Genomic DNA, 279,082 nt, shown 5'->3' on the forward strand with positions numbered 1-279,082 from the left:
GGTTGTTCCTTCTTCTTATTTTTCTCTAATATCTTCAAGGATCTTTCGCTGCTATATTGCTTGTGTTGTTGCTTTTGCTACAGCAACATGCTCTGCTTCAGTTGAAGATTGAGCCACAATTTTTTGTTTCTTAGAGACCCATGAGCATGCACTTGTACCAAGAATAAAAACAAAACCAGAGGTAATCTTCACATCATCAAGACCCAGCCCAATCATTATCTATATACCCAAATAGCTTTGAGGTGTTTGTAGTCTTGTACGATATTCCATACTTAAGTGTGCCCTGCAAGTATCTCAAGACTCCTTTTGCTGCTTCAAAGTGATGAATTGGACTTTGCATATATCTTGAAAGCAAACTTCTAGCAAACATAATGTCAGGTCTAGTGGTGGTAAGATACAAGAGACTCCCAATCAAACTCCTATATGCAGAAGCATCAACCTTCTTGGTACCATCTTCTTTTCTGAACTTCTCATTTGCAACTAAAGGAGTGTGTACATACTTGCAACCAGCCATGTTGAACTTCTTTAAAATACTTTCTACATATTTCTTTTGGAAAATGAAAATTCCATCTTTCCTTTGGCATACTTCAATTCCCAAAAAATAATGTAGTAACCCCAAATCAAACATCTCAGAGGTTTGCATCATATCTTTCTTGAAGTCTTGAATAGCCTTCTCATCATTGCCCATAATAATTAAGTCGTCAACATAGACTAAAACAATGAGAATATAATTTTCTTCTTTCATAACATATAATGTGGGCTCACTCTTGCTCCTCTTAAACCCTTTCAAGATAAAATATTTATCAATTTCACTGTACCAGGCATGGAGAGCTTGTTTCAGCCCATATAGGGTCTTTTCCAATTTTTAAACTTTATTTTCTCAACATATACTTCCTCTTCCAATACTCCATTTAAGAAGGTTGATTTAACATCTAACTGATAGATCTTCCATTTCTTGTGAGCAGCTAAAGCAGTTAATATTCTTATTGTTTCATGCCTTGGAACTGGAGCAAAGGTTTCAAAGAAGTCTATACTTGGCTTCTGAATAAAGTCTTTCGCCACAAGCCTTGCCTTATGCTTTCGAATACTCCCATCTTAATTCAGCTTAGACTTGTATATCCACTTGACACCAATAACTTCCCTTCCCTTTGGTCTATCAACTAGTTTCCAGGTGTTGTTTTTCTCTGTCATGCTCATCTCATCCTCGATGGCCTTCACCCAAACCTCTTGCATCTTTGCTTCTTCAAAATTTTCTGGTTCTATGGTTGAGAAATTGCATGACTCATATAGCTCACTTACTCTTCTCATTCTCCTTGAAGGAGATTCAGGAGAGGAGAGATTTGATGAAGATAATGCATTACTTGAACTTGGGCTTGAAGGAGCTGATACTGTGAAGAAGTAACCGTATTATGCATCTCTGAAACTTTGTCCTGCACTTCAAAAATTACATATGGTGTCTCTTGGACCTTCTTTTCCTTCCAATCCCAAAAGGCTTTTTCATTAAAAATGACATCTCTACTAATAATTAATTTGTTAGTTTCAACATTATAGAGTTGATATCCTTTTGTATTGGAACTATATCCAAAAAAAATACATTTGTCACTTTTTTCCTCAATTTTTTTTTTTTTTTTTTAGAAGGAATATGAGTATAGCATATACAGCCAAAGACTTTGAAATAGCTTACCAAAGGTTTTCTTCCACTTCAAGCCTCAAATGGAGTCATATTTGGCACAGCTTTTGTAGGAGATCTATTCAGAATATAAATGCCTATATTAACAGCTTCTGCCCAAAATCTTTTGGGCAAGCCCTTCTCATTTAGCATTGAGGTTTCCATCTCCACAATGGTCCTATTCCTGTGTTCTGCAACTCTATTTTGTTGTGGGTTGCATCCTGTTGTTAATTGCTTCCAGATGCCTTCATTTTTACAATATTCTTTAAACTCTCCTGATGTATATTCACCTCCTCTGTCACTTCAAATAGTTTTGATGTCAAAGCTACTTTTCTTCTCCACAAGAGCCTTGAACTGCTTGAAGACCAAAAAAGTTTTTGATTTCTCCTTCAAAAAAATACACCCAGGTCATCTGAGAATAGTCATCCACAAAGATGAGAAAATACCTATGTTCACTTAAGGAAGGAGTTCGCATTCACCCACAAATGTCCGTGTGAATAAGCTCCAAGGGTGTTGTTGCTCTCCATGATGCTTGTCTTGGAAATGTTTTACGGTGTTGCTTTCCCATTATGCATCCTTCACATGGATCTATTCTTGTTTCAATCTCAGGAAGACCATGAACCATATATTTGCTTTTAAGCAGCTTTAGCCTATTAAAATTCAGATGGCAAAATCTTTTATGCCACAACCAACTGTCTTGCAGTTCTTCACTTTTCAAGGCAGAGAATGTTCCTTGGACCACGGCCTAAATTAGAGATGAAGGTGAGATTTGAACCTAGATTACTAGTACCCAAATGCTAACACTAAACTAGTGCACAGTGTCATTGATGTGGTTATATGGTGTTATTAAATGTCTCGAGTAAAGCAAAATTATAGTTAGTATTTATGCATATTAAATTTTGTCGAAGATAATGGTGGGGAACTGTCAAATATCTATCATTATCTTTTCTTTAGGTAAATGATTCATTTTAACATTTTATTATTTGCTTAGCTTTTCTTTATGCTTTGATATTCAAGGATCAATGCTAGTGCTATATCAATCCTTGGTTGAACTTACAATAAAAATAATCAAACATGAAACATCTAATCTTTATGCCAATAATTGTTTTTTTTAAATACAAATATGCCAATAATTATTCGAGATAAATTTAACTGGCAAGATAAATCGATAATACGTATATATTGCATGCTACAAAAAGACAGTAAGTTTGCATTCAAATGAAGAAACTAGGACCCAATTCAATTCTAGGATGACTGCAAAAGTTATTGGCTGATCAAACAAGATCAAATATTAACCTTCAATCAAATGGGACTGAAGCATCATTAAGAGAGGTTTAAGTGTTCTTGCTATTCTAGTTAGCGGTTATAAAACTATTCTGATAGATGTGCAAGAGTACCTGAAGGCTATGACTGAACCTCATATTGATTATTAGATGCACCATTTTACAACACCTTTTATCTTTTTCATTTTACTATTAAAATTGGATACTCTAAAATCCAAGACCCAAGCTCTTCGGTACATGTTGGTTATTATTTGAGGTGGTGCCCTCGACCCTAAATCATGTCTACGTTTAAGCAGGCCTTCCTAAGGAAAGGTTTTAGCCTGTGAACTAAAGGCTATAAATTTGAGGTTGGCTGTATCAATGTCATACTCATGTTGGCCTTCTTAAGTGTACAAATTCCAGAAAAAGTGCAGTCTTGGCTGGTTTGCTTTTAAATTTGACAATAAGCTTGACCATCGAAATTGATCATTTCATTAGTGGTTACTCTCCTTGAAACCCATGACAACCAATTTCACCGGACATGATATTTATGACTTTAGAACATTTAGAAGGCCTGAGTAACTGATCATATGTGCAGCTTTATATATACACAAATGAAACTTAAATTTTATGGTCATATTAATCACATATTTAGAGGCCACCATATAACCTTACTTACCGAAACTCTTTAACTTTTAGATGAAGCTTTTGCTTATAACCTCATCTATTGCACATTATGGTATGATTTTTGTTTTTGCTTTCCATTAACTGAACTTATATCTACAATGAAAGTCTTGAAAAAAGGATATGGTTGACATCGATCAAATCCTTGGTTTATTTCCATTACTAATATTGACGTTTTCAAGCTAAGCCATTTCCTTATCTCGGGTGGGTGGTTTCATCTTCTTTGGATTTACAAAAAACTAATGCTTTCTTCCTTTGAGCCACCCATACGAAAACCAAGCCTGAGCACAAGGATAATCTTCGACTAGGTATCAAGGCCTTCCTATTTTCAAAATAATTAAAATTGTTGCAAGCGAACTGGCCAAGTATGTTTGCTATACGTTAGGTGAATGCATCTCCTTGCTCCAGCATTCAAGTCGATCTATTGCGACCAGCGTGGTTGTTCGCAGTTCCTATTTTCTTCCAAACCAGGCCCCTCTTATAAAAAAAGCACTTACTGAATTACTTACAAAATCTCGTCCTTCTCTCAGCCCGGGAAATTTTGATGTGTTTGGGTCTTGGCTTGCTTGTCCCCCGCTCAGCAAACTCCATCATCAAAGCTGCAGTGCGCTAGCGTGCCCGAGCTTCCAAAAAAACTCCCTTTCTTGCTTTATTTGTGACATGTTTTGGTTGATGAAAACTTTTTAAGTGGGCATCAAATCTTTGGTGTGGTATTCGCAGCATGGTCCCACTGGTAGCTGAAATGTGAGAAGTGCTTAAGATTTGTGTTTTGATGTTTGCTCCATGAGGAAAGGGGACCCACAAAATCTGCTTACGTGGGGAAACAACCAGCAACTAAAAATCACCACTTAATCTAAAGGAAAACCTAAGTGAAGAGGTGTAGTGATTATAAAGCAGACGTCCCACTCACATGCCAATTTGTAGGGAGAAGAAAATCCCACTTGTTAATGCATGGTTCCTGTGGAGGGTCAGACTAGAGGACTAATTTATTATGAAGTTTCAGGCACTATATATTTCTCATGGATGAGAGTGATTAGCTTTTGTGCTTGAGAAAACACATGCTCTCCTGCATCAAAGTTTCTATCATGCACCAATATTGCCAAAAGTGAGCTAAGAAATTAATGACTACAAACTTCTAGTGATTCCAAAATACTTTTATCTTCCTTCCAATCGATGCAGAATTGGTAGTTGCCCAGAATCTACTCGGAATCCGGATGATGCAGAATCTACAATGTAAAATGTTGATATGTTCTGTTGGTCCCACTGTACTTGCTGATCAATTTGTCATATCATAAAAAGATTATCTTGTTGGAAAATCGACAGTTTAACTGCTCCTTCAAAATAGGTATGTGGCATATTTTCTCCCTACATGTGTATTTCAGATAATAAAGTAAATTGAACATGATCCGAATCTTTTATATCCCAATAAATACTTTAATGCTGTAGTGATCTAACATAGTATCTAAACCAAACTAGACAATTCTAGGTTACACAAAAGCTTACGTCATAGGGTCTCTGGTAATAGAATCATTGTCCTTTTTTTTGTTTTTGACTAGCTGACGAAGTACATCTGAACTATTCAACATTGTGAGACATGCAAAAATCTTTGATCAGTGCAGATGATGAAGAAGAAGATAAGCGGCAAGTAATAAACAACTATTATCCATAAACTTCTAACCTAGATAAATACTCAACGCTACAACCATTTATTGTAATACCAAAATCTAGCAACTTAAACGAAAGAGATAAGTTAAGGCCATCATCAACTTTTTTTTCCTTTTTTGATTAACCGGTAAGACATACTTAGACTAATCAATGGAAACCGAAACAACTAGAATTATTGACTCTAACCTCCATTGGAAATGGGAAGAACATACATGGCAAATTACCAAAATATATATTATCCATAAAACTTTTAATCCGCAAAGATGCTCAAATGTTGCTATGACTTTGTTACTGAAATCTAACACTTTAAACTCCAAGTACAAGATTATCTTAGATGGTTTAAAGGTAGATAAATCATCATCAACCTTTTCCTGAATAATTAGCAAGAAGTGCTAAGCAATGTCGGAGAATTATGGACCAAGGAGCTCTAACTTCAGGCTTTGTTGATCATGGAGGAGGAAAAGGATAAGTTGCAAGTAGGATAGGCTCCATGATATCATCTTTTAGATCTGACTTGCTACTATCTCCCATGCAAACAAGTCACTTTGTTGAACAAAGCTTTAAGCCTTTACCAAAAAGATAAAAAAGAAGAGAAGGAAAAACAAAGCTTTAAGCTAATACAAAACCCATTTATTCTAAATACTCATTTTCCTCCCTCCCCTCTCCATGCCTTTTCATTGTTCTTTTCTCAGCACTTGCATGTTTCCCACCCTGAACTGCCAGATTGGCCTTCAGACTCGCATGGTCTTGTGCCTTTTTTTCTTACACGCATTTTGTTCGTGCCTTTTTTTTATTACATGAATTTGTTTGTGCGCGGAGAGGTTAAAAAAACCTTTTTTTTGCTCCCTATACCACTGTCCCAAAAGCCGAAAACCGACAAAGCCCAAAACAGAAAGCCACCTCCTACATAAAGGCAGCTGAGGGAGGCCGTGGAGGTCATTCTGAGGGCGACGAGACCGAAGTAGGCGAGAGGCTGCGGCGGAAGTGAGGGAAGCCCGGATCTCTAGCCCTATTCATCTCAAAAGATGAGTTCTCTGGGCTCCTTTCTTCCGTTTTCTGTGCATTTGCTTTGATTTCTGGGTTTTTGGTGTTTTTTTCAGTATAAAGCTTTTTTTTTTTATTGATCTCTGGGAAGGATTTGGTACTTGGGAGGATTTTTTGGGTTCATAGGAGGAGAAGATTGAGGTGGGGAACATCAAAGGTGGGAGCTTGGGCATAAATGTGATTGTTGGGGTGATAGTTTGATCCCTCTTCTGCGTGGGCTTTTGGTGGTGGTTTTTGTGATCTTGCAAGGAGGCTTTTTTTTCGTTTCAAGTTTCGTTTTTTTTTTCTCTTTTTGGGATCTAGAGTTCTATTTTTAAGGTTGTTTTATGCTCTGTGGAAACGGATGTGTTAGGATTCAAGGCTTTTGAGATCGTGATTTTCCCTTGCCGGGCAAAGGTAGCGTGAAGGGCAGAAGTTTTCGGATTCCTCTCGCTGTTTGTCGTGTCTTTTTTGAACATTTTGGATTTCTTTGGGGAAATTGGGTTTGGATTGGGTGTTTTTACGCGTTTTTGGGCAGAAAGTTTTTATTTTATTTTATTTTTTTTTTGTTCTTGTGATTTTCAAGTAGAAGGTTGCTGCTGAATCCACAAATTGGAAATTTCGTGGAAATTTCGGGTTTGTGGTCGGGCCTCCATTTAGGCATTTTTGTGTTCTCCCGTCCCCTCTTAGTTAGAGAGTGATTTGCGGATATATTGGAGGATCCCTACTAGAGATTTCAGGGTCTATTTAACAACATCTGCAGCTTATCAAAGTGTGAAAAGCTTTAGTCAGCACAAGTGGGAAAATGGTGGAACAAAGCCTGAAGGAAGAAGAAGGATGTGAGGAGGAGTTGACAGTGAGAATGTTATTTGGAGAAGAAATTGAGGGTTTTGGCGAGGATGGATTTGAAGGCTCGAAGGAAGAACATGAGATATTTATGGAGGTTTTCTATGGAAGCAGTGCTCATGATGCAAGTAATAATAACAATAATGTATCAAGGAGGACAAATTTCCAGTTGCATGAGTGCGGCCATTCAAAACGACTGGGAAATTTGAGTTGTAATAGCTCAGCTGTGACTAGCTACTCCTCCCTGAAAGGTTCATCAAGTGAACAGTTTGAACATGCAAAGATGAATCCTGGAGGATTAAGTGGATCTGAATGCTTTCCTGAAAGCTCTTCTTCTTGGGCTGGAGCAGATACTCACAATCTGAATGTGAAGAGGATGGGGCTATCATCTGTTGAGCTATTAAATAATGTGAATAAGGAACTTAACAGTAATGTGGCTGATGCTGATTTTAGCTTGGTGGACTTGGACCCATCAAAAGTTGCTTCGAGTTTGTCCATTCAAGATCCTCTCCATGTTCATCAACAAGCACCATGCCGCATAGTTGAAACATGCGGTCGGGGCATGTTATCTAGCTACTATGTTTTTAGTGCACAGGAAGAAATGGATGTAATTGGTGATATTGATGATGCTATTACCTTTAATGATAAATGCAGAAGCCAAGACAAGAGAGATGGCAGGACAGTTATTAAAGCTAAATCTGTTACCTCTCCTGTTTCTCAAGAGAGTTTTGCTCCTGGGCTTTTGGTAGCAAGTGTACCTGCAGCTTCTGTGGAGATGCCTGGATCACTAATACACATGAATCATGGTGCCCAAGAATCTAGTTTTCTGAATTCAGACAGAATTGATGCTGCATCAAAGAGGTCTCCTATTAGGGATCTTCCTGATCTCCTACGTGCACATGCAAATCGCATGCTTATAGATGCAGGATGGAGGATTGAGCCTCGCAAAAGGAGTGACAGGACCAAAATGGCTTCCTATTTCATATCACCTGTAGGAGGAAGTTCTATCACTTCACTCTCTCAAGCTTGGAAGACATGTGGGGAGATATTATCTGCTGGTGCATCAGACTCAGAACAGGATGATTATGGAAGGGAATGGGAGAATGTTGATAGGTTTTGGGGTGATTTGACAGATGTATTGATGTTCATAGAAAAAAAGACTCAGCCTTCGGATGACTCTCTACCACTTCTTCGGAGGTGGCAGCTTCTTGATCCTTTCATGGCTGTGGTGCATATAAACAAAAAAATTGGTGTCCTAAGAGAGGGAAGGGCACTGAGAGCTGTTAATAGTGGGACATTTCTTGTGAATGAAAGACAGAATCCCTTGTTGTTGGGTACTGTTGTGGAAAAAGAACTGGAGCAGGCATCTGCAGCAAGGCCAACAAATGGTTCCGCTAAGAAGTCAGGCAAGAGGTCCAAAAAGATATCAGAAATTGAATCTACTGATATAAACCCCCAGGAAGACTCCAACATATTGAGAGAGAAGCTGACTTCAGGATGCATGAAGCAGATAGAAAACAATGAAAAAATGCACTCATCTGAAGTACCCAAAATTCTTCTGACAAAAAAGGCACAAAAGAAGCATGTCAAACCAGAAACTAAAGCAGCCAGGCAGTGTGGCAAGGACAAGAAGGGCAATATAACTATGCAAAAAGTATCCATGCCGAAGAAACCTGAAGCTTGTAAGAAAAGTGGACAAAAGCGCCCACGTGGATTTTTTATTAATGACGATGATCTGTTAGTTACTGGGTTTGTCAAAAACAAAGATTTTAGCTCCTGCGATAAAAAAATTGCTTCAAAAGTGGGGGCTTCTGAGTCAAATGCATTAAGAAAGCTTAAAAGTCAAAAGAGAGGTTGTAGGTTGCTCCTGCGAACTCCTGGAAAAGGTGGGAAGCACTCCATGGATGGGAGGCGGTTAATCCTGGGAGCAAGAACAGTGCTGTGCTGGTTGATTCAGACGGGTATTGTATCATTGAAAGATGTTCTGCAGTACAGGGACCTGAAGAACGAAGATGTGGTAAAGGATGGGTGGATTACTAGAGAAGGAATTCTTTGTAAATGCTGCTCCAAGATCCTCTCAGTGACCGACTTTAAGGTTCATGCTGGTTCCAAGCTGCGAAAACCATCTTCAAATCTTGTTCTAGAATCTGGTAAATCATATACACTCTGTCTGCTTGAGGCATGGACTGCTGAATGCAACGTGAGGAAAAATCATATGCAAATCATGGAAGTTGAGGAGGTGGATGAAAATGATGATACCTGTGGGTTTTGTGGTGATGGTGGTGACTTAATATGCTGTGATAACTGTCCATCTACCTATCATCGAGAATGCTTGCCTGCACAGGTATTTCCCTTGCTCATGTCCAGATCTTATTCAACTGATTATGAAGTATGGCCATTGTCCACTCTTTTGACATGCGATGTTATTTCACGATATTTTTCCAGCATCCATTGGTTATATGTCTTGACAATAACATCATGCTATCTATTAGTGGAAAATTTGGAAGTTGGAACTAGTAATAGCTTATAGATGTGGCAATTCATATATGGAATTATCGTGCTTGTTGTATTTTTCTAAATATAGTGATCTTCTTACTAATAAAGAAAAGCATTTATTTTATTTATTTATTTTCTAAACAACCCCCTCCCCCTGCTAATACCAGTACATCTGGAGTCATGTAATATCTTTTATTCTTTACTACTTTTCCCTACATGACAATGTATCTTACCACACCAATATCATCTAAACTTTGATTCTCCTTGCACTGATTCATCAATATCCTGTAGAATTCTTCTATAATTCCAATTATACTTGCAGTGCTAAGCATGAATTTCTTCTTTATTTCCTCAAGATAGCTAAGCCTGTAGGTATCATCAATTTCATTTCATTTTCTTCCTTTCTGTTGAATCTATTTGATATCTTGTAATCAAGCAATTTTGGGGCTCTTCATTATTTTACCTATCAGTGTGAATGTTTTGATCCTAAATTAGGGATGTGCAACATAAGGTTGTTAAGCAACGTAGGTTCTTGATATTAGGGTTAAGAAGTAAAACATGTAATAAGATCCTTGAAGGTCTCTATGCTCCAAGACAAAACTAGCCACCCTTAGGGATTTCTTTTGGTATTGTATTGGGTCTTCTTGGTATTAAGCTTCTCGAATCTATTTTGTCTTTTGTTTTGATTTCCTATATTCCATTATATTTCTTGCTGTTTTTTCTCCTTATATGTCTGGCTCCATTCATATTCAGCATCATTCTTTTCGGAAGTACAAATTGCCTTATTATAGTGAAAAAGTACTGGGTTTGAGGATGTTCAGATATTTTATTATGATCTTCAGGCCTTCGCAGTTCGTTGATGATTTCCCATTGTTCGTTATCAATGGTTACTATTATCTTATGTTAATTCAAGATCTTCAATGTTAACGATGCCTACTTTTTCTATATCAAATTCTAAGGCTTCTTTTTACCTATGATTCCTTGCAAATATGGAGATTCACTTTTGGTTAATATGGGAGAGTGGTGTTTCCCGGGTATCTATTTTGTTTATTTAACTATCAAGGCATCTGATATTGTTTTATCCTTCATGGGGATGGAATATTTCTGTCCAATTTAAAGGAGCAACAATATATAAACAAATCGATTAAGTGAACCTTCTATAGAGTAGGCTGTACAGCAATATTTATGTTAATCTTTTTTTGACCAATTTGGGTATCTGTGTCATATATGCGTCCAAGTTTATGCCTGTGTGCAAATGTTGCACCACAGATGTTGACTGTGAGCTTGGAATTTCTTGCAATGTCACATCCTTGCCTGTTGTATATGTTTGTATCGATGGCTTAGTTTATGTTGTTAAAAAACAAACCCCCATTCTATGGTTCCATTAATCTAATTTGTAGTTAATGCATGCTTTGGTTTTATTGCCCTCAGTAGTTTCTGAGTTAGGCAAACACTAAATATGGCAGTGTTTTTCTCTCATTAATTTTCTTCATTGATGAATACTTTGAGGAGTTCTTATCCATTCTGCTATTTAAGGTTTTTGGAGAAAATAATGTACATGGTAAGTTTTCAATTCTGATGCTAATCTCTATTTGCATGCAGGAAATTCCAGAAGGCAGTTGGTATTGCCACAATTGCCTTTGTAAGACCTGCGGGGATGTGGTTAAGGGAAACGAAGCTTCAAGTTCCCTTGTTGTGTTACAATGTTCACAATGTGAAAATAAATGTAAGCTGTTCAAACTTTTTGCTTAGCATGAAACACATGACTTCTGCTTTCTAGACAACATGGACATTGTAGGTCACGGTCAGTACTCTGGGTTTTCATTTTAAAAGGGTATCTTTATTTTGTGAGAATCTTTTTGGCCAAATCCTTTCAAAAGGCTTTTGGTTTTACTCCCTATATATGTATGTTTGTATGCATTCATGCATGCTTGTATGACTTGACTGGTAATATGTTTTCTTTTGAGAATTTGGATTTGTGTATATACACACATATATATACCCACACACACATATAAACACATATATATACATATACACACATATAAACACATACACACACACACATATATACATATATACATACATACATATACATACATATATACATACATACATAGATATACATATATACATATGTATATACATGTACATACATATGTAGATACATGTACATACATATGTAGATACATGTACATACATGTGTACATACATGTATATATATATATATGTATACATGTGTGTGTGTATATATATATATATATATATATATATATATATATTTGTGGGAATTGCATGGTAAACTTTTTAGTCTAGTAGTGATATTAGAATACGATTCTTTTTGAGGAAAGAGTATGATAACATTTTATCCCTTAGGGCTGACTCCCTCAAGGAGCATTCTGCAGTCTGCACTGGGTTTATTACGTTGCTTGGTTTGGGGATATTAATGCATATTCTGCTGCATTACCTGTTTACATAAATAAATTTTCACATGATACAATCATGTGTCACATGAAAGAGCCATGGACTATTTTGATATTATATGTTAGGCTAGTGTTGCATGGCATTTTTTGCAGCCTAAATACTTGCTCACGTTTCATGGATATCTTATAATTTCGAACCTTAAGTTCCATTTCTTGCACATTGATGTACTTGTATTATTATCACCAGATCATGATTGTTGCCGGAAGGAAAAAACCGTATGCAATGGTGAAATGGGATCAAGTAAATGGTTTTGTGGGAGAAATTGTCAAGAGGTATGTGTATGTTTAATGCTTCTATAAAGAGATGCTTAATGTATCAGCGTTTGTTATTGATAAAACATCTGGATTTGTAGGGAAAAACTGTTTTTTTTCTTTTTATAGAATTCATTTTTAAAAATGAACCAAATGTTTCACATATGGAGATGCTCATTTAACTTTTGAGCATGGCATGCCATATCATACCGAACAGGACGGTATGGGACATACTATACCAGTTCGATATTGGTACACGGTAGGAGGTGTACCGACGCTCGGTATGCCAAACCAGTCCTGTACTGTACCGATACAGTGATAGTGGGGCACCAGTACGGGGCCCGGTACTGAGACGGCGTACCTTGCTTCTAAGTAATCTTAATTTTGTTATATTCACTTACATAGTGAAGGAAAATAGAAGAAAAGGTTAGTTCTCATTATAGAAAATACTTAATTCTTCAGTATATAATTTATATTGTTTGCTTTTTCATCATCTGTTATTACTTGTATACTTGCATTATTTTTTTCTTTTTTATGTTTCGCAAGTGATATTTCTAATATAAAACAGAATATTTTGCAAACCAACATATGGTCAGTCAGTGCCTGCAAAGAGATCTTAATCAGTCATGACTATTTCATATGTTTTTAGTGATTAAATCTTCAATAGGATGTAAAAAACTACCATTTTAATTAGTCTACCTTGGTCAACGTAAAATATCAAGATGGACTATTTTTTCATAATCTTCATTTTGGTATCATATTTGTTGCAAATTCACTCTTTTTTTTGTTAATTACTATTTATATATGTTTATAATTTCCAAGATGAAGCTAATATATCATGTGCAAGAGTTAGACTTGATGCTAAGATAGTGCCCTGTGATTATGGTTACACTTTTTGTAAGAGTTAATCTTGAAGCAACAATTGGAAAGATCTTCATTTTGAAAGGACAATGCCTATTATTTCTGTCAATTACTTTTTGTTTGTATAATAATTTAACAAAAGTTTGCTTAAGATACTGCTTCTATGTATGTTCCCGCATTTAACATCATTGCTACTTGCTATTCTCAAAAAAATAGTTCTCTTTTCCCTTAAAACACATTTCTTGGGCTGGTTCTACCAGGTTTACTCAGGCCTCCGCTCTCGTGTTGGAATTCTGAACTGTCTTGGTGATGGGTTTTCATGGATTATCCTTAGATGTAATCATGAAATTAAATCCACACAGAAAATACCACTAATGGCTGAATGCAACACAAAGCTAGCCATTGCCTTGGGTATCATGGAGGAATGCTTTCTCCCGATGGTGGATCCACGGACAGGGATAGATATGCTACCACATATCGTGTACAATAGGGGGTAAAGTTTCTAGTCTTAAGGCTTGATTCTGTTTTACATCTTCTTATAGCCTGTCATCTTTTTATGTTGTTTATCATAGTTACTGGACCTTCATGTAGCCAAAATTGCATGCTCAGCATTTCCAGATCTCGACACTTGCAACATTTTTCTTAACATGCATTTCCAAATCTTTATTGCTACATTAGATTTGCTGGAATGGATCAAACATGCTAGCTTTCACCCTATTTTTTAATGCTTGGTTGTGCAACAAATAATTAAATGATCTTTCCTTTGGAAACAACATTCTGTTGAACCAGGGATTGCGATTACACTCTGAAACGGGAAGAATGGCCATCCCAATTCCAATGGGAATGACTGACATCTTTGGGATGAATTATTTAGAAGCATTTGCGGACAAAATGGGAATGAATGGTACATTTGGAATATATTCATTAGTGGCATTTGTGGTGTTAATTGAAAATGAATAATTTCATCAAAATTTGAATTTAAAGAAACATTATTACGCTTTGGTTTTTTTTCATATTCAAGGATATATTCAACAAGTTTTAATTCAGTTCTAGAATAAAACTCGCTAAATTAAACATTAATATGGAATAGTCCTTTCCTTTCTGTGCATTTCTTCATTTCACGCCCTAACCGTGGAACAGAAATGCTGATTCTGATTTCTTATTTTTCTGTTTCTTCTCCATTCTGATTCTTATTCCAGTTATTTTTTTGTTCCTTCAAACCAAACATAGGATAACTGTTCTATAATTTGATCCTTTCCTTTCTCATATTACATTTTTGGAAATTTCGTATGTAATGAGCAATAATTAAATTGGCAGCCTTTGTATAGAATAGCCACAGCCAGTCATAAGTGAACTTCATGTTACTTCCCAAGTCTGTTGTATTTTAGCAGATCCAATTCTCTGTTATGTACTAGCTTAGTGATCGGCTTCTGAATGTCAGTTGAAGCTATTCCTATTGTTGTGGTTGCTGTTAGATTATGGTATGCAGAAATCTAGTGCACTGGCTGTTATGAGTCTTGCAGTGTGGATTATCAATCCAGTTAACATATATTATTTTTGGAACATAGTGGAGAGCAAATGAATCAGCGGTATGAATATGTTTTTTTTTATTGTTTTAATTGTTACATGCAAGGGATGCCTCATTGGTGCATCAGTTTCGATTATGACATATGGCGAGTATCTTTTAGTTAACCGATTATGGTTACATCCTCTCATGCAACTGGTCACTAACTTTTCAGTTTCAATAGCAGCTGGTGGTAAAAAAAAAAAAAAAAAAAACTCCTCTATGCAGCCTTTCTTCATGGCTTTACTAGGTCTGGTTGTTATGGTAGTTCTTTGTCAATAACTACTTCATGATAAAGTGTATCTAGGAGAATCTCAACATCCCTATAAAGTGTATCATTTCATCATATTCACACTATACAAAGTGTTCGTATTTCTCAATCTTGAAGAAAATTCATAACTTCTTGACAAGGACAATCATGCCACTTTTGATCAACTTTCAACTTGTCATTTCTTGAACACATATCTATGTTGACCTTACCGTCAATTATCAATATAGACATCCAACAATATAACTCAAATACGGATAGCATGAATTCTGCAACACGTACAAGCATCATTTGATCATTTGATTTTTCCAATTTTCCCCACTCTAAACTAATAGAATATTTCATCTGACATTTCATGTTGTCAAGCCAATTTTTGCTGCCAGTCCGCGAAGCCTACTATGGAAGTCCCTGCTGCATTATGATCATGGCAAGTCAAATCCAGTACAACTAAGTCTGAAACATGACTTGCAAGACATAACCTAGCCCAAGTCAATCCATTTGACTTATTTAGTTGGTACAATTAGAAACTTTTTGAGAGTGAACCTTGGTGCAACAGGAAGGTTGCTCTACTGTAGCCCGGTGGAGGTTATGGATTCATAACAGAAACAACCTCTCCACAAGCGGGGGCAAGGCTGCATACATCTGACCGTCCTCAAACCCCACAACGGCAGGAGCCTCATGCACTAGGTTGCCCCTTTTATTAGAAATTTACACCAAATTTTTGTTTGCAGTTGAGTCTAAATCATGAACTATATGGCACATGCTTACCCAGATCATCCCTGCATATTAAATGAACCTCGATATGTTAACATCAGATCCAGCTGATAAGACTTAATCCAGCCTAGCGTGTGCATAACATGTGCAGTACCCAAGTATGAAATTCTGCAACATATGTAACCATCATTTAATTGACAGATTTTCTGATTTCCCCCATTTAAACTAGTAGAATTTTTCATCTAATGATTCATGTTGTCGAACCAATTGTTGACGAGCCAATTGTTGTCGAACCCATTTTTTACTGCCAGTATGCAAGCTTACTATGGAAGTTCCTGCTGCATTATGGTCATGGTAACAAGTCAAATCCAGTACCACTAGTTCTAAATCATGACCTACAAGATCGAACATAGCCCAGGTCAATCCACCATGACCTATGGCCCAAGTCAATCTATTTGACTTATTTAGTCAGTAGTATTAGAAATTCAGACCAAATTTTTGTTTGCAGTTGAGTCTAAATCATGCACTATATTGCACATGCTGATCCAAATCATCCCTGCATATTAAATAAACCTAGATATGCTAATATCAGATCCAGATGATAAGACGACTTAATCCATCCTAGTGTATTTATAAGGTGTGCAGTACCAAATATGAATATTTTCTTGTGCACCAACAATGAGGGAGAAAAGAGGAAAGGAGTTGGGTGACATACAATGTCTTACCTTATATTAACCTTCCTTGACTGCTAAATCTACCTAAATTTAGGCGTTTGACTTAAGTTTAGTTAGATCATGCCCCAGTAAGTCATAGTGTTAGCTAGAACATAGGCAACAATGACAAGTTTATCTTGAAGATCCTAAGATCACTGTGAAAGTTCTTTACAAGGGATGGTGATCACATCTAGAATGGCTAAAAATATAGAAATTCTGAAACTAGAACAGGTCCTTGGATCAAAGGGCGCATCCTGTCACTATGTATCAGTTTTTGACAATCCTACAGTCATTAAGAATATCTTAAGATTTTTAAAATGTTCTTTTTATGTCCTCGGCTAGCTATGGATGTTTTGGGTTCCTACAAGAGGTTGGAAGTTGCAAATATAGTTTTTTGGTAAATATTTATCAAGTTTTATTATGTTTCCTATATAAGATTTTTTTTTATTAAGGTTTAGTTATGGTAGGAGACTAGGAGTCCTTTAGGTAGGTCAGCTGTTTGTGTTAAGAGTCAATAGGGTCTAATTTTCCTCAAAATGTGTAAATACATATTTTACCAGTTAAGGGCAATGTAATCATCTTGGTGTCATGTTATATTTTGGATCCATGTTAGTCATTGGACTATGTTTAATTGGTGGATCAAGTCACACAAGCCCACAAGGCCCATTTTATATGCCCTTAAGAGACACATATTGGGGCATTATGGACATCAATAATATCATTGGACTATGTTAATTTGTAGGTCAACTCATGAAAGCCCACAGGCTCATTCTATATACCCTTAAGGGGAACTTATGAGGGCATTATGGACACCAATCATATACAATGCCTGTTCTAGCTATAAAATAGAGAAAGAGGTTCCCAGTATCACGTAGATTAAGCAAAATCATGAAATATTTCAATTCCACTGGTTTGTTCAGTTGCTATCTCCTCTCATATATTCTCTCTCTTTATTTTATCCTTGTGTCATATTTTGTTGAAAGGTCGGATATATTTCTCTGATTGTTTGATAACTAGTCATAGAAAAGCTATCATCTGATATATCCTTCAATCCTAGGGTCATAGCAAATTTATTGAGGTCTGTATAACCTATAAACTATTACAAGAAGAACAGTTGACAGTCTTCTGAAAATGTTATGAAATAAAATGTGCCCCTAGTGGGTTCCACAATTATTTTTTCTTCTTCAGTATTCTCTTATTCTCCATTCAACAAATATGTTATCCATTCTCTAAACTTTTGCTCTTCATGTGTTCTTTACATTTCCTAATGACCATACTAAGAATCAAAGTACAATTGGCTTAATTTAGACTTATTAGTGCTTAACAGACATGGGCATTATTTAATTTAAATTTATAGCTTGTCACATAATTGCCATAGTTGTACATTGTAACTATACAAAAAAAAGCACATGCAATATATTGTGAAAGGAGGATAATAGAATATAAAAACTAGTAGAAAATGGGGGGGGGCACTCATTATGTATGGTACTGCTTGTACCCATGCATAAATACTGCATGACACTACATAACAAGGTTTGGACATGCAAAGTGATTGGTTTTCCCTAGGGTTAAACTAACAGATATAAATGCTCATACTTCTCTTAAAAATAGTATAGATCATGGGGTGCCATACGACCCTGAACCGGGCGGTTCAGGGCGTATTGTACCATATCGGATCAGAAATAATACAAAAATAGTATTTGGGCCGATGCAAGCACCGTACTAACTCATGCTGAGGTGTACTAAGGTGTATCAAGGCATACCAAAGTGCATACTAACCACGGATCGCCGAACCGGTAACGGTAAACGTACCGGTCGGCCACCGGACCGCTTCGAATCGGTACCAAGCTGGTACCACTGGTTCGGCATTCAAAAGTCCCAAAAAATTTGGTCTAGCTGGTATGGACCGTTATGGGCCGGTATCATTTTTTAACGCCGAGCCAGATCGGTCAGAGGCCAAACCAGTTCGGTACGGGCTGACTAGCATTCCTGGAAACTGATTCATACTGATTTGTACCGCTTGGTTTCAAGCATGGTATGCTGAACCGGCCGGTACCGGCCGGTTCAGCCCTTATCGGACTGGTACCAGCTCTAACCGGTTCGGTTCGTTGTTAAAAATCAGTACCGGCCTGTACCGAACCGAACCGGCCAACCGTATTGGTTCAAATTTTTTTTAGAGCTTTTAGATGTGTGAACCAAGCCGAACCAGTGGTACCGGTTCGGTACCGGTCCAAACCGGTACCCGCGCCCACCGGTACATCGGTACGGTCGGTACGGCGGATCTTACTTTCAAGTGGTATTCATTTCAAGGTGCATACTAACTCATACAGGTGCGTGCTATACCATACCGACCCATACTGTACTGAACCGGCTAATGTACCAATAGATACCTAGTACCGAGATTGTGGGCCTTGGTATAGATTTAGTTGCTTTTAATGCGCATGAGTAACAATTGTTTACTTATATTATGTTTGCTCTGCTGCTGAATAAGTGATTAAATATATTGTCATCCGATGCATATTGACTGCACCCATGAAACTCCCCGGAAAATATGGGAAAAGAGTTATAGTGATTGTTAAACCATACATGTATGATGCTAATAATTATCATGTTTCTTTTTACTTGGATTATAGATAGTGTTGCATCGACAGACACAAGAATTAGATATGGACACATTTCACAAGTGTTTGACTTGTCAAGAGGGGAGAAAAGGAGATATGGGGGCATGTAGAAACATAATTTTAATTAATATATACATATGTATTTCATAAAAGAAAACACTAAAACATTAAAATACATATATATTGCATAAACATATTGGAAAATGTTAAAAGTTCTCCAATGTGCATATTTTTCATTCTAACCTCCCAATTAGCTTAAGGATTTTAGAAAAATGATATTTTGCAAAGATGTTCTAATACATACATTCTTAATAAACTTTAAGAGAAACGAAAACTCACTTCAACATTATTATAGTGGGTTGAACTCATCTTTGAAGTCTAGCTCTACCAATTTTTAGAAGCTGCAATAATTCCTTAAGTATCCAACTTCCAGATATGTATCCAATTTGGATATAAATGCAACACTGATTCTAGGAGTTGGACATTAGTCCACAGGGAGTACAAATAATGTAATACAGGCTTTCTTGAACTTTAGAAATTTGTCAATGATTCTTTCTTTGCTCTTCTTTCATGTGTCTTCTACCTTTCTTTCAGCAAACTTTAACATATTGTTTGTCCTTGAATTTTTTTTGGCTTCTAGCAATTTATCTGCCAATGCAGTACTTTATGTGGATTCTAAAATTCACTTCAGGTCCAGCTTCGCTCGCTTAAATTATCAAGGGTTTTACACTATCGTCTTGGAGAAGGGTGATGAAATCATATCTGTGGCATCCATCAGGTAAAGACTTAATGCATGGATTGAGATCAGGACTTTTTTATAAATATTGTCTCATGAATTTTAGCACTGCAACTAATTTGACAAGTATAGCTCCATTTCCAGCTTCATGAATCTGAAAGTCTTATATTGCATTTTTAGGTCATGTACACCTATATAGCAATTTGGTTACACTTGTTTATTAGTCGGAGATTTGGGGATGAAAGTACCTAACTTTCTAGGAGGGTGCATGTTGCTCAGTATGTGGAAGCATTTTCTATTGCTCAGTATCTTCTCTCCATTATGTGGAGAGACATGAAATGGAATGGTGGATTGAGAGGATAATACATTCTATACTATAAAAGGGGTACAGATGATGAGAGCTGAAAGTCTCAGTGTGTATAGTGCATCAATAAATGAAGGTTTGACAAAGAGTGTTATGAGAATTTCTAATTTGAAAATCATTCGGTAGTTGAAGAAAATGAGCACATAGGTCTCTAAGGTGTTAAGTTCTTGGTGGTAAGGAGGTTAAAGTGTTTTGGACGTTTGTACCCTTGATCTTTCTCTGTACATGTCTTGCTTCATATCCATCTCATGTATCTGAAAGCCTTGTTGCTTTATTAGTTCCAGAACTTTTAGTGATAACAAGAGTAAAGCTTCATTTTGACATAAATCCTAAAGTTGGTTCTAGAGCCAATTACTGGTTGCCTACCCCCAGTAAAAGGAAACTTCTACCTAGGGTGCTACAGGTGTTTCAGAATCTTTCAGAAAACTTGCACTTACTTCTGAAGTGCTGCTTCTAAGTTATTTGCGGTCACTTTCTTGACTTGTAAATGTATCCGCTCTTGCACCAACTTTTACTTTAGGTAACTAAGCTCAACCTATTTATTAGTCTCTTAACTGGTTCGATGATTTGATCAATAGCAGAAAGGAATTTATTAATTAACCTCAAATAAAAGAATTTTAACTTTGGTTAATATCAAGCTATAGAAAGTGTTAGGTGATGTGAGCTGGGTGTGGAAAAAGGGAGGATTAGTTTGGACATTTTAGCTCTGCCTGCAGGAAAATGAGAGGGCCAGGTCCAACCTGATCTGACATGGAGCATTAGTGATGGGGAAGAGATGGGAGGGAGAAGGGGTTAGAGAGGGCATCCCAGTTCAGGCTGGTGGCTGTTGGTTGTCAAGTAGGATAGGGAGAGGGAGGGAGGGAGGGAGGGGCTTCAACTGAGAGAAAGGAAAGACTTCTGGCTGGAGATAGGGAGAGAGAGGGTGGGGGTTTGTAGCTTTGGCTAGTAGAGGTGGTGGAAAAGAGAGGCACGTACCTCTGGGAGCCCAGGGTGGTTGCTGCTGGTGAAGGGGCGAGCATCAAGTAGGGAAGGGAAAAAATGATTACCCTCTTAATAATTGTTCTCATTCTAATTTTAAAAAACATAATAATGCTTTATATGTAACATATTTTAGTATATCTTATATGGGGCCTTATCAAACTAAAATTTGGTGAAACCGAGCCTGGCCTGACTTTCTGCCAGGCCTGAAAATTTAGCTCACCAGCCTGTAGGGCCAGAAAACTCTGTCCAGGCCTGCTCAAAATCTGGTTGGGCAGGCCTGGCTAATTATGCATAGGTCTATTGCCAATTTGATATGGAATTCATGTGATTCCTGATTCCTTTTTTGGTGCTTACAATTTTGTTCTGTTGTCTTTTTAGCTTGCCTTAGAAGATATGCTTCGTCCTTAGTTTATAGGTTTGTAAATGCAAATACATATGACTATCATGTCAAATGGATGAAAATATCTTGAAATTCTAGCACGGTTGTGTGCTATTGTTGTACCGTGCTTATGAAATGAACAGACATAATCTTTCTGTGCCCAGACCACATTCATCCACATTCGTTTTTCTTGCAAGTTGCTGGACATTCCTGCCGAAATAATTGTGTTTAAACTTTAAAACCACATGCAATTGCATCATTTATTAGCGGAATTAAATTTTCACCATAGCTATAGCTGCTTGTCCTGAATATAGCATGTTCACCTTTATTTCTCTGCAGGGTGCATGGAGTCACAGTGGCGGAGATGCCTCTGATTGCAACTTGCAGTGAGCATCGTCGCCAAGGAATGTGTAGAAGGCTGATGGATGCTGTAGAAAAGGTACTTATAAATTTTGGCAACAGTTGTCATTGGCTAAAATAACAGAAGAGAGCGTGCTTCTTGCATGTCCTTCCATTGTGCATCTGTGGGTTGGTCCACAAGCTAGACCTAAATAAAGCTTGCTCACCAATGCAGACTTGGGCATTGGACTTCCTCCTTTGCTACTCAGGGCCTGTAAAAGATGCATCTGGCAACTATTTAATAACCTTTCTATGTAGCTGCATCTTAGTATAACATTTGCACCAGCAGTTGTTCAGAACTTCATGATGTAGTTCTGATTCATGATTCTTGAATACTACTGGACCAGTGTAGGAAGCAGCATATTTTCTTCTTTTCTTAGTAGAATATCTTTGAATAAATTATATGCTGTGGCTTAGTTCTTGTAAAAAGTTCTATGGAAAAGCTCTGATTTGCTGATGTTTGCACAAACTTAAGTAGTAGTTGTTGGCAATTTGGACCTTTTTTCAGCGGGAAGTGGTTGATATGGTTGAAAGCAACCAACTATGAGGAGTTTTCTGCATGTTATGCACCATGTCTTTTCCCTTTTCCTTATATCTCTATTCAAACTCTATAAAAGTGTGCGGTGGTTTTAGCTATCCTGCCTGTCTCACTAGTGAAAGCTATTATCATAAATTGTCTTTGTTAGACTATGAGTGATTCTTTTTCCTGTTCTTTCAAATATAGACTTACCTATTTGCTTGACCTTTTGGGAGTAGATGCTGAAATCTTTCAGAGTGAAGACACTCGTATTATCAGCAATTCCGGATCTGGTCAACACATGGATGTCGGGTTTTGGATTCAAACCTATCAATGATTATGAGAAAAATTGGCTCGATCATATGAACTTAATGCTGCTTCCTGGAACGTCATTATTGATAAAGAGCCTGGATGAAACTCCAGTTGAAGCACCAGGTATTGATCTCTGTCCACATAGCACTTAATGATGCTGCAGTAATGTTTCTGATATTTTTACACTCGATTCCTATTTAACTTGCATGGAGTTATCTACGTGATAAATATTTCATAAAGTATGCTTGGTTTAACTGATAAAACATTTTCAGAAAATGCAGGAGGGGAAAGTGATTTGTATCGTAGTGAAGATCAGCCTCAGAATCTAGGGGGTTCCATTGAGATGAATGATACTGAGGCTGGAGAACAGGATACTGAAAATGCTAGAGTTGAACCAGATGCAGTATCTGTACTCACAAAAAGCATATGATGCAGCAAGCAGAACATCCTGTGAACCCTATTTGCTGCTAGACCTCGTGAACATGTAGTCTCAGCAATATTGAATCATTCAGCGCAAGGATCAGAAAAATCTAACATGTATGAGATGGATAAGTACTGTTCAAGAAAACATGCTGTCGTCTTCACCAGATGTCAGTTGCGCCCGTACCTACTGCTTTACATTCTTGTTCTGGCTCTTTTTCTTCTCCAGATACAGTTTATGAGATTCCTCCTAACTCTAGCTCTAGAGAACTGAGGGCTTCATCAAGGATGCAGAATGGAACATCACTGATGATCAATATATATTTTGAGGTTGGCGAATATATAGTGATGAAAGTGAACAGAAATGCTTTGATGTTTTGAGCTTCTTAACTGGACAGGTGGCAGAGCAACATATTTTGGTACTCAGTGGCTCAAGAACCTGCAGCACTTGATTAATTCAGGTTGAGATTAGTCCAGTGTCAAGAACGTGCAATTAGAAAAAGACTAAGGAAGCCAATATGACTTCCTGAAAAACAAGTTTTGCTTGAAAGGATGACTGAATATGACTGAATTTGACTCTACTGAAATGGGAAACCTTCAGAGAAACTATTTGTAAATATGTTTTGTTGAACTTGGAAAATGGAAAAATCAGTAGTCCTCTATTTGTTCTCCTGAAGAGTGCAGCGAGCATTGTGCTTTAACCAATTTACAAAATAGAACTTTCAGCTGCAGAGGCACCAGGAGACCATATAGTTGATATTGTTTGCCGTACTGATACTGAAGGTCCAACTGTTTCAACTGACTCAAGTCAATGGCTATCCAACTTAATCACCAGCCAGAGAGTTCTGCAATTGACCAGTCATATAAGAAGGGAAGAAAATAATGATTGTTAAAGGAGCATCTTCAAAATGATTTTTTTTTCTTTGATGAATTATTTTGAGAGATCTATTCTGAGGCAATTGATTGAGTTGTCCTTCAGGTGTATGTCAAGTGGATAGGCTAATTAATTTGTCTTCTGTGAGAGGACTCAGTAAAGACAGCAAAAATCAAGCCAAATTCATTTTTTGCTCTTTATTGTTCACATCTGCTTATTTTTCAGTTAGATGGTTTGGAGTAATTTCATTCTTAATTCTTCAAAGGCAACTAGGAAACAATGGATCACTGACTGAAATAGTTCTGTGGGTTGCAAGTCTAAATATTTTCAAACTGTGCTTATGATTTCTAAAGCGGTGGAGATGGTGAATATCAGTTTAAGGATGGGGCTTTGCAACTGAAGAAAAATAATATTTGTTTTTCATCCTAAGACAATCAGATGCAGTCCAGATTGTCCTGTAGGATTTCATCAAGTTAGGAAGCAACATTGACAAAAGGACTTAGAAATTCAAGACACTGTAAATTTAGCGTTGAAAGTAATCTGGGCTGGCTGGGAGTCTTCCTAGTTGGGGTAGACAAATTTTGTGGTCAGACATTCTTTGTTTTCCTTCAACTTTTGTATTAATTGGCTTATTGGACACTTGGATGGCTGTACCTATGTCAATGTTTTAGCCTTCTATTTGTGCAGTCTTAGTTCATGCAAGCCAAACTAATGAGGCTATCTGTATGTGGTTCTTTGTTAAAGTAACTTGCCATAAGTTCAAATGAACCAGCGCTTTTATTTTTAATCTTGTTTAATAGGGGATGCATATTTTTGCATATGCATCTATAAGGCGCTCGATAAAAGAAATACCCACTTGCTTTGGCAGGTCTTGGCACTCTGAATTGGTAATAGAAGTATGAACTACATGGACAAATTGAATGGATTTAGAAAACACATACTTTTTTTTTGTTAGCGTCTTGGCCATTAAAGATTGTACTCAATAAAAATATGTGGGATGTGATCAAAACAAGGTTGTTATTATCTTCCTGTATGTTCGGTGATATCATGACAGGAATTTGCTTTTGTTTGTTTGGTTATGATAAGGAACTTTTTTCTTCCATTGCCAAGGGCACATTCTAATTCAATTAGTTGCTGTCAAAGTTTCCTTGCCATCATCAACCACTTTCTGTTTAAGTAGGTATATTGATTTAGTTAGAATTGAGCTTAAGTTAACTCTAAGGAGGATGCCTATTTTCTGAAATAGCAGGTGATCTTGATGCAATCAGCTTGATCAGATAAATTAATTCCAGAGTGATGGAGCTATGGCTCTTAGCAGGATTCATTTTTTTCTTTTAATCTTTTCCTTCCAACTCCTTTCAGCTTTACGAGGAATAGGGCCCTGTGGATGATTCTTTTGGTTAGGAAGGTCATCTGTTTCAGTTTTACAAAGCTGGGAATCTTGGATGAACCTATAGTTACTATTATTATTATTTAGTGGTACCATGTGGTCTATGTGCTTTCTGTCTCTGTGTATATGGAGCTATAATATTGGATAGCATACTGGTTAAGTTGTCTGGATGGAAAAAATTGCCTGAATTTCCTCTCTTGCATGCATGCATTCGCCGAGATAATGTTCACAGTGTACAATTCAAGGCCTGATAATGTTCACAGTGCACTTCAAGGCCTGATTTTCCTCTCTTGCATGCATGCATTTGTTGTTCCCTCTTCACGCGCACTGGTGTTCTGCAAAGACAAAAACAAACAGGTAAAGCTCCAGTGGGGCTCTTGGCCCTACCCAGGTGCCCTGGACCCACTTACAAAGGCTTTGGCAAGTCGCCAATTACAATTAAGATCTGCTTTAGAAATTCCACAACCTGATAACTCGAAGCCTTGCTCAAATGTATACATCCTCCATTGATCTGGAAAATGGGATGCCTCCTCATTCCAATACTAAATTGCTCATGATCGATGAACCGTGCCGATATACAAGTGGCCAGCAGTTGCTGGCTATTTACAACAAAGGGAAGATAGTGATGAAATAGATGAGCATTGTTAAGGTGGATGGACATGTTCATGGGATTGCCTAGAGCAGCATTGAAGAATTTGAAGTGGTTGCACAAGATGGGGTCAACAAGAGCAGCATGGATAGTCTTTTTGCAGCTGAAACGGGCCGGAAATATTGAAGCTCTAACATGCGAATTGGAGAAGGCATCTGCTATGAAACCAGACTCGGCGGCCTTCAGACGACTCTCTTACCACTACTTCAGAGGTGGCAGCTTCTTGATCCTTTCACGGCTGTGGTGCATATCAACAAAAAAATTGGCGTTCTGAGAGAGGGAAGGGCACTGAGAGCTGTTAATAGTGGGACATTTCTTGTGAATGAAAGAAAGAATCCCTTCTTGGTGGGTAATATTGTGGAAAAAGAACTGGAGCAGGCATGCAGCGAGGCCAACAAATGGTTCTGCTAAGAAGGCAGGCAAGAGGTTCAAGAAGATATCAGAAATTGAAGCTGCTGACATAAACCCCCAGGAAGAGTCCAACATATTGACAGAGAAGTTGACTTCAGGATACATGAAGCAGATAGAGTATCTTGAAAAGATCCATAGTTTTGATGCTGCCAAGAATTGAAAAAATGGACTCGCCTGCAGTACCAGAGATCCAATCTTTCTGACAAAAAAAAGACACAAAAGAAGCATGTTAAAGCAGAAACTAAAGCAGCAAGGCAGTATGACAAGAAGGGCAATATAACTTTGCATTTGGAGGATGTACCAGGAGGTAATATGCTAAATTTAAACTAGTATCTATGAACATACATGCTATCTGCATGAAGCAATAATTTCCTACTTGAATATTTGCTTTATTTGCTCAACCCTGATAATTGTATCAAAAAGTGCACCGTAGCCCATGGTCACAAGTTCATCATTCCAAAATGATTCGATAATCTCGACAACTTTAGAATTTGAAAAAAAAAAATCAGCAAATTTGAAGGAGTTTGGAAAAGTTCAGAAAACCAAAAACAAGAAAATAAGAAAACAAATTTCTAATCATGTCTTGTTATATATATATATATATATATATATATATATATATATATATATATATAACATTTAGAGAAATTCCAAGGGGAAAAAACATGAGAATTAGACATTTTGAAATTTAATAGGATATAGCCCTCAACTCTGAGCTGTTATTTCCTTTTTATTATTGGATATCACATTGAAGGCCTCGGAGGCAAAGACCATAGTAGTTCATCATGATTTTTTTGCCGAATGACCATGAAGGTCCATTTCAAAGCTTTCTTACACAGGAAAAAGAAAAAGGCTATTTTTTTCTTTTTAAACAAAATGAATGAAGGACAATAAAACATATTCCTATGTAAGACTAGATGCAGGGACTTCATGCCACAACTAAAAATTTGTAAATCTCGCAGACTATTCCTCTTTCATTTGCAAATCAGCAAAACAATAAATTGATCGTCGAATAATTCCCATTTTCTTAAAAAATATTGCCAAATATTTTGACTATGCTATGTAGCACAGATTAAAGCCAACTTATATAAAACCTAAACATCTAAAGGAGTATTGTAATTCTTAAAAAATGGTCAAATTATTCATGTCCAATAAAACCATAATGGAAATCATGGCTAGTTATCCGACATACAACAAAGGCCGATTTATAAGAGCAAAACAAGAATAAATAATATAGAGATTAAATTCTTTACATATTATAGGATATTTTATGAAAGGCTCAAGAATTCAACATATGTATCCATACACATATAACTTCAAATATGTCGTCTGTGGAGAAAAGGGTAGGAAAAGAGAGATATAGAACGGGCAAATAGAATGCTTGTTATCTATATATATATAAATCATGGAAAATGCAAATAAAAGGCTGATCACTTTCATTTCTATCTTAGATTAATTGGCATATTAATCTTGTTGGCAATAACTACTTTGAAAAAAAAAATGCATATGGATATAACAAAAGTTGAATGTATTCTTCTACTTACAATATGAGATGGGTCTCATGGCTCTGCTTGCAGACTGAGGCTTTGAGTGTTAGAATGGCATCATAGACCGACCAGATGGGATTCTTAGGTATGGATGGTATGGGACCGATAATAACATCAAAGGAAGAGGATTCTCTCCGGTGGCCTTTGGGTATGTAGATGGTTGAGGAGAGATGGTAATAGGATCATTTCTTTTTAGGTTTATGAGCATTGGAAAGTTTCTTGGGGTAGGCTTGCAAATGCTTATTTGGTTTTATAGACCATTTCTTGATGCCTTGCTCATGCCAATTGGCGTGAATAAAGTTTGGGATAGTTATGAATTTAATTATAAAGATTCTCTTGGATGTTGTTTCTATAAATACTATTTAGGGCATTGGGATAAGTTTTCAAATGTTTTTTTGTATTTAAGGATTGTTTTTTTGCTCATGCTAATGATATAAATCGCTTAGGAAAGGACACATGATGACACATTATTTTATTGTCGCAGTATTATTGTTAGAAAGGATTGCTGATTTTTAACAGCTATATGGAAATAATTATCATATGTATTTTTATTTGATAAGAATGATGCAACCCATCAGATTCTCTTTGATGTTGTTATAAATGCTTTATTACTATAGAGTAGTATATTGTCTCTAATGGACTCGTTGATGCTTGGAAAGGGATAATCATGTGGTCATTTGGCTTAAAAATCTATGGATGGTACCTAGTATTTTTATTTTTTGGGATAAATGTTCAAATGTTTATTTGTTTCTAGAGAATATTTCTTGATACCTTGCTTAGGCCAATGGCATGAATAAAATATGCAAGATGATATATGTTGATGCATAATCTGATTCATTATTATTGTTGAAAAATTTTGTCGGCTTTGTACGGTTATATGGCAATAATTATAAATCTGATTCATTATTGTTTGTTGAAAAATTTTGTCGGCTTTGTACGGTTATATGGCAATAATTATAAATCTGATTCATTATTGTTTGTTGAAAAATTTTGTCGGCTTTGTACGGTTATATGGCAATAATTATAAATCTGATTCATTATTGTTTGTTGAAAAATTTTGTCGGCTTTGTACGGTTATATGGCAATAATTATAAATCTGATTCATTATTGTTTGTTGAAAAATTTTGTCGGCTTTGTACGGTTATATGGCAATAATTATAAATCTGATTCATTATTGTTTGTTGAAAAATTTTGTCGGCTTTATACGGTTATATGGAAATAATTATAAATATCATTCATTATTGTTTGTTGAAATTTTTTGTTAGTTCTATGTGGTTATATGGCAATAATTATAATATATAGATTTATTTGATATGTACGAATTTAATTCAATGAATTCTCTTGGTTGTTATTTTTAAATGCATTATTATCATAAAAAATAAAACATATATTTCTATTTGGTACAAAAAACATATCCTCTTTAATGGACGCCAAGGATATTAATTCTCGAAGAGGATAGTCATCAATTCATCTGCCATGTTCATTTTTGTAGACATTTTTTGGTGTCTTGCTCACACTAATATCATTAATAGAGTTTTGGATTGGATACACAATTGCATAAATAGATGCATTATAGTACTATTAGAAAATCTTGTCAGTTTCAAATAGTTTTATAACAATAACTGTTGTATGTAGTTTTATTCGATATGTATGAATTTAATTTAATAAATTTCTTCAACATTATTTCTAAATATTTTGTCAGCATAATTTTGGAAATTAGCATTTCATTGAGTCCCATAACTTTACACACTACCCAGAGTAGATCCACAATGAATTCAGAATTAAATACCTATAAGTCAAGTATGGATCAAAAATAGACCTATCAAAGAATTCAAGACTGGGTGATGGTTGGATAAAAGAACACCCAATATGAAACCAACCTAACTGAATCATTTTAAGGCATGGGATCACTTTTTTGAAAAACCTAATCAGACCTAGAACTATTTCAGATCTGACAAGTTACGTAGAACATAATGCATGGTTGTAGTCTTCTATCTTTCAAGTTCTTTGTAATTTTTATACTTTGAACCTATATTATTGGTGATTTGTATGGAGGGAATGAAGGAAATTGAACTTACTATGTACAATTACTTGCTCGACACCAAAACCGAACTCAACTCATACCTAATCTAAAGTTGATGAGTGCCAAGGGGGAGCATGGGGTCCTTGCTCATATAGGTGGGCAGAGTTGATCTTGCCCAAAGTCCATGTGACTACTTTGCAGAAGTTCCCCTAGTTGATTAATCACCTCCTTAGAAGCATGCCAAGTAGCAATTGATTCAATAATAGGGACTAAGTTTGCATTCAAAGGATTTTTTTCTTTGTCTTTTTTTTTGAGTTGAAAATGAAGGAAGTAAGGTACTATTTTATTAGATAGAAATGATATGTACATTCAAAGGAATTGAACTTGCCAATTAGACTTTCTTGAGATTGTCCTTAACTAGGAAGCTGCTCTTGCTGAAAATATAAATTCACCTTGATACAATTCGGATGTCGGGGTATTAATTGTTTAGATGTTTTTGCATTGAGGGTGGTTCGACGAGTCATGCTAAGAGTACCTCTAATTTCATTTCACACTGGGGCCAATGTGTGGCCTGCACACTAGTAATCTCGAGCAAGGCTAAAGGGAGATCACACAGCAACCTACAGATGGAGGCCATTCTTTGAAACAAGTCTTGGCTCCAATGATTCTATATGTGCTACAAATATAAATGAATGATATGTACCAAAATTGAATATGAATACAAAATTTTATATCCTTCTAGGTTTCATTTCTGTCTCTACTGGACCACTTTTGTTAAAGATTATTCACAAAGAAAAGCAAAGATGGGTGCATATTATTTCTTTCAAAATCAGCTCAGCTACAGATGCATTCTAATCAGAAAAGATTATTTGTCAAGTATACTAGAGACGGACTATGCTCCTCTCGATGGGAGAAGATATTCTACTTCTCTGAATTCCAAAATTAATAATGAAGCATCTAAATCAAATATCTATATTATTGATCATAATCTGTGCCCACTAAATAAACCTAAAAAGATATTTATATGCTAGCATTCTAAAATATATGATAAAGTACTTAAATTGAGAATTTATCCAATTGATTATGATCTATATATACCAAAATATATATAGATTAAAAAATAATAGATAATAAAATATGGTTTGATATGATTCCAGTTGTTTATTTTTTTCTATATGATTGATACGCATATCAGACATCATGAAAATATGTAATTTTTAGTTTCTAAATATTTTTAGTGGTATAGATTAATAGTTTGGATCTTTAATTTGGATATCGTTCATCGATGTCAGAATTGACAGTACATTCCTTCTCCTCTCGAGACGAGCATAGTCTATCTCAGCATAGTATATATTATCGACTCAAGCATATATTTGCACTCAACTAGTTCCTAACCGGGCATTAGCTGATGGGTGTATAAAATTTGCAATGCAGATTGAAAAGAGAGATACTCACATTGCCTTGGATGGTTCCAAATCTTCAGTAATGCAATCAAATCTCATCCATGATAGAATTGCCGAGTATTAGAACTTCTCACAGCCTACTTCACAACGATCCTCTGAACCCTACTGAGATAAGTTGAGCTGATGGAAGGCAAGCTTTGGGTTGTTTAAGCTAGTCTAAAAACATGCAAGTATGTTGCTCAAGCAGCTCATGAGCCTTTTTTTTTTTTTTTGAGAATAAATGAGCTACATAAAAATTATTAAGATTGGCTTATAACTTATATGTCACATTTATGCGGACCTGCCTGAAGTTTGATGTTGGCTTGACTAGATATTGAACCTTGAGCACCGCCGACGAAGGATGAGCTTGAAGCAGACCACATTATCGAGCCAAGCCCACCATTACGTTCCGGCCCATTTATATCTAGCTTCCTCTGTGGCCCCATCGCTAACCCACTCCGGCGGCCCATTTATACATTGCTCCGGTTGGACCGCTGTCGGCCTTTATTCCCCCTTCTACGAGGCGGGTAGCCTTTTGATTCTTCGCCCCCCGAAAAAAACAAAACACTAATAATTCCCTCCTCTCCAAAACCCTAATCCCCTCCTTCTCCGTTCTCCTCCTCCTCCATCCTAAACCCTGGTCCCCAATTCTCCTCTCCCTTATCCTTCTGCTTCGATTCTTCATGAACTCCATTAGCAGCAGCAGCGAAAGCTATGCACAAGCTCTGGCGCGGAAGCACAGCCCATGGCCCCGCCCTCTCCACTGTGGGCTGGCTTGAATCCAAGGCCTCTCGCGCGCTCCCCAAGGTGCCCCTTTTCCGCATTCTGATGCCCGCCCTCCACCTCCGCCTGCCCCCCTCCGACGCTCTTCTTTGGCGGAGCCACGGTCAACAGAGCCATACTCCAATTTGGCGCTGCGTTCTTCCCCGGCAAGCTCGGGTTTCGCACTCGTCCCCTTGGCTGCGCGGCGGCAGGGGGAGGAGCTTCAGGGCGGCGGAGGCGGTGAGGAATCGGGAGAAAAGCGGGAGCTTGGAGGGGTCTGGCGGACAAGGGAGGAAGGAGGAGGAGAGCGGCGGAGAGGAGGAGGATGGGGTTCCCGAAGAGGAGGGGAAATCCTCCAGGGCGTTGCAGCAAAAGTCGGCGGAAAACCACAGCAGTGTGGTGGAAAGGAGAGGTAGGAGCGGAGGTTCCAATGCCCCACCCCTGGGGAGTCTGGAGCTCTTGGAGATTCCTGGAGTTGGGCCTCGAAATCTTAGGAAGCTGGTGGATAAAGGTTTTCAACGCGTGGCCGAGCTCAAACAACTCTACAGGGATAAGGTATATTTTTTGCCTTCAAGATTTCTAATTCAGTACCTGCACTGGCTTGCTGCATTATAGATTTTTGTTGAACTTTGTTTCTATTGTGAGATAAAAATAAAATTTAAGCTTGAATTTTTGAACAGTTTATGTGCCTGTTGGTTCTGATGGTATTTTTAGCTTGTCACTGCAATATAAGTAGTTGCTCTGGTTGTCTTTTGCGTCTGTAGGCAGGCAGAAATAGTTCAAGTGGTAAAAATTAACAAGACAATCTAATGGAGATTTGGCTCCACAGAGTTACAATGTTTGGTGCCATTTTAATGGGTAATTTCCGCACTGAATTTTCATGGCATCTTTTGTGGTTTCCATGTTAGACTGTTGCCTCTTTTTTTGTTTTTGTGTTTTAACTTGCTCATATAACCTTTTATCCATTCATTTATGTTTTCTCATAGGTCTGTTTACAGAGAAGCGTTTCTTCACATACTTATGTGAGATGATGCTTAATTTTCGGAATTATTGGTTTTAGTGAATTGTTGTTTTCTGCATTTGATTTTCGGATGGTGCTTTTTCTCTCGGACATGCATCTAATGAATATTTTTTTTCGTTTTTCTTATGTTCTATACTGCAGTTCTTTGGGAAGTCTAGCCAGAAGATGGTTGAATATTTACAGAGCTCAGTAGGAATTATTCACAAGAACCATGCGGAGAGTATAACCTCCTTCATCAAAGAAAGTGTGGATGAAGAGTTGAAAGAGGAAACTGCAGAATCTGATGTCATGCCTACACAAAGGAAACGACTCACCTTTTGTGTTGAAGGGAATATTAGTGTTGGAAAGACAACGTTCCTACAAAGAATAGCTAATGAAACTATTGAGTTACGTGATCTTGTAGAAATAGTACCAGAACCTATCTCCAGATGGCAGGATGTTGGTCCTGATCACTTTAATATACTGGATGCTTTCTATGCAGAACCACAAAGGTATGCCTACACTTTCCAAAATTATGTGTTTGTGACGAGGGTAATGCAGGAAAGAGAGTCTGCTGGTGGAATAAAACCCCTCAGGCTGATGGAAAGAAGTGTTTTCAGTGATAGAATGGTAAGCATAATATTAATATGTGATCTGTAGACAATAATTATTTCTTTTCAATTGTACTATGTTTTCAGTCAAATTCACATACAATATATTGTCTAATACCTGTTTGCTAAAGTTTGAAACCTGTATGTTGATCCCAACATGCAGGTTTTTGTGCGTGCTGTTCATGAAGCCAATTGGATGAATGAGATGGAGATTAGCATCTATGACTCATGGTTTGACCCTGTTGTGTCAAGTCTTCCGGGACTTATCCCTGACGGGTTCATTTATCTAAGAGCTAGCCCTGATACCTGCTACAAGAGAATGATGCTCCGTAACAGGGCAGAAGAAGGTGGTGTCTCCTTGGAGTACTTGCGAGGCTTACATGAGAAGCATGAGAGCTGGCTTTTCCCTTCTCAGTGTGGAAATCATGGTGTCCTGTCAGTCAGTCAGTTACCATTCCATATGGATAGCTCCTTGCATTCTGATATAAGAGATCGCGTGTTATATTTGGAAGGTGATCATATGCATTCAAGTATCCAAAAGGTAAACCTTTTGTTAGGCATTTCTTAGGATCAAATTCACAATGAGTTTCTGATGGAGTTTTCTTTATCCTTGACTAGGTTCCCGCTTTAGTGCTGGATTGTGAACCAAACATTGACTTCAGTAAAGATATTGAAGCTAAAAGACTGTAAGTACTCTCTCTCTCTCTCTCTCTCGCCCCCTCTCTTCTCTCTCCATCTTCATAAGCAAATTGATACACTAGCTTAAATTTTGCTTGTAAATATTTTTCCTTAGTTTGAGGTAATTTTGTTTTGCTGTTGTAATTGTTCTTGTTTCGTATTCCAACTTGAATCCTTTTCTTATGTTTTGAGTTTTATATTGTATGTAGTTCTTTGTTGTATGCACATTTTTTGACTGATGAAAATCTCTAGTTATATGTAAAACATAGAAACATGATTTGTAGATATTAATAATTATGATCTGTCAATTAAAAAATGCCAAGTTTTGGGATAATTAGGGGCACATCAAGCTAGATGAAATTTTTCGAGGCATGCCCTATTATTCCAGACAACTCAAGTTTGGCTTTTGTTCATGCAGGCTTGAATTCTACTTGTCCATGTTAGACTTGCCTGTGGATATGTTCCAATTTGGTTGGAATACTTTTGATGTGTTATTGATTTTCATTTTTAAAATATCAATATTCTGGCTTATGAGCTGCAAAGTTGCATGTCTATCTAAGATAAAATAATACTTCAGATCTTATTCTACAGATCATAGCTCCTCATGGGAAAAAGCAACTTTGCATAGTAGTGGTTTGTCTTCCCCAAAAAAAATGTTTATCATTCCTCTTGGTCAATAATGATACAATTCCTCAACGGTATATGCCAAAAAAATCCTAGCCAAACATGTTACTGGGCCTAAATTCGATTTTCAAGCTGGACCTAGTCTTGAACCCATCCTATAGTAGGTGAAGCTCAAACCTGCACGCTAGCGCAACGTTCATCCAATTTAAGGTTGCAGCATTTTAATGAGCCTATTTTATTTTCAATTTTGGGGCATCACTTGTCTGATTATATCACATATACAATTGAGTGATATTCAGGATTTCCCGATATATAGCAGCATGAAATCTTTGTATATTTCTTGACTTAGAATTAAGGTTGCAGCATGGTAGTACTGACTCATTGTTTGAACAACTGTTTACTTGTTCATTCACTTTGAAGCGACAAGGCTGTTTTTTGTTGATGATGGCATGCATCAGTTGGATGCTTCATAAACACAAGTTCCATCTTAACTACATGGATTTTAGGACTGAATTATGCAGTTCTTCAAATAATATTAGATTTAAAAGTTTGCCTAAGTTTTTGAAATTACCAATTCTCTTTCCATGGATGGTTACTTAATTTATTAATATGCCAAAATTATTAGTTCAAAAATATGCAATATCTGTAAGCAGATGAGAGAACATCTTTTTGATTGATCTCATTGCTCGTTAACGCTAAAAAGTGATTTCAGATTTGAATCCTATTGACGGTATGCAAGCTCAAATTTTTTTAGTAAAAAAGAAAAGATAGAAAAAGATGGGCTATGGCAATTAAAAATCTACATGATAAATCGCACCCTACAGCATTTATAATGACATAAAAAAATGCCAAAATCGATTGTTACTTGTGCATCAAGTGGACATGATATGTGGTATTTTTGCTGGTTAGACTCCAGAAAAGGATACAAGATCTCCACAAGTGCTGTTTGGATTGGAAATTTAAGCGTTCGAAATGGGTACATTTCTTAGACGTGTGATGAGGAGACAAGGAATTGTTTCTTGGTGGATTAAGCAGGGCAATATGCGATGCCATATGACCATTTAATATAGGAAATACTTGTATGGAAATAATTAAATTCACAATGTTGCATCCAACTAAATGTTGGTTACACTCAGACCAAGTGCATCTGCAGTAGGTGTTGAGTGGGATATCTGGTAAAACAAAGATATTTGCTTGTTAGAAGTTTAAGGCATGCACTTGTTGGGCTAATGTAGTTGAGAGGAGATTGAATGGTATTTTCATACATAAGGATGACTGAAGGTCTTGAAACAAAGGGGAACGGATGTGTGTTGAAGGATCAGAAAAGTGAGAATAAGAGGTGGAGACTTGGGAGTACCTCTGTGGAGGAGTTTAAAGAAAGCTTGACTTGACATAATCTATTCTCTAGGGAGAAGGGTGAAGCATGTCATAATCACCCTACTAATGTGACAAAGCTGGTGGATTTTGTATGTCATGGTTTGATATTTTCTTCATTAAAGTATACATGCTGCAAGTTTTCTCTATATATCACTGCAACATGGTACGCTGGGCTCTTGATATCTGACTCATGAAAGCTTGGTACCTATCCTTTGTCTTCGATGCTTTTCTTTCAAAGATGGGATGCTCCCTTATATAGTTCAGTTACAGCAATAGCTTATATATTGGGGTAAGTCTTGACAGTTGTGTTTATTGTATATTTTCTTCTTATGCTGACAACTACCATGCAGTGTACTTGATACAATGGCCAACTTTTGACGAACATAATTCTTTTAATTATTCTCTCAAGGTATGCACGACAAGTCGCAGAATTCTTCGAATTTGTGAAGAAAAAGAAAGAAGCTTCGTCTACAGAATCTGCTACTGACGGTAAGAACCAAACCCAACAAGTAGTGCTTCCTCCCAAAGGTGGTCTGTGGGTCCCAGAAGGCAGTCGTTTCCCAGAATCTGCCCTAAAATCTCTTGACTTCAGAAGAGCCATGTCATTCCTCTCTGGTTAGCTGCCGCTCCAGCAACCAAGCAAAATACTCTTGCAGATGTGCAGAAATCCTTAATGAGATGAAGGATTTTAGTAATGTGGAATATGCTTCAGGTGCTAGACACGTCATATTGATCCATCTGGAGCTAATGGATGGAGCTAATTTTGGCTCCAGAAAGAAACTAGGTCCATGTTGTAAGGGTATAACTTGTAGAAAATCTGGTGTTTATGTCAATATAACATGTTAGGAGTTGTCTTGATGTAAATGATTTGATGTTGTATGGTTATGGAAGTTCAAATGGTGGACGTATGCTTCCAGAATCCTAATTTTGTTTGAGATGGATGACTTCATTTGACTAGTTTCATTTGGGTTAGCATCGGGCATTAATTACACTCCCTGATGGACATATTCCAGAGAAGGAATGGAAGAAGTGTGTTCAGGATATTCAAGGCCGTATGATTGGTTGTGGTGCCTTTCACCCTTTATCAAGGGTGGGAGTGGATATAAACGGAGACAATACTAATCAGATTGAATGGCGAAAGAAGATTTAAAGCATGCTCATTTTTTCTCTTTGGAATGAAATCGCCACAGGTTATCTAGCAATGCCTCTGGATCAAAATGAAATCGTCGCTGTGCTAATGTTATTCCTTTTTAAGTTTTGGGATGGAATGACCACTGATGACAAGGATCAAGTTTTAAGGCTTGTTTAGAAAGGTCGATCCTAGAACAGATGGTTCAACTACAGAACTTTTTCAGCTTGTGGGCCGGCAGCACCTGTACCATTGAAATGGTTTGTCGGTAGAGATGTTCCCACTGGTGCTCCTTCAAATGGTACTATAATTTCTACTTTTAGCTTGAATTTCTTTTTTTTTTTGTCTATCTACGTTCCATAAAATTCATACGCTCCATGGACAGAGAAAAAAATGGAGTGTTGGTCAAAGCAAGCCGCCCTATTCTATTACCAGACATAACTGGGAGAAGTTCGTCTGCTGGAAATGCTTTATTTCGTTTTGTTTTTTCATTTTCTTCTCATCGAATCCATGAGGAACTTGTCATATTTATAATCTTTTTGCAGTCTGCTATATTTACAAATCTTTCGTAATCTCTTCTCTTCACCACATGATGGGTTAGCAAAGTGTGAGCGGGGCGAAGGAAAGTTCAAAGATCACTTTTGGATGGATGATTGGACTATAAATACAAAAGATTTTGTTCACATACTCTACATATTTTTTAAGTCACGTACAAGCTGCTCTTTGCTCTCTTTTTTTGTCCCTCTTTTCCCCTGAGAAAACACACCAGCTGCTTGTTCGAACATCATTACTATGTTCAGCTACTTCGATCTTTCTTGCTAGTGTAGGTGCTGCGTCCATCCCAGATGATCCAACCTCACCTCCCCTACATTGTTCTGGAGCTGGATGCTGCTCAATTAAGAATGGTGAAACGTCTTAACTTCAACAGCTTCACCTAGGAGGCCTCTCTAGTGCAATCCAACCAAATTTCCCTTTCCTAAAGTCACTCAACACACGGACAGCAGCGTGACTAACATCTCCATTAAACAAGTGAAGGGCAAGTTTCTCGAGGAATCTGCAATCAATTATTAATGCCAAGCTGACGACTCAACATTTACAGGAAGCAGAAAGTGTGAATAAATAAATCATGCAGCAAAAGGGATGCATACATTTTACCACAGCGACCATCTGAATCAATTCTATAGCGCTTGCAGAGAGTATCTGAGCCTGTAGGAAACCAGCGAGTGCAATTGGCAACTTGACAGGATGAGATAAAACAGTAGCATTTTGCTTCTGGTTAAATGATAGAAATGCAAACATAAAGTTACGAAATGTAAACATAAAATTACAAAAAACTATACAACTGACTGATCTATTCTCAAGGAAGTATCTCAGAGGATCGTGTGGATCAATAGAATTGCTATAGTATACAAGGAGGTCTCCAAATATTTGACAATAACGTGTCAGAACTGTTTGAATTGAACAAAATAATACGTACACAACAAGAAAGTTACTATCATAATTTATAAATAGAAGCATAGATTTTAATACTTGCATGGATATTTGTTGGTATATGGACAACAATATAGAACATGGTAGGAACAATCCTACCTATATTGTAGTGCAACCCTCATTGTCTCTCTACCAAGAGGACATCTCTGCCTCGCACCTCCACCATACATGCATAGGTGCAACATGCTTGATTCTTTTTATTGACAAGGCTAGGGAGTTTTAAATGTAGAACACATAAGCATTAATGATCAGGTTAATCTAAAAAGCCTAATGGACACTTATTATTTTATCACCAAGAGAAGCTAAGCTCAAAACTTGTGAAACTTCATTTCAAGTTTATATACAATCAAAAGTAATGAGCTTTTGGTGAGATTAAGTTGCAATTTGTATTAAACTTGGTGCAAACTTGAAGACCCACAAGAATTGAACCATTGATAGCAAAGGAAACAAAAGCTGCAGTTAGCCGGTAGTTTCCATAGTGCAAATCAATCCACAACAGCATATGCTCTACTCCTCACATGTTTATAGGATTAATGCTTAAAAGAAGCTTAATGACAAAAAACAGAGAATTTCCCTAGTATTTTGCTTTTAGAAACAAAGATTAGAACTGAGAGTGCAGATTAAACATGGCAATCACTTTGCATCAGACTGTAGTAAATGGGGACTAATTATCACATGACTTCCTAATGGAAACTCCACTCAGGACCTTCATGTTGCCCTCAAGCGCATATGAGCATCGATGCCTAGCAAATTTTGCAGCAATAATAAAAACCATGACTATACATGAGTGAAACCAAAGCTTTGAAAGAGATTTATCTGATATTTGAGGGCATATTTACTTGATGTTTCATGTCATCCATTTCTGATGGTGCATACGAGTTTCCAGAATACAACTAGTTTGACCACCATCTCTGATGGCATGTGTCAAAACAGGTTATTTAGGGTCTGCCCAACTCGATTTTTGGTATATGTTGATCTTGAGGTACAGAAGGCTGTGGAAGAATTTCTTGATACAAAAATATAGAAAACTAATGTAATTCAAAAAACAAAGCACAGCACATAGAAGCAACATTTTGTGGAAATGTTGATGGAAGACTAAAAGTTCCATGAAGATATTTTTCGTCATCTTGGTTCTTTTATGCAAAAAATGGTAAGAGATACATGAGAACGTCCCAAATATGGTTAAAGTAGAGATGCACCTGTTGAAAATGAGATCAACAAAAAACTATGAAGGCTATACATAGCAACAACCCCCTAATTTCTTCCCTTCATTCTGCCCTCCTAAATTCTCAATTTTGATCCACCTCTTGGTTCAAAAGGTGTTGATCATAACATCACCTCCTAGTTGGTTCAAAAGATCATGACGAACAAATACAGACTAGTAATTTAATTGCCCTGCAATGCAATTTAGCACCCTAGATTTCCTAGTACTATCAAATTTAGTGTGACTCTGTGCACAGGCAAATAACCTCCCGAGCATCTGATACTAAATTCAGGCAATCAGATATAGTGGTTCATGAAAAGTGTGGGTTCTCAGCACAGATGGCCTGCTATATACTTTGCGCACATAGAGTTTAGAGTGAAATTCTAAACACAGGGTTGTGTCTCTCTATATGCATGCATGTGCAGAGAGGCACTCATGGGATTTTGGAGAGTACTTAAATTTTAGCTTGTTGAGTCTGAGAAACCAACCTACTGCTGGAAGCCTTGTCAACATTTGTACAAGAATGGCAGCCACATCAGCAGCATCGTATGATCTCTCCCCAATGTCATCACATATTGCAAGCTTGATTGCAGCTGCCTGGTCCCTAATTCGCATTGGTAATATGCCAGGGGAGTCCAACAACTCTAAATCTTTCCCAAAACGGACCCATCTGTTCAAAGATACGTGAGAGCAATAGTACTGAATCAAAAGCTTACAATTTATTTTCCATGCAGTTAAACATGAAAGATTTACAAAGGAACATAGAGGAAATTGGTTTATACATAGTGAAATGATAATAATGCCTACTTCTCTAAGAGAGAAAAGAACAAGGTTCTAAGAGGAACTTACTTCAGTTGTCTTGTGACACCTGGCCTGGGAGCTGCTGGACACATTCGCCGCCTCAATAAACGGTTAATTAGAGAAGATTTTCCTACATTTGGATATCCAACTATTCCAGCTCGGACCTGTAACAGAATAGAAAAATAAAATATGGATAATAGAATTGAAAAAGCAACTGCAATTCTAAACTTTATGATGAAACTGACACGGTTTCAATGAATACATTATTAATGAGACATTTTATGGAACTGGACCTGTAGCAGAATTAAGAAAACATTCACATAATTGCAGTCAAGAACATATTGTCCATTCCTGAATTGAAAGACAAAAAAAAAGGCAAAATCTCTGACAATTGCCATGAATATATCATTAATGCATTCACAAAGGGGCAAAAAACACCAAGAATTATTTTGGATAGTTGAGGTGTAATAGAATATTACAAATCTGAACTATTGCTTTTTGAATGCTGATATAAGGTGTTATTTAGAGCAAATTGAGTGGGTTGGATGAAAATATTATTTGGCATGCTGGAAAAGAAAAAGGGGCAGCATTGCTCATAGGGTTTTTTATGGTAAGAAGAATGATGTACCGGAAAACTGCAACATGTATAACAACTACTCCAAAAAATTCATCATCAGATCCTCTCCAGTATATAATAAAGACAAAATAAGGTTATAGGAACATTAAAATCTTGCAAAATGTCATTGATGACAGGCAACTGCTTTAATAGATAGCTTACTGGGTTATCTAGATGGCCCGCCCATGCACCCGCCTTAACATCTTGTATTATGTTTGAGTATAAAAGGTGAGAGCAATTTATAGATTTGCCAAGTTGATACTTACAATTGATTTACTAAATCTTATTTAAGATGTTATATTTCATTTGTTGGATGACAAGAATTTTTTAGGTTTCTCCACCTGTTTGTAGCTTGCAGGCGCTTTTAAAACAGTGTTGACTGATAATTGAAGTGTCGAATGACAAAAAAAAAAAACATTCCAGACTTTGACTCCTGATCTTCACTGGTTGTTGCCCAAAAAAACACAACAGACTAATATGATAATAGACAGATTGTTATCTAAATACAGATTTCGATATAGACTTGTGATGCTGACAAAGTTTTATAGCTGGTAGAAGCAACTATAGGCATCTCAACCTTACCAATCTTTGATCCCAAAGATCTTCTTCCTTGGTGAAATAAAGAGAGTGGTGAATAACATTCCCCTCGAAACTATCAATGAAATAGTTGAATGAGGAGGCTTCATCCTCAAAAGAAAGCCATATCCGCTCTCTCCACAGGGAACACATCACAATATGTGATATCATATTTCAAAAATAATTAACCATAACCCCTTTCCACACAACAAAGTAATCAACAATATTGTTTGAGAAGTTTCAAAAGACTTCTAAATTCTAATCAAGGTACGCTATCTCAATACCGAGCCCTATACCATTGCCACCCTATTACTTATCGATATGCCTGGTACAAGGGCCAGTTTGGCGTACCAAGTGTTGGTACACCTCCCATACTGCGTACCAGTATGGAACCGGTAAAGTATGATAATTTTTTTCATTTTATGAGATCACAATTATGATAATGATTACTTAATAATTTTTTCATTACATTGTCCAATAAAGAGAATCTCACTAAGTGAAGCCAAACCACACAAAAAATAATTAAAAAAAGAAACAAAGAAAGAAAAGAAATAGACAAAAGGAAAAGTGTCATGCAGGGGAAGTGAGGAACCATATCCTCCATCTCATCATCAAAGGCAAAAATTAAATATTTAACTAAAAATACACGAAAGAGCTCCAGAGCATAGTCATCCACTACTCCCAACTAAAGGAATATAAGCATTATAGGAAGTCTTCAAGCTAGACACTCGCACCCTTGCAATTCCATAATATTTCTCATTAGCCTTACCAACATCTCAACCATTTATCATTGTAAAGAACTCAACAATCAATGGTTAAAATTATATTCCCTTGTAATTCCATAATATTTCTTATTAGCCCTACCAAACATCTCTACCATTTATCATGGTAAAGAATTCAACAATCAGTGGTTAAAATTATATACTAAAAAGAAAGTGACTTTCTGTAAGATATTTCTACTTAGCTTATAAATTGCATATCCAATCCATACTTCAATCCACATTGTTGTCGTCATAACATTTCCTCGTCACCCTCCATCTTAGAACACCATGATGCACTTGACATGACAAGGGCTCTTCAAACACAACTGCCAACACTCCCATGACAACCCGCAAGACGTAATCGCTTTCATGAATTTCGAACTGTATATAATTATAGTTTACAAATCATAAAAAGTTGATCTATGTAATCACATATGTTACGAATTCAACTAGTATGATTGTTACATGTAAGGGGTTATAGCTTATTATAATTGTACATATTAGTAATAGACCTATTATATCGACCAAAACTTTCAACATTTTCTCCTATATAAACATGAATTTCAGAGTCTGGAATCGTCTTCACGAGTCCTTTCTGATAGTTTTGGTGTGCAATCCATGTGAGCACACAATGGTTGCTCTCAAAGTTAAGGACCCTTGCAATAGTCACAGCTAAAAACTCTGACATGTTCTTTTGCATGCCTGTGTTGGGATGTCTAGGTGACAGGAACATCTGGTCGTATTCTCTTGATAATTGACAAGACGAAATGGATTATCCAAGGAGTGGATTGCCGGTGTTCTCTTTGGGTTTCTTGGTTCAAATGGCAAGTTTTGGGACTTTTTTTTATGTTTTAAACTGTACCTCGTGGTATTCTTTTTATTTTTCTCTAGGTTTTGCTTTTCAACATCATTCATGGTATAAGAACACTAATTCAAATGCACAAGCATGCCCCACATGCACATGTAGCCATTCAAGAACACATGTTCTGCTTGAAGAAAATTGGAAGAATGAAGAAATATAGGAAAAGATGTCCAATGAAGATTCAGAAAATTCATTACAGGACGAGGTAGGAGTCCCTTAGCTCTACGTTTCGTATTCACGCCCGTGGCTAATAACTTTGCAAGCCTTCCAAGTTTCATAGTACCCTGCAATGGCACCAAATATATAACATATGACTGTGAAACCCCTAACAACCTACCATAAGTTGGTCAAGTATTTGGGTTTGGGAGATACCATTCCAAGCTGCCCATTAGCAAAAACAACTTTTATGCCCCGCCTTGTGAAGAAATTAGCCCATGAATTTCTGTCAGCAGTGGATATCATGTCTTCCCTATTTAGAACTAGAATTTTTTTCCGATTGCCAAGCCAGGAATCCATCTGCTCAGACAAAACACCTTTAGGAATTATTTCTTCAAGTTTGCTTTTCATGAAGCAAATATTAGAGCATCACCTGTGGATGGCTGGTAGCCATAGGAATCCTGGCATCACGAACTTCTATGACAACATCCATTAACTTTAGTTGTTCTTTCAACTCTTTTTCTGCTTTTGCAATATGACCAGGATACCACTGCAGGATGCCAAAGTTCAAAGTTAAGAAGATTGAATGCTTAGCAATTGCAGAATATTAAAACATTCAATTCCAAGCCATAATTAGCTATTGAATTTCATGCTGCAAAATATCCCATCACAGATCACTTCTGCAAATCCACACCTCATATGTACCTGCACAGGACGTAATGACCTTGTCCAGTGATACACATCAGCATCCAAACTTTCCCAATCACCTTCTTCATGGAAGCTCTCATTCACATATTTAGAAAGGTTGATTTTCTCTTTCTGGGGCCAATGTAGTGATGTTCCACCAGCAATCTGCAACATTTCTTTTTAAAATTCCTAGCATTTTATCCAATATGCATGTACTATGAATAAAACTAACAAGCTTTGTACCATTTAGCAATCTTTCCAAGATTACAAGAACTAAATCCCATGTAAATATTGTTTGTTGAGAATGAAATCTGAAAATAATGGCAATTAACAGCTGAATTTTGCTGTGCAAAGGTAAGTCGGCAATTCAAGGCCAGAATTAATGTATGAAAGATCTGAACTGAAAATTGAGAATAAACCCTATCACTTAATAAAATATTTTCAAATATACAGTCGCCATGAGAAACAAACCTCATAACTTCGATAAGAGGTTGGTTTTGAGGCATGTACTCAGCAATTGGTGATTATAAATGGAGAAATCCTCCAAATGAAAAGCATGAAAGGAACTATGACAAAATGCTTGAACCATTCTCAGCAAAGAGAATGAGGGTAAGGTACTAATGTGAGCACAAAGTGCCAGGGGGTTAAGGAATCACCCTCAGGATTTTCTGCAATCCAACATGAGAAAATCATTTTGCTTCAAATCAAAAGCAAATGCATCATTCTTTTGTATTTAAGGTTTCTCTTGTATATAAAGCCATATAACAACTCCTAAACCAGAAAGAATACTTATCAGACACTTCCCAACCAAAATCGTACGAAGTAGGATTCTTAGTTCAACCTGAAAACTAGTAAAAAATTTTATCAATTTGACTGAGATTCCTTTCTAATCTGATACTGAAAATTAAGGCCTACATTTTGGCGTCATAATGACCGATTTACTGAAAATTGAAACATAAAATTATTAGACCACAAGGTCAGTTCTAAAACAATTCCTTACATGCCTCAAACATGCATGTATAGCTCAAGTCATGCCTCCAAAAATATAGCAGACTTTGAGCTGGAAATCACCCATGTGCACTGATATCTTATAACTAGTTGGTTCCTGATTTGCATTAGGCAGAAAACAGCCTTTCTCTATCTTTAGCACACTTAAATATGCCCATGCACAGCGCATTTTTCAGTAATGCAAACTTATTACAGAAAGCAACATCAAATAAAATTAAAAGCTAATCTGACTTGGATCATATTCAGAAAACATTTAGTTCTGAATCATATATTCATGTTCTTTAATAACATAAAGAAACCAAACTGCTTTAACAATTTAAGCAAGCCTACAAGCAACTAAATGAACAAAATCACCGGCTGACACTTATTACCAGCAACATTTGCATTTGTCAGCATTGCTGAGCCATAAAGCAGCGGTCTTTGAAAACACTAGTCAATTGCGTACATGAGAGGCTTGGGACTTCAAGGTATAGAAATCTTCTGATCATTTAACCGGCAAGTTGATTGCTTTCTGTAATAACTCATATTCCTATTAATCAAATGCAATCCCACGACCTCCTGATTGTAGATAATAATTAACAATTCCTTGTTGAATGGATAAATAAAATGGTTTTGAATGACCATTCCTGTACCAATACTAAGCACCAGTCCTCCGTCAATTACGTTTATGCTTTCCGCTAGAGCAAGAACAAGGTCTAGCAAAAGCATTTGAATAGAAGCATAGAAGTAGCTCGCAAAAATAACCAAAAGAACAAGGAAGAAGAACTTATAAGACGAAGGGGTTTCAAGAATGGGAGAGATGTCGAAAGACGAAGCAAAAGAAACCCTAGAAATCTGGGTGGTCACTCACCGCGTTTGAGACAAAGAGTCTGGGAGCCACCGAACGGAGGGACAGGGTCCTGAAGCGCCGAGTTGGGGAGAGGGAGGGCCGAGGGTGGGGCAAAGGGGCTAAAGACGCCATGGGAGATCTTACAGAGAGAGGGGGAGACAAGGAGAGGTGAGGCGGGCTGGTTAATCCGCAAAAGGTGCGAGTTTTCGATGAATTTTGGATGTTGGATCCATTTCTATTTCACCGTCTCCTCGAACAACGTCCCTAAACAACGGCCCTTTTTCCCTGACAAGCGATGAGAGGAGGAAAAAAAAGGACTTTTAAGGCAACGGATATGAGCATTTTGGGATAAGAAAAAATTATACTTTGACATTAATTTATATAGAAATAAATAGATATAATTCTTAATTTTTATTGGGAAAAACTTGTATTGTTGCAGTTATTCTTTGTGTGTTTGAATACTACAAGATAAAAAATGTTGTTTGGATGTTACTTAGTATGTACCAAGTGGATGAAAAATGTGATTTTTATGAAAGTTTAACTTTCAAATCTCTATCATTATATAATATCATATTATATAATATAATAATGTATTAAAATATTATATTATATATTATATATAGAATATTTATTATGATTTTATATTATACATTATAATATAGTAGTACAGCACAATATTCTGATATATTGTATATTTAATATTATAGCATATATATTATCATATGTTTATGTTGTAATAATTATATTATCCTATAATAATATTACAATATACCATATAATATTATAATAGTTTATTATATAATACTATAGTATTATATTATTTTTATATTATTGTATTTAATATATTATTAAAAGTAAAGATGTATTCTTTTTAGATTGTTAGATAGAATATTCTTAGTTCCTTAGTTCACAAATATCTATAAAAATAATAAAATGAACAAGCTAGTATTAATTATTTTTGTGGTTTTATGGGCATGCTCTCTTTCTTTTCTAATCAAATTAGATCCATTAAAAAAAATAACTAAAAATTTTAAATAAATTAAAATTTTTTAACTTAGTTGGAACTTTCAGTTATCTTGGTAGAAATATAATATCTGTATTCTCATCTCAACAAATTATTTTTTGGAATCATGATGTCTTTCTACAGATCGCAAGTCTATTCATTAGCTCCTATTTATGATGCACATGAAATGTAGATAGTGGTTATGACCGATCCTGCCCCAACCTCTCTCCTCTTTCTCTCCTCCTCTCTCCTTCACTGCTTCACATCCTTCCCCAACTCTCTATATCTCTTTCCTCCCCCCCTAATTACTCCTTTTTCCATCCAACCCCCTACCCCATGGCCCTCTATATCCTCATCCTTCCTTCCCTACGTGCCCCTCCCTCTCTCTCCCCCAACACCCTTAGCCTCACTCGCTCTCCTATCTTCCAAGGCCCAATGCCAGCTTCGATCAACTTGAGACGATCTATTTTAAGGGTGTAATACTCATTTGCCAAGAAGAGTGCTGTTAAACAAAAAATTGGGAGCAGGCAGTTTCCATATGTTGGAACAACTCTCAATTATGGTTCTTCCAATTCTGCCATATAATACAACAAATTTTCAATGGATTTAAGATTGAAAGTATTAACAACATTAACCTAATCCAAGATATTCAAGTGTAGGCTATAGCTTCCAAATAAGATTTTCATACTAACCAAGCTTTTTTGTCGGAAAATAAATAATGGTTCCAGTCTTCATTAGGTGCAAAACATTGTGGACAAAAAGGTTGATTAATGCCCCTATTATAAAGAGTAGTAGAACAAGGCACTTCTATCAAGAGCAACTCTCCATGGAAATGACTGATTTAACCCTTCAATGCATAATATTAATCATATAATACTATCATATTATCATACTAATAACATATTTTTTATATATATATATACACGCACACACATTACATCATATCCAATTTCACAAAAAACGTCTTTTTTATTCACTTATCCTCAAATAACATCAAGACAATATTTGTTATCCCTGGCTAGCATCCAATTAGAAAACAAAAGAACTGCAACCATTTTCAAAGCAAGAATAAAATTTATCCCTGCTAAACCTGGCATTATCTATTCACCCCGGTTTATCCCTAGAAAACACATCCTGGTTCCCCACAAGGTCTAGAAAGAGTAGTAATTTGACTGCAAATGGGAAGTCATTCTCAAGAAACATAAATTTCTACGATTCCCCGTACAGAGGTGCAAATGGAGTAACACATCATGACTAAAAGTATAGTCACATCCTTTTGATCATTTACATGAATAATTACTTGCTTTGAAAGAGGCAAGAAAAAAGAAGTATAGTTTATAAAATGAAAGTGCAATTACTAGTTTTATAGCATCTAAGAAGAGTAAAGTCAGTGATTTGCATGAGTTCTAGCTAAATGATATATAGCAATATCTTCAAACAAAGTTTGTGATCACAAAGTTGAGCTGATATACCAATGGTCACTTAGTGAAGCTCTGAATGTTGTTACATATGGTCATAAGTTCTGTTGTGGGGAGGGGAGGGGGCCTTGAATTTAGTCCCACATCGGCTAGTAACGGAAAGGTTCCATACCTTAAATGGGGGGTGGAAATTCTTTCCTCTCGAGGCGCCTTTTGAAGGGCAAACTCGTGAGGGCACCAGTCTCCCCCCGTCAGCGCTGGACGCGCGGGCCGGAGCGCCCAAAGCGGACAATACCTCGGGAGGAACGTGGTCCTCTTTCTCTGCTAGCTTAATGTGGGCTATGTTGTTGCGCGAGGCTCCGGCCAAAGCGCCGTCCCCGCAACAGATGGCGCGCCAGGTAAGGGCGCCTCCTCCCTCCATTGACTACCCTTCAGGACTGTGGGGGCCCCCGGCGTTAAAAACCGGCAAGGAACCTTCCCGCTGGGGGGCTATGTTGTGGGGAGGGGAGGGGGCCTTGAATTTAGTCCCACATCGGCTAGTAACGGAAAGGTTCCATGCCTTCAATGGGGGGTGGAAATCCTTTCCTCTCGAGGCGCCTTTTGACGGGCAAACCCGTGAGGGCACCAGTCTCCCCCCGTCAACGTGGTCCTCTTTCTCTGCTAGCTTAATGTGGGCTATGTTGTTGCGCGAGGCTCTGGCCAAAGCGCCGTCCCCGCAACAAGTTCTTTTTTTTTTTCTGATAAATTGGAGGAGGAAGTCATGCTTCCCCCATTTATGAATCATAACAAGCGAACATCGTCCTGATCACGTATGAATCAGTGATGGCTACTCTTAAAGACGAGTTCCAAAGCAATCACCAACAATTTCAGTAATTTTTGGTAAAAACGGTCGATAACAACTATCTATCGTTGCTCATCCAACGTTCTGAAACAATTATTTTACCAATCAAGTAGCATAAATATTTGCAACAAGTTCAATAACTGATCATTAATGCCAAACTGAAAATCTCAAATTCATGTAAATGTTTCACTCAGGTTGGGAGCACAATGATAGCTAGATCTTAGTGCAGGTTTCACCTGTACAGGATACTTCTGCAACACGAGGTGATTTTGCAGACGCTAATAGGAGCTTAAAAACTATAGAAATTGTTATTCACTCGAACTATAGAAAATTTCTACGACTTGGACTGTAGAGAAAAAAGAGTGGGAAGTGACATCTTGTCAACCTCTCCCTCAAAAAGTTCAAAAAAAAAAAAAAATCTTGTCATCAGCTTCTCTGGCCACACACTAGATCTTACAGCATGAGTTTCCGGATTTATTGCATGTAAATTGTAGCATTGGCAATCTTGGGAATTTGCAGTGCACATGTTCTTTGCTTGGAAGCCCAGCTCTTCGTCAACACGGCGAGCATTTTTTGAGGCTGAGATCTGAACCGAAGACCCCAACAACACAAGAAAGGCTATGTGGAGACGCTTCCTTCACCTTGCCATTTTTTTCTACGGTTTGTCCTCCGTCGTCTTTGAAAGAGCCCCTGGGTCCTTGAATCAGTCTCCCATGCCTCGCTTTCACATGGCATCCTTTTCCTAAAGCAAATGTGGTGGAATAGAGGCCGCAAGCGAATGAAGTACAAGTCTTTGCCATTAAAAACGCAGGAAAGATTATTCCCATAGTCAAAAGTGAAGCACTATGGCTCTCTAATAATTATTTTTTTCTTTCCCTTCAAAATCAGCACGGTTTCCAATTTCTAGCCTAGATTAGTTCCAAGATTCGCTAAAACTGTTCGTCTGATTTGATCTTGGTCTATCACTTGGCCTGAGACACTGGGAGGAAAAGAGTGAAATTGTCCCCAAATAAATAAACTCTGTATTAGTTTGCTATCTACCCAAATAAAAAGTAGGAATTAATGCGGACATATATGTTTCAATACAGACACATGCAAGAAAGCTTGATCTAGTCCTCCATTTTCTTTCTTGTATTGATCAGTGGCAAGGGAAAAAACATGCAAGAATATTATTAATGTTGTTAGGATTATTATTAAATAAACTTATGGCCCCTTCTCTTGTTGGAGTGGGGTGGTGGTGCTTCCACAAATATTAATGTTGTTAGGAAGATCTCTTAGCCACGTTCAAATGGTCCTTCGCATGTAAGGCAAAACAGATAAAAAGATTAACATGTCAACACGCGATTGGAGCTTGCTGTTGAATCCTTCCCTTATACCATACGTTTGAAGATCCTGCGAATCTAAATCTAACAACCAGGAGCACGGAAGAAAAAAAAAAAGAAGCAACCGAAGTCTAGTCGCATGAACCATCCTTTTTAATTCACCCTTCTGCCCTCACCCGCCCCCACCAACATCCCAACTGTTCTCTCCACAAACACCTACAAAAGCCCAAAGTCACTCTCCCACCCCCAAGTCAATCTCCATTTGTAATTCACTTTAGAGAGGAAAGCTAGCCACGCCAAATGGCCAAACTCCTCCTCCTCCTCCTCCTCCTGACCACCACCACCACCACCACCTTGTTGGCCGAACAACCGTATAGCTTCATCCAAAGCCAAAAAACAGCCCCAAAACCCCGCCACGAGAAGCTCACCCACCTGCACTTCTTCTGGCATGACGTATTAAACGGTCCCAATCCGACCGCCGTGCCGGTGGCGCAGGCTGCAACAACGAGCACATCAAGCAGCTCCTTCGGCCTGGTGAACGTGATCGACGACCCGCTGACGGAAGGCCCAGAGATGGCATCCAAGCTCGTCGGCCGGGCGCAGGGACTCTACGCGTCGGCCGCGCAGGAGGGTTTAGGCCTGCTGATGGCCATGAACTTCGCTTTCATGGATGGCAAGTACAACGGCAGCACGATCACCATTCTCGGCCGCAACGAGGTGTTCACGGCGGTGAGGGAGATGCCGGTGATCGGCGGCAGCGGGCTCTTCCGCCTGGCCCGCGGCTACGTCCAGGCCAAGACCCACAATTTGGACATGAAGTCCGGGAATGCGGTGGTTGAGTACAATTGCTTTGTCTTCCATTATTGAGCTTATCTGATGTGCATCCACTTTTCCTCCTTTCTTCCAGTATTCTGGGTCCGCTTGTGTCGGGCGGTAGCCCCACACCTTTTTATTAGCACGCTATTGTCACTTAGGCGGCTAGCCTAAGATTATTCCCCTTTCGAATAAGAAAAGTACGTAGAACTGTGGTTGTGAATTGTCGGTTGGTTGATAAATCTTAAAATTAACCTGGTGCTGATCTAAATTATTAGGTGGTTGAGGCAGAAATCGCCTATTTAATCTAGAACGTTCTAGTGTTCTCATCCGCACGTGCCATCGCATCTTATTCCGGGTCTCTCATTTGTGCGAGCCTAAAATACGACACCAACCACCAACCTTGTTCGTCCTCCGCTCCACTTTCAGAACCAGTGATGATTAAATTATAGAAAGGTCGCCAGGATCCAGGAAAAGAGAGCTTACCTAATAGTCATCTTGGTACACCATCTGCAACTGCATCGAGCGTCGAGATTGTAACTTGTAAGCCAACCTCCTCACCCAAATCATTTGATTTTTCACGGGAACGTTGACTAAGAAGCTGGTCTGTTCGCTCTGAAAAAGTGATATATCTGAATTGATAATTATTTGGTTGGAGTTTGATGCCTGAAATTGTCGGGATCATTTCATCGTACCTCCAACTTGCCTGGGAGAGATATCAGACTAATAAGACATCCAGCCAGGGCCGGAAGAATATTGCTACCGTTGAAACACGCCGGAATATTAATGGCCCAGATGATCTCGTTCAGACCTGTCGTTGACCTTTCTATTTTGTTCCCACCGACAACCACGACGGCTGGAAGCCTGGCAGAGCATCAGAGTGGGGAAATCTCTTGTACAAAATAACAATGAAGCTATCGCTAACGTCCACAAGCACCTTGAGGGAATTCAAAATCACATAGCATTCACAGAACAGATGCAATTCAAAATCACATAGCATTCACAGACCAGATGGAATTCAAAATCACATAGCATTCATAGAACAGATGCAATTCAAAATCACATAACATTCACAGACCAAATGGAATTCAAAATCACATAGCATTTCACAGAACAGAAGCGAACTGAAAATGGTGCCGCAAAACTACTGGCGATAAGGCTTTCAAAACCAGCAATCAGTTTACTGTTTACTGGTGCGGAGTTGGAGTTGAAAACTGGGATCACTCAAATAAAGAATGCCGTTTAATTACATAAGCATGCTGCCAGAAGAGAGACCATACAGGCAATACTTCATCACCGGTCCAAATTGCGAATATCTCGTAGGATTCCCAATCCCAAAAAGCATCTTTCCATCTGAATTGGAGGACTGTGGAGTAATGTCTGGAGGAACAAATATATCTGCTTGCAAATATACAAAGCCAACAAATGCTCCTATAGATAAGGCGGATTATAAGACAGCAGAAAACAAGAATGAAGGGCCCAAGACAGAACCTGTCCATCAACGAGGCCCACAACCTTGAATCACGGCAACAAATCCTTCAGACTATGGTAAAACAACAAAACATGCACTGCAACATAAAAGATTGACTGCACCAGCAAAGCTCTACAACCAAGGTCCTATTCAAAATCTTCAGTGTCCGCTCATCATTGAAGATAAAAGACATGATCATCAAAAATGCAGGTAGGTGGAATAGTACAACCATGTAACTAACAAAAATCAGTTCACACTCAATTATTCAAAAGCAAACATGATGCAGTTTGGAGCATAATAAGAACTTTAAGAGGTTTCACATTAGAGGACACTGCAACATAACTCTGAACAACTCTTTTATGACCCGGATGACTTCAACATGGGCATTTCAACCTCAGTACCTGTGGGCTAGCTTCTCCTTCTCCAGATAATACTGAACATAACTGCATGTGCAGATAACTTTTTAGATAAGGATTTTAGTGCACCAATAAAAAAGCTGTCATTAATCAGCTCAAGACTTCATTACAGTGGAAAAAACACCTTTCTGGAACAGAATGAATAAATTCTTATTTCAAGAAAGGAAAAATGAAGACTGAAATTGAATACAGGCAACCTGACACTAATATCGAGCTAGTATATGTTAATAATAACATTTTAAAATAAACAAGAATTATCAAGTTCAGCTTTCTTTCTTCATATGATCTGCAAAAACCATATAAATAAGCTGCTGAAAGAAAGAAATATTGCAGCAAATATGGGAAGACAAAGCATGACATCTGCAGAACACCCATGTTTCCAGTCTTAGCTCTTGCATCAGGTTACAGTGCCCTTGGGGCGGTTGTGATTAAAAGCGACTTTACATGGAGCATTAATAGTTTCTATAACTATCTCACTTCCTCCAATATCCATATCGCATAGACACAGTCGTTTTTATCTGCTGGACACGATTTTTTGTGGAAGAAACTTGCCCTTGGTGTAGTCTACTCCAGCTTGATTCTCTCCTTACTGTTTCTCAGAAAGGGGTGGAACTCAAAGCCAGGGCATTATTCAGAATTTAACACAAAAAGGAGGAGGTTGAAATATATATATATCGATGGGACCACAGCCAAAACTTTCAACCCTCAACCTAATATCCATGAAGTTACAGTTACCTCCAAAAAACCACCCTAGTATAAAAAGATGGTGCTAGATATGATTTCAACAGGCACATGATGAAACTCTCCAGGCTAATGCATGCACTCCCAATAGAAGTCACATCACCCTACTCAAAAGGCAATTCTCCACATAAAGCACCCATTCAATGTTTACACAATCAAAAAGAAATCACGAATAAAATGCTCAGTTGAACATTTTTTTTGCAGGCAGTTACAACTGATCATCCACAGCCCTCTGATCACCATCTTCTCACATCCTACCAAAAACCAAGCAAAGAAGTTCTTTCACATGCAATCTTAAAACATATCAGTAATTCCATTTTACAACTTCTAAAGACCATCACCACTTAACATCAGCATCGCCGTCGTCGTCGTCGTCGTCGTCATCATCAACAACAACAACAAATCCTCCACAATACTGTCCATCAGTTTGATTGTTGTTCAAATCATATGATTCACAATCCAAATCTTGCAATCCAGATTAAAATGGCCCTAAAACAATCTGGATCTTCTCCTTGATTGGAATCAGCTAGGATGACAGGTCCAGAACCATAGCATGGATAATAGGGCCCTTTCAATCATAAGATCCAACTTGATCTGGCTATTTACATGTTAAATCATGCAGACTTTCATTTTTATAATTTATTTGACTATATGGATTTCAAAATTACGTATCATCCGTAAGTCTTAGCTCTTGAGTAGTAAAATCAAAAGGCATATTGTTCAAGATCATAGAGTTGAAAAAAATGCAAATTTTCATATTTTTGCAACCATATTTTAAATTTTTTGTCCTTTTTCCTAAAACACTTGAGCTAATAGGATAATTAAATTAATAGGTAATGTACAACTACCAAACACAATATTTATTTCATTAGAAAAGCTAAGAATGAATTTATGATGGTGGAAACTACACTTCTTATATGTATGGCTTTTCATTCCCCATTCATCTACTCTGTATTTGACTCATATTGTCACATCTCTTTTATATTTAGTCTTAAAATATAAAAAACAAACTCATCATATGCAATCCAACCCATGAGTCGATCCAATCTAACCCACTTTATGATTTATGACTCGTTATGACCTCACAGTTGTCAAGAGGCCAAGGCACCATTAGGACAATGGAACACCCATGTCACCCAAGGCACTAGACACCAAATACATCTCACCTTGAGAAAGTTCAAAAAAATGCATTAGAAATAAAAATTATTTGTATAAAAAAAACGTTATCAAAAGCAATACAAACATCATCAGATTAACTATTCAAGTCCCAACATCCTCTTCACGATCACTTTAAACATCAAATGTCATGTTCGACATCTTTCAAGATATGGTATCAAAGTACCACTTCTGATAATATGTTTTTAAACAAAAGTGAGCAAAAATAAACTACTCGACATCCTGAAGTAGCTTCAGGATTCAAACATGACAGCAAAATACCACTTCCAAAAACATGGTTGATGTTTCTAGACCACACATAACACAAAAAAGTAAATCAGTGAACATCTGCAAATAGCCCTTTATTAATAAGGACTCTAATAGACCAAAATAACCCAGAAAATAAAGCTAACAAAACTCTAAAAAATAAGCAAAGGAGGGATAGAAAGAATAATGATCGACATTGGAGAGGAGTAGCCTCAAAGCCTCTCATTTTGTCTTGAACATTGGCTTATATGTAGCCTCAGCAAACTTGCCATGCTTCTGACCATGAAGGCACTCTAGGGTTTCCTCACATCACTTAAGTGCTTAGGTGAGTGCCTGAAGCATTTTCCATCACCACCTTCTGAAACGTCTTACTAAACACGTTAGGTACAAAAATAGCAAGAAAGAAATAACTTGGGTCGTCTTGCTCCCAACCTTACTTGCTACCAAAGCATCTACTAAAGAATATATAAATGAAAAAAAATAATATAAATGAAAAGAAAACAATACAAATATGCACCATGTATCCAGCAAAATTTGTACTTTCAATACCTATCATCACCATTAATTTATTTTTTTTCCATATAAAACTTATAAAAAGAATCCACGTGTATGACAAACAAAGGTGCCCACAACCTACTAAAAATATTCATAGTATCATATAACAGCTGCAGTATGCAAGTGATCAAAGGACTACATAGTGCATATATGATATGCTAGTAACATATGCAGGTACATCTACAGTTACCATTTGTTAAATATTTAAAAATAAATATAATATATTAAGTACAATAAAAAATAATAATGAAAGTATTTTTTTATGGATGGATAATAGCAATACTAGTAACAACTAACAACTTAGTGCTTATCACTTAGTATCGAACATCAATAGCAATAACTATAACTTAATCAACATTTTAGCACGATCAATACCCGTACCAGGCTTACCATAAACTGATATCAAAGCTATCATCAGCAAGTATCCGCTTCACCTACATGGGCCCATATAAGAGTGGACTATATATGTAGCTCCAGAATGCTAGGTGAGCTCACATATGTCTAATACGATATTAAACAGCCAACATATGCTAAATTGTCTATCTTTTTGGTTCATATGCCATATAACTGCATAGTGTACCATATAAAGGCAATGCGGTGCAGTCAAGGGACCGGATAAGCATATGGGCCATTTTAAAACACTGAAATTTATATCCTATAAAACATGGTCTTTATGATGAGGCTACAAAAGATATTGTTAAACAATAAATCCACATTAGGAATCATAGATATTTTAAATCACATATCATATCTGCATCAAAAATGTATCAAATAACAATGCACATCGGATACTTCTCAAATACATGTTGGATACTCATGTTAAGTATCCAATTTTTCAAATATAGAAAAAGACTATGAATACTTGTCAGATTCGCTCAATATATTTCTCTTCCTCTTACAAGATAGCATATCTTCCTTAATGGAAATGGTGGCCAACTATTAATTTTGTCTAATGTGAACTGTAAGTTTTAGATGTCTATTCGTTGGTCTCTAACTCATTAAAAAATTTAAGTGATATTTGAATTCGAAACACAAATATCCCAACTCCAACCCCCGACAAGAAGATAAAAAAGCATGAATACATCTTGACACAAACTCTTGACCACTGAGTCACAAAGCACACACTACAACTAATACTCAAGGATTATTATTAGCATCTCGACAATCAAGGTGATTCAAAATTAGCCTTTCAACCTATCTGCATAAAATGCTTTTATATCAACGCACCTTATCCACTCAAGTATTCTACTAGAACAAGAATTTTAGAAAAATAAAAATAATGTCAAACATATCAATGATGCAAAAGGAAGCACCATATTTTAGATATCTCTTTTCATTTTCCATTTATATTCCTATTATCAATCATATTTTAACTATACCTTTCCAACTGCTGCCTCGACATAATGCCAAAAGCTTTTGCAATCAGATAGACAAAAGTTGAACAAAGAACTCATCAATCATGGTTTCTTGGCTTTGTGACGGTATCTAAAAATTTAGTTTTATCCAAAAAAACAGTTTATGATATAATTCGTGCAACCTTGCCATGTCTGAGATTTCTGCAGCTTCATTAGGTAGAAATGTTTTTTCCCCCAAAATCTCAACAAGAATGTCAACCTAAATATTCAGCAATGAAACAGGACCAACAACCATATCTCATATCTGAACGCGAGAGGATAATGTACACATTGTTCGACCCAGCTTCATTATCAGAAATGATCTTTCCATCCTTCAGGAGAGTTCCAAACATCGGCAACTTTCAAGAATAGAAAGCAAATTCTCTAATCCTTAATCAACCCAATTTTAAGCCCCGGCAACCATTTATTTCTCATTCTCTAAGTATTCCAGAGCACTAACACACAAATATAACATCACGCGCCTTTCAAAACATATCGAAAGCCCCCATGGCAGGAGATTCTGTTTTTTTTTTCGCGGATCAACGGATCAACATTGAGGTGATCTGGAAAGAAAATTCTTATACAGCTCAAAACCAAGAAACAACACGATCGAGAACAACGTCAAAACATCCCAAATATCGATCAATCCGTTCTTTAAAAACAAAAAATTCCCAAAACAGGCACAGATACACAGAAATCTAAAGCGCTCGAATCTATAAAATACGTAGATGAAAACAAAACAGAAAAGCAAATACGAAACCGATCGATTTTGTGGTTAAACAAAAAGAGATCTCTGTCGACGCCACCAAAAACTAGTCTCGAGAAATCAGTCATCGGATAAAGAAACAAATCAGCGATTAATGACAAAAAAAAAAGAAGAAGAGGGAGAAAGAGAGGGCATACGTGTAGGTGCCGACGACGGGAGAGAGTAAGAGGGTGGCGCTGAGCCAGTTCTCGGAAACCTTTTGGTGAATCTTTCCGGGGAGATCCTTCCACAGCCCCGACATCACCTTCTGCTGGAACGGCGACAGCGCGTACACCACCGCCTTCATCCGCACAGGCGTCTTCCCCATCCCTTTCTCTCTCTTTCTCTCCCTCTCTTTCCTCGATCCAAAGACCTCTCTTGCTTGCCGAGAGTCCGAGCCCTATCGCCGCCCCCCTATACTTCCGGGAGGACTTCTCTGGAACCAGCGTTTGGCACGTGCTGTGCACGTGACCATTAGATGATCGTCAATTGCTGACTTGTAAATCTCAAGTTTCATCAAAGAAAAAAAAAAAATCTTTTGGAAGTTCTTAGGGGATGGCTGTAATCAAATGGTTTCAATGGATTACTGTAATTTGATGATTTGTTATGCACATGATACTTGGATTCTATCTAAATTTTAAGGTAATAGCAAAATTAAATGCAACTAGATTGGGTCAGATTCTAGTGAGGTCAAATTCGGACAGCTATATGAAAACTCTCAACCTATATCTAACCCAATCAATACCGCCCAACTCATTGAAACCACATATCAATAGTTATGACTAGATGTGATTTATTTGATCTCTAGCCTAATCTATATTGCAGTGTCGATTGTTTATTTATCAAATCTAATTTGTCTGGTTTTGATTTAAATTTTTGCAATTACTGGCTGTCCATTAACAAAATAAATTAAATAGTATTGGAGGAAGTTTAATTACTGAAAAATAAGAAAATCTTGACCAAGACTCCAACTAATCTAAAATATTATAATTCAAAAAAGTAATCTTTTCACACGAGTTGAGCGATATCGAAACTTTATTAATCCATATTAGACAATTAAAATTTAAGTTAAGAAAAAATTTATCCGCACCTCGGACCACTAAAGAATCTTGAACTCGAACACAATCCTAGTTCTTGAATCTGACCAATTTTTGTTGCCCCAAATTTCTAGCATTTATTGTGTTGAGGCAAGAAAACATCGCAAGGCATTCTCAAAAAAAAAAAAAAAAGTTGTAATTTTGGCGGGAAAGAAAATTTCGTGCAAATCCACCGTTGGATCATTCATAGGTTGCTTTGAGATCCATACAGGCAGATGAATGATAGATTTGGATAGCTCTATGTGTCATCCAATGGGGGGATTTGCATGAAGGATGAGAAACCTTCTTTCACACTATAGATAAATTCATTATTTTTTTTTCCAATAAGGTGGACAGGACATACAATTTTGGTGCAAATATGTCTAACAAAATTAGAGAATAAAATATCTTAAAGTGCAGTCAGAATAACTGACATTGTACTCTATAAGGTGCTCCGCTACAAAACAGGTGATCCAGCACAAATATATACACTTCCTCAAAACTCCTTGGAACGTTAAAACCTCACCCGCAACAAGTTGAAGTACACGATGTCCAAAGCCCCATGTTCGGCCTTCCACCTAAGCTGGCTCTCGCTTCAAAAGGAATAGCTCCCAAGACCATGAGAAACCCCCAGGATGTAAGTAGTCAAGTCATATACTCGGCGAGGTTGGTGGAACTATGGAACACTACAACAATTATGAGTTTTGCCGATTTTGTTTTTCCGACACTAAGGGAAAGCAACGAAAAAGTTTGGCCCAGCGCCAATCTTTGCCGATGCTTTTACCTGGCATCAGTAAATCTCCAAAAACGACGACGCTCTAAAGCATCGTTAAAACATTAAGAAACGACAACGCTTAACAGCATCGTTAGAAAACATTAAACCCCCCAACCGCTCGCCCGGCCCCCTCTCCTCATTTTCTATCGGTCGATGCCCTAGCTTCCCCGCTGCCGGCTTCTCAGTTCTCACCTTCATCACGAGCCCTAGCTTCCCCGCTGCCATCGACCTCGCTCCGTCTGAGGTAAGCCTCCTCCTCCTCCTCCTCCTTTTTGTTTTGTTCTTGTTTTTAACGCTCGCTTGGCCCCCTCTCCTCATACTCTCTCAGTCGATACCCTAGCTGCGCGCCGACATCAGATCTCACCTCCATCCCTAGCCCCGTTTGGCGATCGAAGATCTCGCTTCTCTGCCGCCGTCGACCTCGTCGTCGTCTGAGGTAAGCCTCCTCCTCCTCCTCCTCCTTGTTTTCTTCTTATTTTTAACGCTCGCCTGGCCCCCTCTTTGTTTTTGGCAACGAAACCCTAGCTGCGCGCCGACATCTCACCTCCATTCCGAGCCCTAGCTACTCCGCCGCCGTCGACCTCGCCGTCAAGTGAGGTAAGTATTTTATGCTTACTTTTCTTGTTTACATGCAAATATTTGATTTGTCAATATAGTATTCATTAGGAACTTTGTAGCCATGATGTTCTGCATTGGTGCTGTGTTCAAGTTGTATTAATCCTTCGAAGGTTGGATTGTTTCTAAGAAAACGCGTACTTGTAGTGGGTGCCATCGTTACCGTCCATCAAGGTTGATCCTGTCTATTGATGATGTCTGATCGAACAACGGTAGATAAATAATCATCCCACCTAGTTATGTCTAAAACTGATCACGAAGATCCAAACTCTTTCCAGCAACCTTGAAGAGACCCTTTCTATCTCTTTCTACAGCAGCACTCTATTTACACAAAAACGTTAAGTCACTTATTATTCTTACTTTCAGTTCCATATCATTTTAGAAGGTTTCATTATTGAGCACGAAGTCATTCTCTTTTTTTTTTGTGTGTGTGTGTGTGTATGTGTCTACGTGTGCATGTACTTAGGAAGATTAGTTCTTAAAAAATGACATTGCAAGTCTTAATAAGAATTAAACAAAAGGACCTAAGTTTTGATGGCATTTAATTGTGGTCTCTCATCAAGTCATCCGGTCTAGATGTAGAAAATGACTCGATAATGGGAAGTAGTCGTGCATGCAACTTAGTACAAAATTTTAAAGAGACCATACTGGCAGTACTATTTGTATGTACTTAACGGTTATATTTATTTTGTGAACAACTAGCTTGTGAAGAGCGCCATGGGGTGTGAAATATGAAGATAGGATTAATTTGGATCCTTTCCAATTAAGTAAATTATTTCTGCAGCAGATGCATGCCCTTTGTAATTCTCTTACTCTACACTATACTTAGAAAGAGCTAAAACAAAGAGTATATATTACAACAAATTAAAGTGCAATCTTTACTATGAACTGCCAATTCAAATGGAGAGTATCCATTGACAACTAGCGGATAGCCTACAAATTGATATTATGATAGGGGAAGTAGCTTTAGCACCCATTAAGTAGCTTTAGTAGAACTCAGCAATGAGGTTGGAGGGAAAAAAAAAGAGAGCAAGCGAGGAAGAAGAAGATCTGGAGAAGGAAGAGAAACTGAGAAAGATGCAAAGCAATTACGGAACCTAGTCCCCACAGGATGTTGAAAGAAAAAAAAAACTCGAGGTCTTTTGTTCATCGTGCAGGAATTAGGTCTTGCCTTCACATCTCACATTCTCCTCTTCCCTTCCATCTCTCTAGCTTATGTTGTCACCCTAAAAGGGAAGACCATATTTGGTACCTTTGGTTCCTTCACATTAATATAGCTTTGTAGATATTCAGTACCTACACATGACTACACAATTCCAATCATGGTTCAAATTGGATAAAAATTAATTTTGAATTACATAGTGGTCTTTGTCTACTTTTGCTCCATTGTGAAGAGCACTAGCAAAATTGATCAAGATCGCGGAGTTCAAGAAAAGAACTTTCAGGGTCACCTACTGATTGATTTCGGGCTGATCCCCCTCAAATCCGTTGGATTTTACTAAAAAAATATAAATAGTAGCTAAAAAAACTCCAGTGGAAGAAAACAAGAAAAATAAAAAGGCCAGGTCCGCCGAGGTACAGATATAATAAATCTTACCCTCTCTACAATAAAATTATTTTCGTATTTCAAACTCATGATATCCCAAGTCAAATATAGCAGTCTTACTATTGCACCAAAAATCCCCCTCAAAATACAAAAAATAAGAAATATAAATAAAAATAGTGAAAAAATAAATAATTAAAAAATAGAGAAAGTAGAGAAGAAAAGAGAAAGAAAGCGATCTGTTAATACTATTATTATTTGGGTGTTTTATATTTTTTTTAAAAAAATAATCAAACCTATGTTTACTCCTTCCATCCCTAGTAGAACTTTCAGAAAAAATCTTCATAAAAAAAAGAAAAGAAAAACTACATATATAAACTTGTAAATATAGTTTATTGCATATTTATTCCCAAGGAATCACTATATATATCTATATACACCTCTCCAACCATCTTACTTTTTGTAATAATACTCTCCCATCAGATTTTTAGCTAACGATTTTTGCATTACTACCTTTAAAAAATTTAACACACAATTTGTATCACAAAGAATTATATTTTTGCATAAATTTTTCAAAGACATACATAAGTACCAAAAATTTAAAGAGTTTTTTGCATGAATACCCTCCTAAATATTGAATTTTGCATGAATACCCTTCCAAAATTTATATTTGCATGTATACCCTCGTAAAACACTTGTTTTGTCATTCTATCCTTTTTTTATTTTTATTTTTGCATATGTATCCATGTTATCTAACGACGTTAAGAAATTAACGGTTTCAAATTAAAATGACTAAAATATCCTTAATGGGTAGACAAGTAAATAGATCACAATCCCGCTAGCAGGAGAAGAAAACAGGGACAATAGTAATTTTAAAATTTTATTTTATTTTTAATTAATATAAATATGATTTTTCTTAATACCATTAGAACAACCGTTATATTACGGGAATTTGTACAATAACAGAGTTTTACGAAGGTATACATACAAATATCAATTTTGGAAGGGTATTTATGCAAAATCCGATATTTAGAAGGATGTACATGCAAAAAATCCAAATTTAAAAGCACCGACACTAACTTCTTTTATTTATTGATTGACTGCTCCCCCTATTAGACTAACATAGCTAACTCTAAAAACCAAAGACAAAGTAGGTTGTTTGGTCAATTAATTGTACACTAAAACCAAAGACAAAGTAGGTTGTTTGGTCAATTAATTGTACCCTAAAACTAGTATAATTAGAACTTCAAAATAGGAACTGGTTGAGCATTGTTGGATGTACAATTACAGACCAAATTGACTTGTAAAGTCTTTATGATTGCATTTTCTTTGACCAAAAAAGATTGGCCATTAAGATCCTTTGCTGCTCTATTTTGCATGAAAATTCTCACATGTGAGCCAAGACCATCATGCTTAAATTAGAGGCATGGAAACCCCATTTGACGGAGAACAAACCAGATTTAACCAAAAAAAAAAGAAAAATAAATAGTATATAATCCTAGCACATTACTAACTTAATATAGATATCTGATATCTCATAAAGTAATGGTTAGACAAGCGACATGCAATTTAAATTTTCTGAAAGAAATTCACTTTATTTTTTAGTTATTATTTTTGTGCAAAAAAATGATTAAGTCTCATATTAAAATATTATAAATTTAGATTTGTCCCAGTAGCCATACCTCTCTGCTTACTAATCAGAAGTTCTAAATTCCAACTTGGATGGTAGTTGGTACGTATCCCTGGTATTGCAACCTAGATATAATTTTGGCGGATCTCTTTTCTTATCTCTAAAAACGATGAGGTGGAAACTGGATTACTGGAACTGTTAGCTACTCTAACAAAAAATGGGCCATATCAATCTAACAGTCTTCACTATCAAAAGCACAACGATGTTCCATTAGAATATATATGCGCATGCAAGGACTAATCATCAATTTTTATGAATAATTAAAAACATAAATATATCAGAGAAGCCTCATGGTACTCTTAAACGGGCCCATATAATAATGGATAGTTATAACTTTAGTTCGGTGACTCAGTGATACGTATGCAAAAGCCACCTCAGTGATACTTCATGCTGCATCACAAATAGCCAGCAACAGCAGCAGCAGCTCCGTTACCGCTTAGAATCAGTCTGATTGCGGCGCCAAGCGCTGAGTCAGAACGACACTGGGAGGACAGTGAAAGTTTGAACAGCAACAACACGATGGTCTGTCAGAACTTCAGAGAATTTATTCGAAATGTCTCTCTAACATAAACGAAGGTCCACGTCACGTGGGTACTCAGTCACTTTTTTGTAGGCCATCATACGTTCCGAGGATCACACAGGGGCGGCCCAATACATCTGGAGGCCTAAGGCGAATCCAATAAATGAGGCCTTTTTTTAATAATAAATTTTTTTAATAAATATAAAATATTTAAAAAATGATATGAAAATGGATAGCTATCAAGTACACTATTTCAACAAAGATACATGAATCTAACAAAGATAGGCAAGAAACCTTTTTAATTTAATATTATTTTTGAATGGAAGTGTAAAAAAGTAATTATCCTAAAAGAAGGGCCATGAAACTGATTAAATAACTGAGATAATGCTTGGCAATATTGTTTATCATGTCAAGCAAGAGCGGAATAGGAAAAGGTCATCCCATGGCACTTCATGGCCAAGGTAAAGAAAAGAATTTGTCCAGAGAGGAGCTTCTCTATAAAAGAAAGTAGGGGCATTATGGGAAATTGACTCCATCTAATTAATAAAAGTCCCATCCCTCCATCTCCCCTTCAAGTGAGTACCCAAGCAGCAACCGCAACATCACAGCACAGCAGCCATTCAACCCCCTCCTTCCTTCTCTCTCTACCACCCAAGAGGGAAGAAGAAACCGAGAGGAGAAAATTAAAAGAATCTCCACCCTCCAAGAAGTCCATTTCCAATCCCCCTTTCTTCCTGATGGCCCAGCTGGATCAAGAGTAATGTGAGGGAAGGAAAACCAAGACCAAAACCAAACAAGAGAAGGGATGAAAGATAAGAGTGGCTTCAGGCGTGTATCAAGCCAACCAAATCCCTCCTCTCTCTCTCTCTCCATCCAAAACAAAACTACCGTCCCCAACTTCCTAAATTTCCCCTCTGCAGGCCAATCCACCTCCCTTCCATCTAGGGGGAAGACTCGTAGCCAGCCCCTATTCCCGTTTTATATGGGGCCTTTGCTTCCTTTTGGTCACGGTCAGACCCTCTCTCTCTCTCTCTCTCTTCACCTCCCGGGGGCCTTCCATTGGCCCGGGGCCTTAGACGACCGCCTCAGTCGCCTAAGGCTCGGGCCGGCCCTGGGATCACATATAGTCGTTTTGCATGCATATCAGGCTCTGTATATCTTGTAGGTGTGGTTTGGAAAACCATTTATGATTGTGGCCGAGATGTTGTAAGCTATGCGAAGATTTTGAAATTCAAAGAGCTGCCTGTTGCTTCTTAGGCTTGCCATGTGGCAGGTCTTGATTGATGGCTTGATCAGTCCTCCATATCGACTATAGCCGATTCTAAGGCATATCACACTTCATGATGTATTGCACTAGGACTGCAACAATATATATCTTCCAAGCTGCAACTTGTCTGGATGAAGTCGGAATCACTAGTAATCGTCGATCAGCCATATGGCTATAAATTCGTTCTCAGATCTTGTACCTACAGCCTGTCGCACTATGGGAGCAGGCCATATCCGAAGTCGTTACCTAAACCGCAAGAAGGAGGATGCCGAAGGTGGAGCTAGTGACTGACTGAAGTAAAATCGTAATATGATAGCCGTATTGTGGCAAATGAACTTGAGATAAATACCTTTGTAGTGTTGATGTGTTTGAAGTCGGCATTGACACGTTCTCCATATGTCATTGGACGTAAACCTTACCTTTGACTCTCACTTCATCTATTGTATATTTTTCTCTCTCCACGTTGTAATTTATTCCTTGTGATTTCCATGATTTTAACTGTTTCATTGCACGAGTCCAAACAAAAGTACATTGGACCCACCCCCACCAAACCTCACCGACCATGCATGCGGCCGGAAAATGCCACCTCACAGACCATGCTACTGCATGCAAACTGATTCACAAAATGCTTAAAGCTGTCATGTTCTATCCATGATCAAGCTCCACGGGGATAGCCTCCTGTACTAGAAGTATGCATACCTGTCATCTTACAAACAAGCTGGATGGATTATGACTTCTGTTTCAGCCATTCACTTGAAAAAGATTTCAGAGGAGAATCAGAATATCCCAATCATTCAAAATTCGATCCCTACGTGCAATATTCAAATTCGATTACTATTATAATTTCAATTACGAATCAAATACATCAAAAATTACGATCGTTCTGATTTCTATTTAATTCATTCCAATTTTGATTTTAATCATGAACCAAAGGCACACTAAATTGATCTCACTCTCCCTCGCTCTCAAGTGTTGCTGGCTTATGGATCGGCTTGGGAGTGGACATAAGGGGTGATAACTTTACCAACAAAATGAAGAAAATAAAGCCAACTTAATTATAATAGCCATCTAATGATTCCAATCCCACTTCATAATTCCCCATTGCCAATTGTAGAGGGCCAACTCAGTCCTCGTGTCCAACTTAATTTATTTTAATTATACGGAAGTTAAAAAAAAAAAGCAAATAACCATCATTATTCTCACAGACGTAAACAGATTTATCCATTACCTAGATTTATTGTATAGTATTCAGTATGGAACCTTTCCTTGGACCGGGCAGCGAGGTCAGGCGGCCCGGCGGTTCAAGCGCCCGTAGGCGTTGCAGTTCCGGAGGCTGGACCGGGGGACGCAAACCGTGGAGTCGGCGACGGAGCACCTCCCACTCTTGCACCACCCGACCAAGCCGAAGATCCTGAACCGGTCGGATATCGACCAGACCGCCGCCGCAGCTCCCCGCCGCAGGTCCGTGACCTTTCCGCTCCGCCGCCAGAGCTTCTCCATACCCATCTCGGCCGCTCCATCGGACGGCGGCGAGGGCTCCTTGGCGCACTCCGCGAGGGCCGCGACGAATGGGTCGGCAGCGGGCCGGGCGTCGGATCGCTTCTTCCGGAAGCTCTCGGAGGAGGAGGAGGAGGAGGAGGAGGAGGAGGAGGATCGGAGGGGGGGAGGGAGGGGGAGGATGGGATAGGTAGGACGGGACTTGGGGTTGCCGGGGATTTTGGGGATCCCCGGGCGCTGCTCCCAGGAGAAGGGCACGGCGGAGGAAGAGAGGCGGGAGGTGGAGCGTGGGCAGTCGGCGGTGGAGCGGAAGGATCGGCTCCGCCGGGGAAGCCGAAGGTCCCCGGCCGGAGATCCGTCGCCGGGATCCGGCGAGGCGGAGAGCGGAGATCCCAACTCCTTCATCTCTTTGAGCCCAGGGAGAGAGAGAACGAAAGAGAGTAGAGCTTGGGAGTAGAAGACGAGAAATGGATCACTTTGCGGACGAAACGGCTTTGGAAAGTGGCTTTTGTTCCAGTGCGCCTGAGGAAGTCTTTGCTTAACATGCTTGTCCTATTTTGGCCGTTTGATGTACGAGGACAAGGAGGATCTGTTGGTAGGCACGAATCATGAAGCGTGTGGCTCGGGTATATACATGGCGAAAAAGGACAGTTGGGTTGCCCGGCGTGGGGTGCGCGAGGAGGGAAGGAGAGTGACGTGGACGAGTTGGACGGAGTTTTAAGCCGCTGTTAAACTGGTTCGGACCATTTACTAATTTGTCCATCTTGGTCGTGTCAGGTCCATAAATCAAAGCTAATGAAACAAGTAGATAGGATCTTGTGACTTATGAGTTAGCAAGAGAAAAAGAAATTTATGGTTGATATAGTTTGAACAAGGAGTGAGGCATATTTAAATGGCTACACAAGCATGCAAGTTTGCAAATATTTCGATAAATCCCCCATCATTCTAATGAAAATTTGCTCACACTTGGAGAGAGTTTAGTGTGCATGGTAACGTCATCAGCCTTCACGCATGGCTTCTTTTTCATGCTACTCTGCTTTTGTTGAGTGAAGGTCACTACCATGGCATTACAATTTTGGGTGGGTGACATAGGGATAAGGGAGTGGAGTGCCAGAGATTTCCTTCTTTCCACCTAGTATGAAACATTTGGAAGCTCTCATTTAATGAGGTCAGAAACATAAGTAGCTCCATTGACGCATCCTCATCAATGGAGATTCGAGCGTGGATAAGTTGATATCATTTGCAAAGCATTAATGCCGAGGGGCATTGAAGATCACTCCACATGGTGGATATTGGTATTATAAAGAACATGAAACTGAAATCTGGAAAGGGGAATCATAAAGAACTTGCTCCATTTATCATGCAATCATTTATGGGCTCAAACAAATCCATTGGTGCATAGTAAAGACAAACTTTGTCATCAACATTTGAAAGTAATTTGATTCCTTAAAGATTTTTCCCTACTAAACTCTATTTAGTATTTATTTGATCTTCTTCTAGCAGCATCAAGATCTGATGTCACTACCATCCATTTAGACTATTAATTTGAAGAAATGCCCTTGCTTTTTTATCTGTATAGCCAGTCCACTGGCAATCCAACAATTCATACAGAAGGCGCGACGCTTAATTCATTTTGCTAATTAGTTAATGATATTGTTCCATTTCCTTGATTTTCTAGTGAGTCCATATCAAACATACATCAATAATATTTCACATGACATGACATTCTCTCCGATTTCTTGATGCATTTTTTGTTTATGATTACTAACAAATAACAAATGAAATTATAATAAACATTGTAAAAATGAATGTACAAGCATTAGTTGGTCTTTTAAAAGAAACAAACAGATGTGGATTGTGATGCCGTAAGCTTTCTGATTGAAAAACCAAAAAGGAACACAAAAGAAAAAAAAAAGTTTTTTTTTTAAAAAAAAGGGGGCAAGATTGCATACTTATTATTCGATCTTTGGTAAAGTTAGGATCAATCTTTTGGCCTTCAAGATGCTTTGAGTTTGATGCCTTTATAAGCTTTTAAATTTGTTCAGGTTTAATGCCCCATCACTCTCCGGATACCTTGCTGACACCAAAGTATGATCCCTATGAATGGTCAAGAAGTTGTCCTAGTCCATGACACAAAAGAAATTACTAAGAAGTTGTCCTGGTCCATGACACAAAAGAAATTTTATTATCATCATTTGAAAAGTATACATACATTAAGGACATGAACCAATCAATAGCTGATTTATTAACTTGGTCTGCAGGACACAATTCAAGAATAAACTAGCAGCCCCCATTCAACATCATGAACTTTTTGATGGAGCAGAAGAGTAACAACAGCAGCAGAGACAGACAGGACGCCTGACTAAATGGCATCCTTTACTGCCTATCACTCCGGAGAAGTCTCATGGACATGGGCTAATGTTATACCCCTTCTTTAGGCCACGTTTTGTATTTTGACTCGGTTGTACTCATGTCAGATTATCGTGAGCGACTGTTTTATTAAAAAAAAAAACTTTCTGATGGAGCAGAACAGTAACAACAACAGCAGAAAGAAAGCATTTAATCCAAAAGAACAGAGCACCAGCCTCCCAACACATCATCCATGATCACAATTAATCCAAAAGACAGATGCCATATCCAATCGCCTTTCTCTGATGAACCCTTAAGGACAACTGCTTATCTTGACATTCTTTTTGGTAGCAGCAATGTCAACTCCATTGCTTAGTCATGCACTATTTTGCTTGTGCTTGCCATTATCATCATTTGAGGCGTTCTTCACATATGGAGCATCTACAGGCAAGTTTTCTCTTTCCCCACTTAGAGTCAGATAATCTTCCTCTGTCCCAGTGGTAACATTCAGCATTGAATCTGAAATATTTCAAGGTTAAGATCAATTTTCTACACTATTTTCAGGTGAGATGAATTTCCAAACGCATCGACATGGCCTGAAAAAAAGCACCATATAGCTCACCAGCACCTGGTCCTTCTCAAATTTCTTTTGGAGACATGACCTAGGCGTCAAGCATTCTCATCTCCAAAAGAGATTGATATGGAAATCTTTGGAAGAACCGATAAAGAACATACTTACTCCAGATGTATATGCATATATTTATGCATTTATGTACTTAATGAACAAGAACAACCAAGTTGCTGTTCATACAATTTTTGATAAATGCAATGCTGGACTTGAAGTGCCAAAAGTAAATCATCCCACAAGGCCATATATATATATATATACATACATGGATGGATGGATATACATATATACATGTGTAAAACTGTCATCTGCTCATAAACTTCACTTTTCATTTGGTTTTCAAACCATATCTCATAGTCGAGTAATAATGCCAAGTTGACATAAATTTCAAGTATGCAAGCAGCAAAAAATTTTGCAATCTGATGCTATATTAAATAGAAGTTCTAGATCTAAACTATGTTACCTTCAAAAACTTTTCGTAATTTTTCCTTGATCTTCTATTTCCTGAACTTTACTCCATAAATTTTTCATCTACAGGTCTAATATGACAGCATCAATGATTCTTGACATAAACCTCATGTCAGCCTTCTCCACCATCCACCCCTTACTCTTTCTCATTAGATAAAATGCTTAGAGGCGAGAAATCAAAGTACTAATAATCCCTACGCTTCCCGAAGAGCGACTTATATTCACAGCCCTTGCTTCCTCTACTGCTGATTCAACCTTCGTATTCGCATGGTTATTGCCAGCCTCCTCCAACCTAAGGTTCTCAGCATAAATGCATACTCGAGAATGATTCATGATCTCCATATATAACCCACAAACAAATTACATATTGAAAATATTTTACCTTAGAAATTGCACACAACAAAAATGAAGTGCTCTAATTCTCTACATTTGTGATGACTCGTGCGGACATGTATTTAGTTTGACATCGGTTAATTGCCGGATAAATGTTAGGTACTTATAAAGGAACAAGGAGCCCAAATAATACCTTCTGGCTCGATTTTTTGGGTTAGATTCTGGATTGTTACAAATAGTATCAGAGCGGACCTGACCCATAGTTTATGTGAATTAGGAAATACTGCAGCACGAGATTATTAAGACTAACTGCGGGCCAATCGTGGTGCTTGTGATTAGATTTGAATAAATTTGGATTCTTACCTTGACGAGGATGTCAAGGCTTAAATGGAGGAAGTATGTGAGAACCCGTGCAGACGTATGTTTTGTCTAACATCAGTTATTAGCTGGACAGATCTTAGGTAGTTATACAAAATTAAGGAATCTAAATAATACCTTCTGACTAGTCTTTTTGGGTGAGATCTTGAATTATTACAAATAGTATCGGAGCAGATCTGACCCATGGCCTATATGGACTAAGAGACTGCAGCATGAAGTTATTGAAGTTAACCATGGGCCGATCGTAGTACTTGTAATTAGATTTGAATGAATTTGGACCTTAGCCACATAATTGTTGGGTCAAGCAAAGCACAGACGGTCGAAGTGTTTGTATCTTTTAGAATAACTTTTCACAAGATGGAGACCATATACAGTCTCAACATGAAACAAAGGTCCCCATTCCTAAAAAGCCTTTGCCATCAAAATGTAGGTACTTGTGACTATCTCAAAAGCTCCCCATATTAAGCGTTTTCTCAAGTAGAAAGAAATGAAGCAAGTTTGTCTCGAGCCTTGTATGTTGGCGATGAACAGGCAATCAATCTTCAGATTTGTAGAGGTCCCATTTGATGAAGCATGAGATATAAAGACTAAGCATAATAATCATAATATTGTTTAACGTATTTTCATAAATAAAAAAACATTCTTATATATATTTATTAAATGCTTTTCTTTTTTTACAAAAAGGAATGCATCTCAGTTGCGGATACCAGTGCCAAGTCAGCCAATCGCCAGAGGATCTAGCCAGCTCAGCGGGTTCCAGCCGATTCAACCAGCCTAATTTTATTTTGAATTGATTTATTTTAGTTAGATTTATTTTATGTTGATTGGGTTTATTTGCATATTGTCATTTTAGGATCTTTTTGGGATTGTTTTATTTGTAGAGGTCTATTTGTTATTTTGTGACCCTATATATAGATCCATGTTCATGTTTAGGATTTAATGATGATGAATGACTAAATTGCCTCCCTTCTATTTTCTTCCTCCTCCTCCCTTCATTCTTCTCTTCTTCTTCCTCCTCTTCCTCTCTTCTCCTTCTTTCTCTCCTCTTCTTTCCCGTAGCCGTTCTACATCATCTCAGTTTACAGCTTAATCTAGGATGACAATGCTTACTTGCCAATAAACACTTTGATTGCTAGATTAAGATTAAACAAATGAGATTAGCTCCATGTACATATGAAAGCTGCGCGAAGCTCAAAGTCCACTCCAAGTTACTTGAGCTTGGTTCTCTCAGTATCAGAACAAAGCTTAAGCATGGTGTGGCTGGTGAGGTCAGCACAGTAATGCACCTATACACATGGCCATTATCTTCCAGTGATCCGGAACCTAATACTTGTAGATTAATAAGTCTCTCCTCTTTCTTGAGGCATCAGTGCTTAAAGCTAGCAAGCCGTCTTAAATGAAATCATACAAGATACTGTCAAAAAAAGGTGGAGCACCAGTTGCAATATACAAAGACAAGTACAACATCGTATAATGTGCAATTAGAGGAAATTTACAGAGTTCTCATCTGAATGGAGTGTGTATAAAACTTGCAACCGTAATTTCATATAATTATCAAGAAAGGATTTAAAAAGAAAAACTTCAAGATGTTGACATAAAGGTAATTCTTCATGAACACTCAAATCCTAGAGGAAAAAGGAAAAATATAATTATAATTTGAAATCTTGAATCTTCCACCTAATTTTTCCATTTTAACTCCTGTCACTTAACAATTTAACATCTCATCTCAACCCAAGCATTTCTAATACAAAATATCAGGACTACTGAATATGGAAAATACTGAATTAAGTAAAACAAAAACAGGTTTTGATTTAACCAACATGCATATTCAATATGATCTTTTGTAAATAATAAATTTCAACACATATAGGAGATAAGACCCAACCACATATTGATTACAAAGAAAGTTTAACATAAAGAGACCTCGATCAAGATTGAATAACGGTCAACATTCAACAGTTATGAATTCATGATCTTAGAAGACCACAAGATTATCATCACTATCAAACATGGGACAATCAGAAGCAAAGCCCCAATAACAGCCATGTAATAACAAAAGCTGCAACTTCCCAACATATAATTCATTACCATAGATAATCCAGAAGACTGGTACCAGAAGGACCTTCTGCTGATCAGACCCTTAAGAAAGAGACTATATACCTCAAAACCATTATTTTAGCACCAGTTGCTTACCTTGTAATCTTAATTGCGGCACTCATGCCAATTATTTTTGAGATGTCTGCAGCTCCTACAGGCAAGTTATTTTATACTCAGATAGTTCTGATTCACAAATTTAATTTAGTATTCAGCCTCAAGGTTTCTACATTTATGACCAGCAAAGTTCCGTGTTATACTGCTGCTTGCAGGCGAGGCACAGATTCAAATGTATTGACGTCTGAAATAATTAGCACCTTAAAGCCCACCATCACCTGGTAAATCCTAGGCTGCATGAACTTTGCAAGGCTCTTCCCTTGGCCAGGGCTATGATGATCCTCTAACTTCTGCCCTTCAACTGTGCTAGGAAGTCATTCTACCATGATTTCTGAAGGATAAAAAGGAAGAAAACATCACTGGCTAACTCAAATTTTCTACTGATCCTCCAAAAACTTGACTGATCCAAATGAAAGATTAAACAAGCAGGAAATATCCAATCTGATTTCAGAAGATTTTTGAGTTGGATCATCAAGTTTTAACACCATGGATCTTAGAAAATTAATTTGCGCTAATTCACGACTTTAACTAATGTTTTTTCCACAAATCATTCGCTAATCTTCTTCATAATTTTTTTCTTCTTTATTCTATTCTTTGATACATTTTTGCACATTAAGGTGTAATGTAAGAAATCATACTGATCTTCACATCTTTCTCCACCAATCTTGTCCTTAATTCTTTATCTTCTACGCTTTAGCGATATATTGAATACGTGTTCAGGTGACTGAACATAGGATTACTGTGGGGCATGCTTCATTTGAAACTTACATTAAAGGACCAAATTATCTGATCCTATCTTACCAGACCAACTAGCTAGAAAAGTGCAACAGCAAATTAACCAACCCAGCTAAAGAACATAATTTGAAAGATATGTTACTATAAAAATCAAATCAAATCAAGGGGATATCTAAATAGCATGGCCTATCATTCAAATAAGCAGCTTATATTCACACCACACTTCCCTCCTCCCCCTCCTAATGCAACATCCATACCCCCTAGTCCTCCCTACACCCTTTCCCAACCTAGTGTTTTGAACATTGTTTGCTCGAAGATATGTTCCGACTACCAAACATCATATACCATCACTACAAAATGGTTCAAGATGTTTCCATGTGCCTCAAAAACAAATGATATAAACTGGAAATCTAAAGAACTCCAGACTTGCATATGCGCACAACCAAATATATTGTTGTGGTGCTCCATGTTACTTTCTAAGTGAGCTTCAAACAGATGTTAGGGCGTGTTTTGAAAATTTAAATATTTATTGTCATTGTTTACTTTTCCATGTGCCTCTGTTTCAGTCTGTTAGAAAAATGCCAATGCCAGTCATCGTTATCAAATATCTCATCTCAAAAATCACAGTATTGTAGTTTCAAGAATTCATATTAAAAAAGCAAAAATCAAGATAGCGAAAAAATGCCAACAAATGAATGCAGTGCTCAATTAAGTGAAACAAGATAGCCAGAGAGTAGCTGAAAAGCCAACCTCACAGAGATAGGAAATTTTTACACAATAATAGAGATGATACTGGTTCAAGTTTTGATTAAAATATCTATTCTCGCATTGAAGTTCAAGTCCTTTGCAGCCTAAGTCATTCTTATTGCTAGGTGTGGGAAATGAAAAACATCCCCACTAGGCATTCAGAAAGTAGGAGCACAGACCAAATCCAAGATGATTTAGCAACATCTTCCCAGCATATTACCCATAAGTCTATTCAGATGACTAATAACAAATATTAAGGCTTCTGGAACAAGAGCCATCAAAAGCAGTTGCATATTATTTGTTTGAGAACTAAATTAGATGCGTCCCAGTGATAGCAAGTTGATATTATTCTGCATCTCCTTGCCTTGCAATCTTGACAAATGTGCTTCATGGCATTTACAGGCAAGTTACTTTTCTTCCAGCTAAAATTCTTCTTTTTCATTATATATATATATATATATATTCTTGCAAAAAACAGTAATGTGACAATCATGGGTTTCCCATTCCCATCAATTCATTTCATGAGAAACTGAAAATAAATCAACTGGATCTCAAAAACAAAACAATTCAAAAGTACAAATATCTTGCTCCAATTTAGGGAAGACAAATGGAGCCCAACTTAACCAGAAGGATTCAACCTGTGTGATAATGTCAGAAATAGTGGCATCTGCACTCTGAAATATCCCCTTGTTTCTTGCCTTTCCGTTATTAGGAGGTTCTTACTAGCTCTGAGAATCTTTCTGATCTTCCTTTTCCTCCAACCATACCAACAAGATAAAAGACATCCTGACCTACCCTTTACAGTCAGAATCCATTGAAGGAATTTGATGTTTACAGCCTCATCCTTTACCACAGTTTCATCTAATCTTTCGCTTTTACCATTGTCTGTCTGGAGAAGGAAAACTTGAGCAGTAAATGCTTGCAACAACAATAATTGTGGAGAAATGTTCTTTCTGATCTCCATGAACATGAAGGTGGTCAAAAAATATTCTGTGATAATCTGATCTTATAATTTCATATAATGGTTTAACAAATTTAGTGAAATTTTGCAAATGGATTCCCATATAGATATGTGTACACACAAATTAATGCATGAATGCTTCTCCCCACCGCAACACCCACCAACCCACCACAAGCAAAAAAGAACTGGATTTCCAAATATTAAAGTTGCAGCTAAACAGACAAATGTTTATTAAGGTAAATAGATATATCAGCACGTTACGCAATCAGCGATGGCACAATTGATCCCCAAACTGCACAGGGTTTAAGCTGGTCCGGATCTTATAGCATAGTCCAAATCTGCTATAAGATCTTCTATGTCCTCAATTCCAACAGAGATACGGACAAGATCTTCAGTCAAGCCCCTGGCTTCACGAACTGCAGCAGGTATGCTCGCATGAGACATGAAGCATGGCAAGCTAATAAGTGACTTCACACTTCCTGTATCCAGATGGTAATATAAGTTGATATATGATACACAAAAAAAGAGCAAGAATTCAGATTAGCATGCTGTGAGTACCAACAGGGTCACTAAGTTGTGTAAAAACCTTCCTTTCTAAGCTCAAGTTTTCCATAAAGTACCACTTTGCATGGATTGAAATTGCTGATACCAATTGGAGTTGTCTAGTTTGAGTGTCCACAGCCTCCTCTAAGATCACCACTATGAATATTAAGCATGGATCCTCTTTAACTTAGTTCTACGCAAACTGGATAGCTCCCAAAAATTACCCAGTATTTCATTTACAAGATACAATAAGATTATCATAGGAGTAAAAGGCCAAAATCTTCTAGGATTCTGAAAGAAGAGCAGAGGTCGTTTTCTCATACTGCTATATATGAGGATGTCCCAAATTTAAATCTTTGTACAGGTCACATACTCCACAATGGAGACCATTTGTAAAATTTTTCACCCCCAATATCAATATCCATCATACTGATCAAGATAAGCCAGAATTCAGAGTCCAGGAGAAACGTAAAGATTCTTCCAGATATGGTTATAATGAACTTTTAAAGAACCTTTTTTTTTAAGCCTGGCATGCCATAGTCATCTTGAATCAAGATGTCTGCTAGTTGGATTTTACAAGAAACTATGCATTCCAGTACCTGCTGTGCACATAAAGAGGCTACACTAAAAATGAATAATTTATTATTTATTATGAATAAATATAAAAAGGCTACACTAAAAATGAATAATCATATTGGTCGTGTTCGCACAAGGAGCGATTATTTATTATGTTATGACAATCCCGACAGAAAACTATAATTTCAAGCAGACATGGATCTAGGTTTCCATGGGACTTCGGATGTTTATGAGTGTTTTGATATATTCTGAATGCTTGCAGATCAGTTAAGAGTTCAGTAACCGAGGATAATTATATCAGAACTGCAGAAAACTTAATAAACAGTATACAGAATCTTCTGGAAGCGAAAAGGAAAAAAAATAAAAAAATAAAAGAATAGTTTGTGTATGATTGATATAACAATGAAGAAGCGCATGTGAATACAGATAGATGATAATGATTTAAGTAAATAGCATCTATTTTTCAATTTTAACGAATTTTCAATTTTTTCATGGTAATAAGCTAAAATCATGAAATGTTAGCAGTTCTTGAAATATGTCATGGAATCATTTCTGAGTATGTGATTTTCACAACTTTATGAAGTATAGAAAGCTTCCAAGATGAACTTTATGTTGATCGGATAGTAAGTTAAAAGAGCTGAGAAGATAATTACCAAAACTAACAGTGATGCTAAAGTATTTTGTGGTCTCAGCGATGTGCTTTGAGAGAGCTAATGATCCTGTCAAAAAACTGAAAACGGAACCAGCACCTTTCGCCTGCAGGGACAGACAAAGGGCAGAGTTACTCTAGCTTTCTGATTTTTATCTTTTAAAATTACTTTTTCCAGAGTACCTGAGAATAATGCAAAGAGCGTCCAGGATGACCAGGAAGTCCTACATAATTCACTTGCTCCACCCTTGGGTGAGATGACAGGAATTCAGCAAGCTTCTGAGCATTGGCCTGTTACCAATATAACATTGTCAAAGAACCGTGATAACCAATGAAAGCCTTTGTGCAATCTATTTCTATTTTGAAACCATGATGCCTAACAGCATATGTGTAGAAAACTCAATGCTGTGATTATAGAAGTCTTAGCAATAAACAGGCCATGCTAGCAGAACATGAACATGTCATAGACCACGCTGTTTTATGTACAATCTTAGAACTAGGGACAAAAAAATAATCAAGTTTGCCTTTTCACAAACTCAACCGCTGCTTTCAGTTAGATAACTTTTTGATATTTTCTTAGAATTACATGTTTCTGGACACTTTTGGAGATTTTCCAAATTTATTTCCATCCTGGAAACCATAGGCAAAACCATCAAAAGGTTGCTAGATGGGTTGGAAGAGACAAATGCTTTTCTGGATAAACTCACTTGTCATCAAATAATTTCAGGTAAAACCAGTTGAAGTGGACATTCCCTGACATTGATGTAATACTGTCTTCTCATTTCATATCTACTTGGTTTTTCAAAATTATAACAAAATTATAACTTTATCACAAAGGATCATGTCCTGCACTCATCTTCACAAACACTAGCCCAATTTATAAGGGATAAGTATGTATAGCATTTGCAAGAGAGAAATAATAACTAGTTTCAAAATCTTTGATGTTTTTTCGATTACCCAGCTATGGTCTTGGCAACCTGGGGACCTCAGAGAGGCAAACTGGGCCTCACAGACCTAATCTTTGGCATTTGGTTGCACAAAGTGGCTTCCCTAGGACTCAAACCTGCATCATTGCACTTGTCAGCCATATCCATTAGTCAATTCACACAACCAATCTCTTCCATCGTGGCCAGTTCAAGACCTCAGATCGTTCAATTGTTTCATATTTTTTTATGTTAGAAACTTCATGTGTCACACTAAATAATAAACACATGAAACCTATTTAATAACTATAAGGACCAAGAAGCACAACATGGAAACATGGTACAAAGACATAACCAAAAAATGAGAAAATGTTGTACCTGTTGCTTCTCCACACGTAAAGACATGGTCTTGATACCTCGCAAGCAAAGCCAACAATCAAATGGTGCTAACCCGGAGCCTTCAGCATTTTGGAGGAATGCGATCTCTTTCGCCAAGCTGGTAAAGCCAATAAAAACAAAATGCTTGCTGTATAAATTTCAGTTACTACACAATTGTTGTCATTTCGTATGTTTCATATGACAAGACATGCATCTCAGTGAAGTTAACAAAGCTGTAGATAACAACATAAGAGCATGGAAAAAATTTGTCCTCAACGCCTCCTATTTTCAGGAATTAGTCACTTCAACGATCTTTGATGGTTATACAAGTATCCAAAGTACGAACGAGATGGATGTTTGTTGTCCCAACCATTCTTGTTAGTCCCGATACCAATAAGAAAAGGAAAATTTATAACAAAGTTTTCATATTGTTGATTCCTTGGTGTGGGAAGAAAGACTTATGGCAGTTTGACATATGAATTGAAAGAATAGTGAATAGCAACAGTCATAATTCTTGGGCCACGAAGCCTCAAGAAAGTAAAGTTGATAAAATGTAACCAACAACAAATTAACCCAGAACTTGAATGTTTAATGGCGCTGTGTATTTCAACCTTCAGAGTTGCCAACCATGTTTAACTGGGAACCTGACACGTATGAATTGTGGTAGTATCAAAAAAGTATGGATTATTAGCACAGCTTGTGAGCTTAAGGTCATTTAGCCTACACCAAAGACCATGACTAAGAATATGAATGCTGATATCCTTTTCTTTTCCTTAATTGCCTTTCTTATCCTCCTCTGATGAAGCAAAAGTCACACAGACTCTGAACTTGGTAAAATCAAATTGTCATCGTATAGAACTGTCACCATGCAAAGATGGAATATGTCATGTGGAATTTATAAACAAATCATTACTCTCTGCCACCCAAAAAGTTTGCAAATGTTAAGGGTCATGACACTGGCTATTAGTTGCTATTAATTGGTAGCCACAGAAAATTTAAATCATCAGTAGCCAAATAAATTGTCAAAGATGATAAGCAATATGTGTTGGCTACTGGTATATACAAAGGATAAAAGGTTATAATTGTAACTGTTATAACGAATATGCTATTACACATATTAGAGAAATGAGAGTGCAACCATAACCAGGTAATACTTGGTAATAAATGTAATCCTAGGAAATAAATAGAGGAATAAAAAAAATTTCAACCTTTCCCCTTTTACAGCAAGGATGCCTGCCATGAGATCGCTATGCCCAGATATAAATTTAGTAGCTGAGTGCATTACAATATCTGCAAGATGGACACAATAACATTATAATTGAGTATCTACTGCTGAAACAGGAGAAAGCAACGGCATCCTAAACACTTGGTATTTTTTACCACTTCATAGTCTGTCATATACCTGCCCCAAGTTCTATGGGCTGCGAAAGCACTGGAGACATGATACTGTTGTCCACCATAACAAGAGCACCATATGAATGAGCTATTTCTGAAATTTTCTGTAGATGCATGAGAAAATGGACAAAAGCATCCTTGAGACAGAAGGGGACATGACTATAACACATAAAAATATGAATAGCACAATATTTGTTGAGTAATGCAATCAGTATAGGAAACAAGAAAACTGCTGTTTTCAAAGTTCAAACAGTAAAAACAGAAATCTGGCAAACAAGTAGCATTAAGAAATTGTAAGGCTTACATACTCTGGAAGTTTCATAAGTAGAGGTAAGGGAGGCAGTTAAACAAGTCGTGCTATCTTGATAGACATGCTGACCATCACAGAAATTCAGCACTAATAAAAGTTATTATCTTAATGTATTTTCATGGGCTTAATAACAACAATCATCATTTGTAAGTGAGGATGTACAAAACAAAAGAGGAAGGATAAACAAAATATCCCTGATTTCGATTAGACATTAAAAATCAAATGCTACTATATAGTTGATGCATTCACCATAAACTTTCAGTGTTCTGGGGCTAATTAATTGAACATCATCCTTCGTAATAAAATCTTATTGGGAAAGCATCATTATCCTTTTATTTACACTACTATCACTATATATGCATTCTTTCATACAGCCTGATACAAGTGAAGAGTTTTCCAACACAACCACTGCTGTGATGGTCCGGAGTGTCGAACCGGCTATCTTTTACTAATGCAAGGCCTAGTTGAACTCTCATACAAAACAAAATGGTAACAATATGATATGAAGAAAATGGAGCAGCAGCAAGAAAAAATAAGGAAATGATCTTGGCAGCATCAGAGAAGAAAGAAAAGAGAAAACAATCGAGAACTTTTAGGGTAAATCTTGGTCCCTGTTATAAGATGACATCAGCACATGATGCTACTATTAGATTACTTGCATATGACTGGTTATAGATCAATAACAAAATTATCCAAAGGGATTGTATTGTGAATTTTTTTTAGTGCATGGGCATTTAAAAAAATTATGACATTTGCAGAAACAAGTAGGATGTAAAATCTCTAACTTCAAGGGCTCTGTTTGTGCAGAAGCAAATGCAATGCATGTGACACATTGCAACACTAGCATTTATTTCTGCTTCACTATTTATTTCATAAAAAGAGTAGCAGTTCAGTTATCCATTAAAGCACAAAAGCCACTTTGTTACCCGTATATCAGTAATTTGTTGGCGAGGATTTGTTGGACTCTCTAGCCAGACAAGCTTTGTCCTGGGGCCAACTGCCGATGCCACCTCACTCAGATCAGATGTATTGACTCGTCTGTCATTTCAAAGAATATCATCTTTGTAATTAAATTCAAAATAAATATGGCAAGAAAACATGTCCAGAAAAATGAAGGGCACCAGACTAACTTCACAATAACTCCTTTCTTTGGCACCACTTGTGAAAGCAATCGATCAGAGCCGCCATATATATCTTCTCCAGCAACAATTTCTTGACCTAAACAATCACAAGGTTGGCCAGTCAAGTACATGCGACGCTCAAATCTAAGGACTTCAGACAAACAGATGCGCACCAGCTTCAACAAGATGTGTTACAGCAACCAATGCAGCCATTCCACTAGTGAAGCAAAATGCACAATCAGCCTTCTCAAGCTTGGCCATAAGACTGATTTGTGGACATGACAACATTGTTATTAATATTAAAAGAGAGAATTACACAAGATTATACACACCTAGTGCCTGTATATTTGGCAAAACTAAATAATTATACTGGCCTTTGCAGCACATCTCGAGTAGGGTTTCCGCTTCTAGTATAGTCATAAGAACCATTTTCTGTAGCTGAAGGCTGAAAATAAATGAAAAACATTGAGAATTCAGAGCTCAGAATGCATGACAATCTGCTACCATACAGCTTTTTCTAAAAGATAATGCTACAGGCAAAAGATGAATTTAAACAATAGTCTGGCCTTTTATAGTTTGATCAGCACTTGAAGATTTGTTTACATAATTAATGTGACTGTCTTGCCATTCATGAATTTCAGTGTATTCTTCCACTAAAAGAGAGAAAACTCCTACATTCAGGAGCACAATAAATTTTGGGACACATCAAGGGAAAAAAGGAAAACGCATTGTCATTATACAGATTACAACGGCAGGCAGCTTATGTATGTATAAATGCATAACTATTTTAGCAGAACATGCATGCAAATTTCCACATCTCCCATTTTAATAGATTGCACAAGATTATAGGTACTAGGTCATGTGATTTCTCCTATAAGTGGAACTAGAGTGAAGGAATAGAAATTCTAAATGGGTTCTTTATGGTAAATGGATTATTAGACTATTGTAAACAAGGAAATGGATGGTGTTTTACGTAATGTGAACTAAGTGCACAAGAGGTATAAATTCTACAACTATATGCTTAAGCAATTTGTTCGGACCAGAATGAAACTTGGGAGGAATGATGATTTCACAAAAAATGGTTTAATGGTAAAATGAATTGTCGTTGCCTAAGGTGAGAGCAAGAAAATAGGTGATTATGCGAATGTCACAGCCTAACTTCACAAAAGAAGCTGAATGTGTTATAAATTAATTGCAGGGGCCATCAAATGCTCACAAGCAATTCTAGTTCGCAAAAAAAATGCAGGTCAAGCTTGAATTGGAAACTAAAACGTTAAAATGTAAACAGACAGTTAGATGTAGTTAGAGTTCATATGTTTGGCATGATCTGAATCCACAATGAAGGGAAGTTCCAACAAAGTTGAAGCCTGCATGATCTGAATCCACAATAAGGGGAAGTTCCAACAAAGTTGAAGCCTTCACTTTAAATAAGGCTACCACACTTGCTTTGAACTGCCTTCAGTGTTCAGGGTAAGGTGGAAAGTGACTCCACAAAAACATAATTAGTCAGTTTTATCAAGAAGATATGTTGTAATATTGTTCCCCGTCCCAGATGAGACAAGATTTAACATACGAATATGGGGCAACAAAGGGATACTCCATGTCATCATGTTACATGAGTAAAAATGAAAAAGAAACAACCTTTCCCCCTTCAAAAAATGAAAGGATAGTACATGAACAAGGAAAGCAAAAAAACAATCTAAAAATTTAAAAACATTCTCATATTTAACCATCGCATTGCTGTACCTGCTTAAAGGTGGATGTTTGGTACAGCGGCGTGCTCAAAGCTCCATACGGATCAAAAGAATTATCAAAATTAGTCAATATCGTCGATATACTCGGTTCCTTCCCCTTCAAATCTGCATGTTTCCGTCATATGAATCAAAATCCCGCAGATAAATAAAAAAGGGAAAAAGGCACAACCAAGAAGTCCAAACTAACCCAATCCCGGGGAGACATCATCCAAGCAGTCAGCAACCCCGTCCACCATAGCCGAAGTGCTCACGTCCATGCCCCTAACCCCACCGAAACTCATCTCGGACCTCTTTGGCATCGCCAGCGGTGCCAAGGCTCTCTTCGAGGAGAACCCTAAGCTTCCCCTTAAACCCCAGCAATTCTTGGATCCCTAGAACAAAAAAAACAGCTGCTGACATTAAATCATACGGATTCAAACCCGAGATTGACGAGAGACTGAGAGCGAGAGAACAAGATGACTACTTACGGCGGAGGAATCGAAGGTGGGATTGGAGGAGAGGGGATGAAGAAGAGAAGAGTTGGCAGCGGCGGCGGCGGCGGCGGCGGCCATGGAAAGGGGAGATTTGGCTAGAGCTTGCGGGGTCCTCCGCCTCTCCTCGCTCCTACTGGATCCAGCAGGCGGAGGAGGGAAGGCTGATAGTCTCGTTTCGTGCAAGGGTTTTTGGCTCAGTGGAGAAGATTTTACCGAGCAGCGATAAATTAAATTAATAGCATGTTAATGTGATGGTTTATTTTTATTTATGGCTGCCATATATTTATTTTTTAACAAATATAAATATTAATATGAACACAGATATTAAGTTGAATACTCAAATTTCTACCTATATTTAGATAGATTCGAATATAAAAATAAATCTAAAGAGCATCATCGGATCCACTTTCACTCATGGCTGTATATGACTTCATAAATTAGTTTTATATCTGCATTTAGAACAAAGGGGGTATCCTCCGCGTGAATTTACAATTAGATTGCGTAATAGCCTTTTTCGTGTTCAAAATTTATGCGGAAAAAAAAGATTAACCATCCTTTCGCACCAAAAATGCAACCCAAGCCCATGTATTTATTGGTAAAGTGCAATTCATAGATTGAACTCTTTTAAAATTAATTATATCGAAATTATCAGGTGGTTGTCGTGATCTCCCAAAATTATACACGCTTATATCAGATATTCTTTTTCTTTCATATGTATATGTTAGAACAAGCCAATATTTAGGACTACATTGAGCGGACTTAGTCTAGGTTATTGGATTAGAAAAATCCTGATCAAATAATGAACAAAATAATAATGACAATGTAGTAAAGGTCTTTGGAACTGTTTTAATTATTGTTAGTTTTCTTAGGGGGAAGGATTGTTGTTACTAGCTCAATAAACTAACCTACTAGTTCTTTTGCCTCTGGCATCCAAGATAATATTGTGTACATGTTGTCATGGACCTTGCAAAAAGCATCATCACCTATGAGATCAAAGGTCGTCAATCAAAGCACAGGCAACTATGATTGCATAACCCGATCTCTCAAGTTGAATCAGAGAAGATCCCAACTATTTCCATTGCTCTAGGGTGCCCACAGCATGTATAAAAAAAATTAAAAAAAGGATCTTCGACCTTGATAACTTTATATTGATGATTTCATGAAAAATTAGTTCCAACATTGTATACACCATGCAGCCGTAAATACAACCAATCTCTGCTTATTTTTGCAGACTTCATTCATCAAATGCTTGTCTCATTGTATCATTATAAAAACAAGTCGCTATGATTATCAGCATGCACGGTCATTTTAATGCATGCAGCACAATATCTCTTTTTTCATACATATTTGGTAATAATTTATAGAGTTACACCAATTTTCTATACCACGTGGCATAAAAGAGACTTTACACTTCTATTTCCCTCCTCCTTGTAGCAAATTAATTTGCGTTAATAAAAGGATTCAAACCAGTACCACATTGCAAGAGCTAAATACAAATTTGCCCAAACAATGCTACCTGCACGCACGTGTGAAAGGCATCTCGTGCGTCACGAGGAGAACGTTCTGGGTCCGACGCGACGCCCCTAGGTGCGGCAGCAGCTCTGGTTATAGCCGTAGTTCCACGTCTCATCAACCGGAAAAACGTAGGGAGGAAAGAAAACCCACCATAACACTTACCGAAGCAGCGATCCCCATCAAAGCTCCGAGCTCCCAGCCTCCGACCGGCGCTAGTGTCCGTGTCAATACTTCGACACCAAATTATAAACCTAGTTCCCGGCCTTCCGCCATTAGGGACGAGAGGAGGAGCAGCCGACGCCATGGAGGGCTCGGGGGAACTCCAGTGCGTGGGGAAGATGGAGATCGCGAAGCCCAAGCCCGTCGGCTTCCTCTGCGGCACCCTCCCCGTCCCCACCGACTCCACCTTCCCCCTCTTCCAGTCCTCCTCTGCCCTCGTCCCCTCTCCACACACGTAATCTCTCTCTCTCTCTCTCTCTCTCTCTCTCTCTCTCTCTCTCTCTCTCTCTCTCTCTTTCTAACTCTCAGTTTTGGGGTCTAATTGCTCTTTGTAATTGATTTGCAATTGATTTAGGATTGGAGCTCCGAGGTACCAGATGTTGCCAGCGGAGACGGATCTCAATACGCTGCCCCTGCTCTCAAACATTCCGGAGAAGGTGTTTCCATCCGGGGCCAAGAGCAGTGGAGGTGCCCGTTTCTCGCCTTGTTTTAGGTGTTTCTTTTAATTTGTATTTTGAGAGAATTTATAAATTTAAATTGGATCTGTTGTTTGGTTGCATGGTGGTGCAAGAAGAGTTTTGATTTTTAGAATCTCATTGGCGTTAAAGTGATAGCTATATGCTTAGTACTTGGGACCTAAATCAGTTAATGTCGGTGTGTTTTTTATTGTCATGTCGAATGATTCCCCCATCTCAATTAGATCTTTGAAGTTGAATTCCCAAAAAAATTGAAGAAGAAGGGAAAGAGATATGAGATGTTTGTGATATGGATGCGTTGTCAGAGTTAATAGGAATTTGTTAATACCGGTATTGGCAACAAGAGGATTGCTCATTTTTTTTTTGTCTTGATAAAAGTTTTCACCTCTTCGGTCTTCATAATTTGCGAGTGAAAACCTTGCTATATGTGAAGCCTGTCTTACAATTTGTTTGGACAATTGTAAGTAAGTCACATATTTTTAATACTTTGAACTGTTTTTCTTTGGTCCAAAAACTCAAATCTTCTTATAAGTATTGATGAGACTTTCAGCTGATATGCAAAATACGATGTCATGCTGTATCTAAGTTACCGTGTACTTTATTTGTAACAGTAGTGTTGATCCATGAGAACTGGTTTGAATGCTAGATCATGGAAGCAATCTACCATGTACTTTATTTGTAACAGTATTGTTGATCCATGAGAACTGGTTTGAATGCTAGATCATGGAAGCAATCTTTGAGGATAAGGGTGCAGATGGATTAAGAAGTGGATCTACAGTTCCACTCAAATTTGATCCCCAAGAGATAACTCAACATGAATGATCTTCTTTGCTATTCTGGATTTTTTATACAAAACAGTAGGGGTCAACTATGAGAATCTAGTACCAATGGAGGTTGTTGGTTGAAAAATAGCTAGATTCTTTTGAAAGGTTATGCAACTTACATGCCTTTGTGAGCTTTGTTTGGTTTCTGGAAAAAAAAGGGAAAAAGAGAGAAGAAAGCTCAACTACATTTGCTTTTTTGGTTTATTTGGAAAAAATATAGAACAATGGTTGTAGAGAAATTAGTTAGGATGTGCAAGACATCCATATCCACTTGTCTTCTTTATTTCTCGAAAAATTTCCAACTAAAAGTAACAGAAAATGGTGATTCTTTATTTTTTTCTCTCTATCTCAAATTTTCTTTATTGCCAAACACCGAAAAGAAGATTCCACTAGCAATCAAATAGAGCTTAAGGGAAGAATTTATAATACAACAATAAGACTTGTAATGTTAGGTGATAAAGTAAGTCAAGCAAGCAAAAGTAATAGAGAGAGTCGAGTGCGGCAAAGATGAGAACGATAAGGTGGGTATGTATGAAATTATGAAAATTACACAGTCATGTGAGCTTAACAAGGGCTACACCAATTGTGAGCAAGTGGGGGAACAGTTATGGGATTCTTTGGGCATAAGTAGCAAAGATTTATGGGATTCCTTGTAAAGAATATGTCTGGAATGAAAACCTAGACCACGTGGATAAAAGTTATGAGAAGGATTTGGAGGTGGTGGTGGTCATTCTGTATGGAGCTCTTCATTCGAACAGATAGTGGCATTGGTGAAAGATTATGTAAGCTAACGCTGGGTGGTTGGCATGGCTTGCTGCTTAATGCCATGGATATAAAAGGTATATTGATTATATAAAACTCCAGGCATGAATGCAACCCCTATCAGGAGGGGAGTTTTAGAATTGGGTTGCTGTCCTTATTGTATAATAATCTTGTCTATCAAATTGTTTTTTTTTTATTTCTGCTATTGCTAGTACATCTGAAACTTGTATTAGATATGGTAACTGCCCCTGTTGTAGCATTGAGCAGTTGTCTTTAGTGTTGCATAATTTTTTCTTACATATTGATATTATCTAGTGATGTTCTTAGTTACCTCATGGTGCCAGTGCAACCATCGAATAAGAAATATTCTTAAAATTGTATAAATCTCGTAGTTGTGAATCTCTGAAACTCTTTGTATATCCGCTCTCCTGAGCCAACAGCTTATTGATACTTGTATATTATTATCTATGTAGAGCTTCTAAAATCTCCCTTGACATGCTGTAACTTTTCTGATTTTTAATAGAAGAGACAAGTTCAGAATATCAAACATTTTTTTCCTTTTTTCAAGTGTATATATATATATAGCTGCATCAAATAGAAATGAGGCATTGTTGTTTGAGTCATCATTCTCAAGATGCACATCTTATTCCTGGCGTCCCATTTGTTGATAGCTGGATATTTAGATGTTTGAGCTGTCATACGCATGCTGTGCATGTTTCATATGCTCTTGTGTGTTTGTGAGAACCTAAACATAAAAGTACAAGCCCATGGTTACTATTCTTTTATACACACACACATGCACACTTCTATATCTGGTGTAGCCTTGTCACTTATGGTTAGATTTTCTGCTGTGTCCTCAGAATTTCATTGTGAAAGCAGTCCTATTACTCAAAATTTGTCTCAAAAATGTGAAGCACTTGCCGTATCTGGCCTGACTGAATATGGGGATGAAATAGATGTGGTTGCTCCGACTGACATTTTGAAGCAGATTTTTAAAATACCTTACTCCAAGGCCCAATTGTCCATTGCTGTTCATCGCATTGGGGATACCCTCATTCTTAATACAGGGTATGCTGTTAAATAATTGAAATTTTGCTTTAATGCTTTGCATGATTCTTAATGTCTTGAATTTTTGCCAAGGATAGCCCTGATGTTGAAGAAGGAGAAAAGATGTACAGAAGACAGAATAACCAATCCAAAGGTTCGGATCCTTCAATCTTCTTGAACTTCGCCATGCACTCAGTGAGAGCAGAGGCTTGTGATTGCCCTCCTAGTCACCAACCATCATCCGAGAAGCAGTCAAGTTCCACTATCTTACCAGGACATTTTGGACATATGGAGGGTACTTTTGTATCTGCTACAAACTCCCATGCTAAGTCTCAATTTTTTGATCAAAATGCCGGTGGCAGGCGGAAGTCTTCACAAGGGAATCATGACAAATTCTTTTGGGGCACCAAGCAGAACAAGCAAAAAGGTAGAAGGCCAGATCCTATCAAGAAGACCTCAGAAGTTGGTGAAAAGCCTAGATGCCCGATGCAAGAGTCAGATAAGTTCAGGAGAGAGGGAAATAATGGTTTTCTGAGGGTTTTGTTTTGGCAATTTCACAACTTCCGGATGCTTTTAGGCAGCGACTTGCTTTTATTCAGCAATGAGAAATATGTTGCAGTGAGCCTGCACCTCTGGGATGTCTCAAGACAGGTAAGGCACAACATACTGAATGTTTTAGCTTGATTTCACGGGGTTTTGTCATTCAGTAGTTTGTTTTGACAGGTCACTCCATTGACATGGCTTGAGGCCTGGCTTGACAATGTCATGGCCAGCGTGCCTGAGTTAGCTATCTGTTACCATGAAAATGGTGTTGTTCAAGGTTATGAACTTTTGAAAACGGATGATATATTCCTTCTTAAGGGCATATCTGAAGATGGTACAGCTGCATTTCATCCTCAAGTTGTCCAACAGAATGGGCTTTCAGTTTTGAGGTTTCTTCAGGATAACTGCAAACAGGATCCTGGTGCATACTGGGTATGGACACCTAAACTTTTTGGATATCCCTGATTTGAAGATCTAATCTACTATCTCTTTATTTCCTCCCTCCCAGCCCCATTCTTCCCACCTCTATAGTATAATTAAAAATTTGCCTCATTTGTTTGGTTATATTATGGTAATAGCCCCATGATTCTGTGTCCAAATTTACTTTTGCAGTTGTATAAAGGTGCAGGAGAGGATGTAATACAGCTGTTTGATCTGTCTGTCATACCTAAAAACCATTCAACTGATGATCAAGAAAAAAGCTGTAGTTCTTTTCCATCCTTAATGAATAAAGGGAGAAGGGATTCTTTATTTTCTCTGGGGGTTCTTCTCTACCGTATAGCTCACAGGTTGTCACTTTCAAAGGTACCAAAACCGGAACTTTTATGTTGTTCTTGATGCAACACTGATTAGCTGATCTCTAGCTTGGAACTTTATGTTTTGATGTTTTTGCTGCAGGCACCTGATAGTAGAGTGAAGTGTGCAAAGTTTTTCAAAAAATGTTTGGACTTCCTTAGTGAGCAGGATCATCTAGTACGTTGGTTTCCTAGCATTATTTTGCAACTTCTTTCTCAGTTTCTTCATTATTGAGTCTCTGCATTCAATTTATATACTTATAAAGTAGCTATTGCTAATAATGTAATTTGTCATTTGTTAGGTTGTTCGTGCGTATGCTCATGAACAGTTTGCCAGACTCATTCTGAAATGTTATGAGGAACTGGAGTTACCATCAGAATCTTTTCTTCTAGAATCTGAAGTTACAGTTACTGACCTGGAAGATGAATCCTCAGAATTCTCTCTGGAAATGTTTGGATCAGGGATCCAAGAAAAGGAAAAGGGTTCATCTCATGCTGCAGAAGATGCCACCTCAATCAAAGCTGGGACTAGTCTAGATAGTTTGGAGTCAGAGGAATCAGGGACATCAAAGTTGGAAACAGAAGCATGTCTAAGTCAAAACATTTCTCTATCTGCAACAAACGGAGCTGAAGATCTTACAAAAAACATGGCTAGTTCTAGAACAAATGATGAGTTAGATATGTGTCAGATTGCAACTTCCCCTCATTTAGTTTGCACAGTTTCTGATCCAATCTCCTCTAAGTTAGCTGCAATACACCATGTGTCGCAAGCTATCAAGTCACTCAGATGGAAGCGCCAGCTGCAGAATGCTCAGGAGGGTTTAATTGATCATGGAAACAAAATTCATGAAAGATTTTCCTCTGTCAACTTCTCTTTATGCACATGTGGTGATTCTGACTGTGTTGAAGTTTGCGATATCCGGGAATGGCTTCCAAAATCAAAGATGGATAATAAGATGTGGAAACTTGTTCTTTTGCTGGGAGAGTCATATTTGGCACTCGGCGAAGCTTATAAGGAGGATGGACAATTGCATCGAGCTCTCAAGGTCGTAGAATTAGCATGTTTAGTTTATGGGTCAATGCCTCAACATCTTGAAGATGCTTATTTTATCTCATCTATGGCCAGTATCTCATTATGTCAGGTGAACTTTAGAGATGATAAAGAGAAGACAAATTTGGTTATGGATGGTGCAAAAGATTTGGACTCAGAGTTCTTAGAAGATGGATATGCTGCTGATCAGTTCTCTCCTATTTACCTGTTCTGGTCGAATGCATGGACACTTGTTGCCGATGTATTTGTGGAGTATCATAGAACAAGGGGTAAAGAAATCCCAGTACAAGCAGAAAGAAAAACATCAGGAAATGGACTGCGAATGTCAGATGAAATTGTAAAGGAGGTAAAACGCCTTAAGAAAAAGTTGGGACGGTACAAGCAAAACTGTAGCAGTTGTTCTTTGATTAACTGTAGTTGTCAGAGTGATAGAGCAAACAGTGGTAATAGTGCAAGCAGTAGCAGTGGAGATTCTCCCTCGTCTTATGGCAGAAAACAGATCAGAAAATCGATGATAAGAAATTCCTCAACCTCACCCTTTGCTCGAATTCAAGATGATAATAATTCATACCAAATAGAAAGTGCAAATTTTTCTGAAGGTGAGCAGTTGCAGAATAATAATGATAGTGATATGCTTGTTAACCCAGAAAATACATGTATGCTCAAAGAAAGCTATAAATCTGCTGATGTTCCAGTTAGTGATCATGTCAGGGAAGTTCACACCACAGGTTCTGGAGCAGTTGGTTCTGAACCAAGTTCAAAAGATGCATCTGAGGTGAGAAATGGAGGTATTTTTAAGTTTCTTGAAGGTCCTAAATATGGAGATGTCGAGTACAATCTGACTGCTGCTATAGGTTGTTATGATGCAGCTAGGAATGCAATGGATGGATTTCCTATTGGTTTAGGAGAACTTCATTCTGTTTTGAAGAAAAAGGGATGGGTTTGCAATGAACTAGGCCGATATAGACTTGAGAACAGAAACTTGATCAGTGCAGAAAGTGCATTTTCAGATGCTTTAAAAGCATTTAAGGAAGTTTCAGACCATACCAATGTAATATTGATTAACTGTAACTTAGGTCATGGGAGAAGAGCATTGGCTGAAGAACTGGTTTCAAAGATCGATGAGTTTAAGAAGTATGATCTCCTTCAAAATGCATATAAGCAAGCTATGAAGTCTGCTAAGTCTGAATACTTTGATTCACTGAAGTACTATGGGGCTGCAAAAGCAGAATTGACTTCTCTTGGTAATGAGGCTGATAGCATGTTGTGTAACGAAGTATGTACACAATATGCTCACACATATCTAAGGCTTGGAATGCTTTTGGCAAGAGAAAGCATTTCAGCTGAGGGCTACAATGATGAGTTTCCTAATGATGGGAGAACCAAGGAACATAGGAAGTATGAGTTGTCTGCAAGTGATGCTTTTAGGGAGGCTTTGTCTACGTATGAATCCCTTGGCGAGTCACGCAAACAGGAGGCTGCTTTTGCTCATTTCCAACTTGCTTGCTACCACAGAGACTTGTGTTTGAAATTCTTGGATTTGGACCTCAAACATGTCAAGCATTCTAAATACGACAACAGATACCGTCAAAAGGCCAAATGGTATGCTTCTTTAACAGAAAAGAACTGGCAAAAGTCCATAGATTTCTATGGTCCAAAGACACATCCTGTTATGTATATGAATATCCTTCTGGAGCAATCAGCCCTTTCTTTCAGCCTTTCAAATTCATTTCACTCAAACATGGTATGTTTCTCTAGACTTTTTTATTTTTACCTTTATCGTCAGTGTAGCAAAGTATATAACTGTAATTTGCTTGGTTCATACAGCCTTGGTTCTAAAATACTTGTCTTGTACATGTTTGGTAATATATGTCCTCGGTTTCTATGGGCATGTCGCTTATCATCTTGCATTTTGTTGTCACAAATGTGCTTGCATTTTTTTCCTGTTGAAGTTGTCAGACAGATTTTGGCAGATTAAACTTGGTTCCTCCTTATCCGTATGCTTGTTTAGGATTTATAATTGACCATACTCAGGTGTATATAGTCTGCTATTTGTGTTCCTTTCAATGTGAAAACATTCGTGTGCTTGTGTGCATGCTAACCTGTATGAGTGCTGTAGCGTCACAATACATTTATACATCTGTACCTCCATTTTAGGTCTTAGAAAATAGGATACAGCTAAGGGAAATTAGTAAACTGAAGATGAAGATCGAAGGAGACTTAGTAGTGATGCTTTGGAACTTGCGCATTCTGTTCATTGCTACAAGTGCTTGGTTGCTACTTGCAAGTAGCTAACTCATCAGATCGTTCCTATGGTGATTACATGCAACTAATGCTAAAATTTAGCAGCATGGGCCCTTGATACTGCAAATCTGGGAATGCCTTCAGCTTCCTTCCATGAGACAAAATATGTGGAATAACAATGAGCCATAATATTTGAAGAGCAAGTGGTTGCTACTGGACTGTGTCCACCATTTCAAAAAGTGAATTGAAAATTTGGCTTGTACTGGCTTGGGTTGTTGTTTTGTCAAAACTTGTGCTGTGATTTTGAAGTGCTACACCAACCCACTTGATCCAACATTCTCTAATCAGTAATGTGCCTTAGCGCGGGTGCGGCTCCAAATATCTCGAGTCTGAGCCATGGTGCCTAATTGAATGAGCAGACCATAGGCACAAGGACAAGAGCAAAGGTTAATGTTGTTTCATGGACTAGTTACATTTATGTGATTGCAACATGAAGTTGGAACTTAAAATGAGCAAATTTGATGATGTCATGCTTGATAAAGTATATGTATTTATTTTGAAGGGAATCTAAAGATGTAGGAAAAATTTCACAGGAGATAGCAGAGACATGTTTGCTCCATAAAGCTGATGATCAGGGTCAAAAACCTGAATGACTGTGTATTCTGGTTTTGTTACGTGGAAAATTTGAGTTGCTTATGGACGAAATTGATGGCTCAAACATGACAGCTTTGCATGACTATTTAGATTTTATGGGGATTGAGTTCCAGGATATAGGAATTGAGTGTGCTTATTAACAAAAGGTGCCTTATTAGTGAAATATGCGTACCATGAGATGTACTGCTTAGCTAAGCTATCTAGGACCTTTTCAAACTTGAGGATGTGGAATGATGCTTTTTCGTTCAATGATCAGGTCTTATCTGGATGCTGGGAAATAGGCACTTGATGTGGTGGAACTGAGTCTGAAAAGAAAAGAAGGAAAATTTACATTTGATGTTAAATACTCCAAATCCACTAATTTTTAAGATGACCCTATAGATAGATTATCACAATGCTGTTTGTCAATGTGAATCCTATAAATTAAGTTCGGTTATCCAGATTTAGATTTATATGTTAGCATTCTATCTATTCATGTTGTAACATATATTTTTTTAAAATAGATTTTTGTAGTGTATGCAAATCCATGTTCCAGAGTCCATTTGCATGCAACTCTGAGTTTAATTTGTATTGCCTGGGTCTATACCAGTATGACTTGGTTTTTTGGCAAATTTACAGTAAGCAGATCCTATTCCATGACAACATGCCTTGGCAGTAAATTGTAATTAGTGTTTAACTAATTATCACAGCTTTTTTTATTTTTTTAAAAAAATGTCTTATAAAGTTAAAAGCCCACTTCTGCTGCAGATGTTGGAAGCTGCGCTACTCCACCTGCTCGAAGGTCGGCATGTTGTGGAAGCAAATGAAGATTTTTCACACGATAAGGATCTGGAGATCAAAGCTAAATTGTTGAATCAGTTACAGGAACTGCTGAAGAGTATGCTGACAACATCACTGTCAGGTAGCAAACCTGGAACTATTGGTCAGGCAGTACCGTGCAATAGAGTTACAGATTCTGGGAAGCTGAAGGAGATGTACCGAATGTCGTTGAAATCAAACAGTTTAAGTCAATTGCATGCCTTGCACAAGTTATGGTTCTCTTAGATAATATTGGGGAACTGGGTGGGCAATGATATTGAAGGTAGGGTTTCTTGCCTGTCTCATATATTGATGGAGTTGCTCTTGATTTCCTCATGATTCTGCCTTTTATGTTGTCCTGATGCTTACACTATTTGTCAATAACCCTTTGATTGTGGGAAAAAAAATTCATGAATGTTCATGTTTGCAACTTCTGCTGCAGATCTACGGTGGAAGCCACACAATGATGGGAATCATGCAAGCAAAAGTTTTTTCATAGTAAACAGGTTGTAATTGGTCACACAGGTGCAACATGGTATCTTAACAATATCTCTGTAGTTCAAGCAAATGTAGCTGAACTGTCCGAGCTACGAAGCAAAAGAAGACACCTGTAATTGGCCTTCTCTTTTTGGCTTTCTACATAACAGCAAACTTTTGTGATCTTTGAGATTTTGCTGATTTTCATCTAGATGAATTGTTGTTAGTTCTCATTATCATTGTAAATATTTCTTGTGGGAATCTTTACTTTATGCAACTTGTATCCTTCAGTAATGGGGCAAATGTTGTAAGATTAAACAAGTCTGAGGCTCATATAGCTTTTCTAAGATGTTCTAATATGGGCTTGCCAGAGTACTCGTCATTGCTACTGATTGATTAACTGAGGCACAAAAGTGAAAATGCTGAGAGAGCAGCAGTATTTTATTAATTTAAGAGTTTTATTTACCCTTTCTTTATAAGCAGCGTGTGTTTGGCATCATTTTTATTTTTTATGATTTTCAAAAATAAAAAATAAAAATTTCTATCTATTTTTTATGTTTGGTATGGTTAATATTTAAAAACAACAAATATGATGGTGATGGTAGTTGCAATGGAGCTTTTAGAGGTGGCGGTGGTACTGATGGTAGGTTTGGCTGTAGTATGGTAAAAGCGACGACAACAACATGGATGATGCTGGTAAGCATATATCCTTTTCTTTGTATCACCTTTTCATTTGTCCATGATCAACAATTACCAGTTATTCAATTCCAAAAACTCCAAAGGCTATAAAATGGTGACTGTACGATAGCTAGTACATCAAATCACAGAAAGAAAATTACAATCAAGATCATTCTTCTCCCTAGTTAATTCCATGGTTAGACCAACACACGCAGCCCAGGCACTACCAATCAGACGACAGACCAAAAAGGGAATTCGGCCCTAGTAATAATACATCGCAAGGACTTCGGCAAACGACTAACAGAAACAAAAGGCAGAACCATAAGACGTCGCAGTGACGCAGACAAAGATGGCTATAACAAAGGAAGAATCCAAGTAGCTTCTTCAATCACTAAGCATTTGTTCAACCTACAAAACTTTCAATACCACTTTGATCCAATGAAGGGTGAGGCAGATTTCAGTGACTGATAAGAAGGGCCCTCAAAAAATCCAAGGGAAACCAGGTCTCTGTGGCACAGGCACCGCAGCAATGAGTTCAGCATAGAGCAAGCCACCATCCTGGGCCTTCTAGGTGAAGTAGTCTTGCCGCACCACAGTGAAGAACTCACCAGATAACAAATCATCATCCTTGTGCTTTCCTCGTTCTCCATTGCCTTGGATGTGCCAGAATATTTTAGGCGAAAGTGGTGTATACAAATCTGCATATTTGCAGGCACCAGTCACAGGAGCTTGATTATGGTCAATAAAAAACCTTTTAAAGTATGGAAAATTACACATTTTTTTGCAAAAGAACTAACATATAAGCCATTTGAGCATGTATCAGGTATAGACCTCATGATCCATCCGCAAACTTGGTATGTTCCGGTATATAATTGCTCACAAGCATGACCAAACTGCACTTGCTTACATGTGTTTGTAGTAGACTACGCGTAAAATCCAACCAAATAAGAGACCAATTTGATTAGGTCAAATCTATAGATTGTGTTTGCCAATAAAGATCCAAATGGTTGAATGTCGGCTATGACTTGTAAACCATTTACAAACCAAAAGTAATTTATTTTGGAAACCCCTTGCCTATGCATCAATCCATCTCAAATGGGCAGTTCAAATAACAGAAACATGAAATTATGTTCTGGTTTGATATACATTGGTTAGAAACATCCAAAATAACTAAATTTGGCTTGCATGTGTTTTAAGATGCCTAGATGAAGATTGACAATTTGCATTCTCAACTTATATACTTTATTATGCATTTTAGGACATTAGCTGTATTTGTTATGTCCACGTTGGGACAATTTGATGCTTTGGCAACTAGTCTCCAAAAAAAAAAAAATTATAGGTTTATAGGCATTGGAGGCATAGTAGCTCACATTTCAATGTTCCATTTTGGAACACCCATCTTCAAATTTGAACTGATCAAATTTGGTCTTGAATCCAATCAACACACACAGATAAAGAATTCAAACATGCACGGTATCAACAAGATAAAGACAAAAGGATGTTGATCTAAGATATTGCAAAACCAGTTCTACTGTGATAAATCTCAAAATGTTCAAATATCAAACAAGATCAGAAAAGAGTGCATGGAAATTCCACATATTTGGATAGAAGCCAATTTTTTTAATTTCAACTTAATGTACTTCTAATTTCATATATTCTCATAATAATGGTAGGGAATCACAAATAAGTATTTGATTGTGCAACGTCTTTAGAAAGAAGACTCAATTTGGCTTAGCATGCTGAGACAACATATAGAAGATTAATCCATGTTAGTCCGTAAAAATTAAGAACATCATTCTGTGTCATCTCATGTTAATTGCTAAAAATAAAACTAGACCTTAATGGAATCATATGCACAATACAGTGAATGGAAATTGAAGTCCTTACATATGAGTTGGAGTGATAGACGTATTCCACATAAATATACTTTATAGTTTGGTTTGTATTGGAAATCCTTATTATATAAGAAATTGGGCTTTTCAAAATGGCTTTTTAAGAAAATGGCTTTTTAGATCTACCAAAAAAACACAAAGTGCTGATTTATTTTTACAAGTCATGGTTTCCACATAGTGAGCATGAAGGCTTCAGGTGGTGCTTTACAGGTAGCTGTGCATTCCCTACACCTGCAAATTAGTAGCTACTCAAACAAGAATCCCATGGTCCGGAAATAGGTAAGGAGCTAAAATCTCAGTAAACAACAGCGAATGACATAAGGTTCCAACTTCCAAGACATACTATCTTGCAGCCTACTATAGTGTGCCAACCAACAACAGCATGCATATACCTGTAGAGGAAGGTGGATCTGGTTCTCTTGTAGAATGTAATACAGTTGTTCCTGAAAGTACTGTAATAATCCCGCAAATTTCTGATGCTATATTGCTTGCACTCTGTCCAGACCAATCCTACATAGTTGCAAAGCAGATTAATGCTTGTTAACCAGAAAAATAAGCCATAGTGCATAAAATTTACAGTTTTTATACCTTGAACATAATGGCACTTGCAAATATAGTAAGAGTGGTGAACATGGCATAGTAGATGGGTGAAACAACTGCAGTGTTGAAAGTATCCAATGCCTGAAAGAATGACAATAAATATGGAGCAATTATAAATCTGCATTTTGAATCTTTTGATATCACAAGAGTCAAATAAAAACTAAAAAACGACAAAAGCATTGTCTTAATTAAGTCTCTTCAACATCATAATCTTGTTCATTATGCAATAAGATAATCATATCAGAGGAGAAAAAAAATAATGTCCAATAAGCAATGACATAAATTTTCAGCAAGACACAAAGGTGAACAAAAAGTAAGTATACAGGGTATCTTTACTATTTAAACAACAAATAAAGCTTTCCAACATTGAGGAAGCTTTGAAAAGGTAACCACGAACCATGATACTTGAACTACATAAAATGTTCTGAAGATAAAAAACCAGCAACTTGATAGGCCATTCCTCTGACATTAAATATGCAGTAGGAGAACTAGATGGCCAAACAACAGAAAAAGCTTTCCAAGATATAGAAAGCTTCTTACAAAATTATCATGATAATTGGACTTAATCAAATGCTCTGAAGATATGAAAGCAACTACCCGATAGACCATTCCATGGAGACCAAATATGTAGTAAGAAAGCAAAACAGGAACATTCCAACAAAAGTTTGCCGCATCAAGACTGTTCTTTTTTTAAGAGAACACATTAAGATAATCAATTTAAATAACTAAATGATAACTTCTACCTAATAAATATTGGACAATACAATAGCATAACAAACAATATTGTTTGATCCAAAGACCAAACAAAATGCCAAACTAAAACGGCAATAAAGTTGATCTAAACCAAGGTTTGTCGAACCGGTACCGAGACCCGTACCAGCCGACCGGTACGGTTCGGATCGAACCGAACCGGATGGAACCGTCCAATTCCGTCAAATTCTGGCAGGTTCTGGCCGATTCCAACCAAATCCAATCAGTTCTAGCCCCTACCGAACCAACCCGGTCAGAGACCGAATCGGCTCGGTTCAGGCTGAACCGGCCGGTACAGCTCAGTTCAGTATTCCTTGATCTAAACACAAGATATGTGCCTTAGAAATGAATGCGGACCCCTTGTATCAAAATCTAATTCTCTTTATTTTATATCCATGCCAAGCCTAGAAGCTATGAAGGATAGATCCCTGATTAATGAGGTTGGACAGTGGATGAGAATCAAGTTACAAACCAACAGTACACAAGTCTCAAACTTCAATAAATTTACCATGATCAACAAAGTCAGCCCACATAGATGGGATTAAGCTTGCAAGGTAAAGTTGACGTATGGGTCATATTATGTATAACTCTAGATATCTAGTTGTAGTTATACCCGGCCACGCTTTTGATTTAGGTTCATATTTTAGCATGTATATTCATCATATCTTCTCAACTTAATAAAGTTGCTGCCAATTTGGTTAGCCAACTCCTAACCCAGCCAATTCACTTATAGATGGCTTATTAAGATAACATGTATTGATTTTGAGGGCAAAACCACTCAAGTCATGCAATATTCATTTCTTGTGCATCCCACACATGGACCAGGCCGATAACTAATCCAGTCTAGAAAAAACAAATTCAACCATACCGACCTATGCTGCCTGATTGGATTGCTAGATATTGAACTGTATTTGCTAAAAGGAAAAAGTGAACTATAAGAATAAGTGGTGCAACATTTTATTGAATCTTTCACACAAAATATTGGGTTGGAAGAATCCACATTAATTGTAGTTTTTGATAATAAGCAACAGTATCCATTGAAAGGATTACATATGCAGCATACCTTCCTTGCCTATTATTATTATGAGGGCACCACACAAGGCCGGCCCGAGCCTTAGGCGACTGAGGCGGTCGCCTAAGGCCCCGGGCCAAAGGAAGGCCCCGGGAGGCTGACTAAAAGGAAGCAAAGGCCCCATATAAACGGGATCAGGAGCTGGCTAAGAATCTTCTCCCCTCCATCGGTGGAGAGTTTCCTGGCCTGCAGAGGGGCAATTTGGAAGTTGGGGACAGTAGTTTTGTTTTGGGTTGGGGGGGGGAGAGAGAGAGAGAGAGAGGAGGGATTTGGTTGGCTTGATAGACGCCTGAAGCCACTCTTACCTTTCATCCCTTCTCTTTTTTGGTTTTGGTCTTGGTTTTCCTTCCCTCACACTACTCCTGATCCAGCTGGGCCATCCGGAAGAAAGATAGGGGGATTGGAGATGGACGTCTTGGAGGGTGGAGATTCTTTTAGTTTTCTCCTCTCGGTTTCTTCTCCCCTCTTGGGTGGTAGAGAGAGAAAAGGAGGGAGGGGGTTGAATGGCTGCTGTGCCGTGATGTTGCAGTTGCTGCTTGGGTACTCACTTGAAGGGGAGATGGTGGGATGGGATTTTTATTAATTTGATGGAGTGAATTTCCCATAATGACCCTACTTTCTCTTATTGAGAGATTTCTTTATGGACAAATTCTTTCCTTACCTTGACCATGAAGTGCCATGGGATGACCTTTTCCTATCCGGCTCTTGCTTGACATGGTAAACAGTATTTCCAAGTATTATCTCAGTTATTTAATCAGTTTCATGGCCCTTCATTTAGAATAATTACTTTTATGTGCTTCCATTCAAGAATTATATTAAATTGAAAAGGCTTCTTGTCTATCTTTGTTAGATTCATGGTTGAAATAGTGTACTTGATAGCTATCTATTTTCATATATTTTTTTAAGTATTTTATATTTATTAAAAAAATATTATTAAAAAAATTATTATTAAAAACAAAAGGCCTCATTCATTGGATTCGCCTTGGGCCCCAGAATGTATTGAGCCGCCCCTGGCACCACATTACGGGAAGATGTAGAATGATCTCACCATGCATGACCTTCTGCATTTCATTTCCGAATCTAGAAGTCCTTATTACTTGTCACAGTGCAAACTCTAGTGAAAGAGCATGGTGATCATGTCTCTCATCCTTGAAAGGTCACACCCACATGCAATGTTGTTAACATCGGGATTGAGTCGTAACCATATAGGGAACTAGACCGGATCAGATCGTTGATCATCAGATTTTTCTGATTTCTTTTAGAACTTTTAAAATATAAAAAAATATGAAAATTGGAGTATGAGGCAACTATAAAGCAAATGAATGGAGAATAAAAAGCTGTAGCACAAAAACTCTACTTTTGACCAATATAGGCCCATCTATAGCATGTCTAATGAAACAAATGTTTTGTTTGGTTATTCAAGAAATTTATATATTTTTTTAATCAGTTTAGTTATCCCTTTAGGTAGAATGTTTTAGAAAACATGGACAGGTATTTAACATATGGTTGTAAAATTACACATACCTGCATCTTATTTTTAACTTATGAACTTCGATAACAGACTTAATAATTTTATTGCCAATACTTATTGGTGATAAGCAATTTAAAAACCACAGTCACATAAATTATAGAGAATAGACCTACCAATGATGTAATATATAGTTAGCATAATCAAGCTGGATCTATGCTAGAAAGGAATGTATAGTCCAACATGGACCTAAATCTTGTGATCCTACAACGATCCTAACCCAAGGATGGGATCCAAATTGTTTAGGGCCATTCTGATCCAGATCATAAGATCCGAATAATGAGTCATAAGATTTAACAACAAAGCCTATATAATATCCATTGATTGTCATATTGTCACCAACTTTAACCTGATAGCAAAAGGCAGGCTAAGCTTGGAGAAGTAATTGGTGACAGACATCAATTTATAACAAGTCCAAAATTTGATTCTTTAGCTAGTCTCAAAAATGATTCAAGAAAACTACCCAGTCAACTCTAGACTTTTCGAAAGTCTCATAGATATGACTTACTAGAGAATTAACTAAAATGTGGCACATGCATGCACATGTTTGAGAGGAGGGAAGTGCTCTATCTCCCATGTTTCTTTCCAATTTGAGATTTCGTATCCATTACATTTATGCAGAGAAGACAATCTCCAAGATCTCTCTAAGGCTATGTCTCTAAGATCCCTTTCCTTTTTGAGTTCATGTATGTGTCTGAAGAGAGGAGGGAGACACATCATCTCCCAATCTGTTTTCCTGATTGAGATGATGTCTGTAGCCACATCCATACACACAACAAAAGGCACAGATTTTCATGTTATAATATGGCAGATGGTGCCATCCATCAGTCAGTTAAAAACCCATACCGCCACTAAGTTAATATAGCTTATTCCACTCCATTGTCAAATTGCCAAAGCCACTTGTCAGGAAGATCCATAATAATTATGTCCATGTTTCTAACACCAACACCCTCTTTCTCTTTTACACACACATGATCCCTTTTATGAAGGCTTGCATAACTATATAAGGAATGTATACCGTTAAGTTTACAAACATGCATAACTTTACTGAATTTTAGTGAGCATCGAATGGCAACACATATACAAAAGTGCACTTGGAAAACCGTAAATTTTTTTTACCTCTAACCTTGTTATCTTTGTGCCACTAGAATCATCAATTGATATCCATTACACATCTTTGACTCATCTTAAAAATCATATATCCATATCACAGGACAAAAAAGTTATTTGAGCATGAAACTTCATGCATGTAAAATCTTATGTCAAACCGAGCATCAACAACACAATCTGATATTGACTATGACATGTTAAAAAACTCTAAAAACCTGGAGTTACATACTAAGATACATGAGAAATGTTTAACCTAAAAAGAAGATCAGTAAAATAACATAGCCATGCAAACAAAAATCTGTTTCATGGATAAACATCAACAAGCAACACAATGCACAAGTACACTGAATTTTCCATCACGAAGACTCAGATTGATGCAAGTCACAATAAATTTAATAACATTTGAGATGTAAAGTCTAAAATTCTTTTATGTTGATGTTTACAACCAAAGCTTATGTGCAAGCCCTCTAAACATGTTAGACCTGAGATACATTGCTCGCCTATTCACTAACAATTTAAGCTTTTGGGTTCAGAGGTTGGTTAACATGGTATCAATGTTAAGGTTGCTGGATGTCGAGAGTTCAAATCCCTTCCAAGTCAATATTTATTTAATTGACCAGGTCATCATCTCAATCCAATTATTCACCATATCCGTAGTCTAGGCTAATATTGTCGACCTATTCCTTAACAACTTAAGCTTCAGTATCACACAGTTAGTAAGCATAACAGAAAGATTCTCTAAATCATTTCTCGCTGCTTGCATTGCATCTTTGGCCTCCCCTCTTATTTTCAAACAATTGAACCTTTGTAACAAAAAGGATAAACATACTTGACATATAATTAAGACAAAGCTCTCTTCCATCGAGGGTTACTAAGCTGCAAATGCCTAAAGCATTCAAATGGTTAGCCTCACTTTAGAATCCATCAGTGCCAAACATAGCCTTCCACTAATGTAATCCTTCCTAGTTCCACTCTATCAAGTTATTAATGGTCCACATCAACATTCCAACCTTTGCTATTCCTAAATTTCTTAAATTTTCAGCATTCTACAGCCTGCTTTTTATAATGAAGTTGGTAACATAATTAATGTATGAAGTTCATTTTGTTCCAGTAATAGGCAAGATCCCTGGAAATAAAAGTGATCTATTTGGCATATATCTCATCCATCCCCTACAACCTTTTTTCCAAGAAGATTTAAACCACAAATATTCACACGACAAATTATGATCCATGGTTCATGCTATAGCAAAAGGTCAAAATAAATAATGGTCTTCGATGACTTGATCCATGCTAAGAAAGGTCGACATCTCCATTATGATCAATCAACTTGATGAACAACTCTAACAAAGATATTGAATATATTGTTACCAATGTAAAAAAGTTTATGTCCAAGTCCCACAGGCTTAATTCTGAGGGCACATAGAGATACTCTTAAGGATGTATTAACAGGATTGAGGATATATGCAGCATGACAATAAGAAGGTTGAGATACAATTGCAACAACAAGCTTTTGGATGTGGTAGTGGACAACTTCAAGTCCATCCTCCTTACAAATGTTGTAAAGCCAATAATGACTTGCAAATTTGGTTGAATATCAAACAGAGCTTATGGTGGAACCTTTGATTCTCTATTTACCAAAACTAATATACAATCCGCAGATAAAATTTATTAAGAACAAAGCCCAAAGCAGAACTGTAACTAAGAGGTGAACCTGAATAAGTATTTTAGTCAACTTCAATTGTAAATGAGAATGGTGGGAAGTTTTATAACAAACTGTAGATGCTTTTGCAGTGTTTATCAGATATGTCCTATTATTACTTATCCCTTTCTTTTTTCTTTTTTTTTAAAAAAAAAGCTACTACGACAACCTATAGCAGCATTGTGTGGGTGAGAATATCAAGTACGAAAGATGATACAAACACATAAGACAAACATATGCAAGCTTATGATGTTGAAGATGCATGATGGAATTGAAATAGTTGAATCATAATTAAGTATACTATACGAAATTTACGAGTTGAGGTGAAATTGACTCGAATGAGATGACCATTGACAGCAAAATTTATACGAGGTCTGAGAAAGAGTGGCTTAGGATCTTAAGGAAGGTCCTCTAAAGATGATAGGAAGAACCAAGATCACCTGAAAATTTGTTGGGGGAGATTTTGTATGTTCGCTTGTACTAAGAAATTAGCTTTGCGAAGATTGTGCAGAAAATACGAGCTTTTTAGTTATAGTATTTCGAATTGCAGCTTAAGCAAATGGCACAATTAACACACTTTCCATGGTTTCCAAGGTTCCGACAATGTTCAAGCAAATTACAAGGTACAATAGGGAATTGCAGTGCTACTATTTGATGTTTTGTATGCATAATCCATAGTCAGTCCACACCGAACAGCATTGTTAATGTCCAAAAAATCTTGACTCACCATCGTGAGTAATGTTAAAATCAACTCGTTGTTTGCAAATTAACTTAATGAAGAAAGAGTATGATATCCCAGTTATTTTCTGATAAGATAACAAAAGCATAAACACCGATTTGAGCTGGTTAGAAACTGCAATTACTGATTCAGGCCTCACCTTGTTCAAGTAAATTAACTGAATAATGATGCAGGTGATTGCAACCATAGTAAACACCCATGTCTGAAAATAACCAGCCTGGTTGATGCCTTCAATGGTAAGCTTAATGGCAATTCCTATGGCTTTTATACTCATCACCTAACCAACAAGAGACATGCATGAAGATCACACACTTCAGCAATCACACGAGCAGGACATGAGAAATATTCCAACATTACCCAAAGCCGACAACAATTACCGTCAAAGATCCAATCGTGGAACATATGCTCAAGTACACCATTATATTTGTCTGCCCATACCGCGGAGAGCAATGCAACATAAGAACCAGCGACACTGCCACTACCGAAACTGTATACAAAAGAAAGGCTGGAGGAAGAATAGAAATGATTCCAAACCATGCGTCAGAGACAACAGACAGCAAGGAGACAAGGAAAACCCTAATGACAAGGATCAAAAAAATTATACCTGGCTGAGTTGCCAGATCCCAAATCTGCTCCACGGAGCTTGGGGTCTTCTCCTCCGGGGCATGAAGCACGATCACCGTGGACCCCGCGATACAAAGCACACAGCCTAACACACCCATCCTCTGGAGTTTCTCCTTGAGAATGAAATGAGCCAAAACAGCACTGCCCAACCGATATTCCCAATCAAAGCTCGTCTCAAGAGAACAAATAAAAATCCAAAATTGAACCACAGGTCAAATAGGGCGTCCAGTATTCCCCTAAATTTTCTCATTCCCTACCTGACTATGATGCTCAAAGCCCCTAGCGGCGTCACCAGAAGCGCGGGGGCAAACATATAGGCCACAAAATTGGAAATTTCTCCAACAACCACTGCCAAGATTCAAACTTCTCTGAGTTTTATGATAGGATCGTCAAAAGAGTGTTTTCATTAGATGGAATCGAAGAGAATAGAACTCACTGGTGATCATTCCGACCCACCAGAGTGGCTCCAGGAGATACCCGTACCCACCTAAGCCTTAAGAATCGAACAAAAAAGAAACTCTTTTCCTCAGCACGGTGATTGAGATGATATCAAGGTTAGGGTAAGGATTCAGGGGAGGAAGAAACGTACCGGCACGGGCACCTTCGGCACCGGCGCGCCTGAGTCCCTTCTTCTTGAAGATGAAGCTGGCGCCGATGAAGGCGCTGGAGACGACGGCGAGGAGGAGGCCCTTGAGGTTGTCGGAGAAGAGGGAGGAGGAGGAGGAGGACCCGGCCGGCGGCAGGCCGCCGTTGGTCGGAGAGCGGTCCATCGGTGGGGCGGCGGACGGCAGTTCATCTAGAAGCCCAGCCAGGTGGATCTCATCGAGCGCGGAAGGCAGGCGGGAGCGCCCAACAGAATATTTATTAGTAATCGAAAATACAAAAAAAGAACCGAGAAAGGTATTGACTGGAGATCCTAAGAGAGACAGATCCCACAGTAAGAGGTTGGAAAATGGTAGTTGGTGTTCTTATTGCTATAGAGAACATGATAAATAACCTTAGGGAGAAAGCTAATAATATATATGGAAGACTTTTTTTGCTTATTTTATCATTATATGTTGCGTTAATTTATGGTTTAAGATCAGAAATATTCTTACTATAAATATTTAAATTTTTATTTTGTGACTTGTATTATTACATAAGCAAATAAAATTAAAAATATAGATCAATTTACAAGGCTTTGGTGCCTTAGATGTAAATAGATTCGTGCGGTAGTATTTTTTATCCATATAAATTATGGCTGAGTCCGTTTTGATATCATTTGTAACAATTCAGAATCTCAACCAAAATGATTAGCTGAAAAATATTATTTGAATTTCTCAATCAAGTACTCAAAATATATACAGTAAATAATTAATGTTGAGCTAAATATATGTCCGAGCGTTCCTCAAAGCAAAAATTTATTTTTCATCAAATTTAATGAATATAAACGAAGCATTTTTATTGTGGTGTCCAAGCAGTTTTTAATTTTATGCCGGCATTTTTGGATCTTGTTTTATTTTTAATTAATATAAATATAATTTTTTGAACACCGTTAGAATAATCGTTATATTATATTAGGGATATATGTAAAATAACAGATTTTTACGAAGTTAAACATGTAATTATTAATTTTGAAAGATTATTCATGCAAAATTTGATATTTAGAAGGATATTCAGATTTTTTACTTATTTTATCAAAAATAAAACTACTTTTTATAATAGTTTAATAGGAGTTCCGTTTTGGCAGCCTAACTGCCAGTCCATCACGTGGACGCGGACAGCGCGTCCCACGGCGTTGGGATTGCCGCGGGTGGCCCCGCCGGGGTTTGTAGCCTACCAAAGTTACCGTCTCACCGGTAACGGATCTTGGAGTCCCTCTCCGGGTTTAAAACGCTTGTTGGGAGCCGGAGACCGCGATCGAAGGGCGGTAATGTGGCTGATGTGGACTAGGAAGTGGGCAGCGTCATGGAGAGATAAGAGGCACCAGAAAGCACCCAAAAAAAATAATGGAGAAATCGGTGGGGATCTAAAAGCTCAAGCTGCTACTCTGGATGTCCCCCTGTTGCCTCCGATCCCCGAATGATGATGCGCGCTGTTTCCATAGACATATTTTTCGGAGAGCTTACTAGAATGGTTCCAACAGAGTTCGAATTTTTTTATAAAAAATAAAAAAATAAAAAAATAGAGTGAATAATTATAGTAATACTGGTATTTGAGGATGCTTCATCGATTGATTGATTGCCTTTTATGGAGGATCTCTAGGTTTGTTCAGAATCTTCTAGGATTGAACCTTAATAAACTTGGGATTGTGTTATAACAACTTGCCAACGTGGAATAACAACCAACATACATACCATAACTATCTGATATGTGATGGAATTGCTAGAACCATATGCTCACTTGGACGGAGAGGGATTGATTGATTGATTACCTTTTATAGAGGGTCTCTAGGTTTATATATAGCCAAGATTCCGAATCTTCTAGGATTGAATCCTAACAAATTCATGATTGTGTTGTAACAACTTACCAACATGGAGTAACAACCAAGAGACATGCAGTAACGGTCTCGCACGTGATGGAATTATCGGAACCTTATGCTCACTTGTGCGGAAGGGTTAAATTGCCTTTGCCATGAGAAGATTTTGCCCAACATAGGTTGTTTGCCAAGCTAACAGCTGGACCAAGATGATAGATTTTAATACTGGAGGTCAATTGCTTATTGTAAAACCCAGCAAACTGGGCTCGGTCCACTTGACTGGCCAGTCTCTTGGCCTAAAATGAAAAAAAAAAAATTTGACACATGCTATGCACGTGCGAGTTGGGAAGAGACTCTCGATTGGGATTTTCTTCCTCCCTAAAATCATCGAACAGAACCCGACTCTAGGTCGGTTTCCAGTCGCACCCAGGCCTATTTAGAGGTCTTTCTCGACTCCTCTCTCATCCTCACTGGAGAACCGACCTCGATCAGAGCTCATTGCCGGTGTTTTCCTTGATTTTTCTTTTCGAGCATCGATCACCTTTACACCATTGCCGCGATCAATCCTCGCCGGAAACCAAGTAAGGACCTGCCCCCCTTGAGCTACTCCTCTCCTCTTTCTTCCGAATCCTTGGGAACCCCAATGTCGATTGGGGCTTGCTAGATTTTGGATGAGAAGGGGCAAATCCATGTTTCCCCTATTTTGAGTAGCGACCCATTTTTCTTCCGGTTTCGGCTATTTCCGCTGCCGGTGCTCGTCACCGAGGTTTTCTCTTAATTGCCCGCGGTGGCTCATGGCCATGGTCAAAGTTTTCGGCTGTCGGATACCTCTATTTCATGGTTTAAGGGGTTGGAATCCCTATTTTTGATGGGTTTGGGCACTGCCGACCGCCAATCACTGTCGGCCGCCTGTTGGTCGGCCGTTGCTCTCCTGACCTAGGCACCACCACAACCACTCCTTTATCTTTCCTTTCCTATTCCTTGGCTAAAGAGAGAGGCCCAGTTCTTTCTCTTTCTCTGTCTTCCCCATCCTTTCTCTCTTATATTTCTCTCCACCAGACTTTCTTTCTCTACTCTCTATAAAGATGTTAGATCTAATATGGTACCTCTCTCTGTGATTTTGGATTGATCCTAGTGAAAGGCTCTGACCTATGGTCAGCGGGCAGCACGCCAGCCCCCAGCTTGTCCCTTTCAGATATTGTTAGAAATAATCACCCCTGATCTCTTTCGAAACCCCTATATCCTAGTGCGAACATGATCAGATGAATTTTGGTTTGACCAGACCAACCGAGTTTTCAGGTACTTTCGTTAGGTCAACCCAATGATGATGTTAGAATTAGGGTTTCTATTTTCGGAACAACCATGATGAATTATGATAAATACTAAAATTTTAGAAGAAATTTTAAAATTGATGGGACCGATACTTTTGATTTACTCGCAAGATAAATAATTTTGCTTAGATTCAACATGTTGGTGTAGTTTTTGGGGAGAATGTAATGAGGATGTTCTGTTTTGAATCTAGAAATCTTCAAGTAATAATTTAGAAGGGAGGTAAAGAAAGGATAGATTTGGAAGCCCTGAATTCAAGTTAATTGTCACTCCACTTAGATATAGTATTAGGTCCTGAAATGTTGTACTTTGGAAGTGGGATGAGAAGTTTGCATGCAAAGAGGAAGTATCCAACATGCTCTCTTCTTCTAGCAGGCATTGATACCTTGTATATGCAATTATGTTACATGAAACATGAGCTATTATGATGAAAATGTCTTCATGATTTTCATAGAGGGACTTATGTTGAATCAAATTAAATTTTCATACTTGTATATTTTAATGGAGTTATTTATTCTATCTGTATAACATTTATTACTTGGTTATGATTATGTTCAAAGTATTGATGGCATGTGCAAGTATTTGATAACTAGCCTTATGAGATTGATACCCAACATGGGATGTAAGTGTGACATAAAATTCGGGCTTAGCCATGGTGCATAAGATGATCAGAGGTTAATGCCCACTGCAACATGGTGAAGCTTAAAAGAAAAATTATTAAAAGACCTCCTCAATTCTGCCCTCGTTATATTTATATACCGTCATCTTTAAAAAAAATTATTGAACCATTCTCAATCATAAAGATATGGATATTTTAATTTTTTAATATCTTGTTGACGGAAGCATCACATAACATGGGCACAGCGGCGCAGGAAGGTGCCACCCCCTGCTTCGAGACATCCGGACTATGATCGGTGGTCGTGTGGTCTTTCAGGCCCCATACGTATTCAGAGAGACTAACGGAGCCGCAGACTGGATGGCCTCGTATATAGCTAGTCACTCTGGAGGTACCCTGTAAGTTAGAAGGAGAAAGTTGTCTTGGGCGCTCCTGGACTAGTTGTTTTCTGATTTTATTAGATGTTTTCGTCTTAGAACCGGATGAATCATCCACTTTAGCCCAAAAAAAAAAAAAAAAATCTAATTCAAAATTTTTACTATTAGTGCACCGAAGTATCCTATATTCCTATTTTGGTAATTTTACTTTCTTCAATTGTTGAGGCTTTGATTAAAATTTTACACAGGGAAAAAGCAAATTTCGTTATGACCGCCCCCGGCCAGCGCGCTTCTCCTGCTCTGTGTCTCGCCTATAAAAAGGCCTTCGCTAGAACCGGAGGGGTCTTGAGCGCGAGAGAGCCAGAGCGAGGCTGGAGAGTCCCCTTCCCTTCTCCTGAGTCCTGATCTCCTTTTCTTCTCTCATTTCTTCTTCTTCTTCTTCTTCTCTTCTATCACAGATGGCGGAGAGAGGAACTTGAAGGATCTCGGAAAGATGGCTTTGTTCTGGATGGCGATCATCGCAGGGATGGGGGTACCTTTCTGGGATCCATTGCAGGCCTTCAGCAAGAAGCGAAGAAGGGGAAAGCCACTGCTGAGAAGAAAGAAGCATTAGCGAGGAGAGCTTGAGGTGCGGTCTTCCGATCGGTTGATCTCTTACCGTCATCGTTTATTCTTCTTGCTTGATAGTTGTTTTGGTTCTTTCTTGTCATTGTTTCTTGATTTGGATCATTGTTTCTTGATTCGTATCATCGTTCCTACTCCGTTTTTCTTTTTTCTTTTCTTCGGATCATCGTTCCTACTCCGTTTGTTTGTTCTTTCTTGATTGTTTCTTGATTCGGATCATTCGGGTCGTCGTTCTTTCTTCATCGTTGAAGTACGTTGCTTCTTGATTTAATACAGACTCTAGATCTCGAGATCATCCTTTCTTGATTCCGAATCTAGATGTTGAGACTTGATTCCTGATTGATCGGTTAATTGATGCACTTCGTTTCTTTTCCTTTTGGGGGTTTTGGAGATTAGATCCTGAGATCAGATATTTTATTTATTATTATTTAACGGTAAGGAGGCAGAAGCCACCCGAAGTTTTATTAAGAACAAGATAAGAATGTATAGAATTTACAAGATTAGAAGGCAGCATGAAAAAGAGATGATGAGCAGGAACATTGTGCTTCATTTCTCGCTTCATCAAATCCTCTCCCTCTTGTATGTCAGGCTCTTCCTCAATACCATTCTACCAGACGTCATCAAGCCCAAGAAATCGAAAATAGGTTGGAGAAGGTCTGCTCTCATGGGAAAGGCCGTGGATTTTCTTGGCGGGTTCCCCTATTCAAATCAGTGAGATCTTTCCAATGCTCTCCTTTTTGACTGTTCCGTTTCAGGAAGTTTTTTTTTTGTCTTACTTGCTGTTTAACTTTACGAGATCAGATAATCTTCTTGAATTAAAATATTCTTTTTTTATTCTTCTTGAAATCGTCAAATCTTGGCCATCTGCTGATCGGATGGCTTTCTTCTCTATTTTTTTCCCATTTTGGTTCTCTATTGAGGCACTCGCAGAATAATTTGATTTTTTTTGGGAATTCTCCGACCATTTTTGGGAATAATTTGATTTTTTTTTTTGGGAATTCTCTTCTACTAATTGAATTTCAGTAACGCTGACATTAGAACAACATAATCCAAACCTCAACTCGCAGACTAGTTTTCGAACTTCATATCTTCCTGTTACCACTTACAACGAAACCAGAAGGCAATTAAAGCATGAGCAACCATGGTTCTCAGAATCTTATAATTAATTAACCTATGTCCTTGTTGCGGATCATACAATTTGTTAGATCATAATATCTAACTTAGTCATGTTAGCTGCACATTAAACCAAGTGGAAGGTAAATTATATATGATTTACTTGACTTCTTGACTCTTAGAACTATTTATTAATCTACAATAAACCTGGAGCATCCAAGTCGCAGCAATATTATGTTTTCTCAAGTTTCAATTAGTGAGGAAAGACCAATGGAGTTGATGGCGAATAAATCGATTTACTTATGTTTTGTTGTACTTTTCAAACTTTATTTGAGCAATATTTGGAGTGGAACTTAAATCATATTTTAAGTGGGATTGGTGTGCACGATCCTACTTCAGATATATGCTGGCTTGGGCAAGTTATGAAGTCATTACAATATGATATTTTACTGTCTTGGTTGTCGTTCTTTATGGGGTCGGATGGCATTTCACATGCCCAGATAACTAAGAACAATCTCCATATGTCAAAAAATAAATCAAACCATATTATATATTTTTATTATATATAATACCATTATCCAGTTGTAGTCCCAACCGAGAAAATAAATGGACAATTGTAAATAAAAAATATAAAAATTAAAATTAAGAAAACATTATATATAATAAAATTATTATAACTGATTTTTTCTATTTTTCATAAGAAATATGTATAAGTTTTACATTCAGTACTACTCTTTATATCACATTGATTTATATTCCAATGCTGCAAAATTTTATAAATAAGTACATTTGTATATAATTTACACAAATATATAAAATTTATATTTTTTATTTTAAATAGTAAACTTCTAAAAGCATCCAAATGCAGAAAATGTACTGTAATTTTTTTCTTTAATTTTGTATCAAATAGAAAACTGAACTGTTACTTTTTCTTTTTTCATTGAAAATATATACTCAAATAGTAAATAAATTTTATAGATAAGATAGATAGAGTTTACATTGCGTGATAATTTTTTTAAGCAGCGATCATTGTCGCGGTGGTTGGGAGTTATAATGAATAAACTTGAGTTTGCATCCAAATCTTAATTATTGACAAGGAAACATGTCACGATAGAAATTAATAAAAGTCAGTACTTAAATTATAGGAAAATATAATCTCATACCATTTTATCTATACAGACCCACTTCTTGTATAGACCAAAAACACCAAAACACAGGATTTTTGATTTCGAGGAATTTTAGAAGGATAATCATAATCAGCATGATGAATCTTTAATTGATTACTAAGTTCCAATTTGAGAGGAGGACATTTCAAGAGCATAATCAATCCCATAATATAAATATTTGCATTCTTAACAGTTGAACGTAATGCTATGGATCGAATCTGCCTTAAACTTGGTTTAATGATTCAAAACAAGTACAAAATAATTACAAAGTAAAAGAGTTGCATGAGACCAATTCTGCCACATACTCTTTACCTAGCATCAAAACTTGAATACGATAAATGTTGAAAAATGGCTACAACCAAGACAATACGTATATACCTCAATTGACTAAAATTACATTACAAAACCTTTTCAAACCTCAAGGAATGCCTTCAAGGGGGGGATCAGTGGAATTACAGACAAAAACAAGCCCACTGAAACAATACAAATTAATAATTCTATGAGCATATAACGGAAGGGATCCAACTGTCTTCGATCGGCCGCACCACTTGGACCCATATAAACACAACTTGCCTTTTGTCCTTAGTGTCGTACACGTCCAACAATGACTATTCCCATACCACTGTAGTGGTAAATCACACAGTTTGGGGCAAATCTCACTCTTAAAGCTCGACAATCCAGACGTCGTGGGTCCATTATTTCATCCATCTCAAATGCAAGACGGAAATATGATACCATCAAGAGAAGAGAGCTTGTCCCGATGAACCGTCATACTTGGTATCTTGACAATTTATGCAACTCTGGAGGTTCAAGTGTGGCCACGCACTGATCCCATCCTCCATTTGCAAGCATCTACAGCAAATGATTTTATTATTTTAATCATAATTTAATTTCCAAAAAGAGTAAGATATATGCTAAAATAAGTCACTACCTGTTTATACCCATTCAAAACCTGGCAGACTTCATTGTGTAGATCTTCACTCCTTATTTCCTGAGGGAGTGAAAATAAAAATCAGCCAAAAGATATCTCAAGTTTCGAGAATCAAATGTCTCTAGAAAAGAGGTACAAAGTTCTCACATGCCAACTAGCAATAGCTTTGCATACATAGGCTAGCGATCCTACAGCACCTGATGGATTCGCTCTCACCTAGGTAAGTCACAAAAAATCAGCATGTATAGTTATTAGAATAGCTGTACTAACATATGCAGAAAGAAGTTGTACCGTTGCACAAAGACCACGAAATGCATCCTCTTTTTCAAAATCATCTCGTATCCTGTGATCAAGGATCTCTATTAGTTGCTTCCAATAAAGCTAAAAGGAAGCCAATGGTGGCTTGTCAAACAGCTGTTCAAGTGTCAACCTTCATCACCATAAAGAAACAAGAGATATTGTGCATCCATGTGCAAGTCTCAACTCAACCTCCAAACCTTGCTTGGATACTCATAAAAATAGTTGACTAAATTTTGAATCTAAAAACTGCAACCAAAGTTTGCCATTCTCCTTTTTTCAATTGTCTAGGGCTTTTCTTTTTCATTCTAAATTTGCTAAATGTGTTAGGAATCATTTGGGCTGGGGTTACTCTTCAGAAAGAAACACAATTCTGGTGGACAATATTTCCCATCTTTTCTGGATGAATGAACTAAGGGACTTAAAATTAAAATAAACAAAACCTCCTTGTAGAGAGAACTTCCATACTATCATCGGTAGGGTATGTAACCAGGATTAGTGTTTTTACAAGGCCAGACGAACAGGGAAACCTAAATGGCATAAGAATTATATTGTGCCCATAATAGAAGGCATGGTGTTGTACTCTTATGTATGACCAAGTGCTAATAAAGTGGTGGACCATCTAGTTAAAGAAGGGTTCAAGAGTGTTGATTAATTTATTGTGTGTTAATTTATTGTAGTCTTCAATTATATCCACATCTCTGGTCTAACTCTTCATGTCTCTCCAGCTACAAATCCTAAACTTTCACAACATTACCAATTAAATCAAGTTACGAGTATGGTTTGCAGTTTTATTATGGATAATCCATGCTTATCTTTTATTATTTCACTACATTTTTCTCCCACTTCCAGGAAGTATTTTGGAAGATTGAAACTGAGCTTTGCAAGTCTTGTGAACATTTAAAAACATTTCGATATAAGGTTTTAAAAATAAAGAACCCAATTATCCAGGTGTAAAAAGAAAGAGCATCTTACATGCATAAAGCAGCACACCAGGACGGCATGAAATGTTCCATATGTGGCGCTACAAGCTCTGGACAAACCCAGCCAAGCCTTCCCAGAGTGATTGCACTGTTTTCTATGAGTGACTTGTTAAGACCCTGTCCTCACCAGAAAAGATAAATGGCAAATTAAACTAACATTTTTAACAAATCGCAATATAAAAAAATCAACTCACCTCTGCATTTTGAAGAATTGGGACCAAGCATGAAATGATTGTCAACACTATAGGAGAAATTTCTTGACGAACCTGAAAGTTAACAGCGAAAACAGATTTTAGAATTTGTACTGCTATTACTAGGTAAAAAATAGATGGTCAACAACATTCATTTTTAAAACATAGAAATACCATCAATTTGTAGTAAACAAATGGTGTCCAACTAAACAGATTAAGGTTTACCTTTTTTTATGTATTATGTAGATATCATTTATAAGAAAGGGTTAAACTAGACAGCCAGAACCTTTTTTTTAAAAAAAAACTCAATAGAAAAAACATTAAACATGAGGAAGCTGCATATAACATACACAACTAATTTCCACGTAGGTTCCTCATGTTATGGCTGTCCTAATGCTAGTTCACATAGCACATCAGTTTATAAAGAAGAGAGTGACTGACATAGTAGGTGTATGACCGCGAGCTGCAGCAGTTCAATGTAATCTAAGGACCTTGAGTTTCAAATACTTCCAATAACTCCCTCCCATGGATATAGGAATTTTCTATGATATGCCGTAGAGAATAATTTAATGATATGCTGTAGAAAATAATTTAGATGCTAGTCATAGTTGTGCACAGAAACAACTTTCAAAGAAAGCAGTCCAGAAAATATTTGGTCTTAAAATGTTTTGCAGGTTTCTTCAGATATATGATAGCAAAACCAATAACTGATAAAAGAATAAGGTATCTAGAAGCACATAATAACAATAATATGATACCGAAGGAAAAAAGAAAGAATTGAATTTTAGACAGTTGCAATGACAACATATTTTTTGGGAACAAGTTTGTACACTAGAACCTAATGATATTTCTTCCAGAAAAAGTGGGGAAAGTGAAAAATCAAGCATTTAGATTACATTGAGTTGGCTTGGTTACAGGGTTGAGAGGATAGGAGAGTAAAATTTAGAACTCCTTGAAAAAACCTCAAAGAATTCACGCATATGCAACAAAGGACAGGCAAAGTGAAATTTCAAACGGAAATTCTGATTATGTTAAATATTGTAATATAGCAGTTATCTTTAATCCCTTCTGCAATTAGCTCTTCTATAGGGGTATTTAGTCATTATATACCTTCATCTAGTGGTTGACCTAATCCAACAATAGATGAGAAGAGTTTTCAGTCAGATCAGCATGACAGAGTATTTCTTTTCTCTTTCCCCCAACTTTTCTTCTTTCCAACCTCCAAGTTCTCCCGTGTACCTTGTTGTTTGCTAATAAAAGATCATCCAGATTTCTACAGCTGAAGGAAATAATAGTAGACGAAAGAACAGGATGGCAGGCTGTTCTCTCTAGAGATCGGATCTAAGGTCAAATAAGCTTCAAGTCCCTACTCACTATTACAAGAGTTCTCATTTATCCTCTGATGATCCTCCGATGTTAATTTTGAAAAGGAGGAGTCAGATCTAAGGTCAAAGAGCTCAAAGAACAGGATGACGTTCTAGTTCTTATTTGTTAATTTTGAAAAGTTTGATAACCTATAAATACTGTAGCATTTTAGAGAACACTAAATATGAGTTGGGCAAGTTTGATGGCAACAATTAAATAAAATTCATATATGGCACTATCACATTTCATGGATAAATCTTATATGATGTGTGATGCAACAGTTATCAACTAGAGGAGCTTGTTTATTGCGCATTATCTTCAGAAAGGTAAACTTGAGCCATGGCCATCCATGTTCACATGATAAAAGGTAAACATCTCATTCTGACTTGTACCAAAAACAGTATTCAAGGAATTATTTACAATGAAACAGCGGTAGAATTAACAGTGCACACAACAATATTTTGAGCAATTGTTGTAATTACAGACCAACAGATTATCATTATACCTAAGATAGCATTTTATAAGACTGGCAATGTTCAGTCTCTATCATAAATTTCCAGGAGACAGAGATGCCAACTGCTTATGGGAGTATGCTGAACATATCAGATTTGCAATCATAGAAAGAGATTAGTTCTCAATTGGACATAATATTGTGAGGTGTACCAACCTTGACCGCTAGTTCCCCAATTGCCCAACAAGCATTGTTTGCCACTGATACAGCCTCCTTCACTGCGGAACCAAGCTGCAATGACAGAGCCATTTAAGGATCATATATACTTAAGTATGGATTTCTAATGTTCCAAGAGTATGTCCTACCAGTTGTTTGGCCGCAACACTAAGAAACTCCTGTAGACGAGGATGAAGGTGTACAGGGCAAACCTGATTGCAAAGCACAAATGTAAAACTCAGAAAGGAACCTTTCTGATGCATAGGCTTTAAAGCTATGAAAAACAATGACTTCAACTCACTCTTGCAAGGTCCCCAAGAAGTGCAAACGCACTTTGCCGAATGTCAGCTGCTTCTTCCATACAGCATTGCAAAAGTAGATCCCTCAGATTGCTTTGTGCAACCTATAAATAATAATAATAATAAATTCTTTGGAGTGTCTTTATACGCCTCATGTGAAAGTATAGCTATACCAGAATAATTTGATATACGATCCTAGTTTCTATTTGCTATCTGAACGATGATATATTATGGGCTTCATGCTCAACGGATGAAAACACGAGTTTCTGAGAAAGAGTTTAGCGATGGGTACCTAGCCCTCAAAGTTATTGATCTATATATTATAGGTCATGGACCATGGATGGATGTCACCATCTATGAATGCAAACATTGTTGGCTAATTTAAGATTTAAGAGGAAAGGACAGTAACCAACAATTGTATTATAGCATCCTTGATATCAGTTAAGCAACAAGAACAAATAGCATAAATGAATAATATGGCAGGCCATAAAATACACACAGTACAATCAAAGGTAATATCTTGGAGAAAAGTCTAAGATTTGAAGCTTCTTGACCGCTAATCAAAAATAAATTTGGATACTTGATGCACAGCTACAGTATATGTTCAATTGGTGGTAGGAGATACAGCAATTCATACAGAATCACAAGCATTAATAGGGACTATTAAAGCCTCAAATCTCATATAAAATTAAGGAATTAAATTACAAAGGCTGGTGTTCTATTTCCAGGTTAAAAGTTCAGATTCATTTATTTAAGCAAAAGAAAGCTTGGAAGGTTTGACTCTAGGAAGCTATATATAGCACAGATTGATCCATAACCCAACTGGTCATGACAAGGATATATGCAACCTTTACATCACAGGCTAGCAATTTAAAAAAGAAAGAAAGAAAGAAAAGACTGGCCCTTTAAGTTTAAGGGCCAGACAAAAGGAGTTTACTAACCTAATATTGTTGGTCATTACACTAATTGGCTGAATCATATTTGTCTAAATTTAGGCTTTCAAACCAGACTGGTTTAAACAAGGAAGATTGGAAGAGATTCTAAAGCATATGATACATCTTTTCAAATTCAGATGGCAAAAACAAGAACTGCCCAAAAAGGGTTGCTACTTTGACAACATTACAGACTCCATAACTGGACAATGGGGCTTCATGAATCAGAACATCAACTTATGGGTTTCAAGTGTAATATAAAGTAAAGCTATCAGAATAAAGCAAATGACAAGCGATGAGATCCTGAGAATACAATCATATTTTACCCATATGTACAAGTAATCACGAATATAGAGCATCATCATGAACTAATTCTGGTTGGTCCATCGAGGTTCTTGTCTGAAATAATGTGGATTTAGGCTGTGACAGCCTATAATTTCAGCATGAAACTTCCTGAAACGTCACAACCGAGACCAATGTATCGTTGCTCAACCAAGACCAATGTATGGGTGGGGCCCATTTGCCCCAAGCATGGTCTGTCGTACTGCCCCATACCGCTCGGCACAGAGCGTACCATACTGTACCGGCAAAAATAGGTACAAAACACATCTTTAAGTCAGTACAAGCTCCGTACCATCTGTACCGAGGCATACCGCCCCATTCCGAAGTGTACCGCCCCATACCGAGATGGAAATTGAGAAAAATGGTTGGAGAGCTATTTCTGTACATAAGTGCATCGTACCATACCAAACCGAACCGATAAGGTACCGATATAGTATCCGAGACTGAGATTGCGGACCTTGGCCCCAAGTGCCAATCAGCCCAATTCTATATTAGTCAAGGAATAACCAATAAAGTATTATTTGTATATCATAATGGGATTAACTACTCTGAGCACCTTCAAAGCATGCTTCTACACAAGATGAATGTAATCAATGTGGTTGAAAAATATGAAGAAAAAAATTACCAGGCTCTCTATCCCACTGCCGAGGCCTTCAGCAAGCCCTGACAATAAGTCCAAGGAGCAGACAATGAATTCTTTATCATATTGGACACCAGCCACAACATGATTAACCTGCATTTAAAGCATCAAATATCAGGGTGACTGAAATTAAAATCCCAATCATACCATGGTTGTCAAAAATAAAGACTCCTGTTGTCACATACAGTTAAATGTATTCTTTCAAAACCCTTGGTGAAAGATTTATTATCATTACAGTTCCACATGTCTTCTTTTTTGGCCCCTCCAGAAGAAAGTCACAAAGGAGGATCAGAACTTAAAGGCAAACTGGTACACTAAATCAACTTGGAGAACTGGGTCTCTGTTAAACAGGTATGCATTTGTATGAATTCGTCAGCAGACTGACTTGATCCATGCACAATCCAAGTATTTGAACGAAGTCTCAATACTCAAAACTATCCATGTTGATCAGATCATCTAACCATCCACTATTTTGGCAAAGTCTAGTGGACTATCTACAACATTATCTAAGCCAATTTATATCAAGTCTCATGACTTGTATTGTATTACAATAGAATTGCATTTGCAATCACCAGCATTAGTTCGGCCTATCAGAGAGTTGTACGCTAAATTTATTTACCATACCCATCACAAACTGCAGTCTTGTGATGTGACTAGAAGTGAGTTCGGTTTTGCTTAATTAAGTACTTTTGCAACTTTTAAAGCAAAAATGTATTTTGTAAAAAAAATAAATAAATGTCTGGTAACACTCTCTAAAAAGTGCTTCTACAGGATGGAAATTTCGGAAAAGCACTTTCAGAAGAATCTAGAAAACCTATTTCTGGCTTCTCTTCTCTCAATGCAGAAGCAACACCAAACAAGCCTTAATATTTCTGAAGTGTTGCAATAAGCCAATGAATCTACAAATGACAGCAATAGCGCAAATACATACATGCGGAAAAGGTCAGAGGTCAAATTTACATTCTCATAACTTACAATGACTATAAATGTATTATTACATAATACACAACTGTAGCACCCATTGCTCATACATATGAAAGACTCCTAGCAGGCTTCTCCTTAGCAACTAGAGAAGATATCCGAGTTTTATTCATTTAAGAAAGAAAAAGAAAGAATGAAGGCTTCTCCCTCATTATCTATCCAATAGATGTAGGAAGGATCCAGTTATAAACTGACCCAAGCCCTGCCAGACCACTGATGCACCTAATCTTAATCTAACCCAACCTAACATGAAACTCAATCTCTCTAACCTAAAGATGATCCAACTTCATATTCTTCTAGATGAACATAGCTTGTGTAATATCAAATGACGCCAGCAGCAGGCTCAAGTGGCCTATATTAATAGAGTTAGATTCTCACCTTTGAAATTTAAAATAACCACGGGCTCAATAACTTAGATGCCAGAAAAGCTAGAGCTTATGTTTTTACCAAAAAGTTAAAGATGGGAAAGAGAAACCATCCAAGATTTTGGAGGCAATAATCAATATGACATAATGCAACTAATTGAATATGTACTCAGCATCAAAGTAAACTTCAAAGGGACAGCTTAGACATAAAATATGATACATTTTACACAGAATAGCATGGACTTACTAACACCTATCTAATAATAACTCGGTTTGGGTTTGTCAAATTGCAGCATTAAAATAAAATTATAGAGCCAAATACCTTTGCCAGTTGTTGTATCTGGATAAGATTGATGCACCTCTGAAAAACTGGTTCAGCAAACTGAGAAAATCCTGGTCCCAAAGCCTGCATATTTGAGTATAATTCAAACAAGTGAATTCTTTTAGATCACCATCAAAGAAATCTGCATATGCTCACACACTAAAGAAAGAGGCAGGGAAGGGAGTTTGGTGGGAGGGAGATATTCGACTGCAATTAAACAAGCAGTTCATGAACAACTCAGACTCGATTCAATAAGAGATTCATTTGAAGTTGTTCAATTAGAAAATAAGGCCAGCTCAAGCCTCAGTTTTAGGCTTGACTCATAAACAAACCAAGCCCAAACACACCAGGACTGAAAAATAAGTAGAAACTCGAGCTTGGTTCGATGACAGGCGCATTCAAGCTGGTTGATTAGGAAAAGAATCAAGTTTGAACACTTAAAAGTTATGTTTGGCTTGAGATTGATTCACACATTTAACAAGTCAAGCCTGAGCCACCCAAAGCATGTCTGGGCTCGGCTCGTGTAGCCTAGAGCAGACAAAACGAAAAAAGATTCACAAAGTGTTCTCAAACATAAATATTGATTTTTCAAGCAAATTAAGAGCTATCATATTTTAATTGAAATATTATTGGAATAAAGAAATTTTGATGAATAGACAAATCAGAACCATAAGGATTGACAAGAGCAAGTATGAAAAAACTATCCACATTAAAGATTGTATCCCTCCACAAACCATGAGCAAAGGGCTTCTTTTCTATTTCAGATGTTTTATGATTATGAACGAACGAAATGCTGAGTCCATCAGAGTCCACCAGCAAAATCAGATACTTCATCAAATCAAATTTACAGGGAACCCTTCCACCTAAGCCCAAGAAATAACAACTCATGATAGGGGTGGAAATGAGAAGAACACAAACCAAGCTCACTCTAGCTCAGATTGTTTTCTAATCGAGCCAAGCTCAAACTAGATCTTTTAACTTGGAGCTGCGCCTGATTTGTTCATGAACAGCTTGCTTAAGAGACCTAGTGAGACTTCAGAATCATTCAAAGCTTTCATTTCTATAGTTTGGAGTAAAATCTTGATTACACTCTAAACTTATAGTTAGAATACATTCTATTCTACATACTTTATATTAACTTATGCTAATAATTATAAAAATAATTATTATATATAATAACAATTAAAAAAATACAATAGTTAAATTTATATATTAGTATTTCGGGAGCCGAGCTCGAGGCTAGACCTAAATCTAGCTCGGCTTCTTTCTTAACCAAGCAAACCGAGCTCAAGCCAAAAACTGACTCCATGCTAAACCCTTCTAGAGTATAAAATTAAGTCGATTTTTGAAAAGATTCCTTTCTCAATCGCTGTAATGATTTATTACCCATTTTCACCAATCCCACTACTTAAGCTCTGTAATGACTCATTTTATCACCCATTCATGGTAATCTAACTCCTGAAGCTTTTTGAAATAGAATACTTCCTGCTGGTATTTGTGCATTAACTACCTAGTTATCCATTTATGAACTTTATGCTGATGGAGGTGACGCAGAAAAAATCTTCTGCAGATAGAGACAAGATTATTTTCTTTTTGATGGAAGGGGAGGGAAATCCCACCCTATTTTGTTAAAGAGAAATTCAGATGGAGACAAGATTTGCATCAAGGGAAGTTACAGAACACATATGAGGACTTTAATAGTCAGTACTAATGCCCATAGAAATTTTCAGCTAACTACATTGCTTATCATTTGACATTACCACAACAGTAATTAGCTAGGCACCAATCTGGCTAGCTTTAATTTGAATGATCAATAGTATACAGCTAGACCATGATGACCTCTTTTTTAAAAAAGAAAAACGGTCCTTTTACCTCTTAAACATAAGCTAAATCAGATACACTTGGAATCAAAATATCTTGTGGTAGAGAAACTTTATGACCACAGTAACTATCACCCCTTCAAGAATTTTTTTTTAATGTAACTAGACAAAAACAGAATTTGTAACAGCAAGGCTAATGTAGTAACAGCTGGTGGTTTAGCCCTCAATTAAAGATTTCGTTCTGAATGTCTGAAACTATTTTTCCTAGATCAAAAAATAAAACTAAAATTTAGAAATATGTTTTCACAAGTCCTAGATTGAGTAAGGTTATTATTTTACCTATACATTAAACTCAAGAAGATCATGTTCAAACATAGTATACACCTGAGCAAGGTTCGCCGTACCGGTACCGAACCCGTTACCGGTGCCGCATTAGTATAGACGTACCGAGTATCGGTACGGTACGGTATGCGGTACTCCAGGCATACCGACCGACATTGGCGTACCGATACCAGTATCCATCGGTACGGATACGGTACGCTCGGTACCGACCGGTACAGCATACCATGCACCTGAGCATTTAATGTTATGATTGCAGAACAGAATAAGTTTTCCTCAAAAAAAAAAAAAAACAAAGAATTTACCCTTCCCTTATTTTCTTCTCAGATGAAAAGAGATAGAGCATCATTTTACTTAGATATTCTTTGTTACTACCAAGTAAATAATTTGTTTTACTCTTTTCTCATCTTATCATTATAATTTAGCTAAATTATCATTAAGAGAGGTAGAGTGGATGGAAATTAAATTTATTGGATAATTATTTTAGTCATGGTTTTTTGTGCTGGAATTGTAGCATGTGGAAGAAGTGCAGGCTCCGGAATTACTTTTGCACAGCTAATAATTCTAAAGTTCTATCTTTACATACTAACACTGAACACTTCCAAATATCTGAATGTCCAAGCTATAGACTTGCCGCTTGTCGCTATAGCAAACCAGGAAAAAAATCAAACTTGAATGAGAACTTAAGGAACATATGATCAACAAGTATTAATATGCTATTTTTTCATGTTTTCTGCACATTCTATCTATTATTTTTCCCCTACATCATACTGTCACGATATTATAAGTAAACTTATTTATTCATGTAAGCAATTAACCTGATGCCCTAAAGAGAATATACCTTCACATTTTCCTTCACTTATTTCCAAAAATTAGTGTCATTAGAGCCCATCCCTGTATTGTAGGCATTCACTCAAGAGCCCCAGGCAATCTGAAAAGCATCTCGATAATCTGACTATTGGATATGATCATGTCTTTCCAAATTTTTAACATACCTTTGCCCCAAGGTTTGCCGCCAAATCAGCACTATAATACACTGACCTTGCTCCTGGAGATTGCTAAAACCACATCAAAAAATCAATTAGGACGTCCTGTCACTCTTGCTAAGGGCCTTTCAAATTCTCTCATATCAATATCTGGAAACCATCTAGTCAAGTTTGGAAGTGTTCACTCAAATGAATGGATCAAACCTAGTTTTAAAATTTTCCTTTTTTTAATCGTGCACCTTATGGGTAGCCTTGTGAGTTCAGATCTGCTTCCTAATATTCAGTTTGCCCCTCCCCTCCCACACCAATTCTTCCCCTGTTTTCTTGTTTTAAGAAAGATTTAAGACTCATTTTAACTAGCTAAGTATAATCTACCAAACTGTGCAGAATATGATCCAACAAGAACCAAATCACCTAAAATAGGGGTGCTATTGGGTATGACATGCACACCTCCCAGCCTCGACGTGGTCCACAGGGGTTTGGATCTAAATTTTAACCCAAATCATACCTATTCAATAACCAGGTTGGGCCAGGTCCAAGTCCGGGCAGGAGACTTTTCAACAGAACCATTAGGTCTAGAGGTCAGGTCCAAGTGCTTTAAAACACTTACCCTACATGAATCAGGTTTGGATAGTTTACAAGTCAAGTCCAGGTTCGGGTCCTAAGCATGTAAGAGTATTTGGTAAGCTCAAACATTCATGCCCTGAAAACAACTCATTGATGACATGGTTTCAAAGTGCAATTAATAGATTTTATAAGAAATGTGAAGTTACAAGATGAAAACTTTGTAGACCTAAAATGTCTTACAGATCTATCTTGAAACACATACCCGGAGCCCTAGGTCTATTGATCCAGGTCAGGTCCTGGTCCGTGGATCTCATAGATAGACAAACTCCAAGATCTCATTGATACACAAAACCTAAATACTTCTGGGCTGACTTTAACACTGACCCTTGACATCCACTACCACATTTTTTATAATCCATTTTGCCACTCCCTTGAAATCTCTACTCCAGCCAATTACATCCTTAAACTATCTTCACAGTTCCCCAAAGTTGGTGTACAGTAGTATTTCCTTGCTTATGCCTGTTTTTCAAAAGTTGTTTCGCTGGCATAAGGCTTATTTCGAGTCTTATGGCCACTTTATTCTTGAACCGAATGCTGCTAGCTGTGCATGCTATGTGGATCTATCAGTGGGAGGTAATATAGTTGTTTTTGTTTGTATTTGATCCACTAGTAATTCACAAGTATTATGAGAAGTCAGTAATCCTTACTGATTACTAGACAACACTTATTTGATTTACCACTTTAGCAGGCTGAATGACTAAGACATCTCACACAATTGCGCTTGTAATTTCTAATTTTCATTTTTTAAATTCTTTTATTTCTTGACTATATATAATCAAACAATTTTGGTAATTCAAACTAAAAATATTGCAAATGAACTCCTAAAGAACATACTAGACTGGAACATTGAGCCCCATTTAATTCAATACACTCATAGCATTGCCAATTTTCTTTTCTTCATTTTTTTAATTTCCTTTTTCATACTACTTTTATTGATATATGTTTGTCAATTTTTTAGTAGTGTTTAATAACAATCTTTGAAAGTAGGCCCACTAAAATATTATTAAAACCAAGTTTTCAAACCTCGGTCTACATATGCCACATAAGATAATTGTCAATTTGTCGTATCCATTATATTTGAAAGTTTTGCATAGGATGTGAAGCATGCAAAAATGTATCCAGGGTTGGTTGTATCTCTGCAAACCAGCAAATTCAGGATGCGTCGAACAGAACCAATGGGGAACCATGATGATTCTCCATGTCGGCTCAGTAAACAGGCCGAGATTTTCTTCGGGGGTCGCTATTGTCCCCCTCCCGGATCGCTATTGTCCCCTCCTCCCCACAAAGCTAGCAATGAAGCCATGCAAGAGAAGTAGCCTCTTGCTCGATCATCTCCCCCCACACCCCCGCCTCCCTGCCCTGATTTGATCGTCACCGATAAGCGTCCCCCTCTCCCTCCTGCACGCTCTCTCTCTCTCTCTCTCTCTCTCTCTCTCTCTCTCTCTCTCTCTCTGCGTTAGGGTTAGGGTTTTCCTTGGCCCTCCCCCTTCCTCTCCCTCTCTCTCTCTCCTCTCCAACAATGACGAAGGCTTTCGAGCCCTCTCTGTCTCTTTTCCTCTTCCCCTCCATCCTCTCCAACTCTCTCTATTTCAGTGTGCCCTAGAATGGCACGGTACAAACCTCTACCATGCTGAACCGGTTGCTAGCCCATGCACCCTCTGATACCGGTTCAGCAAACTTTGACTGGGACCATAAGTTTTATAGACAAATAGGCGGGGAATATGTTCAAATCATCATATCAAACAAGATACATAAGAAAAGGGCATATGAACTCTATAAGAAATGATGATACCTGTGCTATAGAAGTAAAGCACTCGAGCAATGGAAATAGATCTTTGTCACTATTTGAAAGTTGCTGCCACTTTGAGATTAATGGAGGCATCAAAATATCGAGATACTTTGGCTGCCAATAGGAACCAGAATCTCAAGAATAAGCTCCTCATTTAAGTCCAAATTCTTGATAGTAAGAAAAAGAAAAAAAAGGTACAAATTACTACATTAAAAATTTTAAGACCTGATTTAATTCTCCTCCAACTGCATCAGCAAGAGTACCAATAGCATCATAGACAATCCGGAGGTTCCGTCTCTAGTCGTTGAGAAAGAACACAAACAATAGAAACAAGATGAAAAAAGTTGGCTGAGTGACTTGCAAATATGAAAGAATGACATAAATGCATTAATTTGCAACTTCCATGGTACTGCTTGACATAATGAACTAGCTGGCACAGACAAAATAATGAGCTCAATGCACGTAAATGCTATCAGTTCAAACCTGATATTTCCCATAAGCACATAAGAGGTGCTGCAAAATGATTTCCAGGCGTGGTGCCAATTCTTCTGCAGCCTCCTGCCAGCAGCAAGACACAATTGGTATACATATATTTGAATGCATGGACAGTTATCAATTCATAACTGCAGAAAACCTCTTCAAGAGTTGCAAAAGCTGAGCAAGCAGCCTCCTGCACTCGCTTATTAGTATCCAATATCCTTCTAAGTAGTCCCATGAGAACTTTATCAAATTGTTCATGACCATTTTGATGACCAATGCCCTGCATTATCAAGTAAATAAAATCAGGAGAGCAGCCTTGCTCTTTCCCTCACACCAATTCAGGACAAATACACTAGTAAAAAAGAAAACCAATCTAAAGCTTTACTACCAAAGTAATAATATTTTTGAAATGCAATAATACATGATAGTTTGAAATTTTCAAAAAAAAAATCACCAGATAGAAGACTATTTTACTTGTCATCAGAGATACAAATGACAACAACTAATCATCGACGCAAACATAAGCCTATATTAATTTTGAATCCATAAGGATTACAGATATAGTTGTCATATAATGAAACAGTGGCAGTAATTGTGATCCATGCAGAACGAGGTCCATGCAGGGTAAATACTCTTATTTGCAAAAGTACCTCAAGTACCAATTTATGGCAAGAGAAAAGGGCTAAACAGCTATTATGAAGTTTGAGGGAACCAGCTGGTTGAGTTGGTAAAGTCTTTTGGTGTTGATACAAGAAACTTTAGTTCAAGATTCGTTTTCACCTCAATTCATGGTCCTAATGAATTATTGATGGCCATTATCTATCTTTTCCTTAAAAAAAAGATTAAAGAACTTTAAATATCATTTGAAGCTAGAATAAGATCAGAGATTCATGTTTTGTTGGTAAATGACTCCTAGAGCCTATCTATTTTCTGTTCTGTCATATCTTTGATCAACAAACTTGCCCTTATCTCTTTATATTTTCTTCTTTTTCCCCTCTACTTTTCATTGGACCAATAGTCATGCATATATCCATATTTGAAATGGATATCCCCCTGATGATATACTAATTGCCAATCAATTTTCCAAGAAAGTTCTTACAATATGCATTGCCCACAATAGTCTTGGAGCCAATAAATAACCAAATACTTTCCCCATAAGGCTTTCCATCAGTGTCCTTAGATTGAAGAATAAACTAACAAACTGTCACTTAAACAGAAAAGACTAAATAAAACAATTTTTATCAAATGTAACTAATCATATAGTACATTTGTTCATATAGCAAGTACCTTCGTGAATCATTTGTTTCACCAATGTTGGCTTCTCATGTCTAACTATTACACGAACCCATTTTGATCATTATCAATAAAGTAGAACACTCCTTGGGGTTTTTTAACCTACTCTAGCTTGCAATCTTAGCCGTCCAACATGCTCTAAATATAGAGCTGAGTTGGCACTAGATAGCACTACGATAACATTCATTAACTAAGCAACCATTTAAGGTCATGTTTAGTTGACCGGAATTGAAATCATGGTTTTCCTACTCTCGGTATATATTCTCAGTATATCCAGTCATGAGAATCCTTAGGAATGAGAGATTTTGATTCTTGTGCTTGGATTAACCTAGGTAAAGTTGCAGAAATAAAGCAAACCAGGTAGTGTATAATATAATACATTAATACCAATACATTAATATTAATATTAATATCATTGTAATAATATTATTACTGTTATAATATAATATAGTATATATAATATAATTATATTATAATAATATACTACTGTTATAATATAATAATTATAGACATCATATTTATAAAATAGAATTTAATAATAAAATAATAAAATAGAAATGTATCAATATAACAATATGATAATATAATAAATTAATACTATATTAAATGTAAGATTAATAATGTGACTTCACTGGTATCGAAACATACTCAAATATTAATATTAATACTAATATTTATTATTATGATTATAACAAAACATAATATATAAAATTATATATAATTCTATGACTTATAATATATATTACTAATATAATATATAATATAATACATTTGTATTAAAACGACGTTAATTACAGTGTTATATGATATTAATATCTTATAATGGTATATAACATTATATTATATTAATAATATATTGTATTAATAATATATTATATTAATAATATATATTATTGTATATGAATGCATAAATTATATTCTGTATTATAATATGGACATGTATTATTATAATATTAAATTACACAACAGATAATACTTTACTGTAACATATTTTCCATGTATCTATCATATATATAAATATATATGCATACATATATATATCTTTGAAGTATAGTTTATACTAATTATAGAAAGTGTCTTCTTATTTTCAATCGGGCACATTTCAAAAACTAGGAAAAACTATGCCAAAGAACCCCTTGGTATGGTTTAGCCTTTTCATAGGAAACAGATACCCATTGGAATCATCATTCACGTGTCCAAATGAATTGCCAAACATGGGAATAGATCGTAACAAGAAACTGATACCCATTTCCCACCACCAGTTCCCACGAACCAAACATGGCCAAGGGTATTTCGGTGAATACCATTCAAGATAGATATCTATTCTGAGTTTCTTAGTTTCTTCTTATACTATTGGTGTCTCAAATTCATCATGACTGAGTTAAAATATATTAATTTCAACTTCATGGATTTCAGTTCCAGGTTTGATTAGGTACTTCCAGAATTCATGCATTAGGGAACTTTTGTCTTGAAAATCAGTGTCCTTTGTGCAATAAACTTTGTACTTAAATATGGTAGCGGAGCAATTCTTATAATGGTCTCAGGATTGGATGGTACAAAAACTTTAAATAGTAAGCATGTGAAAGCTGCAAAAAGGTGCATACTGTTAGGGACAAATTACTTAGTGCAAAATCTGAGGAAGACTATTAAGGATGTCATTGATAGGGCAAATGGACATGAAGCACCATGGAAATGTACCTCATTGAGAATGAGCATGGACAAACTAACAAAATCATTCTGCTACTAACTTCAATATTTCTAAATTAACCCCTCTTTCCCTATAAAATAAACAGTTCCTTTAATCAATATATTTTCTAAGCTAGAAGTGGTTGTCTATGAGCGAAATGATTGCATTTGATCCAATAATAGTGATCATTTTACAAGTACAGAATGCTATAAAATTAAAATGAGCACTAAAAGATGATATTTTCCTTGAATACAGGAAAATAGAATAAGCTGATCAGAAGCCTGTGATATTTAGCAAATAGGTAAAAGAGGATGACAATGGCATGCTTAAACAACTCTCCCAGAGCTCACAAGTAACAAAAAGGCGTTGTTTATCAGTCAATGTATTCTGTTGAATTTATATTCACCTGAACGATGTACTTGCTAAAACGAGAAAGTGTCCAACAGGTGATACTCCGTATAAGAGGAAATTTATCATCCAGAAGCGGTATAAGGAATGCAATAATCTGCAAACAGAATACAAGCAGCCCAGCAATTACAGAAAAGTACACCTCAAAGATTAAGAGTAATAGAGATAGCATGGAACTAATTAACACATATAAAGTAACCAGAGAACATGTTTGAACCGAAAGCAGAAGCAGAACAGGACATTAAATCGTTTTGACAAGCTTACTCAGCATATATGCCAATGGATGGTAGCATTTTAGAGTTCAACCTCCCATGTTAATTTTCACAAAAAGTGGGTTCCCGCACATGACCAAGTGAATGATCAGGGTTGGTGTTAGTGTTAGATTGGCAAATGTCCCTTCTTCACAACGAAGAAGATTGTTGAGCATGCCACTTCATCTCGTCTGTTGTCTCAGCAAATTCTATGAAGTTATACTAGACGTTTGGTAGATGCGGTCTTCACAATAATCATCGGCATATTGAGCTTATCCATGGTATTTGAAAAATACTTAACAGTTTAGAAATTGTCACCCACGCTCTCTTTTGCTCTTTTTAAATAGAAAGCAGAAAGGAATCTTCAACAGGGCATAGTAAGCAGCGAATAAGTCGAAAATGACCATTTTTTTTAATTTTGACCTAATTAAGCTGAATAGCATAAATACCTTTTTGCTTTTACCCTCCTCATTCATTTTTTTATTTTAACCTAATGAACCGAATAGCATTAAATGCCCTTTTGCTTTAACCTTCCTCATTCACGCTGGTCCACTACCTACCAATTTCCTCCACCTTCACCATTTGGTATGGATTCTTTCACAATGTCAGAAGTTCAGGTTTTTTTTTATACCCATGCATGGACCACTTTGCTTTATGTATGCATGAAATATGCAATAGTACCAAAGTATTAGGTAGAAACATTTCACACACTTATCGCATGCTATATCAAGTACACAAGAAAATGTTCAATTAGTAACAGAAAGGCAGGCTTTGTAGAGGTTATTGGTATGTACAGAGTACCAGTAAAAGGGTAAATAGATCAACTAGTTGTCAAAGGCATTGGCAACAGACTCATGCTGCAGGGTGGCTTTGACAGTGTTTTTCATTTTCTTCTTGCCCCTTGTTTTAATTTTATGCCACTCATTTAGTAGGAATTTCAGCTGTTGAAGATCAGTACATTCTCTTAGCTGGTTACTTTCTATTTAGATAATATGGACTTCTGGAGTCAGAGGAAGGCTTCCAGTCCCCTCACACAATTTTTCTTTATTACATTGAAAATGCTGATGGTTCCTCCCGCTTTATTAAAGAAAGTTAACAATAATTAAACAGACCTCATTTTAGTTAAATGAACTTATATAACAAAGTTTGCAGATTGAAGTAGCATTCAGATTTGATTTTCTGGCTATAGAGTTAAGATTCTAGGCCATGCAATAAACATCACAACACATAAAGACTAAGGCCCTAACGTGCTGTCTAACACTTCGGAAAGCGGTTCAAAATTTAGGGCATACAGCTAATAGGGACTTAAAAGAATAAATATCTTCTCCTGCTGTTATTTGTCATACAAGTTTTATTGCTGCTGATTGTTACTGCTGCAGAATATTTTAGTAAGATATAGCACAAAACAATTGTGCCATATAAACCACATAAAATTACAAATATACATACATGTATATATATACAAACAATAATTTACAATATTAATTTCCCAGGAAACAATAAAAAGTAAATCATGTTTCATATGGCATGACTGCTTGCTTATTAGAACTACATAAATTAAGCAATACTAAAATGTTTAACCTTTCACCTATAGGTATTGTCAGAGAAATACCTCAGGAAGGTGGGGGTAAAGTCCGCTAATGCATCCTTCTGCTATGGCACCAATTGCCAAAACAGCAGCCTCCCTCTCCTTCCAAGCAGAATCATTCATAGTTGATAGCTTTTGCTGCAAAAATTAAAACAATTTAAAAGCATGCTAATGAATTAGAAATGGCCTACTGTGGGAGCCTTCGCTGTCAAGTATGTAGCCAATATATCACCCAAATACAAGTTGTATAATGTAATTTACAGGTTACATAATCAGAGTTACGCTCAAATGCAAAGCATTTGACTCCAAATGTTTCCTAGTGGAAATATCATCAATTTTTAGGGTTTCTTTACTCATGCATCAAATGATAACAAAATTAACAATTTCAACAGCATGATATTGTGTTTTAGTTTGATCTACAGCTTAGAAAAATGCCAAAAAAAAGATATTACCTAGTTATGGCCCCAGGAATCCGAGGTCCCAAAAGAGGCAAACTGGGGACAAATATAATCTTTGAAAATTTTTTTGTGCACAAAATGGCTGCCCTGGGACTCAAACCCACACCATTGCAATTGTTGGCCCAAGCCTTTTACCATTGTACCAAACAATAACCCCTTAGAAAAAAATGAAGCTAGCTAAAATTTAATTTACACATATTTTAGAATATTCAAATCAAGATCAATGGTTTGGAATTGCATTAAGCTAGACAAGATGCATAAGCTAGACAGCTCCAAAATAAATAATTTTTGCTTTCTAGCCATATTATATATCATAGATCATGATCAACGGTGCCGATTTTCATTTCAAGAGGACCTTCATTGATTTGCACTAGGAAGCATTTGGAGCAAAATGCTCCCAAAAGCATTCCATCCTAACTCAGATAATCATACTAGTCTATAAAAGATCATAGAAAGATTACTGTCTAGCATGTGCTATGGATGCGAGAAGAGGATGGACATATATTTAATGCATGGATGCATCAGCGCAACTCAGAAGGCTAATAGACAGTTATGACTCAATCATCCACAAAAGTATTTCATGGACAGTTCTGATCCCATCAAATAAACCTGACCCCAACACATGCAATACATACAATAATTTGATTGATATTTGAAAGACCAAAATGGTATCAACTGATGAATTATTTGATATATGGCATTAATCTGACTATCAGACTTTGTAACTGACATAAGCAATGCATGTGATTAATAGTAGTGAAGAAATTATGTCATTAAAAGATATAATCCTATCAATTAATAATTTTTCTTCTAAAGTGAATTGACAAAATGCACAACCCTTTTGCTTAACAACTATTCATGGATGGAGGAAATATCTGATGAAAAGTTACAATACCATCAACCAGTATATCAATTCCGCTTTTCATCTAGTATTTATGAAATGTACATTTCAGAGAGAAAAGAGGGATTACATCTATGTAGAAAGGGAGTACAAATCAAGATGGAAATTCACTTCTCCCAGAAACAAATCAAGATGAAGATGTACTTTCCCAAGACAGGTTGTTCCTATATACAGTATTCCATGCCCTATACAAACAGCCTACTTGCCGGGATTCAAATTTAAAAAAAAATAAAAAGAAATAGCAGAACATGCTCTAGTTTTGCTGCAAATCCTTCAACGATATAATAATGAGATAATTGATGTAGTACAGACTCAGTGATTCATCAGATTAAAGGGCTGATATCCGATATAAACAACAATTCACCTGGTTATTGGACCTCAATGATCTTATACTTGTTTGGTCTCGAAAATAATATTTTAAGATCTACAAGTGATATTCATGGCCCTTGGCAAGATACTGATGTTAAAGGTTAAAACTCAAAAGTGCTAAAAATGTGCAGGTGTAACTTGATAATGAAATTATTCTAGAGTTAACTATGATTTCTTGTTGCTTTTTTCTTTTTCTGTAAGCATGTCATCTAATAGCATTGTAATTAAGGCAATGTTTTAAAACCCAGCATGTCCCAACCTGTTCCTTTGAGGAACCGAGACGTGGAGTAGGGGCAGGACCCCAATCTTACCCCATATGGGTGCTCTACCATCCCACTGCAGTCCCCTCCAGGAAATAGCTGGAGCATGGGCCAAAACGGACACGGCGTTGCCGTTCTGTTCCCAGCCCACTTTTTCTATGGTCTGAGGAGGGTGAATTCCTTTAGCAAGAAGCAGGTATAGAGAGACTAGGAAAAGAGAGAGAGAGAGAGAGAGAGAGAGAGAGAGAAGAAGAAGAAGACAATGAAGGGGTGGTGGTGTGCCTGATCCAGCAGCTGACACCCTCTGAAGCATCGGAGGGGGGGAGAGATATAGAGGGGGTGGCAGCAACAGCATTATAGATCCATTGAGGCGACAAGAAGGTTGGGTGGGAGGGAGGGAAGGGGGGGAGGGAGAGAGAGAGGGAGGAGGGAGGACATGGCAACAGAGGTCAAGGTGCAAAGAGAGGAAGGGACAAAAAAGGAGACACGGTCAAGAACAAAGTGGGGAAGGAGTTTCGCCGCCCTCAAAACCTCATCGAAACTAATTCAACTGACAGTTTTTCTGAATTGTAAGGAGCAAAGTTGCCATTTCAACCCTTAGTAAAGCAATGACCTGTTGAATGTGACCTTAAACATCGAGTTTACATTTGTTCCGGGATGCTCCACCATTCTAGTTATAGAGACAGGGCGGGACATGGCATATCCTGTTCCTTGGGAAACCCAAGAATCCAAGATGCTCCCATCCAACAGAATTTGAATCATTAGATTAAGGAACTGGAGTTAGATATATGGTTCAAATTTTTAGCCCCCTTAGATTTGGTATAATCAAGGATCTATTAGAACTACTAAGAGGGGTTCTAAACAAATAATCTTCTGAGACCTAAGATTTACAAATTATTAAATTTGCCATTTCCTTGAATTGAATTTTGCTACTCACCATCTTATATGGCCTCTTGCTCTTTCTTCCATCTGCTAATCTCTTCTCTTCACAAAGCATCCTCTCATTAATATCACTTTGTTGTTTTCACATTTGCTCGAACTTAAAGCATCACTAATTTTGTTCAAAACTTGCAAGCAGTTCACTGAGGAAATTGTTCAGCCACCTGATTCTGTGACAAGGTGCCACATATCAGCTGTCCAAGTCCCTTTGCGCATCACTAACATTCAGAGTAGTTATATAAGAGATATTTGCACTTTTTCTTTTCCAAATGATCCCATATTTCAGCACGGTTCTTGTTTATTTTGTTAAATGTTATACAAGAACCAAAGCAGACTGTTGCTGCATCTCTTTGAGGAACCACTACAATGAAATAAATTCAAATATGCAAACCAATATAGTCTGAATGGCTTATAAGTTCTGTATTTCAGATTCAAAGCTGCATGCAGAAATATTTAAACACCAGACTGGTTGAAGCAAAAAATCTTATATCACACTATTCCAGACAACCTCAGAAAGGTGAATATGACAGAATTTGGAGACAAGCTGGACAAGGTACACTTAGAACCTATTACAAGTTTACAACCATAACCAGCGAGCTTCAACTCAACAATTTGGGTTGGCTTTTTGAAGCTTTCTTCATGGACTCCGATTAAGAACCATCAGGTATTTGAAGCAAGCAAACACTAGACCAAATTGGGCAGACCCTAAGTCTTAGATTCACACTTCATCATCTCCAAAGTTGAAAGAAAGAAATATTTTTAATCATTTAAAAGTCCATACCTCTTTTGTAACAAGTCATGCATAATCATATTATTTTCATAGTCCGTGTTATAATTCATGCAATAATTTGGGTCTGAAGGATTGTTTCAAGGTTCATTTGTTATATTAATGTATGGGGTCAGTTAGTCATCAAGGAAAACTAACATTTTAATGGATTTTTTTTTTGCTTCTGATTGTGAAAAATAAGAAAATAGAATACTCTCTACAGATGTTTTTTGTATCATGATTCAAGAAACATGTTCAAAAGGGGTTTTTCATAAGAAGCACTTTTTTTGAAAAAAATGTAACTACCAAGGAGTAGGCATAGCTCACTCTCACTATATGAATTATGCAACTGCATACTTCCTGACAGGTTATGTTCAGAAGCGGTTTGAAGCTACTGATGACAAAAGGTAGGTCACAGAAAACAAACAGCATAAACATGGCTACATAAGCAGCAGGGGAAGTAAGATTTTGGCCAAAATCTAGCATGCAATTAAAAGAATTTCTTCTGATATCAGGACCAAAATCAGTTATATGCAGTAAGAAAATCCTAACTCTAGCACAAATGATAATCTAGACTAAAGTTGGACCTGTGAACTTTCACTACCACAGTCCAAACAGATTGACCAAGTAATAAAAAATATGTTCTTAAAGATACTTATTCCATTTCAATAGAACAGTAACCAATTACAAACCATTTTTTTTTATAACTTAGGCACAAACATAGATGAACTCTTACCATTATAACTATAAGTATACACGTTTTAAGAGCAAGATTTTACAGTTACCTGAATTAAAGGCATCAATGTAGGAAGAATCTCATCACCAAATACATTTGACAGAATATCCAGTCCAGCTGCACTGCATTTCCGTAAATTCCAAACATTGACAGTGTCATCATCCTGTAGACGGCAGCAATCAAGGAGGCATAAGCAGAAGAAGATCAGAGTTGATGGTTACAAAGTTGTGGTGTCAAAATCACCAGTTCAAAAAGGCTCAATATTAGTGGCTAGAGTAAGTGATGAGAATAATTGTGAACTAAAGCAGAAAATATAAATTAGGAAACAGGAAATTGTAAGAACATACGTCTTCTTCTCCATTATCAGATCCATGCAATCGTGATGAATGGAAACGAGGCTTCAGATCCTGTCAATCAAGATGCTTTTCTATATAATTCCCAAGCAATAAGACGATAAATATGTACACTCAAATGAAGAACAAAATGAAAACTGTGAAGGAAAATAAAAAACCTGATCCCTATCTGGAAAAGATTCATCTTCCTGTTAGGAAAGAAAACTATATCCATTAGAACAAGTTTACTTTTGAACAAGAATTTTAAAAAAAAAACAATAGTCATATATTAATAATAAAGATAACTCCAAAAAGGTAACCACAAGCAAGTGAAACTTGTAAAAAGAATAGCATACCTCTAAATCAACAAGTGACTCATCATCATCAGCGTACACCATATTTGACATCAAAACCTACAGGTGTTTGGAATAGAAGTACATACATTATAACAAGGTGCAAAACCATGTGGTTAAAAATTGATAGTGCTAATGGGGCATAAGAAATACTGGAATCAAGCGAGGTAGAAACTCTCTAAAGCCATCCGGGGGCAAATTAGCATCGCAATATGCTGACCTGAGATGTTAGCCCACATTCAAGATTAGCCACTTATGATATTGCAGATAGCAAGAAAACTACAATTGCTTACTGTCTATATATGTGTATATATATATAGATAGATAGATAGATAGATATGAGTTGGTCTATACTTTATGCTAGCTCCTTATAAAACGAGTTAGTAATTTTAAAATCGATGATAAACCATTCAAATTGAATATCCAAACTGAAGGCATGATCTACACTGCAACAAATGCCTAGAAATCAAAATTCACATATTTTGGTGGCATCTAACCGGCATCAAGCCAGTACAAAAATAAATGGTATCAATTCCACTAGTGTAGTAAATACGTAATAGGGCACAGAAATAGAAAATCTGCTTTATGAATAATGATCTACACATCTTAAAGCATCAGCAGGTGTTAATTCATTAGGTTTTGATGATTATATCATAGTAAGGCATAGAACCATGCCATAAAACTGTCCATTTTTTTTATCAAAAAAAAAAAAAAAAAACTGTCCATTTTAACACTTACTTGATGATTAGGTTAGAGACCGCTAAAACAAATGAATTTTTTTCTAGGCATTTTTTTGTAGCCAATTTGGATCTTAAACTTGGATAGTCCGATATCAATTTTAAACTGTTAGCTCCTTGTACAAGGAGTTAACATAAAGTGTTTAGCCCAACTAAAAAAAATATGTATGTAAGTATGTATGTATGTATGTATGTATGTATGTAACTCATCAATTAGTCTGTATTGTTGATTGCATCCAAAACCACAAAGGTTGCATCCAAAATAAGCTCGCATCATTTTATGCTAACTAAAGATAAACTTACTGCTAATATTCAGGTGATGTAACATGGTGTATGCTATTTATTTGCAAACAATATAGTGTTGATTGATTTAAAAAAAGCAGCTTATATACCAAATTGTATTTACAGAAGAAAGCTTCAGAAGTAAGGGCTTATAGATCAATAAACAAGAAATAGCGCATAAAGAAATGTTAATTTAGTGAGAATGGCAGTGAAGATATGGTCCCAATTCAGTTTAATGTATATAGATATCACAAATTTGATCAGTCCCATTATTTGGGATCTATCATATAAAATAATGGAAGATAGATGAACATTTGGGTTCTATCAAATAAATTAATGGGTGATAGATGAACATATTTATGATATTATAGAACTCAAGCTGATTGTATGAAGTGGAGAGGTGCCTCTAGATATCATGTGATCCATGCATACCTTGGAGACTTGAGGGAAAATCCTATGGAGCAATAATAAGGCCTATAGAATATTGGGAGAACAAAGGGCGTTCGTGAAAACAAACTGTGGCGGGAAATCAGATTGTTAAGGCGGATGTGCATAAAATTGCAAAAGTAAAACTAAAAAGGAGAGATTGATCAATATATATATATATATATATATATATATATATATATATATATATATATATATATTAAAGAAGCCATAGGAGTTTCACATATCAAGAACAGAGAGATGGATTGAGCATGTACAACAAAGATCTTAAAGAATTTTTTTGTGTGTGTGAGTGGAGGGGCACACTTAAGGTAACATAGATAGAAGTTGTGAGGAAAGATATTAAGAAGCTTGAAATAATATTACAGTTGGACCTACACAGAAATATTTAGAGAATAAGGATAAGCAAAGCCGACCGTAAATAGCTAGGATGAGGCAGGCCGATTATAACTGTCCGAAATCACAAGCATAGAAAATCAATCAATGAAGCCAATATTTCATCATTGCTGACATATCAATCAGACACTGACAAATATGATCTACAGACATCTATACATACATATGTACATGCTGTATATGTACGTATGTATGTATACATGCATACATACATATATATACATACATACCTACCCAGGCATACATATATAGATACATATAAAGTGTCAGCCTGGTATATCCCTATATATTTTGAGATAGTGGCCATCAGCTTGATTGATTTGGCCAATATTACTTAATCATTTTGTTTAGCATCTTCAATAGATTTTTTTTAACTAGGAAGAATTAAAATAAAGGCATGGAATTATAATCGACCTTTCCTCCACTCATCGAGTGATATATCGATATCTTGATTTTTATAGATCAATTGAGATCTTGGGATCTGTTAGTCTCTTTTGAATATCTCCAGCATTCCATCTTGGCCAAGCTAAATTGTTATCTCAATTTATCTTGATATTGGTCACAATTGAGATTACCAAGATATTGACTCGTAAGAGAGAAACCTCAAAATGGTACTAATAACATATCTCTTACATATAATGGAAATTTTTGCACGACTAAGTGTCGGCTATTCATTCAACAGACATTCACATGATCTCACATGAGGGGGAAGAACCCAGCAAAACTGGCAGCAATCAACCAACTAGAAACAGAAAAAAAAATGACCCAGATTCTTTAGAAAATCATGACCATTTTACTCAAAATCTCAACAGATTGGCATCTTAAATGACTTAAGTTTTTTCTTTAAAAAAATAGATTTTTAAGAATAGAAAGAAAATGTTTAAAAAGAGTTTTAGAAACACTTAGATAGAGGGGAAAAAATGCTCTCCCATAGAGAAAGGGCAAGACTAGTCCTGTTAAAAGATAACCCTTTTAGAAACCTTTATATTATTCGTGACTCATATTTTTAAAAGTCTTGATGCATATGCTTTGACATACTTTAAGAGTCTCAATATACATAATTTCACATACATAGCACATGCCTAAGACTAGTCCTATTAAAAGATACCCTTTTACAGCTAAGGATCAAAAGAAAAAGGAGCCTCATATTGTATCTTCACAACTCTAAGCCAATGGTTATGAACACAATTTGGAATCTTCTTGTGTAAATCCTACAATTAAATCATATAATGCTGTTGAATCCATGGCACTATATTTTCATGAACATGTGTGCAGGTCCCAGAAGTCAAAAGTGAACTGCAAATGATTTTAAACAAATAAATTAAAACTAAAGAACAAAAACATATGTAGAAGAAATATCAATGTATCCCGAACAAATAATCTAAAGATAGGGGCAGAATTTTGTAAAATTAACAGAAACAATATATATATATATATATATATATCAGAAAATATTATAACGAAAATCAAGCGAATAATAATCTGATTCATATTTGAAAGCATTCTTTTGCCCTTAAAATATTAGTAAACAAGGTGGAAGAGAATCAATTGAATACATATTTAAGAACCTTGATTTACAGTAAAATCACCTTTAACCACAATAATTTTAATTATTCTATAATACTAAAGTAATGTAATAAATTTTCTACAAGGCCCCCTTTTTCTCCAACTTCAAAATGAGCATCCAAAAAGTGCATTTGAAATGTCAGATAACCATAATTGGACTTTGCTGACATCACAAAACATGCCTCATTTTTTCTAAGCTTTCACCATGCAACAAGCATCTCATTATTACCAAAACTCCTACCAAGAAACTCAGATGAAACTTAAAGTTTGTATATAACTAATATATAACCATGAAAACTACAAATATTAGACTGCTAATCAATCACATATGTATTTTGTGAGCTTATAATTATAGCATGATACTGTTGGCAAATGATTTACCAAAATTCACAAGCCTCCAGAGCAACCTCATCATCAGGATCCTTGTTAGCTTGCAAGATGTATTCGATCACATTTCTCAAATGTGGCTGCAGTATAAAGTTCAAATGTCAATTAAAGAAGGAAAGAAATTTCAGGGTGGGCCCATGCAACTTACTGTGGATCTCAATCAGGATATATGAACCCAATCGTAAAACATTATTAACCAGGACCAGGTATGATGCACAAATAAATACCAAAAAAAGTAGCACAGATAGCAAGATGCAGAGCAAGAATTATAAAATACAAAAACTAAATAAAAGTAGAACAACAGCAGAGAATTAGAGAACAAATGGATCCATTGTACCTACCTCCAAGAATGATGGCTGGACTTCAATTAGCTGAACAAATGCAGCACAAACCTATGCAGCACAAAAAAAAATGAAGTAAAGAACATCACAAAGTCAAAGATACAAAGCATTTCTGAATCATGACAGAACAGTTTCGATGAGAAAGGCAACCACATATTAAATATTAAACACCAGAACAAGCATGAATTTCATTATAGAGGCACAAGTGCTGGTCATCCAACCTTAATGAAAATGATTATGACAGTGTCATAATCATCACTAGCTTTCAAGGACTTCTAATACCAAGAAGTATTTAAAAATTGAAAGTGAAAAATTATGGCAGATCAATTTCAGAGATGGAATTTTCACAAAGTTCAGGGCTTCAAAAACTACAGACCAATTTCCGAACATCTGCAGAAGAATCATGAGTGAGAACAAACAACCCCTGAAGGTATTGATCCATGGACATAAACAAGGCCTGCACAACGATTCACATTACATGTCAACCATAAGCTTTGATTTTGCTAATACTGAAAACAAGATGTTGGATTCACTTACTCTGGGCATCACTACAATAAACTGATTAAGAGAACCCAGTGATAGCTTTCTGAGTACAGCATGTGGAGACTGAAAAAACTGAACAAAAGAAAAAGGATGATTCAGTCTTTAACCTCATATATTACAGGTTTCTATTGACAGAGATTGCAGAGGGCATTTTAGATATTAAATAATTAAATTTTCAGATATTCAATCACCTGCAATAATCTCGGAATTAAAATGTTGATCGGCCGTTCAGATAATCCAGGAACATCAACATCAAGCTCTTCAGGAATGTCCTCACAAATCTGACATTACAGATTGAAGTGAAAAATAATAGCTATGGTCTCTAAAATAGAGCTCTTCAGATATTCCAGATGATCACTTTTAGATGGCATTTGTCCTCATTATGACCCATTTTATGTTGTTCTCAACAGATCTATTGTACAAGGAGGCTTAGCAAGAAAACTGCAATCATAACAGAGTAGCTTTTGAAGATGGATAAGAATTTAACGGATTCCTCTTCTCTAGGTATGAGACTTCATTAATGAACAACACTAGTGATGGGCTCCAGTGCATGTTCAAGTGTTCAAGGAAAATTCCAATGTTACAGTCAGCGGATAATAAGCTATCTTGAGAACTAACAGAGTGTTGCAAAATAGGACTTGTCTTCATACCATGGAAGGGCTTTTGACACTGCAGAGCTAAGTTCACCACTGATCCATCATGAATTGCATGCCCAGACATTCCATACAAGCTCATAGCTAATGCATGTTATCTTGCATGATAACTTTGAATATTTTTTTTAGGCAGGCATTCAGAAATTAATATCAACTATAACTACAGGAAGTTGTACTGTAGTACATATATTTGCACAAATGCGTCCAAATTTAGCTGTCTGCAGAGTTCCTTGGAATCACACCATTCCGATATAATTCAAAAACAACAAGTCTTTGATTTGAGTGGGTTCTAAGTTACGTAAGATCCTTTTCTTTTTTTTCTTTTCTTTTCTTTTTTTTCTTTTCTTTTTTTTTTGGGGGGGGGGGGGGGGGGTTGGCGGGGGGTTGATGTAAATTAGCCAAAAAGAGCTATAACATTACCAATATAAGATTTTTCTTAATAAGTAAAAAAAAAGCACAAACTATGGATCTGGTTAAAAGAAGCTACCTTGTATATGGCATCCATGGCACCTTCCATATGATTTGTGTCATTACTGTCCAAGCAACGAACGAGAGCTTGCAACAGCTCTGGCCAACCAATAACTTGCCCTAATTGAACAAGAACACTGACAACTGTACCAACTGTGGATCTGATGGTCCTATCTGTTGCCCCTAAACATGGCAACAACTCCGACTTAATATAGTGCTGGTGCGAAGGAGACAAGGAACTGAAAGTCGCCCTGAGATTGTTTTTCAATAGTAATCCAGCGGCCTGTCGTATTTCCACTGATTTACCCTGTTTTGTTTTAAAAATGGATGACAAACAGCTGTCAGCAATATATTTTAACATGGCAAGCTGCAAATAGATACCAGTTTACCAACAATGAATTTCATGTCCAAACACTTAGCAGGGATAAAGAAATAAGATGTAGACAAAGGCATTCCAAATAAGAATTGCAAAAGGAGAATAATATAAAAATTATCTCGTAATAACATAAGATTAGGTTGACTTGTATCTTATTTTCAAATAAGGTAATTAATCGACAATGAAACCAAATTGCAAATATCAATTTAAATGTTGCACATTTGTGGAAACACGTGCACCAACGTCGGCAGAACCGGAACCAAGCACCGTACAGGTTCTCCAGCGGGACGAGTCGGTTCGAGCTGCGTCGTGCCGAGCACGTACCGACACAGTAGAAGAGGCGGGAAAGAAAGAGAACGAGAGAGGAAAAGAGAAAGAGAGAGAGCAGGGGAGGGAGGGAGGGAGGCCGGTGTGGCTTCCCCTTGCTACCCCGGCGCCGGCCTCCCTCCCTCTCCCTCCCTCCCCCGCTCGCTCTCTCTTTTTTTCTCTATCCTTCTCCTTCTTCACCTCCAGCAACGGTTTTCGTTTCCGTTGCCGAAACCAAGATATAGCAAGTGCTTAATATTGAAGATAAAATTCCTTCCAGTTCCGATCAGCAATGCATTGCAAATACAAGTGCTTTCACATCCTGGCACACCATAATCACCAATCATTTTCAGCCACACCCCACATCCAACTTAAGTTTTCTAAAATTTGAAATAATAATAGACATCAATTATTGTCGCCACAAACCTTGCACGGTTACTCCAATAAGTCATGAACCCATCTGCAATAAGTTTATAACAGAAAAGCAAGCTTCCAAAGGACTATCAAAATACAAATTCTCATCCAGTAGAAGGACCACTTATCGCTGACTTCCCTCATGTCCGCCGCAAGAAGTATGAGCAATGCATTTTATCCATTAATACACCAGAACCACACTTCAGCATACATACTAATTAAAATAACTAATTTAAGTATCAATATTTCATCTCTACTCAATTTACAATACAAAAACTGGGGGAAAACGAAAATCAGAACAAAATATGCTTAAAACTTTGGTACTTTAAAAAAATAAAATTACCATATCCAATATGTGTTTTTAAAAGGAAGAGAACTACAAAAGAGTATGCCTTCTTCACTATGTTGATCACAATACTGTTTTCTATCTGTTTTTGGTTTACATGAAGGATCTTATCAACCTCAGTTTATTCTTCACTTAAATTGACTCCACTTAGTTCCAGATTCTTAATAATTTTTATGAGTGTTAGACAGAAGAGAAAAACAAGAAATTAGCCAATAGTGCCAATAACACCTTAAGGTCTAAGCCGCCAAATCTGCTAAACCAACTGAAACTATATTGAACAGGCTGGTACTACCACAAGTAGATTTTCCAATAACATGTTGGCGCATATCAATCTTTCCAATGAACCGGCAAAAGCAAGCTTGTTCGAATTGGCATGAAGCAGCCGATACAAGCTAGTACGCCCAGGTTTTTGCCACATAACCAGTGGTACACTGAAACCCATAATATTCCAACACGGAATCTGAAAAATCAATCACAAGAATTCTACAAATCTATTTCCGTATAATTTCCTAATCCAACAGAAATCATGACCGACCAGGAAATATAACTATTTTTTTTTTCTCCTAATCATCTCAAACCATTTATAAATGACCAAGAAAACAGGAAACATCACATGACACCCGTAAACCTCTATACCATCTTCCACGAACTATCAGAAAGACTCTCGAATCACATCATGATCAAATCAAACTCGTCAAAGAGCAACCAAACACTCCATACAGCAACAACCAGCAATCGAAACTAAAACTTGCCCAAACCCTAACATATCCCGCGTCAAAGAAGTAACCAATAAACACCTCCATCAATACAAAATCCGTATAAACTAGATATATATGAAAAGAGAGAGAAGGCCGAGGATAAGAGGGAGAAGAAACAAAGGAGAAAACCTCGGCGTGCGCGAGGATGAAAACGAGATAGTTGTTGAAATCGGGAAACTGGCTATAGTGCTGGAGCTGCTGCCAAATCCGGGGCTGATCGGAGTTAGGGGAGATTTGCTGCTCCAAGAGGCCGCAGATCTCGCGGAGCCCCTCCTCCTGGGGCTGCCACAGAGCCGCCGCCGCCGCCCCAGCCGCCGTCGCCGCCATCGCTCCTCCGCCGCTGCCGATCGGAGAAGAGGAGGGAGGTGAGGACAAGGAAAGGATCTTGGGGTTCGTATGGAAGTGTGGGGTTCGTGGGCGATTTTATGTGAGGAAAAAAGAGGAGGCGGTGCGCTTCTTCGATGACGGCAGCGCGAGCGGCGGTGACGTAAATTTTCCAGCTGCGGAGGGGGTAGAAGTGTAAAGAGGATTTTATAGAGGGGTAGGGAACGATAGAATTTGAAGGCCGAGCGAGACGGGTGGACAGCTGTCGGATTTCTTGGACGTTAAGAGCGGGCCGGGTTTTATGGACCTTCACTTTTGTTCTGGGATTAGTCTACTCGGAAGGAATAAAGCACTGATCAAAAGGTCGTTACTTCTCAGTTGGTCTCGTTTGTTAAGAATATATATTAGGTACAAATTCCATTACGGCATCAATTATCATACACATCATGCTTTAAGATTCATGCCCGGTAAATGATGCATATTAAGTATTTTTTTTGTAAAATTACCAAGAGTTAGGTATCGGTGACCTATACCAAGATTCACCGTTTCGATGCCGGACTACGTACCGGTATCATACTAGCACAATATTAATACGGTATAAAATTTTTTGACGTACCGAATGTTGGTCGCTATACAAATCAAATACCAGTACCGAATCGATATAATACGGTATACTCCATACCGCTTGGTTCTGACCGCTGGCGATTTATGTTTAAGTTTCACGCATTCGCTAAAAGTTATAATTTGTATAAATTTCAACTGATTTGACCTAAGTTTTAAAAAATTATTTAATCTTTGCGACATAGAAATGCATTTATGGCTGACAGGTGCGGATCGTATATAGGCCATGGTAAATTTCTGAGTGTTGAGTAATTAGTAAAGTACCGTCTGGAGGAAAAAGCAGGATAGGTGTGCAAGATAAAACTATGTAAGATCTTTTTTTTTTTGCTAAAGACGGTTTTCATACAATACGTGTACGAATACACCCAATAAAGTCAAAAAATACTAACTCACGGAGAGCCTGTGGCAGCTCCCCCTCCCCCACCCAAAGGGTGTATCCTGAATGATGAGCCGCGAAGGCAGCCACCCAATCGGCTGCCCCATTGGCTTCTCTAAATACATGCTTGGCCTGAACGGCCACCCCAATCCCACACATCATCCCTATATCCCGAACCAAGGGGTGGTGTAAGATCTTCATGTTCAGATTATTCATCTAAATAATTGAATATATATTTTTGAATTGTATAAATATATAGAATTATTTTCCAAATTAGGACTAATAACAATTTGAAGCAAATTCGTATGAAGATTAAAGATCCCAAGATTCAAAGCATCAAAGTAAGCAGGGCAAATCGTGAGAAACACTCCTTTATTTGTGAATATTTGTTTCTTTTTCGGTCCTCAAGTATTTTTTTTCCTTAAAAGTATATTCATTTCTATCATTGCACAATGATAATGATTCTATTTATACAATTCATTTCTATAGTCTATAGTTGTAGTTGTATACCTCGCCATATCCTTTAAAAGACAAACAATTCTAATGGCATAGAATCATATGATGCCTCAATAATACTATCAGCAACAAAATAACATGTTTGGTAAAATTAATTTTGTGCCCACTTTTTAGTATTAATATCAAAAAAAAATTCAGGACAAACCAACATTGCACTTTTTTTTTTTTTTGCTAAAACAAATGATTCGTACATTTATGGTACATATATATCCTAAAAAATCAGAAAACAAAAGATTCTGAAGTACTACAGACAGCTCTCCATCTCCGATCTACAAAGTACCTTCTGAATAACTAGCCATATACGAAGCTACCCAATTCGTGGCTCCGTTTGCCTCTTTGAATACATGCTTGGCCTGAAAGACCATCTCATCTCTTATCATTGTCCAAATATTTCGAAGCAAAGGATGGCTCTCTGTTGGAGCCATTTTGAATCTAGCCGATCACAATGGCTAAGTCGCCCTCAAACATAACTAAGTCGGTCCAGAATACTCAGCTTTTGTGTTGCTCCTTAAAATTCCTAAAAGAAGGTGTGCTTGTGCATTAGAGCTGTACAATTAATGATGCTTCCTAGAATCAAAAACGAAAGAAATTTTATAGTTTTATGGATTAATAAAAAACATAGCCGGTCCCGGTCCTGCCAAAGTTTTCATACTGTCTCCCAATACATTTGTAAATAGTTCCACCCTGCATGTCATGCATGAAGTACATTATTCAACAATTATCTGATCAACATGAGTCATAAAAGGACAGTCGCAGCTTACAAGGTCATCAGCCGGAGGCGCACGGCTGGTTCCTATGGAAGCCATGATCATGAGGCGGCCCCATCATAAAAGGATCAAGGACCACGAGGCATCATAATAACGAGCATCTCATCAAAGCGAAGCACCACCGCCTGACCACAAAAGAAACCCATATTACCAAACGGCGTGCCTCACAAGATGGCTCATCATTTAGTAGATGAAAATGACAATTCTGAGGACTCAGTAGCCAATCTATAGAATAAATATAAAGCAATGAGACCATCGGCTTTCGAAAAAACATCCAAAACGAAAAAAGCCAAAACATACGTAACAGAAAAGAAGCCCTAAGCCCCCAGGACTTGAGGCTTTTTCATGTCTTGTCGCCTTTATTAACAAGAACAGTAGGGTTACTTTAGTAAGCGTGACATACTTCTTCAGATAAGCATTTTTTTCTCTGACACCTCTATCTCGATAAAAGAGACCTTTAATAATGAGAACAAAAAGACCAGGTAAAGCAGCTCTTCTTTTACAAAAAGCTTCAGACGACACAGGAGGAACACGAGGAATCAAAAATTAGTTCTATACCAGCTCCCAAGACCAACCCTCCCTTTTCTTTTCTCCAAAGATGTTCCTAAGATCAACCTTTTGGCTTGCTGACCTGGGTTTTGAAGCATGAAGTGCTCTCGGGCTTAGTCAATTTAATCTTAATTAGTTTTATTCTATTATAAAACTAAGCTTATTGGGATGAGTTGATCACAGTTAAATGAAATGGGAGGGCACTTAGTTTTGGCTAACTTATATGCTCGAAGGTATAAGCCATTCGAGCAATACTACAAGCATGTTACATGGCACGAGAGAATTGGTATAGCTCGAAATTTATTGCTATAAAGAATTAATTATTTATTAAATTACCTAATCAGTATTTATGGATGTAATGAACATTTTATGTTAGCATAATTTAGGGTATCACTATAGAGCTATTCAAATGTCTGCAAACTTGGAATAGGCTGATCCGGAGCCGCATGCAGATTGGTTACTCAAAAACCATGAATCTACATTTGCTATGGACATTATTGAGAGAAAGGACCATTGGATATGGTCGTAGCTAAGCAATGCCTCATGATGCTGCGAAGAACGACATTATTTGCCACGCAAAAATTAAAACCGGGGAATGGATATGAGAGATAAAAGCTGAACAAAAATGAGAATATTGAGATGGATGTTTCACAGAATTAAAAAAGAACTTCAACATCCAGTGTTATAAAAGGAACACTAGATGCCAATTGAAAATGAGACAGATCGACTCATTCCAATTAGTAAGGACCAAAGCAGAGAAGCAGAGGCCCGCCCATCATCTACATTAAGTGGGATCAGGTAAATCACCTGGGCTAGCCATTAGTCACGGGAACTGGGAAGCATTAAGGACAGTCCCCGTCCAGATCTTATGACACAATCGTTAAAGAGGGATCACTTCACCTGTCAGCTAGTACAAATCCCAGCATTTTGAGTACTTGGCTTTCAGGTTGGACAACAGAAATTGCAAATCTTGTGTTGGTGGAAAACCATGGATGCTAAACTTCAGGGTGCCACTGTTGTTTGCAGAGGTGTAGCTGAATTCCCAATTTTAAGCATCTTGGCAATAGTCTAATAGACATACCAGCATGATCTGATAAAGTGGAGTATGCTTGATCCCTGAATGATAACATTGGCTAAACAGAGCTTGGGTTGTTGAATAAATAGTCTAAAATAAGCAACAGCTACATGGACAACAATAACTCTACAAATCAAAAGAGTTATCTAGACATCCAACTAGTACTCTTCCACACTTACCATACCAGTGAAAATGAGGCAATGAAATGAAGCCCATGGACTTACAGATGCTTGCTCCAGCAATAAGGTCTGGCACCAAAGTTGGTCAGCTTAAGAAGATATGAAACTGAAGGCGCAAGCTTTATACAACAGAAGAAAGAAAGCAGTAAGAGAACAAATCTAGCAAAAAGACAACCAACTCCAGCTAAATGCTTTGGCATCAAAGCTGCTCAGCTTCAGAAGTTGTAAAACTGAAGGCATAAGCTTTATAAACAGAAGCTAGGCAGCAACAAGAAACCAAAGTTAGTGAAACGACAGCTGATTCCAGTTTCCATAACCTCTGAACAAGAGAACTCCAAAAGATAAACTGCCAAACAGAAGTGGATACCGATGTCCAAGTTACAACGTAAACACACATACATCAAGAAGTTGGGAATTAACAATATGATGCCCATGTAACAGTAGGGTTCAAGATGAACCACAAGGCAGGTGATGGACCAGCATAGGCTGCAGTTGTCCAGTCAACATGCAGTGATCAAATTCATTTTATGTCCAGGAAAAGAATGGAGCTTGATCAACCCGAGCTCGAATGATAAGCTTTCCTATGTCCGGTGATAAGGAAACTGAGCTAGATCAAGATTTGAAAATTCAAAAATCAAATTCAAGAGTTCAAAACTCAAGCTCAATTTTGATTCACTTAAGTACTTAGTAAGGAAACCAAGCTAATCAAGATTTGGAAACTCAAATTTTTTGGTACTCAAGCTAATCAAAATTTTTGGTAAGAAAACCAATGTTGCAGCTTTCATGAAAAGCCAATATCACAACTTTTATAGAGATTCAACTATAATAATTTTGGTAGGAGTATTATGGCATTTATAGAAACTCAAACTATGATTGTAGCTTGGAAATCTGTCTTCAATCACTTCAGAGAACTAGAATTCAAATTTTAAATTTTTGAATCTGATTTTTTAATTCTCAAATCTTGATCCAGCTCAATTTCCTTATCAATCACTTGAGACTTAAAATTCTCAATTCAATCAAAGAAAAAAAAGGATCAAAATTCTCAAATCCTGATTAGCTTGGTTTCCCCATCAATCACTTGAAAGAATCAGAATTCAAGTTCTGAATTTTCGAGTTTGACTTTTGAACTCTTGAGTTGATTTTTGAATTTTCAAATCTTGATCTAGTTCAGTTTCCTTATCATCCAGAACATTCAGTTCCAGAGCAAATAACAAGCAGCATCTATGCAGACTTCAACATTTTGTTTAAATATACTGGAAGAGTATCTTAAGCACATTTCTATAATATCAATGTGTCTGGCTACCATAAGCATTTCTCAATCTCATAAGACAAGGATGACTGCTCAGTTCTCACTCGATATAATAGCCAACATGGTGAAGCAGGAAAGCAGCAAGAAAACAAATATGGTGCAAAGACAATGAACTCCAGCTAAATGAGTAGCACCAAAGCTACTCAGCTCCAGAGTTGTACAACTGAAGGCATAAGCTTTATAGAACAAAAGCTATAAAGCAACAAGAAAACAAAGCTAGAGAAAAGACAGCTGATTCCAGTTAAATTCTGTAACAGCGGAACCTATAGGCACAGTAAGCCGCCAAACAAAATAGGCACAGATAACCCAAGTTTAAAACAATAAAACATACATGCATCCATATGTTACGAATTAATGATTAGAAGCCCCTATAACACTAATGATCCAAAGTGAACCACAAGGCAAAAGATTTTTGAAGAACAAATTTACTTGATGGACTAGCATAGGCCACATTGGTCTATTCACCACGCAAGCATCCAATTTGTTCACACTTATGTTCCAAAATGAACCACAAGGAAAAAGATCTTTGAAGAATAGATTACTTGATAATGAACTAGCAGCCACATTGGTCTATTCACCACGGGAGCATTCAATTCATTTTTAATCACAGAAGAATGAAGATTGAGAAATCCAAGCTTGAAAAATGAGCCCTCCTATGTCCAGATATTCAATTCCAAAGCAAATAACGACAAGCATCTACAGTAAGCATTTCTCAATCTCGCAAGACAAGGATGACTGTTCAGTTCACACTCAATATAATAAACTCATTAAATAAAACCAACAATCAGTAACAAACAAGATTGTCACAAGGATCCTGAAACAGCCATTTCTTTATGGTATGACGAACTGATGCTGCACCCTTGAACTGACACGCCCATTGCTGCCTTCCCGTACCCCAGCATGGTGTATCATAAGCCGCAAATTTGGGGTTGTAACCAGTTTGAGAACTCCCTCCAGAAATTGAGAAAAATCAACATCCGGGCAAAGATGGTGCTGAGGCTAAAGCAGACAGACTTGCCCCCGACTCCCTGCAATGCCGGAGGTATGACAGTCGACTGGATGACCCAGCAAGATAGCTTGGAGATGCATTACTCGAACCAGGAATGTAAGGGGATGTGAATCTTGAATGGATGGGTGAAGACAAAGGAAAATCCATGGAGTGTGGGGAGACTATATGAGAGGAGCGGGATCTATGAGATGAAGCATTTCTAAGGTCAGCAGAGCTTCTGCTTATACTGATAGCTCGTGAGTGATTATAGGACCTATGTGGGTGAGGAATACGAGGAGGAATAGAAAGGAATGGAGATCGAGAAGTTGATTCTGACTGAGGAGGTGTGGAAGCAATTTGTATATTGGAAGATGGAGATGATGCCACAGATGAATGGAATGATGATAGTGCAGCAGTTGAGGAAGGAATTGCCACACCAGAAGAGAGTAATGGGGTGCACTCGGAAGCTGGAAGATTGGCTATGCCTGCTCTGGCATCTTGCTTGCAAACAGGGCAGAATGTTCTCCAGGTGGTGAGCCAGGAATCAACACAAAATGCATGGAACTCTGCACAATAATGCAACAAAGAGTATAGAGTGAAAGTATAGAATAAAATACTAGCAAACTAATTGAAAGGCAACAAACTACTAGCAAATTTTTAGTCGGCCAGGTGTCTCTCAGAAAACCAAATCTTGTTGAACAAAAAATGCAAGAAATAAAAGTGGCCTTTAGTCGTGCATATAGTTGTGCAAAGTACTGTACTCCAAGTATGCTTTACACCAATTATTATTCCTAAATCCCAACCCCCCCTCCAGAAAAAAAAAACAAAAACAAAAAATAAAAAAAAGCTTGGCAAGAAAATGCTAATCAAGAAAGCTAGCAACTCTATTTTTTAAATATTGATCTAAATTTTAATTAAACATGTCAAAGACCGCTGTTAGCCCAAATTTTATGTGGAATAATTGCTTCTCGCCCATGAATTTTCATATGTGCAGTTTGTGCTTGTCCTATCAGAAGTATGTTACAGAGATGCAGCAAGGTTCAGGCATTGGAGCTTCTAAGGAGTATTCAATCCCATTTGATTACAGAAGAGCCTGATGTTAATTTCATTTTCCAAATAAACCAGGATCATGCATTCTCTGTCAAGCTAAAAAAATCATCTAAAGTGAAATGAAGGACATGTTTATTAAAAAAAAAAAAATTGGCATACTGAGACAACAAAAGGTATCATTTGGCAATTAGGTGTGGTCCTTTGAGTGTTAGATGTGGGATCACTTGGGTATTGTGACGGAATGGTGCCCCAGTCCACTGGCAAGATGGGGAAATTTAGCTTTAAAATTTGGCCACTCTGCTATTATGTTGGATAACTGAAGGGGAAAACAAAGAGTTTTAGAGAACAAGGATAGTCTTATGTTGAGTTAAGCAAACTTAAGTGTCAATCATATCCAACCAGATTAACATTGGCAAACATGTCCACTGATTTTAATAGGTAAATTTTGTGGAATCCCTGTCATGGTGACACCTTCTTGCATGGAGAGCAAACTTAGTGCATTACCATTCCCATTTCAAATGATTGGAGAGTTGAGTCCTATTTAGTGTTTTTTTGTTCTCTTTTTATTACAAACTTATTGTTCTGATACACCAAAAATTCCTTGAATTGTAAATCCTCAAATATATGCACATGCTAGTAGCAAAAAATCGTATATGTCTATTTTGTTTAAGTATAATTATGGGAGGAAAAGTCAATATTAAGGGTGCCAACTAGCTTAGTCAATAAAATCACTGGGTTTTGGAGTCCTGGTTACTAACCAACTTTGCTTAAAACCCATCTACCGGTACCGGGCACCGCACCAGTTGCTCGACGGGACGAGTCGGTACCCGCGCCGTGCCGGACCCATATTGACATAGTAGAGGAGGCAGGAAAAAGAAAGAGAGAGAGAGAGAGAGAAGGGGGAGAGACGGAGGAAGGCCGGCGACCCAGGCAGGAGACAGAGGAAACCTTTGTGGCTGGAAAACAGGGTGGGTCCCCTATTTCATTCAAAACAGAGGTCTGCAATTGCTTACTGAGTTCACTTAAAAATCACAAAATAAAAAAAGGGCCGGACTTACGAAACAAAGGACCCATCCTTTTTTTCGGCCGCAAAGCCACAGAGCACGAAGGAGCGTCCTCTGCGCGGCTCACAGGCCTCTATCAACCCTCCGCTGGTCGGCCTACACCTTCCTCTCTCTTATTCCTCTCCCTCTCCCTCCCTCCCCCGCTCGCTCTCTTTTTCTCTCTTTCCTTCTCCTTCTCCTCCTCCGACAATGGATTTTGTTTTCGTTGCCGGAACCATGCCGGTTAGCTGCCGGGGCGGCTCAGAACGATCGAAACCCTATAATAAGCAATACACCGGTTCTGCCTGTCACGCCCCCGCCTCTGCGAGGCACGTGAGGCACCTAGTGTCACGCCCCCGCCTCTGCGAGGCACGTGAGGCACCTAGTGCCCACGTGGGGGCCACATGAGGGGGGAACACGGGGCTCCCCTGCCAGATATTGTCCGATTCTGGGGCTTCACGCAAGCGTCCTTCACCCCTCCCCGATTTTGTTTTCCTCCTAAAACGCGTCTGCAGGATTTGGAGTCACCCGCCTCATATGCCCAGGCTCTGGAACGAGTTTTTCCGATGTGGGACTATTGGGCTTCACACACTTTCCACCATCGGACAAGAGCCGTCCTCGGCTCTGATACCAAATGTCACGCCCCCGCCTCTGCGAGGCACGTGAGGCACCTAGTGCCCACGTGGGGGCCACATGAGGGGGGAACACGGGGCTCCCCTGCCAGATATTGTCCGGTTCTGGGACTTCACGCAAGCGTCCTTCACCTCTCCCCAGTTTTGTTTTCCTCCCAAAACGCGTCTGCAGGATTTGGAGTCACCCGCCTCATATGCCCAGGCCTTGGAACGAGTCTTTCCGATGTGGGACTATTGGGCTTCACACTGCCGACCCTACTTACATCTGGTCACACTCCTATAGCAATACACCGTTAGCAATTAGTTTTTTGGATTTGTAAAAAAAAAAAAAAGGACCAAATCCATAACCTAGTACACAGTGAATACCTTAACTAGATAATAGAAGTAATAAATTAAAGAATTTTTTGCATGAATACCCTTCTAAAAATTTAAATTTGCGTGAATACCATTTAAAATTTATATTTATTTCTGTACCCTTATAAAGAACTATTTTTGCACAAATGCTCCTAATATAACGATTCTTCTAACATCATTGATAAAAACCATATTTATTTTAATTAAAAATAAAATAAAATTTTAAAAATTACTTTTTTGTCCTCCATCGTTATCGTCTTATAAATGTTTCATTTTGCACATCTACCCATTAAGGATATTTAAGTCATTTTAATTTGAAACCGTTAATTCTTTAACGGTATTAGTTGGTATGGATATATATGCAAAAACAAGAATTAAAAAAAGGACAGAATAGCTAAATAAGTGTTTTACGAGGGTATACATGCAAATATGAATTTTAGGAGGGTATTCTTGCAAAATTCGATTTTAGGAGGGTATTCATGCAAAAAACCCTAAATTAAATAATTTTTCTTGCTAATACTATGCATCGAACCAAAATCATTATATTTTAAATATGTCAAAATAATGAGTTCCAGAACAGTCAAAATATCAATGTATAACCCTCCATTGATAGGGTCCAAAATATAATCAAGTTGAGAATCCAAAATTCAAAATTTATCAAAGCTATTAATAAATCATATATATCTCAAATTCTAAAATAAGTATGCAAGTTCGATAAAAGATTTTCTAAATATGAATACATAATATCTGGGAATAAAAATTATAATTTCAATTTACAATTTTGTTTTCCCAGTTGGAGCTTATTGTTTTTCTATTGAAGAATCGTTTTTTCCAGTTAAGTTATTTATCTAAGGCTCAAGGGCAAGAAATGACTCTACCTACTATACCAATGGAGCAAAGCCCTTTCCATACATCATCGATTGGTATAGCTCAGAATGGTTCTAGATCGATTCCACCGAAACTTCAAAACGATTACTAGCCGATGTTCCGATATGGCGGGTGTAGAAGTTATGCCCGATAGCACATAGGGAGAATGATTGGACCTAAACCTTTATACATGCTTGCCTCTTTTCCAGGCTAGCTCGCAAAACCTAGACTCCAGTGGTTTGCTTGGAAAACATTCGTACATTGCTAACCTCCTTTGTTGGGCGATCAACCAGGTGCTCCTACCCAACCGGACTAATGAACTCACTTTCCTATCATTCAGTAGGAGATTCCTTCTTGTGGCTTGAAATGATTTCCTGTTGCTAATGGGGAGAGAACTTTCATTAGGGTTTGATGCTCCTCAATGGAGATCCCTAGAATAATAGCTTGCTTGTAGAACCCTTTGTTTGGTACTTTAATGGGGGTATTCGTGTACAGCTTGGCCCTTTCCCTGGCGCACTGCCATCGAATCTACTCACAAAATTCACAAGTTGCATGTTAATTAATTTATATTTTATTTGTTATCAATATTTATTCAAAGTAAATAAAGAAAAATTTAGGAAAGTTGAATTATTAGTTATCTTACGAGCATATTTAGCCGACAAATTTAACGAATTTTGAAAATTTTCTTCAAAATCTAATCTAAAAATATATCATGTCAAAATATAGCCATGATAAATTCTAAAATAGCATGAGGAGAGTTGGAGGAAGGACAAGGCTGGCTCGGTAGCGGTGTTTGGCAGCCCAGATCAGTCCAATCTGGGTAATTCAGCTGATCAAATCATGAAACAAGAGTCCGATCAAGGTAAACATAGCATGATAGAACTTGTCAATGGTGGGGTCCAATGAAGCCCAACAAAGACCGGGGTAGAAGCCAACTTGATGGGTAGTCATAAAAACATCAATTCAAAATCTGCTACTGAGATCGACGGAAGGGCATGGAGAGAGAAAGTGAGAGGAAGGGAACCTCCACTAGGGTTCACCTCGATGTTTAGAGAGACAAAGTGAGAGAGAGAGAAAGAAAAAGAGAGGGAAAAGGTATCTTCATGGCCTTTCTTGGGAAAGAGGAAGACGAGGTGGGAGGTGGTGGTCTAGTAGTGGTGGTGGTCCACACTTGTTGGACGACCGATGATGATCGACTATGGCGACGTTGGGTGATGGTGAAAAAAGAGAAATAGAGGAGAGTCATAACAAGGATCTCAATGGATGATGGCTCCATAATTGAGCCTTAGCTTTCTTACTGGTGGCTAGAGCTTCAATGCCAGCCACAGGATGTCGAGGAGAGACGGCCGGAGGCCCACAAGGGTTGTTATTACAAAAATAAGGGAGATAGTGTATCATGGAAATAAGGATTGAATTAGAAGTAGAAACTCAGTGGTTCTTGGTGGGTTATAGATCGGCAGAGACGGAGGTATGCTAGGATAAAGTAGGAGAGGAGGTGACAATAAGGTAGGGGCTCTAACACCTTGTCTCCGACAAGGTTTGAGGCCGAACTTTACCAAGATTAAGATGGCGGCATGGGGAGAAATTATCCCCAAAGAGAAGAGAGGAAGGGGGGTGTTGGACAGTGTTGCATCTCAAGGGCCAGGAAGAAGTGCAATAGAGGCAAGGCTAGGGTTTTCCAAGCCTCCAGTGAAGTCGAGGAAGGAGTAGGAGTTGGTCTCCTCATTCGACTCGAACAATGGAGAGTTAATTTGGAACTCAATTTAGGGAATCATGGCCTTGTTGTGCTATTTCAGTCACCAGGTCAGGTCTCATAATACTAAAACCTCATTACTAACAAGAAGGTTATTTTTTTTGCCAACTAGACTTAGGTATCATGCTAAGATCCTCTCTTGCCCAATTTCTTTTAGCTAGAATCTGGTGTCGATTCATAAAAGGTCTCCCCATTCATGTCAAATTGAGACATAGTCTTAAAATGTCACAAATTTCAACAAAACAATTGACAAAACCGATGACATATAGATGGGATAAACTTCGATTTAATGCTACGCAAAAAACTATTGAGCTTTTCTTTTTCTTTTTCTCTGATTCACCTTGATTACTCCGACATTGTCATGTCACCTTGAATATATTGTTTCTATAACTTTTTAGGTTATCCGGTTCAAAACCATTGGTATCGTATTTCAAAAAAATGAAAAACAATCAATACCATATCAATTAGTATGGTATAACCAATACGCACCAATATGTCTGGTTCATATTGGTATGGCCATTTCGATATCCTAGCACCCGCATCGGTGCCAGTTTCATACCAAAACAGTACTCTTTATATGTGTGTATATAGATATATTGGTCGTACTATCACATATTGGTGGTTTTTGAAACCACCAACTCTCAAGTTCTAACAATTCTCCCAAAAATTTCAAATCTAATGGTTTGGGAGTATTCTTTGCAATCTACCAAGCTCAAATATCCCCAATGATATTCTTATTTTATTTATTTGATTTTCTTAAGCGTGCATTACAAATGCCCGGATTGCTACTACAATGCAAGGAAAAAAATATGCACTTGTTGGTTGGTGGTTGGTGCAATTTATCAATTAATCAATAGAGGAATTCGTGTAAAACGAAAAAATAATCATTTAAATATGTTTATAAGGCTTAAGCAACTTTGATTTTTTTTAAAAAAAATATGATGGTGATGAAATATGTCTACTTGAGAAGAGGGGATAGAATCATTAGCTAGTGGATGGAGGAGCAAAGCAGCTCCGTATAGAAGGGTGGCCTAGTGCACAAGGATCCCGAAATCACTGGACTAGGGAGGATTAGATGTACACATGGCATTACCAACGCATGTGGAGGGCCTATTTCCATATTTTGAACCTATAACCTTCAGATCGTAATGGAGCAACCTTATCGTTGCGCCAAGGCTCTCTCTTAGTCCTATACAGAAAATTCTGATAAAAATCCCAAATATCAAAATCTACTTAGATTCAAAAGATCGTGCAAGTAATTTTCCATGAGTGATGTTGAACAGGCTTAAATAGTGACCAAATATTTTGCATAGATGCACTACATTGTTTTCAGTTCCTACAAACTATCCACCATAAGGATATGTTTAGGATGCATATAAAAGGTGTTGTTCTTAGTCAAAAATTATAATGCCCGGTTATGCCATGACTACTAATGTTGCATAAATTTAAGGGTAACCTTTTAGCCACTTTGCATAGCAATCAAAGACAATCAGACTTCTTACTGAACTAAGTACGAGCAAAACTAAAGTTGATTTTGTTATGGATAAGAGACATACTGTGACGGCATGGCAATATTCTAAGCTTCTCTCCAACTCTATAGTCTTCTAGGCAGATAGCACACGTTGATGAAGTGCAATTATCTTCCAAAACAGACGTGAATATGAGACTTGGCATTGCTTTGACTAGTTGACTGCTCATCCCATGGAACTCTCGGACATTAGGAATGCTAGGCTGTTCACGCCTTATGCGGTGTCTGCGCACAAAAAAGCATGTAGCCAGCACAGCAGACATGGCGAGGAGTGAAATGAAGGAGATAGCCATAATTGACCATGCTGAACTTTCAAATGTTGGTATTATCCACAACTCGACGTCTGCACGGCCTACATATTCCTTCAGTATCTTGCCTGAGGCCTTAGAGACAAACACAGCAGGTATATGAATGCCACCCGAAGATCCTGCCACTGAATTACTTCCATTTTTAGCTAATGAATATATTATTGAGAAAGAGTGACTATAAAATGCAACTAGCCAGGTCATGTGGAATTGCATCAGAGAAGAGGTAATATCCTTAAGAGGATAAAAGTGAGAAAATGCATAGCAGGAATAGGATATAATAACCTAAAAGATTCAGTTCTTTGATTTTGATGTGCAAGTTAAACATTATACAAATTTATAAAAAGAGAATCGTCAGGTCTGGTCAGGCTATATGAGAACTACATATTACATGCAATAACTATCTTCATAATGATATGATTATGTAGCTATTGGCATTTTTGGAAGGATTGAGCTACGATGGAAACCAGGAAAAGTGGGTTGTAAAATAAGCGCAAAATAAAAAGACTGTGGTTCTATGTCAATTATCTTATTTTCCTATTCATTATCAAAGATAGCTTTAAGTACTTCCTGAGTCAAACATCAAAGAACATGAAATTTGACCAGGCTTTTATAAAATTACTTGGTTGTGTATAACAAAGGGTTTTATCATGTTCCAGGACAACGTCAACTTAGAAAGTCTTTTCCTTTTTGTGCCAACCCTTGTCAATGCCAGCACTCTCACACACTAAATTAAAAAGTGGAAATTACAACAAATATTAACCAAAATGACTTATTACTCATCCTACCATGTCAACATCAGTTCTACGTACCCTAGTTTGTAATCGATTCCAACGTTCTATAAAGGAAATTGTCATTATTTTCCTTACAACCCCCATTCAAAATCCTCTTTGCTCTCTACCTCCATTTTTAAACACTTTGGCTTGATTCAATACCAATTTGACGGTTAAGCATTTTCGGCCTGTTATATCCTTTTTTTTTATTTTTTCTTGCCACCTGCTGGGTTCAAATTTGAAACTTCTCCAAACATCACATGCGCTGAGGAAAGGAGTGCCGACAAAAGGACTCAGGGCCTGTTGGCCCTAATACATCCAATTTAATATAGAACTGTAATTCAAGTATTTTGAATCAATAGTCAACCCTAAAAAATAACTAAGCTGGAAATTTTCTAATTAATCCTCTAAATACTTCAACATGAGAAGCCTGTTATCAAAGTATTTCACAGTTTTCCCTGCATAAACATAATATCAGTTGCTATGCAGTAAACACATCCCCAGATTTGATTATGGGATTATTTTGTGCAGAATTTTAAGACTTATCTGAATTCAAGCACCTGAATTAGAAGCTACAACTACAACCTCTGAAATAGCCAAAATATGGTCAGATATTGAATCGCGAACATCACTGTATAATGCCCAAGAATTCCAGAATAACTGAATTAAGTTAAGGGAACCTATATTAAAAAAGGCATAGAGAAAATGTGCTTGTTGACAGTTTTACTAATTCAAATATCCCTCAAATTTTTTCCTTACAAACCCCAAACACTAGATAGAAGAGGGTTCTTCATAAATAAAAAACCACTCAATGGAAATTTTTTATAAAGATATTTTTTGCTGGTCTAGACTCCTAAATCAAAGTACTTATTTTTCTCCTTCTGTTGTTCTTTTCCTGGTAATAAGGGCCTGATCTGCAACTCATTTGCTAATTGCTAAATAGTCTTGTCAAGCAACCATGTGATGAGCACGGACCTAGAACATTGAGTGCAAGTACTTCGCAAAGCATTCGAAGAATTTATTTTAACTTTATTTTATAAATTTTCCGGCTACATGAGTTACATTCAAGTAAAGATCCTGATGTTAATTTAAAATCTTGTTCATGAATCTACCTTTTCAAGAAAGACCTATTATTTAAGTGGATTTCCCACATTGAAGTACCATATAGATAGCTGATGAAATTGCAACAGCATTGTTACCGAGAAAACCATAACATTAATGGAACTACTAAAGGTGCAGCCTAATCCTGCCAACAAAGAAAAAGTTTCACCCACTAGTAACTTATGAAGTTCAAGTATATACTAGATATATAACACTGTACTTCCTGTAAACATTCAGTAGACCTACTCAAGTACTTAAGAGCATCACTTCCCTACTTGACATCTGGATGTGCTCCACATACTAAGCTCAGAAAACTTACTTTCAAATTCTAAAGTACAGCTGAATGTTGAGGAAGGCGGACCATAACATTAGACTAAAAAAGAACTACCTATCAGCCAATCACCAATTCATGAACAAATCCCAGCAATATATAATCAGCAAGCAAGATATTAGTTTGTGTACAAGTGAAGAATATTTACTTTAAAAAGGAAAGATGATCAATTTATTAGCATGTGTATAATTACATTTAAAGATACAAGCAGCAATTCAAAGAAAACTTCAATGTTGTCAGGCATTTTAAACTTATGATTCTAACATAGAGAAAAGGATGATCCTCTGGGTCATAGCAACCTAAAACTGAATATATATAATTAAAAGATTTTGAAGTTAGAAACACTGTGACTAAAGCAAGAAAAATTACTTGAAATCAAGACGTCGCTATCTTCATTGTCATATACAATAGCAGCCTTGAATCCGGCATTTTCTGCATGTCTAACTTTATCATCAAATGTGCATCCTCCTCTTATGATCAACACAAATGGAGGATTTGGGCCCTCTTCAACTTTATTTGTCAATGAAGTGCATGCATCTTGAGGCTCAGCAAGATGTAATACACCACATTCACCAGACCCTTTCACTGTCGGTGCTGGACAAATAGAATGAAAACATGATTATGTGACCTCAGAAGTTACCATATACAAACAAAGTGAAAATGACTTTGGAAAATGTTGTTGATGCTCGAACAGTATTGCATGATGGTCAGAAGAAAATTATGCATCGTATTTAACCAACAAAAAGATGAAAACAACATTAATACACCTATCTATGCATTATAACGATCATGCGTTTGCCATTAAACAAGCTTTTTGGCTAAAGCTTTTTTAACATTGTAGGCTTCCCTTTCTACAAACATGAGGATACTGAATTCTTCAACAACTCATAAATTTTGTTACGGTGATGAAATTCACGAAAGATCTTATTGGCACCTCTTTTGTAATATGCTTATAGATTTTGGCAAGATAGAATGAGAATAAATATCCAAACCAGGAGCATTTTTCCTATCAAAATTAAAAACGTTACCCTAGATTCAATGACACTAAACTTCCCTTCAAAATACCTTCAATTTTCTCCATGCACTATAGAAAATCAACCCTCACAGTTTAGGGCACTAATCCCTATTTTCCTATATAGGTTGCCAAAGTTCTCCTCAAGTTCCCAGCAGTCCTCTTTCTCCATTTATAATGTTCCATGAACCTACATGATTTGCATATTTCCTTCTTCTTCCATATTTCAAGGCGATATCTCACATTTGATCCTTTTGCTAAGTGATCTCTGTTTTTCATCTATGTTCTCCATTTAGAACCATTTATTGCACTTCAAGAGTAATGAATTTTAAATTTCCTCTATTATATTAACCTTGTAAAACTTGAAAGTCTTCCACGACTTGTTGATATTTTTGATCTATTGCTCTGAACAATCTCTTCCACCAAATTCTGAGTGCGTCCTAAACATATTCAAATTTTTAACCAATGGCATCCCTCAATCTCGAAACCACCCCCATTGCTCAATTTTGTTGCTTCAGGTTAATATGTTGTTTGGCGTTTTCCCCCAATTCTAAAGGTTTTGCATCTTATTTTTCCCTCCTAGAATTCTGCATGATCCAACAAAGGTCCTAAGGCATCCCCTTTGATTAACCAATTTGGAAGAGGCTTCCATCTTGAGGCCTTCTCTGATAAAGCTTACAAATTATCTACATTAACATGTGCTATGATTGCTTGGTTATTATTAGTTGATTTTTTAACCAATTTGCATAGGTTGCAGCTTGTGGTTTTGCTTTACTTTTTTATGAACAATAGAAGTTTCAACATTATACTATTTTCAGCAACATGAATATAGTTCCCCTTAAGGATCAAGTCTTGCAAACTTTCTTATCAACACAATCTTCACATTCAACATGGCATAAACCCTATGGTTCCTCTTGTACTCAATCAAGAAATTCTACTTACACAAAATCAACTATGTGCTAACTAAAAACTATTATCAAACCACACAAAACCCAGGCAATAGAGATATTACTTCACTCAAGATTGAAAATTGTCAGAATTAGTATCCAAAGTCATATAAAAAGGTTCTAGCTCTCACCAAAAGTTGCTTCGACCTCTTCGAATGACAATGACACGTTCCTCCCAATCAGCACCACGTTCGCAGCTGCAAACCCAACCAGCAGACAGAGAAGAGTGCCTACAAATAGCGCACTTCCCTTGGAATTCAACAACCCCATCTCGACAAGCTCACAAAAAAACACTTCGGTTTAACACTGTATTTACCACCCTATACTTCTAATCACTTCGAAATCCAACCTTTATTTCATCAAACCGAAACGACCCACCGCCAATTCAGATTCTGCAAATCCCAAGCATCATCACAAACGAATCAATAAATAAACCGATTCAAAAAAAACATAACTTTTCCTTATTAAGATAGAAAAATCAAAATTTGGGAGAAAAAACCAATCTTCGTCGCATTTGAGAAAGAAAAAGAGAAAGAGAAATCGAAAGAGATAGATCGGAGAAGGGGGGGGGAAGATGGGAAAAGATCACCTGAGGTGTCTGGATGAAGAGAAGAATCCTAGGGACTACGACAATAGAAACATCGGCTTCCATGAGAGCCAGGGGGATCGAAAGGGAGAGCGCTGGTACACGGAAGGCGGCGGATCGCGCTGGCAGAAGGCGGCGGAACACGCGGGCAGGGGAAAGCCCGATCTCTCTTCGCGGCTTCAAGCCTATCCGCCTGGCCACCTAGAGTTCTCTAATTATTGTTTAATTAATTCGATTAATGGCGCGAAAACAGGAGAAATTAATACGTTATAGACGCTGTCGGGGCGAAGTGGGGGAAAAAAAAAAACCTAAATACTGATAAACTAAGACTGGCAAGTGGATGGATGGTGGAATATTCCTTTTGGTCGGATAGAGAATATATGGTGGTAACGATGGCTTCATTCGGATGGGATGGCTGGGGAATGATCTAATGATGAAGGCGGTGCAAGATGATGAGTGGTTGAGATTAAATCTTGCAGGATTATCCATTGGAGGCCAAAAGTAGGCTCCAACCTGAGGTTTATCTGGTGGCCAAGTACCATGTACAAAGACCTAAAGTACACATTAGATTAGAATGCTCATTTTTCTTTTGTGGCCAAAAAGCCATTAGTTCCATATGGAAACTACTTAGGTCTTGGGTGAGAAATTTAAGCACTCAAAATTGAGTAATTAGGATGGCAAAGCTAAGTGTGCAATGGCAATTTAGATAATTTAGATGGGGAGCTTGCATGCAGCAAACAAATAGGGATAATAAAGGAGAATATTTATAATTATCATGTTTGCAATGGGATATCATATGATATAGGTCATAGGATAAGTTAATGGGAGTACCTTCCAAATTTAGAACGTGCTTGCAGTGCGAGAATTAGTTTATATTTTTTTTTTAAGTAATTGGTCCACACCACCTATTATAGTGGTGAAGACCATTGACATCATTTATGTGTAGGATACCGAGTTAGATCAATGATTGTATCATATTATTTATACGATCCAATAATGAAAGAAAATTAACTAAAGGAGCTTAGGATTCCATGGCAATTGTTGGTTAAGAATATATTTCCAATAACTTATGCACTTATTAATTTTTTCTAAAAAAAAGGGGTTTGATGTTCTCTTAACTAAAAGAAAATTTGTATCATAGAGAGAGGGGGTGGATTAATGAACTAGTGAGCTCAAAAAATCCAAATATACATAAACCTCAATCCTTATCTTTACCACAGATATCAACAGTTTATTTGAGCCCTGTCAGAAACCAAGGGCCGAGAAGATACAAAAGGCTCGCATGATTAGGATTGCTATGAGCCTTTCTTGGTTATCTCTAGAAAGCTTTACCAACCGACAGCTCAATAGATACATGTCATTTCTCCTGACGAATAAAACCTTATCCATGCTAAGCCAAAGTTAAATAATATAAAAAGAATGCCCAACGCTTCATAGGTAAGTTGTCCGTCTCTATCAGCTGCGAAGATCATTGTACAAGTGGCTACGGACCCTTCAACTTTTTTTATTTATGAAATGAACCTGGCCGCTGGCCAAGGGCCTTTTGGCACCTTCCAGTACCATCTTTTGTCAGCGCATAGGATATCAGCGGACTTGGGCGGCCGAGGGTCCAATCTCTAAGCCATCTTGATTGGTACCTCCAACAACAACTAAATCATCCAAAATAGCGTATTTGAGCAAACCAGCTAATGAGTAGCAATGATAAGTGGATGACTACAAAGAAGAAAACTATGGAAATAGACATATATATTTTTCAAGTTCCAAGTTGGGTGCATATTGAGGTAAAATTATTACAAATCAAACAATTTCTTGATTTTAAAAATAATTAATATATAAGCTTATCTTTACAAGAGATAGAAAGATTATATATCTATATAATGGCTTGCCGAATACCTCAACCTTCAAAAAGGAGAAATGGTCATGAGTAACAGCTCAAATGCCATTTTGGCTGCCTAGTATGCTAGTCACACAAGACCACCTTAAATTATGCAATGGCATAGTCAATCTTAACTTGAAATTATTTTTGAGCTTGAAATTTAGGATCAAATCGATCTAGGTTAGATCCGATTTCAAAGTAAGCCAAACTCGAGCCTATTTCGAGCAACTTGATAACATTCATGAAATTGAAATCAATTAAAGCTCAATTTGAGCACACTTTAAGCCTGGATCAAGCTAATTGGGGGCAAAAAGATGGTAGCCTACAGAGTGAGCCTAATTGTGCTAAATTACGAGTTGCATTAGAGGGGGAAGAGGGATGGAAGCAGGGGAAACTTGAGCAGGGATCTAATAATTTGGGCTACAAGTGGTTGAGTCGAGCCTAGTCCCAAAGCAAGCTCGAGTCCCAAGCAAAGATTTGACCCGACGAGGCATAATACTTAGGATTTGAGTTTAGACCAGGAGGTATCTGCTCCAAATTTAACCCAACAGCAAACTCGGCTACTTGCCAGCATTAGCACAAATCAATAAAATCATTGCCTTATGGTACACGTCTTGATGACATGTCATTTACAAACCTTGTATAAGTTAAATAGTTTTAGCATTTAAGTAGTTAGTCAAAAGAGAACTATTATCTAGCCTATCTGCAAGTAATTCAGCGAAAAAGAAGTATCAAAGCAAGTTATATTCATTTAAGCAAAGCATGCTACAGCAACATTTGAACTTAATTTTAGCTAAGAATATCTCTCGGTCACACAGACCATAGCTCTAATCAGGCTACATAATAGAGGACAAGGTAAGAGCCCACCAATCAATCCTATATCACCATGGGAACAACTATATCAATTATTGTTTTAATACTAACTAAATAATTAAAAATCACATGGTGAATGGGTTGGAGTTGTTTTATTATAGAAGTCCACATATCCTGCTTAATCTAGAGCCTAATCTGACCAACTCCTTGGAGAAAAAGTGAAACAAATCAAATTTGTAGCTCATATGCGAGACCCTGTATATGTCTCTTGTGAACAAGGTTCTCAAATCTCTCACTTGTTATTCCATTTTTTCCTAATCCTTGAGCCTCCATTTCATCCTAGATTGTTCATGCCTAGCGATCAAGAGAGACTCTAAGAGATGGCCCTGAAACTCAACCATGGAATCGGACCGAGTATAAAGATTTTGATCTCCTATGAAACTGCTCTCTTAAGATCAGGTAAGCCTCCAATCTTTTCCCACAAATCACCTTATTCTTCTTTGAATCATATTTCAGATCAAGTAGATATAAGGATTAGAAAATGATGTTAGTCTTTGTTTAATATGCACTAGATCGATTTGATCCATGACATATATTTCCTCTTGGAGGGCTTAATGATTTTGATCTTATAATTTGTTACATGTTGCTTGTTATTTTAGATTTAGCAAATAGATTTTTTTTTTCAATATTTTGATGGATGTGTTATGGGATGATGTGGAAGATGAAATTTTGATGGTGAATTATAAACAGGTGATTCAAGAAAAAAACACATTAATAAAAGGCTTCATTTGCAAGGTAGAAAATTTTGATGTGTTTCTCATTGGGAGTTAGCTTTGTTTTCGAATGTCTTTCGCCATCTATTTGTAATTCATTTTCATGGTTAGTTATTTCTAATCTCATGGTGGCAAATATTGAAGGCTCCAATTTAGGTGACTTTTTGGATTATTGGCCTAGCTAAATTGGAAAGGTCTAAGGGGAATGGGCTACCCTTGTTGTGTAGCATGATCAAGCCTATAGACTGACATATTGAACAAAAAATAAAATGATAGAGGACTTATAAATTGCAAATGAGGGAAGGGTCTAGGCCTAAGGGTATAGTGAAGATGGGCGCAAAGCCTACATTGTTGACTAGGAGGAAGTTGTGCAAGTTAGGGAGAGAGGAGAAAGATTTATGACATTGGGTGGGGGTCTCGAGAATGAGTGGAATGCATAAAGAATTCAAATTCCCCATATGATATTTACAATTTTATTAGGAATGAGTGATTTATGATAAAAAAAAAAGTTAGAAATAATATTGGTTAAACTCATGAAACAAGCCATATTAATTAACTTTACAACTAGTTACTTGTTTGTTTTGCTCCTAATGCTAAAGCATTGGTAAGGGGTTATTGAGTGGAGGAATTGGCTTGATCTAGTTTTCTTGTTGTGCAACAGTTTTAGAGGAGACTTTTTTGCTTTTTACTCTTAATGCAAAAAAAAAAGTAAAAGATGCTAGTGAAAAACTATGACTAGAATCCTCACCTTGCATGAAAATTCGTGGAAAATATATCAAGAAAGAACCTAGATGTTTTGAAAAGATTATTTCAGATATGGATAAGATCTAAGCGGATCCTGAAGTTGCTTCAAGCATTTTCTTTTGTGATAAATGCTCTTGTCTTGCCAAGGCTTGAGTTGGTTTTGATGTTGCATTGCTAACTTATCGATAATGTACTTACTTTATCATTTTAATTCTCTTGTGCAAGTTGCCTCTTCTCTTATCATCACAATAATGAGATATGAGTTTCATATTTACTTTTGAACCCTTTTTTTTCTAATTAGAAGTTCATTTTTTTAAAACGATATCCTATAACTAATTATAATTATGTTCTTCATTACAAATTTTGGTTATTGGTGGGGGAGGAGTGTTCTTGGGTGGCAATGAATTGCAAATATCTCTTCACTTTTTTATGTGATGCATTTTCATGTGGCAATTTGGCCTTTTTATTTCGATCCTCATTTGGATGGCCAATACGTTTCTTATTTATGGTGAAATTCTGAATACATATAATGTTTAAGAGTTGAAGTTGATATGATTATTGCTTGGCGTGAATTGTCTACATAATCAGTTTATTTCTCATTTGTGGCCTTAAATCTATTTTATGACTATTAATATCAACCAAAACTAAGGCCTTAACAACACTATCAAGTTGAGATCCACTAATACACTTTAAATATATTTTCTCCATATGTAGGTCATCATTATGTTTTTCTTTAGTCCTATCATTCCGGCTTTAGGTAATTTAGTGTTTCAATCATACCAATATGTCACGAAAAGCAATTAGTCACTTTTGAATTTCAAGTAATCTAAATTGATGTTCAACCACCGAATTTATTGAAGTCAACCCCTTAAACTAAGGAACTTACTTAGGGTCCTAATATACTAAATACATATGGGCAACCACAAGTCTAGTTCAGGTTGGACTTGGTCATATCAGTACCATAACTCGAAGTACATATGTTGGCCTCAAACCTAAACCAAATTTATAATCCTTGCATGAACCTAATATTGGACCCAAATATAATAGGGTATGGGTTTGGTATCAAATTGTAATCAAGTATTTATCAAGCTATTTTAGTATTTTTCTTTTCAAGTTATTAGATGCACACAACATGTTACCTTATGAATATTGAACATCATTGACAACACTAATCACCAAGCTTTCACATTGGATTGTTGGTGCCATTATATATTAATTAATAGTGGTTTATGGGACCCACTTAATTTAGTTGGATTGTGACCATGACTTTAAATTTTGTTAATCAATTCTTTGCAGACCTACTCATTCATGGCTTTTATCAATTCAAAATACATGGTTATGATTTAATCTATAAAATAAATAAAAATATAGTATGCATTGAAGTATATTTATATAATATATACATGCACATACATATATATAGATAAAGATACATACCAAACTAGGGTTTAATTTTTCAGGTGCAATAGACCTAAATTCAAATCCAATCTAATATTCTCGAATATAGGTTCAGGTTCCAAACCTGAGATTTACGATTCTCTCTGGTTCTACATATTACACACACATAAGTATACATAAATACATACCAAAACAGGGTTTAGGTTTTTAGGTATCAATCAATCTAAATCCCCACCCGACCAATTAATGTCTTGGGTTCGAATTTAGGATTAAAATCCAATATTTAGGATTAATTTAGGTTCCACATAGTGGATTACTGTCTCCTATTACCACTCCTACTTTTAGGAGTATGTTCATTACAAATTGGAAACCTGTCTTCTCTATAACTTGCACTTCATCACTCTATTTCTCTCGAGTCCCATTCCCTTCATTTTAATGATTATTTGTTTTTTGCAAATCTTTTTGCACAATTCAAAATTCTGAGTATTTTGTGATGCTTACCTCCATTTACTCAAAAAGTTTGAATAGTTGTTGGAGAGTCTATATATTTTACCTCTTTGATCTATTCTTTTCTCCTCCGTCTTATTTCTTCAGCCAATTTTTCAAGGTTATATTTATATATCAACCTTGGAGGCTCTTTGCTTATCTCTTTTACCAATTAATTCGAGCAAATTTTCTTCAGCTGAGGGGTTGAAGCATGCAACAATATCAATGCATTATATATACCAATTCTTTGCTTCATCTTTCTTCCTCTTGGTCTTCTTGTTCCTTTTTTCTTTTTCTTCTTTTGGTACTGTTACTTCTCCTTATTCTTCACCTCTTGAGTACAAGAGAGAAGCTGAAGAATATGAGCCATTATGCAAGATTAGTTGGTGTAACCAAGGCATTAGATGGCTAGGAGGTCGAAGTGTGTCGCATTAATCGAAAAGGTGGATCAAGAGTTTCAAAAAATTTAAAATTAAGGAGAAACCTGGGTAGGGTGGGTTGAGTTAGAACCAATCAAAATCCAAATAGGCTAGAGATATTTGCTTGTTTGGACCTAACAATTCTAGTAATGAACCTGGCCACATAAATCCAAACCTAACATACGTCCAAAATTTTCAGCCCAAAGAAATTACCCACTAATTTGGGACTAAGGAATCTCGAAGGCCAAATTGTGATAAAATAACGACTTTTTTATTTGGGATCAAAATTTTAAATGAGAGTATCCCAACCATCTTGCCTATTCTGTAAGAAAACGGGACTAGGATAGGGGAAAGACTCTGAAACTCGCACACGATGGGAAAGAAGAAGAAAGGGGAGAGATGGAAAGGAAGGATGGAAGGAGAAAAGGAAGAGAAAGAATGAAAAGAAGAAAAATAACAGAAAGAAAGGAAGATGGAAAGCTAGAAGAAGGGAAAGAGAAAAAAAAGAAGAAAAATGAAAGAAAGAAAGGAAGGAAGGAAGAAAAAAAAAAGTAAGGAAATAAGACAAGAAGGAAGAAAGAAAAAAAAGAAAAAAAAAAGAAGGGGAGAGAGTCGGAGGGTACATATTGGGACATGCTATTAGGACTAGGAGTATCAATTAGATTAGGTTGGGTCAGATATGGGTCGGACTAGATGTAGGTCAGGTTAAGTATTTGTCAATCTAAATCTTATCTATTTATTAAATAGATCAAAAATCTAAATCCAAACATGACCTACATATTAGATAGGTAATCCAATCTGACCCATATAACTTGTTAACTAATGGGTCAAATCAGGTTAAATATGTTGAACATATTTGGGTAAAAAGATTAAGCAGGTTGCATTAAAAAGGACAAAAAAGAATTAAGTAGATTTTAAGTGGATTAAAATGAGTGTTAAATGAGTTAACCTGGTCAGGTCATGATATGAACTAATTGTTAAACATGTCAAAATGAGTTAAATGAGTCAAAACAGGTTAAACCGGTTTAAAGGTCTAAACTTGAATATGACCTATTAAATAAATGGGTCAAGGTAGGTTAACCTATTTATAACATGAACCCATTCTACCAAACTGAAACCTGCTTAAAGAGGGCAAGTTGTGCATTGAGTTGATGGATCAGGTTATAAATTGCCACTCTTAATAAGGATGGTCTTATAGTGGGGCATTCTGTCTCGTGGACAAACCAGGACACCACTAACTCATGGGATTTAAAATCTTATTTAGGATAACTCAACCTAATCCAAATTTGGGTTAAAGGTTTTGGAGGGTTTGATTTGGGTGATTGGGTTCTGGTTCGGTTTCTGCAGGGTATTTTTGCAGCTAAGTTGGGTTTGGGTTGGCCCTCAACTCGGGCCTAATCTGTCCAAGTTGCTCTCCAATTCTTGGGTTTCTTGAATTGCTCAGTCCTCCTTTTAGGTTAATTTGGTACATCTTTGCCTTCTAGCCATTCATTTGCCTTGATCACTCCAGTTGACCTTGTATCTAACCTCGAGCATCCCATAACTTCAGTCCTTCATCTCCTTTTGTGCATCAAGCAGGGAAGAAAAGAGGAAAAATGTGGAAGAATCGATCGATATAACTCGTGCAAGTCATCACTCTATTTCAAGCAATAGGCTAAAGGAAAAAAGAATAGAAGTGTCCGTGAAGCCATTGGTAGAAGAGAATTAATAAGCACAAAAAAGCTTCCAAAGCCTTATCCAGCTTTATATCTAACATTGAAGCACATAGTTGACGGGATAAAAGGAGGAGAAATAACAAAGTCAAAAAGGCATATGAAGACCCATGCTACGTTCATGCCAAACCCACGTACAACTTGGACCGGATGAAATATGAGAAACTCAAAGTGCCTCTCGCAGTGATAGCAGTCTTCGGCTTCAGTATGCATAAAGTTTCAATCTTGCACCACCAGCTTAATTTCTTGGTTGTTGGAACAAATCCAAACATAGCTTGGTGGAACGTTTCTGCCTGGTAATTGCTCATTTGTTCAAATTTCATGATGCAGCTTCCTTGTGAAGTTGATTATATATATTAGTAGTCAGAATAAACATTGATACTTGTTTCTCAATGTATGAGATAAATTCTTCCAATTCTTTAGATATAATTCTTGCATTTTTGCTGGCTTTTGCTGATCACTACTATCCTTGGAGGATGTCTTCTTTTCTTCTTTTTTTTTTGTACAACGGTAACTCACATTAATCTGGCGTGAGAGCAACTAACTGAGTTAAAATATAATACATGGAATAAAGATAGGGTACAATATTAGCCCATCACTATCCGTTGTATATTGCTAAGAAGAGGATGGCCGTTGATTTGTCGCTCAGCATCTCAAATTCAATTGATCACCATATCTGAGTCTCCTTTCAGGATGATCTCATCTGCCCTTAGGACACTTCTTGCTAAGGAGAGGACCTCCTTTTAGAAGAGGCTTTCACAACACATGCCCTGCAGTCCATATATTGGACCCTGAGAATTAGCTCATATTGCAGTAAAGTAGTTTTGTGGTGTAGTCGAAGAGAATCTTTTCCATCTTATTCACGAACCAGGTACCAGAATTATATTGTGATATGATTTGCTATAATATTTAGCAATTTGGGCATCCAGGCCAATTTATGCTATGATATCTCCTATGAGGAGTACTGGATATTGATGGTTGAAAAGAACAGGAGGAAGGGATTAGAGAACTGAGAATTCAGGCTGTTGAACCCAGGATTCTGAAATCTTTTACCCTCGCCTCTGTAGGTCTTAACTTCGAATTCATGAAGCCTAACCAAGTCATTTTGTTCCCAAGTAGCTTGTGTTTACTTTTTCGTTGATCACACTTTTTTTTTCTTTTTTTTTTCGCAAACCAAATGAGATTCTGACATGCATAGACCTGTTTACCAATAGATATCTCTTGATCCCTTTTTTTTTAAAAAAATTCGGTAAAATCTCTGCTAGTATGAGCCACTCATCTCTATTTGTAAGACCATAAGGTACCATCGAAAGAGAAGCACTTCACTTCCAACTTTCACCTAAAAAAGAAGAAGAAGAAGAAAGAGGGGAAGAGGGGGAGGACAGACAAAAATCCTCGGATAATGCAACTCTGTTATTATTTTATGTTATTGTAAGCCAGCCTTTGCAAGGGAAAGGGACATGTACGCAATGGCGTCTTCCTTCCCGTATCTTTTCATCTGCTGCCCACGAATATGACCATTAATCATTAAATTAACGAGGACAGTATCTTCAGCACGTGCTCATCACGTGAGTTGTTAGAAGGCGCCACTAAAAAGAAAATAAATATAGGTACATTTAGTTGACAGCTATATTCGGAATTAGTATTGGAATCAAAATTATAATTAGAATAAAAATCGGAATGGCCATATCATTGATTTATAATCAAAATCAGAATTGAAAAAAATTATAATAATTGAGTTTTAGAGAAATATGGTATTTTTATTTTTTTTGAAATTGAGATAGAAATAAAAAAAAAATCAACTAAATTGCCACTCCTCCGAGCCAACATGCCCTAAAGGAGTCTATTCTCATATTCACAAACAAACAAAAATTAGAGCATGTTTCATGTCCGAGGGTTTAGAATTGAACTGATGAATGAGATGCTAACATCGGGCCTTGCATAAAACCGAGAAGTCAAATCAGAGATGGACTCCTGAGAATTTTTATTATAACCGCAGGGACACATGGCCGGTCTAGGGAAAGGAGAGAAACGGAATAAAGAGACTTTTGGAATATATTGCCTTTTAAAACTCTTTCATTCAGCTTTCCAGATTTTTGTTCGACTCGTGTTGAAATTTGATTAATAGAGGCCTTCCATTTTCGGTACGAAATGGTTCCGATAAGGCGAGGATGGCTGGTAAAGAAAAGTCCAAGCAGAATATTCTGTGCTTTATTGCCTACTTTAGCATGTTAAGCTGCAAGTCAAACATTCTTTGGTCGAGGTCCAACGCAGTGTTTTCACCGTTCCTTTCCATGGACATGAAGTAGTGATAGAAATAGGCAGCGGATGGCCCAATCCTGCAGCAATTGTCAAACGATGACAACCATTTCAAAACTTTTCGCTGAAAGCAGCTTCTTTTCTCATCCATATTCTTGAATGATCCAAAGTGGTTACTTCCCCTTAGCTCATCTCATCCATTACAGTCTTCTTGGGTTTGCCATGTGTTAGCTTGTCCATTTATATATCACAATCGAGGAAAAAAAAGCCAGTCGGAAGATATTATTTGGATTCTTTGGTTCTTGGTTCTGTATAAGTATCTAAAATCTATCTAGTGTATAGCCGATGTAGGATTAAACACACATCTGCACGGATCCTGACATACCTTTTTCATTTAAACCTTTGCATTTTCACCAAGATAGGAGTTCAAATCCATTTAAATCTAATCACAAGTACCATGATTGGCCATGTACTGTAGTGTCTTCTAGTCCATATAGGCCATAAGCCGGATCTGCTCTGATACTATTTATCACAACTTATGATTTCGCCCAAAAAAACTAATTGAAAAGTATTATTTGGATTTTTTTGCCCTGTATAAATATCCAAGATCTACACAGTACGTAGCCATGTGAGACTAAACACATTCTCGCATAGATCATCACACTATGGCTGTGATGGTTCAGTAATTGCACACATTACCAATCAGCTTGGGAGCTGGGGGGATTCATTTGGTTCATTTAGATGCACTAAAAGGAAGTAAAACAAGAAATATTTAAGTCAGATGATTTTTAGCATTATTTATGTTCATTTTCTAGTCAATTAGTTTTAAAAATGATTTTTGAGCTCCTCTTCTTCTCTACTCTCTCTTTATTTATTTAGTTATTTTAGAAGGCAACCATCTAAACTAGCTCAGTTCGTAAAGTCACTGAGTATTATTCTGTGACTGGGTCAAACTAATCTCGGTGCATCTCTTTGCATTTTTTAAAAGAAACAGAGAAAGAAAAGAAAGTGAGAAATAACTATGTGATGCCATATACTAAACCTGATCCTTTTCTAGAAAGAGGAGGCTTCCCTGCACTATAATTATTGAAGTCCATATCTTTGAGGATGGACCACATGAAAATCAAATCAAGAACCTCCGGTTGCTATGCAGAGAGGTGTGTGATCAAAAGGGCAAGCCCTTAATTCACTATAAGAAAAAGTTCTTATTGACAATGATGAAATTGGAACATTGTATAGCAACTGCTCCATTTTGTGCCAAAACATCCAAAAAATATCATTTCCATGGATCAATGCGATTATAATGTTATCTTGAAAATTTTATGGTTAAGTTTCTTAGATTGGAATGATTAATTCAGATGAATTGAATATGCAATATTCTTGATTTGGTAATACAGTGCTGATTGTTTGCAATCATTTAAGCCTTAAGTTTCCTCTATAGAAATGAAGTTGATCTAGTTCTTTAACCTATTCCCAATCTAATGGTTGAAGTTTAGGTTCATACTGGGCTTTTCTTTTCTATAGCAATGAAGTTTAGGTTCACACAGACACACAAAAACTAAAATTTGGGATGATTTTGCAAAGTATGCAGTAGAAAAGGAAGTAAGTAGAAAAATTATTAAAATAGGACAAGCAAGATATAATTATTGCAAAAGAATATTTGATAGAGTTAGCAGTTTAGGGACAACATATTTGAATAATTATCTTGCTAGTTGTCATCGATTTTTGAAGAATGTTGATGCTAAAGACGAACAAATATTGCAAACATCATTAACACGAGAGGATGGTACTCGTTCTTTGGACACATATAAATATAATAAAGAGGTTGGCGGAAAGAAACTTATACGGATGTTTGTTATGCATGAATATCCATTTTCTATGGTTGAGCACAAAGGATTTATTGATTTTATTCAATCTTTGCGGTCATTTTTTGAATTAAAAAGTCACATATCTCTTAGAAAGGAGATTATGGAGACATATTTAGAGGAGAAAAAAAAAGTCTATGATATATTTAGTCCACTTTCTTCCCGATAAGTGCAACTACGGATTTATGGACTTCTAGACAAAATAAGTCTTATTTGTGTGTAACAGCACATTTTATTGATTATAATTGAATTTTGAAAAAAAATTTAATTTTATGCATATGGGAGGAAGACATATGGGAGTCAATTTGTGCAACATATTTATCAAAAATATGATTGATTGGAATATTGATTGTAAGTTATTTGTATTAACCTTGGATAATGATCATGCCAATGATATTTGTGTTAGAAAAATTATGAAAAGGTACTTTAAAAAATACTTGTACGTAATGGCCATTCTTTCATGTGAAATGTGCTGCACACATTATTAATTAATGTGGCAACTGAAAATATCCAAAAAATGGTGAAGGTCGTTTGAATCTCTCCACTACAGTTTGAGGAGTTTGAAAAGAGGGCTAAAGAAGATAATTTGGAGACACAGGTTTATCTCTTAATGTCCCTACACGGTGGAACTCTAAGTATATGATGTTTAGGGATGCTTGTCACTATAAGGAGGCCTTCAAGAGATTACAATGCTTTGATCCTTATAGATTCGACATGTGTCCAACAAATGATCAATAGAAAGAGGTAAAAATATTTTGTCAAGCTTTGAAAAATTTCTATAACATCATTGAGCTTCTTTCAGGTACAACATATCTAACTACAATTCTCTTTTTTCAAGATTTTTATAAAATTCAGTTGCAAATTGTTGAATGGTGCACAAATTCTAAAAATCAACTTTTTCTTTCTATGGCATTATCTATAAAGGAGAAGTTCGACAAATATTGGTAGCAATCTAATTTTGTGCCAATGGTGGATTCATTCTTAGATCCTTACTATAAAATGAAGATGGTGGAATTTTATTACTCATAGATCTATTCTTTGAATGGAGACAAAGAGATCAATGATGCTCATAATATCATTCGGAGGCTTTATAGTGAGTGTGAAAGAAAATTTTCTTCCTTTTCTATTCCACTTACGAATGATATTGGTTCATCAAGAGATAGTGGATATATTTTTGATGAGTTTGATGAGATGGAAGGAAGAAAAAGAAGGTTCACACAATTTATGAAGAATGCACAACAACAACAAGTTAAAACATATTTGGATATATAGATGGAGGAATCTGTATGGCCATGGGTTGAAGGTGATGTCTTTAATATTTTAACCTGGTGAAAATCTAATAGCCTAAAATATCCTATCTTAGCTCAGATTATAAGAGATATTTTGGCAATTCTAGTATCTACGATAACATCAGAATTAATATTTAGCATAGGTGTACGAGTGATAGATTCATTCTAAAGTTCATTAGATCCCGATATAGTTGAAGTTGTGATTTGTCTTCAAGATTGGCTAAGATCGGAGAAAAAATTGTTGTATTTTACATAACATTTTTATAAAATTTAACTTATTTATAGTGCTTTACTAGTTATTTTTTTATTTTATTTTAGGTACTATTGCTTCTATTGTTCATGATCTTGATTCTCCTGTTATGTCGGATAGCTACTTTATCTTTGTTGAAGACGCAAACAAATGAACATTAATTCAGATACTATGATAAGGTAAATAAATATGATACATAGTTTTAATATATTAATTATTATTTTTGTTTATATATGTTGAAATTTTTATACTAAAGTCATCATTTTTATTGCATGGGTGATTAGAGCATTGAAGGTTGTCACATGACGTCGTTCTATTAAATGGAACTATTCTACTTATTAGTTTATGAAACTTTGCTAAAAATATTTGTGTTGGAATGTATTTGAAGTTTATCTTTGAACGAGATTAACCATGGTGGATGGTGATTGTGTTTTTGATACTATTTAATATATTTAAATCCTTGCTCTTATATCATTTATCTTATGGGCAATATGCTAAATATTTGAATCATTTATCATTTAAATCCATGCTTTTTTAATGTTGGATGCCTAAGAAGAAATAATATTATAGTTATTCTTGTAATAATTATGTCGTTATGATGAAGCCAAAATACAGAAGCTCTAGTGAGAAAGTAAGTGTATATTTATTTTTTTGAATGATTATTGTTTAGGATTATTCATACGTCTTGATTGACTTTCTTATTTTCTCATATTTGTATTTAGGTACTTCTATTACAAGTATAGAAGAGCATATATTTATATTAACTAAGGAGAGTGTTCATGATTATTTTGATCCTCAATTAATGGTACTTCTTATTTCTTTTTCTGAATTCTATGTTCTACTTCTTAATTTAAATAGAGCTTTGAATTATGATTATCTCTCTTGCATGAAATAAATGTTTACTCAAATTATAATTTTTAAATCAAATTTATCCTTTCTGAATATATCACTATAGTTTTTATTTTTGAATTCTTGCTTTCATTAAACTTTCGCTTCTTGCTTTTGGTAAATGATTGCTGAAATTATAATTTTTTATTAAATATATCCTTTATAATTTTATCAGTATTTTTAGTTTTTATTATTGATGAATGCTTATTAAAATTATATTTTTTAAGTGAATCTTTTTTACGGTCATGTCTTTATTACTATTTTTCATCATTGAATTTTGCTCAAAATTTGATTAATATCCAAAAAAAATCCAATTTATATCCATATTTGGATAAAAAATATGGATATGTTTAATATCTAATTCGTTTCTATATCCATTTATAACAAATATAGATATGCTTAATATTTGATTTGTATCTGTTTAGAATAAATATGGATATCAATTTTGATATTCGTTTAATATTCGTATCCGTATTCATATTCGTTAAAAAATATGAATATAAATATGGATATATCAATATTCGATCCGTATCCAATCCATTTTTAGCCCAACTTTTGTAAAGTTTGCTATAATAAAATTCATAACATAATAATTTTAAAGCCGATGCCAAAGATGTGATTTACTATGAGGTAAGCTTTTTTTTTGCCTTAGGAGAGAGAAAGGTTACCACATTATAAGGTATTATTATAGGGGTATCCCGGTAAGTTGAGGTTATATGGGGAGATTGTAATGGGCTTAATGACGTTGCAGATGTTGATCAGTTGAGAAACATCTGAATGTCATATAATAATCTACTAATATTGTTAAATTGCTCATGAAATTTTTCACTCTTCTTCCTCTCCTCCTTTAGTTTTTATTTTCCTGGATGGATGCAAAAACTTTGTAGAATCATTTAGTTTGCTCACTATGAATCAACTAATTGATCAACATCCACTTGGTTGCTCTGCGGCGGGCGGTTATTACTCCAAAGTGTCCCTTTAAATTTTGGCATCTAACATAAATTTCTTGTTTTAGCAAAAAAAAAAAAAACATAAAATTCTTGTATTTCTTTTCCTCAGCATAATAAAATTTTATTTCCTTACCTTTTTAATATTGACTTTCATGGGCAATTTCGTTCTTTTCAAGCCTGGCAAAAACAAACCTCCATGCTTGCCTTACCTCATCAAGTTTCCAAGGTCTCCGAGGAATCACAGGACAAGCCATGACTTGGTTTATTCAAAATCGGCAATGAGAGACAAATTTAGATCACTCCATATGAAGAAGGTTTAGTCTTTGACTACTTGTACGGTTGTACTGCCCTTGGATGACATGAATGAGACATGGCCTCAGACTCGGATCAGGAAACACGCCATTGTAACTCAGCTCCAATACCAGTCCAGCTCCACCGGCGCCCGACATGAGTGGTGGAATTGGACCAGGGGTTGGGACCTACGGCTAACCAAATTTGATCACAACTGGGAAAAGAGCGGAGGACGGCTTCTTGCGTGGGACGACGTGGCGGAGGAAAGAAACAAAGGCAGCGTAGGGTTCCTGGATATCTTTCGCGATTTTTCTCCGTAGATGGACGGTTTGGATCATTGAATAATGCCGAGCGACGGGAACGAGCGGCCGAGATGTACGGCGCTGTTTCCCCTGGTATCCGCCAATCATATTTGACGCCGGGCTATATATCTGAAGATTCGTCCCCCCCCCCCCCGCCCCCCCCCCCGTGCACTCGTAGGACGCCCCAGAAAGACCGGAGTCGTCGAGCGACGAACCGTCCGCCTTTCCTTGCCCTTTCCATGGCCGCGACGATCTCCACCACCGCCGTAGCCGCCGCCTCCCGCCAACTCTCCTCCGCCCACCTCCCTTCTCCCAAACCCTCCCTCTCCCTTTCCGTCAAAACCCTCCCAAAACCCCATCTTTCTCTCCACCTGCGCCTCCGCTCCTCCTCCCCCCACCGCCGCCTCCTCTCCAGCGCCGTGGTCCCCGGCGCTGAGCCGTTCCCAACGTCGCCGGACGACGAGGACGGCTTCCCACTGTTCGACGATAAGCCCCGGGAGGAGTGCGGCGTGGTGGGGATCATCGGCGACCCGGAGGCCTCCCGGCTTTGCTCCCTAGCTCTCCACGCTCTCCAGCACCGCGGCCAGGAGGGCGCCGGCATCGTCGCCTCCGACTCCACCACCCTCCGCGCCATCACCGGCCTCGGCCTCGTCTCGGAGGTCTTCTCCCCGGCCAAGCTCGACTCCCTCCCTGGTTCCGGAGCCATCGGCCACGTTCGCTACTCTACCTCCGGGTCCGCCTCCTCCCCTCTCAACGTCCAGCCCTTCCTCGCCGGCTACCGATTCGGCCAGCTCGCCGTCGCGCACAACGGCAACCTCGTCAACTACCCAGCCCTCCGCGCCGACCTTGAGGCCCGTGGCTCCATCTTCAACACCTCCTCCGACACCGAGGTCCTCCTCCACCTCATCGCCACCTCCACCACCCGCCCCCTCCTCTCCCGCCTCGTCGAGGCCTGCCGCGCCATCGAAGGCGCCTACTCCCTCGTCTTCCTCACCGCCGGCAAGCTCTTCGCCGTCCGCGACCCCCACGGCTTCCGCCCCCTCGTCATGGGCCGCCTCCGCCGGCCCTCCCGCGCCATCGTCTTCGCTTCCGAGACCTGCGCCCTCGACCTCATCGGCGCCGATTACGAGCGCGAGGTCGAGCCCGGCGAGGTGCTTGTCGTCGACGGCAAGGACCTCTCCGTCACCTCGCTCTGCCTCCTGCCCAAGAAGCCCCGCAAAGCTTGCATCTTTGAGCACATCTACTTCTCCCTCCCCAACTCTGTCGTCTTCGGCCGCCCCGTCCACGCCTCCCGCTACTCCTTCGGCGCCGCCCTCGCCGAGGACTCCCCTGTCCCCGGCGCCGACGTTGTCATCCCCGTCCCGGATTCCGGCTTCTTCGCCGCCCTCGGCTTTGCCGAGTGCTCCGGCATCCCCTTCCAGCAGGGCCTCATCCGCTCTCACTACGTAGGCCGCACCTTCATCCAGCCCACCCAGGAGTTCCGCGACCTCGGCGTCAAGCTCAAGCTCGCCCCTGTTCGTGGAATTCTCGAGGGGAAGAGCGTCGTCGTCGTCGACGACTCCATTGTCCGCGGCACCACCTCCTCCAAGATCGTCCAGCTTATCAGGGATGCCGGTGCTCGTGAGGTCCACATGAGGATTTCCAGCCCGCCCATTGTAAGCTCCTGCTACTATGGGGTCGACACGCCAAGGGCCGAGGAGCTCATCTCCAATAGGATGGATGTGGAGGGGGTGAGGAAAACGATCGGCTGTGATTCACTCGCCTTCCTCTCGCTCGATAGCCTCAGGAAGCTGCTTGGGGATGAGGCACCCACATTCTGTGATGCGTGCTTCTCCCGCAACTATCCTGTGCCGCCGAGGGAGCACAATGTCGTGAAGGTAATGGAAGAGTGTGCTTAACTGCGTCCTCTATTCCGATGATGGCGCTGATTTATACGAATTCTTGTCTTGATACAGAAGGAATCAAAAGAAGAAATTTTGTTTTCTGCTTTGGTCATTCTGCTTTTTAGCTTTCACTGAGCTATTTTTTTAACTTAATTATTGTCATTACATTTGCTTGATTTTAGATTAAAAGAATATAATTTGTCCGCCCGTGCTTTGCTCTTTTCTTCTATCATCATGCTCCTTCTTTAATGACTCAGTTTGTAATTGTGAAATGTTAGTGAGCTTATTGCGTTAAATTATCATGTGCTTGGAAGCAACTACACTGTTAAATGATTGTCGTTGCATATTACTTGCACAAAGTATGAGATTATTGAGATGATGTATGTCTTGCAAGATTTTGGTTGCTCTTCTGATGTATGCTAGCTTGAGCTGATGTAATTGGTACATAGCTTTTTAAGATGTAGTTTGGACAGAGGGGCTGTTTTCTCTGATATTTTAGTCTTAAAGTTATCCAATATGTCATTCTGATTTCCTCCATTTTAAGTCTCTTATGGATTTCACTGCATTGAAACTTCTGAAAGAGTTTATTCATCATTTTCCCCCCTGAAATGATGTATCAAGAGGACTTTTTGAGAATTCTCCATTTATGATCTTAGGTTTGTTGTTTTGTCTGTGATCTGTTCAATCTAAGAGCTGCTACTGCTTTCTTCTGTTCGATCAGCAAGTCATAGTTACAAGCGTCCATGTTTTGTTTCTAAATTATTTATTGCCAATTCAACTCTTAGGAATTGATACACCGTTAAGAACTAGTCCCCCCGGCACCAAAAAAAAAAAAAATCTTTTATGTGAATCTGCATTCTTCTTATCAAAATGTTATAGCAACACATTGTTCTGTGGATATGTTAGTTTACTAATAACTTATAGCTTTTTAAATGTTTAATCCACAAAAAATCAATGATAGCTTTTATTCTCATGGGCCTGCTTGTGCCAGTATATCTCACAATTGGAACTTCGAAGCGTTCTGTTATAAAGGTTGACAGTAATGCAGGATTATCAATTTGTTTGTAATGACTAATGCATTGCGATGAGCCAATAACAAATATAAAATCACTACCATTAATAGTAATTTAATGCAAATTGAGGGACCATTTCTCATGTTGATAGTAATGCAGATACTCATGTGAACATTGATTATGATGATGCACTATATAAAATGAGATACAAAATTTTTAGCTTTCGTACTAGTTCATCTATGTAAAAAACTCATACCATTAGTGATGTTACTTTGGATTTTGAGGACAAAGTAATGCTGCAGGTAATATTTATCATAAAAGGGAAGTATGTAGAAAGTTCTCATTCAACATAAGAGATCAAAAGTTGTGACTAGCTTCCTAGGCACTCAGACGACCCTGAACTTCTTAATATTCATCTACTCAGATAACTTTTCTGCATCAATACATGCATACATGCATACATACATACATATATACATACGTACATACATACATATATTTATTTATATGTATATATATGTGTATATATATATATGTTGAACTTTTTTTCTTTAAAGGAACATTTTCATGTTTACAACTAAAGATTTTTTTTTTTTAAATGTCTCACTTATCTAAATTTATAGGGTATTTTGCTTAAATTTTCTTGCAGAATTCTCTTGTTTGTCACCTTATGATATTTAGTGTACTATGATCTTTTGCCTTGATTAGATTCTGTTGCTGCTTAACGCTATCAATGCCTATTTGGCTAACAAAACTTCAGCAGCAGACTTGTGATGTCATATAGCATTACTATCTTAATAAGCCATTCCACTATGAAAGTTTATCTTGACTTATGGAGGTTTAGTGAACCTTCGACAAATATTTCCTGTAAGGGTTTATCCATTATTATTTCAGACTAGAACTTTTTCTTTTTCTAACATATTCTGGGTCATCGCCTTCTCTGTCTTGACACTTCCACACAGACTTGAGCTCTTTCCCTGAGAGAACCTTGTTGGATTTCTGCCGGGCATGTGGATACCCTCTCTATCTGTTTTCTATCTTCATCTGCAATTGGAGTGACTCCTATACTTCAGTATATGAGTTCCTTACTCTATCCTATCTTGCTGGCCTACTGCCTATTCTTTCTCATCTTTGTTATTCTTATATTGCATTTCTTGGGCCCTCTTGATCACAAGATCCTGACCCATAAGATGCGGCCCTCATTACCATCTAAACAGTATAGCCATGTGCAGGAGCCCATAAATTCAGGTCTATTAAATGAATCTTCTTTCAGTTGTTGTTTTGCTGGGTCAACCAAAAAAACTTAATGTAACAATGAATGTAGTCAATGTAACAATATCACAGCAAATTGCAATTTTTTTCCTCAAAAATTTAATGCCAAATCTAATATATTCAAATGATAAATTGCCAGGAGAGTAAAAAAGGCTGTGAATATTTGCTATTGACAGGAATTCCAAATATATCAGGAGAAAGAAATTCTGTCCTAGCAGAACCAGAAAATAGAAAACTCTTAACATTTGCATGAAGAAGCCTGGAGGTTGAAAGATAGAATGAAAATGTTTGACTTCACCTCTGGCTTGTACCTTCACCTTCCAATTCCAAGTTCTTTTTTGATGTCCTGGGTAAGGCTAAATTGCAGTGTATGATGCCATGGAAACAGAGTTTGAGTGACTCGAAGTTTCCTGAGAAGATCTTACAATGGGAAAAGGAAAAGAGTTCCATGACTTAATAGCAAGAAATGAATGAGCGAATTGGTCTTTAATAGCATTGCATGGTGAAAATTTAAAAGGAACTTCTTTTTATATAGAGAAGAGGAGGTGCATATGGAAATTTTAGAAGGAACAAGTTTTTGTAATGATGGAATTTTTAGGAGGAACAATTTTCTTTTTCTTCTTCTTTTCTCAAAGAAGAGGGAGGAGGAAGAGGAAAGGAGAATAATTTCAGGTGCTTTTCCATAGTTCAAAAGATGGGAAAGTGCTTCAAACAATAATTACAAGGTTTATCTTGCGCGATGCTAAATTTGGGCAGGTTTATATGAAGGGCATATATAAGTCAGCTGCTCCATCCAACATTACTTCTAAAGAGTTTTGTTGGAAGAAAAACACTTCAATTAGTCATCATCCCCTCCTCATGCATGCCATTTCCATGTGAAAACTGTTGAATATGTCCTTGGTACATTACTAACGACTATCGCAAGGGGACCTAAACTCCATCAGTTCATCAAGCAATTCTTCCTTGATTTTTTGCCAAGGCAGAGGCAAATTCATTGAGGTATTTAACATTCTAATTTAACATTAACAAATTATACTTTCTCAAAGTCTTGTAATACCTTGAAAGAGGTGTCAGGTAAACTTAAATATGATGCTTGTTTAGACATAGAAAGTTAATACTCTGCTGTTAAATACTTAAAATATAACATCAATCCTCAAAACCACAAAGAGAGACTGAAACCTCGAGAGAAGCCATACACTCAGCCTCGAATCATGCCAGTTATTGGAACATCACAATCTTCAGGGGACTGAAAAAAGTGCAGTGCCCTGGTGTCAGTAATAATATTCATGCTGCTCACTAAAAGAAATTAGATACAGTTCAGTAGCATCTGATGCGCCTTCAAGCGCAATTAAATTGATCTAAGCGTATAACACGCTATAGTACCACTACGTGATTATAATGTAACACTATGGTTGAGTACTGTAACATTGAACAAGCCAGTGATGAACCCAAATGAGAAGTTGCGTCTGAACTCAGATTGAAGAACAGATGTGTGTCGTGCTGAAAAAAGCTATGGCTGAAGGGTGAAACAAATGTCAAAACAATTATCTCAGGAGTTCAGTATAAAAAACAGAACCAATAGCAATGCCGTCCTTTGAGGCAACCTCAAATCAGATGGCTTAAGGCTGTTCTTGTTTATGTTGATAATACCAACTTAAAAGTTTTTATATTTTTCTCATTGAGCATATATCTAGTATGGCAGCTACAGGTGACAGAATAAGTTGTATATGTTGAAAGGCCATTGCTGCATAATTTTCATGATGGTCAAGAGTCCTTGCATTTGTTGTTTGCTTTCAGCTTAACATTTCTTTCTTCAGGATAATGGGACCAACCTGCATATGCTTAGAATTAGATTTGTGCAAGGTATGCTACATGAAAGAAATTTTGGCTTTGATTCAAAATGCCTGCATCTTTCCATTTATTTCCATAACTTGCAATTCGTCCTTGAACTCCTAATTCTAAATCGAGCACCAACACCCATTGCTCAATAATACAACAAGGTGATATTTAGGGGTGGCAGAAGAGCTAACAAAGTTTTCTCCATTAGTTAAATTTTATCTATCATTGTGCGTAAGTACTATGCAATCTTGAAATGCATGCATGCATGCACGCGCACGCAAGGGGGCTGCTTCACACAGTATGAGTGCAAGTGTACCTCTTTATGAATGTTCATGGAATACTAGTTACTTGTCAATTACTAATAATATCCTAAAACGCAAATGATAGTCACTGACAAGAGTAGATTTACTTTTTAAACATTTTTTTAGGCTTGTTATTATGCTTAAAGGCGAACCAGCGTAGTTGCTGAAGTCAAGAACATTTAAAGTTTTTGTAAATAAAAAATTACTCTTCATCTTAATTTTACTAGCGTTACGCCTTCTACTTCTGTTTTTTCATTAAATTCTTCCTTCTCCTTAATATTTTTAGTTAGTGCATAAAAAGAATCTTTCCCTCAACCTCTATCAATATTTTGGCCCGCATCGGTTGCCAAACACTACTTGTGCATATCTGTTTTGCCTTTCAGATATATCCTTATTCAGTTACATGATTTAGGAATCCATGCGCATCCTTTTTTATGATCCATTGTTTGCATATTCAGATTCCAACCAGACAGTTATTCTGTCCACCTCTATGTCAATATTGAGTTAGGTCAACTAAATACCATGCGGTTGTATGTTGTCCAGAATTGTTCCATAATTGCTGTGACAATAACTTGAAAAACCTAGTTGTAGAACATTGAGTTAGTGCTCTGCTGCTTGTCACATGAACAGAACAGTCCGGCAAAATTTGCCTGCTTTTCTTCTTCTTGTCATATCAGTATCCTAAAAAGCCATTCAAACACACTGTGGATGAATTTTATTAGCCATTCAAAAACAAATCCAAGCCTATCGAGAAATGGTAATCATCTTCATATTGTAGCAATAAATTTCTTCTGGACTTCTTCTGTTGGAAGTTTTATGTATCCAATTTTTATTTTTCTAGCAAACAAAACTGGGGCAACCGTTATGAAAAACTATATCATTCTGTTTCCTGCATGACTAAAACAAGTGATTCCAACTACAGATGACCACTGTCCTTTCTTTTGCATGAGTTTCTATCGGTTGGCTTCCTAATTGAATTCCTCTAATAAGCCTATAAAATTATTTGATCTTTACCTATTAGGCTAATATTTAGAGATAATCAGGTTCCCTTCGCCTTTCAAGGAGGGGATACCTTTTATATTGCCAAGCATTTTATGCTTTAGGATATTCTCTTGTTCATCGATTTTTTATAATTAAACATATAGATTTATGGAACAGTTCTTGATTTTACTCTTTGAACTTCTTCTAACTGGTGTTCTTATTATGAAGAGCATTTGGTGCTCAGATTGGAACAACTTTATGTTCGTACTTAACAAAATTAGTGGCTGCATATTTTTTTTGGGTACTAGTTTTTGCATATAGCATTATAAAATATTAACTTTTTCCTTGTATGGGCTATCCCATGGGTTATGGAGGAGTTGCTACCTAATTTCAGGAAAGCTAAGAATCTATAGAGATAAGGCTTTGGGTTTAAATCTAGGTTTGTGAGGGGAAGGATCCAGAGGGTGCACTCTTCCACCTCTCCTTTAATGAGGACTTAAAGGAAAGATAGGTCTTCTGTCTCTATTTTGGCATTCCTTGTATGCTAATGGAGTAAGAAAGAAAATAAATTAAAGAGAGAGATGGGAAGGAGAAGGTGTGGCACCCAAGCTCTTATGAAGTCTTTCTTCTTCCTTGTTGGTTCCAAGAGGCTAAGGTATAAAGATTGGGTTTCCATGGGAGAAAGTGTGGTGTAAGGATAAGGGCTAGGGTTTCAAGAAAAAAAAATTGTGTGGAGCGTCCTATATTTCTACTATTTTCTTCCCAATTTCTTGCGTGGGTTTTCATGATTATTGGGATAGAATGAGGAGGTACATATACAAAAGGGGGATGACTTAAGTGCTAGAATTTAATGAGGGATAGGATAATCCTAGATCTAAAGGTTGTGATGAAATGCTAATTGGCCTAATCTTATTGTTTAGGATATTAAAAAAGGGATTGATAAGGTGGTTAGGTTTAAGGTCTAGGATTTAGGGAAGTTTTGTTTCTTTAAGATTCAATTGGCTAGTATTTTGTAGATAGGTAAGAGGATGTTTTAAGGGTTAGGATGAGAGCTTATTGGATATAGTAGCCATGACTAATTTGAAGTCACAACCTCTTATTGGCTAGAGAGGGGGAGAGGAGGATCACGAATATGGACGGCTAGGATTAGATGAGGTTGTGCTTCTTAAAGTGTGTTTCTTTGGATAGTTGAGATGAATAAAGGGAGGGGAAGACTAGAATTAGGACAAAAACCAATCCAATGATTTGCAGGGATGCTAGATAAAGTAACAAGATTGGCTCATTCCTTCCTCTTGGATTGGTGAGGTGGAAGGAGATTGCATGGTAGAGATTTTGTAGGAGATGCAAGAGGATCCAAGAAGAGTTTAAAAAGCTAATTTGGTCGTTAAAAGTTGATGTGAATGATGAACATACTGCACCAACTTTTACCCAATGCATGTCATGAAAAGAGTATCAAGAAGAGGGACTGATTCTTATAGATAATGTCTTGATTGTATCCTCTGGTGAAGCCAGGATTGGATGCGAGGGAGGTAGTATGAGGAGATGGTATTTGGAGGGACATGTGGCACAATGGAACGGAATAAGAAATCAAAAATGGTTGAAAGCAATATTAAGCTGGAAGCATGACAGGATGCCACTTGTTAAGTGGTCTTAATGGTGGGTGGGAGAGGGATGACGGCTTAAGAAGAGAGTGAAATTATCATGATGCACTTTCTATTTGAGGGTGGACTCATCATAGGAAAATGAAGCATGGTCCGAGAATACCAAAGGGAATGCGGATTTATTCATATTAACTAGGTCTAGCCTAAGTCCATGTTGGGTTCAAGATAGGTTCATTTTGTGTGCAAATATAAAGTTTTAGTTTTTCAGGTGCATACATTGTATTTTGCCCTCCGGGTTGAGTCTATTGAATTTGGATTGGATATGATTGAGCTTTGATCGATTATGATCGGTTACCATCGGATGCAACCGGGTATGATTGGGTGCTTTTGAGTATGATCAGGTGTGGTTGGATGGGATTGAGGGGGTTGGTTTGGGTTGGGTTGGCTAAGTTTAGGTTGGATTGACTGGATTACGCCAGATTAGGTGCAATGAAGTGCAATTGGGCATGACCAAATGTAGTCAATGGGGGATTTGGTGGCTTGATTTAGGTTGGATTGACTGGATTACGCCAGATTAGGTTGGATTCGGAATAGGTTAGGCTAAATTAGATTAAATTGAGACTAAATTTACTCATCTTACTATAGTTAAAGGTGTCTGCTCTTTGGCTCCCATAAATTCTTGTATATATTCTTACGTGTTCTTATTACCTTAATGACGTAGAAGTTATCTAGTAATTCATAAATATATCATGGACTAGTCACAAGAATATTTGACTTACTGATTAGATTCCTGAAGATTTTCTGCTCATGATGTTTATCGTAATTGAATCACATAAGTTTGATGTATAATAATACAGGCTTTAACACTTTTTACAACTTAAAAACCAACTTTGATTTTGTGGAATTCTTGTTGGGCAGCAAATGAATTTTTCTCTTGTTTCTTAAAAATAATTTGAATTTCGCTTCCCAGTTGAATTTTTTTCCATATGCTTTATATTTGATTATAACAATATTATTGTGAGGACCTGTGCCGGCGTGTGTTTAGTTCTACATCAGTTATTCACTGGATAGATCTTGGATACTTATATAGGATCAAAAAACCCAAATAGTAACTTTCAGGTAGCTTTTATGAGCGATGTCCTAGGCTGTTACAAATGGTATTAGAGCGGATCCGGCCTATGGCTCATGTGGATTAGGGGATACTGTAGCACTGGTTCTTTGAGGCTGACTACGGGTCGATCGTGGTGCTTATGATTAGATTTGAATGGATTTGGACTTTTAGCTTGATAAGGACATCAGGATTTAAATAAAGAGAGAGTATGCAAGAATCCTAATGGGTATGTATTTAGTCTTATATTAATTATTCGCTGGATAGATATTGGATATTTATAGAATCAAAAAAATTTAAATAATAATTTTTGAATAATTTTTGAGTGAGGTTCTGAATAGTTGCAATCATCCTTCTTGAGTTTTATATTCAACCATTGTACACTATCATCCTTCTGAATAGTTGAATAATTTTTGAGTGAGGTTCTGAATAGTTGAATGATGAAGGATCATTGCCAGCTGTGGAAACTGATTTCAACCTGACGCCCCCGCAAATGATAAAGCCTCGTAAGCAGAGCTTTTTGGAGCCCCAAAGCTTATCAGAATTTCTGTGCTCTTCTAAACAGGGATTGCAAATTTGTTTTCATATGCTTAAATTGCATTATTACTATTATCATCATACCTCTTTTCTCCCATAATAGCTTAATTCAGAGACCATGGGACCAATCTAGTTATTCTGCAGTTAGTTCCTTTTTTTTTTTCTGAAAAAAAAAGAGAGAATGTTTCATCAACTTGTTAAATTCTTGGAGCTCGAGTTGGCGTGGGGCTTTTTAATTGCCAAGATCTCTTATTCATGTGTCTCCGACAATGATGGGACTGGCTGATGATAGGAGCCGGTTATAAGGCCAAAAACTGGTAGAAGAGATGCGAGAGTTATTGTTTAATCATTTATGCTTTATATGTAAAGTATAATATGTGACTAAACACACACCCACGGTCCTCATTTACTTCTTTGTTTAAGCCCTTATGTCCTCGTCAGACAAAAGGGTTCAGTTCAAATCTAATCAAATTTAATCACAAGTACCACAATTGCTCCGTGGTTAGCCTCAATGGATCCGTGCTACAACATCCCATAGTCCACATAAGCTATGGGCCGAGTTTGCTTTAATACCATTTGTAACTGTTGGCAGCGACCCGCACCGGAACCCACTCACACCGGTACAACCACCAACGTCGGACAAGCAAAGAGAGAAGCAAACGGATAAGCACTCTCTCGCTCCCTCGACACCGGACTCAAGGATCACCGCTTCGCTTCCGCTACGAAGGGCAAAAGATTACCCCGTGGTATCAATAGGGTAAAACACTTGAGCACCGCAGCGGATTATCAAACCAAAAGAAGAAGAAATAGGAAGAAAATAGCAAAGCAAACACAAAGATGTAACGAGGTTCGGCTACAAGTAGCCTACGTCCTCCACCGCTCCAAATCTCAATTAGGATGAACAGATTACAGAGATAGCACACACCCGAACGATCACACGCGATCGCTCTACAAGAGATTCACACAGAATTCCCTTTGCACAAGAAGTAGGATCCCAATCCTCTTCTTCTCTAGAACCCTAGCCGCACAAAACAAGAGTCTCTCTCAAAAAATATCCTTGAATATCTCACCTCCTAGGGCTCTCATGAGTCCTATATATAGTCTCAAGACCTTCAGATGATCATAGCCGTCGAAACGCCACCAAAAACACCAAAAGAAAATCGTCCGTACGATTTTTCGTGAGCCCGAGTCGACTCGGCTGTGGTTCGAGTCGACTCTGGCACGTCTGGACAAAACTGGCACGATCTAGAGTCGACTCGACTGTAGCTCGAGTCGACTCGACGATGCTTCGAGTCGACTCGACTGTATCTCGAGTCGACTCTGACAGTTGAGACAGAAACATGGTTTTCTCGGTCTTCTGGCCTTTCTCCTCCCGGGTCGACTCGACTGTTCCCGAGTCGACTCGACTGTTCCCGAGTCGACTCGACTGTAGCTCGAGTCGACTCCGACAGTCCGCCAGACAGAATTATGCAGAATTGATTCTCCTTCAATTCTCTTCATCACCAATGGTCTCCACATACCCCAACAATCTCCCACTTGGAGACCTTGGGTATATCCTCTTGTTACTTGGCTCTCCTCTGTGCTCCCACTGAAACTGAATCATCCTAGTGAGATAGGTACGATGCTTCCTCAACGTCTTCAAGCATGAAGACCAGCAGAAGCTGAACAACTCCTCAGCTTCTCCACCGTGACGACCTTCGTCAACATATCTGCAGGATTCTGACTTTTATGAATCTTCTCCAACTTGACGAGTCCCTGCTCGAGCAATGACCTCACAAAGTGGTACCGTATGTCAATATGCTTCGTCCTTGAATGGAAAGCTGAATTCTTTGCCAGATGAATTGCACTTTGACTATCTGAATATAACATGCAATCCTTCTGCTCCTTCCCAAGCTCCTTCATCAAGCCCTGAAGCCATATTAGTTCCTTGCACGCCTCTGTGGCTGCCACATACTCCGCCTCCGTAGTCGACAGTGCAACAACTGGTTGCAACCTGGAAATCCAACTGACGGCTCCACTGCCCAGGGTGAACAAGTACCCTGTCGTGCTCCTCCTGCCGTCCAAGTCCCCTGCCATGTCTGAGTCCACAAAGCCCTGTAACCGGATCTCAGAACCTCCATAGCACATTGATATGTGCTCCGTGCCTCTCAGATACCTCAGTATCCATTTGACCGCACGCCAATGCTCCAAGCCTGGGCAGCTCATAAAGCGACTCACAACTCCCATTGCTTGAGCAATGTCAGGTCTCGTACAGACCATAGCGTACATCAAGCTCCCCACCGCCGATGCATACGGGATTTTTGACATATTGAGCTCCTCCACCCGCGTCTTCGGACTTTGTCCTTTTGAAAGCTTTAAGTGGGCACCTAGTGGTGTGCCAACAGGTTTGGCACCCTCCATGTAGAATCTCTTGAGTACTCGGCTGATGTACTCCGCCTGAGATAGTCTAAGGATATGTTTAGACCTATCTCTGCTGATCCGCATTCCAAGGATCTGTTTCGCTGCTCCTAGATCCTTCATTGCAAATTTTCTTGACAGCTTCAGCTTCAATTTTGCAATCTCATGCATGCTAGCTCCTGCAACTAACATGTCATCAACATATAATAGCAAGATAATATAAGATGTACCGAAGTCCCGGAAGTAGCAACAGTGATCCTCCTGACATCTCCTGTATCCTATCTCAAGCATGTAACTATCGAACTTGAGATACCATTGCCTGGGCGCCTGTTTCAAACCATAGAGGCTTTTCTTCAATTTGCAAACCAAGTCACCCGTGCCAGCTGCAATGTATCCCTCCGGCTGCTGCATATATATCTCCTCATCGAGATCTCCGTGAAGAAAAGCTGTCTTCACATCAAGCTGCTCTAAGTGAAGATTCTCTACTGCCACCATGCTCAGCACCGCCCGAATAGAACTCATCTTGACTACAGGAGAAAAGATCTCTGTGAAGTCGATACCTGCTCTCTGCTGAAATCCTTTTACAACCAGCCTGGCCTTGTACCGTTTCTTCCCATTCTGCTCTTCCTTCAGCCTGTAAACCCATTTGTTTGACAGTGCTTTCTTCCCCTTGGGCAGATCCACCAAATCCCACGTTTGATTCTGCTCCAATGACTCCATCTCATCATCCATGGCCAACTCCCACTCCTTCCTGGTATCAACCTCCAATGCCTCCGTGAAGCATTCAGGTTCGCCATTATCTGTGAGCAGCAAATAACTAAGAGTCCCATCATACCTTTGAGGAGGCTTCCCATGAGTACTACGAGTGGACCTTTTTAGTTGTGGAGAGGGTGCCAATACTTCAGGTTCTTGCTCTGACTGAGTCTTCTGACCAGAATTTGTAGACTCCTCTTCAGGATCCACAAAACACGGCTCAACAGGTTTTGTTTCTGATTCAGTGCTCTGCTGCATTTTCTCATTAAATACCACATCATTACTACGAATGATCTTCCTGTGTTCTGGATCCCAAAAACGATACCCAAACTGTTGACCTCCGTATCCAACGAAAATGCACTTTTTTGATTTGGCGTCTAATTTGCTTCTTTGATTGGAATCAATATGGACATAACTGGTACAACCGAATACTCGTAAGTGCGCCAAATCAATCTTCTTCGCTGTCCATGCTTCCTCAGGAATTCCAAATTCAAGTTTCTTTGATGGCCCTCTGTTGATCAAGTAGGCAGCAGTGTTAACTGCTTCTGCCCAAAACTGCTGTGGCAATCCAGCATGTATCCTCATACTCCTGGCACGCTCATTAATTGTTCTGTTCATCCTTTCAGCAACTCCATTTTGTTGTAGTGTCCCTGGAACTGTCCTCTGCCTGACGATTCCAGCTTCTGCACAGTAGTCCTCAAACTCTCTGCTACAATACTCACCACCGTTGTCTGATCTCAGGCATTTTAACCTCCTTCCTGTCTCGAGTTCTACCATTGCCTGCCATCTCCTGAAGACCCCAAATACCTCTGACTTGTGCTTCAAGAAGAACACCCAAAGCTTCCTGGTAGCATCATCAATAAAAGTAACATAGTACTGAGATCCACCAATGGAAGAAGCCGGTGCAGGCCCCCACACATCCGTGTGCACGAGATCTAGCTTTTCTTGCTTCCGAGGTTTACCTTCTTTGTTGAATGAAACACGCTTCTGCTTTCTGAGAATACAATCCTCACAGAAGTCCATCTCAACACTCCTGAGACCCTGCAGCTTTCCCAACTGGTGCATCACCTCCAGTCCTTGATAACTCATGTGCCCAAGTCTGCAATGCCATAACTTGGCGTCCACATCTGCTGCAGCAACTCCAATAGAGTTTTCCGTGCCGTTGGCGATATAAAGTGTCCCAACCTTCTTGCCACTAGCCACCATCAACGAACCCCTGGATATCTTCCACTGATCAGCTGTGAAAATAGTCTTGTACCCCTGGCTCGCCAACTGTCCAACAGAAATCAGATTCCTCTGCAGTTGAGGCACGTGCCGTACGTCCTCAAGCTCAAGTGAAGATCCAGAAATCAACTTCACTTCCGCGCTTCCCCTTCCTTGTATGGTGCAAGGCTCTCCATCCCCTAAGTAGACTTTGCCGAAGTCTCCCTTCTCATATCCTCCAAGAAGCTTCCGTTGGGATGTAGCATGGAAAGACGCGCCTGAGTCTATCACCCAAGACTCGTCACCGGTAGATAAAGATAGAACGAGGGCATCCATGTCACCGTTTTCAGCAAGATTTGCCAGATCCTTGCTGACTCCTTCGGTGTGGTCGCCTTGCTTCCCTTTAGGAGATTTGCAGTCCCTCCTAAAGTGCCCCATCTTCCCGCAGTTCCAGCACTTCGCTCCCTTGTTCTGAGGTGCTCGAGACCTGCTGGATCTCGACTTCGAGTCGCTTCGAAATCGACCGTCCTTCTTTTGTCTTCCCCGGTTAGAGATGTTTAGTGCACTTCCAGACGACTCCGTAGCTCCAGAAGATTTCCTTCTTGCTTCTTCACTCAGAAGCACTCCCACAACGCATCAAAGATCAACTTCCCCGTCGCCGAAGAGTTGCTCACCGCCATCACCAGGCCCTCCCAGCTATCAGGCAGTCCGGAGAGGATTAGCAATGCCCGAATCTCATCGTCAAAACTAATCTCCACTGACTCCAACTGGGCCGTGAGTCCGTTGAACTCGTTGAAGTATTCTGCTACGCTGCCGCCATTTTTCATACGAAGATTAAACAACCTCTTCATGAGAAATACCTTGTTTGATGCTGAGGGTTTCTCGTACATCCGTGACAATGTTGCCATCAACTCCATCGTTGTCTTCTCGTTTTTGATGTTGAATGCCACTTGGGATGCAAGTGACAATCTAATGGTGCCGAGCGTCTTCCGATCGAGGACCTCCCAGTCTTCATCGGACATCTTCTCTGGTTTCTTCGCTCTACCTCCAAGAGGTAAATAGAGATCCTTCTGGTAAAGATAATCCTCTATTTGCATCTTCCAAAATCCGAAGTTCGTGCCATTGAACTTCTCAATTCGCAACTTCCCTTCATCCGCCATTGCAGAATACCAATAGCTCTGATACCAATTGTTGGCAGCGACCCGCACCGGAACCCACTCACACCGGTACAACCACCAACGTCGGACAAGCAAAGAGAGAAGCAAACGGATAAGCATTCTCTCGCTCCCTCGACACCGGACTCAAGGATCACCGCTTCGCTTCCGCTACGAAGAGCAAAAGATTACCCCGTGGTATCAATAGGGTAAAACACTTGAGCACCGCAGCGGATTATCAAACCAAAAGAAGAAGAAATAGGAAGAAAATAGCAAAGCAAACACAAAGATGTAACGAGGTTCGGCTACAAGTAGCCTACGTCCTCCACCGCTCCAAATCTCAATTAGGATGAACAGATTACAGAGATAGCACACACCCGAACGATCACACGCGATCGCTCTACAAGAGATTCACACAGAATTCCCTTTGCACAAGAAGTAGGATCCCAATCCTCTTCTTCTCTAGAACCCTAGCCGCACAAAACAAGAGTCTCTCTCAAAAAATATCCTTGAATATCTCACCTCCTAGGGCTCTCATGAGTCCTATATATAGTCTCAAGACCTTCAGATGATCATAGCCGTCGAAACGCCACCAAAAACACCAAAAGAAAATCGTCCGTACGATTTTTCGCGAGCCCGAGTCGACTCGGCTGTGGTTCGAGTCGACTCTGGCACGTCTGGACAAAACTAGCACGATCTAGAGTCGACTCGACTGTAGCTCGAGTCGACTCGACGATGCTTCAAGTCGACTCGACTGTATCTCGAGTCGACTCTGACAGTCGAGACAGAAACATGGTTTTCTCGGTCTTCTGGCCTTTCTCCTCCCGGGTCGACTCGACTGTTCCCGAGTCGACTCGACTGTTCCCGAGTCGACTCGACTGTAGCTCGAGTCGACTCCGACAGTCCGCCAGACAGAATTATGCAGAATTGATTCTCCTACAATTCTCTTCATCACCAATGGTCTCCACATACCCCAACAGTAACAATCCAAAATTTCATCCAAAATAGATAGTCAAAAGTTATTTTTTGAGTTTTTTAGTTCTGTATGAGTACCCAAGATCTCCTCAGCGAATAACCGATATATGACTAAACATATGTCCGCATAGGTCCTCACACTGCCAACCTAGCTTAATTCGTTGGCTGTTTGGCATCTCTTTCCAGTTGGGAGAGGTCCAATCGAACTGGTATTGCTGATCTCATGAATGGGAAATTAATACATATAGTACAAACAGCCAATGTTAAAGCTTGTACACTAAACTGAAGGTGCAATTTCCCTGAAGGGCATTTGGAATTATAAATTTGTGTGCAGCATTTGTAGTGCACATCCAAGTTGGCAAGATACTGAATGAATGCATATCGAATTACCATACACATGAAAAAAAATTCATAGTTCAGCACACCCTGCTACCTTTCTCTTTGCAACGCATTGGTCTCTTTTTACCACTGCATGCGAACAGGAGTAAAACTGTGATAAAGTTGATGCTGCTGTAGCTCTTAAAATTTATCGTCTCTTCTTTCTTTGCTCCTTTCTGTTTTCCTTTCTTGATGTTCCTGCATGTTTTTCAGGTCAGGTAAGCGGTTTGACTGCTTAAAGCAATCTCTGTCCACAAAGCTTACAAGCTTTGTCAGCCTTCTTTCCTTCAAGCAAATTAGTCTGATTAAGCCATTGGTAACCTTGGAGATTGCTTAGATTTGCGCCTGAACATAAACGATAGATTAAATTTTAATCTTAGTTTGATACCACAAGCAGTAGTTAACCATTGAAACCAGTACTGAGCAATCTGGAACAAAGAAACAAACAAAAAAAAGAGTACTCAGCATATGCATTATTGCATATGGTTAATTGATGGGCACTGGATGTGATATGGTTTTGATGGTGAGATATTTGAAATAAAATATTTGGCATCAACCTTTAGATCTAGTTGATCATATTTGCCTGTTTTTTTGCTTAGAGGATCAGTTTTCTTGAAAACTAATCGTAGCAACCTCTCTGGATACGGTGATGCCTTCTGAAGATCTCACAACACTCGGTAGTACAAGCGATAAATATGCCATTGGAGTGTAGAGTCCCCTCTCAGCTTCATTTAGAAGCTTATGGTGTCTTTGGGACGTTGCAAAGCCTTGGTTTAGGCCCCCAAGGGAAAAAAAAAGATCTTAAAGCCTTGATTCTTATAATGCGAGATAATAGGAATTCAAAAGGTGGAGAAGTAAGAAAATAAAGTGCTTGTGCTACCTGACCTTCAATGGACAAACCAATCAGCTTATAAATGGTATTCTTGGGTACGAGTTTGGATGTTGTCTCTCAAGATTTTACCCCAGGAGATTATAATACAGAGGACTCTTCTGGATAGCTATCCTCAGTATTACTTCTTCACATTCATTTTTCAAAGAGAAATGAACATAGATAAATTATTCTAAAAAGATGCATTATATAAATTGGATATTAAACACACCAACATTTATTTTAAAGAGGTACGGATACGAGTTACGAAGTAGTTTTATCCATATTTTTCTATCTAAATATATATAAAAATTGGATATTATTCATATATAAATTAATATTATAGAATTTAATGATAAAAACTAACATTAATTAAATAACCATAAAGGATGAGAATAGAATACGCTCTAACCTGTACAAAGACCGGTCTTCCAAATTTTATGAAAGAAAAAAAGATTCGTGAATTTGTTTTTCTCTTCATTGGCCTGGTAGTTAAAAAATTCAGCCGAATTTTGCTGGCTTTTTCAAATAGGCTCTTGGATTGAAGCTTAAACCTCCAAGTAGAACAAGTCAGGGCTTGTGAAACTGGAATTTTGTTAATTGGAACTTGAAGTAAGAGCCAAACATCACCTGTAATCGAATCCGTACTCAATGATATATCATTTTTTAAACTTGATTTCTTTTTTTGGATAAAGTAGGATGTCTCATCCCGTCCCATATCTTGTTTCCAAACCTTAAGGGCTTGTTTGGTTCGCGGGAAAAGAAGGGAGAAAGTGTGGTCAACGAAAAAGTAATGAGATGCCTCTTGTTTGGTTGGAGTTTTCAAAGGAGAGAGACGGAAAAGTTATATTTCCATGGAAATATGATTTCCACATTTCATGGGAAAGTCTTTCTCATGAGAAACATGAGAAAGTTACTTTCCTATGAGACAGAAATCATCCAATTTTTATTTTTTTTCAAAATAACCCTTCAGCATTAAAGAAGCATTAAAGAGGTATTAAAAATCTAATTTTTATAAAAGGTATAATAGGAACTATACATAACTTTTCCAGAAAAGTAGATGGCCAACCAAATATAAACACTTTGGAAATTTGTCACTTTCCCATGGTCAACCAAACATGCCAAAAGTATTTTTCTAAGCATTCTCTTTTTAAAAATTTATTTTACAGAAATCATATTTTTATAAAAAAAATACTTTCCGCGAACCAAACGAGTCCTGAAGCTTTTAGGTTAGCCATAGTAGAAAAAACCTTATTCAAATGTAAAAAATTCCTACAAAATAATTAATATTAATTTTGTAAATTAAGATTTTAAAAAGATTGATAAGGAAACATGGCGCGGATATTTACTTCTTCTTAAATGAAGCCGTTAGAGAGGTCTCGCCAATCATACGTGGGCTGCCGCTTTATTGGGGACCCAAAAATATTAGTGGAGCCCCACCATCATTACACGCCATGTGCTCTCTCTTCCCTCGATCCCCATCCCCCACCGCCAATCTCTAACTCCCTATCTCCGTCCTCAATCGCAATCCCTTCTCTTCTCTCTTCTCCCTCCCCGAATCCTTCATTCTTAGCTAAAATCCACGAGAAAAAGCGGGCAAAAAGAAGTATTTTTCATCATAATTCGCCCCCTTGGGGCTCCGGAAGATTCGATTTAAGGCTGGGACGGTGGCAGGCGGAAACCCTCGCCTTTTTCCGCTTTTGGCTCCCGCTTTTATCAGAGGAAGGGAGGGGCAAAGGCCAAAGAGAGAAAGAGAGAGAGAGAGAGAGAGGGAGGAGGGGAATCCGATGATTCGCGGGGCGCGGGGCCCCGTTGACCGCCCGCGCCGTTGGAGGCCGTGAAGGGCCCTCGTCGCTCGTGTCGAGAGGTGGAGACGGGAATCAGTAGATAGGACGGTAGGTAGGGTTTGGGAGTGATGGCGGTGGGTGGGGGAGGGGAGGAGATGGAGAAGGATTTCGAGGCGAAGCTCCGGTTGGAGCAGCAGTCGCCGTCGCCGTCCCCGAAGGTGCAACGCAACAACAGCATTACCTTCAGGGCGCCGCAGGAACAATTCACCGTCAATGATTTCGAGCTTGGCAAGATCTATGGCGTCGGTTCCTACTCAAAGGTTTGAGCTTTCTTAGGTTTTATGGTGATTTTGTTTGTTGGTTCTCTGGTTTCTTACATTTCTCTTCATGTTGCTTGCTATTTCTGTCCCAATTTATGGCATTTAGCATATGTTTAGGATCTGGTGTATCTTTTGTTGCTGGGTTCGCGTAGGCACTAGGAAGCCGGGAGGAAAAAGATGGATAAGAGAAAAAAGGAAGAAATGCTCGTAAAGAAAATGGCAGTAATTGGCTGTGAATTTTTTTTCCTAAGAATTTATGGTGTAAATCATGGGGTTTGTGTATAATGGAAGCACCAAAACGAACAGGGTAATGTGATGTATGGTTCGTAGAGGTTTAAATTTAAAAGGGAAGTGAAGAAATTGTGGTGTGGTTTGTTAAGTTTAGGGCTTAACTTATCAAATGAGAAGTTGAGATGGGGATTGAAGGAAATCTACTCTCGTGTCTACAAGATGGGTGGAATACAATGCTAAGTGGAGCCTTAAGATGCACAAAGGACAAGCTTGAGTTTCGCATTCATAGGCCTGATAGTAAATTTTGTTCTACTTGATTTCCTGTCCTGATATAAATAGCATTGCATTGTAAAATCCATATGCGACTTATCAGAAATTTGCTTTCATTTTTTCACCATTTTATAAAATGATGGATATCCAAATGAGATGACATGGGCATATCCAGTGAAGATGTATGGACACCCTGGTTTGGACTGCTCATGTTTGTGGTGAAGGATCAGGATAGAGGAGAGAAGGACCGTCAACACAGCATTTGAACAATTTCTATGGGTAGAGAAGAATTCCACTTGATAAAGTCAAGTAGCAGATAAATTGTTGGGAGAAGACTTAACTATTTTTTATGGTTATATAAGTTTTCTTATTTCTGTAGTTGCTTAATATAAGGCAAGTTTTCATAAGCTGGTAAAGAACAAAACAGATTGAGAGAACAATTTAGATCTGAGTTGGCCAACATCTTGGTTTGCATGCCTAGAGGAAGATGGCTCATCTTCTGAGCTAAAGTGACCGTTGCAGTCCTGGTACTATTTTCTCTCAAAGTGTAGTTGCTGCTTGTTTGGAAAGTTAATAACATGACATACAGCTCCCTAAGCCATCTTGACTGAGAACGAGGTTCCCAATCTTCGATTTTCATGTCTCATTGCTATGTACCTTGCACAGCTCTAATTAAAAGTAAACTTTTATTGAGCAAGCTGGTCATTCTAGCATGCATAATAGCTTCTGTTTTATATCATGTTCATGATGTTTTCGTGGTTCTTAATACCTTTATGATCTGTCAAATCTAGGTAAAAAATATATAGGCAATCAATTGTTAGCATAAAGTTGATGGTCATGCTCCACGATATTGAGGGATTTTTTTCTTCTTCCTGTTTTTGCTTTATACTGGCTGATGGTATAGGTGCCGCAACATACTACTATTTGTTCTCTTTTTTTTCTTCAAGTTGGTGCCTAATCTGACATTTCTTAAAGCCCACTTTGTTGATATATGACCTGTTCATACTTCAGGATCACAATCCCTATTACTAGGCATAAAAGATGTTATGGATGTTATTCCCGTGTCATCCTTTTGCATATCTGGTTGTGAGTCATTTTGCCAGACTATTGAATAAATACCTATAAAATTGTAAAATGGTGATATAGTCAAGTTGAAATAAAAACAAAAGTGGGAATATTCTGACCTTCAAGAAACTCCTTATAGGATCCTTCGCATGAAAGATCCTATTTGATTTTTTGAATTTATTACATGGACATGGACATTCATGTAGCATTCTAACTCTTGAATGATTTTCGACAACTGATGCTAAATTTGTCAATCATCAATTTTCAACTTCCTAATATTGCCTGTAAATGTTCATGGCTGCTTAATTGTGGCTGATATACTCAAAAAACACAGAGATAGAACCAAGATGTTATGACAGACCAAGAACTGTGTAGCTTCGGTGAAATCACTATCCAAAGATTTTAATAGCTGTTGGACTTAGAAAGATCTATAACCTGAACACTGAAACACCTTTGTTTTGGGAGGCTCTGGATGTGTGGTCATCCATCTCCACCTTCTATGACAACTACAATTTTAAATAAATATATCCTACATAGTTCAGTTTTGAGGGGCACCTCCCAAACTTGGGTTACTTGATTAAAAAAAAAAAATCAAATTAGGCAATTTCAACCATCCATGGTATCTCTTCCATCTTTACTAATGTATAGCATGAACTCCTGCCATTCACCTGTTGGACACCCAATTATGACATTCTATTGTCGCAAACTTCTATGTTCTCAAGGTGATACACATACACACATAGATGGGGAGGGGGAGCGGAGATGGACGCGGTCTCTCTCTCTCTCTCTCTCTCTCTCTCTCTCTCTCTCTCTCTCTCTCTCTCTCTCTCTCTCTCTCGGATGATGAACTGTATTACACACCATGTTCATCCATGCTTTTCCATCTGCACAGCATGTGCCCCATGCTAGTATCTTATACTAAAGCCTTAAAAGATTTTTTCTACTTTTTTGTGATAACTTATTCTTGAGTTCTCTTGAGAAATATTAGGTTATTATATTGACCATGTGTCAAAGAAAATGCTTCCTATTTCCAATAAGTGATGGGCATACTTTGTTTCCTAATGATATGTTAGCATTATTTACTGCAATCTATAATTTTTAGAGTTGATTATATGATTAACTGATGTATCTAAAGTTTGTCATTTTTTTAATTCGAAGCATAGATTCTATTATCCTTTGCAAAATGTCATTACTATAGGCCCTGAGTTTTCTTCTTGAAGGCCTTCTTGTATAAAGAGCAAGGATAGGGGTTTCTAGAGATGATTATTGAATTATATCAGAGTTAGTTCTTAAAATTTGTAGTAAATTCCAAATATCCATCTTAGTAGAATAAATAATCTCCACCACCATAACCACATTCTTCTCACTGTCTTCCTCCTCTGTTCTCTTGTCTTCAAATTGTTTTTATTTGGTCTATCTGCATCACACTGACTTCTGCCCAATGGTGTTAGATTCTAGTTGCAAAAGTTTGTTAAAATGGTGTGTTACAGAGAAGATGGCAATGTGAAATGGCATAAGTTTGGTGTGATGAATCTAAGATACTTTCTCACAAGAGAAAGAATGAGGGGGAATCCAAAGAGAGTAGTTTTAACTGCAAGGAGGAATGAGACACTTGAGCTCACCTTATCATGATGGAGAACAGTTCTCTTGATGCTGATAGCCCTTATTCCAACCATGGAGGTGAGTCCTAATTCTATATCTGGAATTGATGGAGCTTGCATGATTTGCAAACTTCGTATTATGTCCAATGCGAAACTTGTCGAACTTTCTTCTAGATCTGCAATTGTGATTCCTCTGCAAGTATGCTCCAATGGTAGAAAGAACCTCTCTGTCCTTATGCTTTTTCCTTCCTCCCATCCTTTTGAACTGTGTTTACTCCTTCATGTTGGCATCCTAATCTATGCTTATCCTTCCCATGTAGGTGCTGTTGTATAAATTCCTAGCTTTGCTTTAGGCCTGGAATCTCCATAAGCCTATCTATATGTATCAGATAGTATCACAAACATGTGAAGTCAAATGCCCTTGATTATCATGAGGAGATGGAAGATGAGCACTTAAATGAATTGTTTGGTTATCTTCTGCTTTTTGTTTCTGCTATCAAAGTGGCAAAGGCAGTTTTTAGCATCAAAGCTGACACAAATTCATATATCTTTGGAATTGTCTGTGCGAGTTGATATCAAACTTGTAGTGGAACTCATGGTTCGCCGTACTAGCCAGAACCGGGCGGTACAAGGCATACCGTACCATGCTGGTTCAGTACTGGTATCCAATGTGAGTGGCGTACCCAGCGTCGGTACGCCGAAAAGATCCCATATCATACCAACACAATGCCAGTGTGGCACCAATATGGGGTCTGGTACCGAGACAACGAACTTTGGTGGAACTATTTTATTTAATTCTAAATGAAACATATCAACTATTCTGCATCCTTCAAAATGTAACTTCTTTTTGAAGTGAATGATTATCTATAGGTTGGGGAATATAGATACTTTATTTTCTTGTATGATCCCCAGCCTCTCTCTTCCTTATACTTGATTACTCATGCAACTTCAAAAGCTCCTTTGCAGTATGTTCATAAATACATCCTAACCCATCTAATAATGCTCTTCCCAAAAGAGATCTTGGTACCTGTGTGCATCTTTAAGTCGCAAAACTAGCAAAATTAAAAAGATTAAATTCCTTATCCTGGTTCTTGTGGCTGGTCTTTAAAAGGATACATATCCCACCCACATGTATGGTTGTGGACATATATGATGAGCATGGGATTCAGTAGGCAAATAATATCTAAGAGCTGTTTTTAGCCTGGCTTATCAGAACTTTCTGTTTAATTATATTTCTGGTAATCTAATGTTAGAACTGCATAGTTGATTCTTACCATAATATTTTCCTTCTTTGTTCTTTACAAATCTCATTGCATTCAACAAGTGGTTTCAAATCTGATTCTTCTATATCAGGTAGTGAGAGCAAAGAAAAAGGATTCGGGAAATGTATATGCTTTAAAGATCATGGACAAGAAATTCATCATGAAAGAGAACAAAATATCTTATGTAAAGCTGGAGCGTATTGTGCTTGATCAGTTAGAACATCCTGGCATAGTCAGATTGTTTTTCACATTTCAAGATGCTTACTCCCTTTGTAAGTCTTTATAATTTGACTGGTGTTTCATGTTGTCATCCAAGTTGTGCTAGTTGTCATTTTCTTTGTGGAAATGTTACAAATAATCGTGTGAAAGTTAAATCAGCCTATCCAATCTATGACCTGATGTTGTCTTTTTTGTTGCATTGGAGACATGGCACTTGAGTCTTGTGAAGGAGGAGAGCTGTTTGACCAAATTACCAGGGTAATTCTTACTACTTAGTACTTTGTACAAACTGCTCCTTCTACTTTATATACCAAGCTTATGCACCTTGTTGCAGAAAAAGCATCTTTCTGAGGATGAGGCCCGCTTTTATGCAGCAGAAGTTATTGATGCCTTGGAATATTTACATGGCCTAGGATTAATTCACCGGGATATTAAGGTACATATAGGGATGCAAATATAGCCCCTCCCATATCTCCACAAACCCCCCCCCCCCCCCCCCCCCCCCCCCCCAAAACAACAATTTCTCCCCCGAATGACTCATGGTAAATATCTTATAACGCCAGCCAGAGAACTTATTGCTCGCTTCTGATGGACACATTAAAATTGCTGACTTTGGTAGCGTGAAGCCAACTAAGGACAGCCGAATCACAGTCCTTCCAAATGCAACAAGTAAGGTTATAACATATGCTGAAAAGTACTTATGCTCAAATTATCAAGCAACAGATAATATCTCTTTTTATTCCTAATTCAGATGAAAAGGCATGCACTTTTGTGGGGACAGCTGCATACATTCCTCCAGAAGTTCTCAACTCGTCTCCAGCAACCTTTGGGTAAGGGAATAACTCTTTTGCTATCGCATATTCAACGCTCTTAGATCCTTAGATCTGTTAAAGGATCCCTATGATAATATAAATTACTTGAATAGCATACTTTTGTGGTGCTTGTCTTTTATGGAGACTGTAATAATTTGATTCATTGTATTGATCCTGCGAATTTTGTTTTGCGAGAGTTTTCCCTATCGAGTCAAATTTCTTTCTATCCTCAGTTTTAATGAGTCCTATTATATTTATTTTTGTCCTCCTTGTTTTCTTCACCTTGCAGACCCTTTATAGTACATCACTACCATCCCTATAGAGGTCCTTTTGCTGTGTCTGTGATATAAGCTACAGTTCAACCTCTCTAATGTCAACTAGATATCTAGACCATGAGAAGCATATCTTTCTTTATGCCACTGTTACAAAGGATGTATTTTGGATCTTATTTTCATACATTATAGTGGATATAGAATTCCAAGTTTAATTTCATGAATGATGGAAGAAACAGAAGATATGTCTTCATTCTTCCTGGGATGTTTTTTTTTGTAGATGATTTTATCATTGTAAAGGAAGTTCATGCACATCATGAACTCTTTGCTGGTCAGAATTGCGTGATTTTGCTTTAGGCATGCCTATGTCAAGGGTTATTTTGGCATTCTATGATGGAGCATGATGCAGTGATAATGTGTAGTAGCTATGGTGCTGTAAGTTATTTCCAATTTGCTGTCGATTATTTCCTAAAATAGAAGAAACATTGTAATTGAACTGGTAACTAGAAGATTATATTAAAATGGGTGCTAAGGTGCATAAAAAGATGCTGCTGATGGTATCAAAGATACAAAACAATTGATGCGGGGATGCATCCTCTTATTTCTTGTATACTAAGGGGGCCCTCGAATACGGCTTCTGATTATGAGGCCTTATGTTTCCTGCTTTCTGCAGATAATTTGCTTATTAGTGAGATGGAAGTATAACTGCTAAGCTGTCCACCTTTTCTCTTTTCTCTTTCTTGTAGCTCAAATGCAAGCAAGCAATCTGAATTACTTTTTATGTTTGGATGGCTGACAGTGCACTAGTTGTTGGATCCCAGACATTGTTTTTTTTTCCTTTTTTTTATAAAAATACTTTAGCTGCAAATTTTGGTAGAAAATGACTACCGCAATGTGAATAAGAAACTTTGCATGCAATTATTGTGTCAGTTTAGTGAAAGTTTAGACTATTTAGAGTTATCTTCAGTTCCTACTTAATTCAGATTTAGCCAATCACACACAGGCTTTGTAGAAGCTAAATAGTGTCCGGCCAGTCTTGACGATCAGTTTTTGTAAGCCGGTTGGCTTTAGCGAAAGCTTGGTGCAGTTCAATTTTCTGACCTTTTGTACCTCTATCAAAACGGAATAATTGTATCTTAGATAATGAATATTAGCTTTGAATGTTCTGTTTTACAAATGCAATTTCGGTTGAAATATTTTCTGACATAATGTTTGTCTCCTCTATCAGAAATGACCTATGGGCCCTTGGGTGCACCATATATCAGATGCTTTCTGGTTCTGCCCCCTTTAAAGACGCTAGTGAATGGCTTATTTTTCAAAGAATTATTGCCAGGGATCTCAAGTTCCCTGATTATTTTTCAGATGAAGCAAGGGACCTTATTGATAAGTTGTTGGTAAGAAACAATCTTGCAATCTCAACACCTATGCATCTAATTATCTTAGAATTTTCTGTCTACATTACATATGTTTATAACCTTGCACTTTATGTTTTGATCCAAAAATATCTGAAATAAAGTGGAATTTTGGACTTTATAATTGCATTTAGGGAAACTCCCTTGCATCATTTGCAAAAACTGACGTTATTGTAAATGTTAAATTACAGTCCTATATCTTGAATTTTAATTAATTTTAGTGCTGGAAGCATGCAGTTGCTAAAAATGATCCGTGTCACTTGCATGATCAAACCCTAGGCAATGACAGCATTACAAGGCATGTTATATTACAATCAAAACCACTCATGTATCTCTGGTAGCATGTCTTTCCTCATGTCTTTTCTTTGCTTTTTCTTCTTTTTTTTAATTGAATATGCTTCTGTTTATCAAGGTTAAATATACTCATAGTTTGCCAATTGAATTTTTATTAAAACAAATTTTAAGAGTTTTAGACTGAAAACTTGTTTTAGTTGATTTGCATGGTGGGATTCTGTCCCTTCAGCTCGCAGATTTTAGTTGATTTATTGTTTTCCTGGAATTAATGAAGACTAATTCTATAGGATAGGTCTTTATCAGCATTGTTTGGCCGTACACAGGGTTCTATTAAGTGGAGGCAGTATGCAGGATGTCAGGGTACTGCACATCGCCTAGGCGGTTGGGTATTAAAAAATAAGATTAAAAAAAAAGATACAACAGTAGAAAAATAGAAATAAATCAGGGCATATTTCCCCCCAAAAAAAAAACAAAAATTAAGTGAGTGGCGGAGGATGTTGAGAAAGGGCGGGGGAGGTGATGGCCAAGGAGGGAAGCTGATGGAGGAGGCAAAAGTTAGAGGATTGGAAGGAAAACCAAAATTAACTGGATAAAGTCTGCCATTGCCTCTCTTATCTGCTACCCACTGGATCCCTCCACTGCCCATTTGCCACCTGGGACTACCCATTGCCATCAGCCTCTGTCAGCTCCAATATGAGGTTAGGGTGTTAGCATTTCTACCCTCAGCTTTCAGAGTGCGGTCAGAGGCTTTATATTACCATATGCCAAATTGCTCAAGCCCTGGCTGTCTTCTTGGTCAACAAGTGTCCTGTCTTTTGTGACCCATGTCTGCCTGGGCTACACACATATTCAAGTGACTGAGCTTATGGAGGTTGCCTATGCACCCATTACGAAGCCTATATTTATATAGGGTAGTAAGGGCAGCTTGGGCCCAATGCATACGATGCCAAGTTGCCAACTGATGGCTGAAGTGGGATGAGCAGAGAATTGCCAATCGAAGTATTTCTATATGGATTGTTATGTATTATTATTTTTTATTGTGTAAAATGTATTTGATCTTTTACTTGCTTCTTTTTATAGTACTCAACAAATCGTGCCTCTTTATATACAAATTGTCTGATAATCATCATAGTCATGTAGGTCATGTTTGGTTTTGCATTAAAGGAGGGTTAAATGGCATAGAGCTCCTTTTTCTTTTTCACTTTAACCCACCAAACACTAGAAAAGCAACCAATTTATTCTGGCGCAAAATGGACATTTTAAAAAAAATGTAAAGCTACCTTTCTATCTAACCTGGAGGTAACTGTTCCACCCTATGGGGTGGAGTAGTTCACTCTGGACTAAAGACTGTTAAGAGTAAGCTAACCCATTTACTCTGGATTAGCTTATTCTGCAACCAAAACAACGGTAGAAAGATTATCTTGTACTTTTCTTTTTAAGAAAAAAACAAGAGAACCCCACTAGCTACTTATCTTATCCCAATTTTATTGCAGGATACAGATCCTAGCAAAAGACCAGGTGCTGGGCCTGATGGTTACGCCGCCCTCAAGATGCATCCTTTCTTCAAGGGAATCGACTGGAAGAATTTACGAAAGACACCAGCACCAAAGCTTGCTGTGGAGTTGAATGTACTGCCACATCATATACTTGTTTGTAATTTTTATTTAAAGACACTTTCCTAGAATAATTTTCACTGTCCCAAGTAGCTAATGATTTTACTTTCAGGTGGATGAGGATGATGATACTCAGGATTCTACATGGAACCTCGCACATGTTGGAGGTGGTTCGACACGTCAACATGCCATCCCTGATGGGAATAATGGGGCCACATCATCATCATCTGAAACACATTCTCATATGTCTAGGATTGCTTCAATTGACTCTTTTGACTCCAGATGGTATGTATAAAAACCTCATGTATCTAATTTTAGTAATGCTAGGGCATCCCCCCATGCACACAAAAAGTTCTAAAATGTGGCATGAGGGATTTGTGCAACACATGATTGGTGGAATATAGGTGGTGCTTGGATATTGTGTTGCCAAACCTGAATTAATGGGCCTGAGGAATCTTTCTTGTGCCCATAAAGAGCGCCCTGAAGCATATTTGATCTAATTTTTGACATCATTTATGGTGTATATATTACCAAGCCTTTTTAGGACTACATTTTCTTGCTTTCTTGGACACAAACCTTAAATTGATTGATCAAATATTTGTTTCCCCATCTCCACACGGATGACGCATTTCTTTGACAACTCTGATATAATAATTGATTATTTTGCATAAATTTCATATAAATTTGACTTTCGTGTTATTTATTTTGTAATTGATGATTTTTTTTCTTCCCCAATTCTTTCAGTTATCCTTTTAACGCTTTAGAAGTGACAGCAAGCTCTACATATTTTGCATGATGCTGTTCCAATTTGTTTAAATGGCAGGCAAGAGTTTCTGGAGCCTGGAGAGAACATTGTTATGATTTCAAAGTTGAAGAAACTTCAGAAGCTATCAAACAAGAAAATACAACTCATTCTCACAGATAAACCCAAATTGATATGTGTAGATCCTTCCAAGATGATGGTTAAAAAGAACATTATTTGGTCTAATAACCCCGCCGACCTCAGTGTCCAAGTATCAAATTCTTCGCATTTCAAGATATGCACAGTATGTCATTCGTTCAAACTTGAATTATCCTTTTCTAAAATGCATGTATTCATTCACCGAACTATGTACCGATTTAATTTACAGCCAAAGAAGGTGATGTCATTTGAGGATGTGAAGCAGCGAGCATGGCAATGGAAGAAGGCAATTGAAGGTCTACAGCAGCGCTAGATTCAATTAATTCGATCTCACTCTCCTATAATACTGCATCAGTTCATTTATGTAGGCTTGCTTCAGAGGAGAATTATTATAGAAAGAGGAGAGCAGCAGTTCCATTCTCAGCAGCCTCCAATGCTCTGAAGGGGGGTCTCTTATGCTGGGTCACTTGAAAAAGTACTGATTCATTGTCACTAACAGAATTTTTTTCATGTTGATTGCATTGTATCATAGATTATTAGATATTTGCAGCTAATCTTGTGGCTGGATGAGCGAAATGTTTGTTCAGGGGCCAGAGAGAGAGAGAGAGAGAGAGACATGAAAAAGGGGTAGGCTAGTATCTTTGTATTGTTTGAACTTGTCAATGTTTTTTTTGATCTTCTTGATGAGTTTTTTTTATCTTTGTATTGTTAAGGAAGCTGTTCTTTTTGTCATGGCATCTCATTATCCTGTCACCTTGGCTCTACTTATAGTTATATGATGTTTCAGAACTACAAATCAGTAACCAATGGCATGCCGAAAAAAAACCAATGGGGTCGATGGTCCAGTCTTTATCAGGATTAACAAGCTTTTGTGTAAAATATATATGCACAGTTTCTAAAAGCCTGCATGAGAGGCAGCATACCTAGCCAACCAGTCAGTGCTCGCTTCACAGTTTGATGGATCGCATGGAGCACAGCTGAACTGAATCTGCCAATGAGAAAGTGTACAACAGCAATGGATTGTAAACATCAGAAGTATTCCTAACCCTATTTATCTATCTTACTATGGTTTTTAAGTCCCTTTCAAATCAAATCTTTGTGGTTTTGTAATTTGTGTTGTTTGACAGCTGTGAAGAACGGCTAATGGTAGTTGCTAATCTCGATTTGACTATGTTGGCTGAGATATTGGCATGTGAAATTCTCTCTCCTGCTATATATATACATTCATACACGTACAAGCAAAGTAGATATCCTTAAAATATTTATAAAAAGAATGAATCATCGAAGCGTTTGGATGCCCATAGGAGAGTGTGCAAGAACTTGCTTGGGGCCCAATTGAGCTCCTGCATAACTGGATTAACATTTATTTAGTAATTAAATTGAAAAAAATACTTTTAGTATCAGAAATGATAATAGAGGATACTGCATAGTGTTTTTAATTATCTAATTATTTGTACTATCAAAAACTTCTAATATTTACCCTTAATAATATAATAAATAATATTTTTAAATTTTATTATATCATAATATTTTTATATAACAATATGATATCATTATTTTAATATACTATAAAAGTAATATATTATAATATTATTAAGTATAATAACACTATATTGTTATAGTATAATAATGATAATAATGATATCATATTGTTTTAACTTGTACAGCTTCGTATTAGGGATGATGTTAGTACTCGAATGCAATATTGTTTGGTGGATGATGTTATCACTCGAATCCAATACTTTACGGAAAACATAGAGAAATACAATCGCCTGCTTGGTGGAGGTCCAAACAGTCCCATTCAGGCATATTTCCTGTGCATGTATCCTGCTATCAGGGTCCATCAGATTGTCTTCGACTTGGCAAATTTGGATTTGAATTTTGACTGAGAGGCCATTGCTGTAGGTTTTTCTACATTCTATAAGTTAACTGGACACTAATGTCCATCTCCAAGATTCTCTGTTAGAAACATATCCAGGTTGGATGTTCCAGGCACTGGGGTTCTTGTCAAATTCACTGTTTTCAACTATTTAAGATTCTTGGAAAGTATTGGATTCTTCCAACAGCTACTTGTCAAATTCACTGTTTTCAACTATTTAAGATTCTTGGAAAGTATTGGATTCTTCCAACAGCTACTCGGTCGGCCATAATGGCTTTAATGTGAACTTTTGTTCTATGTAGATGTTGGTCAAGGATACAGGAACTAAAATGATTTTGTGAAATGTGAGTTTTTTCTTTTTTGCATGATTATGTCCTAAGATATCGAATTTTGCATGAATACCCTACGAAAATTGATATTTGCATGTACAAGCTCGTAAAACCCTTATTTTGCTATTCTACTTTTTTTTTTTTCTTATTTTTGCATATGTATCCACACCATTCAATGCCGATAAAAAAATAATAGTTTCAAATTAAAATAATTAAAATATTATTAATGGGTATATGTGCAAAAAAATATTTATAAAACAATCACAATGGGAGATAAAACAATACTTTCAAAAAATTTTATTTTTAATTAAAATAAATATGGTTTTTATTGATGGTGTTAGAATAACTGTTGTATTAGGAATATTTATGTAAAAATAGTGTTTTATGAGGGTGAAGAAATAAATATAAATTTAAGAGGGTATTCATGCAAATTTGAATTTTTAGAAAGGTATTCATGCAAAAAAATCTTTTTTAGAATTGAAAATTTGGATGAGAAACATGTAGATTGAAAGGCCTTATTAAAGAATAACATGTTTTAAAAGTTCTAACGGTATTTAAAAACATGAATGCATGATGTAGCCAAGCTTGTTAATTTCCTACTCATCTTTATATATATATTTTTTCTTTTTGCAAATTCAGATGCTTGGATAAGTGTCTGAATCTGATTTTTTTTTTTTTTTTTTGATTCGGTGTCCACGTTTTAGAGTTTTACATTGTTGGCTTCAACCATCAAATATTATTCTTGGGCAAAAGGAAACACTTGCAATAATTCTAATATATGCAGGATGGCTTATGTGAGGAATGCATCGGGGAACAAATTTGCAGTACGCTGGTCTGCTTTTCGTTTTTATTAGACCATTTGTTCCTGCTTTTCTTAAACGATAACCCTGAAGCCTTGATGAACTATTCATGGTTCTATTTTTAACTACTTTTTTATAATTTCTGTCAAAGGCCATCAAGTTCTTGAATCATAAAAGCCTCTCTCTCTCTCTCTCTCTGCGCGCGCGTGCGTGTCAAGTTCCTTTTTTGTTACCATTTTTTTTTTTGACTCATTTCCATATTTTTCATTTAAAAAGTTATTTACAACATCGATGGCAAATGGTTAAAAATTTAATTAATAGATGATAAATCCATATCCCATCCATCAAATGCAAGTATTTGCTACATAACTAAAATTTCTATCATCATCGTCATCGGACTAAAACAAATGGTAGACTTGTCGAGATTCATTCTCATGCCTTGCAGTAGTCCTCCAGAACCCCTCTGAGGGCCAACGCATCAATAGTCCTTGCCTTGACTAGGAGAATGAAAGTTAATCGAATGACAGATATTGGTTTCCTGCTGTATTTGGATTTAACTAATAAATCTCCTACCTAGATCTTAGTTGCATGATTCTCAAAATCATGTCTGTACCTGAGTTTTGATGTCCTGATTCTGACACCACATTTCTTATTTTTTCCACAGAGGTTGCTGGACCTTCCATTTTTCAATGGGAGGATGTCGAGAGAACTGATGGATCCTCTCAGGTCACTTCGTCTAGACCACTTAGCGCCGATGATTGTTATTCTAGTTAAGTTCATTTAAAAGATAATTCCAGCGGACATTTTAAACCACTGCAATATCGTCATCTGTCTTCTACCTGCATTTATTTAATTTAGAGGTGAGCAGGTTGTTTGAAGAATTAAGCATAGGAGTTGAAATCTGACAAGAGTTAAGAGAATTTGTCTAGAAAATAGCAATTCAGGAACTTGTCATAATTCTTGTTTTTAAATTAAATACAAAATGGCATTTGTTAGAAAATTAAAACTTTCAGTATAGAGAAAACCAATTAATTTTTTTGACAATTTTTAGTATGCGTTAGAATGGTGATCTTCCTTATTGATAGATCACATGCTGCGCGCGCGCGTGCACATAAGATTTATCTAACACCGAATTAATAGTTTCTCATCAAATCTAAGGGTATGTTTAGATTTTCCTACCGGATTAGAATGAAAATTCTGTAGATTTGCCCAGTACAACTAGCAAGATCACATGCTACAGTCTGGGCTAGATAAAATATCTAAAAATACCTTCAGAATGGGCTGAACCGAATCCAATAGCAAGAAAAGAAAAACCTCAGTAGATCTTTCTTATAAATATAAATCAAGCCCAATATCTGGCCTGTGATCGTGTTGGTTGTGCTGCCCCAATCCACGAATGCTATAGAATTTTCAGTCTAATTCTATTAGAAAGTCCAAATAGACTTCTGTTTTTATTTTAGCCTCAGGCTGATCAACCAGACTATAATCTCTAGCAGTTTCGAGCCACTCTATCTCCACCAGAGCTGCTACTACAATTGAAATCAAGGACCATCACAAATCACAATGCCTATCCATTGAAGCATTGGTATGCCAGAACATTATTGGAAAAAAAAAAATTCTGTCTATGGAACGAGGACAGAGTCGTAGATAGGGATGAAGGCTACAACGGAGCAGCAAAAACACCATCATATAATAAGCAGGTTGCCTGTATTGAAAATAATTGAAGCACCTCCCTTGCTTCTTCTACATGATCCACATTGTCTACACCATCAGTCTCCTTAAAGATGTACAATGAGCAACATCACAAGGCCTACGTAAGGAGGAACATGAGAGAGCCAGTCTGATTAAGATGAAAACATAACAGCAGTAAATCTACTAAACAAATATTCCACCAGCAGATGTCACAGTGGTCTTACCTGAACTCCTGTGTTTCTCTCACTTCTTCAGATGTAATGAGGACACCTTGCGAATGACATAGAAAGGGCTTTACTTATTTGAACAAACCTTATGGAGTTGCATTAACGTTTGCAACTTGAATAACGTAAGTCTAATTTGGCAAATAAAGATTCCAACTACTAGGTGGCCTCTTATGACCTGAGCCATATCAGCCTACCAGTCATGTTACACAACTGCACTGCTTCCTTTTTTCTTGTATGCATAAACCTGTGCAAGGTACAAGTAGATGACGAGTTCTACAGCACTGAGTCCAGCAAGAAGCCAATAGAAGTAATCAAGATGAGCACGGTTTAGATTGTTGGAAAACCAACTCTCGCCACTCTCTGCAGTTGCTTTGTCAATCATAGACACAAGAAAGCTACTGATGAAGCTCCCAATGCCGAAGATGCTCAAGTAGAGAGCAAGTCCAAGGCTCCTCAATGCATCAGGGATCTGATCATAGAAAAATTCCTGCAGGCCAACCATCGTGAATACATCTGCAATCCCATACAGAACATACTGGGGAACCAACCACCACAAGCTCATGGGAATGGTTGCTGTGGGCTGATCGACCAGGCCGAAGTCTCTGGCAGTCTCAAGTCTCTTCAGCTCCACTAGAGCTGCTACAACCATGGAAATCAAAGAAATGACCATTCCGGTGCCAATCCTCTGAAGCATGGTGAAGCCTGCAGGCTTTTTGGTGAATTTTCTGGCTATGGGCACAAGGATACGATCGTAGATGGGGATGAAAGCTACAATGGAGGCACTGATGAAGCTTTGTAGTGCTGCAGGCGAGACTTCAAGGTTTGAACCTATCCTTCTATCCAAGGTGCTTCCTTGCTTAGTAAAGAAGGTTGAAGACTGGGCAAAAACAACAGCATATATTAAGCAGGTTGCCCATATGGGAAACAATCGAAGTATCCCCTTTGCTTCATTTACATGATCCACATTGTCTAGACTATCAATTTCCTTGCTCGACAACGAACAATTTGGACCACCAGATGGCCTATAATTGACAAACATAAAAGAGCCCTACAGGTTAATATATAATCATTATATTACTAGGTCTACTAAACAAATGATCTCATAAACAGATGCCAAAAAGTACTCTTACTTGTACTGTAGTGCTTCTCCTGTTTCTTCAGATGTAATGGGAAATCTTGCTTGCCTACGTCTTACCAATGCCACAAGTGTTTTGCTTACTCGAACAAATGGACTCTCATCTTCTAGGACATAGAAGCGATAAGTCTTGGTCCCAAGCAAGAAAACAATGAGAGCAAACAGCATTGCAATGCATGGAATTCCAAATCCAAGGCCCCAACTAATGTTATCTTGGATATAGCTTACGATCACCAGTGTAACTACAGTGCCACCACACAACCCGAAGTACCACCAGTTGAAGAAGGAGCTCTTATCCATGCATTCCTTGGGGTCATTTTGGTCGAATTGATCAGCGCCAAAGGCTTGAACACAAGGCTTGTGGCCTCCCTGGGCAAATGCCACGAGATAGAGGGAGAAGTAGAAGAAGGCCACTTGGGCAGGAGATGGTCTGCAGGCTGTGAGATCCGTTGTGTCACCACATTTGGGTGCATGAATGGATGGCAGCACCGATGAGAGGGTGAGCATGCCCAAGCCCTGTGGTTCTCCAATCCAATCAACGGAGTAAGAGTCAGGATTTTGCCTTTAATTCGGCAACAAGTCTTTGAGAAAAACTAGAGCGTTTTAGTACATCCTGATTCGATTTTGTTAAAATATTTGCAGAACAAAAAAAAAAAAAAAAGAGAAAAAAATAATTTTATTTTTCTATTCCATCATATTCGATACATTTTAGAGGTTATATATACTCATGTACAGACCTTATATAAAAATAATAATATAAATTGATATGGGATCATGCTAACAAAGAAAAATAATACTCACTGATATAAGCTGTTATGTGATCCTTAATATTACTCTAACAAAATCATGCTGACAAAGAAAAATAATACTAACGATACCGAATCATGCTAACAAAGAAAAATAATATGGACTGATACAGATTGTTACGTGATCCCTAAAATTATATTAACAATTTCAATAGCATGTCAGTATTCTGTTTGGAGTAAATCCAGGTGAATTTTTTAGGCTAATGCAATTGAAGTGGCCATTTACATACGATCACTAGAGGAACTAAATACTAGGTTCAACTTTCTTAGGAAGAAAAAAATCATTATGTCAAATTCTCTCTCTTACCTTTTTTAAGTCTTCTGAGAGGCAAGATCATGATACATTTCCATAATTTGAAATATTTACTATATTCCGTACAAACATAATTTACATTATGCAAAACAATAATATTATATAGATATTATTTTTTTGGTGTGTATATATATATATATACTATTAAATAATATTCATTTATATCCTTCTTTGTCACCAAAAACAGAAATAACGATAACAACTTTTAGACATTGCATATTCAGTCAATGAATACTTGCTTGAGGTTGACCGATCTGGATACTGGACTGGTAGATATTACGAATCAACTTGAGTTCAAATAGGTGTCTTTTAAAAAGGAAAATAAATAATTATCTACCAAGAAAAGGAAAATAAATAATTTACACCTCTAATTTGGTTTCAAATAGAACTCCTGGAAAGGAAATAGATCGAGAACCTCTAGGCTTCCAATCAAATCATCAGTAATTGCAACCTAGAAAATCTCCATCTACAAAAGAAAGCAACAAAAAAAAAAACAAACTAAAAGTGAGTAAGTAGTGCATCGAAGGGCTCATTTAATAGGGGTCAGGCTATTCAATGAATCCGGCGTTCCATGATTAGGATCTTACAATCCATGATTGGATAATCCCACATCTTGAAGGGAAACAAAAAAACAAAGAAAATGATCCAAATACCCAGTTTGGATCATTTGAGCGTTTTTGATCCACATCATACGATCCAGAGACCGTGGATCGTCCCATCCTAATAACACTAACAAGAGGATTCATTTTTGTGCTTCAGCTACCATGGAGCGTAATAGCTTTCTTTAATTGATCCACAGCCTAAAGCAGGATCCTCTGCGGTGCATCTTTGGCACCACAGGCATCTCTTAATTGCCTCCGCGATGGATCTTGCAACTGGTAACTTTCTACGTGATATTTCAATACAATGGTCTCAATACTATTCGTGCATGCACTGTCTCCCTATCATGCAAATGATGCACCGCATAGGATTAGGGTTGCAAATGAGTCGGATTGACCGATAACTCGACCCGACCCGTTTTGGAGGACTCGTGGGGCTAGGTTGGATCCTAAAATTGGACTCATTCTATTTTTCGAGTCAGATCTGAGTTTACTGAATTTAGACCTGACCCAACCTATTTGAAATTTTGGGTAATTTTAGGTTTTCAATTTCTGATCTAATCTGAATCTGTAAAATTATTTCGGTTTGCGGACCGCAGCCCATGAAGGTGCAAACAACATCTGAAGCCATGGATGGGTTGATCTGAACCGGACCAGACTCGAACCCGAATCGGATTTAATTTTTTTGGATTGGGTTCGGATTATACATGGATTCCAAGAGAACGTGTGCAGGTGATCTAAAATGATGCTGACTCGAGTGAGGGGAGAGGGCTTATAGATTACAGCGGCTCAATCATGACCGTTGTACAGTAGATTGACGGTCTGAACAACTTCCTCTCTGTTCGGAACACAACAGCCGATCGGTCGCACACAGCGAAGTGGACGCTCCAACTTTCCAATAAAGAGGACCACAAAACATTGCAAGATCATAAAACACGGCGGGGAAGAGGGGAGAAAGGGGAGAGCGAACCATGATGTAGAGGAGGGATGCGAGGATGATTGTCCGGAATCGGCCGAGATAGGAGTCGGCGACGAAGGCCCCGACGAGCGGCAGCATAGAGGCTACGCCGGACCATGTGTTCACGGCGGCGGCGGCGGCGGCGGTCGACTCCCCGAGGGGACCGGTGAGGTAGGTGATCAGATTCGAGGAGATGCCGTAGAACGCGAATCGCTCCGCGATCTCCACTCCTGCAGCCCATAATCCATATGATGATGGATTAGATCGAGATCAGACGGCTGAAAATCGATGATTGGTGGTTTGGGGGTGGGGAACTGCGTAGTACCTATAATGAATAGGGCAGAAGACCAGCCGCCGGAGGAGGACCTGGAGACGGGGCGGCCGCGGTAGTCGACGGCGCCGGCTACGGTGGCGGATTGCCGGAGGAGGGGCTCCGGGTCCATCCTCGCTCGCGCTTTCCTCCTCGGCGATCAGAATTCAACGGAGGGTAGGAAGCAAGGATTCTAAAATAATTGGAGATGGCGCTGTCAGTTTTGTTGTCCTATTGGTGACGTCGGCTTGCCTTGGCTGTGGCCGTCGTGCATTTGGTTTGGTCGGTGGGGTAGAGAATGGTGACGTAGTAGTTTGTTCGTGTGCGGCGAAGGGCCGGGCTCCACGCCGTCGTGGTGACGTATCATGACAAGAAAAAAAGAAAAAAAAAAAAAGCGAGAAACATGAGAGAAGAAAAAATCTCTCTACCTTAAATAATGTTTACCCTACAATTTATAAAAAATTATTTCGAATTCATAAAACGGATACATCAAAATACATTCAAGGATAAACTGATACAATAAATAAAGATTTTAACATAATAGTAGCCACCAAGGAAGTGCCTAAGTTTCACTTAAGAGGGGAGGAAAAAAAAAAAAAAAAGACCACCCCACCAAGGCTCCCTTCTCCATTTCATGCTTTTGTATAAGTTTTGACGTTGCTCTAGGAATGGCTGGAGCTCATACAAATTATAGTTGAGACTATCTATCCTTTCAGGTATTGCACCCTGACTACCGTATGGGATGGTAGAATGATGGGGATTGAAGATTGGTAATGGTGCAGGAGGACAAGTGCCTTGAAATATTTGCTTGATATCTTCAATTAAAGTGCCATGAAAATATAATTGATGATCGGGCAAAAAAGCCTTAGAAGTCACTTTTGAGGGATTTTTTTTCTTTGGAGGATAACAAACAAATAAAAAGCTTCATTTGCGACAATGCAATGGCAAACATAATAATTGTTCAATTAAAAATAATGCAAAGAAATACTAAAACAATGAATAGCTCTCACAAGTAAATATTAAACTTGACATTCAAAAAAAAAAAGGGGAAAAGAAATAATATTCTCACTCGCTCAACTTTGTCCAAGTTTCCTAAAGCTTGTTTTAGTTTAAAAAGAATCAATTCATATAGTGTTCAGTTGTAGTTATGTTAGGTAGCCTCCTAGATTTGAACGCACCCAACCTAAGACCCACGAGAGAGCATCATCAGTCTATGGCCAAAGATGAATCGCTAAGATGTAAGGCCCGATCCATTGGCCAGCCCAACCTAGCATAGGCTTGATTCGTTGATGAACTTGGAGGTGGATTGGCCCATGGCCTAGTGTTGAGTGAGGCCCAGAATGGTCGGATCCTAATATCGATCGGGGTAGAGCCTTTGTTCAAGATGGACTGGGACTCCACCTCCTCCTCAAAACTCCTACGAGTTGCTGCATGGGACTCTGCAAGCTATATAAACTCCCCCTCTACTCTTTATGAGGCTGCACCAGTTTCTCTCTCTCTCTCTCTCGTTCTTCTCCTCTCTTTTTCTTTTTTTCTTCCAATTTTTGCAGCAGTGCATGTTACTGTGCTCACCATTATCGCAACCAATTCTCGTTGGAGACGAGATAACGGAGCTCACCTTTCTCTTCTCCCCGATTCACTCTCCCCTTCCAGCTTCGTTTAGCATGTTGTTAGCCTAATTTCCACAAAAAAATGGTGACCAAAACCCTTCTCTGTTCAATGCTCAATCTTTCTTGCTCCATTGTTCCGAGGCTTGGATTTCAATCAAGCCCTATTCCCCCATTTTCTCTTTTGTTTTTTCATCTTTTCTAGCTTTCACTGCCATATCACCAGACAACATGCTGTGGCCACTGGTGCCACTATTTGCCACCGTGGTCGTCTCTCCTCTTCATGATAGAGGCGGCAACAATTCCCTATTCCGCCATCTCTTCTCTTTTTCTCTCTCTCTTTTTCTATTTGATGTTGAGTGGACTCCAAAGGGTCTCTCCTCTATGACTTTGATCGGCCCTAGTAAAGGGTCCTGAATCCCTCAGTGGCCGGGCAATGTATTGGCCCCCATCCGACCCTTATCATACACCATTGAACTCTATCATCATCGATGCTTGTTATGTTACCTATATACTATTTTGATTCTCATTTATAACACCTAGTTGGCCTTGTTCTTCCTCCACCTTTTCTCATATTTATCCACTATCACCCTGGTTTCCATCACAATATTCTCTAATTAATGAGCTTAATCCTATGTAGGGACGTCGAGACTTAGGACTTTATTTTAAAATTTATCATGGCTATATTTTGATAAAATATAATTTTGAATATGAGGTTCTGAAGGAAATTTTTTGAATTAGTTTAATTTATATATTAATTATTTTCATAAGGTAAGTAATGATCCATCTTTTCTAGATATTTTGATTAATTAATATAAGTTTTTGCTATTAAATAAATTTAGAAGAAATATTTTTGTTATGGAATATTCTATATGTCATTTATTAATAATTATGCATGTTGTTTATTGATCCTATATAGAATATGCATATTTTTGTTGAAATATAACCTATATTATTCTATAAAAAGAGCTTTGATATATTTTGGATTTTGATTCATAGTCGGACTATATTTCGATACCCTGCTAATAAGGGTTATACACTGGTGCATCGATTCATTGTTAGTGAGGGTTTCTTGATTAGCCCTGAGCATAGGGCATTTGTGAAGGGAAAGAGTGTTTTCAGATAATATTCTGGTGACCGAGGATGCTCTGGTGTAGAGCATGCCCATGGCTTCTCAAAACATCACTGCATCAGGAACCTGATCATAAGAAAATTCTTGCAGGCCAACCACAGTGAACACGCCTGCAATCCTAAACAAAACAAACTGAGGAAACCACCATAAGCTCAGGGAAATTGTTGCCTCCGGCTGATCAACCAGACTATAATCTCTAGCAGTTTCGAGTCTCCAGTTGGTCCTGAAATTTTAAAGCTTTGATGCATCCAGTCTGAGGTTTCGCCTGCATGGATTTCAACATTCCTTGTGGGAACGAATTTTTCACCATGCTGACATATTGTTTTTTTTTTATATATATTTTCCCTGAAAACAAAGTTAACCAAACTTGCATGCGTTGGTCTCATTGTTTCCACCAGGATTGGGGTTATATTTAAGGAAATTCAAGTAACTTGTGCAATTTTCATGAAGATAAAGAATTATAGCTATTGCTCAACTGTTGTTTGGGACTACAAGGCAGTGAATCATGAATGTACACAGTAATTTTGTTACAGGAATTCAAACTTCACCGTTAGTGGCATGGAGAATAATAATCCACTTGTAGTAACTGGAGAATGATACTAAAAGGATTCCTAAACTGAGTTAAGAGGTGATACAGCTCATTCCAGTCTTAATGGAATGACATTTGTCTGCCATTCTTCTGTGAGCTGTATAAAATTAGGGCCAAGGGGTTGCCCCGGTAAACAAGATACTACTAAGCGTGGCTGCAAATCAGCAAATGTCTAGCTTTGCCCAAGCTTGGTTGGACTGGGTGTTGTCAAGTGTTCAGAAAAATCTGACATTGAACTTTTTAGAAAATCAGACATGGTAACATTTTCATATTTTGTATGGAATGTATCCAAATTTTGATATCATAGATAATGAGCTAGTCCTATTCTTCTTAAATCCATGGAATATGATAAAAAGTGGTTTTTGATTATTATGTTAGAATAAGAGGTGCCATTATCATAATTTTGATGCTATCCAGAGTCAGGAGTGTTATGAAGTGTTAAAATTGTCTAGGTGAAAAGAATGTAGTACTTAAGAGTGTCTAAATGACATGGAATCTGTCAGAGTCACTCAGAACACAGGTGGGATTGTAAAAATATGCAGATGATTCTAGTGAAATAACAGAAGTAATGTTTACGCAGATAATATTAGATTCAAGAAACTAAGCTAAGAAGATGATCTCAGTTGACACCACCAATCTCACTAGGTTCAGCACTAATTCTTGATTGCACCATCCAGGGTGAATTCAGCACCGATCATTAGTTGGTGATAGGCAGTAGTAGTAGTGCTCGCAAATAACAATATAGTTAAGCCTAGCCCCGGCTAAAATAATACCCTCGTGTTAGGGGTGGTAATTAGGTCAAGTTAGATACAAGATAGATCAAAAATCAGCCAGTGAAACTAACCTCTTTATTGAGAGTGTCCAAAATCCACATTCACTCCCGATCATTTTATTAAAATGGTAACCTAATTAATCTACAGTATGTTGAATTAAGTTCATAGGGCTTAATAGGTTCAGCTATGCCACCCCTATATCGGGCCTCGCATTTCGAATGGAGCAATTGTCAAATTTTATATGTTATCTATTGCTAAAAAAATAAGATCACTATAGAGCATAAATGAATGGTCAAATTGATGAGAAGGGAAACATCATTAGCTTTGAATTTTCTGTCTACTAGTCAACGCATGGGTTGATGAGAACCTATATTTTCATGAGAAGTAAACATCATTAGCTTTGCATAATTGACCTATCAAAATGCTGACCAAACTCCCAAAATTTGGTTACGGTTTTCCAGCAAGGGAAAACATCCTATTAGACTCCACAACACTTGAGCTAAAGGATAAACATCTTTTAGTTTTTAATTCGGATGTTAAATTGAGTTTGGTCCAAGGAAAAGATCACGAGAGGTAGAACTTGACGATACAAGCACCTAATTTTGACTACTATTGCCCGGTAAAAAGGGGCTTTTGTCTCTGCCTTGCTGGAATTCTGGATGTTATCTCCACATCAGCATATTATATTTAAATAGGATGATCGAAGCTGGTCATCGCAGCAAGAATTGTTCTTCAAGATTTCTTCTTTAGTTTTTTTTTATTAAAAAAATTAGCTTTTTGACTTCAAAATATCATTCAATTACGACTGCTTTTACCACTTATACGTCAGTTCATCCCATGCTTAAGATACTGGCGCTCGAGGGGAAATGTAGTTATAATCATCATATTACTACTTGATTAGGAAATCTTACTGTCATAAAAATCACATCATTCTTTCATTGTAATCTTTTTTTTCTTCAAACGTCTATGACATTACCGTTTCATTAGATTTATCTTTTAAAAAGTTAAAGGATCGGACGATTTACTTACTATGCAGCAACTTATAAATTATCGAGGTTCTTCTTTTTCTGTCCAACATTTTAGAGAGATTTTTTGAACTCTGCATGCATCTATCTCTCCGTCATTGCGCCATCTTCATTCTCTTGATTTTGCTAGTAGTGCCCATGCGAGATTAGCATGAGAAGCCAATTTACTTAAAAAAAAAAAAAGAAAAATTATGGGGGATCATTGGCCTAATAAATAATCCTATATGGCAATTGAAGATTGGTGCAAGAAACAGGGATAGATTAGCACTTGCATAGTTGAGATATGGTTTAGTCCAATCATGACAGTACGAGTAAAATTGTTATGAGAACAAGTTGGCTTTAGTAGGCATCACAAATCTTAGATAGGTCTCCAACAAATTTGATATTGTCATCATTGTATCAGTTAAATGGAACACTTAATATCTCATATCACAGGTGAGATGGTACAATCGGAGCTAACACTTGGTGGTATTATTATTGTAATTATTATTATCTTGTATATACTTCTTTAGTCTCTTATGGACTGCTTGTCACGTCTATTTATGTTGGCAATCATGAATACCTTGTGACAATCTACATCTGTCTTGCTTATATAACTTTGGAAGTTTCAGTCATAGATCTCTCACGGCTGTTCGTTGGGTTCTATCACATACTTTTAGGCCATTCCTATCATTCCTCAAGGGTAGACAATGGATCTGCAAAAAAATAAGGGGTGGGTAGGTGATATGTACACCTAACCTTTTGTTTGGTTCCATCCAGAAGCATTTAGACATCAGAGACCACCGGTGCAATGAAGCATATCTGCAAGGAGAGGGGAATAATTTTGGGACCAAGCTGGAAGAAATCTTAAACTATTCGTTGCATTATCTGTTTTCAAATTTTATGCCTAGTTGAATCATATACGGATCGAAGTTTTATTATATATGTTGAATATTGACATCATGATGATGATGATGTTGAGATTTATTAGCTTGAATATTGACATAATGATTATTGATGATGATGCCAATAACGGTGAAAGTCAATTTCTTATTTCATCACGGAGTGTTGCTTGGGGCACAGAAATATCTACACTTGAAATAATTGTACAACACAGAATTTTATCCAAAAAGACTAGTCGAAAGGTATTTTTAGATTCCTTAGTTTTGAGTATCTAAGATCTCCTCAGTGAATAATCGATGTAGGACTAAACACACTTCCGCACGAATCCATACATACTCCCTCCGTTTAAGTCCTAATATCCTCATCAGACTAAAGGTCCAAATACATTCAAATTTAATCACAAGCACCACGATCTGTTCATGGTCAATCTCAATAAATATGTGCTGCAGTGTCTTCTAGGTCATATGTGCATCCTTTCTAAGAACGACTCAACTCTAGCCTTTGTTTGGATGTTAGGCTTAAGTTACCTGCTGACAACTTGGCTTGCTGGCAGAAAGGATTTGGTGATGAAGCAGAATGAGGAGGAAAATTTTGCAGTGGGAGAAAGTTTTGGAGCGTATTATCATGAGATCTTGGGATATTAGACTCCAATAGAAAGATGTTTTGCATTGTCTCTAAACTTTAGGAGTTAAGAATTGCTTGAAATTTAACATCTGGAATTTGCTATTATACTTTGAAATAATAAATTGAAATAGAACTTTATAACTACAAAGTCTTGAAAATCAATTGGTTGAAAAGCTTGTCTGGACCGAGGCGTCCGAGAACATTGCCCAATGAACATGACTCATCCCCTATGTGCGGTCCGTGGCAATCTCATCCTTCTTTAAAAAACACGATCGTCTTCAAATATTCAAAAAAAAAAAAGTAGAAAGTAAAAAAGAAGAGAGATAGAGTCTTCGTCTAAAGAGTTTCTCAGAAAATAGAGCACCAATAAGTGAGAGATCAAATAGTGTTTGATTTTTCTAAGTTTCTTGGGAGATAGAGTACCAATAAGTGAGTGAGAGATCGAATAGAGATGGAGTCTCTGTCTTAGAGTGCAGAAGAAGAATCTTTCGAGAGACAAAACACAAGTAATGAGTGAGAGATCGAATAGTATTTGATTATCCTAAGTTTCTTGGGAGATAGAGCACTAATAAGTGAGACACGACAATATTTGATTGTCCCATGTTCGGCAAAAAGATGTACCATACGCCTTATGAACGTACCTTCACCACATGCATAGCTGAGCCGAGGACATGCACGGGACTGGTCACCAACCTAGTTTCCTCGAAAGCTCGACTTGGACTTTCTAGAAAAGAATTTTTATTTACCCTGCTTATATTTGATGTGAAACTAAAAAAAAAAATTGTAAAAACTTTGAAATAACTAACAAATAGGAAATAAAGTTGTGTTTATTTTTAAAATTTATTTTTTTTATAAATTAAAACTCCAACAAGTACTTTCTTCCTCAGATGGGACTTATCATCATCCTTTGTCTTGTCAGATGCTTGAGTTACCAGCATAAAGTTACTTCCACATCCAAACAACCCCAATCTTACGATGCCTGCGGCCAGTTGACTTCCAAATTTGTTAAAATAAATTTACATTAAAAAATAATATTTTATTAAAATAATTTTTTGGCTGTTTTTCATAATTTCTATATACGTGTTGGATTCTAACAACGGTAACGGAGGGACCTGTTAGTACTTACAATTGGCACCGGGGGTAAATGGGACCGATCGCGTACCGCCACTCAAATAAAACCGCCGGGTCTGAGTTATTGAAATCCAACGGTCAAATGGAGGACCGGCGATCCGTCGATTCGGTCGTCCCTCTTCCATCTAAAAGAAACACAAAGAAAAAGAAAAAATCGCACCTGCCCCAAAGGAAAAGATACGGTCGTCAACCTATCAGATATTCTCCCACGCTAACTGCCCAATATTTTTTTTTTTTTTTTTTTTTGATAAAAACGGATTTTCATACAATATGTGTGCGAATACACATAATAAAATCAAAAAATACTAACTCACGGAGAGCCAGTGGCAGCTCCCTTCTCCCACCCAAAGGGTGTATTCTGAATAATGAGCCGCGAAGTCAGCCACCCAATCGGCTGCTTCATTGGCTTCTCTAAATACATGCTTGGCCTAAACGGCCACTCCAACCCCACACATCATCTCTATATTCCGAACCAAGGGTTGGTCTGTGCTCTCGCCCCTCAACCCCTTCTGGATCCAACTGATAACTGTGGCCGAGTCGCCCTCCAAAACAATCGAGCCAGCCTGCAAAACCTGCCTCGTATATCAAAGATCCGCCCAGACAGCTCGTAATTCTGCCCCGAGAACCGACGTGCCGAACAACTGACAGCCATCTGCTGCCACCACTCTGGAGTGCGGTCCCCAATAACACTCCTTCCACCGTCGTGATGTTAACAAATGGAGTGCACCCAACGTAAAGGGAGAGTGCATGTAAAGGATCACCTATTAGATAAGCTACAACTACTCATGTCACACGTCTTGCTTGGTCAACACCTCGTGAATCACCATTGTTTTATATTTATATTAAAATTTATATTTATTTTATATTTTTATAAAATATTATTTTTACATAAATACCTCCCTAACGATGATAAAAACTATATTTATTTTAATTAAAAATAAAATAAAAATTTGAAATTATTTTTTTATCCTCCATTACGAACGTCTTATAAATGCTTTTTTTGCACATTTACTTATTAAGTATATTTTAGACATTTTAATTTGAAATCGTTAATTTTTTAACGGTATTAGATGACGTAGGTACATATGTAAAAAATAAATAAAAAAAAAAGTAGAATAGCAAAACAGGTGTTTTATGAAGGTATATATACAAATATTAATTATGGAAGAGTATTAATGCAAAAAAAACTTTTTTCTCTATAATATTATTTCATGACTGTTTTATTTCATTTTATTTTTTAAAATAATATGGTGGGCGCTGGGCACCATAAGATTTTTTGAACAAGGAAATTCTCTATTTTCAGAGAAAAATGCTAATTAACCAGCTGTTTAATGTTTTCCTCTATAATGTTACTATAACGTTTAGAAAACAATTTCCTCCATTGAACATACTTTACATAGAGTTCTTTATATTAAATATATAGATGTACACGCATTCTCTCTCTCTCTAGTGTTCTATGTTAAAGAGTTGCTAAGTTTAGCAGGTTTTAAACATATAAAACTCTTAGTTGCTAAAATTTACTCACAATTTTAATATTTTGATAAATATGATCTTAAATCTGTCTGGTTTTGTGTTGTGCATTATACAGCTCCTCATCTGCTGCAAGTCCCTATTTAGGGCCATGCACACCACTGTGATTGACACAATTCATAGACGTGCCCTATTTAGGGGGCGTTTGGTATGAGATGATCGTCCCAGGATCAAGGATGATGTGGGTGGAGCTGATGAGATCACCGCGTTTGGTTGCACCACGGTAATTCTACATGGCGGTGATCCTAAATCACCCCCACTTCTCAAATCACTTCCTAACCTGATGATGGGATATCCGTCCTTGAGGTCAGAAATCCAAGATTATCCCAGGACAGTGATCCTGGTTAAAAATTAAAGACAAAAATACCACTCAACCTATTTTTTACGCTTGAGTCGTTACCTCTTCCATCTCTCCGCTCTCCTTTTTAGCGAGCGCAGGAGAAATGATCTATAAAAAAGGAAGGCCTCCGCCCAAAGGAAGGCTTCCGGGAGGTAAAGAGAAGATAACCACAGAAGGAAGGGAGAAGGCAAAAAGGCACCGACTTGCGATGAAATAAAGAGAGGAGAGGAGAGAGAGAGAGGGGGGTAGGGAGGTTCCTTGCCCTATTTTCTGTGTCTGACTGTGACCAAAAAGAAGCAAAGGCCTCATATAAAACGGGAACTGGAGCTGGCTACGAGTCTTCCCTCTTGATGGAAGGGAGGTGGAGAGTTTCCTGGCCTGCAGTTGCAGTTGCTGCTTGGGTACTCGAAAGGGAGATGGTGGGATGGGACTTTTATTAATTAGATGGAGTGAATTTCTTATAGTGCCCCTACCTTCTCTTATAGATGGAGTAAATTTATCCCTTTCTGGACAAATTCTTTCTTTTACCCTAACCACGAAGTGCCATGGGATAACCTTCTACTATTCTGCTCTTGTTTGACATGGTAAACATTATTGTCAAGCATTATCGCAGTTATTTAATCAGTTTTATGGGCCTTCTTTTAGAGTAATTACATTTCCGTGCTTCCATTTAAGAATTACATTAAATTGAAGAGGCTTCTTATCTATCTTTGTTACATTCATGCATCTTTGTTGAAATAGTATACTTGGCCAGAGTAGGCTCGGCAGAAGTTTCGTACACAAATCACGCATTTTCTGTTTCGTTGGCGTGGCTTCAAGGACCGCTTAGAATCTTAACTAGGGTATTGCTAACTATAAGAAACTTTTGAAATTTAAACTCAATCGTTCCGACGGCCACGCACACCATTGAGACTGACACAATTCATAGACGTGCCCTATTTAAGGAGACATGGGCGGCCAGCTAGAACTGGCAGGGTCCGTAGAAGTTTCGTACACAAATCACACATTTTCTGTTTAGTTGGCGTGGCTTCAAAGATCGCTTAGAAGCTGGCTCCATGACGAGCTTTGGTTCTCCAGCCCCTTATATGAGGTGTCGTCAGTTTCAACGCACATCAGTATTGTACCAAAATTAAAAGCCTACATGTCAAAAGAAAATATGGTTGTTGCTGTCATAGTTTTTTTTATCAAGCTATTAATTATTAATCTAGTGAGATGCATAACATGAAAAAGAGCATGCGTTGCGATAAACCATCGAAAATCCTAGACCACTACGATTTATATAAAACACATAAGTATATATGTGGGCATGGAAGTCGAGGTGGGGTTCCTCAAAGTGCAATGTCCGTGATGATATTGTCGATGGTGGTGATTGTCGCTGGAATTTGGACCCAGAGGTGACCAGCGGCTGAAAAGGAGGAGCTCTGGCGTGAGATGGCGGGTGGGGGTCCGTCGGTGGGCGGCGTCCTCCGGGGGACCTGCAAAAAGCCAGTGGCCGGAGTTTCCGGCACCGGTCATCCGATGCTTAAATCAGAAGAGGCAAATGTGTGGAGGGAGAGAAAACATATTCCAGAGTTTTTGAGTCAGCCCCCTCTAAGAGGAAAGGGGTTTTCCTTTTATAGAGGGGTACAGGTGTACCTGTGGTGTGACGGGGCGAACGGGTTACCGTCATGATTGAGCATGATCGTCTGAGTTAATGCACAATGGTGTGAATTAATGCATTGTCGTGGAAAATCAGGCCGGAGCCAGTAAGTTGTCGTGGCTGATCAGACGTAGCTGAGTGGGTCAACTGTTTGCCGTGGAGGGCTGGAGATCCGTAGACAGCGTGCGCATTGATTGTTGAATGAGCCGGAGATCAACGGACGTCATGCGCATTGATTGTTGAGTGAACCGGAGATCTGCGGAGGCCATGCGCATTAACTGTTGACAGCGGTAGCAGGGCATGGTTCTCAGTCGAGCTGCAGAAGGATGTGACCGCAGCAGGTGGTCAGTGAGGTCGGGCTTCCGAGGTCAAGGATGCTGAGGTCGGATGCCCGGGTCGGGCGTCTCGGAGTCGGGCACCTGGCCGGGTGCCTGGTCGAGAGCCCTGAGGTCGGGCTTCCGGCTGGGCGTCTTGAAGTCGAATGCTTCTAGGCTGGGTGCCTGGATCGGATGTCTCCAGGTCGGGCGCCTCCAGATTGGGCGCCCTCAGGTCGAGCGCCTTCAACCACGTACTGGCGATGTGCTCACGTGCTTCGGAGCGATTCTTTTTCGCCCAACACTGCGCCTTCAATCATGTGCTGGCGATGTGCTCACGTGCTTCGGGGCGATTCTTTTTCCCCCAACAGTGATGATGTTGGTGGCGATGGAGCCATCAACAAGGGTAGGAGCCGAAGCTAAGGGTTGAGGGCGCAAACTCTCACCATCAATGGAGTGGATCTTCATCAATGTAGTTGGGGTTTCAAGGGGTCGTTAGGGAGCAGGGGAAAGTGGCAATGGTGAGAGAGAGGAAGGATGAGATGAGGACAGGGTGGATGGGGAAGCTGATGGTCCTCAAGCTACATCCGGGTGATCCAAGCCTAGATCTTGCCTCTATTTGCTCGTGGTGGGTTGCAAGGCTGCTTCATGTGCACCATCCATATTAGCCCGAAATGTCGATCTGATCACAGCATCTCATCACTGCCACGTTCTATGTCATGGAAGGAGTGGGTGGAGGGAGGGGGTGAAAGAACGAGTAGGCTCCAGGAGCAGAGTTACGTACGGCTTGGATGGGATTGCGTTATGTGCGGCATGTGCTTCAGACGGACTCTATTCTCTTGGGGGGTGAGTCGGCCACGGTGATCAGCTGGATCCGGAGAGGCCCGAGCAGTGATGGAAGAGTTCACCCCTTGCTCCGTGATATGTGGTTGATGGTGAGGGAGGATGTTACATTTCAGACTATGCATGTGTATCGTGATGCTAACGGGGCGGCGGACTGAGTGGCAGCATATGTAGCTAACCACTCAGGAGACATCCTATGGATTGGGAAGAATGACATGCCTGATGCATTCGAAGACCTTTTGTTTGCGGATTCTACTGGGTGTATCCGTACTCGCGATGTATGATATGTCTGCTTCAGAAAAAAAAAAAAAAAATAGTAGGCTAGACAAGATACAAAAATTTTAGGATATTGAAGATTTTAGAGGGGTTTTTTTTGGGAAATTTTGAAAATTTCAGATGCTCAAGAGACGGGTCGTGGGAGCGTTTTACAGAAGCTCGGATTCCTAGATGGGAGCCAGGTGTTACTCTAATAGCAAATGGACTGACATATAAAATGAACTAATAAAATAACATCCATCTGATGAATGGAAAATCACGATATTTATTTTAATATTTAAATAAATTATTAATGTATTTGGTTTGAAATCGGAATGAATGGAAATGGGGCTGACATATACAATAAATTAAAAAATAACATCCATTTGATGAATGGAAAAGCATGATAACTATTTTAATATTTAAATAAATTATTGATATATTTGATTTGAAATCGGAATGAATTGAAATGGTCGTATTCTCCGAACTTTACGGTCAAAATTAAAATAAAATTTAAATATTAAAACAATTAAATTTTTAGAGATTGTGACGTTTCCCCTCCCTGCTTCCGATTGCGTTAACACTCACTCCGGTATCAAGAGAGACCGGCACCAAACACACCAACTTTCACGCCCCCGACGCCCGCGGAAATTCCTGCGCCTTCTCGCCCGGCGACAGCCGCCGACTTGGAGCCGACGACAGAGAAGACGAACGGCCGCCGTTCCTCTGTCGTTAAGTCCACGTCAGCACCGCAAGTGGTCTGACCGGCTACTTCCGGTCACCTCTCGGAACACAGAAAACTTTGAGCCCTCCAGCTCCCAACCAAAAACTATTGGGAGCCGAGCAACAGTACCAAAACATATTCCCTGCCACGCGTCATAATATAACTGGTAACGTACACCAAATACGGTGAGTTGGACCAATTCCTTGGTGCCTTTCTCCAAGGGCTTGCAAACTGGGTAGTATAGTTAGGCGCCGTGGAATTTTTCCTCACAACGGATACGCTGAGGAGCGACCGTACGTCCACTCTTCGCCCCCGCTCCCCCCCCCCCCCCCCCCTCTCCAACCCCACCTCCGTCTTTAAATTCCAATCGCCCCATGCCTACTTCTTTTTTCCTCTCTCCCTACCCTTCTTGCCTTCTTTGCGGTGGTTTACTTCGCTTCGTTCCCCTTCCGATCTCCCTCGGCTCCTCTCCCTCCGTTTCGGGTCTCTTGGTTTGTGTCCCCTCGCTCTTCCCCCTGACATATTTCTCGAGTTTTTCCGCTTTTTTCTGTGGATTTATGGTCTTTTTTAGGATCTTGATTAGTTCATAGGTGAGTTGGAACCAAGTTGATCAAGTGGAGATTTTTCTTCTTGTAAAGTTCAAGATTTAGGGGGAATCTAGGTTTCTTTTGGATTCTCTGACCTGGATCTTGGTCCGAGATTCGTGGATTCGTGTTCTTTTGAGTGCTGATTTGTCCGAATTAGATACACGTAGCTCGTTTGATATAAATCTGAGCTCAAGTTCGTTTTCTGAGTATACTTCTGTCTTTTCCTTGGTTTTATTGCTTAAAAATGAAAACTTTGATGCAGATCGTAAGAAGAAGGACCTTTAGGAATGGACGGCATTCGGGAGCCGGGGCTTCGGAAGGTGGAATCGCATTGCTCCATGGCGGAGGCCGACGACTTCGATCTGTCGCGGCTTCTCGACAAGCCCAAGCTCAATATCGAGCGGCAGAGATCGTTTGATGAGAGGTCGCTCAGTGAGCTTTCCATCAACGTGAGAGCCCTTGATAATTATGAGAGCACGTATTCCCCTGGATTTAGGTCGGGGTTCGACACGCCGGCCTCGTCGGCCCGGAACTCGTTCGAGCCGCACCCGATGGTCGCCGAGGCCTGGGAGGCTCTCCGGAGGTCCTTGGTGTATTTCCGGGGGCAGCCGGTGGGGACGATCGCCGCTTATGATCATGCATCAGAGGAGGTGCTGAACTATGATCAGGTATAGTATAGCGCCCGTGCTTTTTTTTTTTTTTCATTTTTTTTTCATGCTTTTTTGGGTAGCCTATTAGCTCAAACAGTTCTATTGAAGATGAAAATCTCATTGGTAATGTGTGGGGTCCAATAGTCCCACATCAGAAAGACTCGTTTTAGAGCATTGGGTGCCGCACGTGCCCCACGAAAGCGAAAACAAAATCGGGAAGGGGCCTGAGCGGTGCGTGCGGCGTGCGTACGGGCCCCAAAACCGGACAATATGTGGCAGGAGAGCCCTGTGTTCTCTCCTCATGGGGCCTCCACGTGGGCACTGGGTGCCGCACGTGCCCCGCAGAGGCGGAGGCGCGACATAATGTGACCCCAAGAAATAGCATCTTGTCATAACTCTGGAAATTAAGTCTTGCTGAAAGAATAATATCAAAAATGCTGTTTTTTTTTAAGCTGATATCTTTTCCCTTTTTTCCTCCAATCATCATTTTGCTCATTGTTATTCTAACTATATGCTTGCATAGCTTTCATGATATAGATGCTTTGTGACTGTTTGAAGTCTTTAAGCATTAATCTTGGATTTGTTACCTATTTAGATTGCTTAAATTTGTCCTTTTAGTGAAATTTTAGTAGAGAGGGGGAAAAAAATCTTAGCAGGGTCCAATTAAAATAGGTCTTGTCTCGAGGGTTCCATAAATGCTCATGGATTTGTTAGGTAGCTATCTGCCTGAGGCTTCCGCAAAGCTTCTTATGGTTTTGGCAGATTTATTGGAGGAATCATTGAGAAAAGGGGTCAATTATTGCTTGAGTAGTTTGCTTCTGATAGCTGAAAAACTAGTTGTTCTGATCACTGCTTTTATCTTGTATATAGGTGTTTGTCCGTGACTTTGTACCAAGTGCACTGGCCTTTCTAATGAACGGGGAACACGATATAGTTAAAAATTTTCTCCTAAAAACTCTCCACCTTCAAGGATGGGAAAAGAAGATAGATCGTTTCAAGCTTGGCGAGGGTGTGATGCCAGCCAGCTTCAAAGTCCTCCATGATCCTGTTAGGAAAACTGATACTCTGATTGCAGATTTTGGTGAGAGTGCAATTGGAAGAGTCGCACCTGTTGACTCAGGATTCTGGTGGATAATTCTTCTGCGTGCCTATACAAAGTCTACTGGGGATTTATCTCTTGCAGAAACACCTGATTGTCAGAAGGGGATGAGGCTTATATTAGCTTTATGTCTGTCTGAGGGCTTTGACACATTTCCAACCCTGCTCTGTGCTGACGGATGCTCAATGATTGATCGGAGAATGGTAAGATCATGCACAGCTTTTTGAGTAATGAAAATGTTTAAGCAACTTGAACATTGTTGCCAGACTAATTGATTTTTTCTCTCTCTAGACTAACGTCATAGATTTATCCATTGGATAGCATTATTATTTTTAAAAATTGCACAAGAAGTATCATCTCCAAAATGATATTTTTCTACATACATATTCTTTATGATCTGTAACATCATTATAACTATTTCAGATTATTTTTAAAATATTGTACAAGCAGTATGATTTCCACAATCTTGGTCAGGATATTTTCCTGAATTTATATTCTTTATAATCTGCTACAACATTATATCTGTGTCGATTCCTATCTGAACTCTGAAGGGTTCCTGTTCCCAATTTTGAATTTTCATAATATATATGCCCTCTTTCTCCCATTAATATAATTCTATGATGCCATAACCATAACCACCAAACCTTCTCCCAGCAATTTGGCTTTATGGATCCCCATTCGTCAGCATTCCTATTTAGTGCTGCGGTGCTGCCTGATGTAATGCCATGATGCATATATCAAGTTCTAGCTTTTACAAAGCAAATTCAACCATTTACGGCTTGCTGCCAAAAGTATAATTTACATATATATTTTATGCTGGATCACAAAAAGCTATATTCTATTTCTCATGTTCTTGATCTATCAATGTGTTCACGAGATTTTTATTGAGCCATCAATAAGTTATGAATGATCACAGTTAAAAATAAAGACATTAATTTTTGGCCTGTTGTTTATATGTCATCAAGGATGATCACAGTTAAAAATAAAGACATTAATTTTTGGCCTGTTGTTTATATGTCATCAAGGCAGTTGCTGTTTTCTAATTACCAATAATTTATTAAACAAGTAATAAGTAGAGGATGTTTGTTTTCTTTTCCCACAGCTTGTCCTTGTAGACCACTTGCAATGTTATAAGAATGGCTGAATATGTTGGGCATCACGGATCCTTGTTGCCTATTTTGAATATACTGTCAATCATCATATCTTATTGGGCATATACTGAATGTATCATTTACTGCATTCATTTGCTTAATGAAAGTGATTAGGCTTGCCTCGTTGTTATTAAAAAAAAATCTGAATCATCATATCTTAGATTTCTTGAATACGAGTTTCATGCATGCTTCTACATGTGTCTACATTGCTTCATTTTCCTGAAACACAAGGTTGCTTCTTAAATTAGCTGGGCAGAAAGTTGCAGCCAATCCCCTCACCTCCCCCTCCCCACCAACAAAAGAGAGAGAGAGAGAGAAACAGTTCTAGTGTAGTAGATACGATTTGTTTTTACAGCAAGTCTTTGCTGAGAGACTATATTCTTGACTTCTTAGAGTCTGGCATGTGAATGCTTCTTGCACCAAAATTTGTCTTATCAAATGTCAAAGATGGGCATTAAAGGGGGAACAGGAATGACAAGGGTTCAATTGATGGTGCATGCTGCTGTGTGCCATATCTTCTGAGGCTGTTGTGGGCAGCATGCATATGTGCCATGACACCTTGCACATGGCAGGGTATTGACCTGTGTTTCCCTGTATTAACAGGTGTTAGTTTGGCATGAGTTGGTATGACTTGGTACAAATGAGCAATACTGAGCAAATGGCTTGAACAACGGTGTAATGTATGGTCTTTCAAATAACTACACGAAGTTCTATATCAGGGGAGGAGATAGAGGAGCTGCATCCAATCTTGACTTACTAGTTACTAGCCCTGGTACATAGGAAACATAGATGTGATATTCTTTATCAGAACTCCAGAAGTAGGTTTCTCTTTTTCAACAAGATGCACATAATTCTTTTTTGTGGTGTGTGGAAAGATTGTTTGCAAAAATTTTACATAGATGACTCAAATGACTAGGTCTCACCATGCCTTGATACCTTTTCTCCTAGAAGCAGATTATCCTCGCTTTACCAACTTATAAACATTTAGTTATCAATTCTTTAAATGGAGTCCTACATATTCTAAAGGCAAGCAGTTCTGAGCTTTGGTGTCACCTAGTATGAATTGTTCATACTAAAAGCCTGAAATGAGGCTTGTCTCTGGATATCTGGTACTTGAATGCTGAAGCTTATCAAATAGACAAGTAATTCTCATTATTCTGAACCGTGGCTGTCAATAGAGCTTATCTCCACTATTTTGGTAGGCCTTATGAAGGTTACTTTTCCATTCATGTCTAGTTATATCTACGAGGGGCTACGTTATCTTGTATTGCAATGTATTCTGTTTCTTAACCAAATATTCTATGCATGACAGCTTTTCTTGAAGATTAAAGATTTTCATCACTTTATTGTTGCCTTGTCTTTATATCATCCTTCAATAAAAACTATATTTTTTATTTCTGAAAGTTTAGTCACAATATATAAGAAGATGTTTTTCCTCTAGGATTTGTGCTTCACTTTTCTACAAAAACAATAACAAAATTACCAACCTTAGTGCTGTCCAGTAAAATTGTATCTTCAGGCTCACTAATCATCACACTTCGTTTTATTTTTAAGAAATGGAGGGAGACCCACCCACAATTTAACCACCCAAGCGCAAATACTTGGAGATGCACTCAAAATCTCTGGTTGCTAAGCAGAGGGGTGTGACCATTGGGACAAGCTTCAATTCACATTGCACTTCAAAAGCTAGTTGATCTAAATTAACTCTTACCTAAGGGTGTAAACAATCCAGTCATCATAGCTGCTTAAGTTTGCACCTTATAATTCCTGGAGTCTATAAGAAAGCTAACTTTAATAGTGGTCTGATTGTAATAGCTATTCTATGGATTCTATCAATTTAAAGGAAATTTGTGTATCCAGATCTCAATTTTTAGAAATGAAACGGGCCTTTTTAGGTCCTTAAAAATGGATAATTTTCACAATATATTGGATGTCCTAGTGGCTACTGCTTGGCTACGAAACCTTGGTAGCTGGAATCTTCTACTTAAGGCAATGCACTTGCTCAAGAATCTTCAGAATCTCGAATCGGCACTTGCTTCTGAAACGCTTTCTTACTAAAAGTGTTTCTAAAGTATTTGGTTCCCCAAACCCGCTCTCACATCCACTCTTGATTCTGGCAGCTAAGTGTAAAACTCAATGACCAGGAAAACTTCATGATGGATTTTCCTTCTTTTTCCTGTGTAAGAAAACAGAGGAATTCTAAGATGGTAAAGTTGAATTCTTTGCAATCAAAGGTTCATTAGATGCCCATCGTATTTTTCTAAATGTCCTTTATAAACAGGAATGCAGAAATATTCTTCCATCTGAGAAATGACAAGTCGTCAATTTATTACCTTATATGGGGTAAGAATGATCTTTTCTAAGACTCCATATGTGTTGAGGATCTCAATAGTATCAATCAACCTCACTGTTAGATAATTTGGATTTAGAAAATTATCATGTAGTGCTAGAGGCAGCCAATCAATGTGCTTGGTAATGTTAAAATCACCATGCTTAGTCAAGTGAAATAACATGAGCCTTTTACTTTCTAATTAGTTTCATGCTTCCAACAATGTGCTAAATCATTATAAATTGCTGGTTAAAGAAATCAGAGCATTGCCTCTCATCTGCTTCATGTCTTGAATGTTCTAAATTTCTTAAAAAAAATTGATAATTGTTGATTTAAACAAAATTGCATAGATATTCTGATTGCACTAAATGTGAATATATTGTTCTGCACTGAGCATCTGAACCAGAAAACAAATATTGCCTGATAGGTTTCTTGGTAAACTATCGCTTCCAAGATCCAGCATTCCTCGTACTGCATCTCAGTTTTGTTCTTTCATTGATGTTCTTAACTTCTTATAAATGCATCCATCCTGAGTTTCTTGGAGACTAGGAAATGTATTTAAATGTATTTTAGTTACTAGTTTCATGATTTTCCAATTGCTGTACACAATAATTTATGTATATCTATTAGAGATATTACACACAATTTTATCTTTTGGTTTGCATCCTCATTTACTTGTTCTCTTGACATATTAATTTCAGGGTATATATGGTTACCCTATAGAAATCCAAGCTCTTTTCTTTATGGCATTGAGAAGTGCTCTTCCAATGCTTAAACATGATGCGGAAGGGAAGGAGTTTGTAGAGCGAATAGTGAAACGTTTGCATGCTTTGAGTTATCACATGAGAAGCTATTTTTGGCTCGACTTCCAGCAATTAAATGACATCTATCGCTATAAAACAGAGGAGTATTCTCACACAGCAGTTAACAAATTTAATGTTATTCCTGACTCTATTCCTGATTGGGTTTTTGAATTTATGCCTTGCCGTGGTGGCTACTTTATTGGAAATGTCAGTCCTGCAAGAATGGACTTCCGATGGTTTGCATTAGGTAACTGTGTTGCGATCCTATCATCTCTTGCTACCCCAGAGCAATCTGTGGCTATAATGGAACTCATTGAAGAACGCTGGCAAGAGCTAGTTGGAGAAATGCCTCTGAAGGTAGCTTATCCAGCCATTGAGAGCCATGAATGGCGGATTATAACTGGTTGCGACCCCAAGAATACCAGATGGAGTTACCACAATGGAGGATCTTGGCCAGGTTAGTGCATCTGTAAGCAAATAATTCTTCTGCTGTGATCAGTCTGGTAACTCAAAAAAAAAAAAAAAATCTTTTCCTTTCCAACCTTCATCAACTATGAATTTGTCTTCAAGCCAATTTAAGACAAGGATTTTACTGTAGATTGCCCTGCTGTTCTCTACAATGCTATAAGGTCTTGAAATGACCTTACGATTGTCCTTTCCTTTCTAAATTCTGGGCATGCTCTGTTTCGAATTTTTGCCATGGTATAAGATCAACAAGTACTTTTTAAATCAATATTTTCCTTTATGAACGTCATCATATTTGCCAAGGTTTCTCGTGATGTCCTTTAAAACAAGGATTTTAGTGTAGGTTGTCCTAAACAAATGCCAAAAGCTCTTAAAAAATCATAGTTTTGCTTCACTCTCCTTTTCTGCTATTCGTGCAGTGCTTCTGTGGCTGCTCACTGCAGCCTGTATTAAGACAGGTCGACCACAGATTGCCAGACGAGCAATAGAGCTTGCAGAAAGCCGGCTGTTGAAGGACGGCTGGCCAGAATATTATGATGGCAAGTTTGGAAGGTATGTTGGCAAACAGGCCAGGAAATTCCAGACTTGGTCCATTTCTGGTTATTTGGTGGCTAAGATGATGCTGGAAGACCCCTCCCATCTTGGTATGATATCTTTGGAAGAGGACAAGGCAATGAAGCCACTGATGAAGAGATCTACCTCGTGGACCTGCTGATGAGAGCCTCCTCAGGAAAGGAATTTCCTGCGCCATTCTTTGCACTGGTTCCATGGTTTTCATATCTTTCTTGCCCTTGAAGAGGCTTGGGTCTGTACAATATAGTCAATCATCAATGTTCAAGTTCCCAATAAAGGCGAGTGTTGTTAGCACAAACAATTGGATCACTTTGTAATAAAGAAGAAACTCTTATTTACAAAGTAATGTTTGATCTCAATGCAGACTCGACTTAAATTGGCCTCAGCTTGTGAGATGAGTGCTCCATCATCATAATCATTATGCCCTTGTCTGCTTCAGCTGCGAAGTGATGATGCAATGTACTCAGCTAGTCAGCTGCAATCTGAAACCACATATGATGAAATTTTATGCCATTTTCCTCGACTGTGCTCTATGCAAGAAAACTGCATCAGATTAGCTTATCCAGTGCTTATGGAGATTATCCATAAAGCTAATGTTGTTTAAATTTTTTTTTTCTGTGGCATAATTCTGTCGCCTGTCTGATTTTTATACATACCTTATTTTAATTAAAATACCTTCTGATTAGTTCACCTTTTGCTTTAAGAGAGAGACAACAAAAGCACATCACCTCAACGTGAGAATAGAGTGATCAGATTAGAAACGTGGCAATCAACTGGTTCACATCTATTCATGCTTGCTCTTATGTGCATCATTTAGTCATCAATGAAGCCCATTATGTTGTTTTGGTTATACTTCCATTTTCCCACTTGTGTACTTAGCTTCTGAAGGACAAGGAGATTGATTTTATGAATGTAGTCGCTATTAAAGAAGAGAATTTGTATTAAGTGCCTCACGGATGGAAAGGTGGCAATGTTTCTGTGCCAAAAAAACAAAGAACAAAAAAAAAAACAGAGGCCACTAGTAAAGGCACAGAGTAATTTTCTTTCCACAAACGGGGTCGGATGGCTGGATTTCTGCATCGAAGGTGATTCATATCCGTAGACACAGGCTTGAAATAATTGGCACTAGTGATTTTCCCAAGCCATAACACAGTTTTATGCTACCTATTCACCCTTTTGCTGAAAGTTTTGTGAGTGCTAATAACATCAATCCATACTTCTCATTCATGCTCTAAGCTACATACAGACCCAGCTTGTGAAGTATTGGATGTGTATACCACCATGCCACATCTCTTATTCGCATGCCACTGCAATGCTAGCAAAATCCAGAGGAGGGATAGATTTAAGGGACTTACACTTTCTTATGAATATGATATCATGCTGATGAAAAGTTGGTAAGATATCAACCATCTCCTAACTTTTTAATATAAGAATCGAGCTAGTTCTATTTAAAACAATTGATTGATGAAATCTGCTGCTCACAACATGACAAAAACATGTGTTAGAATCAACTGTGAGGACCACCAAATACCTGAAAGTTAGAACAGCAATATTATCAATGCAAAGGGGCCTTTTTTTTTTTTTTTCCGGTCCGTGAGATCTCAGAACATTTTTGTTTCAAATGGCCTGCATCCAGTTTGCCTATTAGCTACATGCCTATACCATGTAAACAGGCAGTATTTCCCATAGTTTCCCAATTGTATGGCCGCCATTAGTCAACTGCACCATGTTCTATGGGCTTACCTCTGTCCTTTTCCATAAAATAACCAAGATGACCATGTATGCATAAATTGATTTATCAGGATATGGAGTAATTATTATGATCTCAACCAATATTTTATAACCAAGATCATGAAATTTCATCTTATTTCGTAAATCCAGTACTATCATAATGTTGAAATGTTACTTATTAGATTAATTAATAATTAAAATATTTATTTAAAATAATGAAACTTATTTGCAAACTATCCGTTATTTTGAGATTAGGGGTTTATGGTGACCAAATTAATAAGGATCAAGATCAATATATACATCATACAAACTGAGATCTCGAAAAACCCTAATGCTTGCATGACAGTGCATGCTTGGTCATCCAGAAATTTTGGATCCTTCACAAGGGAGAAATTATATCTTATACAGTGTGCACCACATGCCACATGGTAGTGTATATCATCAATCAAAGTGGCTCATTCCTACGGACTTTATTATTATTATTGTTCCTATAGCTCAATAAAATAAGAAAACTACAAGTTTCGGAGTGCTTCAGGCAGCTCCGTCTTTCCAGCCTACATGATGCCTCCAGAGTGGCAGCATACATGATCATATAGAAACGAACGGCTATGATTGGCGGCATGCACGGTCCATCCTAGTCAGCATGGAGTCTTAACTGCACTAGACATGTTGGAATAAGTTCCTTCTTTTGGACCACTATTCGAGAGGGTAGTTTGGCTCGTTGGGCAAACTGGCAAGTGGTTTTGTACAGCCATTAATATTCCATTCTACGAGGGCAGACCCCAACGATGTTTGGTTTTTAACGTCGAAGAGTCTGAGAAAAGAAAAACCTCTCCCTCTACATTTAACCACACTGCGTTAGATTGGCTGCAAAACTATACTTCGTTAAATCAATAAAAAAGAAAAAAATGCCCGCCCGTCTCTTTCAAGGGTGTTTTAATAATTATTTTATTGCGCTTCGTATAAAAAATTAAATGGAAAAAAAAGGCCATCTCCTTCCTACCTCCTCACCGCCTACCGCTCGGTCCCAAAGCCTTTCACTCGAAGGAAAAGGTCAGCACTTTCTTTCCCTCTCTCTTTCCCTCTCTCTAATTGGGTCAATAATAGCGGCAGATTTTTTATATGGATGATCGTTCTTGCTATGTAGATTATGGTTTCTTTTGATTGCTGCGAGAATATTTAGGCGATTTTAGGTTTTTGTTAGATCGATTGATTGGTCGGCTAGGGTTTGATGTCGTTTGCTCCTTTGGATGAATTCGTTTGATTTGATGAGCATTACATGTTTTTCTCTCCTTTTGGATCTGTGGATTGGAAGAATTTGTTCGTGACTTGCTCTGTATGGTTTCAATTGGTTTTATTCTTTGGGCCTTTGGTGATATTGGATTGCTATGTTTTGATATCCCGATGATTGATGCGATCTGCATATGCTTGGATTTCGATGGGATTTGAGGGAAAATTACTTTTTCCTGTGCTTATTATCCTATCAGGGTAAAGTTTATAATTTGGAGGTAGTGGAATTTGTTGCCCTCCTCATATGTTTGCCAAAATTAATAATAATGAGACGTCTCGTGTATTGATTATTTATATAGCATTTTCATGGCTGAATATTAGATGCACGTCGATGATTTAATGATTTGCAACTCAAGATATTCGAGTTAGAGAGGACACAAGTGCTACAACTAAGTTTCATTTATTAAATTGCCTTCTCAAGGGGCAGATATGATTGCTGATATGTCCAGTAAGAAATTTATTGATTTTCCTTTTCCTTTTTTGATCTACAGTCTGGAATCATACGACTTCTTGCCTTTTCTATTGCTAAATATTAGGAAGGTGATCATGTATGCTGGTATTCTGCAAAATTTCTAAACAGGCTACTTCGGTCATCCAATTATCAATCACTTTTTCAATTGTTGTACACATCCAATGTCTGTTTCATTTGAGGTGTCTTTGTACTGATCCTGATCAAAGATTTGCATGTGAATAAATATTTTGGCTCTATTAGTGGTCTGTGTATATGCAATTTATTTGGATATTCATATATAGTAAGTGATAATGATGTTATTTTAAGAACTTTTACATGGATTCATCTTATTTTCTATGGACTAACACATATATTTTGTAACCAACATTGCATGGACACATAGTGAGAGTAAGATTTTGATGCATGTCCACTAGAAAAGAGGAAAAAATTTGTGAGGAGAAGGTAGGATAATAGTTTCAACTTAGCATACTTCCTATTGATATTAAAATGGTAGAGAATATAAAAATATTGAATTATAATATTTGTTGAGGTGCTTCATCTATATTAAATTAATAAAGTAATTCTTTTTTGTCAAGTTCTAACCTTTTAGTCCAGGTTCACAAAGTTGGTGCTATGACTTGTACCGGTTAGGTATTGGGTTGATACTGTACCATACTGATGCACGATATGCACGTCGATGCCGATCAGGTGTCGACGAGCAAACAAGTGAGAAACAAAGAAGTTGGAGGGAGAGCAGGGGAGTAAGGACCTACCATAGAAGAGGAGGTGAATCGGGGGTTGGAGCTTGTCGATCAAGGCTAAAGGGGAAAAAGGGGGCTAGAGGTCGTCTATTGGGCCTGGAGCACGTCAATCTAGACTTGGAGGTTGTCGATTAGGGTCGAAGACATTGGCAAGATCTCTCATGGTGTCATTACTGGAAGATAAGGAGGGGATTAGGAGGAGGGTGAGACGGAGGGATCAAGGAAGAGAGAGGGCGAGAGAGAATGTGACTACTAGGGTTTCAAAGAGGAGAGGAGAGGAGAGAGAGAGAGATTGAACATGGGGTCTTGGGGTTTCATTTTGGGATATAAGGGCCCGATTTTATTTTTGTGAACCAGGTCAGAATTGTCTAAAATTGGGTGGAGCCAATTAGAGCAACCCGGTTTGGACCAGTTCTAATCCTTTTTTGTTTTAGGTGGTTGAACCGTCTTGGTTCCTGGCTAGTTCAGTTCATTGCCCTTGAGCCATCAGGTTTGGGATAGTTCGGCAGACCATGCTTTTAGTAATTGACTAATTCAAGATGTCATTCTAATTTTTAAACATTTCGGTGATTATTATTTGTTTAATGTGTATATTGTGGTAATGTAATGCTTGTAAAATGCTGATGCTTTCATTGATCTTGGAATGTGGTCAAAAGTGTAGATTATGATATTTCATTTTTCTAGATTAGTTACAAATTGGCTTTCATTTTTCTAGATTAGTTGTAAAAGTAAGATAGTGGTGAGACAATTATTATCTTTAAAATGCATGAAATAACCTACATGGTTTGTATTGCATGCCTTTATTAAAATACACTTTCCTCGTTCACTAGAAAATTGGCTCAAGTATACAATATTATGATATATTGAGAATTTTCTTTTTATAACCTGTTTGACCCCGAGGGTTTAAAGTTTTTGGCAAAACCAATCCCCTTTGGCCAGAAAATGGATTTGTTTCTGAGAGTAATCTGAACCTGACTGAAGTTTTTGTATGCAGCCAGTTTCATTCTGTTTCAACTGAAACTGACCAAAACTTCTGCCTTCTTTTTTATTTTTGTTTTTAAACAAGTAAGCACGTTTTATGTAAGGATTTAAGCACCGGTTTGTGCATTGGCTTTATCGTAATAGTATGGTACTGGTAATAGGATGCCTCTTGATACCAACCCAAACCACAAATGGTACATCTCCTTTATTTGCTATGTTGGCATCAAGAGGCAGACCATGTGTTGGTATGATATTGTTTCATATCATTATACTCAATGTTGATAAGGTGCCATAAGGTTCCTAGTGCCTGCACTCAAAACCTGAATGTTTTCTGAAGTTCATCAATAAAATTAAACCACACATTTATCTAAGGCTCTAGTGATCTGATTATTTTTCTTCTAAGATTGTTATTTTGATGGGCAAGATGCAACTTAGGGTGTTGGTCAAGTCATAAACAACACTACGGTATATGGAGCTAAAAACATATGTGCATATTTGGAGCTTTCATTATTTTGGAGAGTGATGTGTAATTATTTATGCTTGATCGAGTGATATTTGGTGTATTTCCTCAATAGTTTACTAAATTAATGTAGTACATTTAATTCATTAAGCTTCAGCAAAGTTTAATTTCATCCCATGGCTACCTTAACTACATACACTGTGATCTAGATAACTTAAAACACAACAAAATGCTGTGAGATAACATGTCCTAATTCATTTTATTTTTCTTTCTTTTTCTACTTTTGATTTTTTTTTTTTTTGACTGAAATTCTGAAATACGTAGCAAGTTTGCTGAAACTTAAACTCTATCCAAGAGACCGTGACCGAACCAACTTCTAGAACCTCGATCAAAATCATTAGCCATTTAAAAAGTAAAGGAGAGGATGACCAAAGAATCAGAAACAACAAACAAATAGTCAAGCTACAAAACTCTAAGCATTCTTTATGTAATACCACTCCTTTTCCTTTTCCCCCTTTTGTTTGGCAGGGGGAGTTGGTGTAAGGAAATGGGGTCAGGACCAATAACATATTCTTAATGGCATCCATCTAAGCTAAATTCATGATTTTTTTGTTGAAGGCATGACATCCAGAAAATAGCTTTGCCTCTTGCTGCCCCGATGTTGACAAACTAGTGAGCCAGTTGACTACCTTCCCTATATGTATGGGAGGTCTTGAAGAGGAACCCTTGTCTTTTGAAATTTTCAGGCCAAAGTCGGGCTGATATATGTGAATGGAGTGCCATTGAGATGACAATGGAAGAGCCTCCTAAAATGAAATAGCATGAACTCCAAGGATGTAGACAGCAAATTTGATTTCTTCCCATGACCTGCAAGGTTCACAAAAGGTCAGAAGATATATGGAGAGGGATGGCCCTTAGAAGTAAAGATACATAAAATAACTCTTTGAGCTAAAAAACGCAGCCTTCTCCTTGTCCAAAGGCATTTGAGACTCATTTTGCTACTTAAAAGATCTTTCAGTACTTGCTTTTCAAACTTCCCACCATATCATGAAAATTTTCGATATAGCCAGCTGTAACTATTGAGCCTTGCACCAACTATTGCATGTTGGATCGATAACCTTGCCCGAAGAACTTGATGTTGGCTTGAGGAGTTCTCACTTGCCAAGCATTTCCTATGAGGGCTAACTTTGATATTATTTAGAGATTTTTGAAATTGCTCCATATATTTGTCTAGTTTCTCGTTCAGATTCCAAGCTAACAGTTTTATTTAAATAGTTAGGGGATCAAAAATCACTTGATGAGACCTTTTCTAGGTGTTTCAAACGTCTTTCTAGCAAAAATAGGTACCTTATCACTTAAATCTGTAGAAACTTTCAGAGTTGTCAAAGTACTGCTATTAAGAATTACCATGGAAAAAAGGACGAAAAGTTGGTTAGCTTCTTTATTTGCTCATCACAAGGGCCTCGTGTAAGTTCAGTTGTATACCTCACCACTTGAGCCACCACTTTAATAATCTAGTACCAAGGCCATAGGATTAGTTTCTGGGCTGAACAGCCTGGAAAACCAGGCTGTCTGGTAAATGAGGTGCTTGACCAAACTCCAGGTCTTCCTCTAAACAGTCTCCGAGGATAGTACGGTGCTTATTTAATTTCTTCTGTCCCTGCAGTTTCCAAACATCCTCCAAAACAAATTGGTTTCTGCACCGTCTTATAAACAATTTAGTGCAAATGCCCCCAAACCCCCCCCCCCCCCCCAAAAAAAAAAAAAAACCAACAACAAAAACAAAATGCCCCACAAAAAAAGGGGAAAAAATATAATATGCGGATCTTCTGTCTTATTTGATCAAGCTTCTGTCTTAATTGTCATGGGTGTTCACCTGGGTGTCTAGGTTGTTACCTAGGCTATACAAGGGGCCCCACTCTCCTGGATTATTGCCTGGCTATTGGAGGGTCCATAACTTGAGACCACCTAAAGCTATTTGCCTACTATAGCTTCAATTACACATATTCAAGTTGGTAGGCGGTACAACTCATTTGTATAGAGAGCTTGAGAAGGCAGAGGTATATGGGCTAGAGCTTTGAAAATACCTCTTTTCTTTTTCATCCTGTTTTAAGGTTAGCTGGTAAGCAGACTTATTTCCAGATTACTGAGGGTACCGAAACCAATATCTAGTATTATCAGAACATTTGTTTGAATTCTAAAGATGGAAATGACAAGACAGTGCTTAGTGATTGCTTTTTAGACAAGTTTGAGGTATTAGATAAGCCAGAGACTTGGAGGCATGTGATTGAGTGATCATCTAATTACATGCTGGTAGTTTGTGAGGAACCATTGTTGCATAAGTTCTGGTGTCTTCATCGCATAGTTATTTTCAATCTTTAGTTTTGGATCTGAAGCAGTATAAGTTGGTTGATCCCCATGGAAATTGTACAATTAGCTACTAAACAACATCAAATGCCTGTAAACTGTAGTTAACTCTGCTTTCAAATGGACTCGGTATGAAACAAATTGATGTCTGCAACTCGTGCATAACATTCTCTAAGAGAGCAAAGACATAGTGTTTATACTGACGTTATCCTTCCCTGGTTGGCTTTTCTTCAGCTTCTCTATCATTATTGTAGCATGGTTGCATTTATCTTAGATTTTGCTGCTATTATTGGTTTAAATTGTTGATGCCAGTTGCCTGGGGAATTAACAGGTATGATCAAGAAGTATATTATGCCGGTCTTTCTTCGCATATAGCTTATACGTGATTCCACTAAGCTGGGGACGGAGGCATTCAGGTGGGGCCATTAGGTGAAGTCCCACTGAGCTCTTTTAAATCCTATAGCCTCCCACTGCACTGCACATACGAGCTTTCTTAGTGCAGCTCGAGCAGTATATGTAGCTTACATTCTCGGTTGAAGTGGCTTCATCCTTTCTTCCATATCTGATACCAGACAAATTGATGCAATTCTTGAATATAAATGCAAGTTTATTGTCTTACAAAAAAGACGTGAACAAGCTGAAAATTAGTGTTGCTGCTACCTTTTACCGATATGGCAATTTTTAATTAGGATGTAAATTCGCTAACCTATAGTTCCATGCATGCAGTTATTCTTGCGCTCATCTGAAACCTGAATCATGAGTTTAGCATGTCTTGTCTGTCATAGCGGGGGTAGTCCGTCACAATCTTTCAGAAGTCACTCCATCTCAAGTTCAGAGGGTGAGGGGCGTTGCTCTGCAGTAGTCGGCTGCTTGACGCAGAAGGTAACCATCGCTGCTGGGCATGGCGACAGCACCGCAACATCTAAGGTGGCTCCATTCCCTGTAATGGCAAGCGGTCAAGGTATGGCACAAGCACCTCGCCTTCAGCGGAGCCGTGCTGTGACAAGGGACCTTGTTAGAGACTGGAATTTTGATGAAGTTCTTGTTGGGAGATAGGAAGGTCAATGCGAGCAGAAGTCTCTTTCTAGGGCATTGGGTTGTGATTCCTATAAGATTTTTGTGTATATTTTCTACCATTCTCCTGCTGGCTTTTATGTGTTTCTCTGGTTATGATCGACAGACTGAGTGCTGGTACTCTTAGAAACTGTACATGCCCTGACAGCAGGGACTCAATCATAGAATGTTTTTTGCTATTTGTGTTAAATTTAGTAGTGCATGGCCATTTGTCCAAGAACAGGGAACTCTTTGAATCTCATTTACTCGATGAATAATCTATACTTCTGTGTATGTAGTGTTTAATTATAGATTGCAGCTTATTTCGCCAATAAAACAGTCACCACTAAAGAGGATCTTATACTGCATCATCCGAACTAGTATCTATCATTAGACAAAAGTCGAGCACTTATACGATGAAAAGGGGTTGTATTAATTGAGGATGAAGTGGTGGACTGGCGTTATGTACAAACTTATTTGCATGAAGTTTTTATTTGCTACGACTTGCGAACTGGGGACTGCCTTCATGTAATTCGATCTGACTGCATGCCAAACTCAAGTGAGTACTTCACGCGCGTTAAGTCGTTTAATGAGCTACATTCACGTTGTGCTTAGATGCAAGCACAGCTAACGTGATCGGTATTCAAATTTAGCTGGCCTCGCTCATGGAATTGCATTAATGTCTTCCTTTTTGGATAGAGAAGAGCAATAATATTGTTGGGCTAGGTTGGGCTATGCTCAACATGTGCTGCAGGCCAGAGTAGTCATGCTTGAAGGTGACTCGGCTACGGTGATCGGCTGGATCCAAAGATGCATAGGCGGTATGTGTGGGTGTCACCTCCTGCTTCTAGATATTCGGACTATGGTTAGTGGTAACATGGTTGTCCAGGCTAAACATGTATACAGAGAAGCTAATGGAGCTGTAGACTGGATAGCCTCGTATGTAGTCAATCACTCTGGAGATGCCTTAGGGGTTAGGGAGAGGAAGCTATCTAGTGTGCTTCGAAAGATATTGTATTTTGATCTTTTTGGACGTGTCCGTACTAAAATGAATCATCCTAGTAAAAAATAATAATAATAATAATAATAGTCATCTCCATCTCGGCTCCGCCAATCGGGCCATTGACTCTACCCCTGCCGCCAACCTCGGCCTTCACCCCACGTTGAGGAGATTGCCGACACCATCATGGCCTCTTCTTTGGCCTCCTCCGCTGGACCCACCTCCGCCACCTCCAACTAGCTTGGCAACCAGTTCTTTGAAAAAAATAGTGATACTTTAACATGATTTATTTTCAGAAATAGATGATTGTGATATTGCCACTAGAACTGGTTCATGGGGATTGCGATCAGCTGAAGATCAAAGCTTCATGATACGGCTAGAACTCCACAATGTTTCATGATAGCTACAACAGTCAATAATACCTGCTTCATATTCTTCTTGTTAAACAATCTTTATAAAATGTAGAACTATCCTTTTTGTTGCTCAAATTTATTGACATTTGGGATGGAACGAATGTAGATTAAAAAAAATACTATGCTCTACACCAAATTCCTCCATTGCCTCCATCCTATGTTATATAATTGACATGGCATCCAATAAAATTTCTCCCGTGCATGCATCAGAGGAGACATGTAGAGCGATTTTTCATTTTTGCCACGTATTCTATAGCATCCATCTTAAAGTAAAAACCAAAAGGTCAAAATAGAATAAAATTTCTCCTATTGATAGAGTCCGTATATCTTAAAGTATGAGACTGTCCACCCATATCTAAAAAAGGACAGCTTGACAAACAAACAAAAAAAAAAGAACGAAACATATGGATGGCCTTGCGGATGTCGCTTCGCATATATATATATATATATATATATATATATATATATTAAGCCACAAGACAGATGAACCCCATTAAAGTAGGAGTCCCATCCCACTTTGATTTTTCAATTTTCACTTTAAAATGGACGTAATAGGATACATAGAAAAAAAAAAAGGCAGGCCATTCCATACGATCTTTGGTGCACGCACCAGAAAATTTTTGTTCCAATTTCCACTGCCACTACCACAAAGGACAAGAATGGAGCTAGAATTTAATGGTGTGGCATGGCATTGCTTGTTTACCGAGAGTAATAAATAAATAAATACATCTCTCGTGGAAGATGGTAAAAACAACAAAGGTAGATTTATGAAAGGCAGCACAAACATTTTAACTGTAGGATCAATAATTTAGATCTTTAATCTAAACCTCATAAACATATCATATATTAAAAGAAAGAAAATTATTTTGCAAATAATTTTCATGATGAATGATAAGTTCATATTGAGAAACAAACTGGAGAATTCCTTTGTCCACTGAAACCTCGAAATGGTTACAGATTTTCAAAATATAAGAATAATAATGCATCAAATTTGTAACACAAACAATTTATTATGCATTCTTGCCATGTAATTTCCTGAAGCTAAAGTCAGAAATTAAATTAATAATTTCAGACATTTTATCATAAAGCTACCACAACGAAGAGCATGCCCTTTAACCATTCTGATTACGAAACAGGGATAGGGGGCTTGAGAAGAATCATGGCTTCTTTTATTTTTCCCACTGCTGCTTGTAGCGTCGATAGGGATGCAGCATAGGATATTCGGATGCACTTATCATCTCCAAATGCATCACCCGGGACGAGTGCAACCTGCCAATACAAACCACAATTATGTCATAGGACATTCTACTATTACTCAGCTCAGAAACTACACTAATTCTAACTGAACATACTTGTGCCTTGTCCAAGAGGAACCGGCAAAGGGATTCAGAGTCCTTGATAATGCCAAACCCTTCAACTTCAGCTCCGTAGTAGGAGCTGAAGTCCACGAACAAATAAAAAGCACCCTGCAATAAATTAATTGTTATTGAAGCTTAAATTAATTTCTTAAAGCAGGAGCTTTAATTGAACTATGTTAACCAGAATTATGCTGGTTTACCTGGGGCTCTGATATCTTGACGCCCTCCAGTTCTCTAAAGCTTTTAACAAGGAAGTCTCGGCGCTCTTGGAATGCTCTCACCATGGTGGAGACTGCTTCACCACCAGCATAACCCAAGCCTAAAGCAGCAAGGCCTGCTTTCTGAGAAATGCTACTAGCACCTGAGGTAGACTGCAATAATCCCACACGTCTTTGGTATTAGCCACTGATGTATAGATAGTGAAAGTAGAACAGATATATAAACAAATTTCGACCTTTGCGATCACTATAAACCCGTCATAAAAATCAGACTTAAGATATATGAACTTATTAGTTGCTACAATAAAAAGATGGTGCGAGTAAGCAAGTATATTTGAACTTGACAAGGTTTTATTTAGCAGGGTAGATCTCCACATACATATAAAACGGATAAGAGTGAGAAAACACCCCCTCTCAAATCTCGGAGAAAAGCTAAAGGGGAAAAATCCACTGTTCGTCTGTTCCTCAGACTCAAACCTGCATCTCTTCCTACTGGGATGCAATCTGCAGTTGGTTTAAGCTAAAGACCAACCAAGCCCAGCCCAACCAACAAAATCCCTAACCTTTAACTCGATCCAACCCATTAATTAACCTATGCAACTAAATTGTTAACCCAATCCTAATTCAAAATTTCAAATTTGATTAGGTTGGTCGAGTCATGTTGGACCAAGTAAAATTTAGAATTATATTTGACCCATCATTTAGTGGATTTAGATGGTTCCTGTTCTACTTTGAGGTTTCAATTAGGCGGTATGAGCTAGCTAGACTCGAACTCTTGAGCAAACTTTAATCACACAAAATTTCGTCCATTTAAAACCAATTGATGGGATTTGATTAGATGAGATCTATCTTGGAGCAAATTTGAGGCCAAATCTTTATTTATACTCGGTTATAAAACATATGCCCTTGGGTTCAAGTCATGTCAAGTAAGGATTAGAACTTTCTTTTGTTATTTTGTCTTTCATTTAGTATTCAACCCATACCTTGAAATTTAATTTAGACTGTGATCTAGCTAGACTCGGACTCTTCAGGTAATTTTCATCATGAGAAAATTGCTTCAACAATTATGCCTTCTACAACATATTCATACTTTCTTCAATCTTTTGTACACCAACACTGGAAAATTCAAAATGCAACTTTACTGAAGAAATAGAGAAGTTTGGAAGTATGCTTTCTCCTCTATAGCAATCGACAAACATTTGAGACTATCCCTCAATGTTTTTTAAATTCCTCTACAAGTCAGCCAATTGAGCTACTATAGAAATCTAATTTATATTGTCCCAATAAACTGTTTGAACAACATTTTTTGTACCACCATTAATTACATTATCTTTTAGATGGTTTGGTTTGACTCTCACAGTTCTACATCCCAATCAAAATGCATATGTTAATTTTCATTCGCTTGCATGTGAAACAAAAGCTTTTACCTGACTTAACTTCCAAATTCAACCTCATGTGCACCCCTATTAAACTTTTATAATTCCGATACATGATAAATTATTCCCATGCATCTCTCGGGTCCTTTGCTTGTGCTAGAAATATAATTAAGGAACGCATATTTTATAATAGAGAAACAAGATATTTACAAATTAGTTTTGTCAAACTTTACACTCTGTTGCATACTAAACTGCTTCACCTTTACACAACTTCTATTCCCCTCCTGCCAAAACCCTCCACAAAAATACCACCGCCAAACAAGGTTTGCTGTTCATCATCATGGTTGGTGATTATTAATAGAAAAGCACAGCAACATGACACTTGCCAAGCCAACCCATGTGGTCGTGACAAGGCTTGTTAGCTATGCCATTTTTAAATTAGATCTACGACAGAAACGTAGCATGTGAGTTATCAGGAACATTCAGAGATATTGACTAACTTATGAATAGCCTATTTAGCAGGACTTTATAAGAAGAATGATAACAGGTGAGTGGGGAAACAATTTACCTGGCTTTGGATCTTTCCACATGCAGCTACAAAGTGTTTAGGACAAGCAAGGTATCCAAGTCGCCAACCAGTCATCGCAAAAGCCTACAGACATGCACATCAGACTTCAGCTGACAATTTGTACAAATATTATAAACTTTCAAGCCTGAAGAAGCATATGTTTGTGCTATAGTAAAAGCTGTGTATGATTGGATTTAGTGCCTGCTGGGTAGAAATTAAGCTAAGAATGAAAGCATGTTAAAATCCCACATGGACTATAAGGTGTATGAAGCTATGGTTTCATTAAAATGTCACAGCCAAGAGCTTGAAGGAATGAACCCTTGGCTTGGTACTCCATACATTTTGACTGTGCTAAACCAATCGAAGAAATCCACATAAACAATTGATTACCTTAGAAAATCCGTTCACAGTCAAAGTTCTTTCCCACATTCCAGGCAATGAAGCAAAGCTTGTGTGTTTTGCTGGTGGGTAAATAATATGCTCATATATCTCATCAGATAATACCTGAAAGGCAAATTGTAGTAAACACTAAGCTCAGTATCTATAATATGATACGGATTTCTTGTGAACTTTGTTGTTCTAGTATATACATATGTGCAAGCCCTCTCTGAAAAGCTTACCAGGAGCCTTGGATGCTTCCTTACTATATCAGCTATCTCCTCAAGCAGCTCCTTTGGATAAACAGAGCCGGTAGGATTAGATGGAGAACACAGAATCAGCAACCTTGATTTCTCATTGAGCTTTGAAGCAAGGGCCTCTGGTTTAAGAAGAAAATTATCTGATATGTTTGTGGAAATAATTACTGGTGCTGCATCAGCCAACCTAGCCATCTCAGGATAGCTGACCCAATATGGAGCCGGAATTATGACCTGGATAAGAAAATAGTGGAAAATGATGTGAGAGAACAGGCAAAAAGCAACAAACATTTCTATGAAGCATCTATAACATTTAAGAATAAGGTTCAGATTAAGGTTATGTTGTTTCATATGACATGATGCACACTATAAATATAAAATTAAACAGTAGACAAACTTCAACATATTCTTCCTCCAGAGAACTCCATCAGCATGAGAACTACAAGTAACATTTGCAAGTAGTCTAATCATATTGTCAAGTCAATGCCGATTATGTACAACTTTATCCTTTCAACTGATATCATATATTGCTGTAAGTTGAACATAAGGACAAAGAGGTTGCTTGTTTGTTCCCAATCATGGCCAAACAAGCAAACAAGGAACTTTTGAAAGGGAAACAACTCATTTTCATAATTCTAAAATAATAGAAAAGGTTTCAATTTTCATTAGTCTCACTAATACTCAGTTAATAGAACCAAAGGAGAAAGCAAGGCAAAAGCTTAAAAATCCCCCAACAACATGAGTAACAATGAAGCACCGAAACACATCATTCACACAACTGAAATGAAACCAAGACTTCACCTCATCCCCTGGCGAACAAACTGCAAGCACGGCTTGCATGATAGACTGCTTGGCTCCATTGCTCACCAAAATCTGATCGGGCGTGTATGATAAACCATTCTCCTCTGCCACCACCCAAAAAGAAGCATCAATAAGTATCCAAACTTTCAAATAACCAGCTTTTAAGTTAAGCTCAAATCCACCAACCCTGGAATTTGTGGCAAATCGCCTTCCTCAGCTCCAAAGTTCCGGCATTCGGCGTGTACCTCGTGTAACCTTGTCGAATAGCATTGATTCCAGCCTGAACGACCCAACAAGACCGATTCAAAAAGATCCAAACCTTCCTCAATCCAGATCAAGATCACCAAACAGTTCCAAGAGATTCACCTCAGAAATGGCGGCGGGGGTATCGAAATCCGGCTCCCCTGCCGCCAGCCCAATGACGGGCACGCCGGACTGGACGAGGGCGGTCGCCTGGTCGGTGATGGCCATGGTCTTCGAGGGTTTCACGGAGCTCACCCTCGGGCTCACCGTGGGATCAACGGACGCCATCGGATCCGCGGAAAGCGCCGATCTTGCGCTAGCTTTGACCGATGGAAGGCGTCCCCCCCTCCGGTCCCAGGAGTCTCCGAAGCGAAGGGAAGCAGAGGAGGAGAACTCGACGGATCTGGAGAAGGACAGGGCTTTCGAAAGATTGGAGCCCGGAAGGGATCGGAGGGGAATTCGGGATCGAGAGGGGAGGGGAAGGCAAGAAGAAGAGGAGGAGAGCAAGGAGTGAGAGGCCTCCATGTGGGGGTAGCTGAGTATGGGGGAACACGCGAGTTCTGCCGAATTCTTCCCAATGTCCGAGTTCTTATTCTCTCCCACCAACCCTGAAGCCACCAAACCCCACCAACCCCGCGAAATTGTTTAGAAAGGGAAGGCACGTCTCGCGAGTCCGCCAAAGTCCAAACCAAACCCCATTGTGATTTGGAAGAGAAGTTGGGAGTCCGGAGGAGCCGACAATCCCCCGCCGTTAGCTGTACCAAATCTTTGCATGAACTGAGTCTCTCACACAAAAAAAAGAAAAAGAAAAAGAAAAAAAAAACATTCTTTCTAAAAATTTGAATACTTTCTCAAAATTTATATTTATTTATCTATTCTCATAAAATACTGTTTTTGCACAAATGCTCATAATATAACGATTCTTCTAACACCATTAATAAAAACTATATTTATTTTAATAAAATAAAATTTTAAAATTACTTTTTTGTCCTCCATTGCGATCGCCTTATATATATATATATATATTTTACACATCTACCTATTAAGACTATTTTAGTTATTTTAATTTGAAATCTTTAATTTTTTAACTGCATTAGATGACGTGGATACATATGCAAAAACATATATAAAAAAAGGATAAAATAGCAAAACAAATGTTTTACGAATATTCATATAAATATTAATCTCGAGAGGGTATTAATGCAAAATTTGATATTTGGAAGGGTATTCATGCAAAAAAATCTAAAAAATAAATAGATTCGCTGGATTATTAAGTGGTGGTAATCTAACAATCTCATATCTTGACAAAAATACACTCATCTATATTATATTAATCATATTAATATATCTATATTAATATAATATTAATATATTATAAATATATTAATATTGATTAATAATATTTATAAATAAAAATATATTGATATTTATTAAAAATATTAATTATTAACAAAATTTGACAAATATTTATTGATTATCAATAAATCTAACATGTGATTTATTAATAATTAATATATTTATTTGTAAGAAGAAACATATTTTCTAATATATGTTTAATTAATTTAAAAATATTTATTAGCTTATCTAAATATATTTCAATATTCAAAATGACTGATATTGATAGTATTTATATAAATGGACCATAAATGACTACCGAATGGACTGAATAAAGTGTTATTATCTAAATTATTTATTTAAAGACATGTTAAAAATTTAGCAGTATTTCCATATAAGATTACCTCTAATCAATCATAATTATCTTTTTTTGATGCCATTTTTTTAAATAATTTTTCCACCAACTAAACATGCTTATTTTTTTTTTCTTTCACAATCATTTTTCTAATGATTTCCTACCCTAACCAAACAAACCAATAGAGATGCATTTATTAAAAAAAGAAAATGAAATATATAAAAGAAGACAAATGCCACAAGAATCCACAGAAGGCCCGCCCGTTATGCATTGCATAAAAGAACCTTTCTTTTTATGAATGCTTTCTTTTCAGCCTCAGATCAAATGAATACGAAGGGAGATCAATCAAATAAATAGGCCATGAATGAAAAAGTGGAAGTGGTGGGCCTTTCACCTTCTTTCTAATGACTCATGGAGCTGATAAATCTACTTCAAAAAGAGGAAAGATAGGAGTGCTAGTCCGAAAGAGGGGTGTTCTTCTTCTTTTTTTTTTCATTCAATTATTTTTGCTTGACTTTAGCCTTACTTATAAGAAAAAAAAGCAAGAAATGATGCTAGTTTTGTTATATCTGACATGGTTGATCAAAAGTTCATTTTGATTTATATATGATAAAATTTCCATAAGCTCCTTTTCGGTCATCCTGCATTTCTTTACTTCACCGACATTCACAAATTAGGCTAATTGTATTATTAAATGAATAGCCTGCCCGATCGTCGGTTGATAGGCGAAAAGGTTCGAAGTTGGTGGAACGAATTGTTTGTTTGCTTTATCAATAGTGTGTTCCACAAGAAGGCAAGATTTTTTTCCCTTTTTTGTTTCTTCTTTTTGGTATAAATGAACAGGGTGGAGTTAAAAAGGAAAATGGGGAGGACAACAAAGCTCTACCTCCAAAGCTTGCATTATATACTGACCAATACGGCTTATAATACTCTAGATGATTATCACCATAAGTTCTTGAGATAATCAGTCAGGGAAAATGATCATGGTTATCTGTGGTCATCACAGAAGTTCTCAAGTAGCATATAGGCATTACAAGACAGTAACACAGCAGACAATTATCTAGTCTACCATCCAAGCCAACTCCATAGTGAGTACACTGCTGAAGCATTGCCTTTCCAAGGTTCTCAGAGTAGACAGCAAACTCCTAGCGAGTACATTGGTGAAGCATGCCGCCGTGATCTGGTAATGCTAACTGCAAGAACTAATAAGCTGAATAAAATAGAAGCCCTAACAGCTTAAGAATCAGCTGATGCAGCTCATAATTCTAAATGAGTTCATAATACTTGATGTATTGATGAGTCTCGGCTAACACACCACAGGTAACAGCAAAATTCAAATATGCTACACTACAGCATTTGCTGAAGCAGTTGTGCTAAACTACACACGTAAATCAGTTCAAATGATAACTGGACCAGCCATGCAAAGCAGCAGCATTGGTGATCTGCGAAACAGCCTCCTAGAGGCCCCAATAATCTGCTGAAAGCATTGACAGGATCTCCTGTGGTAGTGGTTTAGTTGCCACGACCTAGAAATTCACAAATTAAAAGAAACAAGAGCAGCATAAGTGTTCCCATGGAGCAGTTATGCAGAAGAATACAACTTTGCTTCAAGTTTAAGCTATGCATTAAGTGTAAAGATGCAACAAGCCCCAGCAACCCATGCAAGTAGAATATCTATGAGCGGAGCATCTTAATTCTCGGCATTGACTTCTTCATTTGTCGAGCACGGTCTTTCTCTTCCCTTTTGCGAAGTGCCTCAGCACTAAGCTTGGCCTCAGTATCTGCCATCAACTTTTTCTTTTCGGCCTTTCTCTTCTGCAGTGCTTCCTGCCTGACATTTTGAAGTTCTTTGAATGTCTCTTGAGCTGCTTTTGCTCTAGCAGCTTCAGTTTTAGAGTGGGCCTGCAACACATATGAATACCAAGAGTTAACATTGTGCATGAAATCAAGCACATATTTCAAACCAATATGCCAAAAAAAACCTACATGAGAACTTAGTTTGTAGCGTCCAATCAAATCGATATAATATGGAATGAGAGTAACCAGTCGCGTCATGTCAGCCATGTTGTTGGCATCTGGAAGTACAAATTTAAACATGAGAATCTTCTTATGAGAGCCTGATTGTTGGTCGGAGAAATGCAGCGAGACGAACCACTTCCCAAATTTCTCTAATGCCTTCTCCCCGAAAACCTGGGAGATAACAGGTTGTAGAAGCAACTTGGATTATGTGCACTGACACAGACTAATTGATACAAAATTCTATCCATAACCAAATCTATCAAGGAAATTATTTCCACATGAAGATCTAGCAGAGCAACTGGCAACTAGGTTTAGCAGCAAATTCTTTTGGGAGTGTGTCTGAGAGAGAGAGAGAGATGATTCAATGTTACCTAACATCTAAAGACATCAGCAGTTTGTTTCAGAAATGTGTCTCACTAGTAGCATTGCTATCTGTCTTCCATGTACAAAAGCTCAATCCTATTAAACCAATTCAAATATTCATTCTGGAAATCGTAAAATTCCATTTGTCAAAAAAACAAAAAATAAAAGGAAACTGTGTAATATAGCTGGTTATATTTGTAAGAAAAATCACCATCCATGAAAGATGCAAGCAACCATGCAAACCCTACTTCTATCATTCCATTGCTAAAGTAGGTTTTGATAGCAACCAGAGCCATGTTGCAAGATTTTTCAAGCCTATTAATAAATGAGCTGCTCCAAAAAGGAAAAAAAAAACTGCAACTCCTAAATTATTGTATAAGGAGACTGAGATCCACAACACAGCAGAGAGCTCATGCTTTTACTAAAGCCATCAGTTATTCATTTCTAAGGCTTCAAAATTTATAAGTTTTAGGAAGTCCCATTGATGTTTCAATTACGTTAAAATGACAAAAGATGATTAACATGGCTATAATGGACATTGCAATGCTTCTGGTCATCACTGTGACTCCTCCATGTGAAAGCTGCGTAATGATGAAAATAACGTTAATCCTAGCGGCCACAATCTTCCATGTATAGTGATTCACCCACTTATGAATCTAGAATCCACATCGACTTCCTAAAAGCTTCATTACTTTGTCTATTTCTAACATATCCACTTCATTGCACCCACACTTTCTCCTGAATAAGCAACTAAAGGTGTTAACTCGCCAAAAGTAGCTTTTGAGATCGGTGTTAGTAAATGCTTCTCTTGACTAATGAGGCCAAGCAAAATGATTATGGTGAGATAATACTCGTAACTTAACCACTAGGATTTCAGAAAATATCACTATAGAATAGCAACTTTAGAGAAAGACTTGAGGAGATGGCACAAAGTGCATCCAAGCACACTTATTGAGCCTTTCAGAAGGGATGTGAACACCATTCTGCACAATGAGAAGATTGACATACACACACATTCTGCTATGCTTCAAGTTGAAAACAATGCCTCCAGTAATTTTTTAATTTTCAAGTATGCTCACTAGAAGCACATTTCATTACAACCCAGAGGTCATAGCCAAATGAATTGTCTATCTTCTTTGCTGCTATGGAAGTGACTTCCTTCCGAAGGTCTCCTCCAACTTATTATTACTCTTCCATAGTAGACATGAACATAGCTTCAATTATAAGCCCCTTCATCCTCCTCACATTCCAAAACTATTGCAATTCCTCGGAGATACTTTCCATCCAAAACTCTGTTATTCACTTTGCGGCAAGAGCAAAGTTCTAATATCAAATGCCCTTCATATTATATATAGATATGGACATAGCTTCAATTATAAGTCCCTTCATCTTCCTCATATTTCAGAGCTTTCGCATTTCCTCAGAGATAATTTTCCATCCAAAACGCTGCTATTCACTTAGCAGCAAGAGAAAAGTTCTAATATTAAATGCCCTTCATATTAGATGTAGAGAGGATCTCCTTATTCAAAAATGATGCCTCCACCACTTCAGCTTTGAAGTGTTTTCTGTGGCATTCTTAGGAAAATATGTCTGGTTGGCCTTTGCTGAAGATTGTGGAAATAAAGAGACGATATAGTGATTAGAGAAATCTTTACAGGTATTTCCTGTGTTATAAAAGACAAATAATAATAAAAACAAAACCTAGTAAGTTAGCACAATGGGTTGAGTTGCATCAGGAAGAGAATGGTGCATGCTAGATGCTGATGCGAGTTTCAATAGGCTGTCCAATAGAGGAATGGAGTAATTAGAGGCCATTGCACCAAAGTTAAGAGCTTCACGAACTAACCTGCATCTGGATACAAAAGTATTGCAAGGGTTGATATCACATAAGGAAGCCTTTCATAGGAGGTACAATATTATCTTAAGATATTACAAGAATCATGGTTAGTTACAGGATGATATTATTATTTGCTGTTGCAGAATTGAAAATAGAGTGGTTGCCTGAATGGTGAATGGAGGATTTGATTAGGTGGCCTGTTAGTCATGTACGAGTACTAGCTGTGCTTACATATGATTAGATGCCGGATGTCTCTTATAGTGAATGTTCAAACAGTTGTACTCATGGAGATAATTTGTGATTTACCGATTAATCTCTGTATGTAAAGAAACAACGATCAGATCATGTAGAGCATAGGTATTTCAATTCTGCGAGAATGTTTTTATAGGGTTAATTACGCAATGTAAGTTTCAGAGACGTATCAAAATTTGTTTTAATAAATGTGTACGGGAGGATTCATAATGCTGTTGTGACTAGGAATCTCCAGTGTTCATTTAGAGGATGTGGCTTGCGCATGACTAATTAGTGTGTGGCAATGAAGCTATTATATCTGTTTAAAACATGAAACTTCCCCCTATATTTAGTCAAGGAATTTTTGAAGAAACAAGATAAGTGAATGAATATATTACATGGTGCAAAATGTCATAGAAAGGAGAATATCTACGTCAGTCAAATGCCATCTCATTTCAATTTTGTACCCTTCGCTCGATGAGAAAATCAGTCAGGTTCTACAGTATCAACAAACCTATGGGACTTGAGGAATGATGGAGAGGAATAAAAAGAAAAGAGGAAAAGAAAATCCCATGACATGGGGAATTCATCAAAGAACCCATCACCTCTGTGCAGCCTATTGAAATGACCAGGCTATCAGAGGGCCTCATCGAGCCTTTGGTTAAACTGGAGGTTTCTAGAGTTGAGCAGCTAAAGACCTTCCACGTTCCTTCTTAAGGAGAGTGGAGAAAATATCATTATTATTTCGATACAAGACGACACAAGAAAATGTTGGAAAATCCCTTTTCTTGTGTCGAATAGAAGATTAGGAAGACTAGTAATCCCTCCTAAAAGTATCTGTTCCACTTTTCTAGGAGGGATTATACTTGTTGGTACCAGATTCCAAATATTAGTACACCCTTCAAGGCAAGACAAGAACATTCATTTGGAAATCAAAAGAAAGAATATATTCGAGTTGGATACTTTTTATGAATGTCAACTAAGTATCATAAGTAAATTGATCCCGGTTGTTCAATCATTTGATAACCTCTTCCATTAAGGATGGCGCACCACTTCACAATATCCTCTAGACCTAATTTCCCACTTAGCGGATAGTGAAGGAAATGATTAAAGGTTAGAACCATATTTTGAAAATGTTTAAGTAGCCTTTAGAGCAAGGTTTGCTTATCAATGTTGTTAAACAACTAGTAATTTCAATTTTATGACTTGCCATAAAATATTAGAAAACTCAACAACTTGTTTAACCTATCATCTATAGCTTTTCTGATAGGTATGTCCAAAAATTTGCTTTGTTGTTTTCTCTTTTTCTTTTTCCAGGGGAGGGGGTTAAGAATATATAACATGCCTAAGAATGACAAAAGTTTGTTTGGGAAAATGCAAATTATATATTAATGTCGCTCTTGATATTTTTAAAAAACTTATGATCTTAAAGTTTAAAAATTGAAAATCACCATGATCCATTAACTATCGATAGATAGAACGATCGAATTGAATAGAGGGAACTCAAATAGAGATCGATGGGTGATTGTCATGAGAGAGCTTGGGGGGAAGTTCTGATACCAAATATTATATCCTATCCACCAATAAGATGAATACAGAAAGATTTAAGGCCATTATGCTAGAGGGATGCATAAAAATATCTACATGAATATCGTGTAAGGTTATGTATATAAGGTTACACATATGCAAACACAATTCAATTATTTACATTTCGAAACTAAAAGAATGAACAAACATGTGCGTATAAATAGTAAAATTCTGCATTCAAAATTAGGCAAACAGAAGTGTTAAAAAAAATTGTTTAAAAAGTTAAAGGAGAAAAAACAGTCAATTGTTAATGCCATACTCGTGGATTTACATTTTTCTTTCCCCATTCTTTAACTTTCCTTTTGAATCCTTGACAAGGTCTAGTCAATGTGTTGAATTTCTATTCCAGATGGAAAGGAAACCATGAAAGAGGAATTTTAGCAGAGCAATTTTTTATTGCGCCAAAAAAGCAACAAAACAACCAGGCTTCATATCCCATCTCCTGTCTCTCCTCCTTACTTTCTCTTTCACTAAATCCCATAGACACAGTCCTGTCTCTCTCTCTCTAATTCCCATGAGCCATTTACGCTCAACCCTACAGGGTTCTTTCTACCTAAGCATAGTATTACATGGACACTCGTGTCCAGCTCCAAAAATCCGTGTGGGATGCATATATGAGTCAAATACATATTGAATACTTGGATATGAAGTTCTTTGATATCCGCTTTCAAAGATTGGAAGAAAGTTGAACTCTTCCAATAATGAGTTGATCTTCTAACTGATATTAGGAGTGAGTATTTATTCTTTCTCGAGATTTGTTAAGAATGTGGATATTGAAGCAACTTTGCAAAATATTATTTTGCTAACATCCTTAAATTAATTGCAAAGATTGAATGAGAAACATGTACAGTGAATGATCTTAATAAACAATATCTTTTTAATATTTAAAATATATAATTTAGTTAAATTTATATGTTATCCTATGTATCTCCATATCTCTCTTTTTCCCTCTAGCCAAGTCAAACACTTGGATATGTGTCGAAATCCGATTCTCGTAACCGTGTCCATGCCACACTACCTAAGGATTGCTTACTTATGGAGGAAAGCATGCTTTTTCATATTAAAAGATTTGTTTGCATCTTCAACTTGAGAAGGAAGTGGAGACCAAGCTATCGATTACGTGGGTTGTTAATATGCCATTATTACCCAACAATAGGAAGAGAAGCAGAAGAAAATGGAGGGAGAAAATGAAAGAAGGGGAGAGGAATGCCACACAATATATACAAGAGTTTTTTTTGCATCATTGCACCCCCCCTGCAAAAAAAGAAAAAGAAAAAAGAAAAAAGAAAAACATCTCCAGGTTCCGCTCTTCAATGGTTGGCTATGCATATAAATATCAAGTAGCTCATTTACAAATCCAAAAGACTAAAAATCCTTGCAGTGAAAGATTTGACCATATGGATAAAGTTATATATTGTGAATAGATATGAAGAATTTATAATAAGGTACCTTATTAAAGGGCAGTGACCAAGTCAAAGATGATTTAGGCATTAACGTCAATAGTAGGTTTAGAGAGCATTCTTGAAGGTAATGAGTTGATGAGGTTCTATTTAGTCATACTCAGTTTAAACAGATTAATTTTTATCAGCAATTCCCTAAGCTCATTATCCTTCCATCTAGCAGCATCAAACTGGTTAAGAGATCATCACATAAACAAGGAGGAAAGAAGGGTAGGGAAAGGTAAAAGGGGCCTAAGTAACTTTGAAAGTTGATAGGGTTGATGGAATCATCGCTACACATGCCACAATCAACTTAGCATGCATACTATTATAATGAATCTTTATCATCTAGTACTACAAATAGTAATGACACATTTTAGTTGGAAATAGAGGAGGTCTTGAATCCATGAATACCACTATAGTTCAACTTGCTATTTGGATAATCAATTTGCTAGGGTCATTACATTCTCACTACATAGAAATTACTATTAGAGGTATGATGTTTCGTAGGATGTGCATTGTTCAAGATGGTGGATATTTTGACACTACACTTAATTGCTTAATTCTCTCTTTTCAAAATCTTCATGGTGTAACTGTTCAGCAAGCTCCACTTTCAAAGTGAGGATACAAAGTTTGGATAGCTTAGAACCCACCCTTAGAACTTAAAAATAAAGCAGCTTAAGGGTTAGACCATTTTAACTTGAGCCTAGCTTGAAGTTGTTGAAGGCTGATCAAGCCTTGCCCAAGCCTGGATTGAAATCATCAGTTAAGGGCAAACCCAGTTTAGGCATGTATAAGGATTCCATTGCTAGTGTTGGTGAGACTGCCATGATAAGGGACATCCAATAACAAAATTAAAATATTCAAAATTCGAAATTGTTTTATAATTGAAAAATGCATAAAAAGGGTTTATTGGGTGTTGTGCTACTTATACCAAGGCTAGTATTGGCCTCACATGGTACACACATAAATCAGCACTGGCCACCACTTACAGCCTTGAGCCCAAACATAAGGGCCTTAGACATGCCGAGTCATAGCCAAGACCAATCTACCTCTGAGTTGCGAATGCGAAGAAAGGGAGAAAGGAAGGTGGTATTTGGCAAATATGGTGGAGACTGCAAAGTGTAAGGACGAGGAGGGAGTTTGGCAACTTCGGTGGAAAGGAGGACGAGGAGAGGAGGATGCGGGAGCAAGTGGAATGGGCTTTTTCCTAAGGGAAGGGAGTGGTGGAGATGGCCTGGAATAGCAATGACAGCAGGTGGTTTATAGTTGAATTCATCCATTCATAGGTAGCTAAGGTCAAGATGGGTCCACAATTGCTAAGGGCAAAATAGAAAGGAGGGAAGTATTTGGAAGATTGAGGAAATAAACACTAGCCTTTAATTCTACTGAATATGGGCCCTACATCTTGAATCGATGGTCCAAAGTGTCTACAAATTCAGTACGCATGCATGAACACATATATACATGTACATAACTTACACAAATATAAATAGATAATTATATTATTTTAAGTACTGAGGGGAAATTTGCTGAGGCAAAGTCGAAGCTAGCATAAGCTTTTCCCAAGCTAACCCAAGATCAATTTAGACCATGAAGGTGAGTCCTATCTTGGATCTAAAGCCTATTTATTTTGGCCCATGCTTGGTACAACTCAACCAAATGGGCAATAGGCTACTCTGAGCTCATTATCAGGCTTATTGGATCACAGTATCTATGATATATATTAATAATTTGTTATCATACATAGTTTTGTAAGATGTAAAGAGATCTGAGTAGCTAATTAGAACTGAAAACTTAGATGATCAATTCAACAAGCTGGAAACACTGTCATAAACTATAAATATAACTTCAAAGAAAAAATATTCCTTGTCGAGGATTTATAGGCATGGGGCCAAAATCCAAATGGAAAGGTCCAAGATATTGATGGTAAAGAATATGCAAATACCCATGAATTAAATTTCTAACTATTTATAATACAAAGTTGTAACACAATTGTACTCTTCATCACCAATTCATATCTCATGAATTTGAGGATATCTTTCTCAAATCTTGCTCTTCACTCTTTCGTATCAATACGTCTAAATATTCAATTAGAGGAAGGACATTAGAAATTTATTTTGCACTAGTTCCATCAATACAAATAATAGCTAGATGTGAAGAAAATTTCACTAAATAATTCCCTCTTCAACAAACATAATGCAAAGCAAACCTTACATAGTGGATGCTTCTAACAAAATTTCCCTAACATAAAATAGTTTTAGCATGTTATAATTATAAACACCATTTGTCTATTAACTCAAAAAGTTCTACTTAATATTTTGCTTTATGAATAATTAAAATTATTGTTATTGACAGCAATGGTGGAGCCAAGATCTTCCTCTATGGGGCAATAACAAATAGTTTATTACATTAATGAACCTTAAAGTATATTAGATCCATAATTATTCCCTAAATTAACTAACAAGTAGTTGAATATTAGTGATGTTCGTCAACTTTAATGCCATTGCATGACATTTTCTCAGAATGAAAAATACAAGCTAAGATGACAAAAGCATACGTGTAAAAAGATGTTAATGATTTTAAAAATTTTGAAATAAAAAGAAAAAGGGTATGGGAAAATGCTTGGTAGTTCAATGCATCAATAATCAGGAAAGACGCAATTTGATCAAAATAAAAATGGTGAATAGGAATAAAACCAATTCTGGTAAAAAGAAAAAAAGTAATGAACAAAAAATAAAAATGCAAATTTTAAGCAACAATAAAAACTAGGTATGAAGGATATATCCAATCTTCATCTATTTTACAAGAAACGATATAACAGAGGTGAAAAAGCCACCCATACCCGCCCCTCTATTTTCTTTTCTTCTTCAACTATTTGCTTACTTTGGGGGTGGGAAAGAACCTCATGAACTATAACCTAATAGAACTGCAACTTTTATTTATTAGTTATCCTAGATTTCTATATAATTCCAACCAAAATTAAATTGTCAAATTTGATGGACAAGAAGATAAAATCCTGCCAAGTTATATGCATAAAAGGCATTGTTCTACAATTTTTAACAGAAGTTTACAGACATTAGCTCATATATATTTCATCAGGAATCTATCGTTGGAGAAAATCCTTTATTTGGAATCTTAGTCAACATCTCTTATGTAGTTATCCAGTGAACATTGTAGGGGAACACTTCAATTAGACAATGAAAAGATGAATAAGGGGGAAAAAGTTGAAGTAGATAAGACATGCAATCAATTAGTCTCCCACTCAACATACACTATAATAAGTTTGCAATCCTACAAGAATGTTCTCCCATGTTTAAAGTTTAACCAGCATTACAGCCATTCATTTCTCATCATGAGCCAACCAACTAAATACTATGAAAAATTAATAGACACGTTTACTCACAACATGGTTCCAATTTTTCAAACGAAAAATCTAACAAATACTCTTTACTCTCGTCACTGTGCAAGACCATCATCATATATTATAACAACTATTCCAGTACAAGCACGCATCTCTATAACTATAGCAGAACATGGCCAGGTGGAAAATTAATTGTCACAACATGAACCAGGAAACTTAATTTTAGTTAAGGAAATCATGACAATATTGTTCTAGTAAAACACCTAGGTGCATCTTCATCATGTCTTACTGCATCTTTTTTAATACTTATATAAAAATTGGTTACCTTTTCTGTTTTTTTTTATAAAAAAATTGATATCCCTATATCAATAGATCTCGGACCTGTCATACGGTTAACCATGTTACATCTGGTCAAATTTAATTTCTTCCCTCATATACTAATTGGAATCAAAACTCGATGAACTTTTACCTTTCATAAGTTATTCTTTATGGTCCACACACACACACACACAACTTCTATAAGTCACCAGTCTAATCCATGGCCATAACGAAAAGAACTGACCTGATCAAGCACGGCGTCAGTAATCAGATCCCCAGCGACCTCCTTTGATTCCGAAACCACCATCAGCTCATCAGCAACCCACTTCCTCCCTGACGGCGGTGCCGTCACCAGCGTGGCAAACCGCTGCAGGTCCGTGGCCTCCTTGTGCATCGCCTTCGCCAGCTTCTTCCTCGCAAGGGCCAGCACGACATGGTCCATCGCATCCTCGTTCATCACCACCTCGAACGTGATCGTGTCCTTCTTGGGGAACACCAGATCAAGCATCCTCGAGATCAGGTCGTGCCGGCTGCGCAGCTCCATCGTGGCCAGCAGGCCTTGGCAGAATCGCCGGCCGCTGGCATAGAACTTGAACACGTCCTGCCCCTCCTTAAGCAGCAGCGGCGTGTCCTTGCCGTCTCCGGTGCCGACCAAGCTGAAATTTTTATCGAATATGGAGTCCTTGGTGGCGAATTTGGCGGCCCATGCGAGGGCGATCGCCTCGTTCTGGCGCCGGCCGGTGAAGTAGTTGATGGCGAAGCAGATCAAGAAGCTGATGCAGGCGATCTCGATGGAGTAGGACCGGAGGGAGGGCGGAGTTGTGGGGGAGGGCTTGGAGGGGACGGCGGTGGGATCGGATGGGAGGGGATCGGCGGGGGATTGGGTGGGGTCGGATGGGGAGGGGGTATCGGGGATGCCCTCGAACTCTTCCTCGTCCCAGAAGTCGAGGGGGGTGGAGGGCTTGGGATGGGAAGGGTCGGAGGGGGGAGGGGGGCCGTGGTGGGACTCGGGGGAAGAGGAGGAGGAGGAAGAGGAGAGGGAGGTGGGGGGAGGGGGGGAGGAGGAGGGGAGGGTGTGTGAGTCGTCGTCGGCGTAGTCGAGGTCGTCGGCGTCGAAGCCCTCGAAGTCGGCGGCGGCGAGGGCGGAGTGGCGCGAGAGCTCGTGGGTGATGAGGGAGAGGATGGAGAGGAGGGCGAGGAGGAGGAGGAGGGCGTCGCCACGCGGTGAGAGGGAGGCGGTCAGCGCCCGCGGCCACCGGATCGGGCTCGCCTTCGCCATTATAGCTTCAGAGGAATTCCGAAAGAGAGGGGGGAAGAGAGAGAGAGAGAGAGAGAGAGAGAGAGAGAGAGAGAGAGGGTGGAGTTGTCAAGAAAAGGAGGGGGTTGGGGGGTATTTATATTTTCTTGTAACTCGGCCGAGCCCTACGATGATAAGGAAATATATCGTATGGTGTTAAATAACAGCCGTTAAATAGCGTTACAACTGTGATTACCACGAAAACTGGTTTTGCCAGAAATAGGGCTGAACTCTAATAATCTATCGTGGAGATTACAAACTTTCTCTATTTTCTATTACAATGCAAGCTTCCCTGCTTTGGCCAACGGCTTTGACGCCCAATCTATTACCGTTCACAAAACCATAATTTATAATCATCCTAACCATAATTCATAACCATTCTAGACTTTTACAGTCTATTTAAGATTGGTTTTACCGAGTCATATTTGCATCATACTTTCATCATCATAAATTTTATAAGGGCTTCTCCGTATCTTTATTATACATATCCACCATCTCAATCAAATTTTATGGCTTTATTCTTAGTTTGCGTAATTCCTACGGCTTCCCTAATATATTTATTTTTTAATTTATTCTTTTGAATTTTATCATCCATCCATCTTAATATTCATTTCTATGACACTCAATTATTTTTATGTACTTTCTTTATTGCTCAGCGTCACGAGCAATACAACATTGTAGACTTTATTTGTTGGAAATATTTTGCCTTGAAATTGCTATATTTTTATTTTATAGAAGTATTATAAAAAAATAATTTAGTAGAAAAATTTCAAAGATTGAAAAGAGCTTGTTTGGAATGAGGCGTGTGATGTACACTACCCTAAAAATGTAATTTACCTCTTACGTGAAGATCTGTGGTAATCTCGTCCTCAAGGTAAAATAACCTGTCTCAGCCAAATTTTTCTCTAACGAACACGGTCGCTGTGGAGGCAAATACCCGAAAAATTAAAAAAACAAAAAGTAGATAGTTGATAAGTGAAAAAATTATATATAAAAAAACTCTTGAAAGATAGAGTACTAGTGATAAATAAAGATCGGATTATTATTTTTTAAATCTTGTATAAGTCTATTTAAAGACGCAATAGTTTCGAAGATATGTAATATTTTGAAAACATTAGATTTTTACAGAAACTAACCTTCTCTTTCGAAGAATCACAACTTTTTTCAAGGTGACATCTCACAAAAAAACATTTTAAAGCATTTAAAGCAACTAAAATTTAGGTAATAAAAAAATTAATTTTTTTAAATAAAACTCGAACATTATTGTTATTCTATAGGTTCTCTTTTAGGTTTCCAATAAATACTTATCGTATACTGTTCCAAATGCACTTTTCAACTTTATCTGACCAGCTCTAATTCTATTAAATATATTTTTATCTATTTTATATAATAAATTCTAAATAATGAAATAGGACACTCTACCATATCTCGTGTCCATCAATGAGGCAGTTAAGGGTTCTCATAATTGTCAACTACCTTGAACCAAGGATACGAAAATCTAAAAGAGATCTCATCAAAATAACTTACATAACGAGATGTCGCCGACGAAACTCAGAAGGATCATATGGTTGCAACGAAAGCTGTGCTTAAGCAAATATGAATATGGATGGAACACACTCAAGATGAACACTCGGCCTCCGGGATGAATTCATTAAGGAACACAAGGTGCCAGTCGATTCACAAATGCCCAATGGATACATATTTTTGAAAGAAATGCGCTCAAATTGCAGCCATGGAGCAGCCCACTGCATATTAGTTTCAAAGATGATGCTACCATAATTAACAGAATTAGAGGTTTCAAGAGAAACCACTTCTTCTAAAAAGGCTAACTTGGCTGCGGACTGGGTGGTTTTTTATATGGTCCGTCACTCCGGAGGTATCCTGTAGACCGAAGAGGAAGAGTTATCCAGAGTACTTCAGGATTTGTTGTTCTCTAATTTTATTAAGTGTATTCATACTCGTATTGTATTAAGCATCCATTTTTAGCACAAAAAAAGAAAAAAAAAAAAAAGCTTGTTCAACATTCGGCATCCAATTCTCTCTCCAATGGAACTTGAATTGCCACAATCGAAGCCTGGATGAACGAGATATCGTCAAATTACTGAAGTTCACAAAGTGAGCCAGAATTCATGGCCATATCAACTGAAGTTGACCTTAGTTCATCATCAGTAAATTTTGTGTCCGAGACTAACCCTGGCCTTAGATGCCATCGTAGTTATCCATGCTTCCCTGCGTTTGTGTCATTCATATGCCTATGGCTAGCTTGGGTAAAATGTTGATTGTACTATAGTTTGGTGTAATTAATAAAAGTACAACATCATCAACCAAACTCAACTACTCGTCACATAGAAGCTCGTCATCATAATTATCCATGCTTCCTTACATATGTCATTATATATGCCTAACACTAGTTTGGTGCAAAATAAATTGTTCTGTATAATTTGATGCAATTAATGGTAGTGCAATATCATCAACCAAACTCAACTACTCATAATCAATGGGTCCAAGATTGGCAATGGATGGAGCAAATTCTCGCCTCATGATGATGATTAGTTTAAGTAGATATAGTATGTGTTAGGCCTGATGCATTCTGTGGACCAACACAGTCTTGCTCGAGAATAACTTGGCTACGATGATCGACTAAATCCAAGGGTGCACCGGTGGCATGGGTGGTTGCCACCCATTACTCTGTGATATTTGGGCCATGGTAGGTCGAGACGTTGCCTTTCAGGCCAAGCATGTCTATAAAAAGGACAATAAAGCTGTAAATTGGGCGGCCTCGTATGTAGCAATCATTTTGAGAAAATTTTCTGGATTGGTGAGAGGGAGCTGCCTAGAGTGCTCCGAGACTTATTACTTTTTAACCTTTTTGGATTTATTTACACTAGAAGTGTTTGAGTCATCCGTTGTAGCAAAGATAAAAAATATAGCTAAACTTGACATGTGCACCTACCAATGCAAAGGGAGGTTAAGCAAGCCTTGGAAAGACCATAAATGAACAATGAAGTGGGCAAATCCTCGTATGCATGTGCAATACGAGCTCAGTGTTTGGACATCCAAGGATTAGAATTTTATGCCTTTGTGATCTCAACATCGTATCCATTTAAATGAGATACAAATGCAGTATGACCTAAATTTTGATGCAAAAACTATCTATATCGCTAGTCAGTTTGCATGGGCAATAGGGTGATAGGTATAAAGCTAAGTGGTTGGACGAAAATTGAGGGCTTGTTTGGTTCGCACGAAGAATGTTTCTTCACCGAAATATTTTTTTGAGAATTTGACAGAGCATTTGACTAAAAAACAATAAATTTAGTAGTTTCTTCTCATAACCGACTTAACTTTGTGATTTATATTTAGTTGAGTATTTACTTTTCTAAAAACGTTATGTAAAATATCTATTATAGCCTAAATAAAGAAAAAGATTTTACCTCATTCTATCTAAAAGCTTAAGAACATACTTGAAAAAAAAATACCTCAATTTCATGCCGGTAGAAATTAGACTTTTCCATATCCCATATGGATTTTTCTTTTCCATAAAATGTAGAAATTTTATTTCTATAAGAAAGCTACTTTTCCATCTCTCTTCTTTGAAAACTCTAACTAAATATTAGGCTTTTTTCTATTTTCCCATTGACCATACTTTCCTCCCTCATCTTCCCACAAACCAAATAAGTTCCAAGAGAGAGGAACATATTGATGCACCCAAATCAATTTTTTGAGCATTAAAAGGAACCTTTAGTAAGCAACATACTGATACACTAGTTTCATTTGTCCATGTTCAAATTAGAAACCACATGATTATATTGCTTCAAATTAATATGTGCTTAACAAATAAAGGCCTATGGTAACGTGCACGTCCTAATACTAATCTTTGCCTGTGCAAACAGATCTTATGCCAGGCTTTGTGGGGTAACCCACAATGCAAACATATATGTTAACGATGGTGGCAGTGGATAGTCTTCATGCTACTAGAAGAATGTGAAGCCACAAATGACCATTTCAAGGTAAAATAAAGCACCTCTCTTTTTTTGTTTACTAAAATGGATGATTCATACAATTCTAGTACAGATACATCCAAAAAAGTCAAAGAAAAACAAATTATGGAGTGCTCTAGGCAGCTCCCTCTTTCCAATCCATAGAGCTCTTCCGGAGTAATTGGCCACATACGAGGCCACCTAATCTACAGTCCCATTAGCCTCTCTATAAACGTGCTTGGCCTAGAATGCCGCGTCTCTACTAACCATGGCCCTAATATTTCGAAGCAAATAGTAGCACCCACCCATGTCGACGGTGCCTCCTGGATCCAACCAATTACCGTAGCTGAATCACCCTTAAGTATAACTGCTCTAGCTCATAGCTTTCAGGACCGAAGTGTCGAAGATCTGGCACCTACCAACAACCACCACCCTAGAGTTCAGGCCTCTGATGACGAAGCCAACACCTTCTTTTTTGCCATCATCCAGCATGCAACCATCGAAGTTGATTTTAAAGAAACTCGAGGGTGAGGGCTTCTAGGTGAAAAGCACCATTTGAGGTGCCATATATGGTCAAAGACCAAAAAGGCAACTAATAATTAAAGAAATGTCACACTGATAGTATAATGTCCGGATGTTATGTAATCTATATGTTGGTAAGACCATCAAAAAATGTTGTGTTGTACAAAAAAGAAGGTTGCATTACTTATATTAAATGTGAAGCAAATAGTGGAATGACTGGCCAGTAGTTGTAGTAAAGGTTTAAAAGTAGATCCAAAGTAGAAGAGATTTGCAAAATTACTAATATTTGTTATATCTTTCCTGTTAAACCATATTTCTCTACCCTTCTCTACTATTCCCTACACCAACCCTCCTATACCCTCTTATCCTTTTGTGTTATAATAGAAATCATGCTTAATAGAGATCATGAGCATCATGATATCTATTAAGCATGATTTCTATTATAACACAAAAGGATTTTCGAGCATCTATTGCTGAGCCTCAATTCAAGTGTCTTTTGCTGGCTCTGCATGAATCAACCATAAGTTTATTTTTCTTTTGTATTCTGCATTATCAACTTCATAAAAAAAAATAAAAAATCAATTGCTGAGGTACCAAATACCATGTATTGAATGTAAGTAGCAACCATTGAAGAAGTCAATGGAGTTTGGAACCTTCACTAGAAATCCAACAATTAGCAATTCAAGAAGATTTCTTCAGTAATCTTTCTTTATAATGAATTCAACATAATATAATAAGAATGGCCAAAATGATTTAGGCATATATGGATGGTTTCTATCTCCTGAACTTCTAAGAGGGATCAATTATAAAAGTTGTTTGGCAAGTTTTATGTTGGTAGATTTCATCCCTCGTATCATTTCTTCCGCACAAAAAAAAAAATCTATTGCACATGCTAATTAGTAACAAGATATGTTCATATAAGATTGTGGACATCCCTAAAGAGATGGTCTTGAAAAAATATCAGGAGTGTTTGGAGTCACCAATGGCTCTTTTAAGGTAAATATTGGAAAAGGTAGATGAGGCTGATCAGTGGAACTTAAATATAAACCAAGGTTTTAGGGTATTATTCGAGAAGACTTTATAATCAAGGTACCCTAATAGCCCTAGATAAAAATATCTAGCTTTGTACTTTATATACGGCAAAACCTAGGGTGCACTTACTATGCACTTATTGGATAGGCATATCATAGCCAAGGTCTCAAAATCAAAAAGTTCTAGCACCCCATTTGCTCTAGGATGTCAAGATCTAGAGGTTTATCTAAAAATCAGGACTTCTAGGGGGTTAAAGAGGTCCTCAACCCTATCTTCTCATCTAGATACCCAAAATCGAGAAAGAAAGCAAGATCTACAAGTTAGCACTAAAATTATAGAAATTAAGCTAAAATACATAAAAGTGAATGAGGGATTTAGTTTCTCCCCCTTTTTCACCCTTTAAGAGAGGACACCAAACATGGAATTTGCAATATGAATGACCTCTTCTCCTTATAGGGAGGGACAATGCAAACATCTTTTTATAACAATAATCAATACTTTTAGCCTAATGATATAGTTGTATGTGAGAAATATGAATACATTAGAAATGCTTGCTATACCATGCTGAAAATTTATTTAGGCATAACAATGTATCTTCCCACAATAGTTTTAACCTGCTTTAAAAGTGTCCATTTCAACTTGCAGAGATGGGTTGATTAAAAAGTTTTTATTAA

The 279,082-nt window shown here is 37.7% G+C and overlaps 16 protein-coding genes, 3 long non-coding RNA genes and 2 pseudogenes across 46 annotated transcripts; 10 read left to right on the top strand and 11 right to left on the bottom strand.

Moving 5' to 3' along the window:
- Positions 1 to 6,072: 6,072 nt before the first annotated feature.
- LOC103702645 (increased DNA methylation 1) lies at positions 6,073 to 24,310 on the top strand. 3 transcript variants are annotated; one of them, XM_008785155.5, is made up of 8 exons: positions 6,073 to 9,493; positions 11,248 to 11,371; positions 12,316 to 12,401; positions 13,502 to 13,734; positions 19,813 to 19,899; positions 21,921 to 22,020; positions 22,737 to 22,932; positions 23,082 to 24,310. In XM_008785155.5, exons 1-8 carry the CDS (start codon positions 7,109 to 7,111, stop codon positions 23,237 to 23,239), a joined length of 3,369 nt encoding a protein of 1,122 aa, XP_008783377.3. In that variant the 5' UTR covers positions 6,073 to 7,108; the 3' UTR covers positions 23,240 to 24,310. The 3 variants fall into 3 exon arrangements, 2 of the variants coding, with proteins under 2 accessions (XP_008783377.3, XP_008783379.3); XM_008785157.6 differs by having other exon boundaries at positions 23,091 to 24,310; XR_015974985.2 differs by lacking the exons at positions 21,921 to 22,020; positions 22,737 to 22,932; positions 23,082 to 24,310 and adding an exon at positions 14,031 to 14,145 and having other exon boundaries at positions 19,813 to 19,900.
- Positions 24,311 to 32,064: 7,754 nt separating this feature from the next.
- Positions 32,065 to 37,536, top strand: LOC103702646 (uncharacterized). Its single transcript, XM_008785158.6, has 5 exons — positions 32,065 to 32,882; positions 33,490 to 33,957; positions 34,102 to 34,479; positions 34,557 to 34,624; positions 37,027 to 37,536. The coding sequence occupies exons 1-5, from the start codon at positions 32,280 to 32,282 to the stop codon at positions 37,235 to 37,237; spliced, it is 1,728 nt and encodes a 575-aa protein (XP_008783380.4). The 5' UTR covers positions 32,065 to 32,279; the 3' UTR covers positions 37,238 to 37,536.
- An 849-nt stretch (positions 37,537 to 38,385) lies between these two features.
- Positions 38,386 to 47,034, bottom strand: EMB3129 (GTP-binding family protein). 6 transcript variants are annotated; one of them, XM_008785160.5, is made up of 9 exons: positions 46,759 to 47,034; positions 44,919 to 45,065; positions 44,647 to 44,763; positions 44,430 to 44,573; positions 44,255 to 44,341; positions 41,291 to 41,406; positions 40,930 to 41,111; positions 38,895 to 38,952; positions 38,386 to 38,800 (listed from the first exon to the last, which is right to left on the bottom strand). In XM_008785160.5, the coding sequence occupies exons 1-9, from the start codon at positions 46,867 to 46,869 to the stop codon at positions 38,677 to 38,679; spliced, it is 1,086 nt and encodes a 361-aa protein (XP_008783382.4). In that variant the 5' UTR covers positions 46,870 to 47,034; the 3' UTR covers positions 38,386 to 38,676. The 6 variants fall into 6 exon arrangements, with proteins under 6 accessions (XP_008783382.4, XP_008783381.4, XP_088571172.2 ...); XM_008785159.5 differs by having other exon boundaries at positions 38,895 to 39,018; XM_088715046.2 differs by having other exon boundaries at positions 46,280 to 47,034.
- Positions 47,035 to 51,355: 4,321 nt separating this feature from the next.
- On the top strand, positions 51,356 to 52,357 carry LOC103702649 (dirigent protein 22 pseudogene; annotated as a pseudogene). Its single transcript, XR_015974986.2, has one exon. The product of XR_015974986.2 is annotated as a dirigent protein 22 pseudogene (transcript).
- Positions 52,358 to 53,752: 1,395 nt separating this feature from the next.
- Positions 53,753 to 59,325, bottom strand: LOC103702650 (cytochrome b-c1 complex subunit 8-like). The gene is made up of 2 exons (XM_008785164.6): positions 59,037 to 59,325; positions 53,753 to 54,048 (listed from the first exon to the last, which is right to left on the bottom strand). Exons 1-2 carry the CDS (start codon positions 59,204 to 59,206, stop codon positions 54,000 to 54,002), a joined length of 219 nt encoding a protein of 72 aa, XP_008783386.1. The 5' UTR covers positions 59,207 to 59,325; the 3' UTR covers positions 53,753 to 53,999.
- Positions 59,326 to 67,538: 8,213 nt separating this feature from the next.
- LOC103702651 (uncharacterized) lies at positions 67,539 to 68,324 on the bottom strand. The gene has a single exon (XM_008785165.5). It carries the CDS (start codon positions 68,264 to 68,266, stop codon positions 67,649 to 67,651), a length of 618 nt encoding a protein of 205 aa, XP_008783387.4. The 5' UTR covers positions 68,267 to 68,324; the 3' UTR covers positions 67,539 to 67,648.
- A 1,679-nt stretch (positions 68,325 to 70,003) lies between these two features.
- On the bottom strand, positions 70,004 to 85,051 carry CBL (cystathionine beta-lyase). 4 transcript variants are annotated; one of them, XM_088715047.2, is made up of 13 exons: positions 84,788 to 85,027; positions 84,508 to 84,691; positions 84,313 to 84,425; positions 82,941 to 83,011; positions 82,740 to 82,831; positions 82,576 to 82,663; positions 82,372 to 82,483; positions 81,143 to 81,239; positions 80,949 to 81,030; positions 79,741 to 79,858; positions 78,623 to 78,730; positions 78,444 to 78,546; positions 70,004 to 70,729 (listed from the first exon to the last, which is right to left on the bottom strand). In XM_088715047.2, exons 1-13 carry the CDS (start codon positions 84,869 to 84,871, stop codon positions 70,587 to 70,589), a joined length of 1,395 nt encoding a protein of 464 aa, XP_088571173.2. In that variant the 5' UTR covers positions 84,872 to 85,027; the 3' UTR covers positions 70,004 to 70,586. The 4 variants fall into 4 exon arrangements, 3 of the variants coding, with proteins under 3 accessions (XP_088571173.2, XP_008783388.3, XP_088571176.2); XR_016399095.1 differs by lacking the exon at positions 70,004 to 70,729 and adding an exon at positions 76,702 to 77,838 and having other exon boundaries at positions 77,889 to 78,546; XM_008785166.5 differs by lacking the exon at positions 70,004 to 70,729 and adding an exon at positions 76,702 to 77,150 and having other exon boundaries at positions 84,788 to 85,051.
- A 1,260-nt stretch (positions 85,052 to 86,311) lies between these two features.
- Positions 86,312 to 96,556, top strand: LOC103702653 (erythroid differentiation factor-like protein). Of its 2 annotated transcripts, none has more exons than XM_008785167.6 (10): positions 86,312 to 86,762; positions 86,883 to 86,995; positions 89,450 to 89,657; positions 89,735 to 90,287; positions 90,360 to 90,611; positions 90,792 to 90,983; positions 91,077 to 91,151; positions 91,276 to 93,768; positions 95,670 to 96,003; positions 96,163 to 96,556. In XM_008785167.6, exons 1-9 carry the CDS (start codon positions 86,611 to 86,613, stop codon positions 95,964 to 95,966), a joined length of 4,335 nt encoding a protein of 1,444 aa, XP_008783389.5. In that variant the 5' UTR covers positions 86,312 to 86,610; the 3' UTR covers positions 95,967 to 96,003; positions 96,163 to 96,556. The 2 variants fall into 2 exon arrangements, with proteins under 2 accessions (XP_008783389.5, XP_089784799.1); XM_089928673.1 differs by having other exon boundaries at positions 86,409 to 86,762; positions 86,883 to 87,020.
- Positions 96,557 to 96,929: 373 nt separating this feature from the next.
- LOC103702654 (putative magnesium transporter NIPA6) lies at positions 96,930 to 107,874 on the bottom strand. The gene is made up of 9 exons (XM_008785168.6): positions 107,479 to 107,874; positions 107,326 to 107,382; positions 107,147 to 107,237; positions 106,870 to 107,030; positions 106,643 to 106,770; positions 106,405 to 106,542; positions 99,356 to 99,448; positions 99,160 to 99,277; positions 96,930 to 97,573 (listed from the first exon to the last, which is right to left on the bottom strand). Exons 1-9 carry the CDS (start codon positions 107,657 to 107,659, stop codon positions 97,443 to 97,445), a joined length of 1,098 nt encoding a protein of 365 aa, XP_008783390.4. The 5' UTR covers positions 107,660 to 107,874; the 3' UTR covers positions 96,930 to 97,442.
- Positions 107,875 to 112,008: 4,134 nt separating this feature from the next.
- Positions 112,009 to 114,042, top strand: LOC149768186 (uncharacterized). The gene is made up of 2 exons (XR_016399096.1): positions 112,009 to 112,297; positions 112,882 to 114,042. It is a non-coding gene; the product is annotated as an uncharacterized LOC149768186 (long non-coding RNA).
- A 738-nt stretch (positions 114,043 to 114,780) lies between these two features.
- On the bottom strand, positions 114,781 to 147,884 carry LOC103702655 (transportin-1). Of its 2 annotated transcripts, XM_088715053.2 has the most exons (30): positions 147,419 to 147,793; positions 145,109 to 145,396; positions 144,160 to 144,249; positions 143,963 to 144,040; positions 143,802 to 143,882; positions 143,647 to 143,700; positions 143,426 to 143,476; positions 143,079 to 143,164; positions 139,423 to 139,489; positions 139,273 to 139,329; positions 139,096 to 139,125; positions 138,932 to 138,991; positions 138,634 to 138,747; positions 134,180 to 134,293; positions 132,315 to 132,413; positions 129,083 to 129,208; positions 128,932 to 129,006; positions 128,674 to 128,745; positions 128,452 to 128,562; positions 122,888 to 122,971; positions 121,205 to 121,312; positions 119,308 to 119,409; positions 119,156 to 119,218; positions 119,007 to 119,081; positions 116,978 to 117,049; positions 116,776 to 116,900; positions 115,795 to 115,846; positions 115,651 to 115,719; positions 115,504 to 115,563; positions 114,781 to 115,424 (listed from the first exon to the last, which is right to left on the bottom strand). In XM_088715053.2, the coding sequence occupies exons 1-30, from the start codon at positions 147,614 to 147,616 to the stop codon at positions 115,341 to 115,343; spliced, it is 2,745 nt and encodes a 914-aa protein (XP_088571179.2). In that variant the 5' UTR covers positions 147,617 to 147,793; the 3' UTR covers positions 114,781 to 115,340. The 2 variants fall into 2 exon arrangements, with proteins under 2 accessions (XP_088571179.2, XP_008783391.3); XM_008785169.6 differs by lacking the exon at positions 143,647 to 143,700 and having other exon boundaries at positions 147,419 to 147,884.
- Positions 147,885 to 149,406: 1,522 nt separating this feature from the next.
- Positions 149,407 to 151,558, bottom strand: LOC148714509 (uncharacterized). Its single transcript, XR_015974990.1, has 3 exons — positions 151,343 to 151,558; positions 149,888 to 150,018; positions 149,407 to 149,810 (listed from the first exon to the last, which is right to left on the bottom strand). It is a non-coding gene; the product is annotated as an uncharacterized LOC148714509 (long non-coding RNA).
- A 2,083-nt stretch (positions 151,559 to 153,641) lies between these two features.
- Positions 153,642 to 166,836, bottom strand: LOC103702657 (receptor homology region, transmembrane domain- and RING domain-containing protein 1-like). Of its 2 annotated transcripts, XM_008785170.6 has the most exons (5): positions 166,279 to 166,836; positions 165,821 to 166,081; positions 164,100 to 164,324; positions 161,249 to 161,653; positions 153,642 to 154,559 (listed from the first exon to the last, which is right to left on the bottom strand). In XM_008785170.6, exons 2-5 carry the CDS (start codon positions 165,957 to 165,959, stop codon positions 153,976 to 153,978), a joined length of 1,353 nt encoding a protein of 450 aa, XP_008783392.4. In that variant the 5' UTR covers positions 165,960 to 166,081; positions 166,279 to 166,836; the 3' UTR covers positions 153,642 to 153,975. The 2 variants fall into 2 exon arrangements, with proteins under 2 accessions (XP_008783392.4, XP_008783393.4); XM_008785171.6 differs by lacking the exon at positions 164,100 to 164,324 and having other exon boundaries at positions 166,279 to 166,679.
- Positions 166,837 to 168,998: 2,162 nt separating this feature from the next.
- On the top strand, positions 168,999 to 174,911 carry LOC148714510 (uncharacterized). Its single transcript, XR_015974991.2, has 2 exons — positions 168,999 to 169,423; positions 174,363 to 174,911. It is a non-coding gene; the product is annotated as an uncharacterized LOC148714510 (long non-coding RNA).
- A 7,851-nt stretch (positions 174,912 to 182,762) lies between these two features.
- On the top strand, positions 182,763 to 184,768 carry LOC103702738 (amidophosphoribosyltransferase, chloroplastic pseudogene; annotated as a pseudogene). The gene has a single exon (XR_015974992.2). The product of XR_015974992.2 is annotated as an amidophosphoribosyltransferase, chloroplastic pseudogene (transcript).
- A 17,516-nt stretch (positions 184,769 to 202,284) lies between these two features.
- Positions 202,285 to 213,645, top strand: LOC103702739 (3-phosphoinositide-dependent protein kinase 2-like). Of its 3 annotated transcripts, XM_039119321.3 has the most exons (12): positions 202,288 to 202,961; positions 205,979 to 206,207; positions 207,482 to 207,662; positions 207,815 to 207,867; positions 207,944 to 208,045; positions 208,173 to 208,278; positions 208,361 to 208,439; positions 209,922 to 210,087; positions 211,893 to 212,027; positions 212,125 to 212,297; positions 212,836 to 213,058; positions 213,143 to 213,645. In XM_039119321.3, the coding sequence occupies exons 2-12, from the start codon at positions 206,178 to 206,180 to the stop codon at positions 213,224 to 213,226; spliced, it is 1,332 nt and encodes a 443-aa protein (XP_038975249.3). In that variant the 5' UTR covers positions 202,288 to 202,961; positions 205,979 to 206,177; the 3' UTR covers positions 213,227 to 213,645. The 3 variants fall into 3 exon arrangements, with proteins under 3 accessions (XP_088571180.2, XP_038975248.3, XP_038975249.3); XM_088715054.2 differs by lacking the exon at positions 205,979 to 206,207 and having other exon boundaries at positions 202,285 to 202,961; positions 208,173 to 208,283; positions 209,912 to 210,087; XM_039119320.3 differs by lacking the exon at positions 205,979 to 206,207 and having other exon boundaries at positions 202,285 to 202,961.
- Positions 213,646 to 217,611: 3,966 nt separating this feature from the next.
- LOC103702658 (protein NRT1/ PTR FAMILY 5.10-like) lies at positions 217,612 to 222,201 on the bottom strand. Of its 2 annotated transcripts, XR_003384794.4 has the most exons (5): positions 221,977 to 222,201; positions 221,664 to 221,881; positions 218,971 to 219,491; positions 217,838 to 218,862; positions 217,612 to 217,731 (listed from the first exon to the last, which is right to left on the bottom strand). XR_003384794.4 is itself a non-coding variant. In XM_008785173.6 (4 exons), the coding sequence occupies exons 1-4, from the start codon at positions 222,092 to 222,094 to the stop codon at positions 218,043 to 218,045; spliced, it is 1,677 nt and encodes a 558-aa protein (XP_008783395.4). In that variant the 5' UTR covers positions 222,095 to 222,201; the 3' UTR covers positions 217,612 to 218,042. The 2 variants fall into 2 exon arrangements, 1 of the variants encoding a protein (XP_008783395.4); XM_008785173.6 differs by having other exon boundaries at positions 217,612 to 218,862.
- A 13,413-nt stretch (positions 222,202 to 235,614) lies between these two features.
- LOC103702659 (putative alkaline/neutral invertase D) lies at positions 235,615 to 243,385 on the top strand. Its single transcript, XM_008785176.5, has 5 exons — positions 235,615 to 235,860; positions 236,219 to 236,624; positions 237,477 to 237,908; positions 241,887 to 242,445; positions 242,873 to 243,385. The coding sequence occupies exons 2-5, from the start codon at positions 236,244 to 236,246 to the stop codon at positions 243,166 to 243,168; spliced, it is 1,668 nt and encodes a 555-aa protein (XP_008783398.2). The 5' UTR covers positions 235,615 to 235,860; positions 236,219 to 236,243; the 3' UTR covers positions 243,169 to 243,385.
- Positions 243,386 to 245,521: 2,136 nt separating this feature from the next.
- LOC103702660 (PyrD) lies at positions 245,522 to 252,414 on the top strand. 10 transcript variants are annotated; one of them, XR_016399097.1, is made up of 4 exons: positions 245,522 to 245,810; positions 246,369 to 246,495; positions 251,399 to 251,483; positions 251,794 to 252,414. XR_016399097.1 is itself a non-coding variant. In XM_088715056.2 (3 exons), the coding sequence occupies exon 3, from the start codon at positions 251,824 to 251,826 to the stop codon at positions 252,121 to 252,123; it is 300 nt and encodes a 99-aa protein (XP_088571182.1). In that variant the 5' UTR covers positions 245,659 to 245,810; positions 251,399 to 251,496; positions 251,794 to 251,823; the 3' UTR covers positions 252,124 to 252,414. The 10 variants fall into 10 exon arrangements, 6 of the variants coding, with proteins under 6 accessions (XP_088571182.1, XP_088571181.1, XP_008783400.1 ...); XR_016399100.1 differs by lacking the exon at positions 246,369 to 246,495 and adding an exon at positions 246,539 to 246,595 and having other exon boundaries at positions 245,532 to 245,810; XR_015974993.2 differs by lacking the exon at positions 246,369 to 246,495 and adding an exon at positions 246,539 to 246,587 and having other exon boundaries at positions 245,537 to 245,810.
- Positions 252,415 to 254,397: 1,983 nt separating this feature from the next.
- On the bottom strand, positions 254,398 to 259,468 carry LOC103702661 (bifunctional aspartate aminotransferase and glutamate/aspartate-prephenate aminotransferase-like). The gene is made up of 9 exons (XM_039132773.3): positions 258,856 to 259,468; positions 258,676 to 258,769; positions 258,490 to 258,593; positions 257,674 to 257,922; positions 257,444 to 257,557; positions 257,054 to 257,137; positions 255,092 to 255,262; positions 254,886 to 254,999; positions 254,398 to 254,802 (listed from the first exon to the last, which is right to left on the bottom strand). The coding sequence occupies exons 1-9, from the start codon at positions 259,255 to 259,257 to the stop codon at positions 254,659 to 254,661; spliced, it is 1,476 nt and encodes a 491-aa protein (XP_038988701.3). The 5' UTR covers positions 259,258 to 259,468; the 3' UTR covers positions 254,398 to 254,658.
- Positions 259,469 to 261,682: 2,214 nt separating this feature from the next.
- On the bottom strand, positions 261,683 to 273,183 carry LOC120112855 (uncharacterized protein At5g49945). Its single transcript, XM_039132779.3, has 3 exons — positions 271,825 to 273,183; positions 262,409 to 262,612; positions 261,683 to 262,324 (listed from the first exon to the last, which is right to left on the bottom strand). Exons 1-3 carry the CDS (start codon positions 272,857 to 272,859, stop codon positions 262,097 to 262,099), a joined length of 1,467 nt encoding a protein of 488 aa, XP_038988707.3. The 5' UTR covers positions 272,860 to 273,183; the 3' UTR covers positions 261,683 to 262,096.
- Positions 273,184 to 279,082: the final 5,899 nt, after the last annotated feature.

Source organism: Phoenix dactylifera, chromosome 2, assembly GCF_051530095.1.
Source record: "Phoenix dactylifera cultivar Ajwa chromosome 2, Ajwa_hap1_PhDact_Kaust_v1.1, whole genome shotgun sequence".
Lineage (NCBI taxonomy): Eukaryota > Viridiplantae > Streptophyta > Magnoliopsida > Arecales > Arecaceae > Phoenix > Phoenix dactylifera.

Coding starts and splice junctions, on each gene's coding strand:
- LOC103702645 (XM_008785155.5), top strand. CDS start 7,109: ATGGTGGAACAAAGCCTGAAGGAAGAAGAAGGATGTGAGGAGGAGTTG. Junction 9,494..11,247: donor GAGAATGCTTGCCTGCACAG/GTATTTCCCTTG, acceptor ATTTGCATGCAG/GAAATTCCAGAAGGCAGTTG. Junction 19,900..21,920: donor ATATCTGTGGCATCCATCAG/GTAAAGACTTAA, acceptor ATTTCTCTGCAG/GGTGCATGGAGTCACAGTGG.
- LOC103702646 (XM_008785158.6), top strand. CDS start 32,280: ATGCACAAGCTCTGGCGCGGAAGCACAGCCCATGGCCCCGCCCTCTCC. Junction 32,883..33,489: donor AACAACTCTACAGGGATAAG/GTATATTTTTTG, acceptor TCTATACTGCAG/TTCTTTGGGAAGTCTAGCCA. Junction 34,480..34,556: donor TGCATTCAAGTATCCAAAAG/GTAAACCTTTTG, acceptor ATCCTTGACTAG/GTTCCCGCTTTAGTGCTGGA.
- EMB3129 (XM_008785159.5), bottom strand. CDS start 46,869: ATGGCGTCTTTAGCCCCTTTGCCCCACCCTCGGCCCTCCCTCTCCCCA. Junction 44,574..44,646: donor TGGCTACCAGCCATCCACAG/GTGATGCTCTAA, acceptor TTGTCTGAGCAG/ATGGATTCCTGGCTTGGCAA. Junction 39,019..40,929: donor GACAAGGCTTCCAGCAGTAG/GTTGGTTTCTCA, acceptor TCATTTAACCAG/AAGCAAAATGCTACTGTTTT.
- LOC103702650 (XM_008785164.6), bottom strand. CDS start 59,206: ATGGGGAAGACGCCTGTGCGGATGAAGGCGGTGGTGTACGCGCTGTCG. Junction 54,049..59,036: donor CCCGTCGTCGGCACCTACAC/GTATGCCCTCTC, acceptor CTGCACATGCAG/TTATGTTCAGTATTATCTGG.
- LOC103702651 (XM_008785165.5), bottom strand. CDS start 68,266: ATGAAGGAGTTGGGATCTCCGCTCTCCGCCTCGCCGGATCCCGGCGAC.
- CBL (XM_008785166.5), bottom strand. CDS start 84,871: ATGGCCGCCGCCGCCGCCGCCGCCGCTGCCAACTCTTCTCTTCTTCAT. Junction 84,426..84,507: donor TGATGTCTCCCCGGGATTGG/GTTAGTTTGGAC, acceptor GGAAACATGCAG/ATTTGAAGGGGAAGGAACCG. Junction 78,731..79,740: donor TACGTGTGGAGAAGCAACAG/GTACAACATTTT, acceptor TATTGGTAACAG/GCCAATGCTCAGAAGCTTGC.
- LOC103702653 (XM_008785167.6), top strand. CDS start 86,611: ATGGAGGGCTCGGGGGAACTCCAGTGCGTGGGGAAGATGGAGATCGCG. Junction 90,984..91,076: donor ACAGGTTGTCACTTTCAAAG/GTACCAAAACCG, acceptor TTTTTGCTGCAG/GCACCTGATAGTAGAGTGAA. Junction 91,152..91,275: donor TTAGTGAGCAGGATCATCTA/GTACGTTGGTTT, acceptor GTCATTTGTTAG/GTTGTTCGTGCGTATGCTCA.
- LOC103702654 (XM_008785168.6), bottom strand. CDS start 107,659: ATGGACCGCTCTCCGACCAACGGCGGCCTGCCGCCGGCCGGGTCCTCC. Junction 107,238..107,325: donor GTGGGTCGGAATGATCACCA/GTGAGTTCTATT, acceptor GAATCTTGGCAG/TGGTTGTTGGAGAAATTTCC. Junction 107,031..107,146: donor GCTTTGAGCATCATAGTCAG/GTAGGGAATGAG, acceptor TCGGTTGGGCAG/TGCTGTTTTGGCTCATTTCA.
- LOC103702655 (XM_088715053.2), bottom strand. CDS start 147,616: ATGGCGGCGACGGCGGCTGGGGCGGCGGCGGCGGCTCTGTGGCAGCCC. Junction 143,477..143,646: donor TCATAATCATTTTCATTAAG/GTTGGATGACCA, acceptor TGTGCTGCATAG/GTTTGTGCTGCATTTGTTCA. Junction 128,746..128,931: donor GTGCTTATGGGAAATATCAG/GTTTGAACTGAT, acceptor CTCAACGACTAG/AGACGGAACCTCCGGATTGT.
- LOC103702657 (XM_008785170.6), bottom strand. CDS start 165,959: ATGGGGTTGTTGAATTCCAAGGGAAGTGCGCTATTTGTAGGCACTCTT. Junction 164,325..165,820: donor AGAGGTCGAAGCAACTTTTG/GTGAGAGCTAGA, acceptor CTATTTGTCCAG/CACCGACAGTGAAAGGGTCT. Junction 154,560..161,248: donor AATATTGCCATGCCGTCACA/GTATGTCTCTTA, acceptor ATTATTGTGCAG/AGTTCCATGCATTTTGTGTT.
- LOC103702739 (XM_088715054.2), top strand. CDS start 202,770: ATGGCGGTGGGTGGGGGAGGGGAGGAGATGGAGAAGGATTTCGAGGCG. Junction 212,028..212,124: donor AGCTTGCTGTGGAGTTGAAT/GTACTGCCACAT, acceptor TTTTACTTTCAG/GTGGATGAGGATGATGATAC. Junction 213,059..213,142: donor CGCATTTCAAGATATGCACA/GTATGTCATTCG, acceptor TTTAATTTACAG/CCAAAGAAGGTGATGTCATT.
- LOC103702658 (XM_008785173.6), bottom strand. CDS start 222,094: ATGGACCCGGAGCCCCTCCTCCGGCAATCCGCCACCGTAGCCGGCGCC. Junction 219,492..221,663: donor CATCCCTCCTCTACATCATG/GTTCGCTCTCCC, acceptor GGAGAACCACAG/GGCTTGGGCATGCTCACCCT. Junction 218,863..218,970: donor GGAGAAGCACTACAGTACAA/GTAAGAGTACTT, acceptor TGTCAATTATAG/GCCATCTGGTGGTCCAAATT.
- LOC103702659 (XM_008785176.5), top strand. CDS start 236,244: ATGGACGGCATTCGGGAGCCGGGGCTTCGGAAGGTGGAATCGCATTGC. Junction 236,625..237,476: donor AGGTGCTGAACTATGATCAG/GTATAGTATAGC, acceptor TCTTGTATATAG/GTGTTTGTCCGTGACTTTGT. Junction 237,909..241,886: donor CAATGATTGATCGGAGAATG/GTAAGATCATGC, acceptor TATTAATTTCAG/GGTATATATGGTTACCCTAT.
- LOC103702660 (XM_088715056.2), top strand. CDS start 251,824: ATGAGTTTAGCATGTCTTGTCTGTCATAGCGGGGGTAGTCCGTCACAA.
- LOC103702661 (XM_039132773.3), bottom strand. CDS start 259,257: ATGGAGGCCTCTCACTCCTTGCTCTCCTCCTCTTCTTCTTGCCTTCCC. Junction 257,923..258,489: donor TTTGTTCGCCAGGGGATGAG/GTGAAGTCTTGG, acceptor TTTCTTATCCAG/GTCATAATTCCGGCTCCATA. Junction 257,558..257,673: donor GGAAGCATCCAAGGCTCCTG/GTAAGCTTTTCA, acceptor TTTGCCTTTCAG/GTATTATCTGATGAGATATA.
- LOC120112855 (XM_039132779.3), bottom strand. CDS start 272,859: ATGGCGAAGGCGAGCCCGATCCGGTGGCCGCGGGCGCTGACCGCCTCC. Junction 262,613..271,824: donor CTGACGCCGTGCTTGATCAG/GTCAGTTCTTTT, acceptor GTTATCTCCCAG/GTTTTCGGGGAGAAGGCATT. Junction 262,325..262,408: donor GCTACAAACTAAGTTCTCAT/GTAGGTTTTTTT, acceptor TATGTGTTGCAG/GCCCACTCTAAAACTGAAGC.